Genomic DNA, 262,831 nt, shown 5'->3' on the forward strand with positions numbered 1-262,831 from the left:
ATAACTCTATGCCAATAGCCATGGAAACTAGATGAAATGAACAAATTCCTTGAAAGACATTATGTACTAAAAGTTCATTCGAGAACTGAGAGAACATAAATATCTCTATTAAAGACTTTGAATTTGTTGTTAAAGTCCCTTCTATCAACAAAATTTCATGTCTAAAAGACTTCACTGGGATTGGAAATTCTATTACACATTTGAGAAAGAAAGAATACGAATTCCGGGCCTCCCCGGTGGCACAGCGGTTGAGCGCTGGGTTGCGAAGCTGCCCGCGGCCTCTGCGGCACCGGTTCGATCCCCGGCTGCTCCCCGGCCACCAGAGGAGGGTCCCACATGGCGCACAGACCTCTCCTGTCGCCCGCTGCTCCCCTCAGCAGTGTACTTCGGTCCTTCTGCCTGCTCTGCTCCCCGCTCTGGCTCTGGTGAATTCTCTCACCCTCCCGCGCTTCTGACTGTACCCAATGCATGTATAAACAAACAAACAAATAAATAAATACATAAATAAAAACACATGCCTCTTTAAAAAAAAAAAAGAATACGAATTCCACACAAACTTCTAGAAAACTGAAGAGCAAGAAACATTTCCCAATTCATTCTAAGAGGCCAGCATTTCACAGATACCAAAACTAGGATCCATATTACAAGAATAGAAAAACTATACTCCAATATCACTCATGAACATAGAATCAAAAAATTCTAAAATTTTTGGGAAATTGAATCTTATATAGGACAAATTCTCTTGGTTTCTGGTTATCTGGAAATGTCTTTATTTCACCTTCAGTTGTGAAAGATCATTTTGGTGGATAGCAGATTCTTGATAGATGTTATTTCTTCTTTCAGTGACTTTGCACCCTGGCGTCTTTTGGTTCTGGTAGGTCAGCTGTTAGTTTTACTGACACTTGTTTGTGATGACTCATTTTTTTATCCTGCTGCTTTCAAGAATTTCTCTTTGTCTTTGCCTTTGAACATTTTTTACTGTGTGTCTAGATGTGAATCTGTTCACATTTTTCCTACTGGGAGTCCATTAAATTTCTTCAATGTGTATGTTGTTGTTTTCATCAAATTTGGAGAGTTTTTGGTCATCGGTTCTTTAAATTATTTCCTCCTTTCTTTCCTTTCCTCCCCTTGTAACACATTGCTTTAAGACTCTGTTAATTTTTCTGTATTTTTTTCTCTCTGTGTTCTTCAGATTCCATTGTCTATGAGCCTATCGTCAAGTTTACTGATTCTTTCTGAACTCAGGTAGGTGGGGGAGGGAAGAAACAGGCCATAGCTTGAATGTCACAGACTCTTAATGTTCTGGGATTTTGTTGAATAAATGTTTTTTTGTTTCCTGTATGCCCTTAGGGAAATTTCTAGAGGCTTTAAATAGTTGTTTTTTCAAATGATTTTTACCAATTATTTTTTTCCTCTGGGGAAATGTGTCACAGATTTCCTCACACCACTATGCCAGAGTCTTTTCTGAATATTCCATACACACTCACACTCACACACGAAAGAATAATACATCACAGGACCTCCCTAGTGGTGCAAGGGGTTGAGCACCACACTATGAAGCAATCTGCAGCCTCTGCAGGACGAGTTTGATCCCAGGCCAGGGAGAAAACCACATGGCTCAGCAGACCTCTCCTGTCTGGCCTGCTGCTCCCCTCAGCAGTGTATTTCAGTCAATCTGCCTGTTCTGTTCCCCATTCTGTCTCTGGTAGATCCTCTTAAACTGGCCCCCGCAACTCTGGCCTGTACCCCAGCTCTTGTATGCATAAATAAATCAATCTTTAAAAAAAAAAAAAAGAAGAAAGAATACAAGTGGGATTTCTCTAAGAATGTAAAGTCACTTTAAATTTGGAAAATCAGTGTGAGTCACCATTTTTAAAAAGACTGGAAAATAAAAACTTTAAGATCATCTCAATCAATGCAGGAAAACCACTTGACAAAATCCAACATTCATTCCTGATCAAAATTTTTAACCCAAGAATAGAAGGTTCCTTACCTAGTAAAGGACATCTACCAAAACAATACAACCCTACAGCTACAACTAGTGAAAAAAGACCAGATGCGTTCCCCCATCTGCTCCCACCACTTCTGTTCAGCTTTGTACTGGAGGTTCTAGTCAATATTATCAAGGGAAAAAAATAAATAAAAGGCCCCCCATATTTGAGAGAAAGAGGAAAAGTTGTCTTCATTGGCAAATAACATGTACATCCATGTTGAAAATCTGATGGAATTTACAAAAAGACTATCAGAACTAAAAAGTGAGTGTAATGAAGATGTATGATACAAAAATTAATGGCATTACCAGCAACAATTGTAAATTTAAAAATATTTAAATGCCATTGATAACAGTATATAAATATGAAATATTCAAGGATAAATATAATTGAAAGTGTGAAACATTGTACTGAGCACTGTTTTGAGGACTTGTTTAAATCCAAGAAAGTGGTGGGGTATAACGTGTTCATGGATTGAAAGACTCAATATAGTTGCTGCTCCCTAAATTCAACACGATCCTCATCAAAATCCCAGCAGATTTTTTTCTGTGGAAATTGATAAGCTGATAAGCTGATTCTAAAATTATATGGAATGCAAAGGACTTAGAAATAGTCAAAGCAACTTTAAAAAACAGCAAAGTTGGAGGATTTAAATACTTGACTTCAAGACTTATTATAGAACTACAGCAATTAAGATAGTGTGACATTTGTGTAAAAATAGACAAGTAGTTCAATGGAACAGAACAAAGAGTTCGGAAATATATATATTCTTTGTTCCACTAAGGCACAAAGGTAATTTTGTAGAGAAAAGATAGTATTTTCAAAAAATGATCTTGAGAAAATTGTGGGGGGCTAAATGGTGCCAAAACCCCTGCCCCCCTCCCCCCGCCCAGATATATTCACACTCTTATTCCTGGAACCTGTGAATGTTACCTTATTTGGAAAAATGGTTTTTGCAGATGCAATTAAGTTAAAGATCTTGCACTGAGATGATCAGCCTAGATTAACCGAGTGGGTTCTAAATCCCATAAATTATACAGAAGACACACAAGGAGAAGGTGGGATGAAGACAGAGATGAGAGTTAAGCTCACAAGTCAAGAAATGCTGGGCAGTCACCAGAAGCTGGAAGACTGGCAATACCGAGTATGGGTGAGGATAAGGAAAAACTGACACTCTCATAGAATGTTTTATAACCACTTTGGAAAGGAGTTGCAGTTTTTTTTTAAAGTTTACATGTAGGGCCTCCTTGAGGGTGCAGGTGTTAAAGTCTCAGTACTATCAAGCTATCGCCAGTCACTGTGGCATGAGTTTGATCCCTGGCCAGGGAGCTGACCCACATATGGCACAGACCTCTCCTGTCTCCTGCACTGTTCCCCTCAGCAGTGTATTCAGTAGATCTGCCTTTCTGCTCCCCACTGTCTCTGGTGAATTCTCTCACCTACTCCCGCCCCACCTCTGGCTTATACTGCAATTCTTCTATGCCTAAATAAATACAAAATAAATCTTATTAAAAAAATAAAAGTTCACAGGCACCTATCCTATGACCCAGCAATTCCACTCCTAGCTAAGTCTCCCCAAAAGAAATGAAAATGTATATCCACATAAAAACTTGTGAGATGTAAACATTCATAGTGACTTTATTCTAACAGCCCCAAACTGGAAAGCACCATCCATATCAACAGGTGGATGAATAAACAAGTGGTGGGAGATACAATAACAGGGAATGAAGTGTTGACACACACCACAATACAGATGAAGTGTAATATAAGTAGGTAGAGAAAAAGCAATCAGACCAAAAAGTCTGATCATACCTATAGTACCATCTCAATTGTATAAAATTTTTGGAATTGCATAATAATCTATCATGATAGAAAGCAGATCAGCAGTTGCCTGGGATGGAGAAGGGGTGGAGGAAGGGATCAGGACAAGCGTGAGAAAACTGCATGTGGTGTAGGGAGTGGATAGGTTCATCGTCTTGATTGTGGAGATGATTTCCCAAATGTAGGTAAAGTCAAACCTTATCAAATTGTGCACTCTAAGCGTCAATAGTTTATCATATATCAATTATATCTCATTAAAATCATTTAAATATTGTCTCATGGTATATAAAATAATAAAAAATTTTAAATAGGATGCAATGCTGGGAACTGGGGACTTTCTCAACTCTCTTGAAGGGCAATCAGGAAACAAAGCCATGTTATCTGATCCAGAATCTGTACCCTTAACTCTCCCACCTCCCAATCTGTACCAAAGATGGTCCTTTCTGAGGCATAAATGGAGCTCAGATTCCCCTGGGCACAGCACAGCCCCCAGAGCACGTGAGGTGGTATGAAGCATGTGTGGTGCTTTCTCCTCATCTAACTATTTTGACAATGAACAGGATGTTCTTTCCATGTCCCATGTCCCTCCAAGAGCCAACTCCTTGAGGACAGCTTCTAGATTCCATAATGGTATTTTCGTACCTCAGGGCCTTTGCACTGGAGATTTGCTCACCCAGTGATACTAAGTTCTTTACTGTCAGTTAATTCCCCTCATCCTTCAGCTTTCAGCTTACAAAGGTTTTCTTTGCCCTGCTCCCCCCGCCACCCCAAGTCCTGCCATGTATATTAGGTCCTTGTTATTCTTTTTAATAACCCTATCTCATTTCTTCCCATATTTCCTATCACAAAGTGCTAAGTACAGTGTTCTGACTGTGGGCTTTTCTACAGTCTGTCTTCACGGCTGGTCATGCCCAGTCCTGTGCTGCCAAAATGAACCTGAGCCTAGGCTCAGAGTGGGCGTTGAGCAGACGTGTGTGGGACAAGTGAGGACATTCCCTGTGCAGTGCCTGGTATGCTCGGGCCACAGAGCTGGCATTGAGTCTCCTGGGGATTGAAGTCTGCCACGTTCCACCCAGCAGGGAAAGTTCAGAGCTGACATTAATTCAGACCCCACATACATGATTCTTACTGAGTAAGACATCAAGACAATCTCACCCTTTGTCAGAACTGTGGGAGTCTTACTTGTAGAGAGAAGCCATTCTAAAAATCAGTCGCTTTTTGAAACCATCAGCTCAAGAAATTAGGGAGTCTGTCAGCGTGCTCTGAATTTCTGGGCCCAGCAATTAATTCCTTCTAGATTAAAGGATTGTTGTGTTTCTGATGCATTATTATGCAGAGTGGGCTTGCTGTGAATTTTAAAACCTTAACCAGAATCCTCATTAACTGGGACCTTTTATCTGTGTGCAACTTCTAGAAGAGGCTAATGGCTAGAAAGTAAGCTGATGCATCCAAAAGAAAAACCATTCCAGGGGCGTCCTGATGCACATTCAGCCGGCAGCTGTCCTGCCCCCTAATGGTAACAAGACCATCTACTCATCCCGCGCCAGGCGCAGGCTGGGCATTGTATATCACCCCACCGAGTCCTCATTTGCCCTCTCAGGTAACCAGTTATTCTCATCTCCAGGTTACAGATGAGGAGCCTGAGGCTGGAGAAGAAAGCTGAGGTGTCCTGCTCAGCTCAGTGGCTGACCCAAGTCTATCTGGCTTCTGGGCCCCACGTCTGGGTCTCACCTTCCACTGTACCCCCTTCTCCCTGGACAACGAAGATCCCTGTGCAGAAGGATGATCCCAAAGTCTTTTGCAATCACCATCTACCCAAGAGCCATTCCATCCGGGATCGATGTCCAGGGCCACTCATGAGCGGGGAGTTTGTCCCTGGGAAGCAAGGAGGCCAGAGGAAGGGTAGAACCAGCCACACATGAAGCTGCAGTGACCTTAGGGCTGAGGGCATCATCTTCAGGGAGCTCCCCCAGGGAGGCCAGCACCAGCCTTCATCTTGAGCTGGCTCTGCCCCAACATGCCACCTTTGATCCCCTCCTGCAATGTGTGTGGGACCCCTGGAGTTCTCTCGGGCAGAACACAAGAAAGTAAGTTCTGTTGTTCACATTTTATGGGTGAAAAAACCAAGGCAAGGGAAGTGACTCGAGCTGCCTGAAGTCACCCAGCAAGAAAGTGACAGGCTCGGGATTCCACCCAGGAACTGGACCTCGGGCCTGCCCTCTCTCTCATGGCCCTGGCCACCAAGGGAGTTGCTTTCCTCTCTGACCACTTTCCGCAATACTGCTCAGATTTCCCAACCAGGGGCCAGCAAACAGGATCCAGATGGTGGGTCCCCTGCTGACCGGGATGGGGCTGAACTTGAAATCCCTCTGGGTTTCCATATGCATCCCAGACTTCCATCCTGGAAGTGTCTGGTGCCCTGCTGCTGGGGTGGAGGTGGGGGCAGAGAGGCAGCCAAATCTGGCCACAGGCCTGGCCAGGGACTGTTCAGGGTGGGGGGTTGGCAGCAGCCCCCACCATTGGCAGGACCTGGAATGCCCAATTTCCTTAGGCAGTGAGAATCATCTACACCTACCATACTAGCTTGCTGGGGCTGCAGTAACAAAGTGCTGCCAACTGGACAGCTTCACCACAGGGATGTGTTGTCTCACAGTTTGGGAGGTAAGGAGAGTGACATGCAAGTGTCAGTCAGCTGGTGCCTCCTCAGGTACCCTTGGGACAAGTGGTTCCTTGTCTCTCGCTGAGTTGCTGGTGGCCTGGGGTGCTCCTGGGCTTGAAGAAGCCTGCTCCCTTCGCCTCCACATTGTCATCCCTCTATGCACGTCTGTCTCTGTGTCCACACTCCCTCACTTTAAGGACAGCCATATTGGATTAGAGCCTATCCTAATCATAACTTGATCATACCAAATATAAGGTCATGTCCACAGGTACCAGGGGTTAGGATTTCAGCATCTTTTTTTTTTTTTTGTAAGGGTGGGGTGGGAGGGGACACAATTAAACTCATGGTGTTGTTACTCCTTTGAGCCACCCCATGAGATATCAGTTGGGGATATGTGCGAAGGGTTGGAGATATGTTTGAAGGGTTGGGGATATGTGCGAAGTGAAATGGTGTTTCACATACCCTCTAGGGTTTGATAAATTTAAAGGCTTCATCATCACATGTTGAATGCTTGCTGTGTTCTAGGTTCTAGATATACACTCTCCCCCGAGCCCTAGCTGCAGGGCAGCTGTTGTTGGCCCCATTCTATAGGTGAGTGACACAGCTCTTGGTGTGTCACAATCCCCATTCTATAGGTGAGTGACACAGCTCAGGTCAATCAAGCAGACAGCCGCAGACCTGAGGGAAGCTGGGAACATCTCAACTCCAAGAATGAGTTACTTAGAGGAATAATGTTCTCAAGGCAGGAGAAGAGGTATGAACAGAGAAGCTATTTCTACCTCCATAAAATCTCTAGAACCTTGTCCCTTCTCTCCAGGCCTGTGGTGACTTTCTGTACATGTGTCCTTGGGCTGCTGGAATATAGCACCACAAATCAACCGGGTGTCATCTCACTCTCCTGGAGGCCAGAAGTCTGCGATGAAGATGTCGGCAGGCTGAGGCTCTAGAGGAGGAGGAGTCTGCCTGTTGTATCTTCCGAGACTGAGGGTCTTTCTTGCTTTGTGGCTCATCACTCCAGTATGCTTCTGCCTTCTGGGGGCCTTTTCCTCTTCTGTCTGCCTCTGCTCTGGGTGTCTTTTATAAGGACATTGTCATTGGGTTTACGGCCCACCCAGGTAACCTAGGATGATCTCACTTCAAGAGCCTTAATTGAACATCTTCAAAGACACTTTTTTCCAAATAAGGACATAGAGAGATTCCAGGATATAGTTATATCTTTTGGGGGGCCATTAATTCAACCCACTAATTCTCCCTACCCCAGACATCCCCAACCGAGCTGACTCACCACAACCACTCCCATCTCCTGACCTCTAGCACGTGCAATGAGAGGAAGCTTTCAAAAGCAGAGACCAGACTCATATCCTTCCCTACATAAAGCCTCATTATGGCTCCTGGGACCTCAGAAAACAGCCCAGACTAGGCCCCCAAAGCTCCCACAGCCTGGCCCTGCTACCTCTCATGAGTCAGGGCTCTCTCTCCCCTCCCCCAGGCTATACCCTCCCCACGTCCATCTTGCTCACTGAAGAATGGCCACCCATGTGCCCTGTGACTCCAGGGCACAACCAGAGCCACAATGTGTTTCTGGGGGACATGAGGTCAGACCTTTCCTTCCATCTCCTACCTCTGCCCATCTCCCTTCCTCAGATTCTTAGGAAATATTTTACTCACCTTTAGAATCTCAACTTCTGTTGACTACGTGTGTATTTTACAGATAACAGCTTTATTGGGATGTAATTTACATATGACACAATTCACTCAATTGAAATGTATAATTCGATGTTTTTTGCATGTTCAGAGTTGTGCTATCTCCACTACAATCAACTTTAGAATATGTTCATCAACACAAAAAAGAAACTTCATACATACTAACAGTCACTTCCCAGCTCCTCACCTGCCATTGGCAAACACCAATCTGCTTTCTGTCTCTATAGATCTCCCTATTCTGGACATTTCATATTAGTGGATTCATATGCTATGGGGTCTTTTGTGACTGGTTTCTTTCACTTAGCATGGTGTTTTCAAGGTTCATTCATTCTGTAGCATATCTCAGTATTTTGCTCCTTTTTCTTGCCTGGATAATATTCCACTACATAGCTACAACATGTGCTGCTTAGCATGCATCAGTTGATAGGAATATTTGGGTTGCTTCTAGTTTTTGGCTATTATGAATAATGTTGCCAAGAACATTTGTATGCAAGTTTTTGAGTGTATGTCTTCATGTTTCTTATGTGCATACCTAGGAATGGTGATTCTGCTTTTTAACTTAAAAGGAAATTACATCTTAAATTACAAGCATGATATCTTAGAGATCTTCAGGGCAACAGAAATAGACACACCCAGAATTTCCACAAACTTACATGGAGTATGAATGGGCAGCTGCGTATGTGAAAACTGATAACTCCCAAGCCTTGCAGAAGACAGCCTCTGTGAAGCTCCCTCCAATCTCTCATGTGACTATCAAGAAAGGACCATTCAGCACAGATTAGAAAGGAAACCAGCTTTGACTTCAAAGAACAGACAGTTAAGAGCAAGAGAAAGGAGGATTTTCAGCTGCCTAGGACTGGGGAAAGATTTTCAAGGGATTGGAATTTCTCTTTCTTTGGGGGAGAAAAAGGCACTAAAATGAAAGGAGGCAAAAACCTCAAACAAAAACCTGAATCATTTTATTAATGTGGGTGGAATACAAGTGAATTATTTTCTTTAAACATTTTTTAAATGATATTATATTGTTATTATAATGTTTTGCCACTAAAAAAAAAATTCTAAGAAGACTTTGAGGGATTATTGGTGAAAAATAATGATTTTTTGAAACTCAGCAATTCCTAGGAAGAGTGCAGCCAAAAAGACTTTCTTGCTCCTTTATAGTTTCTTCCAAGACATTGGCTCACTGAGACAGAGGTCAATCAAGCAGACAGCCGCAGACCTGAGGGAAGCTGGGAACATCTCATCTCCAAGAATGAGAGTTACTTATGAGCACATAGGAAAAAACAGGTAAGAAAAGTCATTAAAGGTTTCTGTCTTTAAAATGTGGAAAAAATGGAAATGTTTAACCATTCATGATTCATAAGTAATGCCATATCTACGTGTTTGCTTTCTCAAATACCTTACTGCATACGTATCCACGCCCTAACTGCATATTCTTTATTACAAAAAATAATTCTTATAGCATTCTTTCTTAAACAGTTATTAGTAATTCTGGTACTTATGCTCAAGTGTTTTTTTTTTCTTTTTTATTTCTATATATATTTTTTACATTATTCATTTTTATACAGTTTGCTTTCTCCTCTCAGTTGCAGTCCCCATAAAATTCCCTCCACCAAGTCACCTGTGAACCATCGTCATAGTCTTTTTTTATGCTCAAGTGTTTTAAAAAGATTCTTGCTTATTTCAAGAGGTACCATTAAATAAAAAAACACATTTGTCTACTCAGAAAGAGTCTAGAAGTTGCCAGATGCGTGGCACAGAAGGTACCACTTTCCACTCCTTCACCTAGAGCAGACATTGCTAAATGAGCACAACACTCTTTTCCATCAATCAAAAAGATCTTCTCTTTCCCTGTCTATTTTCCCAAAAGGCAGTTTCTATGATCAGAGGAGGCCATTAAAAAAGATACCATGTCTGGGCCTCCCCTGGTGGCGCAGCGGTTGAGCGCTGGGCTGTGAAGCTGCCCACAACCTCTGTAGTGCCAGTTCGATCCCGGCCCGCAGGCGAGGGTCCCACATGGTGCAGACCTCTCCTGCTGCGCCCGCTGCTCCCCTCAGCAGTGTACTTCATCAGTCTGCCTGTTCTGTTCCCCGCTCTGGCTCTGGTGAATTTTCTCACCCTCCCACACTTCTGACTGTACCCAGTGCTTGTATAAATAAATAAATAAATCTTTAAAAAAAAAAAAATTTCGTGCCTGTGTGGGTTCAACCCAAAACGCCACCTAGTGGCAGGGCTTCCTAATTGCAGGTTGAGTATCTAGAAAGAAGCCAGGTTCTCTGAAGTGACAAAATGACAAATGAATGATGCTGTTTAGTCTCATGTAAACACAATAGAGTTGGAATGTTAACATCTCTTTCCCTTTCTTTAGCCTAAGGTTGTCCAAATGGAGTGTTTCAGGCAACAGTTAGTAAGAAAGAGCCTTCAGGAACCCTAGTTTCTTCCCCAATACTCTCTTGGCTAAAGACAGACCCTTCTGTCCCGCAGGGACTCACATTTCCAGGCTGCCCAGATCTCACTCCACAAATTACATGTAACAAGCTTTGTATCAACAAGGATACTTTTTTCTGAGCAGTATGTGCCAGGTACTGGACAATGAGTTTTTGTTTTTGTTTTGAGATTTATTTATTTATGCACACAAGAGCTCTCGGCTCTGTCTCTGGTGAATTCTCTCACCCTCCCGCGCTTCTGACTGTACCCAGTGCTTGTATAAATAAATAAATAAATCTTTTAAAAAAGAAAAAAAAAGATTTGAAGTTTTGGGGGTTTTTAAATGCTTTAAAAAAATTTAATTTATTTTTTCATAGATAAACTGTAGAGTGTAGGCTAGAGGTGAGGGGCGGGCGGGGTGAGAGGACTCATCAGAAGCAGAACAGGCAGATCAGATCTACTGAAATATACTGCTAAGGGGAGCAGCAGGCGAGACAAGAGAGGTCTGCTGCACCATGTATGGGTTAGCTCCCTGGCCGGGGATTGAACTCAGGCCATAGTGGTGATAGCTCTGGGACTTAACCCCTAGCCCACCAGGGAGGCCTAAGGACTTAAAATTTTTTGATAACATGGGCTGGCAAGGGTGTAGCAATCTATCTAATTGTATAATATTTTCAACACCCTAGAAAGAAAACTGTACCCATCAGTAGTCACTCCCCTTCTTCAGTCACCAGTCCCTGGGAACCACTAATCTACTTTCTGTTTCTTTTTTTTTTTTAAAGATTTAATTTTTATTTATACCATAGCTGGGGTACAGGCCAGAGGCGTGGGAGGGTGAGAGGATTCACCAGAGACAGAGTGGGGAGCAGAACAGGCACAATGACTGAAGTACACTGCTGAGGGGGACAGCGGGGGAGAAAGAAGCAGTCTGCTGTGCCATGTGGGTTGCTCCCTGGCTGGCCAGGAATCGAACCCGGCACTGCAGAGGCTATGGACAGCTTCACAGCACTGTGCTCAACCTGCTGTGCCACCAGGGAGGTCCCAGTCTAATTTCTGTATCTATGGATTAGCTTGTTCTGGACCTGTCACATAAATGCATCATGTGGCCTTTCTTCTGACTTCTTTCACTAAACATAATGTTCTCAGGGTTCACCTACCATAGGATGTATCTTCACTATGTTCTTTTTCATGGCTGACTATTATTCCACTGTATGAGTATACATTTTGTTCATCCCCTCATTCTTTATAATGGCCATCCCATTGGTGGATATACCTTGATTTACCAGTTTCCTACAATGGACATTTAGGTTATTTCCAATATTTTGCTTCTACAAACAGTGCTCCCCCTTGGTAGTGGGTGTGGTGTGGTAACACACATCTAAAGAAATGTGATCTTATACCTCTGCATCATACAGTGTTGTAAATCAATGCTAGTTAAAAATTTTTTTTCTTAAAAAATTTGTTTAATTGCTGTGGTTAATTTCCCTATATGCACAGTAAATGCATGACTCAAGTATTGATGAATGTGTATTTTTTTTAAGATTTATTGATTTATACAAGCATTGGGTATAGTCAGAAGAGTGGGAGGGTGAGAGAATTCACCAGAGCCAGAGCGGGGAGCAGAACAGGCAGACTGACGAAGTACACTGCTGAGGGGAGCAGTGAGCGTGGCAGGAGAGGTGTGCAAGCCATGTGGGATCCTTACCCGCAGCGGGGGATGGAAATGGCGCTGCAGAGGCTGTGGGCAGCTTCACAGGCCAGCGCTCAACCGCTGCGCCACCGGGGAGGCCATGAATGTGTATATCTGATGTCCTTACAAAGGGCAGCATTTTTCTTTAGACAGCATTTTCTATGTATAACTGTACGTACTTGTTTCACTTAATAACTGATCTTGGAAATTGTTCCATAACAAAATACTTAGATAACTTCCTCAGTGCAGAATTGCTAGTCACAGGAATATACACTTTACATTTTATTATATATTATCAACTGCCTTCTAAAGGGGGCATTTGTGAAATGGCATTTCCCCCACACCCTTGCCAACCCATTTTATAAAAAAATGTAAGTCCTTACATTGGTGTTGTAAGATGCTATCTCATTGTGGTTTTCATCGGCATTGCCTTTCATTTGAATGAAATTAAATGCCTTTTATTCTGCATTGTCTGTTCATAACTTTCATCTTTTTCTCTATTGGGTCTTTGATTGATGTAATGATTTGTAAAAGCTCTTTATGTGTGGAGGAAATTAACCATTTGATATGAAATTATCTGATTGACATGATGAAATTTTTCTAGTTTGTCATGTTACTTTTACTCTGCATAGAAAGTTTTGTGTACCCAAATGTATCTTTTATACCTATCCTAAAACTCTTAGAAAAATTACAAAAAGGGTCCAGCATCCATGCCTATTTATGATCCATCGGGGAAACCAGACAAATCAACAGATGGTTCCAGCACAGAATACTGTGAGTGGGGAAGCTGAGTGGACATGTCACTCAGTCTTGGAGATGTGGGACACCTTCCTAGAGTAGGGAGGGGGTGATGTCTGAGCTGAGACTGAAGGGTGGCAGGCATTGGCAGGCAGAGGTAAAAGGATGGGAAAGTCTCAGCCAACTGGAGAGCCCAGCATGGACTAGGGACCTGAGAGGTGTTTGGTGTCCAAGTCTGGGGCAAAAGGAGGTTGAGCAGGCTAGGTCATATTCAGTTCTCAACTTGAGGACAATCGAGAAGCTAAAGATTTTCCTCACAGGGTTATTAGGCTTCATTTGCCTTTGGGAAGATCCTGCAGGATTGGAAGGGTCAGAGAGGAGATGAGAGGCCACCAAAGAGACCAAGGTCATATCTCATGAAAGAATGGAGGCTGGAAGGGATGGAACAGAGGAGTGGGCAGATGGGGAGGATCCAGGCTTAGTCCCACAGAGCAGGATGACAGGGTAGGGCAAGGAAAGCCTGGAGCCAGGTGCTCAGAGTGCACATCCCCCATCAGACTGTCCACCTACTTGACTCCCTGGACCTAGCTCCAAGCTCAGAATCCATTTCTCTTGGACCCACAAGCTCTGTCTGCCTTCTAGGGCTGCCCGTGCATGCCCAAAACAGCTGAGAACCCATTGCCAGGAATAGTGGGAGATGGAGAAAGGACCGACTCCCCACCCTTGGGTGCATGAGGAGCTGAGGGAAGCCGGAGCCTATGGGGTACAGAGGAATGGGTAAAGCTTAGGTGGTGCTGGGCTGGTGCTCTGGTCCTGCCTGGCTTCTATAGGAGCCTAGACCAGCAAACTGGAACCTCTTTCCGAAGTGCCCTCTCGGCCTGTCTATCTCTCTTTCTGAGATTCTCTCTCTTTCCATCTCTCTAGCTCACTTGTCTCCCTCTATCTACGACCTGCTAGCTCTCTTTCTAAGTTTTCTGTTTCTGTTTCTCTCTGCCTCTTATTCTCTCCTCCCACAGAATCGCTTCCTCAAAGGTAAAATCCATTCTTCTGGAGAATGTCAGGTGAGTCAGGCCAACCAGGACTAGCGAGACTAGTGATAACTCCAGGGTCTCTGCTATGAGTAGCTCTCATTGCCTGCCCTTCATGCCTGCCAGATCCATCTAGCTGCAAGGATTTATGGCCACTGCTCCACATGTGTCCAGTTCGGAGTGACATGTCCAGCTGGATAATGGATACCTTCCCAGACAGAAGGTTCTCTCATTTAGCACGCCTTGCTTCTGGACCCATGGTTACTCCACTAGTTTAGGGTTCCACTACTAGTTAGTGGTTTAGGGTTTAAATGAGGAAGAATCCCTGTTAACTGACCCCCAACATTCAATAACATTAACCATATATATATCAGTCATTAACACTCTAGTGTGAACAAACTAACAGCTCATCCCTCTACTTCCAACTGGGGGGAAGCTGCCTAAGGGGATATCATAAGTCCTTTTTAGCAGGAAGGGAGGTATGGAAAGAGAAGCAGAGTAAACTACCTCATAGAAAGTATGTGGGACAGAGGTGGGGGACAGAAAGGAGGGGATTTGGGAGAAGGTACCAGAGGAAGGAAGTTGGGCAAACGTTGTTAAGAAGGCCTCTCAGGGGCCTCCCTGGTGGCGCAGCAGTTGAGCACTGGGTTATGAAGCTGCCCGCAGCCTCTGCAGCGCCGGTTCGATCCCCGGCTGCTCCCCGGTCACCGGAGGAGGGTCCCACATGGCGCGCAGACCTCTCCTGCTGCCCGCTGCTCCCCTCAGCAGTGTACTTCGGTCCTTCTGCCTGCTCTGCTCCCTGCTCTGGCTCGGTGAATTCTCTCACCCTCCCGCGCTTCTGACTGTACCCAGTGCTTGTATAAATAAATAAAATAAATTTAAAAAAAAACTTAAAAAAAAAAAAAAAGAAGGCCTCTCATTTACCCATTCCTTTACAATCAACAAAGCACAGTCAGAAAAAGTCCCCAAGTCTCACATCACCGTCCTTTTCTACATTGGGGCACTGAGACCTGGAGAAAAGGGATTCACTGCAGATCACACAGAACATTCAGGTCCCTAACTCCCAATACAAGACCTGTCCTCCCATGCTCGCTTGTGACAGCCCTGTCACTCTGTCGTCGTCCTCCCGCTCCCTAAGGGACAGACCTCTCACCCTGAGGATTCCTGAGGAGGGTGAGATGGCCTTCTCAGAGCTGTAATTTATAGTTTTCCGACAGCTTCCTTCCTCCCATCTCTCCCTTCAATCTGTCCCAGCTCTGTGAGGAAGGAATGAGCTGGGTAACAAGGGCAGGTCCAGGGAGCATAAATAATTTGGCCAGGCAGCTGCAGGCTCTCTGGATCCCCCCAGTGTCCCTGCCCCTGCCCAGTGGGGTGCTCCAGGCTCTGCAACCAATGGGCAACAGGGCCAGGCCTCCAGATCAAAAGCACAGAGAGGAAGCATTGTTCTCCAACCTGGAAGCTCAGGGAGAAGGCCCAGCCCTCCAGCCCCGCCCTTTGTCTGGGCAGAAGCTGTGAAGGCCACTGATGTTTATATGGCTACTTCCCTTTCATGACATCCACCCGCTGCTGGACCATCAGGCCTGGGCCTCTGGGAACAGCCACCACAGGCTTTGGGCACCCCTTGGTCCCCTCGGGCTGCTTCCTAACCTACAGAATGGGCACAAAACAAGTCCAGATGAGATAGGGTGCTGGGCTCACAGGAGCTGGTGTGCGAATAGGGTGGATCTTATGGGCACCCCCTGAGCCAGAAAAGCTGTCCTGTGGGACACAGGCAGAGGAAAGAGGCCCTTGGCACAGGCCCCAGGGATCTCATAGCAGAGAGGATGCAGCCCAGGTTTGTTTGCTATGAGGAGAACAGCATTTCCTGTTTGGAGTAGGCCAGGGTGGACGTGTCAGTGAATCCACACCAGAAGGGCTATGTTTCCGGGACCCCATGGCCTTTTCTGGAGGGTGTGAGTGAGTGAGTGAGTGTGTGTGTGTGTGTGTGTGTATCTAGTCTGTGTCCCTGTGTGGTCCACATGTGTGTGTCCATGTGTTTTGTCTCATCAGTTCCCAGATGGGAGTTCAAATTTGAGCTGAGTTCTCTCTCTCCCCGCCCCCACAAATGCCCCCTGCAGAGCTCGGCCAGAGGATGGCAGTGTGACCTGGTAGGTAAGGGCACCACTCACCAGTCATGAAGCTCAGGGAAGCCCCACACCTGGCAACCCCTTGGGCATTGGGTGGTGGAGAGGACAGGAGACAACATGAGCAAAATGCTTAGCACAGCTCCTGGCACATGGTCAGCACTCAGGAACATTAGCTGCTGTCGTTACTGGCGGCTGTGGTCTGGCTTGGCAGCTGACAGGACCAGACCCCCAGGGAGGAGGCCCTGCCCACTGGGACAGGCTCCAGCCCTCGAGCCAGGGGGGCCCCTATCCTCCCCATCTCAGCAAACACTGAAACCTCAAGTGACCAAGACCTTGGCCCCCACGGTGTTTTCTGCCCCTTCCTGCTCAGGGAGGAAAGAGCACCAGAAAACAGCCCAACCTCCACCAAGAAAGTACACTTCAAAAGGGGGCTTCAGGCTGTGCCCCAGGACCACTACATGGAGACCCAGAGCTTTCGCACTTCCCCAAAAGCACAGACTTGAGCCAAAAGGACTTTTATTTTTTTATTTTTTAAAAAGCTTTAGTTATTTATACATACAAGAGCTGGGGTACAGGCCAGAGATGCGGGGGGTGAGAGGATTCACCGGAGACAGAGCGGGAAACAGAACAGGCAGACTGACTGAAATACACTGCTGAGGGAGCAGCGGGCGAGCCAGGAGAGGTCTGCTGTGCCATGTGGGTTGCTCCCTGGGGATCGAACTTATGCTGCAGAGGCTGCGGATTTCTTAATAGTGTGGTGTTTAACCCCTTGCGCCACCAGGGAGGCCCCCAGAGGGACCTTTAAAAGATTCCATGACTTTTTCTTTTCAGGCAAGGAAATGAGATTCAGAGAGGGAAAGTGACTTATCTGGTTGTTCCGGAAATAACACCTGGGCTTGAGGTAACCACCAGGCTGACCACAAGGTCTAGGTGTAGCTATAAAAAGTACCCTAGATCAGGGGATCCCCAGCCTCAGCAAGGACAGGACACTCCCAACTGTGAAAATATTGCTAACAGCTTTTACTGAGAAGTCTCTTGCTGGAGAAATTCCTCAGTGGCCTAAGTGCCTGGCAGTTGGGTGGCATTGGTAAAGGAGTGTGTATGCCATCCATCACAGGAGCATCTCAGACAGACTGCAAACAGATCTGTGGTACCAGCAGATTCTGTGGCAACCATTGGGGGTCCTGGACCCCTTCGAGGTCCTCCTAGATCCTCCCCAGGACAGAAGACACTGCCCAACATGTCTCCTTCCTAAACTGCTTCATGCTTTTCAAAGTGTCGTTGTGGCTCTGGGTTTTGACCCCAGCCACTTGACCTGACCACAGATGGGCCCAGGATCCTCTCAGCAGATGGGCCCTTGGGAGGGACAATTCATCCAGGCAATGAATCCACTGATCCAGTTGTGTCAAAAACAAGGGTTAACCAGGAAGGTACAAAATTGCATTTCTTGGAGGGTCAGACAGATGGCACATAGTAGGTACCCCAAAACTGCACAGGAAAGAAGGCAGCTCCCTGAGGGGGCAAAGTTGGTGCTGTGATGTCACTGGAGGAAGAGGGGAGCACTTGGGAGACCACATGAAGCAGGGGGCGGGGTACTACAGTGGTATCTCAACCGCATCCACACACCCATAAGGAACTTGCAAGTTTTGCCCTTACAGAGATAAACTGAGGCTCAGAATGGGGCAGGACTTGTGCAAGCTCACCCAGGCAGAGAAAGTTTAAACAGGATCCCTCTGTATCAGGACACCTTCCTATGACCTGGTACTGCACAGCCCTGGGGAGTCCCGGACAGGCAAACCCCAGGACTCAGAGGTAGGGGCTAGCAGATCCTGCCCACTGGAGCGTTTTCAGTAGTGATCTTGGATCTGGACAAGCCACAGCAGGAACCCACGTAATAGCCCTCCATGCATCGCGGAGTAGGGCAGGGGACCCCCTACTTAGGACTTCATGGTGCATATCAATTTGGGCAGAAGGGAGGGTATTGGAGACTGTCCTGGAGCTGGGGGGGGGGTGTTCTGGGTACCCTCTGAGTTCGGTGACAGGGCAGGGAGAGGGGCAGCCCAGACCCCGCAAACCTGCCTGCTCCAAATAGGTTCTGCCATCCGCCACGTCAACACAAAACATAGGAGACTTTTATGGGAAGGAACTTTAATACAACTAGGAAACAATACAGGAAAGGCAAAGAATCTAGTTTCTAAATCAAGCACCCAAAGTTACCCGACCCCTCATGGGTAAAAGTCCATCCAAATGGGATTGGCCCAGAGCAAGGCCCCAAAGCCTGCCCCACGTCTAAAGCATCTTCCAGTGGGGACCTGCAGAAAAAGATCAGAAACAAACAGACAAGTCTGGAAGGAAAAGAGAAAAATCAAAAGCAAGACAAAAACCACCATTGTCACCTCCCCACGGGTCTCACCCACATCTGTGTCACCCAGTCCACGACCAAAAGACAAGCGCAGTTTCTTCACGTGTCTCTAGGCTCCACGCGCCTCCTCCAGGTCTCCTGGCTCCATCCTGCTTCCTTCCTCAGTCTCCTCTGCAGCTTCTTCTCTCTGCTCAGCTCCACCCTCCTTTTGGGTGGGGCAGGAAACCTGGAACCTCCCCCTTTCCTGGGGACCACCCTGTTACAGTCCCTTTACATAAACACACTCCTAACATAGACACACAAGACATCCCACACCTATCATGCACATCCATCACCTATGACACGTCACACACGCACACTCATCCGTCACACACGTCGTACACCACACTTACCCATCACACACAAACATCTCACAGGCACACACTACCCTTGCACACACCTTTGTGGGTAGCCCTTTCATCCACGTACCCCCCTGAGGAAGAAACTTCCCTCTAAGCTCATCCTTGCCTTGTGACAGATGAGAAAACCCAGCCCAACCCAACCCACACCAGTGCACAGTCTGCACTCTCCTCGCTGTGGCCAAGTGCTGACATTCTGAAGTCAGATCCAGTCCAGCTCCAAATTCTCCCAGCGACAGACAGGATGCCCTAGGCGGCTGAGGTCGCCCCTGCAACTCAGTTTCTCCATCTGTAAAATGGGGGCAAGAGAGAACACTGCCCTTCTGAGGTCAGCGCTGGTTTTCTCCTTCCAGGGTGCCTGGCCTCGGTTTTCTTCTCTGAAAAATGGGTGCACCTGTGCCCACCTCGGGAGAGTGATGGTCTGAGGATTGATCCCAGGCCGGGTGTGAAGAGCGGCGAGGCCTGTGCGCACAGCGGCTGTGGCGCGCCTGGCCCGGGCGTCTTGGCGGCCTGAATGGACGGGCCCCTCCGGCAGGGGCGGGGTAAGGCCCAGGATGGCTCCCCAGCGCCGGGGGTTTGATTCCCGGTCTCGCTGTCCAGTCCGCAGCACGTGGGGGGACATCTCCGAATCCGCACCTCCGCCCCCCAGAAGGGCCCCGCGGCGTGAGTGGGGCTCAGGTGCGGGCACCTGGCTCTTCTCCTGGCGGGGGCGCCCGACCCCCCGGGGCTCCTTCCGGGTTGGCAGCGGCGGCGCAGGGGGCGGGGGGCCGCGCGCGGGGCCGGGCGAGGCCGGATCGCGCCCCCGCCCCGCGCCCGCCTCCCGCCCGCCTCCTGCCGCTGCTCCGGGAGCCGCGAGCCGCGCGTCCGGGGCGACTGGCGGGCGGGCGGGCGGGGACGGCAGGCTGGGGGCGGCGGGCGCCGGGGGCCGCGCGGAGGGCCCCGGGCGCAGCATGGGCGGCCCGCGGGCCTGGGCGCTGCTCTGCCTCGCGCTCCTGCTCCCGGGGGGCGGCGCCGCGTGGGGCGTCGGGGGAGCCCCGTTCTCCGGACGCAGGTAAGGACGGCCCCGCCAGCACCTCTGCGGCCCGCCGCCGGGGCTGGCCCGGCACCGGCTCCAGGTGCCCCCCACACCCGGCTCCAGGTGCCCCCCACACCCGGCTCCAGGTGCCCCCCACACCCGCCCGCCGGGTCTCTGCGCGAGTCCGGGCTGAGGACGGGGACCCTGTCCCCCCCACAGAGCCAGCCCCGCATTGCGCTCCCGGCTGTCCGGCGGAGGCTCCTGGCGAGCAGGGGTCCGCTGCTCCCTGGGTCCAGAGCCAGCAGCCCCCAACGCCCGCGAAACGCCCACCACTTCACCCCTAGAACCCCAGAAAAGGGGGGGAGGGGCAAAACGAAGACGTCTCCCCGAAGCCCAAAAGCGCCCCTCTCTCTGAACATAGAAAAGATCCAGGACACCCCCAGCTGACTCTTGGGGATCCCCCTCCCTTTTCTCTGCTCCTGGCATTTTTTTTTTTTTTTCAGTACCCCAGCTATTTATTTCCCTCAGAGGAGGAAGGCTGGGGTGGGGCTTCGGAGCCGCGGGTCAGTGCTGGCCCCCAGGGACCTGGCATTTTGGACAGAGCCGGGAGGGAGCGCTCTGACTTCCTGCGGCGCGCGGGGGACGCCGGCTGTGCAGGCGCGTGGGGACCGTCTCCCCTGCTCGGGAGGCGGCCCCTTCTGCACTCTGTGGTGGGGAGCACTGCCAGGACCGAGGGGGTGGGGAGCACTGCCCCATTCAGCGGATGAACAAACTGAGGTCTCGGAATTCACGTGCTCAGGGACCGTTAATAGAAGCTTCTAGGCTCAGGCACTATTAATAGAAGAGCTGGGAGTCTGATCTGTCTTTCTGGCCTTGATGACGTGTTTGAACCAGACCCCGCCCCTGGTTGTCCCCTCTGCAGGGCCAGCCCAGTTGTCTGAGGCACACAATGCGGAGTAGCCAGGCCTTTTCATCCCATTCAAAGGCCTGCCTGGCCCCCACCCCCTGCGGCCTCATTTCTTTACTTCTTTTCAGAAATGCCTCTTCCCTCGTGGTCAGGGGCCAGCATGCCTCTGCTAGGCTAGCAAGAGCAGGTGACATAGACAAGGCTGGAGTGAGGGGACGGATGCCAAAAGAGCAGTTGAGACAGGGCTGGAATAGTGGCAGATGTCACAGCCATCACCTGCTGCCTGCTGGCCATAGTTTTCCGGGCTGGGCATTTTACCTGCCTCTGTCACCTCCAGAATCTTCCTGACTGCCAGAGACACATGCGTTTTTGTGGTCTTCGTTTCACAAAGGAGAAAACCGAGGCTCGGTGAGGGAAGATGACCTGCCCAGGATGTTAGCCCCCAGTTCAGATACTAAGTTAGCCCCCAGGATGTTAGCCCCAGATACTAAGATGACCAAGTCTCTGATTGGAATTCCCTGTGTCAGACTCAGGATGGTGGCTGAGAAGACTTAAGACCCGGACTGCCCTCCAGCCAGTCCAGGGCAGGGTCTCCCAGCACATGTTTTTCACCCCCAGGTCTTCCTTATGGGAACAGGACGGTGACTTATGTCCCTGGGGACTGGTACCCCATCTGTTCCTAGAAGGCTCACAGCTCTGAGCCTCACGCATGCCCGTGGACAACACTGTTGTTCCTGGTTTACAAATAAAACAGGCCTAGAGGCAAAGTGGAACCTCAGTCCCGCCAGCTAGTTTCCCATTCCAGTGTCTTTTTTCCAGCATCCCCCCACGCCCCAAGAAGGAGAGGGGTTGTCAGCTTGAGGGACTGGAAAAGGTTTGCAGGGCATGGTTGGAGTTAGGGGCTCTGGCTCCTAACAGGGTTATATTCTTGACTCTGTGGGTCACACTCAGGCAGGTCATGTCACATCCCTGGGTCTGTTTCTTTGCGTTTCCCTCTTTCCTCTCTTTGTGCCCTGCTCACAAGCTTGTTCTGAGGGTGGACAGTCCCCATGGGAAGGCCTGGTGCCTGACTCTCATAGGGTCATTGCTGCTATTGCCAACATTAGGTGGGGAAGGGGACCCCTACTCCAGGAGTCTGTGGTCTTCTGCTGCCAGAACCTCTCCTTGTGGCCCCAGCCCAGCATCGTTGGATACAGCAAGGGGCTGTCATGCTCCATCAGCCTCCTTCCACCTCCAGCCTGGAGCCTCAGGCACCCTTTGGCAGCCAAGGGACAGAGGCAGAAAAGAGGCTTTGTGCCTGGGGAGGGGGAGGCCTGGGAAGGCATCCAAGGAGCTGCCCCCAGCCCCAGGAATGTGGCAAGACTTTGAGACCCCCGGAAACTGGGTGCCCAGGGACTGTGCTGAGCTGCCTTGGCTTGCCACTGCCCCTATCCGCCTCCCAAGTTCCTGCTGGGGCGGCTTTCTGCCCCCCTGAAGTCCCTTCCAGCCTGCATCCTATTTCTTTCAACGACCCCTCTGTGACTCTGGAGTTGAAGCCGTCACCAGCATCCTGGCCCAGATTTCTTCCCCATGGAGTTCTGGCATCCTTGGGACCATTCCTAGCACCAAGGAGAGTGGAGCATTCCTAAATGGATGGCGTCTTCCCCAGCCCTCTGCACAGAGCTCAAGTCCCAGCTCTCTGCCCACATGCGTGAACGGGGCAAGTGACTTACCTTGGCACCTGTTTTGCCCTCTGAATGTCTCATAGTCAAGACCTTGTGTAGAAGGCATTGTGACAATGTTCCCAAGCCCCAGGGCCACAGCGGCCTGGTATGGGGCCAGTGTCACAGTCCAAGAACAAGAACTAGCAGCTGTGTGCTTTGGGAGATTCTGCCCGAGGAGATTCTGCTATCCCCATCTGTAGATGGACAAAGTGAGGCCCGCTGAGCATCAGGGCCTGTGTAAGGTCACTGAGTTAGGGAGCAGGAGAGTCAGGATGGAAACATCACCTCCAGTGTGGGGTTCTGGTTTTAGTCACCCCACCCCCACCCTGTACGCCTCCTGTCTTTCCTCTCCTTTTCAATGCAGCCCTTGGCTCCCCTGGCCTCCTTGGTTGCCTTCTGCAATTAGGCCTTATCACTGTTCCAGATCACATCCCTGGGCCCTGTGGAGACAAAGTCCCCTGGGCCCCTCATGGCAGGAGGTAGAGGGCAGGTGGGGGAGCCCTCGTGGGGGTGACTGATGCCAAGCTAAGCTGGTCTGGCCTGTTTTCTCTCCTCCCTGCAGCCTTTGGGGGCCCAGGAGTTGCTGAGTGGGCAGAGTGGCAGGCTCAGGAGAGAAGTGCTACCCCCTCCCAGCCCCTGCCATGGCCCATGCCACAGGAGGTGGGCCTGGAGCAGCTTGTCACCAATCAGGACACTGGAAAGGAAGTCCCCCAGATGTAGCGGGTTAGAGGCGGGGCTTCCAGGTATTAACACCCACCTCAATAAACTCTAGTACTGCCTCTTTGGCACAGGGCCTCCGTTAGGTCTTGGTCATTCAGTCATTCAGCAGACCTCCCTGAGTGCCTGGGACTGAGCCCTATACTGGTCCCTGCCAATGCCCTCCCCCAGCTTACCTGAGAGGAAACTAGGAGGTACGGCTGTGAGTATGTGAGGGGTCTCCTGGGAGTGCCCTGGCCAGCCTGGGGCCTCAAGACTGAGACCCTAAGAATGAATAGGAGTATTGAGGGTGTGGGGGTGGAGGAGGAGGGCTTTCCATGCAGAGGGAAGATCTTATGCAAAGATCTGGGTTGTGGGAGAATTCAGCACCTGGGAAGAAGGTCAAAGAGAGAAGGCATGAATGTGTGGGAGAGGCAGGCAGCGTGCAGGACAGGGCTTGCAGGCAGTGGCGGCTGTGGTGGGCTGTGCTCTCCAGGCAGGTGGTGGCACCATTCAACCCGTGCTTTAGAGAGAGCTGTCCCGCTGCCCCCGGAAAGTGGACGGAAGGGCAAGGGTGTGGCAGTCAGGCTGGAACCCTGTGGAGGAGCTGGGGCTTATCCTGGAGATAGGAGGGCTGGGGTCTTCAGGGCCAGGGAGGAGTGGTGTGGTTATTGGTGACCTCAGGGAGAGGGAGAGCTGTGCTGACCTTGAACCTGGCCCGAGTGTGTAAAATGTCTGCTCAGTGGGCTGCCAGCTCCATGTCTCCTAAGCAGGAGATTCACGCAAACTGCAGCTTGTGGGAAATGAGCTAGCAACATGGAAAAGATTTAATTAAGGAAGGGGGGAAATTGTCTTCTCTACCTTGCCCCCCGTATAAAGAGGGGGCAGGCAGCTCAGGCAATTGTGAGCGCTCACAGACCCACCTCCCACCGCCTACTCCAGGGGCTCGGGAGGCAAAGTGTGTGCATGGGTGTGTGTGAGGACACAGGGCCCTGCGTCTGCAGGTGTGGGGTGCAGGGAAGACAGTCATTTCTGTCGCTACGTGATCTGCTTGGCTTGCTTGTGTGCTGATGTGGGTGTGTGTATACAGGCACGTGGGCATGCATGTTCAGGAGCTGTGAGCACATGTGTCTATGCGTGTGTGCCTGTGCATCTGCATGTGTGCTCACCATGTGCATAGTGATGTGTGGGCACACATTTGCATGCATGTGCCTGTGTGTGTGTGCATCTGTCCACTGGCATCAAGTCTGAATTCCGGGTCCAGGAACGCCCTCCTTTATCTAGAGATTCTGACTGTCCTTTGCCCAGGCTGCCCCCTTCTCCCTCCCTCCTTCTCCCATTCAGAGTTCCTGGGCCAGCGTGGGGGAAGTCCCTCACGCTTCAGGGAGACTCCTAAATTTATACCCCAAGTTTCATGCCTTTTTCTTGTGAGTATCTGCGACGACATCGGTTTCCCAAAGAGGTTATGTCCTCTCCCTGAAACAAAACCCTGACGGTTTCAAAACTGCAGCACTAGAGGCCCAGAAACTCTAAAGGGTGTGTGTGGGAAGATCTTTTAAAAATGAATCGTTTTAAACTTCCACCAGCTCTTTAGGAGAAACATTTCCGGCCTGAAGTTGAGTGCTAGCTTCGGGTCACCTGGACCTGAGTTCCAGGTATGCTGTGCTGCTCCCATGGGTGCCTAGGGCACATCCTGGAACCCAGAGCCTCAGCCTTCCGTGGGTAAAGCGGAGCTTGTGGCTGGGTGCATGGGAGGCCCTGGGCACAGCTCCTGGCAGCAGGTGTGATGAGCAAGGTGCTGTGAGCACAGGAGCTGGAAGGGAAGGGAATCCCCTCCCCACCCCCCAGAGGTGCCCCTGATGTGAGTGGTGATTTCCCCTAAATCAGGCTCACTCTTGCATGTATGTAGATGTGAATACACACATATAAATAGTCATTTGGTTTTCTCTCCTTTTCTTATTTTAGTAGGAATGCAACTGCTCTCTAGCTTTCAGTTTGCACATGTTTTATTCCCTTAACCAGGCTGGGTGGTCTGCACATCTCCACCTTGGGCTCTGTCACAGCATCTGGTTTTTCAGGTCTTGTGTTGCTGTTTAGCCTACTCCCCATTGTGTGTTATCCCCTGTGCTGCAATAAGCACCTGTCACCTCTGTCCTAGGACACCTGGCCAAGAGCTGTGTTGAGCTCCTGCCGCTTCAATGGGCCGAACAGAAACATCCCTTCTCCCTGCTCCCCCACCTCCGTGCCTTTGGCTAGGCTGTGTCCTCCTGCTTATCAGATTCTTGCACAACACAGAATGCTAGACCTTGGGGTCCCAGAGCAAGCTCATCAACTGGTCCCAGACAAGGACTTTCTCCTTAGGTAGACTGGGGTAGGGGCAGGCAGTAGCCCAGGTGCTGGATTTCACTGATGACAAGCCCCTCTGTGATGGCTGGAACATTCCAGATGCTCAGCGGCCCTCAACTCTGCATGGGGTCATGGACCCTGCATTTTTTGCCAAGCTGGGGGAGGTGCCATTTCAGGTGACCCTTCTTAATCTGAGTCCCCCAACCCACCAGAATTTCCTTTGTGGCCTCTAGCCCAGGGTCCGCAGGCTCCCAGGCTGGCACCTCCACAGAGCCGTAACCCATGGCCCAGGAGATGGGTGCTGAGGTGCTGGGATGGAGTCACTTTCCTGGGTTCAAATCCAACTTTACCATGCGCCAACTCTGTCACCTGAGAAGTTGTTTTTCCTCTCTCTGGGCCTCAGTTTCCTTCCCCATTAAGTGTGTGTGCTTTGGGGGAGGGTGGGTACTACCATGGGAAGATGATATAAATACCTTTAGCAGACAGTAAGTGCTCAATATATGCAGCATAATGTGATTATTAGTTCACATTTGGGCAAGTCAGTCCTCCACGTTTGGAACATCAATTGTGCACCCCGGCTGTCACACAGAACGAACACGAACACAAGATGGGCCTCTCCTCTGGCCTGCCCGGAGAGGGAGGGGCTGACACGTGTCAGCAGCTTAGCTCTGCATGACGGCTGTACAGAGGGCTGCACATCCAGGGTAGGGAACCTTCAGTTCTGCTCTGGTCGGGATGGAGGTGGGACAGGACAAGAGAGAAGTGACCGTGCACTGGGACTTTGAAGGTAGGAGGTGTCCGTTAGGGAGAAGGGGGATGGGTGCTCCAGGCGGGGGCCCAGCATGAGCAAAGTCCTGGAGGTCAGAGATCCATGGCCCGTGTGGCCCTGGAGACCCAGGGGATGGGGCTAGGCAGGGGAGGGCAAGGCTAGGTTTCCACTTGATGACATTCTCTAGGGAGAGCCAGAGGGGAAAGGCGGAGGGGCCATTGCTGTTGTCCAGGCGGGAGGCAGGGGGCAGTAGTGACCTGGATGGTCAGGATGGAGAGAAGAGATGTTGAGGAGAGGGAGCCTCAGGGAGGACACCCTGTTCCCATCTTGCCCCCTGCAACTCATCCTTCAGGAGCCCCCAAGAGCACCCTGCACGGCCATCCCCTCTAGACCAGCACAGGCAGCACCGAGATTCCCATCGGGGCTCTGAGAGCTCTGGAGTCTCTCTGCCAGGAGACTTAGGGGTTCCTGGAGATAACACGGGTCTCTACCTGTGCTCTCAGAGGCCTTGGCAGGGGTTTATGCATGGCCCCTGAGCTCGTTCTCTGTGGATCTATTTCAGAAACTGGTGCTCGTACATAGTGACCCGCACGATCTCATGCCACGTACAGAATGGTACCTACCTTCAGCGAGTGCTGCAGAATTGCCCCTGGCCCATGAGCTGCCCAGGGAACAGGTAAGTGAGCCGGTGGTAGAGAGGGAGCTAATGACATTCCAGGTTGAGACACAGCTTGAGCAAAGGCCTGGGGTGGGACTGCATCAAGAACGCGGGGAAAGGAATGCTGGGACCCCAGGGGTGAGTGAGGCAAAGGGAACCTTACCCTCTGCCCACTCAGCACCTCCCCTTGTGCTCTTGAGCTTCCTGGGGGAGGGAGTCCACCGTCCACCCATGTGCCTTCTCTCAGTGAGTGTTCATTGTTGGGGACAGGCCTTACAGGGCTGTCTTAAGGGGCTACCTGCCCAGATGGTATCCAGATCCCCCCACTGGGAGGCTGGGAGGGAGTGGAAGAGCCGGGTCCTCACATGTAAGAGAGACGCTCCCTGGGGCCCTGGAGGTGGTAGAGGCCCCGGAGACCCTGGGTTTGTTCTCATGGACAGTGGGAGAGGGTGTGGAAGACCCTGTCTGAGCTGGGCCCCCTGGGCACTCTTTCAGCTACAGAACCGTGGTGAGACCCACGTACAAGGTGGTGTACAAGACGGTGACTGCTCGAGAGTGGAGGTGCTGCCCCGGGCACTCGGGGGCGAGCTGCGAGGAAGGTAGGACTGCCAGCTGGCTCCTGGAGGTGCAGGCCAGGTGCAGGCCAGGTGCGTCCCCTGGTGCGTGGGAAGGAGAGGTAAACAGTGGCTGGTCGTAGATGCTGCAGTGCACCATCAAGTGCACCCTGGGGCTTGCTGCATAGAGTTAGTGCCAGCTATGCCCTTGGTGTTGAGCTCCTGCCCCGCGGGGCCCTCAGGGCTCTTGGAGGATCTTCATACACATGGTGTGGCTCTCTCCTTAAGTCATGACATCCCGGCCTTTCCAAACTTGGGGAAAACCCATGCAGACGTTCCCATGGGATGTGGCAACAGATAACGCCTGGAAGCAACGTGCCTCTGGGTGAGTGGAGACTTGTACCCATCCTGCAGGTGGCGAAACCGAGGTCAGTAAGGTGAGGGGCACACAGCTCCCCTGTGACAGTCAGGATTTAGGGAGGGAAGATGTGACCAGGTGCCTGGTGTGGAGTGTGCTCCAGCAGAGGGACCCCTCTCACCTCACCCCCTCTTCTCTGCATGCACCAAGGGTGGCTCAGGGCCAAGCACCCAGCAGGGGAACAGAGGAGGCCTCCAGGAGCCAGCACACTAGACCTGGAGTCTCCTCTCCCCACAGGCACCTGCCTCTTTGAGGGCATCCATCCCCACGACCTGGCTGAACACAGTGAATATAAGTTTGGGGGTACTGGGGGCTGCATTCCCAAGAATGTCCCTAAAGGGGATGGACTGGCATAGAAGCAGCTCCAGACCTAGGCTGTGGACACGTCAGTGGAGATTCTCTCCAGGGTTCTGACCCCAGAGTACCACATTGATGTGAATGCAGATCACAAGACCTCCAGAAACAGAGGTGTGAAGCACGCCTCCCCGTCAGGGGACGCTAACAGAGTCACTGTGTTTGGTGCTTCCCAAGAGACTTACACACTTCACCTCCCGGAGACCTGACCAGCTCCAGTCCACAGTGGGTGTCCGAGGCCTGGAGAGATGGGTCCAGGGCCCAGAGTCACTCCGGGTAGGGCCAGAGCTCACCAGGAAGTGGGCCACAAAGGGAACCTGATGGTTTCAAGTGGGCTGGGAGAATCCTCGACAGAGCTGGGGAAGAAAAGCCGATGGGAGAGGGAGCTGCCCGAGCCACAGCAGGTGTTTTGGGCCCAGAGACAGCTATGAAGGCCAGGATGGGGCTGGGAAGGGAGATGTGAAGGGAGCCGGGAAAGCACCCTCCCCTCCCTGCTGGGGGAAAGCAGGAAAGCAGAAGGGCCCCAGGGACAGAAAGAGAGCCAGGGGGCTGCTGCCGAAGAGGCCACCTGGGCCTAGGAGGGCTGCCCCAGACCAAGGCCACTTTGTCCCTGACTCCCCTCTCAAGGACAGAAAACCCCAGTCCTTGGGACCATCATGGAGCGGGTGAGGACAGGATGGGTGGGGGCAGAACACATGCCCTTGAGTTCAGCAGCTGGAGGCCAGGCTGAGGGCTAGGGGAACTGCTGATGCAAGGCAGGCCAAGTCGCTCCCCACACCTGCCCACTCCCTCTCAGGTCCCAGCTTGGGGAGGGCTGGGAGTAGCCTGGGTTTTGTGGACCAGCTGTGTGGCCTTGGGCCCGGGACTCCCTGTGCATTGTACAAGTCATTGTGCAAGAGCCTGGGGGGGCAGGGGGTGGCGGGCTGGGCTGGAGGGGAGAGCTGGGAGTGGGGAGCTGCAATTCAGGCAGCTCTCATGCCCACTCGGGTAGACACCCCTTCTCTAAGGGGCCTTCTCTAAAGGGCGGTGCACTTGCCGCAGCCTTGGGTAGCCCCCAGCCTCAGTGCCCTCACCTATGAAATGGGCAGGCTAAAAGAGACTACTCCCAGGGATGTCGCCTCAGGGTAGCACGGCAGCCTGTGGTGCCCTGGGATGAGAGTCGCACAGGAAGGCCTCTCCCCATGCCCATAGGATTGGAGTTGAGTAAAGACATGCTTAGGCCTGAATGTTCTGGAAAACTGCTCTGCCGGGACCATGGGCGTGAGGGGCAGGGAAGCATAGGGACATTGCTGACCACCCGGCCCTGCCCTTCCTCTGACAGCTGGCTGCAGCTGGGCCTCTGGCTGTTTTCCCTGCTGGTGACTGCACTCATTGTCTACGGGGTGCTATGACGTGACCCTGGGGCCATAAAGCTGTGACGTGACCCTGGGGCCATACAGCTGTGTCATCAGGAACGACAGGGCCCAGGGCAGCCTGGGTGAGCCAGAGAGGGAAAAGGAATACCTATCATTCCAGAATCCAGCCCTGCATGAGCTACACTTGGTGCGTGAGCTTCACCTCTCTGAAAGTCACCTGGAATTGGGTGACTTTTCCTCCTCTCTAGCCCTGTCTGGGGGGTTCTGTGGTGGCCCTCAGAGACCACCTCTGAGAACCATTTTTCAGCTGCTCAGCAGAAATGTCTTTGGAGTCTGCAGACTTGATGCTCAGAAGGCCAGCAGATTTCACAGCTGAGTGCTGGTTTTCCCCTCTGCAGAATGGGAATGTTCAGTATTGTACTGATGAGTGGGAATGGTCTCTTTGATGTTCTTGAAAACCCTTGAGGAAGAGGCTGAAATGGCTTCATTTTACAGATGGGGAAACTGAGGCCCAGAGAGACAAAGGGGCTGGTCTGAGATCCCTCACAGCTAGGATGGGGACTGGCCTGACCTAGGATCTGTCAGTGCCTGCTCGCCTTGGGAGGTGGGGCTGCATGGCAGGGAGCCCGGCGGAGGCTCTCACTTGCCGCCTACTCCCTGGCTGCCTGCACCCACCAGGAAAAAAAATAGACGAGGAAGGGCCAAGAATGCTCCATGTGACCTTGTCCCACCCCACCCCTCACCCCCACCCAGTGCCCCAAGCTGGTGGGTTTTGCTGTGGCCTCAGGGTCATCCTGCCTCTGGGGACTCCCTGCAGGAACTCCCTGCCTCTGGGGACTCCCTGCAGGCTAATCTCTCACCTCTCAATCTCATTGTCTAGAGTAGGAGAATAAAGCTCAGAGAGGGTGGGGTCTCACCGAAGGTCACCTTGCAAATAAGCGAGGTGGCCAGGACGCTCTCTCTCTCCACTCTCCAGGACTCTGACCTGAAATCTGCACACCATCCCCCTGCCTCAGGGCTTCCGGCACTGGTAATGTGGAGGACCCTTCCCCATCCTCCTCCTGCTGGGCTCCGTGACTAAGCACTCACGGTATGGTGCCATCATGTTGTGTGCAGAAGATCCAGATGTGGAAATCGAGCTTGGGAGAGGGGAATACTTTGCTCCAGGTCACAGTTAATTCAAAGCCTGTCAGTCTGACCCTGGGTTATTCAGTCCAGCCAGCAGCACTGGCTCCCGGCAGAGAGTGTTCAGACCATGGGGATGAAGCTGGCAGATGCCTCTCCCAGATGGAAAGACAGAGGAGTTAGGGGCTCCTTCGGAGTCCTCTCCCCAGGACTCCACCTTCAGACTGGGTGGCCTCTGGTGCTTCCCGCTCACACTCCCCACTGTCCTTGGCACATCTGTCCCACTCCCTCCACGGACCCCCACGACCCTTGTCCTCTGTGACAGGGAACCAGGGAAAGGAAGTTCGCCCAAGATCACACAGCAAAAAAAGCTTAAGACAGACTGGAGGTTCCACCCAGGTCCTTCTGGCACTGACCGCTCTACCATTGAGGGCTGGGTGCTGCTTCCCTCCTTCACTGGGTGCTCTAACGAGGAGCCGAGTATGGTGCCAAGCCTATGCTTGGGATTCAGAGTCCCTCAAGCTAAACTTTGCACAAATCTACCCGTGTCTACCACCCATCTAGTCCCTTTTGCCTGGGAGGCCTGGCGGCCTCTACTTCTCAACTCTGGCCAGTCTGTTTTCTATCCCCAGTCAGGAGCCCAGCCTCTCCACCCTCGTGGCACCCTATTGATGCACCCCAGCATTACCCTGCCTCCATTTTGCCCCGGACTGCACTGGCCTTCTTACTCCATGGCCTTGGCAGTGGCTATCCACTCTGCCTGCCACCTTCTTGGGGCTCCCAACTGGCTACTGTGGCCCCCACCCTGCTGTCATTATGTTATAGGACAGGGAGAAGGGCAGCCCAAACCCCGCAAACCTGCCTATTCTACATGGGTTCTGCCATCCGCCGCATCAACACAAAACATAGGAGACTTTAATGGGAAGGAACTTTAATAAAACTAGGAAACAATACAGGTAAGGCAAAGAGTCTAGTTTCTAGTCTAGTTTCTAAATGAAGCATCCAGAGTTACCCGTCCCCTCATGGGTAAAAGTCCATCCAAATGGGATTGGCCCAGAGCAAGGCCCCAAGGCCTGCCACAAGTCTAAAGCATCTTCCAGTGGGGACCCACAGAAAAGGGTCACAAACAACTGGACAAGCCCGGAAGGAAAAGAGCAAAATCAACATCAAGATAAAAGCTGCCATGGTCACCTCCCCACGGGTCTCACCCACATCTGTGTCACCCCGTCCACGACCAAAAGACAAGCGCAGCTTCTTCACATGTCTCTAGGCTCCATGCGCCTCCTCCAGGTCTCCTGGCTCCATCCTGCTTCTTTCCTCAGTCTCTTCTGCAGCTTCTCCTCTTCCTGCTCAGCTCCACCCTCCCTTGGGAGGGGCAGGGAACCTCCCCCTTTCCTGGGGACCACCCTGTTGCAATCACAATGGTCTCTCCAGTGCCTGGCAGAATCTGGTGTAAAGTGGGTACATGGGAAATGAATGGGAACCTCATTTTACTGGCAGAAGGGGGCCAGGTGGGACTCGGACTGAGACTTCCCAGAGGCCTGCTAAAGGATTCTTGGGAGCTTCCGGCCCCAGCCCTGACCCCAATCCTCAGCTCAGACCAACAGCAACAAATATTTACATTTACAAAAAAATTCCCAAGAGGAGAATGGGTTGGGATGGGGGAGGCAGCACCACTGTGGCTGCGGTCACAGGACCCAGAAGACCTGGGAGTGACTTGTGAATGAGGGAACCCCTTTCTTAGACCCTCTCCTGAGAAAGTCAGAGGTAGAGGCTATGGACCACCCCAACTTCTCACACCCCCATTCAGGGTTGGAATCCAGTTCCTCCGGTCCTGCCATGTGGACAAGTAGCTTCTCCATTCTGGGCCTTAGTGTTCCAAGGAGGACCCAATGGAAAGGGGGCACTGAGGCTTCTCAGGCCTGGCACTGGGCAGAGAGAAGGGCAGCTGCATTTGGGGGCAGCGGGCTAGAAACTGCAGGTGGCACAGACCTTGTGGAGGTCAGGACAAGGAGACATCAGAGCTTCAAGGGGGGCTTTGAGAGTGTCCTGGGGTGATCACTGGTGCCCTGGTCTCTCCTGCGAAGGCTTCCTGGACAAGGTGACATGGGAGCGTCAGCTACAAGAATTGGAGTGGGGGAGCTGTGTGTGTTGGGACCCCTTTAGTGGTGGGAAGTGACCCAAAGTCAGGCTCCCAGAGTGAAGGTGGGGTTTGTGGTGCCCAGACCAACCAGGAACTCCTGAGGGGGTGAAGCTGGGGCTGGGGCTCCCGAGGATGGACCACCCCGCGGGGGCCTGCCCCAGGGGCCGGGCTCAACACCACTCTGTCCTGCAGGAAACCTCCCCCAACCCACGGCTTTTTCCTTAGTGGAATTTTGTGGGGGGAGGGCCATTTGACAACCTGGTTTGTCCTTTAAGTATTTCTTCCATTTGCCAGAATGTGGGGCATATTTTTTGTGAATCCTGAATTCAGAGCCAATATTTTCTGGCCTTTTTGACAGTTTTGTTATTTCTTTAAAACTTTTTTTTTTTTTTTTTAACTCCCATGTAGTTGGAGCCAGTTCTGTCTGCCTTGCTGGTCAGGCCTTGTTTTCGTTTGTGCTTCTGGTCCTCTCTGGCTCCTAGTGAAATATCCAAAAGCAAACTGGCCGTAACAGAATTTCCAACCACAAGTTCACAGATTCTAAGTCGGGGACACCCCGGTGCCACAGTAACAGAACTTTAAACTCACTTTCAAGACCGTTGTGTCTGCCATCCATCTTATTTTGATTTTATTTGCTTGTTTTAAGTTCATTTTCAGACAGTGATTCAGCAACAAATGGTTTATTTGTTGAGGCCCTACTGCGTGCGGGCACTTTTCCAGGTTGGACACAAGACAGATGAAGCCCTGGTGGGGCCTCGTATTCCAGCCCGGGGGCGGACAGTCAGCAGTAGACTGGGGAACTGGCACAGCAGATGCCAATTTAGAGGGTGGAAAGAGCCATGGAAAAAAAGGGAAAACGATAGCAGCGTGGTGGGAAGAGTAGGCAGGGGAGATGCTTTGCCAAAGCTTCATCCCCAAGAAAATTCAAACTTGCACAGGGCTGGAGGGATGGCGGCTTCTTTTGTTCGGCCTCTTAGAAAGCGTCATAAAATGGCACGTTACAGCTTCACCTGGGAGCAAAGAGGATGAGGAGGGCCCGGGGAGGCCATTCTCAGGAGGCAGGGGCCTCTCAGCCTCTGCCCAGTGGGACTCGGGCACTAACATGAGGTACCAGGTGGCCCTGGAGGTAGACTAATCTGGGTTCAAATTCAGGCTTCAACCTTCAGGTGGACTCTTGACCGCTCCGCTTCCTCTGCCCCATTCAGGGCCCCTCCCCGCCCCCCCTCAGCGAGAGAGCTTCATACTCACTCAGCCATTTATCTGAGCATGGGGGGCAGTGCAGAGCTGCTCAGTGCCTCAGTTTCCATGTGTTTAAAGTGGGGGTGATACTAGCATTCATTCCCGGGTTTTGTGAGGATTCTGAATGAACACGGTATATGTGAAGTGCTCAGAATGGGCCAGGCCCAGAGTAAGTGCTAAACAAATGTTAGCTGATGTTGCCTACCGCGTAGGATCCAGCGGGACTGCATAAAGCACTTCACACTGGGCATGGCTTTTGGTGGCATCCTCCCTCCACCCACCCTACCCAGAGAACCACCCCCTCACCCCCCCACACCCCCCACCACTGACTCTGCCCCAGTGGCCTGGGCTGCCAACCCACCTTTCTGTGTCCTGGGTGAGATTTACCCCCTGCACCAGGGCAAGTCACTGGCCCAGGAGGGCATACTGGGGATACACGCCCAGTCTGAGCGAAGGCCCCGTGGTGGGACCCAGAGCAGAGTCTGGCAGTCTCTCTGCTGGGGCCTGGCCAGAGGGACCCGTCTGGTTTGAGTTCCTGGCGCCTCTCACTCCCTGTACCAACCCACAGCCTGGCTTTGAGCTGCCAGGCCTGTGCCTTATTTGGGTCTTGTCTCCCCCCAGACGACACTTCGTGACCTTAAAAGGCAAGCGGGGGGGGGCGGGAAGCAGAGTGGAGCAGTTGCCACTCCTGACTCCAGAGCCCTTCCAGCTGCACCCCCCAATCCTGGCTTAGCCAGAATGTCCCTCCAGCTGTGGAGAAAACCAGGCCCCTTAAGCCACACCAGCCTGAGCAGCCTGTTCCTCGTGGGGGTGGCAGTGGGGGGTGGGTCCCCTTGCCTTCCCAGGCAGCCAGCCTCCCTCTGGTTTTCATTTAAAACCAGGGCTGGATCCACTTCACTGCCCACCAAGGGGGCAGGGCAAGAGCAGACAGTGATATTGCAGCTGTGGCTTACTAAACACCTACTGTGTGCCAGATCCTGTGTGTGCACAGTGGATCTTTTGCACAAGGCCAACCTCAGGTTTCACACCAGCTGAGGAGGTACAGAAGCCTCAAGATCCCATTTAACAGATGGGAAAATAGGTTCAGAGAGGAGAAGTCACACAGGTCAGCAAGTGGAAGGGCTGGGACCCCACCTTGCATGTGGCTCTTCCCGTGCAGCCTGCCCGGATGGCTGCCCCTCTCGCTAGCCCCATCAAGTTGGCAGCCTGTTCTGGCCCATCCGGGTTCATTCTGTGTGACCCAGGTAAACTGCTCCACCTCTCTGGGCCTCTGTCTCAGGTTAAGTTAAGGGGAGCAGGGAACCCTGTTGGGGCTACGATGGAGATGGGAGCATCTGGCAGGATAAGATGGGGGCGAAGCAGCAGGGATCTCACCCCCTGTCCTTCAGTTGCAGGCGCCTCTGGCTTCATCGAGCCAGGGTGGTCAGGCAACACCATGCGGCGGATGGCGCTTCGGCCCACAGCCTTCTCAGGTGGGTCCTGGGGTGACTGCTTGGGGTCCTCCTGGGCTGGAGAGGGGTCTGGAGGGGCAGGGACAATTTAATAACTGTTCTGAAACCCAGCGGGGTCCAGCAGCACAGGGTCAGGGATAACCCCTGCCTTTGCCCACCCTGAGCTGGAAAGAAAACTGGGAGGGGGACAGGAAGGGCCCCAGGGGAACATCTGACCTGGATCTAGGTACCCCAAGACCCGTGACCTCTGAACTCTTGTAGACACACCCACTTTCCCTTTTTTACTTAAATTATCTGAGTGTCTGCGATGTTCGAGGCACCATGCCAGGTGCTTTCCATCATCAACTTGTTTGAACCTCACAGCTGTCCCCCCACCCCAGGAAGGTATCATTGTCCCAATTTTAAAGAGGAGGAAGCTGATGGTCAGAGAGGGGGCATGCCCTGCCCAAGGCCCCCACTGCCAGGAAGGGGCAGCACCGGGACTGGACTCCGGGCTTTGTGCTTGTTAAGCACTCACTCCACCCTTGCTCTGAGCTCGGTGTCCTCTGGTGTGAACCGGGTGACACTGGAACCATAGCACCAGGGGGAGGCCTGGAGACCTGCAAGCAAGTGCTCAGCCAGTGCCCTGCAGCTGAGGAACAAAGCCCTCGCGACAGCCTGGCTTTGTTGAGGAGACAGAGGCGCTGGACAGCGGTTCAGGAGGGGGTGTCAAAGGGTGGTACCTCTGAAGCAGTCTGTCCACACTAGGTTAGTCCCAAAGCCCACAGGCCCAGGCCAGCCCTACTCAGGTGGGAAACAGCTGGATTTCCCACCCTGGCTTCCCGGAAAGGAGTGACTTTGGATGCAGAGGCTGCAGGAGTCTGTCCCCTGGCTCTGCTCTGGGAGAAATGGTCCATTCTGGGGGTGCTGGAGCCAAAGGAGACCTGCAGGGCCTGGTCCCCCCTGGACCCACTGTGACTCAAGTCCCTTCCCTAAGGTGAGCTACCTAGTGGGTTAGGGTCATCAGGCATCTGTCCCTTCCCTCCATCCTGCCTCTGGGGCTAAGGGGCTTCAAGGGGAAACCTGGGACCGCTGACCCCACTCCTCCTCCCCCCTCCCTGCAGGTTGTCTCAACTGCAGCAAAGTTTTGGAGCTGACTGAGCGGCTGAAGGTGCTGGAGGCCAAGGTGAGCAGCTGCCCCCTCCTCCAGCCTCCCCGCCCCCACTCCTGCACCCACCATGCTCAGTGTGCCCACAGTGCAGATCTGAGCAGCTATTCAGCACCCATGCGCAGGAACCACCCATGCCAGGCAGCAACCACCCTCGCATTGCCCACCTAGCCTTTTCGGTCTCCCCTCCAGTGCCCCTCCTCAGGAAACCTGGGCAGACACAGTCAGACAGCCTGGCCTGCTCTTCCTCTAGGAGACCTGAGAAGATTCCCCCATGCACCCTATCCCCACCCACCCCGGACAGATATGCATAGCTACCCCCAGAACTTGGGGATGGATCCCCTCCTAGCCCCTGTCACCTTCATCCTTTGTCCCCTTCCCATAATACTGTCTTGCCAGCTTCAAAAGCAAAATATCTACTGCCCTTCCCAAATTATATGAAGATTAAATGGTTTTAGCAATTGAAAAATAGGTCATTAAAAATTTAAAAACGTGAGAAACCCAGCACAAAGCCATTCAATCATCTTGCCTGTGCCCCTAGAGAGAGCACCTGTCAGCATGTAAGCATCTGTTCTTCCAGATTTTCTAAAAGACACATACACATTCCATCTACCTATCTTCCTACATCATTCCCTCCTCTGGGAAACTGTCTTAAGGAAATAGATGTGGAGGCCTCCCTGGTGGCACAGGGGTTAACGACATAGTGCTATCAATCTAGCTGGCTATCGCTAGCCACTGTAGCACGTGTTCAGTCCCCAGCCAGGGAGCCACCTACATGGCGCAGCAGACCTCTCCTGTCTCGCCCGCTGCTCCCCTCGGCAGTATATTCCAGTCAGTCTGCCTGTTCTGCTCCCCGCTCTGTCTCTGGTGAGTCCTCTCACACACCCCACCCCACACCTTTGGCCTACACCCCAGTTCTTATACACATAAATAAATAAATCTTTTTTTAAAAAAGGGAAATTAGATGTGAAGTTGTTTGTCAAAGTGCTAAATATTAAAAGTGAAATTGGAAAATCAGACAACAGAAGTGGTGGTCGCATAATTGGGGAGCAAGTCTCTGTGGAATACTAGACAGCCATTAACCACGCCTCTATTTTCTAACATGAAAAGATGCCCCAGTGAATCCAGCGGAGAAACCAAACTTTCAGACAATATGTGCTAGAACCCAGTTACAAGGAATGAGAACCCCAGAATCCCACACTCTCCCCCAAGCTCCTACCCAGAAGGAGCCAGCCTGAGGGACAACTCAGTCCCAGATCTGAGTTTCAGCTTTTCTGAGGTCCGCTTATCCCCCACAGCCCAGTCAGGGGGCACTCTGGCCTCTATTTCATCCTCAGTCAGCAGCTGGCTGGGGTGGGGGCTGGGGGGAGGTGGTGACCTTTAGAATCTTCCCCACACTGGGTTCAAAAGTGAATTCTACATACACATGTCAGGGCCTTATGTCAGAGCCTCCCCACTTTCCAAACTTCCCTCCAGATTTCCTGAAAAGTCTTTTGGCCATAACCACCTGGTGCTTTAAAAAACCAAGAGAAATTTCACATCATTTGCACAGGCAAGTGTAAGAAAAAAACTTTGTGACCCAGCAAACAACATCACATTCATGGAACTCAGCCTGGGGGCAGTGATGTTGGGGATCGCCTTCTCTACAGTGAATGTGATGAATTGTGCAGTTTGAAAGCCACTGTCAATCTGATGAAATCCTGGGTCCCTTGGCCAGCCTGTCTCTGCTGAGACCCTGGGAATCTGCCCTCTCCCTATCTGCCTCTTCCTCCACAGGTAGCAGTGCTCACTGTCCCAGAGCAGGCAGTACCCCCAACCCCAGCTGCCCCTGAGGACCCTGCCCCACTCTGGGGCTCCCCAGCCATCCAGGGTAGCCCCAGGGATGGAGGCCTCCAAGGTGAGTGGGTTGGGGGCAGCCTGTGTGGGAATGAATTGGGGGCATGAGAATCCACCCTGCTTTTGACTCCCCACTTGACCCCCTAGTGGGTCCTGATCTTCCCAGCTCTCCAGTGGGCCTGAGGGGGTGGTTTCTAAAAGACCTGAGCACGGAAGTCCTAGGAAGCCCAGCCAATTCTGTCCCTGAGGGAACTGGGGGCAGGGATGCTGGATGACACTGACCTGCCCACCATCCCACTCCAGGACTACCAGGAGCCAGAGAGAACTCCAGGGCCCCACTGCTCCCTCGAGATGGTAGGTGCTGGCCAGGCCCAGGCCCGGGATCTGGCAAAAGCAAGGCTGCGGCTGCCACACTGATGAGTTTTCTCCCCTAGATGGAGTTGGCATCCAGGGGCTTCCTGGGCCCACTGGCCCCAAGGGAGACACTGGCAGTCAGGGCCCCATGGGGATAAGAGGCCCACCAGGTAAGTGCCTACAGTACTGCCCTCCACCCCGCTCCCCAACAAGCATCCCAGATGGACCCAGGTTGGGGGTCTTCCTTCCTTTCCCAGTCCTGATCTAGCGAGAAGTGGCCCAGGTCCCTTCCACCTCATTGTCTTTCAGCTCTACCACCTCTACCACCTGGGTTCCCCAAAACTTTCCTTTGCATTCATTTGGTCCATGCTCCCCAGGAACCTAGTCCCAGCAAGTGCTGAGCTGGGTACTAGGGTGGGGTCAGTCCCTGCCCTCCTGGAGCTCCTGGGGCAGAGAAGGGGGCTAGACATAGGAGGCTGGGCACGTCTAGCCCATGTGACCAGAGTTCTTATTAGGAACACTGCAGGTATGGAGCCCCAAGGAAGGAAGCCCAGACAAAGCCTGGATGGGATGGAGATGGGAAGGGTTTCCCAGCAGGAGTGACATCTTGGGGCTCCATCTTATGAGGACTGAAAATGAGCCAAACTATACCCCAGGCAGAACAAGGTGGGAACTGGTAAGGGGAGCAATTTGAGCCAAGAGCCTGGAAGGGAAAGAAGAGAACATTCTGGAAATCATTGTTTGCTAAGCACCTACTGTATACCAAGTGACCATTGTCCTAAAACCCCTGGGGAGGACCCCTAAAAGATGGTCATGGAGGTCAGGGCCAGGATCTACCCAGGCCTGTGGGTCCAGAACCCACTCCTGTACCTGCTGCCCTCAGAGGTCACCCTGGACCTTCCTGCCCTGTGTACCCATCATCCCCCTGGTTCTGTTGCAGGTCCACAAGGCCCCCCAGGAAGCCCTGGCCAGGCTGGAGCTATGGGCACCCCTGGAGAGAGGGGGCCTCCAGGCCCACCAGGGCCTCCTGGTCCCCCAGGTCCCCCTGCCCCTGTTGGACCACCCCACACCCAGATCGCCCAGCATGGTGAGTTCCTTGGGGTCCCAGCAGATGAATGTGGGAGTGGGATGAGGCTGGCGTAACTATCATGACAATGCCACCACTGTCTATCAGGCCCCTTCTGTGAACCAGACTTGCTACATGCCACCCAACCCTCCAGTGGGCACTGTTCTCTTCCTCTGTTCACAGATGAGGAATACTAAGGGCCAGAGGCTGTGGTGGGATATAAGGGGTCAACTTTTTTTTTTTAAGATTTATTTTATTTTATTTTATTTATTTATTCATATAAGAACTGGGGTGTAAGCCAGAGGTGCGGGGGTGAGGGGGTGAGAGGATTCACCAGAGACAGAGTAGGGAACGGAACAGGCAGATCTACTGAAATACACTGCTGAAGGGAGCAGCGGGCAAGACAGGAGAGGTCTGCCGCACCATGTGGGTAGCTCCCTGGCTGGGGATCAAACTCATGCCTAACCCCTGAACCACCAGGGAGGATAAGGGGCCAACCTCTAACCCAGGTGGCCTCCAGATCCTCTTCTCTGAATCACTGGCATTGGGCCCTCCTGCCAAACCTCGGAGCTGGCCAGGATCCAGCCCCCAGAGTGCCAGGAAGCTCAAGACCTGGCAGCAGGAAACCAGCCCTTAGCTCCCAAGGCCATGACCCCACCCTGGGCTCAAAGAAGCCCCAAGTTCCCCCTGCACAAAGAAGCCCCAAGTTCCCCCCCTAATACCTCCTTCACCTCTACCCAGCCTGACCTATACATGTGAACCAGGGGTCAGAGCTTGGAGTGCCAGGTTCAACCCCACCTGCCTCGGTCTCCTCCTCTGTACAGCAGGGATGGTGACGGCTCCCAGAACTCCATAACACCCACCCATAGAAGCCTGGTACAAAGTAGAGAGTTAATAAAGTAGTAGCTTTCGTTATTATTCCCATTTATTATTCCCTACTGTGACAGTAGGCTCAGCCCGGTGGACAGCCTTGCTGGATGTCACCAGGTAGACTGTTACAGGGTTAGAATCCAGGTCTCCCTGCTTCCTGGTCCTGAGTAGCCAAAACTCTCTCCCCAGCACTCCCCCACAGAGCTGGTGCTTAGTGGCCCCAGCCACAGGACAGTCAGAGCTTTCTTGGCAGAGGCAACAAGTGAAGATTGATCATCCGATGCCACCCAACCCTGTACTCACCATCTTTCCTTTTTTTTTTTTAATTTTTTTTAATAGAGGCATGTTTTATTTATTTGTTTGTTTGTTTGTTTTGTTTATACATGCACTGGGTACAGTCAGAAGCGCGGGAGGGTGAGAGAATTCACCAGAGCCAGAGCGGGGAGCAGAGCAGGCAGAAGGACCGAAGTACACTGCTGAGAGGAGCAGCAGGAGGCAGGAGAGGTCTGCGCGCCATGTGGGACCCTCCTCCAGTGGCCAGGGAGCAGCCGGGGATCGAACCGGCGTCTCAGAGGCTGCGCACAGCTTCGCACCCCAGCGCTCAACCGCTGCGCCAGCCACCAGGGAGGCCCATGTACTCACCATCTTTCTCCCCCTACAGGTGACCCATTGCTGTCTAATACCTTTACTGAGACCAGCAGCCACTGGCCCCAGGGACCTGCTGGGCCCTCAGGCCCCCCAGGGCCCATAGGCAAGTTGAATACAGGTCTGGGGTAAGGGTGGGTTACTAGGACAGTGACTGAAAAGTGCCAAGAGAAGTGTGGATTCTTGCCCTGGGGAGTGATGGTAGGCTTCTTGGTGTTGTATTCTGTTTCAACCCTGAGAACATCCTGTCTTATTTCAGGTCCCCCTGGACCTCCTGGCCCTATGGGCATCCCTGGGAGTCCTGGACTTATTGTGAGTAGTTCTCCAAGTGCTCCCATTCACCTGTCCAATTCCCTCCCCACCTACTATCCTCATCCATCCATCCATCCATCCATCCATCCATCCATCCATCCATCCATTCATCCATCTATCCATCTTTTCATTCATTCACTCAAACATTTATGGAGCATTTAATGTGCAAACTACTTTCCATAAATCTTCTCATTCAGTGCATATAACTAGAAGCAGTATTGTTATCAAGTAAGGGCAAGAAAAGTGGAGATTCTTGCCCTAGGGCTATGGATCACATGTAACAGCTTCCAGATGTGGTGGGACTGACTCCAGGGCCCCGGTTCTGAACACTGAGCTGTATGAGATGACTCCTGTGTGCAGGCATTGGGTGAATGGGAAAGATCCCAAAGGTCCAGGCCAAGCTGCCCCTCCAAGTCCTGCCCACTCTGTCCTACCATAGCAGAAGGCTGAGGCCCTCTCTTGTTGCTTAGGGACCCCCAGGCCCCAGTGGACCCAAAGGAATCTCTGGCCACCCAGGACAGAAGGGTGAGAAAGTGAGTACCAAGGCACCTGCCTCCATGGGGATTCCGGGAAGTCCTAGAAATCCTGGGTCAGAGCCCCTATAGCTGATTCCATTATTTTCCTCCCTCCTCCTCAGGGACTGCATGGGGAACCTGGCCCCCAAGGATCCCCAGGACAGCGGGTGAGTGATGCCACCCACCCTGCAACCCCCCTCCGGGATCCCAGAGGCCCAAACCCCTGCTCTAGCTCCATTTCCCATGTCCAGAGCCCCCACGCCTTGCTCTGGCTCTGTCCCTGTGTCTTTTTTTCACTCTTTCCTTCTGTATCTGTCTCTTTGACTCTGTATTTCTCTTCCACTCTCCCCAACTCTTTAGATTTATCTATTTCTCACTTCAGTTGGACCAATTTTTGCTTCATGTGTTTCAAAACTTTATTATTAGGTACATATACATTCAGGATCTTACTGTCTTCTTGGTCCTTTTATCTTTATAACATAAATATCTTTCTCTTTGGTAATACTCCTTACTTTGACATTAAAATAGCTCCTTTAGCTAATGTTTGCATGATATATCTTTCTAACCCTTGTACTTTCAATTGTGTCTTTTTATTTAAAGTGCATCTTTTTTTTTTTAAAGATTTATTTATTTATTTATTTATTTATTTATTTATTTATTTATTTATTTATACAAGCACTGGGTACAGTCAGAAGGGCAGGAGGGTGAGAGAATCCACCAGAGCCAGAGTGGGGAACAGAACAGGCAGACTGATGAAGTACACTGCTGAGGGGAGCAGCGAGCAGCAGGAGAGGTCTGCGCACCATGTGGGACCCTCCCCTGGCAGCTGGGGATCGAACCAGCGCTGCAGAGGCTGTGGGCAGCTTCACAGCTCAGCGCTCAACCGCTGCGCCACCAGGGGAGGCCCTAAAGTGCATTTTTTGTAGACAACATATACTTGGGTCTTGCTCTTTTTTTTTTTTTTTTGTCAAACAGTCTGACTTGATTTCATTTACATGTAATGATATTGTATTGTATGTAAATGATATGTATAATTATCGACATGGCTCAGTTTACTTCTGAGTCTGCCGTCTTGCTATTGGTGTTCTGTTGGCCTCATCTCTTCTACCCCCCTTCTTCTCCTGCCTTCTTTGGATTGAGTCGTTTACAGTTCCATTTTAAAGATTTATTTAATTTATTTATGCATACAAGATCTGGGGTGTAGGCCAGAGGTGCAGGGAGTGAGAGGATTCACCAGAGACAGAGTGGAGAGAACAGGCAGATCTACTGAAATACACTGCTGTGGGGAGTAATGGGTAAGACAGGAGAGGTCTGCTTTGCCATAAGTGTTAGCTTCCTGCCTGGGCTCGAACTTGTGCAGCAGTGGCTGGTGATAGCTTGTTAGCACTGAAACTTAACCCCTGTGCCACCAAGGAGGCCCCTGCTAATGACTTTTTAGCTATATCTTCTTGTGCTGTATTTTCATGGTTATTTCATGCATAATAATATCTTTGGCTTCTCACAATTTACTTGAATTAATATTATACCACTTCATGTAATAGCAGGACCATTACAAGTGTATAATTCACTTCTTCTGTCCTTGTGCTATTGTCGTCAATGTATTTTACTTCTGTATTTCTTATAATAACTGCATAATACATTATTGTTATTACTGCTTTCGATAGCCAGTTGATGTTTAAAGTTAAGAAAACAGTCTCCCCGGTGGCTCATAGAATTGAGCGCAGTGCTGTGAAGCTGTCCGCAGCCTCTGCAGCGCGGGCTTGATTCCCAGCCAGCCAGGAGACACCCAAATGGTGCGGCAGACCTCTCTGTTCCCCTCAGCAGTGCTTTCGATCAGTCTGCCTGTTCTGCTCCCTGCGCTGTCTCTGGTGAATCCTCTCACCCTCCCGCGCCTCTGGCCTGTACCCCAGGTCTTATATAAATAAATAAATCTTTAAAAAGAAAACAGAAAAAAATAGTCTTTTGTATATATTGAAGTATCTAGCATTTCTAGTACTTGTCAGCCTTCCTGTTGCTCCAGATTCCTATCAGGTATCATTTTCTTTCCACTTAAAGAACATCTCAGCCTTTCTTGTCATGTGAGTCTTTTGGCAACAAATCCTTGCTGCTTTTGTTGATCTGAAACTGTCTTTACTTGACCTTAATTTCTAAAAGATATTTGCACTGGATATACATTAATAGGTTGGCAGTTTTCTCTTCTTCTAGAACTTTAAAGATGTTGTTTTGTGGTCTTCTGGCTTACATTGACAATTAAAATTTCTCATGAGAAAATGACCATCATACATATATCTATGTGTGTATATATGTTTCTTTGGCTCTTAAGACTTTCTTTTTACCTTTGGTTTTCAACAGATGATAATGTGGTAGGATATGATTTTCTTTCTGTTTCTCCTGCTTTCAGTTCGCTGACATTCCTGGATTTATAAGATTGCTGGACTTGTTTTTGTCAATCATTTTGTTTTGTTTAATTAATAAAATTCACTTTTTAAAAGTTTTAGGTTCACAGCAAAATTGAGCAAAAAATACACAGAATTCCCATAGATTCCCTGTCCCCACACATGCACAGCCTCCCCCACTACTGACATCTGTACCACAGCGGCACATTTGGTACAACAAATGGACCCACATTGACATGTCATTATCACCCCAATTCCATAATATATATATAGGGTTCACTTGTGATGTTACACATTCTAGGGCGGTTGACAAATGTGTACACCATTGTAGTATCATACACAATAATTTCACTGCCCTAAAAATCCTCTGTGCACTGCTTGTAGATCCATCCCTCTTCTCTAACTCTTGGCAACCATTAATCTTTTTACTGTCTGTATAATTTTGCCTTTTGCAGAATGTCACATAGTTGGAGCCATATGTTTGCAGCCTTTTCAGATTGGCTTCTTTCACTTAGTAATGTGCATTTACGTTTCCTGCATCTTTTCATGGCTTGACAGCTTATTTCTTTTCGGTGCTGAATAATTTGCCATTGTCTGCATATGCCACAGAATATTTATACACTCACCTACTGAAAAACATCCCAGTTTTGTTTTGTTTTTAAAGATTTTATTTTTATTTATTTTTGCATACATGAACTGGGGTGTAAGCCAGAGGTGCAGGGGGTGAGAGGATTCACCAGAGACAGAGTAGGGAGGAGAACAGGTGGATCTACTGAAACACACTGCTGAGGGGAGCAGCAGGTGAGACAGGAGACTTTTGCTGTGTCATGTGGGTCAGCTCCCTGGCTAGGGGTCAATTCAGGCCACTAGAGTGATAGCACTGAGACTTAACCCCTACTCCACCAGGGAGGCCCACTTCCTAGTTTAGGAGTTATGAATTAAACTTCTGTAAATACCATATTTAGGGGTTTGTATGGCTATTAGCTTTCAGTTAATTTGGTAAGTACCAATGAGTGTGATTGCTGGATCATATGGTAAACCTACGTTTGGTTTTTTAATATGTTAACACACCTTGGTAAAGTGTAAAATGCACGCTCTGTCTCCCATTTGGTGAGCAGTTTCTAAAATCCATGCCCAGTTCTACCTTTCCTGCAGACAGGCAGTTCAAGGAACATCCAAGGATTAGAGGGGAATGTTTGTGCAGGTTTCACTCCCCACTGTGGCTCCTTGCTTTCTACTGTTTTCCCTCAATTTCCTACATGTCAGTCTTAACTCCAACCTCTGACTTCTCAGGAAAATTTGACCAAAGCTTTCTGTGTAAGGTGTTTTCGAGCCTGAGAGGACTGGGGTGTGCTCTCAAAGGAAAATCCGTAAATTTATTATTTTACTCAGTTCATTTCCTGCGTCTGATTGCACTTTATCACGCTCCGTTCCCTCCAGCTTTTGTTTTGTTTTGGTATTCTGTCCAATGTTAGTCCAATGCAAGCTACTTCTTTGTTTCTGCCAGTCTCCCAACCTCTCAATCTCTCTCCCTTCTCTCTCATTCCCTCCATCCCTCCCTTTTTCCCTTCCTCACTGCTTTTACCCCATCTGTCCTTGCAGGGAGAACCTGGTCCCAAAGGAGACCCTGGTGAGAGGGGCCATTGGGTAAGTTACAACCTGCCACTGACCTCCTACTGCCCCCTCCTGCCCTGGGCACTCAAAGATTATTTTCTCACCAATAGGCCCTGGGAGTGGGGACACCCCGTCCAGATCCCCCTTGCAACCTGGTGTCCCCGGGAGGAGCCTTGACAGATCTCAGCCCTGGCCCCATTCCCAGTCCTGTCCTTCCCAACCAGGCAGGGCCAGCCTTATCAGCAGGCCCCAGATGTGCTCTCTCTGTCTTCATCCCTGTCTCAGCCTTTTTCCCTCTGTGCCTTCCTAGGTCAGGGTAACTGCCTGTTCCTCCTGGGCGGTTTGGGCTGCCCTGCATCCATTGCCCCCTCCCAGCAAAGGTTCTGGCTTCTTCTCCCCTATCTAAAGAAGAAAGGGAAGCATGAAAACAATACCCAATGATGTGTGGAGATGTGTCACCTGAGTGGGGCTGGGAAACACATGCTGTGTAGGAAGGGAGGCACAAAGACAGCAAAGTACACAGGAATCCCCTGGTAAAAGTGTCAGGGAAGTAAGACACCACCATCCACAAAGGAAATCCAGGAAGCCTAGAAACTGTTGTTTACATGTTGTACACAGCATGTAAAGGAGGGCAGGGGACCTAGATTCCTTTATACCCAAAAACTTACAATTAGCATGCATTCCTGGACGCCGTCACATACATAGGAGACCCACAAGGAGTAGGAGAAGAGAAACTGTTATGTACATGAGAGAACCATGGAAAATGAGGTAAGGGGATCAAGATACCACTATACACAGAGGGAGCTCCTGAAGAAGGGAAGGGAGGCCTAGAAACTCACATGCACGGGAGACATAGTCAATGGGAAAGGGGACCTCGAAGCCACACAACCCAAAGTCCTATGATTGATGTGGTGTCCCATAAGCCTACACAATCATTAGCGATAGTTACAGTGAATGAATTTTGGGGTCTAGAAATCTGTCCACCCAAGACTCACATGGCTGGAGGACCAAAAGCCTCACAGTGCAGGCAACCGGAAGCCATCGCTGAAATAGGAGACATTTGGAAAATGGACAGGATTGGGGTGGGCGCCCCTACAGGAGAGACACCTGGGAAGGTCTTTTGGAGGCTGGTATCATGTCTCCCTCTCTCTGCCCTGCCCTCCTTCCTGTTGTAGTCTTGCTGGGATGCCCTGCTTCCTGGAAGACACTAGTTAGTGAGGACATGGAAAGCACCCACCATATCCCCTGCCCTTTCTGCTCCTGATTGTGGGGTCAGTGATGGATACAGCCGTGGGAGCCCCCCCACCCTGCATGACTTCTGGGGCCCTGCTACCTCTCCAACAAGCCTCTCCTAGCCCCATGCTGCCACCCACCCCCCTACCAACTCTCCTCCACCTCCCGTGGCTCCAGAGCAAGCATACTGCCAGCTTGGGCATGAAATGGGGGTCCTGTAAACCTGAGGGGGCCCTCTGCCTCCCCTAGTCCCCTTCACTGGCCTCTCCCAGAGATCCTTGTTCTGGGATCACATTTCCACACAGCTCAGGAGAGCTGGGAGAACAAGGTGAAGGCTGGATCAGGCTGAGCAATCCGTCCCTGCTTGGGGATCCTGGCAGGGTAACAGATACCTGAGCTATCCCAGATCAGGTCTCGAACTCAGGACCACCTGTGGAAGGGACCCCCAGGAGGTAGCAGTGCCCCTACCCATCTACTGCCTCCCCCGCACCCACCTGCACTTCTGTCCCTGCTTGCTGCCTGCCTCGGAGGGGGCCCGCTGGGCTGGGAACTGCATGAGACTTTGGGGGCTAAAAGATCAGCTCTGTCACTGGCAGGTAGGTGGGGATGAGATCTGTGTGCGGAAGGGCCCTGAGCATTCCTAATACACACTTCATCAACCAACCTCAACTTCAGTGACTTTCATAGCCAGTGACCCAACTGTGGCTCATCACTGACTCTCAGTGGTTATGGAGGTGCACTGCAGGCACTGCCTGGGAGTGACTGGACTGAGCCAGCCCCTTTCCAACTAGATAGACTGAAGCTCCAACTCTTTATTCAAACAGGAAGAACTAAGACCCAACTCCACAGAGAAAATTGTTGGGAGAGCAGGAACTAAACCTAAGCTTTTTGGGTCTCTGGATCAAAGGGTCCAGCTAACATTTTCCCCAAGTACCTCCTTGGTCCATGCCAGGCTTCAGACTGGGCACTGTGCAGTTAAAACACAGTCTTCTCCCTCAGGGTCATCACTTTGGGGTTGAGGGGAGGGGGTGGGACAGGTAATCAGTAGTGACAGGACAAAGGGAGCTCAGCTATGATGGGGAAGGTTTAGTTTTCTGGAGGAGGAAACCCAGGCTAAGGCCTGAAGGGTGCATGGACCAGGCAAAGGAAATTCAGGCAGAGAGGAACATCACTTACAAAGCTGAGACATGAGTGAGCCTGGAGTGATAGAACTGCAGATATTTCAAGTGGCAGAATGTGACAGGCAAGGGGTAAAGAGGAGGCTTTCAGGACCTTATTAAGGAATTTGAACTTTTTTTTTTTTTAAAGATTTATTTTTTATTTATACAAGAGCTAGGGTACAGGCCAGAGGCGCGGGGGGGTGAGAGGATTCACCAGAGACAGAGCGGGGAACAAACAGGCAGACTGACTGAAATACACTGCTGAGGGGAGCAGCGGGAGTGACAGGAAAGGTCTGCTGTGCCATGTGGAATCTCCCTGGCTGGCTGGGAATCGAACTGGCACTGCAGAGGCTTTGGACAGCTTCACAGCGCGGCGCTCAACCCGCTGCGCCACTGGGGAGGCCCAAGGAATTTGAACTTTATTCTATGGGCAGTGGGGAGTCACTGAAATATTTATAAGTAGGGGAGTGTTCTGGTGAGATTTTTATTTATGAAAGGTTCCTCTGATTGCCCTGTGAAAAAGGAATTTGCAAAGGGGGCAATAAGGATGAAGCAAAAAGACAGAGAGTAGGCAAGAGGCTTGTGGTCTTCCTAGCAAGAGACTGCAAGGGCTGTTACTGAAGAGGGACAGAGAGGACAGACAGAGGTCAGTGCAACTAAGAGACACTCTGGTGCTTGTTTAGCTGCAGGAAGGGGTGAGTATAAGAAATAAACATTTACGGAAGCAAAACTGAGCGGGAGAAGCAAGCAGGCTGAGTTTCTGTGAGTGTTGCCCATGGAATGGGGATATCCAGTAGGCCCTGGACTCTCAGATCTCAGGTGCAGAGTGCATGCCAGGCTGGGGCATCATGGGTGCAAACAGCAGGCCACCCATCTGGGAAGAGGGCCAAATAACAGATTTTTTTTTTTTTGCAGTTTTTCCTCCAAATTTTTATTTTGAAATTTTTCAAATATGCAGAAAAGCTAGTACAATGAGTATCTTCCTACCCTTCCTCTAGATTGACCAGTTCTTAACTGTTTTGTCTCATTTGCTCTTTATCTCTTCATGTATTTACAGCCTTTTTCTTTTCTGTTTAATCAAGGTATTTTTTAATCAAAGAGGAAAATTCTGCTTTATTTAATCTTTACTTTAAAAACAATAATAAATTGCTACCCATTCTGTGAAATCCCAGTAGCAAGGGCTGCGTTATTTAGCTGGCCTGCCAGTGGTTTTTTCCTCATTTCCTATTTTTTAAAGTCCTTTTTTAAATTATTTTTTTAACTAAGGTAACAGTGGTTTACACCACTATTTATAACTGAGAGGTATAGAATCACTCCTTTTCATTATATCAGGGTTTTATTAAGAAAATCATCTCTTTTTTTAAAACTGGCAATTTCTTTCTCAGGCAATTTGTTTTGTTTTGTTTTGTTTTTTTAAAGATTTGTTTATTTATGCACACAAGAGCTGGGGTACAGGTCAAAGGTGTGGGGGGTGAGGGGATTCACCAGAGACAGAGTGGGCAAAAGAACAGGCAGATTGACCAAAGTACACTGCTGAGGGGAGCAGCAGGCGAGTCAGTGGGAGAGGTCTGCTGCACCATGTGGGTTGCTCCCTGGCCGGCCAGGGGATCAAACTCGTGCTGCAGTGGCTCTGGACAGCTTCATAGGTTGTGTCTTAACCCCTTGCGCCACCAGGGAGGCCCCTTTTTCAGAATATTGTACAGTTGTATTTCTCTTTGATCTATAACCATGGCGAGAGACATGTATTTATTTTCATTTACTTCTTTTAAAAGAAGTGTTATGAAGCAACTTTGGCTTAAAACATCATGTAGGTTTCAGGTGTATAGACCTTTTTCTAGTTCATTTGAAAGTAACTTACAAAGCTCATCCAGATCCCCCTTCATACTTCAGTGTGCATCTAGAAAGAAATGGGCATTCTCCCAGGGCCACTATAACAGCATCACACCTAAGAAACTAACAATAATTTACCAGTTGTTCCTAAAATGCCTTTTATAGCTGTTTTTTCAATCCAAGATCTATTCAAGATTTACATGTTGCTTGTCATGTATCTAGCCTCTTTTAATTTAGAACAAGTCTCCTGCCCTTTTCCCTTTTCTCTTGACTGTCTTTTTATAAATGTCCCACCATAAAGATATGTCTGATTGTTTCCTTGTGATGAGATGAGGGGGAATACTCTTGGCCACATGGGTGGGGATGTGGGACCCTCCTCCATCTAATCAGAAGGCTTGTGATATCAGCTAGGCCTGCTGTCCATGCCCAAGGGGCTTAACATCCTTTGTGGAGGCCATCCATTTTTAGATCCCGCTCCTACAATACTTGAAGAAGGATTAATTTGGCTGCAGCCAGAGGTGACTCTGTGGCCCCTAGGCTACAATGGCCAGTTGGTGACATGAGGGTATTTCAGTCCATGAGACGTGGACAGGACAGCTTGGTGATAACACAGTCCCAGCAAGGCCTCACAGGCTCATGTCCAATGGGCATGTTGGGAGACCTCTCGGTTGGTTTACAGATGTTTCTGTGGGAATAACTCGCTACCTTCAAGGGTTGAATTAAAATTGTACCAATAAGCATCATCCCTCCACTTAATCTGCACTAAGGAAAGGGTGCCAAGAGAGACTCTGAGATGTGTCAGGACTGAAATAGTTCTATTTGCCATCCTCGTGCTCTGGTGGAATTAAGATATCTACATTCCAGAAATAACTTTAGTCTGGTCTAGGAAAGAGGAAGGAGCGAGGGAGTGTGGAATTTCGGCAAGACTGTGGAACCTGTGCTGGGGAAGGAAAGGACAGTCAGCGATGGGTGGGCCAGTCCTGGTCTCTGGCCTGAGCCCTGGGCAGCAGCTGGCACCACTTAGGGAGTGAGGAGCCATGGAGCAGGGAGGCCTGGGGGATGGGTTTGCGGGCCCTCTGCCACATCCCTGAGGCTGGGTGCAGCTTAGAAGAGAGGGCGGGGTTCAGGGCCTGGCTTTAGGACATGTAAAATATGGACCTGGAGTAGTCAGAGCTGGGGAGAAATGAGCCAAAAGTGAGAAAGACTGGGGAGGGGGCAACCAGGCCTAAGCCTCAGCTTCCCAGGAGTGATACATTTAAACATTTCCTAATTTTACTTGTATGTTCCTTTTTTTTTTTTTTAATTTATTTGTTTATTTATTTATACAAGCACTGGGTACAGTCAGAAGCGCGGGAGGGTGAGAGAATTCACCAGCGCCAGAGCAGGGAGCAGAGCAGGCAGACTGACAAAATACACTGCTGAGGGGAGCAGCGGGCGGCAGGAGAGGTCTGCGCACCATGTGGGACCCTCCTCTGGTGGCCGGGGAGCAGCCGGGATCGAACCGGCGCTGCAGAGGCTACGGGCAGCTTCGCAACCCAGCGCTCAACCGCTGCGCCACCAGGGAGGCCCACTTGTATGTTCATTTTGATGTGAATGGAAATATCAGAAAGTAGCCTGACCCCACTAATAGAGTTAACTAGGGTGAGACTAATGTAGTATTTAAACAATGTTAAATAAACAAGAGTACAGCTGGTCCAGGGATGTGGCAGGAATCACAAAGGTGGTATATGAGAACAGCTGGTGTCAGGCCACAGGCTCTGTGGCAGGCTCCACAGCAGCACTGCCCCAGTGGGTTGCCATCTTCCCTGCCCGCAGTGCAACAAGAATTGCAGGGATGTGGAGAGAAAGCAGTCAGAGGAATTCAAAGGAACTGGTTGAGGGCTGCTTCCATCTGCCTTGACCCCTCCTGCCCTCTCCTGGTCTTGTCCCGGCTGTCCTTGGGCCCTGGGCTGTGGCAGGTGGTGTGGGGCTGCAGGTGCATGTCTAGGGCGGGGCATGGGCTACCAACAGGCTTTGCAGGGCCCCTCCCCTAGCCCCTTCACGGCTGCATCTGTCTCTTTCCTCCGCAGGGGGAGGGGTTGCACCAACTACGCGAGGCTTTGAAGATTTTAGCTGAGAGGGTTTTAATCTTGGAAACAATGATTGGGCTCTATGGTGAGTAGAGACAGACGGACAGACAGCCCAGTCCCCATCCACCGGCTTTCCCCCGACCCTCTGGGGTGGAGCTGCCTGATTCCAGCCATGAGGTTGGAGAAAGTCCCTGCCCCAAGCAGGTGAGGACCTGAGAAGTCAAGACCTCCCATCCCTCAATGACTGGTCCCTCTACCACAGGTGACGGGGGCCCTAGAAACCGGAACCCCTACTTCTGTGGTCACACCCAGGCCTCCGGGTTTCGTGGGTAATGTGGTTTCCAGGCCTGCTGGGGAATTAGAAGTGACAGATTTCAAGTTTGGAAGAAATTATGGACAATGGTACCAAACTCCAGACCAGCATGGGATTGTGGGTAATGCAGCCAGTGCAGGGGATCATGGGTAAGAAAGTCAGAGCCCATGCCCACAGGAGGATTGTGGGTAATGGATCCAGATCCAGTGAGACTTCAACTCTAGAGAAATCATGAGTAACAGATCTAGTTTTCAGACCCACAAAACATGGAGCTAGACTCCTGAAGTGCAAGGTATTATGGGTGATAGAGCCAGGCTCAGGCCCCAAGGGACTCTGGGTAATATGCCACCCACCAGTTCTGACCTTCCCTGCCCTATGAGCCCCAAGAGGCTCATAGGGCAAGTCCTCCTAGCCCTTGAATGTATCCCTTACAGTTGCAGTTCCCTCTCTGGTCCTCCTAACCTGCCCTGCAAGTCCCTTTAGGGACCTAAGTGAGACCCTCAGCCTAGGCATTTGCTCAGCAATTCTTCACCCATCTGGTCACTGAGGGGCCAAGGAAGCTGTGTCCCCACTTAAGAGTCTGAGGTCTTGATAGAGACTCACTTCCAGGTACCTGCCCTGAAGCTGGCTGGTGCCTGGCCCCTATACCCTACCCTTGGCTCCCCGGCCCAGCCCTTGGAGGCCGGACTCGCACCGTCTGCTCTTCTCAATCTCCCATCAGGCTCCTAGCTTACAGAGCTTTCTGCAGCAGCAGGCTCAGCTGGAGCTCCTGGCCAGACGGGTCACCCTGCTGGAAGCCATCATCTGGCCAGGTAATGGCAGGGTGGGCAGGCAGGGGCAGCCCCTTTCAGAAAGGGCCTGGGAAGGGCCTGGGGATACAGACAGTGCCTCCCAATGCTGGCCCCAGGCCAGGGACTCCTCCTTCTCTGTCTTTCCATTTGCCAGTAGACAGTGCCTGGCACAGAGAAGGCTCTGATAACTAGTTCTTGAATGAATGTGCTCCTTTCCGTGCCAGGCCCCTTGCTGGCTATATAACCTCCAATAGATAAAACAGACATAGTCCTACTCTCATGGAGTTGAGAATATGGGGGTACTAGGGGAACCACTGGCTTTTAAATCCTAGGTGAGATAGGCAACCATGAGAGCATAGAAGTGCACCTGACCCAGGCAGGAAGATGAAGGAGGACGTCTCAGGGAAAGCTTCCTGGAAGTGGTGTTCCCTAAGTAGAGACCTGAAGAGCAAGGACTAGGGGTGAGAGAAGAGGCAGATGAACATCCTGAGCAAAAGCCAAGAGGTCAAAAAGAACCTAAGGGACTGTCTATGAGGTTGCTGTGGAGTAAGATCTAAGACTAGTGGATCTAGGCCCAGTGTGAGAATGTCCTCAAAGGCAGGTTGCGGTGGTTGGGGGCGGGGGGCCTTAGGAAGATTAACACCAAGTGGGAAGTACTGTCTCTGTGCCTGCATCATCATGGTGAGACTAAGGAGGTCTCCCCCCCATTCAACTGGAGCCTGTGACTGGCCCTGGGGAAAGGAAGGGATTGGCTGCCCTTAGGGCTGAGCCCTTTTTCTCACCTACCCAATAAGAGGCTGCAACAGCCACACTTTTCCCACCTACAGCTGCTCCATCCCACAGCCCAGTCCTAGTGCATCAGTATACACAGGCCGTGGACATCATGTCCAACTTCCTGTCTATTTTACATCTGGGGAGACCGAGGCCCCACACTGGAAGGCGGGCCCCGTTGAGAGGCAGGCCTCCTTCATTCAGCAAAGCTGCAATATAGACCGAGTGCCAGGTCTGGGCAGGTACTGGGGCAGATCCCAAGAGAACCTAGTTTGGGGAGCTGCCCGATGAGTGGCATATTCAATACTCATAGAGATGAAGGCCTTGGGGTACAGGAGCACCAAAGAGTGTAGGTGAGGAGCAGTCACTTCTCACTGTGGGGTAAAGAAGACTTCCCAAAAGACGGGACACTGCATGGGTCATGGAAGATACTTGAGTGTGTCAGGAAGGGCGGGTGGGAAGGGCAACCCTGATGAACAGAACTGCAGGGGTAAAGGCCTGGAGGGTGGAAGGCATGTGTGTGGTTCGCTTCCAAAATTCCTCCCACCATGCCACCTGGCTTCTCTAATGTACAGTAACACCAGTGACCATCAACCAGACCACCTCCCCACTCACAAGGGTGGACCACGGACCAAATCCCAGGCTCTCGGCATACCTTTTCAGTCATGCCCCACCTCTCTCAAGAGGATTTGGGCAGAAGCCAGAAGAGACACATGCCTGGCCTTGGATCTCTGCCCCACCAGCTGGCTCTGTCTCTGGCACCCCAAGGAGGAAGAGCCAGTCACCTGGGAAGGCCCCGCAAGCCTGCTGGGATTATGGGTCCTTGGGGGGTAAAGAGGATAGCAAAAAAGGAAATAGAACTTTCTTCACTGGCCCATCATACACAGCAAGTACAAACTAAAGACCCAGCAGGGGCTCATATTTGGTCATAGTCAATAATGATGATAACAGTAACAGCTGCCAAACTGCCACACATCTGGCCCATCTGGGCTGGGGGATTTACATTGATCATCCCCAGTCCTTACAACAAGCTTGCTAGGTGGGCAATACCATGCCCATTTTACTGAGGAAGATAGAGAGGTTCAGAGGGCTCACATGTTTCCCTCAGGGCCAGAGGCATAGTAGCAGTCAGGCCGGGAATCTACCCTAAATTTAGATCTGCCCTCTATAAAGTGATAGTGCTTTTGGCTCCATAAACAAAGGTTCACTGACATACCCACTCAGCCAGGCACTCAGGGTACCCAGAGAAACCCAGGCCCCAAATCTGATCATGTCAGAACAGCACCTCATGACTGACTTATGATGGACAGACCTACAAGCCTGGGTTGAAAGCACACCAATTCAGTGACCGTAATAATCATCTAGTAGTAGTTTCTACGAAAACCACTTTCTACTGCTGGTCATCTTAAAAACTTACTGCAAGTGTGTGACATAGTATTATCTTCATGTTCCAGATGAGGCTCAGAGGTTCTGTGACTTGCCTGAGGCCTTATAACCGGGACATGGTGGGCCCAGCATCTGGCCCTCAGTGATGCTGGAGCTCCTGCTCTATGCCACCCTCCTCTTCCACTCCCCTACTTCCTGATTTAGGGCAAAGAAATATCCCTTGACTGACCACACATGTCTGGGCTGTCCTAGAATCACAGCCCGGAGGTGCCCAGGGGGCTATGGCACACGGGGTCAGGACACTGGACAATTATGAAAATGAAGTATAGCCTATTCCCCTGGCTGTGCCCGCAGGGGAAGATGGCACTTTACTAGAATCTGTGCATCTATCCTGTGAATATGGTTTTGGAGGCTCAGCTAAGATATCCATCCTGTGAAACAACCCATCTTCTTCCTCTAGAAAACAACCCATCCTTCTGACCTGCCTGACCTGCTCATTTTAACTTTGAGAAGGATTGGGGGGATAGTCATAGACAGATTCTTAGAAGTTCTAATTGGGTTTTGAAGGATGCATAGGAGTTTTCCAGATGTAAGAATGCCATTTATTCAGTTTCACCATTGTGGGTCAACTTATTTTCAGGGGCTTATCTCACCACAGCCAAATTGGAACTGACTTCAATAAGTATTGGATTTGGCCAGGACCTTAGAGTGTGTCTAGAACTGTGCCTCTGGTTTTAGAGATGAGACAACTGAGGTCCTCACAGAATGTTAACTTGCCCAAAGCCACACAGGTCAGTGGCAGAGCCAGACTAAACCCTTCCCCACTATATAGATGGCCTAACCCAAGGCAGGAGGAAGAAAAATTCCTCTCTCCCTCATCTTAGTTTTCCTGACTATGAAATGGGAATGGTTCAGGACACACCTCCATCCCAAAATGTGGAAAAGAAAAAAAGAACGGTACTTTTATGGGACATTCACTACATTCTAAGAACTTCAGAAACATGATGGGTTTATTTATCCTCACTTGGCAGAAAATCAAATAGAGGCCCTGAGTACTCTCATTGGGTTGGGGGCTGATAACTTGTGGAGGGGTGCACTAACCAGCTTGCAGACAACCCCCTTCTTTCTCACAGCTCTGCCTTCCGGACTCCAGGGCAGACCCCCACTCCCCAAAGGGCCAACGGGAGGTGGCCACCATACATAGACCTCGCTAACCCAGTTTTCTCTCCTTCCTTCCGGCAGAACCAGAAGGGTCGGGGACAGGCCCTGCCAGCACAGACACCCCCAGCCTCCTGCGGGGCAAGAGGGGAAGACACACAGCCAACTACCGGATTGTGGCCCCCAGGAGCCACCACGAGAGAGGCTGAGGGTGGTGGTGGCCCCTCAGGGTGGGCCAGGCCAAGCTTCCATGCCCAGCCTGAACTTGGCCAGCTGCCTCCCAGGACTGCCCATCCCTATTTATTAATCTCCTCAGGGTCCCTTCTGCCATCTAGGCCTGTGGGGTAAACAGATTGGTTCTGGCATCCTGGACGCATCTGCTCCTGCCTCATATGAGGGAGATCATGGACTGACGCCTGAGAGGGAGGGAGAGGCCTAAGGCCTTGCTTACGGCGCTGGGCCTGTTTCCCTCTGTGAAATGCAGTGAGGCAGGCCTGCAGGGAGGGAGTGCAGGTAGGATCCTGGTCCTCAAAGCAGAGGGATTCTGCTCCACCACTTTCAGCATGTGCAGGGATAATGACCTCCCCTTCTCTTCTCATTTTCTGGTGCTGGGTCCCTGACCCTAAAGTCAAGCTGCCTGATCTGACCTGACCTGCAAAGACTCCTTGCCTCAGTTCTATCCCGAGTCCCTTGCCCCTCCCATGTCCTGAGTGGGAGAGGAGCCACCTGTTCCCACAAAAGTGTGTGACACCAGGAGATAAACATGTACCGGCCAATAAAGGCCCCCAGCCTGGTCTCCGTGTATGCTTAAATGGGGACAGCTGGGCAGGGTTAGGAGCTTTTTCCCTTTTAGTGGCCTTCATTGCCCACCTGCAAAGCTGGGCAATAGGCTGGCCTGCACAGGCTGAGGGCGCCAGGAGTCCCCTGAGCAGCTGGGCCATGGGTGAGAACAGAGACTAGACTCCCCCTTGCCAGGTGTCCACCAATGGCTGCAGCTTGAGTCCCTATCCTCAAATAAAGTCAGCCGGGGAGCAAGGAGCTGCCAGAACTTGGGGCAGCTTCCTTCTCACCTATAAAAGGAAACTGATGGCGTGACTCAGATTTTCTAGTGTGTTTCTGGCCCCCAACCAGTGACAACGTAAGTGGCAAGGTGGCTGGCTGTGGCCCCTCCACTGTGGCCCTGGCTGGGATACAGCCCCCACAGAAGCCCAGAGTGCAGACTGCTCCAGGACATGAGGCTCCCTGCTCCACCCTTCAAAGTCCAGCTTCTTCAACCCCCCACCCCCTCTGCCCTCCTGGCTCCAGTCTACCTCCCCTCCCTGGGCAGGGGGCAAGAACAGAGAGGGGGCCAGGAAGGAGGAGCTGCTGCTTCAAAGCTGAGGAAGCTCCCCCACTGCACTCCCGCCCATTGCTTCCTGCCCAGGGGACCCAGCAGTGCTGGGAAACAGCAACGAAGAAGGAGCCTTGGCAAGAGGGTCCAGCCCAGCAAACACTCCGCGGTGGAGGGCTCAGCTTCTTGTAGGAGGTGTGGGGACAGTGACATCATGTCTCTGGATGTCAGGAAGCTGCTCTCCCGCAGTTGGTGAACTGTTCACTGCTCACTCATCCCTCTGATGCCAACACAGAAGAGTCAGAAACAACTGCTGCCCCAAGGAGGTCCAGGTTGAAAAGTGAATTGTTTTTTATTCTTAATAGTACCAGAGTGGGCTGCTGAAGGGTCCTCTCCTGCTCCTCCAGAGGTCCCCCTGCACCCCAGGGGGTCTCTCAGGAGACAGGGCAGGGGCTTGGCTATACACCTGCAGGTCAGGCCTTTTGTCCCTAAGGATCTGCCAGTGCTAGGGGGGTCCAGGACCCTCGGGATGGGCAGATCCACCCTTCCCTTCAGTCACCAAGGTCTCAGCGCCCACCTGCCCCCCAACCAGCAGTGTCACAGCGCCTTCCACACGACCTGTGGCTGCCAGTGCCACCACTGCCTGCTCTGTGGGGAAGCCCATGCGCTCCAGCTGCTGCAGCCTGTGAGATGAGACAGGGAGGAAGTATGAAGGTCATCTCCAGCCCTCACACCAGGGTACCCCACTCCTGCCCACCCCACCTTACCGCAGAGAGGAAACCGAAGACTTAGGCAGCCATAGTGGGCTTTCCAGTCCCTGCGCAGGCCCCTCAAGGAGTGAGGCTTGGATCCCTTCTTGTAGCATCTGGTCATCCAAGGCTGCCCACAGAGGGGTCCCTGGGGGGAAGCTGGGCCCGGCCCAGGCCAGGCCCAGCTCTGATGAGCCCTCCCAGGTGTGCTGCACAGGTTCCAGACCTGGTGGGTATGGGGCTGAACCTCCTCCTTGGGACCAGAGGCTAGAGGAGGCCATGTTAGGAGGTCCAAGGGTAGGCGGCCTAGAGGGGCAGAAGAAGGCATGACTGCCAGCCACTGCCACAGCTTCCACCACCAGGGCCAGTATGCTTGGCACTGCCCTCACCTCACTGCGGCAGGATGGGTGACAGGCAGCTCAGCCAGGCTTCCTGGGGTGGGAAGGAACCTGAGTGGCCACCATCCGGCCAGGGTCCTGCAGAAGATGCCCTCTTGTAGCACCTGCAGCCGCTGCTCCGAGGGCTCCAGCCACCAGAAGGCCCCAGCTGCATCTGTCTGCCCAGGACAGGGCGGCTGGTCAAGGAAAACCAAAACCAGCCAGGGTTAACTCACACTGTATGGCTGGCCCTTTACCAAGCATGAGATGAGCATTCCCTAATGTCTCCTCGCTAAGGCCCTGCAAGGGATGTGTCATCACCCTAATCTGCAGCAGCAGAGGCTCACAGGAAAAGGGACCTGCCTGAAGCTACTCAGACAGTAAAAGCTGGAACTGGATGTGCCTCACCCCAAAACCTGTCTCATCCTGTTGCCACCCTCTGCCCCACTCCTCCCAGAGCCCTGTGAGCTGCTCAGGTTCTGTGGCTTAGGAACTCCTGACAGGGCCCACTGATACCCCTCTCTAGTGCTCTCAGCCAGGGTGATATGCTACCTGGGCAGCTGTGTCCCCAATCCTATGTAAGTCCAGTGAGTCATCTTGTGCCCACTGTTCTCTCCAACTGCATTATTCTCTTCAACAGACATTAAGCATCTTGGAGCAAGAGCCTATGCTTAATACGCCTGTGCCACCAGCCCCAGGTTACCCCTTTTCAGTGCCCAGAGGACCCCAGGTTCACTCTCACCCCTGGCCTTTGCACTTGGTAACCAGTGTGGCCCATTCACCTTTTTTACTTCTCTTTACCTGAACCCCTCATCCTACACATCTCAGCTCAGACACGACCTCCATTGGAGAGGTCCAGGTTAGGTGCCTCCTTGGGCCACCAACCAGGCCTCCTTTAATTTGTATGTGGCACCTCCATCTGCCGAGTCCCCAGTCTCCAGCCCACAGTCTGGTCAGAGAGGACTCCGCGCTGCTCCTGGAAGGTGAGTACACAGCTTTCCAACATTGTTAGCCTGACCCCTTGGTCCACTTCCTTCCTAGGCACCCTACGACCCAGACATATAACCCATCCACGTGGGCCTTGGGCCCAGGCAAAGGATACAGGCCAAGCCAGAAAGGAGGCCACAGAAGAGCTGCAGGAAGGGTGGCTCAGAGCTGAGCAGCGGTGTCAGGGCGAGCAGCAGCCACGGCAGCAGCCATGGTGGCAGTACCCCATGGGGCTGTCTAGGGCAGTTACTTTGCCCCGCCAACATGGCCAGGTGGACAGGCATGTATCCACAGCCACCAGCTGCGCTGGATGCCCCAAGGCCTGCCAACAGCATAGCCATCAGCCCAGTGGCCAAGGCGAGCAGGGCAGAGGCATGCAGGAACCTCAGCGTGCCCAGGTGACACTCCTGCCGCCAGCCCAGTGTAGGCAGGAGCAGCAGACTCAGGAGTAGGCCTGGTAGGGCCGTGTGACCCAGGGCATGGGTCAGTAGCCGGTGCACTGGGAGAAAGAAGGGGTTTATGTGCCAGGTTAGTGGCCCCAACCCCCAAGGCTGACCTATGTGTGCAAGGCTGGGAGCCCCCCTCTGCCTTGCCCTGCTAAGCCAGCATTCCCTTTCAGAAGCCGGACTCGAACCACTGGCAGCACTAGTGGAGAGGACCCAGAGCTTCCAACCACTGAGACTGCTCTTCTGCTATATGAAACAGAAATAACTGGACCCACCACTCAGTCTTCTCAAGAGTAACCAGCTATTGAGCACCCACTATGTCTTATGAAGGTGCTTTGCATACTCACTGAATCCTGTATGCCCTGTTGAGAATACACGTTCTGATGAGACGGCTTGCTTCAGTTTTAGGGCCACTCAGTTCCCCACCATCTCCACCCAAAAGCTGTGTGACCTTGGATGAGTCACTTAACCTCTCTGAGGTGAGCCTCAAGTGATTCCTCAAATTAAATGAGAGCTGCTGTTATTATTGGAAAATAAGTGCTCAGCCAGGGTCATTTCTCAAACCCATACCTTCTCCCTATTCATGTGCTTAGCTAAAAGCCTATTTCAAGGAAAAGCCATCAGAAAGGGAAGTCATCTGAAAAAAGTCCTACTCACAGACTCCACCTCTCTAGCCCCTCTAGCTGGGTCTGCTGGCCTTCCTTCTTAGCTGTGGATGAGTCAGCCATGCACTTTTTTAAGGCCAACCTTCCCCAGGACACACCGGGCCCTATTCCTTCTTAACTGTTGTACAGTTGCCACTCCTACCAACTGATTTCAGGTGCTACAGCAAGTCTGCTTCTTTCAAGGCCCATGGGCCAACCCTCACCCTGCCAGGGGTCCAGCAGCAGCTCCGGGGCCAGGGCAAGGCTGGGGCCTGCCCCTATCAGCCACAGGCTACTCATCAGCAGCATCAGGACTGAAGAGGCAAAAGGTAGTGCCGGGCACAGTAGGCCAGGGTGGTCTCTGGCATGCATAGCTTGGCTGAAGGTGGTCACGGGTGCTCTTGGGGCTGTGTGCTAGGGGTAAAGGAAAACAGTAACAGTTGTCATTGCTTTTTTTTTTAATCTGACTTCCTTTCAACTACCCTAACAACAGCCCTATTTTATAGAAAGAGAAACTGAGGCTGCAGAGGGAGACCCAGAATCAGATTGCTCAGATCCTAACCATATTCTTAGCCATCCCATCTACTTACATCTGAGGACAAGCAGGTGCCAGGTCAAAAGGGCTGAGTGCTGATAGGTCCTGACTAGGTGCCTGGGCAGGGAGGTATAGGACCGGGAAAGTTGAACTGAGGCCCTGGACTCCCAAAAGACAGGCGTGCAAACCCCCAGGGCAAACTCAGGGCTTTCTTTAGTTTTCCTCAGTCTCCCTCTTTCTTGGGGCTATAGGCTAGCCACCTTCCCCTTTTCTAGATGACCCAGAGGGATGAGGCCAATGTGCAAGCAAATTGGGGAGTGGGAGGAGCAGAAAGGTTAAAGAGCTAAAAGGAGGAGTCCCACACCACGAGCATAGACAAAGTGACAGCCAACTGAGACAACCCGTTCCTCCAGCCCTGACCACAGCATCTCTGGCCCTAGCTCTTTTCACAGGAAGTTTGCAGTACCTACTCCCTGCTGTATATCCCTGGGCAAGTTTCCCAACTTCTGAGTCTCTCCATCATGTGTAAAATGGGGGTTAAAAATATCTCATAGGATGAGAAAAAGGAATGGGTAAAAGCAGGGTCCAGTCCCAAGCTCCTACTCAATAAATTAGCCAGCCTGGCTAATTGTTGGGCCACCAGGTGGCCCAACAAGAGGAGACTTCACGGGGCCTCCCTGGTGGCAAGGGGTTAAGTTTCAGCGCTAACATGCTCTCACCACTGCAGCCTGAGTTCGATCCCCTGCCAGGGAGCTGACCCACATACGGCACAGCAGACCTCTCCTGTCACACCGACTGCTCCCCTTAGCAGTGTATTTCAGCAAATCTGCCTGTTCTGCTCCCCATTATGTCTCTGATGAATTCTCTCACCACCTCCCTACTCCGAACCTCTGACCTACACCCCAGTTCTATGCATAAATAAATCTTTTAAAAAAGAGGAGACTTTAACAGTGGGGGGCAGCTGCTTCAGCCTAGCTATTCCACACTCAAATGTGCTTGTTCCCTTGTCCATAAGACAAAGCTGTCCAGCCTCTCCCCAGCCCTTCTGGAATTCCCTCACCAGTGCAGGCCTGTCTGTTCCAGGACTCCCACTGAGCTGATTTCACAGGGCTGGAAGCAGGGTGCAGAGCGCCATGAAGAATGCCTCATCTGCTCCCTTGTCAAGGTATGAAAACCTATCCTGCAGGATAGGTAGTTTCCTGCAGGAAAAATGATGAAAGCTTCTCTATCTACAACATCCTTCCCTCCAATTCCCCCAACAGGTAAACTCCTACTCACCACTTAAAACCTACTTCAGATGTCCCCTTCCATTTCTCTAGTCCCCCCACATCATGGTTGTTTTCCTATTTTTTTTGAGCATGTGTACTCTTTCTCCTAGGCAAGTGGTCTGAGCTGGGAAAGAGGTCAGGGCACTCTTCACCCTCATTCCCAAGTTCCCCAGGGTGCTGGCAACACATAACTGGTGCTTTAAAAGTGTTCGCTAAAGTACACTACCTTGGCTCCAAGTTCCAATGAGAAAATTGATGTGAGTCTTGCCACTCTTGGGCCTAGGAAACTGCCCAGGGAGACTGGGTTGATTCCAGGAAGGCAGACAGACAGGTACCAGCCTTACCCAGAGTCAAGCCTCCTCCTGCACCCTCCCAACCATTCCTTCCCCTGGGTACCTTAGCAAGGGTGAAGGATTTGCCCATGGCCGGACAGACTGCAACTTGAACCCTCTGGGCCTCAGTCTCGTCATCTATAAAATGGGGTAATGAATCATCACACCCTGCCTACCTTACTAGGAAGCCAGGACAGAAGGGGAAGACTAGGATGGGGAAAGTCTTCCAGGTGGTGGAGAAAGTAGGGGTGTCAGGGTGTGGGTTGGACTCAGCTTAGTGACTTTAGGAAAAGTGTAACAGGGTGGTCCCCAGGAAAGGGGGAGGATCCAGGTTCCCTGCCCCACAAATGGAGGGTGGAGCTGGGCAGGGGGAGAAGAAGCTGCAGAGGTAACAAAAGTACCCCAAATTCTTTGGGCCTCAGTTTCCCCTTCTGTAAAAACAAGGTTATTGGATGAAGAATTATTAAAAGGCCTTCTCCACCCGGACCGTTACTGGGGGAACCTCGGGGCCAGGCGCCGAGTTCGAGGCCTCCGGCCGGCTCGCCCCTCCCCCGCTGGCCCGGGCCGAGCTCCCAGGGTACTCACTGCGGAGCGCGCACCCGCCCCCGGAAGGCCCGGCGGGGGCCCCCGGCTGGAAGTCGGGACTCTAGTTTCCCGCCGAGGTCTGAGCGCCCCGAACTCATTCTGCACGTACTCGGGCGCGTGACTCCGGCTGACCGGCCAGCACGCACCCCTCTTCCCCGCCGGCGGCGGATTAGTCAGCAGTTGTTCTAGGCCCCGATCCCTTCCCCCAGTCCTTTCGCCGGCCTCCGTTTCCCTCCAAGGCAGGCTCTTCAGAGACGGTCCCTGGAGTCGGCGGACGTAACCATTCCTCACTTGGCCTCGTGCGGACGGTCACTCCGGCTTGACACGGACACCCGGTTGCCGGGCGCTCCGGCCTCTTCGGTGCTATTTTGAGCCGCGCGGCACGTCCGAGGCTCTTTAGAGAGAATCAGACAAGTGTTGTGGGCGGAAAAGACGAGAAAGCTGTGGTTCATCCTTCTTGCCCCCCACCCCCGTGGCCTGGGCGGATGGTAGCGCCCGAGGTTGTGGGCTTCGCGCCTGCGCAGTGCGGCGCCTAGAAGGCAAGCGAGAGGGAGACGGACGTTGAGAGAACGAGAAGGAAGGAGAGAAAATGGCGTCCACGGGTGAGTGTGGTGGAACTGCGGTCGCGTCGGCGACGGCCGGGACACCCAAACCGGGGGTCGCTTGTCTCAGGGGGTGGTCGGGGCGACTGAGTGGAGTTGCTGAGAAGGGTGTGAGGTACCCGCTGCGGCCCGACGAGTTCGAGGGCCCGCGTTCCCCTCCCCTCCCCCCACCGGGCAGACCGGTTCTGGAACCTTCCGGCGCGCGGGGGGCTCGCGGCGGCGGGGGCGCGCGGGGCCGGCCGAGTCCTCCATTGTGTGGCGGCCGCCGGGTCCCGCGCTCCGGGCCGCCCGCCACGTGGGCGGGGCGTACGGCCTCCCGGGCCCCGCGTGAAGAGGGGGTTTTGCCAGGTCTCGAGTCCGACACCCAGAAACCGGAGGTGGGGGGGGGGATTAGAGCCGGCAGCGGCTGCTCGAGAGCGGCGGGCCCAGAGCCCCTGTGAATCTCCCCTCCCCCATTTCCAGGGAGGCGGTTCGCCCAAGGCGACGGCCTGACGGAGAATTCCGAGGGGAAAAAAGCAAATAAAAGAGCCAGAGTAGACATCGCAGATTAGCGAGCCGAGGGGCGCCGACCTATGAACGGGAGCCCCGTCATTCTTACGGCCTGTTAGGCCCGGGCGTCCGTGCCTCGGAGCTGCCCCCTCGGCGGGTTCCCGCCCAGAGCCGAACTTCTGCCCGAGTGGGCTTTGGACGGAATGTACGCGTCCCCTTTTGATTCCCAGTCGGCTGCTTCCTCTGGCTCTTTGGTTTTTACTATTATTAACCCCATCTCCATCCCTCCCTAAAAAGCAATTAGGCGGCTTCCCAGGGCCATTTTTTCTTTTTTCAGCAAACGCCGAGGGAAAGCCGTTGTATAATAAGGCCAGCCTGGATCGCGAGGCCAGAAATCCCTACCGGAATAAATTTTCGGCCCCGTTGGCCTAAGAGAAACAAAAGGCCCGGGTGGGCATTTGAATTATATACTTAAGCAATCGTCTCGCACGTTTCTTCTCCCTGGGTTAGGCCCACAGGCTTGTTTATTTCGTGAACTGATAGGAAAAGAAGGCGCGTGGTGGACTTTGAAAGAAAGCCCGCGGTGGGAACTTGAAAGAGATATTTTGGGTAGTCCTGGCTGCGGGTCCTGTGGCCGAGACTTCACCGCTGTGTGCGGCTAGTTCCGGCCCGAACCTGCGGTTATTGGTAGGGTGGGGCATTTTTTGCATTTCGGGGTATTCTTAGGCGGCCTAACTCGAGGCTTTACGAACGGGGAGGCGCGGGTTGGGGGGGGGGACGGGACTCTGGGCCCTTCAGAGTTTTTAACTTGAAAAGGGTCCAGAATCCAGTAATTTAAGGACAGATGAAGAACTCTCCACATCCGTGGTCAGTAACAGGCAGATAAACACTGGCTGTTTCTGATACAGAGTGCTCCTGGAAGAGAGGACTCTGAGCCCAAGATGTATCCTGATGGGAAATGGTTTCCTCAGAGTCCTCTCCACCTTCCTCTACCCTGCAGTGTTTGAATTTTGTAAGAGGGAGTTCTCCCTTCCTGCCTTCCTTGGGGAGTCAAAATGTGTAAGTTGAAAGTTTGGTGTGACTGGACATGCCAGTTTTTCGGTCTATTTTGCTTAAATTGTTTATACTGGTAACCATCGTGTACTGTATTAGAATTACAGTTACAGTTTATGTAGACACACAGAGGCAGACCTGGCTGGGGGACCTTGGGGAAGTCATGTAATTTATCTGGACTTTGGATTCCTTTCTTTCAGGATGAAGAGGTTAGGTTAGATTATTAAGGTTTTTTTTTAAGCCCATAACTTTCGGCCTTACAGCAATGCATTTTGGCTCCCACAAAGTTGCCCCATACCAACTACTTAAGTAGTCTAAAGTTCTAATCTTTTGAGTTTGGCTAGTCACTGTCCTAAAGTTTCTAAAAACCACCATCTTGGGTAATGTTAGCAGGTTTTTCTCATGTGTGTAATATACACGTGTATGTTATACATGTGTGTATCATGTTACGTATATGTCCAGTTTAACGAAGAATTACAGTGCAAATGCTCACAAAACCACCATTCAGCTTAAGAAATAGAACATTGCCAGCACTCTAAGGACTCCCTGGATCATAGTCCCTTCTCTCCTCAACCTGTTTTGTATCCCTAGTGAAGTTGGGTGTGCAATTTAAAAGTAATTGACCAGTGTATAACTAGCATTTTTTGAAGCCATAGAATAGCTTCAAATAATATAAGGTGTGCTATAGAGAGGTGAACATAAATTGTCATGAAGTAAACGACTTTCCTCAACCAAGCCAATGTGGGACTAAATCCTCTGGTTTCTTAGATCAGTGTTCCTTGTTCCATATCTGCTTTGCCAATTTTATGTTTTACATAACTGTTCTTTGTAAAAGTCTTATTGCAAACGCTGAACTTATATTCAGATATGTGGAATCATTTTTCTCACAAAGCCTCAACAAAATGTAGGTTATTTAGTTTCTGATGTCTCATTGATGTGTTTATTTTTTCAATACTACATTGAAGAAGTGATTTGCATGTACTTTTTATTTGCCACATAGATAGCATGATTTGTATTGCTATTGAAAAATCCCTTTAAGGTTTAACCTTAAATGCCGTAAGATTGTCTTGAACAAATCGACTTGCTCATTATACATAACTTTGGGGCGGTTGGTTTGATATTTCGGGCTTCTGAGTTAAAGGAAAGTAGTCAAGTGCAGTGTAGAAAGGTAGATAGATGAGCAACAGTACCAAAATGGATTTAGCAAAATAATCACAAGCCTAACAAATAGTTGTGAGGTGGACTTTGAAGTGGGGGTGGAACCCCTCTGAGAAGAGTTAAGGTGTCAGCCATTGCTTTCAGTGAGGGACTATCTAATTGGAAAAGAAAGGACCCTTTTGTTTGAACCTGTTGGCGGTACTGTCTTATAACAGATTAAGATGTGTTTCTTGTGAGGAACAAAGAATTGGTCACAACTTTTTAAATTAATTTATATATGTTTAATTCAGCAGTGTTGTGAAAACTTCTTAACCTTTTTATTTTCTATTTTCAGTACTTGCAGGCACCTCAGTCGACCAGTTTTTAGTTGTTGCTGGTGCATTTTCAAATGAGAAGGAAAATTATGAATTATGGAACGGTTTATTTAGAAAAGAGAAGAAAAATTGTGGCATCTCTTTTTTAAGTTGAAATCATGTTGAGTTTTAAAAAATAAAACGGTGTTGCCTAAAATCAAATTATTCCCCCAAATATGAAATGCCTCTCTCTGCCAATCAGGATTCTCCCTATGCTGTGCTTCAGTGGGATTTATAACAAAACTAATGTTTGAGTTAATTTACAGTTAGAGCCCTGCTACAGTCAGCGTACCCTTTAAAACACTAGATTGAGATGATGGTCCTCTTATTTTCTGTCATTCCATTTCACAGTCCTGCCAGGGGATTATTGTTAGTCTAACTTGTTAACTTGTGAGGGAGTGATAGAAAAACTAGTTTTTGAGGAGACGAAGATACTTAACAGTCTCATGTTAAACATTGTGATATTGTTGCATGCATTCTCTTTATATGAAGGTAAAATATTTGCTCTTATTCTTAGTTTTATGATGATGATTATGTATTTGAAAGACAGCCTGCTGTTAAGTGGAGTTTGTGGTCATGGGAACATTCAAAATATGCCACATCAACTGATCTTGACCTCATTAGTATATTCATACTTTGAGTTTAAGTGACTGAATTATTTTTTTGTTTGGGTGTTGAGAGGTAAGAGGTACTCATTTGATCCTGTATTGTCCCCTATAGACAGATTAAAAAATTGGTCTTTCTACTGCCTGAACTCCTTTCCCCCTTTTCCTCTGCTGATGTCACACAATTTTCTCTCCTTGTTTCCTCTAGATTATAGTACCTACAGCCAAGCAGCAGCCCAGCAGGGGTAAGTCAGTCTTTGCAACAGAATTTAGTGTGTGAGGGTTTTTTTTGATAGTATGGAGCCCTTCCTATAGTTGTAGAGGATTTAATAATGGGATTTGAATGTTCTGTATTCAATCATTGCATTTAATTTCCTTTACAGCTACAGTGCTTATACCGCCCAGCCCACTCAAGGATATGCACAGACCACCCAGGTAATCTTTAAGATAATTATATAACTGCATCTCCAAGTGAAATATTTCTAGCAGCCATTAAAATAATAGCTACCAGAGATCTGTTTTAAAAAATTAAGGAGAGTGGAAGTGACATGATAAATAAACCATCCCCAAACTGGGAATTGCTAGCTCTTACACCTAACGTGTGAAAAGATATTGGAAAAGTATGGCTAGTTAGCAATTCCTACTATCATTTCCTAGGTTAAGTGCCCTGCTGCATGCTTAGTCTTTGTATTTTATTATGAATGAACTTACTTAACTTAATTACATGAGAGTTGTGCAGAAGGTGTTACAACATTTCACAGAGGAAAAGATTGCAGTTTATAGACAATTTTTTAATTTGCAAGTGGTCACACAGTAAGAGGTGGGGGGAGGTCAGCTCCTTTGGCTTCTTAGCTAAGGAACACCTGAGCTTTTTTTCAGTACATGAGTCTTTAAAAACCTAGACAAACAAATGCTAGTAATTAACCTTCTGGTGTTCTCTTAGGCGTACCTCAAATTTTGAAATGATCCGTGGCATAAAATGGTTGTTGATAACGGCCATGGAGACATTTTAGAAGTACAGTATGGTGTTTGGCACATAACTGGTCAATTAGATGTAGAATATGATCATGCTAATATGGGGGAGGGAATCATTCCTTGCCAGATTTTAAGTATTGCTGTTAACCAAACTCAGGAGCTAGTGCTTTTACATTAACCTTGGGGCGAAATGCAGTGTTCAGGTCATTTTCTTTAAATGGTATTAATGATTCGTAAATCTTTGTGTTCTGTGGATATTTAGTATTCAAAATTATCTGACAGATTTTAGCCCAGTTTTGGTTCTCTTTGTTCAATTTATTTTCCTAACATTTCTTTCAGCTGCTACACTAAGTGCTAGCAATTATATACTTATTCCCTTGAGAGTGTCTTGTTAACCTGTATAGTTTGAGTTGAGATTTTGCCTAATTATTTCAGGAACTTTAAGTTCAGAAAAATATGGGTGGATTAGATAAGGGCAAAAAGCATTCATAATAACTGTGGTAACTTGCTGCTTTTTTTTTTTTAATCTTTTTAACTTTTGTTCTCCATTTTAGAGACTTAGAAGTCAGTCCATTTTATTGCTAAAATGAAAGCTCTCCCATCTATTTTTTTGGAGCAGGCATATGGGCAACAAAGTTACGGAACCTATGGACAGCCCACTGATGTCAGCTATACCCAGGCTCAGACCACTGCAACCTATGGGCAGACCGCCTATGCAACTTCTTACGGACAGCCTCCCACTGGTAAGGCCTGCCTTGGAGAAACTTGGGTCACATCAGGTTTCTTAAGGATGTTTGCTTAAGATCCTTGTTACTTGTGTTGTCAAGTATATATTCTGATCCTTATTTCAGCTTTTGGGGACCTTTTATTAGGAGGCGCTTGCCCTCCTCCCCTGCCCCTTCTCCTTGAGGGATCTCGAATAGGATGTGGGTGGGATAGATTCCGAGGGAGATTTAAAAAAAAATTTCCTCTTAACTATTTTATATAGTATATTGAATTGCCTCACCACAAAATGAAGAATTTATGAAAGGTTGTGCTAATGCTAAGAACTGGGTAAGAATGAGCCTTCTTAAACTGAACTGTTTAGAAATCAAACTGATTTTCACATCTGTTTGCTTCATCTGATAGTGTGCCCTCTACTTTTTGTTTTGTGCTTTCCACAGTAGAAGGGACCAGTACAGGTTTGACTATCCTGCTCACTCTTGCATGGGAAATGCTTTCCATCTTGTCTAACCTTGTAATGTTAACCCTTTAGGTGTTTTCATTTGTTTAACCCTCAAACTTTATAACATCACACAACAATGTGCTAATGGAAAACTGCTTTAGGTGCCATTCACAGATCCATGACCTTTTCTTTATGTGATTTTGGAAAGGTTTTGTTTTGTTTTACATTATTTTGTGTCAAGTCTTAGTAATTGTTCGTCCTCCCAAAGGTACTTCAGATGACTACTACCCAGCTGATTTCCCCCTACTCCCTGAAGGCTAGATTGCATGATTAGATTTATTTAGAGGAGCAGACTGCTACCCTGCATGTATTATGTTTGTCTGTTGGTTGGTTTCCAGTCCAGACACGTTTTATTTTTGTGTCAGTGTTAATGAATTAATTTTAATCTATATTATGCCTTGACTATATGTAACAGCATTCCAGGGAGCTGAAATATAAACTGTTCTAATAATCAGAGTAAATTGTATCCTGATAACTAGAGTTGAAAGTGGAATAAGTGAAAATCTTAAAACTTTTTGCTCACTGCTATTAACTTTTCAGAATCTTTACCACGCCCTATCCATTCATGCCCATTTTTATTATTATAAAGGAATAGTTACTACAAAACCTTTAAAGTTTAATTCTTATCTACAAACTATTTTCATTTTTTCCAAGTTCATATGTAGTCTACCAGCTTTCAGTAGGGGAAAACCCATCTGTAAATTACCATATTGGCTATCCTGGATTTGATGGGAAGTACTTTCTAGTCAATCTAAGTGGTACATATCTTTTTAGGGTGGGAAGTGTTTCAACTTCCTGTTGGTATTAGTTGAAACTATAGGAAAAGTTGAAACGTTTGAATCTATGGTTTGGGTTTTTAGCACAGAATTTTGGAATTGTGAGATAAACTTTATATTCACATTATTTTATTGATTTAAAGAAGTGCATTTGTAATTGACTTAAGTTTCACGTATATAAAATACTAATTCAATGTTTATATATGTTCAAAGTGGTTATAGTAAGTGTGGTTACCATCAGTCACCACATATAATTGTTGTTTTTTTTTCCTGAAGAGAATTTTAAGCTTTCTCATATCAACTTTCAAATTTACACAACACAGTATTATTAACCATAATTATCCTGCTGTGCATTACACCCTCATAACTTATAGCAGGAATTTATATCTTTTAACTACCTAAGCCCATTTTTAAAAATATATATATTTTTTAAAATTTATTTTTTATTTATACAATAGCTGGAGTACAGGCCAGAGGCGCAGGAGGATGAGCGGATTCACCAGAGACAGAGTAGGGAGCAGAACAGGCATATGGGCTGAAAGCACTGCTGAGGGGAGCAGCGAGCGCGACAGGAGAGGTTTACTGTGCCATGTGGAAATGTCCCTGGCTGGCTGGGAATCTAACTGGTGCTGCAGAGGCTGTGGACAGCTTCATGGCGCTGGGCTCAACCCTAATAGGGCTTCGATCTAGCCTTTGGAGTTCCTAGTTTCTGTTACAGGGACTTGTCATTTATGGGGGACGCAGTGGTCTTGCAAGCTTTTGAGAGTCATATATTCACATCGTCAAGATGTGGGCACAAGTGTGGGACATTCTAACACCAAAACCAGTAGCTTTGATGAGCAATAGAGGGCATTTAATAAGAAGGATTGTGTAGACTGTCTTCCTTAATCCTCCCATCAACGTTTGGCATAAAGGAGCCAAAATTAAACTTGATGAGCAAACTGAGGCTGAAACAAAGTGGAGAACCCTAACTGATACTAAGTAGATTTTGCTACTTTTTCATTACCTTATACTCAGAAACGTCATTGGATGATTACTATAAGGAATGTAAAAAAAATAATTTAAACTTCATGAGAAAAGTAGCTATAGAAAGCTCAATTGGAATATAGTTCCTAAATTTAAGCTTTTGCTGTTCAGATTGAGGAAAACTTTGGCTTTCATTTTGTATAAAGCTTCTTACTGCCTTTTTTCTTTCAGGAAAATGGTGTCAGCACCTAGTAGTTGTGTTGTCCTTGCTGTTGGTGTTTTTATTATCATTAAATCATTTTGCTCTTAATTTTTGCACATTTTGCTTCACTGCTTATGGAGATACTACAGATCAATTATAGATGGTCATATGAGGGGGTGTCTGTGTAGGAGTACTAAGGTAGGCGCGGTTAGATTCCAGTCACATTTAAACACTTGAGTGTTTTATATGGTTGACCTTAGGACTCCACAAAAAACTTTCAAATTAAGCAGTTAAGGTGAACAGCATGCCAACTGTAAAAACTTCCATTGCTTGGGGCTCCATGTTTTGTGAAATACGCTTTCGGATACATTTGAACCCCATACATTTGAGAAGGAAATTACTGGTTTTGGGTATAATTATTTTTAGAATTTCCCTGAAGTATTTGGAATGGCCAAAATTTAGGCATTATACTCTGCTATGAAAGGTGACATTTCCAGCTGTACAAAAGGAAGTTGATATTTCTTTTTGACTAATAAGTTGTGTGTAGTGAGGATATGTTAGTCTAATTGAAATTGAAAGCCTCAGTCTTAAATGAGCAATCCTCAAGATTTGTTTTAAATACTGAAACTAAAAATTTTAATTTCAGTGCAGTTAGGATTTTTCTTTCATGGATATAAATGCTGACATTAGCCCCAGTTTTTTTATTATGTATACTCACTGACCATGAGTAGGAAGAAGTAGTGAGCCTATCAGGGGAGTTTATAAAACCTTTTATGGGCAAAGGACTCCAGTTAGGAGCTGCAGATTGGGACGTTTTTGTCATATTCCAAGCCCAAGTTCTGGCAGAACCAGAACTAGGAAGAGAACTTACCTTTCTACACACTTGAGAGTAGGTCTTTGTGACACTTAGTTAGGGAAATAGCAAAGGGACTCTAGGATATACCAGTATTGCTTAGCTACCAAAAAAAAGACCCTTTTGCTTGTGGGGGTAGTTTGATGATCAGCTTAGAATCTGTTTTATTATGTGAAAAACACTTGACTTTTAAAGGTTTTTCTTGGGAACATTAAGTTAACAGTAACTTGCCAAAAAAATTAAATAGGCTAACCTTTATTGGTTATACTTAAAATATAATTTGTAGTATAATGTATATTATTTACATGGCATTTCAAATCTTAGATACTGGTAATAAGCCTTTTTTTCAGTAGTAGTTGCCTTCAACAAAATTAACAGTGCTTAGAGTGCTCAAGGTTTTTTTAAGCTTTTTTTTTTTTTAAGATTTATTTATTTATGCATACTAGAGCTGGGGTACAGGCCAGAAGTGTGGGGGGGGGTGAGAGGATTCACCAGAGGCGGAGTGGGGAACAGAACAGGCAGATTGACCGAAGTATACTGCTGAGGGGAGCAGCAGGAGAGTCAGGAGAGGTCTGCTGTGCCATGTGGGTCACTCCCTGGCTGGCTGGGGAATTGAACTCCTGCTGCAGAGGCTGTGGACAGCTTCATAGGCTGTGTCTTAACCCCTTGTGCCACCAGGGAGGCCCTTCATTCAAGTTTTAACCTCTTCCACCAAAAATTAAATACACATTCTCCAGGAATTCCAATTTCCTTAATTAAGCATGAACTACCCATGGTTTGGTGTTTGGAGCAAAAAACAAACAATTACAAATTACAGATTTCAATGCTAAAACTAATTCCAGGATCATTATTTTGTAGCTGTTCTAGGTACTGTGTCATTTACCATTTACTTCCTTTTTGGGGAAATTATATTCCAGCTTGAGAGGTTTTTGGTGGTTGGTTTTGTTTCTTTGTTTTAGTACTTATGTAAAGAAACTTGCTTAAAAGGCCTGCTAACAAAACTGGCATAGAATTGGCAAAAGCACACTTACCTACTATTAAAGTGGGTAGTAGGAATCCTGTTTTCTGTAGCATCCTTGGTCCCTTGTTTGTGTTTGGTTGTTTTAGATAAAAGAGACAGCGCTTTGCTGAAAACTGATACTTTCAGACAATTTAGGCTTTAAATATTGTTTGTTGCTACTCCTACTGAAGGGGAACTATTAACACTTAAAGGGGTAAAATACTATGGTGGTTAAAAGTAAGTAGTTTACAAATTGTTTTGTTAATGAGTATGTGAATAGGGAAATCTCTGAGGAGCCAGAAATCTGATGTAGCTCTTCCTTGTTCTAGGTTATACTACTCCAACTGCCCCCCAGGCATACAGTCAGCCCGTCCAAGGGTACGGCACTGGTGCTTATGATACCACCACTGCTACGGTCACTACCACCCAGGCCTCCTATGCAGCTCAGTCTGCCTACCAGCCTGCTTACCCAACCTATGGGCAGCAACCAGCAGCCACTGCACCTGCAAGGTAAGGACACATTCATGTACTCTTAACTGGATTGTGCAGCAGGCCTCATACTTGCAGGAAAGAGAAAAGTTTTTCCTATTTAAGAGAATCCTCGACTTAATTCCTTTTTAATGATTACTCCCACATACTTAGTTTCAGGTATTTATTGTTATAGTAATATGCTAGAACATACCACAGGTATTCATCACTCAGAAATGGTACCATCCAGGGGCCACTGATTGTAGGTATAGTTTCAGAAAAGTGGTCTTTTGGGATAGGAAGAGGCTGTTTATTTACTTTGCTACATCCAGAAGAAAATTCAGTGTGTGTGGCTTCCCTCAGAACAGAACAGCTGATAGAATTGTACTTTTGATGCTTTTACCTTTGGTTTTATTGACCCTGTAAATGAGTAACATCTTTCTCTTGGGGAAAAAAAACATGTAGTTCACACCTATAGGTGGGGGGGGGTGTCATTAGCATGATGTGATTTAAAATGGTCATGTGGTCCACTTGTCAGTAAAGTATGTATCCATTTTGTGAAGTTAGACATTGCTATTTAGATTTAAGGAATTAACATGTTTTTTTCTGTGTTACATAGTGGTTTGGTAATGTAAATATCAAAGGCAAGTACATACTCTTAACTGGCTACCCCCACTAAGGGGTGAATATTCTGATAGATGAAGTTCATACTTTATGATTGATCAACTGGTGAATAAAGTATTACTACTTAACAGAAAATTTCAGGCTTTGCTTTAGGCAAATGCACATAAGTGGCTTCTGCATACAGTCTTGAAGGAACTTTGAATTCTGATTTGAAAGAAGACTTTTTAGGGAATAAGCGAAATCAACTTGTAACCTAGAGTTTTTGTCTGCTGTAGAGGTAAGAAATTAGCTCTGGCAAACACTCATGAAATTACTTCTAAAGTGCACAGTGAGTAATCAGAGCTAGTTGGTAGTTTACATCTACTAGACAGCCTATGCAGTATTTAGGTTTAAACTGATTCCTAGTTGGTCTCTTTCCAGTTGTAAGCTTTTCAGAGTTGTTACCAAAGGTTCCACATCCCACTAGAACTTCCATTGCAAAGATATACCCAAGCCATAGCTGGAAAGTTTTATATATTTATTGGTTTCATGAATCCTTTTTTATTTTTCTAATTTTTCCATCCTTGCCACTTGAAAACAGTTGTCAGTGATCAGTAATAGCTGCTCCTTTTCCGCTAAGAGTTACCCATTTGCACTCTTAGAGAAACCAGTACTTCCACATCCATTCTAGTCTGCCTGCCAATTCTTAGGACTTTGCTTAAAATAACACAAGCTCTGCTACAACCCTAGAGCAAAGTATTAGGCTGAGAGGTATTACAAACACCTGTATTTATTCCTTTTGGGCCCAGGAATGATTTTATCACTTAGCAAGAATATATCAGTTCTTCTGAGCATGATAGGAAAGAGTGGATGTGTGTGTATCTCTTCTCTAGTGTGCTGTTCCCATTATAAAGACTTTGAGGCAAGGTATATTAATTTATGGTTGTCCAGGTTAGGAAATGTTCAGGTCTGTTCTTAATAAATGAGAGACATAAATCCACAAATAGTCCAGATTTATAAATGCCAGTTGTGTAAATGTTATCTTAACATAAAACACTATTATTGTTGAAGTTCTTACTTTCTTCAGTAGTCCTCTTTAAGGGGAAAAAAAAGCAATTTCTTCCCTAACAAAGTACCTGCCCTCCCAGATGAGTTAAATTTTGCAACATAAAGCTTGACCACCTCTTAATAGCTGTTACGGAATGAATGGAGCACATTGATGTCTTTCTATAGATATGATTCCCTTTCTTTATAAGAGTGTTTACTTCCAGCAAATACAATTGGGCTAACACTGGGTTTAATGCAGTTTACAATTGTATTTCTTCACAGGCCGGTCCTAAAGTTACATACTGCTCATAGATTGTAGATTATAGTGTTCTTACCCAGGAATTTTCTGATGAGAAACAGAGTCTCACTTTTTCATTTCTCCTTTTAGACCACAAGATGGTAACAAACCTGCTGAGACTAGTCAACCTCAATCTAGCACAGGGGGTTACAACCAGCCCAGCCTAGGATATGGACAGAGTAACTACAGTTATCCCCAGGTACCTGGGAGCTATCCCATGCAGCCAGTCACGGCACCACCTTCTTATCCTCCTACCAGGTGAGTATCTTTGTTCTTGTAGCCAATAGAATAACGGCAGGGTTTTTTTGTTTTTGTTTTTGTTTTTTGCCTGTTTTTTTTTTTTTTTCCCCCAAAACTGTTTACATGCTTGATTAGACTTCCTCACATGAACACTGTTAGATATCCAGTGATTAGCTTGACTATATATATTGTTACATTAAAACCTCAGTCCTGGATTCACCATAGGCAGTACCTGGCAACAAATAATTCTGCAAACAGGAAAAAAAACAACCATGTTGTTTTATATTTAACTTAAAGACCATTCATTCATGTACCAGGCTTTTAGCATTTAGGTCAGGGTCTTTCCTTTTACCTACAGATTTGTTCTGCAACTAGTGTCTAGTTTTGATTTCTTTAAAATAGAGGAAGAACTGAAAATTTTCTCATTTAATTTAAAGCAGATTTTCAAATGAATTGTCTTAGTTTTGCTAGAAATAAAAGTTCCCTCTTTTACACTCATTTCTTATACATTGTACAGTAGATGTGAACAGGTTTAGAAACATACAGCTGACTGGGTAAGTGTTTCCTGTATAGGTTGGAGTAGCAGTGGACAGGCTTATAGTTCTTCCATAGAACCAACCTATAAGACTGAGAACAGTTAATCTGACGGGTTGAATTAGGTGTTAGTGAAGAAAGTGTGTAGAATTCATACAGTTGTGGTAAGAATGTGCTGATGGGGTTAGTTTAATTGCACTTTAAAACTTGTTATTTTTTGTTTCTGTTATTGTAGCTCATTAAGAGTTTAATAAGCAGTTCTTTCATGTTTTATTTCTACATAAGGCTGTATCTGGTTAGTTTTGCTGTTTTGTATTGACATATCAAAAGATGAATATGGATCTGATCTTTCATACAGTGCTTTGAATCTTTGTCTATCTGTAATGCCCAGATTTCATAGACTTCAGGAACATGTGAAAGTTGGAAATGATGTATATATACACACATACATAGCAAAGCAATCTGAAACTGGAGACAAGAAAATTGTTATGTTTGTGTAAACACATACACTAACATTACAGCCTTGTATAGTGTGTCATCACTCAAGGGATTTATTGGAGGCAGTTTTAGAACTGAGCACTGCACTTAACTGCTTCCTTTTCTCAATTCCTTTTTTGCTGAATCAGTTTTCTCCATGTACATGTGTACATAGTTTCCTTCATACAGGAAGTACCTAATCCCCCAAATTTGCCTTGAAATAGTTGAAAATAACTTTTAATTGGGGGTGGGTAATATAAGGGGAGTCTGGGTTGTATGGGTCTGTCATTGTAATACTTACCTCCTTCCTCCCATTTAGAGGTTTATTTGTAGTACAAAAATATTTGCATTTTTTCCAAAGATTTATTTATGCATATAAGAACTGAGGTACAGGCCAGAGGTGCAGGGGGTGAGAGGATTCACCAGAGACAGAGTGGGAAACAGAACAGGCAGATCTGCTGAAACACACTGCTGAGGGGAGCAGTGGGTGAGTCAGGAGAGGTCTGGGCCATGTGGGCCACCTCCCTGGCCAGTGATGGACCAACCGAGTGCTGCAGTGGCTGTGGATTGCTTCATAGTGTTGGGACTTAACCCCTTGTGCCACCAGGGGGTGCACATTTTAAATTCCAATTGTTGATACATAAAAGCCAACTGGTATTAAGCATTTGTTACATGCTGTGAATGTCTAGTAGCAAGCCTCTCCTTCTAAAAAACTGTTTCGTTTTGTTTTTTCTTTCAGCTATTCCTCTTCACAGCCGACTAGTTATGATCAGAGCAGTTACTCTCAGCAGAACACCTATGGGCAGCCGAGCAGCTATGGACAACAGAGTAGCTATGGTCAACAAAGCAGCTATGGGCAGCAGCCGCCCACTAGTTACCCCCCCCAAACTGGATCCTACAGCCAGGCTCCAAGTCAATATAGCCAACAGAGCAGCAGCTACGGGCAGCAGAGTGAGTTACTAAGAGAGAAAACCAATATAAGAATAATTGGAGTTTCTGAACATGGGGAAATGTTTACCAAATGTTGACCTTTATTTACTTTTGGACTCCAGGATGCAGCTTTAGGGTATAACATCCTGGCTAGCAACTTGGATGTCCCAATAAAATGGTGCTTTTTTGCTCACCTTAAGTTTTGTTAGTGCGCCTTGCAGAAAAAGAAATGTAACTCACCAGAAAAAAATGTTTTAGACTGCCAGCCCTGCTCTCTGGGGGAGTTACATACAGCATCGTATATAATGAAGTCAGTATTCCTTATAGCTTACCCACTCTAGCTCATTGAGCATGAGCAAGTAGCTATTGAAGATTACTGCAAATTTATAATAGTTAAATAAATTCTGATTTTGGTTCACATCGTTAGAGTAAAAAAAAAAAAGTTCAGAATACTTAGCTTTATTTGTATGGCGTAATCAAAAACTATCATCACAATTTCTTTTTGGGTTTTCTTTTAATTGACTTTCATCTGTGATTATATAATGAGCAATGCTACTTGGTAGAGCCCAACTCTTAACAATATGCTAAAGCCCTAAAAAAATTCTGATTTATTTCTTGAGTGTAGTTTGATTCAGCAACTTTGGGGGACATCTTAGGTTATAAAAACCCTGCCAGCTGTTAGCCAGGGGGCTTGGTTTTTTTTTGTTTGTTTGTTTGTTTGTTTGTTTGTTTGGGAGTAGCTTGTTCTGGGTTAATGATGTAAGGTTAGTTCAATCTTGATGAATAGAAGTTTTTGTTGAACTTAAAAGAGCCTATTAATTAGGGTACCTTATCAGGTGTAAAGAAGATGGTACCTTGGTTAGTGCCTTGGCAATTGAGAAATATGTTATTCAAGGAGAAAATACTGCAGGCAGTGGTATAAATGCTGGTCCATGGCTTACAAATGTGACTCTTTCCTCAGGTTCATTCCGACAGGACCACCCCAGTAGCATGGGTGTTTATGGGCAGGAGTCTGGAGGATTTTCCGGACCAGGAGAGAACCGGAGCATGAGTGGCCCTGATAACCGGGGCAGGGGAAGAGGGGGATTTGATCGTGGAGGCATGAGCAGAGGTGGGCGGGGAGGAGGACGCGGTGGAATGGGGTAAGAGCAAACCTTTTCTCCTTTTACCTAATTTTGTTTCATCCATAGGATTTTCAATGGAAAGAAGGGACTGAAAGACATTAAGAAATTTATTTCTACATTTCCATGGACAATCTGTTGAGCCCAAGCCATCTTTTAAAACATGGAAATGTCATCTTTGTGGCATATATTAAGTGGCAGTTTGCTTTTTTTCCTGCCAGCCGTCTTGTTGGGTTGGGGAGAACAAAGAATGACTTTGAAACTAGAGCTTTCAGTTCCCTTCATGGTTTCCAGAGGTCAAAGGCCTCTGTGGGTTTTAGTCTTGGGATGGAACACACACAACCCTTCTAACAACCCTTGGTTTTAACTAATTGCTTCTGAATGGTTGTCTTGAAATACCTGGTGTATATACTGAAGAAAATACGACTGTTTTCCACAATGTTTGTCCACAACTTGTGTTTGTTCCAATTTCTTGGAACTGTTGACCGTAATGATGAAGATCTTGGTATTATAACCCTTGAACCTCTGACCTGAGGTGCACCTGCTACACAGAACAATCCAATAGTTTTTGCAGAGTAATATGTATATAATTACAGGATCGCTTCCCCTTGGAGATATTGCGAAGCCTAAATCGGTTTGACCATTTTGGTTGATGGCACAATCTGGTTTAGAAAATTCTGTTGAGATCAATAGCATAACCTCACTACCTGTGCCTGTGCCTGCCCTTTCCCTCCCTTCTCCCACCCCCTTTCCCTTCCTGGTGTTTGTACTTTGACAAAGGTGAGGTATAATGTTGATGGTTAACATAATCCAGAAGGCTTAGTTCTGTGTGTGTTCTGTCCCTATATGAATTAGTAAAAAAGTTATGCAGAATGATACTAAGTATAAATTGGATTTGGTACCACTGTGGGTTCAAGGAAAAATTAAATGGTTTTTTTTTTTTTATGGAAATAGACTTAATTAAACAGATGAAAAGTTTTAACTTTTGTATTAGCATATCCAGTAGCTATTGAAAATACTCTTGCATATTCTGCATAACTTAAAGTCTTCAGTGAAATCTTTATTGGAAGAAAGTCATTGTACAACATGCAAAAATTTATGAATGATTTGGCATAAAGTAAATTCAATCTTATGATTCAGAGAATATCATTCCATTATAAAGGTTTCACTTCTTTATGGGTGTTTTAAAATAGACGTAGACACTTGAAATTACTATCATCACGTCTCCAATCACCTAGAATTTTTAGTATTTTTCATTTGCAAAACCAATTTCAAGTTTAATCGTTTTAATATTTCAGAAGTAATAATTTTACTAATTATGCTAGACTTTGTTAGTAGAGGGGTCCCTTCTTCCTGGATGAGAACTCTCTCCTGGAGCCATAGAAAAAGATCATGGCTTTTTCTCCATAGGATTTTCAGCAGACTGTGCAGCAGTCTGTTGGATCCTTTGGGGGCAGGGCAGGGCATTCTCCCTCCGCTCTTTTTTATTATGGTGTGGTGATGGTTTTCAGTGTCTTCTGCAGGTAAGGCACTCAATGTTGTTAACATGCCCTTTTTCATTGCCTCAGTATTTTGATATTTTCATTGGCTGTTAAACGTGGAAACTTTTTAACATGCTTTGTCGCATTTATATGCTACAGGTTACAAAGTGAGAGCCTTGTATACACTTCAATACTTAAAAAGTACCCGTACTCAGTACTCAGCCGGCAGCATAATGAAAAGTGGGACTAGACACGGTGTCCATATGGAGAGGAAAAATATACATAGAATATTTTTAACAAAATGTTTTCATTGTATAAATGGAATCCTTCTGTAACTTTGGTAACTGCATACTTGTTGTTTGGTAATGAACCAGAGGAGGTATAATAATCTAGAATTGTATAACATTAAAGTGTAAACTTCTGTGTTTAAAGAGAGAGAACATTTTATGGTGTGTACTTTTAAAAAGGAAAAAAGCTGCATGCAACAGCTTGAAATTGTATATTCAGGTATTAAAGGTGCAATACTGGTTAGCAAAAGCTCAGGGCCTCCCACTGAGGAGCTACCTGTACTTAATTTAAAAAAAAAAAATGCCTGATTTATATTCCCTTCCCCTTTAAAATCTGTAAGGCAGTGATACTGTACTGCCGCCGTCATCATTCTCAACCGATATGTCTATAAAGTTGCACCCCCAGTCTGTCGAGCCTTGGTATTTGTTGTAAATTCTCTTTTCACAGCGATTGTTAAATCCACTAGTGCCCTGAAATATGTATGGCTTTATGCTGAAGATTGGCTGGATGCGTCCTCTGATGTGTGTTGTAGGCATTTCATGTGGTTGTCTCCTGCTTTATTATACTGTGACTTGTTAGGAAGCCCAGGTCCTCACTTGGCTCTCCCCTGGGAGAGGTTGAGGGTGCACCTTTATGAACATGGAAAGGTTCATCAGCAGCAATTATCCTGAAACTCCTCTGTACACCAAGGTCTCCCTGTTTTTCCCCTGATGGGGTGGGTGTTTGGGATCTATTATTCCCCCCTCACTTGCCAAGTATTGCACTATTAATACCAGCCCCCGAAATGAAAGAAATCAACCACACTGGTGTGTACAATCAGACAAGCAAGGTTGTATATAAAGGAAATTTGAGCAAGCTGCCCTGAAGAAAGGCATAGTGACAAGATGAGAGAGATGCATTGTTTGGAGATGTGTTTAGCCAGTGCCCTTCTTCCCCACGAGCCCCCCCAAGGCTCAGAGCGGTACTGGCTTTTAAAGGGAAAGGCCTTCATTTCTTCGTTTATCCCCCCAGCAGCGCTGGAGAGCGAGGTGGCTTCAATAAGCCTGGTGGTAAGTTTTTGAGTATTACCATGGATAGTGTTTAAAAAAATACAGTCAGTTTTTAGAAAACTATAATTTTTTAATAGTTTTCATAAATGGTTTAAAAATGATCTATACAAAAGAGACTAATGGGTACTGCCGGCATTGTCTTAGGGGTAATAAGGTTAACCTATGGTTACAAAACAAAGGGTAACTTGAAGTATTGAGCAACTGCTTCTGTAATAATGGGGGAGAATACATTTTTTTAATTTGGTTTATTTGGAGGAAAAATTTTGACTTAAATTAACACTAATTTGGCACATAAGAATTGAGAGTGTATTTGGTTAATGGTTTAAAAGAAAACCAGCAAAGAAAAAGCAAACCCTAGCAAACCTTTCACAAATGTTAAAAGGAGCACTGCTCCATTTTAGCAGTGCGGGTCATTTTGAATTTAATGAAGCCCCATCAAATGGTGGTGTAGTAGATAGCTATGTGTGTTTGTAAGGTTTGCAGCTTGCTAGACGTGCACTAATAATATCTCATATGATCTTTCCTGGTTGGCAGGACCCATGGACGAAGGACCAGATCTTGATCTAGGTAATTCTGAATTACTGAATTTTATGAATTTTACGTTGTGCTTTATATAAACAGTGCAGAAGTGAGTGCATGCCAGAGTTCAGTACCCTAATAAATGAATGCAGTATTTTTATTGTTTAGGACAGTAAAAGTCTGGGGCAGTTTTGGCTTTTTTTTTTTTTTTACCGCACTGTCTACTCATGATAGCCTTTAACAAAAGTAGACCAAAAGTCCCATGATATTCTTGTCAGCATGGTTGGTAGTTCTTGTTTCTTTTGTGATGGGTACCAATGAGCAAGTGACCAGTGGGTTATTATTTTTTAAAGATTTATTTATTTATACATAACAAGAGCTGGGGTACAGGTCATAGTTGCCGGGGGAGGTGTTCAGAGGAGTCACCAGAGACAGAGTGGGGAGCAGAACAGGCAGATCTACTGAAATAAACTGCTGAGGGGAGCAGCGGGCAAGACAGGAGAGGTCTGCTGCACCATGTGGATTACCTCCCTGGCTGAGAATTGAACTCATGCTGCGTCTTAACCCCTTGCACCACCAGGGAGGCCCCCCCAGTGGGTTATTAATCCCTTATAGATACGTGGCAGTAATTCCCTGTCTTATTTTCTCTGGAAGGCCCACCTTTAGATCCAGATGAAGACTCTGACAACAGTGCGATTTATGTGCAAGGATTAAATGACAATGTAACTCTAGATGATCTGGCAGACTTTTTTAAGCAGTGTGGAGTTGTTAAGGTAAGTTAAAGCATAACCATATGATCTAACAGAACTTCTAACCACAGAGCATTATAAAGATTTTGAATTGACGTTCAGAGTTCTGAAAATACCTCTGATTTCTGGACATTTTGTGGTATTAGCACCTTAAAGCGCTTTCTCCTCCATCCTAAACCGCCCCCCCCCCCCCAAGGCTTTACTTTTTTTTTTTTTTAAGACTTTAATTTTATTTATTTATACAAGCACTGGGTACAATCAGAAGCACGGGAGGGTGAGAGAATTCACCAGAGCCAGAGTGGGGAGCAGAGCAGACAGGGGGACCGAAGTACACTGCTGAGGGGAGCAGCGGGCGGCAGGAGAGGTCTGCGCGCCATGTGGGACCCTCCTCCGGTGGCCCGGGAGCAGCTGGGGATCGAACCAGCACTGCAGAAGCTGCGGGCAGCTTCACAACCCAGCGCTCAACCACTGCGCCACCAGGGAGGCCCCCACAAGGCTTTACTTTTTAATGAAATGCTAACTACAGTCTGAACATACGTGATATCAGCCCTTTTTTCATAATTATGCATTAATTGTTAGTTCAGTATTTTCTGTGAAATAGAGTGAGCATTTATATATATATTTATGTCCCACCATAAAAAGTAGAGCTTTATGGATACCTTTGAAGTAAATTTACCTGGCATACTTCTTCCCAGTTTTATTCCTTCTCCCCTCTCCTATACTGAATTTCATCTTTCCCTTTCTTCACTGTGTGGATGTATCCACAAAAATAATACTTTGTTTCATGTAATTTTGAAGAGTGATTATTTTGGCACTATTCCGGGAATAAACCAGGAACAAACAGATAAGAACCTTTAGCGCATATGTAAGTGGGAAACGTAATAAAAATGAATTTGAGGTGCTAAGTCCTCTGGAGGAAAGCAAGAAAGGCAGGAATATCATGAGAAATGGAGGGAGCACAACTGGTATTTTACAATAGCGGAGATAACAGCAAGGCGCAGGGTCCTGGGGTAGGAGCTTGCCTAGCAAGTTCAAGGTAGGTGGTATGACTAGAATGTTTTGTCTAAGCTACTGGAATGGTGGTGGGCCTGTTAATAAGATGGGGAAGACAGACGACAGAGATGGGGGCGGTAAGGAGTTTAGATCAGAAGCTCAAAAGTTTGGGGAGTCCTGAACAGACCATTAAGTTGTTTCTAGGTTATTACTATTTAAGCCATACTGAGTGCATGTTCTTACATTTATCTTTTGGTACATGTTTGCACTAGTTCCTCTAGAATATGTACGGTTGATTTTTGTTATTCACAGTATATGGTTGCTGCAGACACTGAACATTGGACCATTGCTGCCTTACAGATAATAACCTTAAGTTCCAAAAACAACTCACCCTGGTAGATAGTTTTTTTTTTTTTTTTTTTTTTAATTTTACAAGAGAAAAGGAGGTTCAGATCTGTTATGTGATTTGTCTAAGTTGGTAGTCAGCTTGATCAGCTGACCCCAGGGCCATAAGTACTTGCCTTATATTCCTGTTCCCTACAATCTCCATCTTCTAGTCATCTCTGGAGAGGCTTGAACAAAAGGGTCGAGTGTTGTCTTGCTCAGTCTCAGCTGGGAACACATTTATCAGGCAACTTAAAATGTTTACACTCTGCATGTCTGTAAAATAACCACAAAAGTGCCACAAGTGGTTTTGGAGTTACAAAAAAAGTTTAACAAGTAGGAAAATACTGAACTCACGAATGGTGGGGGTTGACTGTATCCTGGAGAATTGCTGGTTCTAGGGTATGTGCATATTTAACTTAACAAGATAATAGTACGACTGGAGCTTAGACTCCAGCCAGCATTCCTGTGATACCACATTCATCACATCCCTACTGCTTCTGAGAATCAACTGACTTTTTAACTTCTGATACCCTGGTGGAAGAAAATGGAAATGGAGTTTTCATTTGCTTGTCTTTGTTAGCAGTGCAGTTTCTGTGAAATCCCTGCCTTGTGTTTTGTGCTCATTTTTCATTGGTTTATCATTTATTGATTTACATGTTGGAACTGTCGTCTCCCACTCTGTGGTTTGCTTTTTTGTTCATTTTGGTACAGACATTCTTAATTTTAGTGTAATTAATCTTTTCTCTCTTTTCCTTGCTGGCATTTGTTGTTGTTTTTTCCTCTTTGCAAGACATTTTGTTCCAGCAACATTTATTGGAAGATCCACCCTTTCACCAATGGTATATAATGTTCGGCACATAAAAAATTTCACCTCTACCTGGAGCTGTTATCTCCACTTATTTAAGACTATATCTCCTTAAAGATCCTACAAATCTTTCCTTTGTGCTTTTTCTCCTATTTGCAAATCTTTTTTTAGTTTAACTTTTTATTCTTAGTTTTTGGTCGCTGTTGTTGTTTGTTTTAAATGACATTTCCTGATTGGTGCAATTACGTAGAGTTGATTTGGGTAGATCTTAAATTATGACATCTTTTTTTACTTGTGATGTATATATGATTTTTTTTTTTTTTAATTTTATTTATACAAGCACTGGGTACAGTCAGAAGCGCGGGAGGGTGAGAGAATCCACCAGAGCCAGAGCGGGGAGCAGAGCAGGCAGAAGGACCGAAGTACACTGCTGAGGGGAGCAGCGGGCGGCAGGAGAGGTCTGCGCGCCATGTGGGACCCTCCTCCGGTGGCCGGGGAGCAGCCGGGGATCGAACCGGCGCTGCAGAGGCTGCAGGCAGCTTCGCAACCCAGCGCTCAACCGCTGCGCCACCGGGGAGGCCCTATATATGATGTTTTAATATTTATTTATTTATGCATACAAGAGCTGGGGTACAGGCAGAGGTGCGGTGTGGGGGGCTGTGTATGAGAGAGGATTCACCAGAGACGGAGTGGGGAACAGAACAGGCAGGCTGACTAAAAATACACTGCTTGAGGGGAGTAGCAGACAAGATGTGGGTTGTTCCCTGGCTGCCAGGGATTGAACTCATACTTCAAAGGCTATAAGTAGCTTCACAATGCTGTGTTTAACCCATTGTGCCACCAGGGAGGCCCTACGTATGTTATCAAAGTTTTTTCCTAGTTTAGTGTTTACCCTCAAATTTTTGTCAAAGGCTATTTTTAAAAATGTGTATCCCATCACTTATACCATTATTTTGCTTATTACTTTTCCATCTTTTTTATATGTCTTTTTTAAAAGCCCTGTTATAAATAGACTGTCACTAATTAGATAAACATATAAACTTGGAACATTTGCACATTTATTACCAAAGAAAACACTTGAGTCTCTGGTGTAGAGGTTAAGTCTTAGCAATATCACCACTGTGGCCTGAGTTCAATTCCCAGGCAGGGAGCTAACCCACAGGGCTCAACAGATGTCACCTGCCTCGACTACTGCTCCCCTCAGCATTATTTTTTTTTTAGATTTTTTTTTTTTTTGTTAATTTATACATGCAAGAACTGGAGTATAGTCTGGAGGTGCGGGGAGTGAGGGGAATGTGAGAGGGTTCACCAGAGACAGAGTTGGGAGCAGAGCAGGCAGAAGTACTGAAATGCACTGCTTAGGGGGCCAGCAGGCGAGACAGGAGATGTCTGCTGCGCCATGTGGGTCACCTCCCTGGCCAGGGATCAAACTCAGCTGCAGTGGCTGCCAATAGCTTTATGGTCCTAAGACTAAAACCCCTGTGTCACCAGGGAGGCCCCTCAGCAATATAGTTCAGTAGATCTGCATGTTCTGCTCCCCACTCTCTCTGGTGAATCTTCTCTCCCCCCGTACCTCTGGACTACACCTCAGTTCCTGTAGGCATAAGTAAATATTTAAAAACAGAAATCACATGATGCTATATTCCAGTGTGCCTTCTCAATCCAAGCTAGCAGCATCTGGTATTCATATGAAAAACTACTGATCTGTTCTAGCTCTGGAGGAGAAACTGCATGTGTTGTACTTAATCAGAAATCCTTTAACACATAAACTCTGTGAGCTGTACTTAATAATTCAAGGGTAATTTTTACTTAAGTCTCACATTACAGCATCAAAGCCTGACTGCCTCCTAAGATGTATGGCTGCTCCCACTGCATACCTATTAATCTTGGCTTTGAAAATATTGGGGCAAGGATACCGGGAGAAGATGGCTAGGGAAGAGGTAGAGCCCATGCTTTTTTATTTTGGATAAAACCTTTTTCCCCTTTATTAAATGGGAAATACAGCAAAGTGTGTTTTTGTTGTAGACATTTAGGAAATAAATCACCCATAATTCCATAACCCAGAGGTGAACTAATACCCTACTGAATGTGTGTGGAAAACTACACTGCTTTCTACAATTTGAGGGACAGCTTTGAATTTCATAGGGGCTTATTTAAAAAAAAACCTCATATGTTTTAGTCGCAGCCTAATTTTACTATCTTGTATCTAGATGAACAAGAGAACCGGACAACCCATGATCCATATCTACCTGGACAAAGAAACAGGAAAACCCAAAGGCGATGCCACAGTGTCCTATGAAGACCCACCAACTGCCAAGGCTGCCGTGGAATGGTTTGATGGTAGGAGTGATAGGCTAATGAGGATGTGCTCGCCACATCACTAATGCTGCTTGTTCTGGGGCACACAAAGGGGCTTGTCACGAGTATTGTATGTGTAAACCGGCAAGTTGATAATTTTTTGACTGTTAAAACATCCCACTCTGAAGTCAGTCTCCAGGGACAAGGCACAGGTGTATTCTACCTGTGTGTGGCTGTTGGACATGGCAGGAAAGAACAACTTGAGAGTCATACAAGTGAGAAGACCATGCGCTGCTAAAGGAGCACTAACTAGGTGGCTGTTGGGAAACCGGTCACTGTCTTCCCTTGGTCATGTGAGGGTCTGGTTGCTCACCCTGTATTAGGGGAGCTCTCTTAGCCATTACTACAAATCTACCGTGCCTAAAGCTGTAGTTATTTCTCTAAGTACAGACATTAGAAGGTGCAGAAAACCTTAGTCAATATACACTTGAGTTTAAATACCCATAAACAACACTGACGTTATGAATTTTGCTTCACAAAAAAAATATCTTGAAAATGAAATGGGGCCTCCCTGGTGGCCTACAGGTTTAGTCTCAGTGCTGCTACCACAGAGGCCCACTGCAATGGCCTGAGTTCTTTACCCAGCCAGGGAGCTAACCCATGTGTCGCAGAAGACCGCTCTTGTCTCTCCCGCTGCTCCCTTTGGCAATGTATTTCAGTAGATCTGCCTGTTCTGCCCCCCATGCTTTAAAAAGAAAGTTAGTTCTGGTTCTGTCTCAAGTCATTGCCTGCTCCTTTTTTTTTTTAAGATTTATTTATTTATTTATTAGTAAAGAACTGGGGTACAGACCAGATGCGTGGGAGGGTGAGAGGATTCGCCAGAGACAGAGAGGGAAACAGGCAGACAGACAAAATACACTGCTGAGGGGAACAGCGGGTGAGACAGGAGAGGTCTACTCGCCATGTGGGACCCTCGCTGGCCGGCCAGGATCAAACCAGCGCTGCAGAGGCTGTGGACAGCTTCACAGAGCAGCGCTCAACCACCTGCGCCATTGGGGAGGCCCTGCCTGTTTTTTTTGTTGTTGTTTTTGTTTTGTTTTTTTAAAAAGTTTTATTTATACAAGTACTGGGTATAGTCAGAAGGGCGGGAGGGTGAGAGAATTCACCAGAGCCAGGAACAGAACAGGCAGACTGACAAAATACACTGCTGAAGGGAGCAGTGAGTGCTGCAGGAGAGGTCTGCGCGCCATCCCTCGCCAGCAGCCAGGGATCCAACAGGCGCTGCAGAGGAAGCTGCCCAGCGCTCAACCCCTGCACCACGGGTGGGGGGGAGGGGGGGCCCTGCCTGCCTGCTCTTCTTATCCCTGCTGTTAACCCTGTGCAGAGTTTACTTTCCTCTTTAGGGTAAAGAGGAAGGTTTTTCAATATCTTGTAGGACATTTTTCTCACCTTGCCAATGAAGATCTTGGAAGATTCTGGGAGGAACACATTTGTTGCTGTGGGGATAATTGAGTTTGATAGCATGGTGGCGTTGGTAATAACGGAGTAGTCTGACCTTGTCTAATCCTTTTGGAGTTGGAGTAATCAATGTTCTGTTAACTTGTTCTAGGGAAAGATTTTCAAGGGAGCAAACTTAAAGTTTCTCTTGCTCGGAAGAAGCCTCCAATGAATAGCATGCGTGGTGGTATGCCACCCCGTGAGGGCAGAGGGATGCCACCGCCTCTCCGTGGAGGTATTTACTGGACACTTTCTCTGAGTTACTTGTTACCTTGAAAGTTGTATTTTTTTTGTTTGTTTGTTTTTTGTTTACACTTACCTTTGAGAAGTTTGATTTCTAGAGTGAAGCAACCCTGTTAAAAATTTCTAAAGGGTATGTAGCATCAGTAGTGCTTACTGAGTGCTAACAATAATTGTGGGAGTAAAAGTGGAGAACGTCATCAGTTTGATTGGTCAGAGACTGGAATCCCCATGAAGCTGCTGTGCCTGGGTTGCCATTTATTCTGCTATGGTCTCTTCACCACCTGCAGTTGTGGAGACTGAGATAAAGTACTTGGAAAGCAGAGCTAGGCCTTTGATTCTTTGGTATCAAGAACCTCTGAGAATGTTGCTGAGAACATCTCTGTGAATGCTGTTAGTGATTTTTTTCCTTATTTCAGGTCCAGGAGGCCCAGGAGGTCCTGGGGGACCCATGGGTCGCATGGGAGGCCGAGGAGGAGACAGAGGAGGCTTCCCCCCGAGAGGGCCCCGGGGTTCGCGAGGGAACCCATCTGGGGGAGGAAATGTACAACACCGAGCTGGAGACTGGCAGTGCCCCAATCCGTATGTACTTCTTGTCAGATTTATACCCTACATCCCACTCTACCCTCTTTCTGGAGAGGGCTGTGATAAAGACTTTCATGGCTCTTTGGTGGGGTGTATGGTCTGGACTTCTGAAGGTTTACAGACACTTTGCCTTATCAAATTCTGGTCCTGCAGATGCATTGCTGCCTGAAGCTGTGGCTTTAAAGCCATTTTCTGTGGACCATACCTTCATTGTATTTTACTGGAACCTAACGTGGTGCTAGAGTATAGCTTAAGTGTCACCTTTTTTGTTTAATTTCTTTCGTTCACTTGGCGGTTTAATTTTATGCAGGGGGTGTGGAAACCAGAACTTTGCGTGGAGAACAGAATGCAACCAGTGTAAGGCCCCAAAGCCTGAAGGCTTTCTCCCACCACCCTTTCCACCCCCAGGTAGGTACAGTTCTTCTGAGGCTCCCTCAGCTTCATGATACTAAGCTGCTTAACTTGGTGGGCTTCGTAAGCTGCAGCGGCTCTCTACTGAGAACCAGATGAGTGGTTTCATTCAGTGCATCCCTGGCACTGGACATTCGTAAGGTTACGATTGTGTCCCCACATGTAAATTATGGCCCATATGTTCGGGTGAAGTAAAGTGTGTGTTTCTACGCTGAGAAAAGCAAGAGATCATTGAGCCTCCTGAACGCCCTTTGAGGCATGTCCACAGAGCCTGTGCATCTGCCCCGTTGTCTTGTCAATCACCTACCTTCTCCTGTCCTGTCCCTTACCTCAGGTGGTGACCGTGGCAGAGGTGGCCCTGGCGGCATGCGAGGAGGAAGAGGTGGCCTCATGGACCGTGGGGGTCCTGGTGGAATGTTCAGAGGTGGTCGTGGGGGAGACAGAGGTGGCTTCCGTGGCGGCCGGGGCATGGACCGAGGTGGCTTTGGTGGAGGAAGACGAGGTGGCCCTGGGGGGCCCCCTGGACCGTTGATGGAACAGATGGGAGGAAGAAGAGGCGGGCGTGGAGGACCTGGAAAAATGGATAAGTATGTGATGGTGAAAAGCAGGATGGGCTACTGTCCAGCTCTTGCTAGGAGAAAGCAGGAAGCTCAGCCCAGGGTTCGGGATTAGTCAGGAAGGGGGTGGGGGGGGGCTCTGTGGAGGGGCTGCCTTTCTCCATTTTAACCCAGTGGCTCCCTTTCTCATTTGCCCTGCAGAGGGGAACACCGTCAGGAGCGCAGAGACCGGCCCTACTAGACGCAGAGCCCCCCGCAGAGCTGCATTGACTACCAGATTTATTTTTTAAACCAGAAAATGTTTTAAATTTATAATTCCATATTTATAATGTTGGCCACAACATTATGATTATTCCTTGTCTGTACTTTAGTATTTTTCACCATTTGTGAAGAAACATTAAAACAAGTTAAAAGGTAGTGTGCCGAGTTCTTTTCTTTCCTTTTAAAGATGGCTGTTTAACTAAGACTAAACAATGGGAACCCCTTGTGAGCATGCTCAGTATCATTGTGGAGAACCAAGAGGGCCTCTAACTGTAACAATGTTCATGGTTGTGATGTTTTTTTTTTTAAATAAAATTCCAAATGTTTATAAACAGTCATCCTTCTCGGCCTCTGTTCCACAGTCACCGCTTGTCTGCTTGGGGTGTGCGTTGACCTGCCCGCCGTGGGTAAAAAAAATTCAAGTATCAAAGTTTGGCTGTGGCATGAAAACAAAGTTGAGACGGCAGTGTGGGTCGTCGCGTTGCCAGCGCGGAAGAGGGGCAGAAAGAGAAGTCTGTCTTAGGTGCAGTTCCGTATTCTGAAATCTGAATCCCTTTAGCCCTAGATGGCAAAGACTTGTCCTTCTCAAAACGTGCCCACCCTGCTTGCTGTGGCCTCAGGCTGCCCTTCCAAGAAGCCAGTCACATCCACCTCACCCCTAACAACCATGGTGCACACCCCCGAGACCTGAAGTTTACCACAACATCGTTCGGCTGCAGGCTAGTCCAGCCAGCACCCAAGCTGCCCAGTACCAGGGCTGTGGCCTGCCGGTGAGAGCTTTGCATGGAGACCCTGGCTGCCCGATCGACAGTTGCAACCAAGGCAAGGCAGGCGGCTACCTAGCACCCAGCAGCAGGCGCAAGAGATCCAGCCATGTAGGCACTGGCCAAGGACTAGGCAGCCTGTGGGAGCTACAACATCGCATTCAGAGGGGATCTCTAGAGTCGGGTGAATCCAGGAACCATAACCCACCCATCCAGTAGTTGCTGCAGGGAACATTAGGGGTCACCACACAACGGAGGGTCAAAGCTAAGGCCGTCCACGACCTGGGCCGGGAGTCTGGCCTCACCAGTGGGCATCACACCTGCCGTGAGTCCTGGATTCAGAACGTTGGTGTCTGGTTTGAAGTGGGCTTCCCGTCACGGGCCACACGGCACTGGAGAGAGGAACGAGGTCCCCATCGTCCCCTCCCCCCATGGTGGTAGAGGACACCTGCCCAGGCCCCCGGACTTCACTGAGCCAATGGCATCCTTCACAGCTGTCATGTCACTACAGTTGGCCCTGAACACACACGCGAACAGTACTCGGCTTTTTACAGGCAGATTCCACATTCACAGACTCAACCAACCAGGGATCAAGGCGGGGGCGGGGGTGGGGGGTGAAGGTGCGGTGCTAAAACCAATCCTCCGAGGATACCAAGGAACACACACTTGCAGAAAGCCGAAAATTTCAAATTTCTCAACTGTAGGGCATCTGGCCCATGGTAGGTCTCCGCAACAAAGATGCCTGACCTTGAGTCAGCGCATTCCCAGAACAGTCCTCCTCGAATCCCAGCTCCGCCACCCACTCACCTGAGGACCCCAGTTTGGCCTTGGTAAGAGGGTGCTCCGAGGTGACTCTCCACTCCCTCAGGTCACACCCCTAGACTGCCTTGTCCAAGGTCCACTGCACTTGTCCCATTTTACAGACGGTGACAGGCTCGAGGCGTTCAACATCTTGCCCAATAACCAACCAACGGCCTGTGCTGAGTCTGACGCCTGCGTTCAGAGCCCTGCAGAGCAACAGCGGATAAAAGCAGGCGTCACGGTCCTGCGCGGTTGCTGAGCGCATACATCACTTACCCTCTCAGCCTTGGGTTCCCCGAATTGTAAAGAACACGCAAAAGCAGCAGACCTCAGGATTATTTTAGGATCAAACCTCTTAGTATCCACACCAGCACTTAAGTGATCCATCCCAAAACCTGTGATCCCCGGCCCACCCGTGCTCCCCTCCCCTGGGGTCAGCAGTTCCGCGCTTGGGAGTCAGTCTCCACTCTGCCCTCACCTTACATTCACACCTGATTGCTCAGAATCCAGGATCCTCACCACCCCCACTGCCACACCAGGCCGCCTCCGTGGCTCAGATTCCTGGCCCGCCCCACCACATCGGCCTCCTAAGTCAGGTCACACCCCTCCTCCGCTCTACATCCTTCCGAGGCCCGGCCTCCCTCCCCCATCTTCCTCCACTCCAACCTCAGGGGTCTCCTCATTCTTTTTATTTTTTTTTAAAGATGTATTCATTTATGCATACAAGAACTGGGGTGTAGGCCAGAGGTGCCAGGGGGTGAGAGGGTCCACCAGAGTGGGGAGCAGAACAGGCAGATTGACCGAAATACACTGCTGAGGGAGCAGCAGGCGAGGCAGGAGCGGTCTGCTGTGCCATGTGGGCAGCTCCCTGGCCGGGGATCGAACTTGTGCTGCAGTGGCTGCGGATAGCTTCATAGGTTGTGTTATAGAGCAGCCCCGATATTAAACGGGTTCCTGGCTGTGGGTCCTCACCCGCGTGCTTTAAAGGGACTTATCAATACTCTACTACAGACACACATAAAAAAGGGTTAATAAAAGGTTTATTTACAAGAGAAAAAGAAATAAGGAAAATGTACAACTCAGGGAGAAAATAGGGAAATAAAGTCTTTAATGCGTCCTACCCGATCTGCCGACCTGGAAACCCAAAGTCACTCTCAGAGCTGGCCAGACGCTGCGAGCTGGCGGAGAGCCAAAATGGGGGATCCCACCAAAGCCCACGTGTCTGCCTTTTATATCCACCTGGCTGCTTAACCCCACCCGCAGGTCCCAGCCACCTTCCCTTTGGTGGTGATGGGATTTGCCTTTCCCAATGTCCTGATGGCTTTGGTCTGGGGTGGGGGTGGAGTCCACAAAGCCTGTATGGAATTAGCTTTAGGACATCCTTTTCCCCCCTAACAATTCCCCCTTTCACTTTTTGCCACCATTTCCATGGTGATGAAGATCGAATATATGGAGGTTGGGATGCAGTCTCAGATGACATTTTGTCAGGTTTAAAAGGGGGGATTGTAACAGGGTGGTCCCAGGAAAGGGGGAGGTTCCCTGCCCCACCCAAGGGAGGGTGGAGCTGAGCAGGAAGAGGAGAAGCTGCAGAAGAGACTGAGGAAGGAAGGAAGCAGGATGGAGCCAGGAGACCTGGAGGAGACGCATGGAGCCTAGAGACACGTGAAGAAACTGCGCTTGTCTTTTGGTCGTGGACTGGGTGACACAGATGTGGGTGAGACCTGTGGGGAGGTGACCATGGCAGCTTCTATCTTGATTTTGATTTTGCTCTTTTCCTTCTGGGCTTGTCCGGTTGTTTGTGACCCTTTTCTGTGGGTCCCCACTGGAAGGTGCTTTAGACTTGTAGCAGGCTTTGGGGCCTTGTTCTGGGCCGATCCCATTTGGATGGAGTTTTACGTCCCACGAGGGGACGGGTAACTTTGGGTGCTTCATTTAGAAACTAGACTCTTTGCCTTTCCTGTGTTGTTTCCTAGTTGTATTAAAGTTCCTTCCCATTAAAAAGTCTCCTGTTTTGTGTTGATGCGGCGGATGGCAGAACCCATGTAGAATAGGCAGGTTTGCGGGGTTTGGGCTGCCCCTCTCCTTGTCCTGTAACAGTTGCATCTTAACCCCTTGCACCACCAGGGAGGCCCTGCTCTTATTCTTGAACACACCAGTTTCGTGCCCACCTCAGGATCTTTACACTAGCTGTTCCCTCTGACGGAAATATTCTTCCACAGAACCACATTACCCTTCCTCACATCCTTTCCTGGTCACTGATTCCAAACTGCAGTCCCATTCCAGACCCTCCTTTACACCCCACTTGTCCCCCTCACCTGATCCCACCCCGCTCTTGTCCCCAGTAATTTTTTCCTGTTTTCAGGCCAGGTGCAGCCTTCCCACCAGACTGAATCCCGAAAGCTGGTTTTGTTTCGCTCCCTGCTTTTTGTTCTTGGTTTCCAGTGCCCAAAAAGACTCAGCGCACAGGTTCCAAAAAGTATATTATTCCGATCACAAATTAGCGGCTTTCCTCACTCTGCAGTGAGGGGAGACGCTGCAGCATGACCTGTATCACCTGGGCACCCCGGGCACTGGGCATCTTTTGAAAGATCGTGAGGAATCTGTGAGATCACACATGTGAGCATCCTGTCACCAGGAGGTCTGGCACACAGTAGGTCTGCTCCACAAAGATCCATGATCCTTGAATCTGAGTATTCCCACAACCATCACTCAAATCCCAGCTGCACCAGCTGCTCTCCTGGCTGGATGCCAGTTTGGGCTTTATAAGAATGTCCCTCATAGAAGTGACTCATCAGTTCCTTCAGATCAAGGTCACAGAGTAAGACCGGCACACAGTAAGAGCTTCATTAAAGCTCTCAGCCCTAGGCTATTGTTTGGCAGTGCCCCTGCACCCCACCCCCAAGGCCCCTCCTGACAAGCAAGGCTGCCACCCAACCAAGCCTGGCTTTCCAGTCCCGCCCAGCCAGCAGCAGCAGGGGGGCAGGATTTCCCTCTCAGCCTGCTCAGCAACCTCCTTTGCAGTTTGAAAACAAAGCGGGTACAGGGTATTAACCCTCCCACTCCGGCCAGGCCTGGCTGCTGCTTATTCTCACCCCCTATTCTGGATCCCACAGGGCACCAGAGTGGGACCACCAGAGTGGTCTCCCGGCCTTGCAGGGCAGAGGCCCAGGTGGCAGGCTAGCGGGCCTTGCCACCTGTCTGTCTACTCCGCTGAGCCTCAGTGTCCTCATCTGAGAAATGGGTTCCCTTAACTTCAGGGTTAAAAATAAACCCTCAGGGGGCCTCCCTGGTGGCTCAAGGGGTTAAGCATCAGCATGACAAAGCTGTCCACAGCCACTGCTGCGCGAGTTCGATCCCTGGCCAGGGAGGTGACCCACCCGCGCAGCAGACCTCTCCTGTCTCTCCCCTCAGCTGTGTATTTCTGCCTGTTCTGCTCCCCACTCTGTCTCTGGTGAATCCTCTCACCCCTGCATCTCTGGCCTGTACCCCAGCTCTTGCACGCATAAATAAACAATCTTTAAAAAAGAATCAAAAATAAATAAACCTTCAGTGAGAGCTGGAGGCTGAGTGGGCATAACAGGGGCCGCCCTCCCCTCGCCCCGAGGCCGCAATACCAGGAGAAAGGTCGCCACCCTCATTTATCTGGCCTAGCAAGGGCCACACCAGCCGGAGGTGACTTGGCAGCCCCTGACCCCTATCGCTTCCTGAGCGCATTTTGGGTACAGGCCATGCGGGCCACCCCCAGCCCCCTCCCACCCCGAGGCCCCTGCTGGGGAAGGGTGTGCAATTAAAAGGGCCCAACACGCCCCTGCCGCCGCCGCCGCCCCGCCCAGCCCAGGAGCCCGGAGGTGGACGGGACCGCGGGGAACAGCCGGGCGGGGAGGGCCGGGCCCGCCCCTGGGTCTGCGGCTCCGGCTCCTCCTCCATCCCCGCCCGGCCGGCCGGCGCGGCGGCCCCTTTAAGAGCCCTTGGCCCCGCCCGTCCCCTCCGGGCCCGGATCCGAATTCCAGGGAGGCGGGGCGGAGACGCGGGCGGGCGCCGGCGGCGGCGGGACCCGGAGCGCCGAGACTCGGGCGGCGCCTCCCGACGGCGGCCCGGCCCGGCTCCGGCCCCCGCCGGGGCGATGCTGCCCGAGGCCGCGGGATGAGCCAGGTGAGCCCGCGACCCCCAGCACCCCCTGCCCGCGCGCGCTGCGGGGGCCCGGGCGGCCGCGCCGGGCTCGGGGCCGGCTGTGTGACCTTGGGCGGCGCGCGCCCTCTCTGGGCCCCGACCCCGCGCCCGGCCCGGGCCGGCGGAGGCCGCGCTGCGCCCGCGCCGCTCCCGCGTCTTCGGCCGGGAGCGCGGCGGAGGCTTCTCGGAGGAGGCGGGGCCTGGCCCCTGCCCGGAATCAGCTGCGTGGCCCGGGGGCCGGACTCTGCCCCGATCGCCCCGCGGGGCCCGGCGAGCTCTGGCCGGGCCGCGCCTCGGTCTCCTCATCTGCGCAATGGCCTCTCACGGCGCCCCCAGCCCCGGCCGCGGCCTGGCCTCACTGTTGTGACACTGTGATCATGACCGTCCTGCGGGGGGGCTCAGGGCGCACCTGGGAACTTGCAGGAGGAGGTGGGAACCGCCCCGGCCCTGCGCAAGGGCGCGCACCCCCCGGGAAGGCGGGACCCCCACTTGCTCTCCAGTCTTCGGGGAGGCGCGGCGCTCTGGGGCTCAGCTCCTCACCGCTCACGTAGGGCAACCAGAATGGGGGCCTCCCTCCTGCAAGTTACCCGGAGTCCCCAGCCCTCAAAAAAGCCAAAGAGCAAACACCTGTGACACTAAGCCGCTGATGACAACTGCTGTGGAGTCCCAGGAGAAAGGTAAACCGTCCCCATGTCACAGACCAGACGGAGCCCTGAGCCACAGGGGCTCTGGCCCGGCGTTTGGCACCAAGTGGCCCGCAGGTGCAGGTGGTCAAGAGCTTAGTGTGATCTGAGCGCTCGCTCCTGTCTCACGGCAACCCTGACCCGTGTCCCTCCCCACAGTGACTCCGCCGGCCTGGGCATGGCGGACCCAGTGGCGGGCATCGCAGGCTCGGCGGCTAAGAGCGTGCGGCCATTCCGTTCAAGCGAGGCCTACGTGGAGGCCATGAAGGAGGACCTGGCCGAGTGGCTCAATGCCTTGTATGGCCTCGGTCTGCCCAGCGGTGGGGATGGCTTCCTGACAGGACTGGCCACGGGCACCACCCTGTGCCAACATGCCAACGCCGTCACGGAGGCTGCCCAAGCTCTGGCTGCTGCCCGCCCGGCCCGAGGGGTGGCCTTCCAGGCACACAGCGTGGCGCCCGGATCCTTCATGGCCCGAGACAACGTGGCCACCTTTATCGGCTGGTGCCGAGCGGAGCTGGGTGTGCCCGAAGTGCTCATGTTCGAGACGGAGGACCTGGTGCTGCGAAAGAACGAGAAGAGCGTGGTGCTGTGCCTGCTGGAGGTGGCGCGGCGCGGGGCCCGCCTGGGCCTGCTTGCTCCCCGACTCGTGCAGTTTGAACAGGAGATTGAACGAGAGCTCCGCGCCGCACCCCCGGCCCCCCAGTCCCCCAGTGCTGGGGAGGACACCGCCGAGACTGCCACTGCACCAGGGGCCCCCGCCCGCGGGCCCCGCATGACACCCAGTGACCTGCGTAACCTCGACGAGCTGGTGAGTCCCCTGCGGTGGCTGCTCTTTCGGGGGCCCCTGCTGCTGTGCACTGGGAACGGGCCAGCGGACCTGGTGCCGAAACTGATTCGTGAACCTCTTAGGGCCTACCCTGGTCTCTGCAGGACAGCCTGCCCCCCGAAAAGGCGCACGACTTGAGCTACAAGGGAATCTCCGGCCCTAAGGACACTTGTAGGCCAGAGAGAGGGAGGTGCTAGGTGAGGCCACACAGCACAACTAGCCTGGGATAGAACCCGGGCTCCACTGCATGATCGCCCCCGCTTTTGTGTGCATAATCCAGATAAACGCCGCGCATTCCTTCGTCCAGGGGGGCACGATTTGAGCCCCTCTTCTATGCCTCCCTGCCAGACAGCTGCCTCCCCATCACGGGGTTCAAGGTTGAGTGGGCACCTATGGTGCTTGGCCCAGGACAAGCTGCCAGGCTCCGAGAATGCCTAGCGAGTCCCGAGTCCCCAGGGCTCTGCACACATCACTTATCTGGGAAGCCAAGCCCAGAGGCGCTGCTGCTGGGAGTGAGAAGCCCGGTGAGGAGCTGAGCTATCAGCTCTCCCCTGAGCAGAGGAGCTGCTGGACCACCTACTCCCCCAGGACCGAGGTGTCCCTGACACCCCCGCAGCCGGGCCAACAGTTTCCTTCTTATCAGGCGATTAGGACTATGATGTGCCTGTCCTGGAGGGGGGTAGCCAGATGCCTGTGGGCAGAGGCTGCCAACCCCCCCCCCCCCCCGGCCGCCCTGGGCCAGGGTCACTTGAGGCTCCACCTGCTCATTTTCTCCGCCTCGGCTGTGGTGAGGAGGTGGGTAGAGCCGCCCACTTTGCCAGCCTGGCAGCTTCCGGCTTGGAGACTATGTTGGCAGATGTGGGCTCTCAGGGCAGGTGGCCTGTGTGTGCATGTTGTGCCCACGTGTCTGTGGCACCCCCGCCTGGATGTAATCCTGCCCTTGGCACTCATGTCCCGTGACGTGACCTGCTTCCTGTGGGTCTCAGCCTCATCCGCGGAGTCGGGGAAGGGGAGTGAGGGCAGCTGCGGGGCTCCTCCCGGCCCACGGGCTGCCGGATGTACCTCATCAGGGGCCCAGACCTTGGCCTGCCTCTGCCTACCTGCCCGCCATTGGTCAGCTCCCTGTCTCCCCACAGCCGAAGGGAAAGGAAAGCTGGTGAAAGGTCGAGTGTGGAGGCCGGACCCAAGTCTGGGGCAACAGTCCATGCCCCTGTTCCCCAGAAGTTACTTCCTCCTGACTCAGAGTTGCTGATATCAGGCCCCAGGCGGAGGGACTTGACCCTGACCTCTGAACTCTCTTCTCTGTTCCCAGGTGAGGGAGATCTTAGGCCACTGCACCTGCCCAGACCAGTTTCCCATGATCAAAGTCTCGGAGGGGAAATACCGCGTGGGAGACTCCAGCCTGCTCATCTTCGTGCGGGTAAGAGCAGGGGCTGCTCCAGCAGGCAGGCGGCAGCCCCGGCAGTGGGGCTGTGCGCCCACAGAACTGGCCGTGACCTGTTCCCGGCGGCTCCCGCAGGTGCTGAGGAGCCACGTGATGGTGCGCGTGGGTGGCGGCTGGGACACCCTGGAGCACTACCTGGACAAGCACGACCCTTGCCGCTGCGCCTCCACAGGTCGGGGCCGGTGGGGTGGGGGCCGGCAGGGGGCGCCCTCTGCGGTTCCCCTCCTCATAGGCCACCTGTCCTCTCCCCACAGCCCACCGCCCTGCCCAGCAGAGGGCCCGCACCTTCTCCCCACAGAGGGTGTCACCCATCCCCAGCCCCCGACCTGGTAGCCCGGTCCCCGGGGGTGAGCGTCGGGGCTCCCGACCGGAGTTGCCACCCGGTAGCTCGCGCGCCTCCAAGGACGGGCCTGACACACCGCTCAGGTGAGAAGCAGGACATGAGGTCCCAAGATGGGGATGGGGGCGTCTGCCCTGGCCCGGATGACAAAGGAGCCTGCGCTCCGGAGTGACTCACACCCTGGGAAAAGTTCCCGTGGGTGGGGGCGGCCTGGCTTCCCATCTCCATGGCAACGCAGCCAAACCAACAACACAGCTCGGGCGGGGCTCAGGGGCTGGGCGACGGCCAGTCCAACCCCGCTTCCTTCTGGCCTGCCCAGGGGAAGCCAGAGGCCTGGCCAGGGGAGCTTAGGGCCTGGGAGGCCCTGCTGCTTCCGCTGCCTTGGCGTGGGGGTGGCCTGGCTGCAGGAAGCTGCTGCGGAATCTCTCACTTCTCCCTGGAAGTCCCCAGGAAGGGCAGAAGCCCATGACGGCCCCCACCAGCCGCCCCCCCCACCACAGGTGTCTCCCCACCCCCGCTAACCACACCACACCCCCGCCTGCTCGCTGTTCTTCTCCCTGCCCCCGCCGCAGGCCCAGGCCCATCCTCTTTCCGTGATTCCCCATCTCTCTCTCTTGTTCCCCTACCCCAGGCCCCGGGACCAGCTGCCCCCTCACCCCCGCTCCCGCCGATACTCCGGGGACAGCGACTCCTCAGCCTCCTCAGCCCAGAGCGGCCCCCTCGGTGCCCGCAGTGATGACCTAGGCACTGCCTCTCAGAGAGAACGGCCCAGCCGGCGGCTGACCACAGGCACCCCGGTCTCCCCGAGAAGGCCCCCAGCCCCACGCAGCCAGTCCCGAGACCGCCTGGATCGGGGGCGGCCCCGTGGGGCCCCAGGAGGCAGGGGAGCCCGGCTCTCAGCCCCCAGCCCTGCCCGGCGTGCCCGCAGCCAGAGCCGCGAGGAGCAGGCTGTGCTGCTGGTTCGAAGAGACCGAGACGGGCAGCACTCGTGGGTAGCACGGGGCGGGCGGGGCTCAGGCAGGAGCAGCCCCCAGACTCCCCGTTCCCACAGTCCCGCAGCCCTCCGGCCTCCCCAGGGCTCCAGCCCCAGTCCAGAGCTGGGCACCACACCGGCCAGCGTCTTCCGCACACCCCTGCAGCTGGACCCGCAGCAGGAGCAGCAGCTGTTCCAGCGCCTGGAAGAGGAGTTTTTGGCCAACGCCCGGGCCCTTGAGGCTGCAGCTGGCAGGACCCCCACTGGGCCGGCCCCTGACCCGGCTCGGGCCCCAGACCCTCCAGCTCCTGACTCGGCCTACTGTTCCTCTAGCTCCTCCTCTTCGTCCCTCAGTGTCCTGGGTGGCAAGTGTGGCCAGCCCGGGGACTCCTGCCGGATGGCCAACGGGCTCCCTGCGCCCCGAGGCCCAGCCCTGTCTAGCTCTTCCGATGAAGGCAGCCCCTGTCCTGGTGCAGGAGGCCCGCCAGACGCACCTGGGAACTTCCTTGCTGGCCTGGAGCCCCCGCGGACCTGGGCACGGGGCCGGATGGACACACAACCAGACCGAAAACCCTCACGCATTCCCACACCTCGGGGCCCCCGACGCCCATCTGGACCCATGGACCCCGGGGCCTGGCATGCCCTGCACTCAGTTACCCCCAGGAGCGAGCCAGACTCCTGGATGTGATGGACCAGTTCAACTGCCCCCCGAGTCCCCCGTTCCTTCTCCTTGTGGCCTTAACCCCTCTGCATCAGGGAACCGCCCCCCCTTCCCTCTTGGGGACCAGACCTCACGGGACTAGAACCCTCGGGACCACGGCACAACGGGACTTCCTCTGTACATTCCGGTTGGGGGATGAGCGTTGCTATTTAATTACTAATATTATTGAATGCCTTAGAGGAGGCGGGGCGCCCGGCGAGGCCCCCGCCTACGGGCCCACGGCCCTGCAGAGCCTGACAGTAAAGTTTTGTTCCAGTCCCTTGTGTCTGCTTCTTGGGGCCATCACACTCTTTGGGGGGCCCTTATTTCACAATGGGTTAACTGCCAGGGGCAACACTGGCAGCTCTCCTCGCGCCCATTCCTGGAAGGCGAGGGACACTTGAACTGTTTCCCCTTTTATTACCTCCTGGGAGGTGCGACTTAAGAGTCTGTGCAGCGAAGCCCCAGGAGCCATCTGGGAACCTCCAGGTTCATTGCCAAGTCCCTTCCGCGCCACGTGTCTTGCCCCAGTGAGGTCCCAGAAAGCTCTGATCTTGTCCAATGGGGCCGAGGGCCTGATGCGGCCCAAAGAGGTTCCAACAAAGGCCCGTAGCCGCGGGCGGGACTTGCTTCAAGCAGGGCGGAGACTCTGCCCCGTCCAATCCGAGAGAAGTTGGGCAACCTTGTCCAATCCGGGGCCCGGGTTATTCAATCAAATGCCCACAAACCTCCCCCCGCCTCGGGCGGCGGCGTCCAATTCGGTCACATGAGGCTGCAGCGCGCCGGGTGCAGAGCCCCCTGCAGGCGCAGGGCCGGGTGTGCGGGGCGCGCGCGCACCAGGGCGCAGCGGAGCAGCTCGCGGAACAGCCGAAGCACGTGCCAATTGTACTTGGCGGAGCACTCGAGGTAGCCGCAGCGCCAGCCCCTGCGCACCAGGGCGGCCAGGGCGCGCCGAGGTCCAAAGCGTAGTCGCTGCCGGTCCCTCTTGTTGCCCACCACGAGGATGGGCGCCTCAGGCGCGCCTGCCGGCCTGGGGGCCAGAGAGGGGCGAGAACAGCTCTGCCGGGGGTCCCGACGCCGGAGAATCCCCCCGGTGGGTCTGTGCGCTCGGGAGCCTCCCCAGCTGTGGCCAGCAAACACCTGAGCCGCGCGGCCCGAGGACCCTACACGGCTGCAGCCTCACCAAGCACAAAGGCCGGACCGGGCAGGCGGAAGCCCACGAAGAAACACCCACCCACGCCCCTCGGGCCAAGGCCGGGCGGCGCGGCCGGGCAGGCGCCCCGCTTCTCCCCACCCCAGGCTGCCCCCTACCTGTTCTCCGCGATGCGCTGCCGCAGCGCCTTCACGTAGTCGAAACTGTCGGGGCTGCAGATGTCGTAGACCAGCACGAAGGCGTCCGTGTCCTGCAGGCTCCAGCCCTTCGGGTCTGTGCACTCCTGGGGGCGGGAAGCCGAGCTTGCTGGAGCCCCCAGCGATGGCGCCGGCACGGTGCGGCGCCCGGACGCTGAGCCCGCACTCCTCGTTGGCCTCGGGCGCGCCCCCCCGACCCCGGTGTGCTCGCTTCCCCGAGCGCTGCCGTCCTCGTGGCCACCAGGGGGGAAATGACCGAGCGGCCTGAAGCCCACAGCCCTCTTGGCGCTGGGTCTCCACGCCGCCCGCCTGCTACCTCCCCCCGCGTGCCCCTCCAGCTTTCCACGGCTCGGCGCCGGCCAGGCCCCGCCCTCCCCGACGCCCGCCGGCGACCACCTGGGAGGCTGGTCGCGGCTCGCGGCGCCCGGACCCTGATGGGCGGCAGCTGTGCTCCCCAGGCGCCCGGGCTCCCGCGCGCGGGCTCTGCACCTGGAACGCGCTCGCCGCTCCTTGAAATTGAAAACCTCATTCATCGCGCCCGGCTCAGGTTAAATGGCAGCCCCTCCAGGAAGCCCTGCTAAATCCTGACTTCTCGGTCTTCGTCTCTCGGGGGGACCCAGTTCCAAGGACTCGAGGTCTATCCTGAACTTCGCAGATTATTAGTAAAGTGGTTTTTTTGCCCCAGGTCATGGGAAGGAGAGAATGGCCTCCCTTGAAAGGATCCCCATGAGTCGGGCCCTAATTTTTGCCCCTCTGCTCAAGGTGTGTCCGAACACACCTCAGGGCGCAGGCAAATATAGAGGCTTCACTGAGAAAAGCCACCTTGCAAAAGCACCCCTCTCGGGCCTGGTCTCGGGCGCCTCCAGGCCGGCAAGAGGGGGTGAAACACACACACACCAGGACACGCATTCACCCTCCAGTCCGAGAGCAGGTGGGCACCTGCGGCCTCTGCGTGGTCACACACGTGTGCGCCGCGTGCACACCTCCCCAACACACACGTTGCCACACGCCCCTGCCCACCCCTAGAGCCGCTGCTACCTCCAGACCCCCGGGGCTGGGACCGGTTCCAGCCCCGTCGCCGTCGCGGATGCTCAGGTCGTACACTGCGCCGTCGAGGAGCACCGCGGGCCGGTAGAGGCGCGGCCCGTCCGTGGGCCGGTGGCGCTCCGGGTAGTCACCGAACAGGAACTGGCGGATGATGGCCGTCTTGCCCACCCCCGGGGCGCCCAGCACGGCCACCCGCAGGCTGCCGCCCATGGCCCGCGCGCCCCGCGTTGGGAAGCCTCATGGGCCGGCGCCGCGCGGAGCGCCCCGCGCTCTGCCCCTTGCGCCCGGGCCTCGCCGCGCCCCCTCCCCCCGCCGCGCTCCGGCGCCCCCGGAGTCCGCAGAGGCCGGGCCCGAGGAGGGGACGGGCGGCCGGAGGGCGGGCGGCCCGCTGAGCGGGCTGGCGGCCGGCGGCGGGCGCGGGAGCTGCTCCGGCGGGAGCCGAGGCTCGGGCGAGAACAGACCCTGCGCGCCCGCGCACGCACCGCCTCCGGCCCGCAGCGCCACTGAGGGCGCCGCCTGCAGCGCCAGCGCCGGGGCGCGACCTCCCAGCCCCGCGGGTCCCGCGGCGGGACGGGGCACCAGGGGCGATGCTGCCTCTCAGCGTCTCGGTCCCTCCGTCCCTCAGGCGCCTGGAGTCGCCGCCCCTGTCGGCGGCGGGAGCGAGCGAGCGAGCGAGCGGAGCCTCCTGGAGGCGGCGATGAGGTAACCGCCCGCCCCTCCCGCCTCCCCGCTACCCGCCGGGACGCCCCTCCCGGGAGGGGTCGTGGGAAGGGAGGGCGGCTGGGGCTCCGGGAGCCGGGGAGGGACCCAGCCCCCTCTGCGAACCGCGCCCCTCTCACCCGCTCCAAAATAGAAGTGCCCGCCGCCCGCGCCGCGCCGCGCCGCGCCCGCGCGCTGCTCCCAGGCCGGCACCAGACAAAGCCCGGCCTGCTGGAGCCGGGCCGCCGGGGTCGCGGGCGCCCCGGCTGTGTGACCTTGGCTGAGTCGCCGCACTGCGCTGGCTCTGCTCCGGCATCCATCGTCCAGCAAAGGCGGACACCGTTTCCTGAAGGCCTACTACGTGCCTGTTCTAAGTTGTGACTTAGTAATGTCTGTAGCATTACGTGATCCTTGAATCTGCAGCCTCAACCTGGTATCTCCTTTTGAGAAGCGAGAAAACCGGCCAGAGGGAACTCTTCAAGATTGGGGGTGGGGCTGTGGCCCCTCACCCCCAAACTTGTGATCCCCAGAGGGGAGACCTATCTTCCTCCTGCCCACAGGGTAAATGGCCATCACTAGTGGGCAAGGAGGGGGCACAGGCCCCAGTTCACACCAGATCACAGCAGCCGGGCTCCAGCTCAGCCCCTCTTCTCTTTCCCAAGAAGACAGAAGATCCAGACATTGGTCAGCACCACCTGCGTCTCTGCTAAGGCCAAGATTTCTGCCTGAGGCTTCACCTGTAGCTTTCCTCAAAGCCATGCTGCCCCCAGATGAGACTCCCCAAACTCAAATCCCCTCTCCTTGGAGCCAGTGAAGTTCTTTCCCTGTCACAGCTTGGGAGTCTGGGTCTGCCCAGTGCCCCCATCCTCTGCCTCTGCTTGCTGTCTCCCCTTTAGCAGAGGCCCCCACATCTCTCACCAAATGCGCAGATGCTGGGTGAAATGCACACGCATCTCTGTTTCTGTGCTGACCAAGTGAGACCAAGAGTCTCACTTATTTCTCTCTTCAACAAATATTCCTAGTGTCACTGCTTGCCAGGATACTAAAATGGATTACTAAACAGTCCTGCCTTAGGAGAGAAGGTTCTAGAACACATGGGATCCAGGAACTATAAGGGCACAGTCCACATGCAGGAAGCAGAGGAAGAGCTGAACCATGAAGTGGGGAGGGGCGCTTTTTCCAGCGAGAGATGGTGGCAACCAGAGCGTGTGTCTCCAGAGTGGCAGGTGTGTTGTCATCCTCCCATGCTGGATCAGGACACTGGTGTTCTCTCTCCTTCTCAGCCACTAGGGAACTCAGAGCCACACCTACGACAGCCTCTGGCAGGCGTTCCAGGTCCCAGTAAGTCAGGACCAACTGGCTTCACCTTCTTTACCTGCTGCGGTTTTTTCCTTCACCTGATTTTCACCCACACTTTTTATCTTCCCAGACTTCTATGTTTTGGAAGCTACCTCAGTTCCTCTGGGGAGCAAGGCAGAGAGTAAACTAAGCCCCCATCCCTTTTGATCCTCAGCAGGCTGTGGGGCTGACATTAAGATGGGGATGGTCTTCCCTTAGGCTCTTGTAGGGCCAGTCCCCTGCCTGGAGCGCCCTCTCTTCTTGCTCCTGACCATTCTCGAGTACCCGTTTCAGGTGCCCTCCCTCTGGAAAGCCTTCCTAGCTTCACTTTCCGACAGAGTGCCCCCTTCTTGGACAACAGGGCTTTGGGAACTGCAGACATGGTGGTGCGTGAGGCATCTCAGGTCCCAGCATGATTTCTCAGTGTGTCGTTCCAGGGTGACAGAGGACACTGTGGACAGGGATTGTCCTACAGCCTCCACAAAGTCCTGCGAACTCCTCAGGTTGGAAAGTCTTGCATTAGCTTCACTAGCATGGGTTCCATTTATGAAGGACCTGTGGTGTGCCAAGTCCTGACCACAGCTGTGTGCTCAGTGAGGCTCAGAGGGATGCAACCCTTTGCCCCAAACTGTCAAGCAGGAGAGAGGCAACACAGGGCCAGAAACTTGGGCCAGCAACCCAAATTCTTGAGGAGCCCAGCTTCATCTGGGCTTCAGGGTGTGGTCAGTGGAGACTGTGGCCCTCTGGGGAGGAAGTCCTTGTCACCATCGCGGGCTGAGCTGAACTGTGACAAGACTAGATAGCGCTCGTGCCAGGCTCCCCGAAGACCAGCAAGCCAGAGAACTTAAGCTGCCTATCTGCCTAGGAGGTAAATTCTGAAGTTTCTCTCATTGGCCCCCTCACTCCATTTGCCAAGGAGAGGCAGCCAGGATGCTCCCATGCCCTTTGCCTGCTCCCCCCCAGTCCTCAGAGAACACCCACCCCACGAGCAGCCAGGCATCTCCTTCAGCACGCAGGGACCGGCTCTGGGTACCCTGCCCGCTCCCCACGGCTTATGAGGGAGACAGATGTGCAGCCAGGCCCAGACAGGTGGAAAGAGCAGCACTGAGCCAGTTCAGACCTGGGGGCTGAGGACACCCAGGGGAGGCACCAGCCTGTCTACAGATGGGCAGTCAGGAAGGGCCTGGTGACACACCTAAGCCGATTCCTGAGGGATTAAGCTGCAGAGGGTGGGTTTGGCAGTGGTTGAGGAATGGGTGGGGCAGGTACCAAGTGGAGGATTGTGCATCCCCCACTTCATTGCCCACGCAGCACCAGCCAGCTGGACATCCCCCACCATCTGACCTTGGCCACGCAGCTTCTTCCCAACTGGCCTGGTGCTACCCCTTCCCTGGGGCTAAGCACCCTGGACTCTCCCAGCTCCCAGGGCACTCACTCTGGACTGAGTCCTGGTGGTCTTTCCCAATTGTTCAAGCTCCTCACCATTGCCCCCGCCCCAGTATCTCCCCTCCCCGAGTCCCGGGTGGGAGGTTTTCCTACCGCTCAGGTGCTTGGCACCTCATGGGTCCATGGTCAGCGTCCTAATGTCACCAGCTGAGTGCAGCTGGTCAGCCTCCCAAAGGCCAGGAGTGTCTTCCTTATAGCCGTCAGTAACGAGAAGGCAGCACAAGGCGGGGCTTCCAGGCCTCTGAAGCAAGATTTCTTGCAGTGAAATCTCTGGGGGAGAGTCATCTGTGCAAGCTAGTTAATCACCTGAAGACTCAGTTTCCTTATTGTAAAGGGGATGACAATGGTCTTGGCTTCATAGAGTTGTGAAATGAAATGAAAAAATAAGACAATTTAGCTGAAAGGTGGACAAAATTTGTACCTATAAAAATTTCATTTTTATATGCAAATAGACCCAAGGTACACAGCCTGAGGGAGGAGCAGGCATGTTTCAGGGTGCAGATGCTGGAACGTGCACATCTCCTAGCTCTGTCCACTGAGAGGGGCCAGAAGTGCCACCCACGAGCGACAAGCACGCCCCATGCCCAGATCTTAGTCACCGAAAAAGGGAACGAGGCTACTTGGAGAAATGGCTGCTGTAGGGCTGGGGCAGGACAAAGCTGACCCGAAGTACCGCATGTGCTGGGAAGTGCACAAAAGAAAGAAGGATGTGGGAATGTCAGAGGGACTCAGCCTCCTGAAAGCGCTCCCGATGGCCAAAGCTGGAACAATTTCAACAAAATAATGTATTTTTGGATTAAACCCAAATTATAAAATAAATATCCATGAGTCCAAATGGATATAAATGACTGAATAAATTAATAAAAGCAAAGCTTCCTTACAGAGTCCCACATAGTTCAGGGAGCTTCTCCTTCCCCCCCCACCCCTGTCTCCTGCGGTGGGAAGAAGCTGCTGACCCACAGCAGCGGGCCAGGCTGCAAGGGGGTGCGAGCTACAGGACAGTGACAAGTCATGCTGCCAGCACGTGCTGGTGGGCAGGGAGCGTGAAAGGGCCCCTCCTCGGTCCTCTTCCCGATCCCGCATAACCCCGGCCTAAGGCCATGAGAAGAGATCAAACAAACCCAAATTGAGAAATGGCCCATTAAGTACTGACTGGCACTCCTAGACATTGTCAAGGTCACGAAAAACAATATCTAAGAAACTGACTCAGACCAGAGGAGACTGAGACAGGATGACAACATGGGACGTGGGATCTGGGAACAGAAGGAGTGAAACAAGTGAAAGCTGAATCAAGTCTAGAGTTTTGTTTCACAATTATACATTATGTAATTTGTTATTTTACAACACAAATATATTTCTCCTTTATTGATATATCATAGAAAGTAATATTGGGGGCCTCCCCCGTGGCACAGCCGTTGAGCACTGGGTTGCGAAGCTGCCCGCGGCCTCTGCGGCGCCGGTTCGATCCCTGGCTGCTCCCCGGCCACCAGAGGAGGGTCCCACATGGTGTGCAGACCTCTCCTGCCGCCCGCTGCTCCCCTCAGCAGTGTACTTCGGTCCTTCTGCCTGCTCTGCTCCCCACTCTGGCTCTGGTGAATTCTCTCACCCTCCCGCGCTTCTGACTGTACCCAGTGCATGTATAAACAAAACAAACAAACAAACAAACAAACAAAGAAATAAATAAAACATGCCTCTATTAAAAAAAAAAAGTTTAAAAAAAAAAAAAAAGAAAGTAATATTGGTATCCTAAATGTATTTTACACATAAATGGAAAAGAGCCCATTTACAATAGGAAGCCAAAAGAGTAAATATTCATGAACATATATAAGAATAGTCATGCAGGAACTTGTACATTAAGAAAACAAAATATTACAAAGACCTAAAAGAAAGCATGAATCATGAATCACTAGAAGATCTATTCCTGTATGGGGATATAAAGATTGATATTATTATTGGCCTCTTTATAAAGATGTCAACTCCCCATCAGTTATTATAAAGTTGATGTGATCCAAATAAAAATAAAACCATCAATTAAAAAGGACAAATTAGTTCTAAAGTTCAAATGGGACAAAGCAGGTGAAGAGAGCATTGGCACTATGAATTATGAAGATTTAAAAGTTCAATATATTTTTTAAAACACGATGTCTAAAGAATAGACAAATTTCCTGTTCAGAACAGAGTGCAGAAAAGCACTCACATAGAAGTGGAAATTTAGTGTGTGATAAAAATGACATTTCAAGTTTGTGGGAAAAGATGAATTATTCAGTAAATGGTGTGGAGACAACTGGGTAACCATCTGGGAAAAAGAGAGTTGGATTCCTATCTCACTCCTAGCATAAAGCCCAGATGGAACAGAACAGAAATGCAAAACTAAGATCACACAAGTATTAGAAAGATTAAAAGAAAACTATATAAAAAATAATTCCAGTATGGAAAAATACAAAGAAATAATAAGACAAGGAGAAAGGATGATAAATCAGTAAGAACCCGGCCTCTCTGGTGGTGCAAGGGGTTGAGACGCAAGCTGTGAAGCTATTACAGCCACTGCAGTACGAGTTCAATCCCCTGGCTGGCCCGGGAGCTACCCCCATGGTGCAGCAGACCTCTCCTGACTCGGCTGCTGCTCCCCTCAGCAGTGTACCTCAGTCAGTCTGCCTGTTCTGTTCCCCACTCTATCTCTGGTGAATCCTCTCACCTCCCCGCACCTCTGGCCTGAACCCCAGTTCTTGTATGCATAAATAAATAAATCTAAAAAAAAAAATCAGTAAGAACCAATAACCATATCCAAAAATGGACAAACTATGTAGACTGATCACAGAAAAGGACACACAAATGGCTCAGAAGCACAGAGGCGTGTTTAAGACACAGATGACGCCAGTTTCCACCGGTCAGTTTGGGGCACATAGATACACGGGGGTGGGGGGCGCGGGGGATCAGGTATCTCATTCCTAGCTGGTGGGAATATAAATTGGAGAATTTTTAGCAACGGTTATCAAAATGCCAGATGCATCTACATTTGATCTAGTGCTTTCCACCTGAGGAGTTTCCATAGGTACACGTCTGCTTTGCAGCGTCACCGAGACAAAGCACGCTGGGCGTTACGGGACACGGTACATGATGGGAGCTGTTTTCCCTGCCTTGGAAAACCACTCAGCTGTAACCAAAATGCACAGGGATGCTCCCTGCAATGGATTGAGAGTGAAAAAAGCTCCAGGATGGTGTATCCCATGTTGCTGTGAAATGGACAAAAAGGATGAAAAGGAAAAAAGCCATAATAGATCTTTGAAAAGTAATGTTGATTCCTTTGGGTAGAGGGATAGAATTTTCACTTTTTTTTTTTTTTTGCCTTTTGGATTTTGAATGCATTACCTTTTCAAAACAAGAACTAACATTTAAAATGTAAGACGGGGTCTCCCTGGTGGCACAAGGGGTTGAGTCGCAGCACTATGAAGCTATTCACAGCCACTGCAGCACAAATTTGATCCCTGACCAGCCAGGGAGCTACCCACATGGCGCAGCAGACCTCTCCTGTCTTGCCCACTGCTCCCCTCAGCAGTGTATTTCAGTCAATCTGCCTGTTCTGCAGCTCACTCTCTCTCTGGTGAACCCTCTCAACCCCTGCACTTCTAGCCTGTACCCCACCTCTTGTGTGCATAAATAAATCCTTAAAAAAAGATAAAATGTAAGATGCTTATGTTTTCTACTCCAGCAACTCTGGGGCTGGATCCTAAGCTACATTTGTGCCCAGGAGCAAGGCCATATGTAGGACTGAGCACCGTTGCTTGCATCCAAAGTGGATGGAAAAGCCTTGTCCATCAGCCGGCACTGGCTAATGGCAGCTCACGTGCACTGGGGGCGTGGGGGGGGCGCTTTTTCTATGAGGGAGCCAAGAAATGAAAATGCTGGCAGCACATCGAGTGGGAGTATGTCCCCACCTGTTTGGTAAATATCTCCATGAATTTGCTTGTATACATGCATGGAATATTACTGAAAATCAAAGTCTAGAAACAAATTCTGCCTCTAGAGAGGAAAACAGAACTTTCTGCGAGAAGGGTGGGTAAACTCTATTCTTGGTATGGCTTCTCTTCTAAATTCTTAAATCACTCTCTCCAACCCCATCCCTCAAACCCAACAAAAACAAAGCCAGCAAACCGTTAGTCAAAGATAAAAGATGTAAAATGCAGTCACACCGCAGAGGCAGTGTCTGGCACAGAGGGAACCAATCAGGTCCCTGGGTATTTGCTGGACCCTCAAGAAATAACTGGTTACTGTTTTGAATTCCAGACTGGGGGCCGGGGTTGATGCTGGTGATTGGTCAAGAGGTGTTAGGCCCAGAGAGCCCTGAGGCCTGAAAACATCAGGACGAGCAGTGCCACACGAGGGGGAGGAGGCACATGATAGGGCCTCTCTGAGGTGAGGTGGGGACAGGGAAGCTGAAGGGCACAGATGGACACCGCCACAACACTTCTGCTGCAGGCCTGGCTCCATTTCCTTGTTTGCCTGACACAGTGATGTGGTAAGACCTGGGTAACTGGGGCGAGGAGGCTCTCTGCCTCAGGTTCTGAGTATACTAACACTTGGCTGGGTTTCCTCACAACTGGTATGTGGAAGGGAGAGGGGCAAAGCTCTGGCAACGCCCCTCCCTCCATCCCGAGGCCAAGCACAGCTCAGAGGGTGAAACTAGACTTCCCATGACCGTCCAAGGTCCCATCTGACCAGCCTTGCTCATCAGCTCTCCTTCTTGAGCCACAGGCTTGCTCTCAGGCCTCAATCTGCCCGCTATCACACCACTGGGGACAGCTATCCTACAATTAAACTGTTCTGCCCTCAGAGGCAGAGTGGTGGGGACAGTGAGTTCCCTGAGGCCCTAGATGGCTGAGTGGGGAGGGGCAGGGGTGGAGGTGATGAGGCAGTGTACTCACTGGGTGTTTGAAGAGGGAGCAAGGCCCCCAGCAGGTCAGGGATGGCAGGCAACACAGCAGGCCAGGGTGAGAGTCTTTCTTTCCAAGTGCTCAAAAGCCTGCTCCTCTAGTTCATAGCGGAGGGGATTCCAGCTGCATCAATACAGGGTCTTCTGAGCCAGGAACTTTCAGAGTGCTGGGAACTGGGGTTGTCCCATCAAGGGCCTTGGTTCATTCTCGACTGGTCCCTAAGACAGCAGGGTCATACCCCAGGGATCACAGGTGGGGCAGTAAAGGATCAGGTACCCCTGCTGGCATCCAGCAGGAGGGTCAGGCCCTTTTCTTTTTATTGCCTGGGCAACTCAGAAGGCAGCAGTGGCGTTGAGCTGGGTGCAGGGAGCAGCTGAGGCTGAAATAGGGTCAGGGCTCCTAGCTGCTTGTCTCTTAGCATAAGGCTGAGAGACACCAGCCAGAGTCCTGAAACACTTAGAACCTGCTGGCAGCTCGGCCAGTGGAGCCCATCCCAGGGTTTGTCTGCCCGCCCTGGGAGCTAGGCTAATGCTGGGATGGGGAATACATGGTTGTCCTCAGTGGAGACTGGGAAGCAGCCAGCTAAGTACCCACACCCAGTCAGCCACAGATGCAGAGTGGGAAAGAGCCTGCTCAGACAGGCCTGCCCACTCCACCTCCCCCACAAGTGCCCCATCACAGCACCTCCCATCGCTCTCAGGAGCCTCCCCAAGAAAGGAGCTGTGGAAAACCCCTCCCGTCCTGGCCAACATCAAAGACTGGGGTGGAATTAGATCAAGGGCAGAAGGCCACTCAGCCTCAGAAGTCAGTTCTCCAGAACAGAAGGGAAGGCTCAGTCCCCAGAGTGCTAGGGAGGTGCCGGGCTCCTGAGCCCTTGACCAGAGGGGACCCAGAAGCACCACCCGGAAGAGCCTCAGGACCTGACACACTGGCTTGGGACACACTTGATGTCATCATTTTTATTCAGTTTCTTTTTTTGAAAATAAGAGTAAACATACAATATATATTCTCTATTTTTATATATTAGATATAGTGACTGCAAGGCTCAGAAAACCACCCTCAACCACTTGGAGGCAGTTTTCAATTCTGACATTTGGTGGTGGGGGGGAAAAAAGTGTCCATGATTGCCAAAAGCAGAATCTTTCTTTATTATTAAACAGCAGTAACAGGAAAACCTAATGCTCTGTCAGACACAACTGAAACTGGGGAGGCCAGGACAAGGGCAGCAGTCACTAAGGAGAAATCCCAAAGAAACCCCAGGCGGGAAGCACCCCGCTTGCCCCGTGCCCATCCCTCAGCCCCATCTCTGCTCCAGAAGCCCAGGGGACACCAGGGAGTACCACAGGCAATGCCAGTCCTCAGGGGCGGGCAGGGCTGTGTGTAACTGTCAGGGGAGGAGCCTGGCAGGGGCTCCGGGAGCTTCGCCTAGTCTCTCTCAGCCCAATCAGCACTTGGGAGGCTGCAGCCCAACTGGAGGGACGGCAGCCTGGTGGATGCAGGGAGGGAGGCTAGGGGTACAGGCCCTGGGCTACCCAGTCCCTGACAAAACAGCTCTCCTAGAACCACACCAGTGGGGCCTGGCACGGATCATGCCACAGGAGCGGGCAGTGAGGAGGGCCCCTGACACCAACCCCAGGGAGTCTGAACAGCAGAGGGGCTTCCCAGATGGGGAGCCCTGGGCTTTCCCCTTCAGCTTCTGCGGCTGTTCTGACTCTGTCTCCTTTGGTTCCAGCCTCACCTGACCCTAAATGTCAGCAGCAATGAAAGAGGGGAGTCTGTGACAGGTACACTGAGATTTCACTCTAGGAAGGGTGCCGCCCAGCCCTGAGGACCCACGTGGGCCCTTTAGTCAGGACCAGGGAGCCCCGGGGTGGCTAGGAGCCTTGCCCGCCCTCCCAGGAGGAGGAGGTGATGCTACCCCACAGGGGCTCCTCGACAGGGCTGGTAGAAGGCTGGGGCAGGTGCTGGGCAGGGGTCTCAGTTCTTGAGGATGGTCTCATAGGCCTGGTACACATGCTGGGACACCTCCGACGCTCGACACTTCAGGGACAGCTGCAGGGGAAGACAGGTGGGGGACAGAATGCTCATTCCCGGGGCTCCTGGATGGGGAAAGTATTTACCGGACCGGGAAGGAACTCAGGGGAGAGATGGGGGAGAAATGGGGGAGCGTGTTGTGCACACGTGGCCTGGCGGCAGCAGCAGCTGTGCCTTCGGCAGGTGTGTGGTGGAGCAGAGGCGGCCGCCACAGCAGCCGGGTGTGAAGCAAATATACTTGCAGCCCACACACCAGCTGTCAGCCTAGCACCCGGCGCTAAGGCAAGCAGCGTGAATCATGAGGGAGGCTGTCAGAGAGAGCCCTGTCCCCCACACTCCCCGGGGTGGGCTGGGGTCCCTGAGAAGGCACAGGGGCTAAGAGGTAGTAGGTCTCTGCTTGGGAGATGCCGGGGTGCTGAGGGTTCGTCCTGGTTTCCTGTACAGGAAGCAGGCATGTCAGAGACTTGGCCTCAGCTCTCACTGCGATGTGAGCCTGGAGAGCACAGGCAGAGAGACAAGGGCCACCACCCTTCTGCCAAGATCACTGCTTCTGGAGGGTGCAACTGGGAAGGGGGAAGGGCAAATGGAGCTCAGGAAGTCAGCAGCGGTGGCCACAGGGGGTCCCTGGTCTCCCTTTAAAGACCTCTGCACTGTGTGTGTGTTGGGAAGTTGGGATTCAGCTCCTCAGTCAGGGCCACCTGGTGAGGGAACACTGGGGTATCAGCAGTTTGCCCTCCTGCGAGCATTTGTGTCTCCCTAGTCTGGGGAGCAGCGGGGAGGAGGTAAGGCCAGAGTGTCAGGGTCCACTGGAGCCAGGCCGGAAGATGGGGTCTCTGAAGTATGGCTGGGTAGGGATGGACGGGAAAGAGGAAGAGAAAAGCAATTGCTAACCTCTAAGTCCTGCACCGCGGGCACCAGCGGGGAAGGTGGGCATGCAGCAACCAAACACAGGGAGACGGAAATTACCACCACCGAAGCCACCGCCACAGCCTCCACCCACTGCAGTGCCAATGCTGCCTGCGGGGCCCAGGGAGCAGCATCTGGAGGGCCATGCCTGCCAGAAACTTGGGTGCAGGGGGGAAAAAGCAAAGCCCGGGGCTCTCCAGGGGGCTGGAACAGTATCACGGCCTCCAGGACAACCATCAGCTGTTGAGGTCATGTCCTGACTGGGGCCTGACTCAAAGGCTCGAAGGATGAGCTGCTCAGGATCCCAGGCGGGGACTGAGTCAGGGGGCAGCAGGAGGAGGGCAGCCTGAGTCCAGCGATGCCACCTCACAGGTCCCAATTTTACAGAATCTTCTAGTCCAACTCACTACCCTGAGATGCCGTTTGGTGTCTTATCTGGGTACCTTGACAGAACCGAGTGGGACTACTTGTAAGGTCCCTTCCAGGGGCAGAATTCTGACACTCATTTGTGCCAAATTTGAAGGGACCCCAGCCTAACTGGGCTGGTGGTGTCCCTCAACTGAGCCTACCCCAGGCCTGGGAGGTGGGGAGCAGGGAAGACTTCCCAGAATAGGAAGCCAGAGGCCCAGGGCTGGCAGGGCAGGAGTGGGGGCCCTCACCGTGAAGCTGGGGTTGCCTGGCTGGATGCGCAACTCTGCCAGCACCCAGATGCCATTGGTCAGCTTCAGGGACTGGTACAGCATGTCCTGGCCCTCCACGTTCCTCTTGGCAACCGTGAAGATGTTGCTGCTCTGCAGTCTGCTGCTCACGGCCTCTGGGGGTCAGACGGCCTCCCCGTCAGTGATGGGGGAGGGTTGGGGGCACAGGCAAGGGGCAGTGTGGCCAGAGGTGGAGTGGGGGATTCTCACCCGCATTGAGAGGGCAGTCTCTGATCTGGAATTGAGCTTCATTTTCATTGGGAATGTCCTTCCACGTGGCCAGGAACATCTGTCGGTCTGGAGGGTGAGTGAGGTGCGGGAGGAGACAGGACCCTGATAAGCCTGTGGCCTCACTTAACAACACTCAGAAAGTAAAGGGTCTGAGGTGGGAGATGGCACCTTCAAGTTGAGGACAGGCATGGGCTCCTCAGTCCCTCCTCAGTTCCCAAAGACCCAGAGCTTCCGGCCTCTGGGCATGAGACTTCACCTCCCCAGCACCCGCAGCTGTCCTCCCGCTCTGTGCTGAGCAGTCTGCCTTACAGGACTTCTGTGGTGACCGAGGGAAGAGGTGACCAAAGTGCTCCATGAAGCACAGGAGTGAGCCGTCCACACTGAGATGGCAGGATCCTCAGGGGTTCCAACCAGGGCACAAGAGATGAATACCAGGCATATGGCATGGCATTGAGGCAGAGAGCCCGTGGGACAACTGTAGAGGCTACAGGCAAGTGAGATGCAGGGCAGGAGAAAACCTAGACAGCCTCTGTGCCAGGCCAGAGCTGGCTAGACAAGGTCCAGGTAAGTTGCCGCTCGCTGCAGGCTCTGCAGAGACTCACAGATCCATAGTGGGGCAAGCCAATCCATGTGTTCCAGGGACCTCAGAGGCACGCATATTACTCACCCATCTTCCCATCTTCCCCAAAGAGGATGTGCAGCGGGTACAAGGTACTGAAGTAGAAGACATCAATGTTGTTCTTCACAGCCACCTAGGAAGAAGGGATTCGAGGTCCCTGGGTCCTCTGAGGTCCTGGGAAGGGCCTGCTCCCTAAATCCCCCACCTCAACAGGTTTCCTCACACTCCCTCCCTAGCAACCACATCCATCATTCCCTCTGACAGGGTCTCTCCTGCCAAGAACAGTCCTCTGATGACACCAGCTGGACCCCAGGCATTTCTACCTGGTCCCTCTCCTGGGTTGACAGGTAAGGACTCGGGTATTGGGCCCTGCCCAGTACACACCTGGAGGTTGTTCAGAGGCTCCATCTTCATGACTGAGCCCACTGTGGTGAGAGGCAAGGAGATCTCCACAGTCTGGTTAGGGCTGAGTGGCGCATGGACCTGGAGGGGGGCGGCGGGAGCCAGGCCAAAGCTGGGGAGAGAGAAGCCCCACAGGGATGGCAGGGAGAGCAAGCGCTGACACAGGATGGCAGGCTCCTCTGGCTTCAGACTGAGGTAATAAACCTCTCCAGCAAATCGGCCTCACCCCAGCCCTGGGCCCATGTCAGAAAGAACTCCTCTCCCAGCCCTCAATAGCCATGTGAACATGAGGAAAGACGGCTGTAGGCCTGAAGCCCATCTCTGCTCTTCTCTCTCCTCTGGGCTAGGTGTTGGGCAGGCCCAGGTGAGCAGTTTTTGTTTTTTTTAAGACTTATTTATTTATGCATATAAGAGCTGGGGTGTAGGCCAGATAGATGGGGGTGGGGAGGGGTGAGAGGATTCACCAGAGACAGAGCTGGGAACAGAATAAGTGGATGTACTGAAATACACTGGTGAGGGGAACAGCGGGTGGGACAAGTCTGCTGAGCCATGTGGGTCTGCACCCTGGCCGGGGATCAAACTCGCTGCAGTGGCTGCGGATAGCTTCATAGTGCTGAGATTTAACTCCTTGAGCCACCAGGGAGGCCCCCCAGGTGACCAGTCTTATTTTGTCCTGCCCCTAAGGGGCTCCATCTAATACCATGGGCCTATAAGGTGCTTCTAAGTCAAGAACTCTGTGACTGCCCAAGTCTCTGTTGCCAGTCCCCTTCTCCTGGGACGGATCCGAACACTCCAAGTGAGAGAGCCACTAGGTTTGACTGTTCAGGCCAGAAATGGAGAGGCCACATGAATGCCAGAGAAAGGTTCAGAAAGTCTTGTTTCTCAGAACACAGTACATGGGCAAGTCAGGAAGGTCCCCATGAGCATGAGAGACACCCAGCCATAGGCTTTAGGAAGATAAGTCACAACAGCATTGACTGGGGCCATGAACTGAAAAATGAATGCTCACTGTACCAAGCTGGGCATTTGATATTATACCAACTCTTATCCTCATAAAAACAGCAACGGGTCTACATTCTCTCATCTTTCAGGAGATGGAGACTCAGGAAGGGGCAGCCCATGCCCAGACCCTATGGGGTGAGTGGCACTGCTGAGATATGAAGCTTAAGTTGCAGACCCAGGGTGTGCTCTGCCCATGATGGCAGCCGGGCCCACCTGCGAGACAACATGGGAGTCAGACCCTTGTGGCCCAGGACTCCAGGTGTTCCTGCAAGCTACATCACAGCCCACAGTGTGACCTGGGGCAAAGCACTTGCCCTCTTTGAGCCCAGGTGTCATTACCCCTGAAAAGGGAATAATGGTATAGACCTCACTGGGTCATCACATGGCTCAAGTGAGGCAACACTTCTAAAGCCCTTGGCACAGGGCCTGCTACCCAGCAAGTTTCCAATACACACTAAGTTTGTTATGAATGATCATGGGTGTCACTCCTTAGAGCCTGGAGTGCTTCTGTGGCCTCTAGGGCCACTTGCAGTAAGTGGCTGCTGCCATCCTCTCTGGTCTGAGGGTTGGGTAGGACCCTCTGGCCCACAGGGTCTCCCTGAGGAAGCAGCCCCTTCAGTCAACTTCTTAGAGGCTAAGTTTGCTCATCACTAGAGCCGCTCAGGAAGAAGAATCATCAGGAGGGGCTGCTTGGGTTCCCCAGAGAGCCCTACCCCAGTTCACCTGGTCCAAGAAGACCATGATGGTGCCAGACAGGAGACCTTCCCCACTGACCCCTGGTGCAGGGGAGCTGGTGAGGTGAGAAGCCAAACCTGCCACCACTCTGAGGCCGTGTGTCATGGTTTACTCTTTGGCCACATGGAGGAAGCCAGCAGGTAGGGCCCTGAGATGAAGAGGAGGATCGGAGCTCCTGTCAATGTGGGGTGCTTGCCAAAGGTGGGTTCCTAGAATGGCGCTGGGATTTTTGTCAGTAAAACACTACTTTGTAGTGGAGGAAGGCAAAATAAGGACAGATGCGCTAGAGGTCGGGGGAGGATGGAAGGAGTGGGTGAGGCAGGGGAATGAGTACTTTAGAGGTCTGGCCTGAGTTGGGGCTGTGAGCAGTACCCATCTTCACCAGAAAAAGAGACACCAGGCTGGCCTGGGGGAGCTCACCTATTGCGATTGAACTGGATGGCAAAGTCAGTCATGACCTGTAGAGCCTTGTTGGTCAGCTGTAGGTCCATGGAGATGGAGCCCACTTGGCGGGTGAAGGTACCCGAGATCTCCAACCCCTTGGCCTTCATGGCCGGGAGCCAGACCTGCAGGGAAGAGAGTGAAGAAGGGGCTGGGATGTGTCTCTTTCTCTCAACTCAGCAGCCTCCTGAGTGTCCTTTACCTCAATCTCTCTCTCCTGAAGGGGACTCCTGGATTTGCTGCACCTGCCTTTTCTCCCAGGGGATGAGGAACAATCCTACATGACCCTCCCAGGGACACTGCCACAGTGTAGCTGTGTATGGTATGTCCAAGGATCGAGCTGAGTCTTTGGAGGTCAAAGAAGGAACTCAGGAAGTAGGACTGAGGAGAGCAGCGAGACAAGTGGCCCTGCCAGCTTTCTGACGACCCAAGGAGAGTTGAGGGCCCAAAGGCATCCTGGGCTTGGGCCAGAGTCTGAAGCCACTCTGGCTGTCACAGTCTGTCCTCTCCCGCAAAAGGCAGAGCTGGCTTGAATTGTACACACTGACCTGACCAAGGATAAGTGCCTAAGAGGACCCCTTGTCTGGCAGGCTCTTAACTGCTTGGTTACCCTTGTGATCTGACTCAGCTCCAGAGCCACGGCCTCCAGGAAGCTTACCTGACTCCCTCCCTATGTTCCTGCCACAATGATGTGACAGCAGATAAATGGCAGCTTGTGTGTCTGTCTCCCCTGTACCCAGTCAGCTCTTTGTGGAAAGGGTTCTATTTTTCTGCCTTTACATCTTTTGACTTGGAATTTGGTAAGGAACCAGTACCAGGTAGTGTTTGCTGAGCAACACCGTAAAAGATTCTTACAGAAGTGGCTCTGTTACCCTGCCTGACTACTAAGGTGGAGACCTTGCCTCTCAGAGAGGGTGGGTGCATAGGGTCCAGTGTAAGTTCTTAGACACAACTAACCCTCAATTCTACTGCAGGAACCAGTGAACTGTCATCATCTACCAGTCCAAACACTCGAGTAACTCCAAGGTCTTGCACAGAGTGCCTCATCCCCCCCAATCAGAAGGGCTGGAGAATGTATTTACCCCACAGGTGAGGTGGGAATGTGTACAATATGAGACTATCAAGAAATGCAGATGATATACCTACACTTCTGAAGGGGGAGTACACTCACGTCCTGGAACCCTCCCGTGACTAAAGCAGTAATCCTGCCAACGCTGCAAATACTCCTCCTCCGGGGCAGCTTGCCCTGATTACTCCTGACCTGGTGATCCCCTCAACTCTCACTTTCAGCTCTCACTGTAGGTACAATCACCTGGCCACCACTAAGACAAAGTAGCAATGATATCTGCTAAGATGAACACACAAGCAGAGGGCCAGCTGATTCTGACAACCTATGACACTAAGGCAGGCACATAGAAAGTTCTCAAACACTTCGTGTCAGAGTCATGCAGGAGTCAGGAGTGGAGGCTTTGGTACAACTGCCCTGCTTTCAGTTCCAGATGCTGTCAGTTAACAACAATGTGACTTTAGGCAAAAGCACTCAGATTTCTCAATTTCAAAACGGAATTAATAGCACCACAGCTGCCAGGAGGGTTTAGTAGGATGGTGGCTGTGCCACACTCATGCAGCCCCTGGCCCAGAAGTGTGCAGCTGCTAGCATCAGGCCCGGGATCTGGCCACCACTGCTGCAGGTGCAGTAGGCATACCCAGCGAGGTCAGGGCAGGGCACTGACTCACAGCTCCCTAGTCGAAATGAGATATCACTGCGTCCCTGAATCACAGCTGCATCCTGCTCTGGGAAGGGGACCTCAGAAGAGAAAGAAGGGCTCTAGCTAGAAACGAAGATCCAGAAGAGACAGATACAGTGTCTGACCTGAGTGCTGTGAGGTGATCTGGCCAGGCCCATCTACTCTGGCAGCTTCCTTATTGCTGAGGGTATGACCCACAACGTGCCCTCCTTATGCCAGGCCTCATGTTCTCACAGCCCAAACTCAGTTCATCTTCCTCTAATCTCAACAAATGGCCCCTCCCTCATTACCACAGCCAGAATCCCCTAAATCATCAACCCCTAAAAGTTGCCATGCCTACCGTCCAACCTCGCCTCCACTTCTACAGGTGTCCTCCCTGTCCAGCACACATCAATTCCTGCCAGTCTCCTCTCCAGGCTCCTTGCTCTACCCTTTCCAGCCTGCCCTCTACATTGTAGTCAGAGTGATCTATCTCAACTGCAAATATGTTTTGTGTCTGCTTAAAACCCAAGGTCTCCGCGGCATCAGGACAGAAAGCAAAACCTCACAGCCTGGTGGTGGTCAACCTCACAGCTGGTCCACCGGCTTCCTTCTCCCTACTCTGCCCAGGAGTCTCAAGAGGTACTGCCCCTAGTAGCACAGGGGGCACTTACAAGGTGGTTATATTGCCCAATGAGGGGAGGCACTATGGTTAGTGGGCTGGGGTCAAGGGTGCTGGATGTACTGCCTTGGGAACAATGGTTCCCATAAGGAGTAAGTGTCCAGCATTCCCTCAAGTATTTTCTGCATGTTTTCAATATGCCCTGAAATTGCCAGGCACCCAACCATGTTGAAAATCAAGGGATGCCTGTTCTTTATTTTGTTCGGAACTTTCCTGAGGGCCAGTCATCAGGAGGTACCACTGGTCACAGCACTCAAGACACACCAGTTACAAACACCATCTGTAGGTGTGGTGTCATGGTGACTCTGCACTGCTGCCCATACCTGACGACCCCATCACATTTCCTGGGGCGGGCATACCAAGCCTTCACCACACTGAAAACACATGACCCAACTTTCTTCCTTTCATGGGTCCTTTATATGCAGCGATAGCATCTTACTGATTGTCTTTAACTTTACATGCACAGGTAGGTTGTGTAGTCCACAAGGTGCATTTAAGGACAGGGAAGGAAGGGGGCAGCATTACCCATTATCAACAGGGGCAGTGTGTTGTTGGCACCGAGAATCACTGTTCTAACTAGACAGGCCTTTTGCCAGCTACCTGGAAGGTGCTGGGGGCTCTTCCTCCCTTATCTCCAGGCCTCTCCATAGGTTGTCATCTCTTCCTCAAGTCCTCTCCTCACTTCTGCCTTGGCTAACTGTGGCTTGATCTGTAGGCCTGTGCTCCAGTGACACCTCCACTCTGGGATGCCTTCCCTAGGCCTCCCAACACCTGATTTAGCATCTCTTCCTCAGTGCTCCTAAAGCCCCCAGTTGCCCTCAGCACCACACTGGCACACTGCTGCTCCTGGAGTTCATCCCTGCTGGCCTGAGCTGACGCCAGGCAACAAGGCACTTAAAGATCCTACATGTCAGTCTCTTAACTTTCTCTGCTTCTGCCACAAGAGAAGGTGCAGTGCTTACTGCTTTAGGGGCCACATATGATCCTGACAAGGTGCCCACGCCGCTGGTCAGGTCAAAGAGGTCACTCAGGCCACTGCCCATCGGTGCTCCTAGGTTGGCTGGTACTGCTGCTGCTGGGGGTGCTGTGAAGTTGGAGCCCCCAATCTGGCAAGAAAGAGAAAGGGGTCAGAGGCAGGCATTAGAAGTTGGGACTTTAGGGGCTCAGGATGAACAGGGCTATCTGGCACTTAAGAAATAAGGGGGGTAGGACAGGATGGGGCACTGCAGAGCTGCCTTTGTATCAACCCTAAGTTGCAGAAACAGGCAGTAAGTTGGGTGAAGAACAGGCCCAGACCTATTGTACCCTGTATGCTTCGAGTCTTACAGGTGACCTCTGGGAAAGGGCTGGAGACACTCACAAACTAAACTCAGCCCACAGATTAAAGGTACACCTGAGGGTCTAGATGGAAGTGCAACCTATAGGATGTCAGAGGGGGGCTGTGGGGACTAAGAGGGTCGGCCACATTGTTAGTGGGTGGTGAGGGCAGTGCAAGGAATTCATGGATGTAGGGCCCAGGGGTAGCTAGATATCAAGTGGTCAAGGCACAGGTTGCCAGGACGTTGGACGGAAGGCCAGGCTCAGCAGGAAGGGACTGCTTTGACATCACCCATCCCTGGGATACTGGGCCAGAGCTCTCAGGAGCACGGATGAAGACTTGATGACACAAGGTTGAACCATACCCCTTCAGGCTCATCCCCCATCTCCAAGCAGAAGCAGGCAGGGTGAAGAGAACAGGCAGCCACATGCAGAGAGAAAAGTCAGGAAAGAAGACAGAGAGAGACAAGAGAAAGGGAGGGAAAGAGGGAGAAGATTAGTCACTGCTGCTCCATCTGAGATGAGTTGGTGTAAGGCAGTGCTGGGCCTAGTAGAAGCCAGACCACAGGCCCTGTGAAAGCACTACTCTGACCTCACAACCTTACCTCCCACACACACCCTTACCCTCCTGCCCTGTGCCACTGCTCAGACCTTCCTGCCCTTTTCCACGCCACACTAACTGCCAGACTTCTAGCCCTGTGTCACATCTTGGGGACTTCAGCCAAGTATGGCCAAGTGACAGCGGCTCTGCTGCCCCCTCCACTGATTAAAGCCCTACCAGCTGACTATAGAAGTTTCAGGGAAATACCTGGCTAGTGTCACCACCCCCTTTCTCAGAGGAGGAGACTGACCCTGACCTCTCTCAGCTAGGTCTGCTGAGCTGCTGTGTCCTGCCTGTGCAGGGTCAGGGTTGCGTGGGCACAGGTTTGGCTCCTTCAAGCCTTACAGGCAAAGGTGACTCAGTGAAAGGAGTTAAGATTACCCTACACTGCCCCAGGCTTCACGGGGCTCAGTGGCCCAGCAAGGGGCCGAGTCCTGCCACACAGCAGCTGTGCATTATTGGAGGTAAGGCAATCTGATGGCTCTAAGCCTGTTTTCTCACCTATACGCAGGAGTTACATGATCACCTTCGCAGGCAGATGTACCTGAGGGTCCTTGGTTGGTGCCTGGCACAGAGAGGGCATTCAATAAGTGCGCCTCTGAAGATGATTGTCAATGTCATCTAGAGTGGGGCCCAGGACATACCAAGCTGTCGAGACCACCGCCAAGTAGGTCCACAGCTCCCATCTGAACTGAGGAGGTGGCCAGGGGAGGGCCGCTAACTGGGGGGCCAAGGTCCAGGTTGAGGAGGTCGCCCAGCAGGTCACCCTGGGTGGGGATGACATCTGGCTGTTCACCGGAGGGTGCTCCAGCAGGGGCCGTCTCGGGGCTCTCTGCACTCTCACTCCTACAGGGATACAGGAGGGAGAGGGTCAGAAGCTGGTTGCAGGGAGATTCAGAGTCCACAGTCTCCAGGACCCTCCCTCAGGACAGGTAATGAGTCTCCTCATAAGTCCCAGATGGAGGTTGTCCATGCACCCCACCCCCTTTCTCCCCACTGCCCTTCCCAACCCTGGTCCATCTTCCCTGCTCTCCAAGAGATCTAGCTTCATGGAGATGAGGGGAGGGAGGAGTTAGCTGTGCTTCCATCACTGAGCCCACTCTAAAGAGAAGACTGGATGCCAGTCCCTGGAGGACTGGACAACCAGGCCAAACTAACCAGTGGCACCAGAGGAAGATGAGAAGAAGGGAGCTCTGGAACCAAACAGAATTAAGTCTGCGTCTAGTTCTGCTGGCTATGGATCCTGCGCAAGGCACTCAAGTCTACTGTCCTTGTTTGTTAAATGGAACATCTCTCGGCTCTGTTGTTAGATCAAATGAGGTCTCTAGTCAACATCCGGTGTGGAGTAAGCATTCAACAAAAGGTCACTAGAGTGTAATTTTTTTCAAGCTTAGGTCCTGTCAGGGATTATCACATCAGGCCTGAGCGCCTATTTTGCTTAACTATGTAACCGGTGAGGAGACAGGCCCACTTCACTCACGAGGCGGTGCGGGGTGGCAAGCTCTTATGTACAACGCCCCGGCCTCCCTCCACAAAGGCGCTGGGCGGCTTGTGGTAGACAGAGGCCAGTGTGCCGATGTAGCAAATGAGCTCGTCCAGCAGTGTGGGCTCAATGAGGTCTGTCTCTTCAGAGATGAGTGGTTTCTCAGCCAACACCACCTCCTTGGCGGCCACAGGGTCCGTGGAGAGCAGGCGCCAGTAGATGTAGCCCCGGTCCCTCAGGTCTGGGTTGTCTGAGTCCTTGGGGATTGATGAAAAGTCCATGAAACTCAGAGCAGAGCAGCTGGGAGAGGGGAAAGGAGGAGCCCTAACCCATAGCCATGTGGTCTGACCTGAACGCCTCCATGAATCTGCCTCTGAACTGCTTAAATGGACAGGATCCAGCACCGTGGCTGTCCACTCTCGCCCGGATTCAGGCAGGCTATAACTGCTCTTGTCTCAATTCCTGCCTCCCCTCCGCAGTCTGCACTCCCTGCCCCCCATACAGACCCTCGGGTCCTCCTGGACTTTCCTCTCCTCTCCCGTTTTCAATCTGTCTCGACTGACCCCACTTCATGATTTAATTGCAACTGAGTTTCCTGAGTAGGGATCCTGGATTACTCTGGAGCCTGTAAACCCCCAATGGTGCCAGTCTTGGGCAAGACAAGCACGTCTGGCTCCTTGGACCAAAGTGCCCCCTGTGGGGGCCTATGCCAGATACAGAGGGGAAGCTGAGGGGCCCACCTGAGTGGCCAAGCTGAGGACCTGCTGCACCAGCTCCTGGGTCTCTGTTGGCTTCTTTAGAAAGAGCTTCACAATAGCTGTCAGCAGCTGCAACTGGACCTACAGGGAAGCAGAGAAGACACAAGGAATAAGTGTGAGCTTCATGAGGGCACAGATAAGGAAACTAAATGAGGGCTTCAGAGAGGGAAAAAAATGTTCAAAGTCCCTGGAAACCAAGGCCAGCTTCCCTGGAATTGGGGTTGGTCGTGGAACTCAGGCTAAGGCCAGCAGGGGGTGTTGTGCTGCCAAGCAGCCCAGACTTCAATATTACCTCTCAAGAAAGGTAATACCATTATACTACTGGCAACCTCAGGCAGGTCAGGGGCAGATGCCCAGTACTAGGGTCCCAGAAACCACAAAGTTCTGGGACCTGCAGTACCTTAAGGAGCTCACAATTTTATTTTATTTATTTTATTTATTTATTTTTTTTTTAAAAAGATTTATTTATTTATTTATTTATTTATTTATTTATTTATTTATTTATACAAGCACTGGGTACAGTCAGAAGTGCGGGAGGGTGAGAGAATTCACCAGAGACAGAGCGGGGAGCAGAGCAGGCAGACAGACGAAGAAATACACTGCTGAGGGGAGCAGTGGGCGGCAGGAGAGGTCTGCGCGCCATGTGGGACCCTCGCCTGGCGGCCGGGGATCGAACCGGCGCTGCAGAGGCTGCAAGCAGCTTCGCAGCCCAGCGCTCAACCGCTGCGCCACCATGGAGGAGCTCACAATTTTAAAAGGCAACATGCATGGCTGGCATGCTTCTTAAAAGGATTTTTTTCAACAAGCTGAGGTGGTACCAGGGAAGGCCCAGGGGAGTGGGCTAACAGGGCTCACAGAACCAGCCCCTGGTCGAGCAGCAGAGCTTCCACCAGAGAGTGGGAACAACTCCTGCCCAGCCTTCCAGCAGCTCCCCCTCTCACCTAGCTGTTGCCTCAGCCTCATCTATACCTCCTCACACCTTGGATCTCTTGCTGACCCCAGCCCATCCCCACCTGGCTTCTACAGCCTTCTGGACCCCATGTTTGGTGCCAGCCCACAGGATTAGAAATGTTTCCTGTTACTGAGCTCTCCTATGGACAGAGCCCTTTAGGACAGGGATGGTATCTGTCACTGTTGTGTCCCTGGTTATTGTTCAATCTAGTGCCTGGAGAATAGCAGGCACTTAAAGAAAATTAGCTAACTTAACCACACCTCTGGACGATCAATTCACTGCACATAGTCCTTCCTCAGTCACATCTCATTTTTATTAGGATCAAGAAGGCAGCCTGAGGCTTCTGAGCCAGGGCTGTGCCAGGACAGGTCTGCGGCAGAAAGGCAGGAGTGGGGCTGGCAGCACCTCCCATGCCTGTCTGACAGGAAGGCACTTACAGAAATGAATAGCTTAATTACCCTTGTGCATAGGCAGGCTGACAGCAGGAGGCAGAACACAGGGGATGAGGTCTGTTTCTGGGATTAAGTGATTCACTGTCCCTGCAACTTGATTACACACTGGCCAGCAGCTGAGCAGCAGTGGGCTAGCTGTTTCCAAGGTAGGAGGCAGCCCGGGGACTGGCTTCCAGACCTGGCTCCAGCCCCTTGATGGGTGGTAGAGAAGACGGCATTTAGCCTCAATCTATGAGGGAAAGGTGTGGCCTCCTTTAGGTAGTTTTTATGGGCTCTGAAAACAGCAATTTTTGGCAGTTTACTTGGAACTAGAGTTAGAATACATCTCATCTAAACTCTTGTTCTATTACTTCCGAGCTAGGGGACCCTGAACAAGTCACCTCATGTCTCTGAGTCTGCTTCCTCATCTATAATATGGCTCTAACACCTCATGGGATAATGAAACAGATGAGAAAACAAATGTCATCATGTCGACATTTATCATTTGTCGTCATCATGACGGCAAAGAGCGGTCATCATCGCCTGTCATGACGATCACGATCACCATGACCACTGCACAGGCACTTTCAACCACTCTCTTCAATCAGGTCAGTTGGCCGCCTGGACTCACTCATCACAGTCAGGTCTGCTTGGTGGCCTAGGAGCTCTGGCTACAAGCCCAGCTTCCCCATCTATCACCCCGCCCCATTGTCCTACATGTTTAGGTGAGCCCTCCTGCAATGCTGCTGTCGCCCTTGCCATCCAATGGGCACCATGCAGCTGGGCAGCTATACTACCCTGGTCAGCTCCCTACCCCTGGCTAGAAAGAGGGGCCAGGTGACTCAAGAGATAATTTAAAATAAACTCCCAAATTGCAAAGTATTAAATATTCTTATTAAAGCTTTGAACTGTGTTGTGCACTCAGGAGACAAAGCGAGCAGGCCATTTAATTACAACATGACCACCCAGTTAGCTTACTGAGCACTGAAGCAGGCAGTTTACACACGTCCTCTATTACGCTTTGGAGGAGCCCTGTGCTAGAGACAAGGAAACAGGGTGGGGAGTTCAGCACGCTTGAAGGCCTACAACGAGAGAAGTCTAGATTGGACTTCACAGTCCTGTTTCATTTCCCCATACCAGACTCCTGCTCCGTTTCTCTTTGTTCAACTTTTTTTTTCCCCAAAGATTTTTATTTATTTATGCATACAAGAACTGGGGTGTAGGCCTGCGGTATGGAGAGGTGAGAGGATTTACCATAGACAGAGTAGGGAGCAGAACAGGCAGATCTACTGAAATACACTGCTGAGGGGAGCAGCAGGCAAGACAGGAGAGGGGCACCTCGCCATATGGGTTAGTTGCCTGGCCGGGGACTGAACTCATGCTGCAGTGGCTGCCAACAGCTTCACAGTGCTGAGACTTAACCCCTTGCGCCACCATGGAGGGCCCTGTTCAACTTCTTTAATGCTGGCTTTGCGGAGGAAGGAGTAGGTGTAAAGATATGCTCTAATATATGAGCAGAATCACCTAGCATAGGACATCCTCTGCAGGAATCCTGCGTGAGACTTGACTGGGACTACAGAAGCCATCCAGGCTATGCTTTACTTCTCACAGACAAGAGAGAAGAGGCTGGTGTGGTGAAGTGAAGGCAACCCTGGAGCTGGCTGGCAGTTGGACCTGGCAGGCAGAAGTTGGGAGTGGGTGTTGGTGGGAAATATTACTATTACTTTGTAATGGACATCTGCTACTTTTGCTTGCCCAGAATCTACTGTCTTGATGCTAACAGAAATCCTGGATTCACCCTTCTCTTCGCCTCCTTCAATCCAGACACCAGAATGGGCATGTGACTGGCCAACTGGAGTTACAGGTTCAGGATAAGGTGAACAGGCCTGGACTGTTGCTGAAACTACTGGGGAGAAAGCAATTTTAGGAGCCACTAAGCTAAGAGGATGTAACCTGAAGTGTTGACCATTTGTGGCTGCCACCTATGGGAGAAGCCACCCCAAGGAGGCAGAGATAGCTCAATATCACTGTCTGAGAACCCTTACCCAGGGTTGCTGGAAAGGAATACAGTCTCTGGACTTGCCCATTACAGGAACCAGCTGGTCTCCTTTTTTGCCTGGATCAGTTTGCGTTTAAACCAATTCTGACAGTCACCAAACTACTATTAGTGATTTCTTAATAGGGCCTTGGCAAGTATTCAGGACATGATACAAAGCATCCCACTTAAGTAACAGGATGAGAGGAAGTCTTATGACTCTCATTTTGTAAAGGCGGAAGCTGAGGTTCAGAGAAGCAGAGGATTTTGTTGTAAAAGTCACCAAGCCAGGAAGGGAAAGAAAAGGGGCTTGGGCTCTGTGGTCTCTGATTCCAATGCCTTGATCTGCCAGGTTGCACTGTCCCAAATAGACAGTTAATATTTCTGTGGCTACAGACATTTTATAAACTCTTGTGTATGAGCAGACAGTTTCCAGTGCACAGAAAAGGGAAAACAAATGAAAAGATACTCAACCCCATTCAGAACAGAAATGCAAACCAAAACTACACTGAGGTATCCCGTGTTACCCATTTGACTGATAAAAATAAAGTTTGCAGTTACACTAGGTTGAAAAGGAATAAAGATTATCCACATCCAAGACAGGTGTGTAAACCTGCAACAATCTCTACACCAAGGGAACTCAGGGAGTGACCCAAGTCTCTAGTGTACAGGCACCCTTATCCAAACATTCTGTGGGTAAGACTTTATTTATTTATTTATTTTTAAAATAATACATTTCTTTTTTTTTTTAAAGATTTATTTTATTTATACAAGAACTGGGGTACAGGCCAGAGGCACAGGATGATGTGAGAGGATTCACCAGAGACAGAGCAGGGAGCAGAACAGGCAGACGACCAAAAACACTGCTGAGGGGAGCAGCGGGCAAGACAGGACAGGTCTGCCATGCCATGTGGGGATCTTCGTGGCCGGCCAGGAATCGAACCCGTGCTGCAGAGGCTGCGGACAGCTTCACAGTGCTGCACTCAACCCACTGTGTCACCGGGGAGGCCCGGGTAAGACTTTATTCTTCAGATATATTTGTGGATGTACTTATAAAGGTATGCATAGCAGTGTTGTTTAAAAGAGCAAAGCATGGGCCTCCCTGGTGACACAAGGGTTAAAGTCTCAGAGCTATCATGCTATTGCCACTGTGGCCTGAGTTCTATCCCCGGCCAGGGAGCTGACCCACATGGCGCAGCAGACCTCTCCTGTCTCGCCCACTGCTCCCCTCAGCAGTGTTTATTTTCAGTCAATTTGCCTGTTCTGTTCCCTACTCTGTCTGTCTCTGGTGAATTCTCTCACTCCGCACACCTCAGGCCTCAGCCCTCTCACCCCATTTCTTGTATGCATAAATGAAAATAAATCTTTAGGAAAAAAAAAAGAGCAAAGCACTGACACCTAAATATCCATCTGGGGGGGTGATTAAATAAAGTATGGTACCTTTACGTGAAGAACTCTTGGGCAACTGTGAAACAGCAAGAAAGGGTGTCATAAATTAATAACGGTGTGATTTTAGATATATTTTTAAAGGAAAAAGACAAGGGGTTGTATAATTTGAATCTGTTGCTACTGATAGTGTTTAAAATAAATAAGATAAAAAATACATAGTCGATCATTATTGTGGGGTCCACATTTGCAAATTTGCCCACTTCCTAAAATTTACTTGTTAACCCATACAGCCTCATGGTTATTTGCAGATTGTGCAGAGCAGTGAAAAATTTGAGTTGCTTGATGTACACATTCCCAGTTAAGGTCAAGCAAAGTGATGCTCTGAGTTTTTCAGCCCTCCCTCTATAACCAAGTGTCCTTTTCACAGTCTTTCTAGTGCCACGTCTTTTTTTCACATGCTGGAGATTTTCTTTCTGATATTTAAAATTGCTTTCAAATATAGTGCTCAAGTGGTGTGTAGTGTTCCTAAGCACAAGAAGTCTGTGATGTATTTATAGAGAAAACACACTTATTGGGAAAGCTTCGTTTAAATGAGTTATAGTGCTACTGGCCTCATTGAGATCAATGGTAATGAACAAATTATATTAAATAAGGTGTCTTTAAGTAGCTGGTATTGACCAGGTGACAAGAATGTTGTGACCAGAGCCTTGTACAAAGCTAATTTTACCTTTCTCCTAAGAACATGGTTCAGTACGTGTTTATTTAGTATTTGTGATGACTTTATAGACCCATGAGTAATGAGAAACACTGTATATGTGTATATATGCGTGCGTGTGTGTGTGTGTGTGTGTGTGTGTATCTGCTGGTGCATTTCTAAACTATCTCTGGATAAGTAAATAAATAATACTTGGAATTACTCCCAAGAAGCCAATAAATAATATTCTGATCTCTGGAAGAAATGGGCAGTGAGGAAAGCAATGGAAAATAGATTTTTCACTATTACTTAAAAATACTTCTGTATTTTTAAAATTTGAACAAGTCAATGTACTGTCTCTCCAGAGATAAATATGAAATTGAAACAAGCCCAGAAACTTTTGCCTGCCTTCAATGCACACCACACATCAGTCCTCACACATCCCCCTTGGGGGATGGGAGGTAAAGAGGCCCTCTCTGTCACCCATATACCACTTCTCAGTCTGTGCACACCATCAATGCAGTTAGGAGGGCAGGGTCCTGAGACATGCTGGCCTAGGGAAAGTCTTCTGTGGAGGATGGATTGCTCTGGTGCCAAGTTGCCAGTCATGAGTTGGCTGCTTGACAACTCACCTGTGTGCTCTCATCATGGAAGCCCTCGAGGAAGCTCTCCAGCAGCTCATCTGCATTGTCAATTCGCTCAGCATACTCGCCCACAATCCAAATCATGGCAGCCCGGGCCTCGGGTTCATCTAGGGAGTCCAGGTTCTCACACAGTGTGGCAATAACACTCTCGTACCTGAAGATCAGGGCACAATTGGCATATGAGCAACTGAAGGAGCCAGGGCAAGCCTAGGGAGGCCCATCAGGGAACAAAAGAGACAGGCCCCTGGCAGGGTCTTGCCCTACAAGACCTTGAAAGGGTGGTAAATAATGGGATTTGAGTTTCATCTGTTACAGTTTTCTTATTTTGGTGTAAGGAGCAGAGGATAGACAGTTCAGGAAAAATAAAACAAGAGATTTCTTTTGAGAAGACTATTTGTGGAAGGAAAATAAGGAAGTGGGGAAAGGTTCCTTCTTGCTTTTCCTTCCCACCATCTCTGGCCCCAACAGAATTACATCACGCTCTCGCTGGAAGAGGCAGGCACGTACTTGTTTGGGTACTTCCGAAAGATGTCCTTGATGACTACGATGGCTTCCTGGACCACGTAGTTGACCTTGGTCTGGATGAGATCCAGCAGTGTGCTCACACAGCGCTCTGCAGATTGCTGTGTGAGGAGAGTGTGGACAAAGCCCTTGTATCCACTGCCAACAGAACCTCTAATGACTATACCTTGGCCAAGAGGTCAGTCATGCCTTGCCCAGAGAACATTATCCCAAACAATGGCGGAAAATAAGTACAAGATGATGGCCCTAGAGTGGCAGGGATACAAGGTGACAGAGTTGGACTGAGAAGGCCAGAGGCAGAACTTCTCATAATGGGGAGTCCTTGGAGTTCCTCTAGGTCATCCCTGAGGAGAGAATGACTATGGTCTAGTCTGACCCTACCATACTTCTACTTGTTTCCCAAAATGGGCCCCTATGACCAAAAACACTTCAAAAGTCTCCAGTTGGACCAGTCCCTATCTCCCAGTCATCTTTATTACAACTTGCTGCATTAATGCTTTTGTGGAAAGATTCTCTGGATGTCATCACAAGTCCCAAGGGAAAACACCTCATGGGTTAGGGTTGGGTTGCCTGACTGTGCCAGGATCCCAGGATCCTCTAGCCCCCAGCAGACACATTTAAGGGCTCCATTTAAGGAGTCAAATTCAGTGAATGGGAGGGAAGGAATGCCAGGACACAGGGGTTTGGATGGCCTGTGGGAACTTGGAGACAAGTAGCACATGTACAGTTGAATCATGAAACTTGCCAAAATGTTAAACAGGCAGAGCCCCTGCCCAGAACTCCACAAAGTTGAAAGTCTACTCTATCCGGGCCACCACCAGTTTGACCCACTGTCTTAGCTAATGCTGCAGGAGAACCCATTATTATGATGGGTGAATTTCATATATGGCAACTCAAAGGTCTAAAGGTTACAGAGTGAGAAGGAACAACCAAATCTGCACATGGGTGCTGTGGGGGCTCCAGTTGGGGCCCTTAGGCCTTTCTGGACTGCCAGCAGCTGGTAGATTCTGCTAGAATCAGACTGGTTTCCTAGTTTCAGCTTCCTTTCCCTCCCTACTCCCCCGTCCAGGACATAGTCCCAGAGCCTCACCTCCACCTTGATGGCGCAGCGGCCGATGGCTCGAACAGCCTTCCGCACAAAGTCCACATCCACTTCTGTTGCATATTCTTTTAGCTCTGCCAACACCTGTGATCCAAACAGAGAAGATGGGGTTTTGAGGAAGACAGATCTTGTTCTTCGGGCCATCCTTTCTTTTCCCAGACCCGAGATCCCAGTGCATTGTGGGCAAGCATAGATACACCCACAGGTGCCTAGAAAAATGAGATTCTCCCTCTTACTCAAAGTGGAAGGCCCAAGGGAGGCAGCGAGATGTCAGGTGACCCAAGAGGAAAGTAGAGAAGGATTAATTGGCAGGGTTGGTCAATCCTTATTTTAGATTGATCTAGCTAATATGGCTACCTAACCACTACTTTTTAACAGGTAGATAATAATAACAGGGAGAACAAATATTTTTAGTAGAAAAACAATAACAGGGAGAGCAAATTTTTTAGTACAAAAATACCAGTTAACATTTGCTGAGTGCTTGCTCACAGAGCCCCATACCCCCAGACCGAAGGAGCTTTGCTGTCCAACACCGAAGCCCATGCACTTGGCCACTGTCTTCTGCTGACCTGGGCAATGTTGGCCTGAGAGGCCAGGCGGATCATGATGTCCAGCTTCTCCAGCTTCACGTAGATGGGGTCATTGTACTTCACAAAGAACACCTTCATCTCGTGCTTCAGGATCTCAGGCCTGGGGGTGAGACAGGAAGGCTCAAAAAGCAGTAAGCCCTGTTAGAAAGCCCCCTCTATCTCTACTGGGACATTTCTGGGGTCTGAAGTAAAGACTGACAGCCAAAAGAGCAACTGCTACCACAGATGCATGCTCCTGTACAGAGGGCCCACTGGCCAGCCAACAGGACCACTCACATTCCAGGAAGGTGAGAAGAAGGATGAGAAAGAGGCAATTCACAGGTGATAGGCCTAGGAACCAGACAGCTCTACTCCCAGAGCTTGTGACCTCAGCCCTGTTTCCTCATCCATGAAATGGGACTAGCATTGTCAGAAAAGAGCTACCATTGGAGTCCAAGTCTCTAGTATTAAAGAGGCCTGGTGTCTGAGCACTCAGTTTTCAGAAGTGGCTACACCATTCCCTAAGTCATAAAGGTGGTTAATTGTGCAGAGACTGTACAAACAGTATGATCTCTGTTTAACACCCACTTCCCTTTGGGGAGGCTAGAATTTTGGTAGGTGCCAAAATTTTACTGATTAGCCCCAGTAAAAACCTAAGTTGCTGAATCTCAAATGGGCTCCCCGGGCAGAAATATCACTTGCTGTTGCATTTTGTTGCCAGAGGAGGAGTGTGCTATGTGACCCCCAATGGAAAGGAGGGAGTATAGGGATCCTGCACATGCATTCCTCCAGACTCTACCGGTGTCTTTCTCCCTATGACCCAGCTGTGTGTCCTTACAACACTGATAACAAATCTTAGCCGTGAGAACTAAATGTTGATTCCTGTGTCTTTCTAGTCAATCACTAAAGGTGAGTCCTTCTAGTCAATCACTGACACCCATGGAAAAGGACTATTCAAGAATTATATAGAAAGCATCTAGTATGATCAATGCCTGCCTCAGAGAAGGTACTCGCCATACAGTTGTCACCAGCCAAGTACTTCCAGCCCTCAACTGGCCCCATATGCCTCATTCTTTTTAGAGGAGGAATCCTGAGAGGTGGAGGGGCTTGCACCAGGGCACATCTAGTGTTAATAAGGCCAGGAGCAAGATCAGTTGCCCCTGACTCCTATTCCTATGTCCTTCCCAGAAGACAAAGGAAGGCAGAAAATAAATAGGGATAGATGGTAAAGGGATAGTGAATGAGGTGGGGTGGTCCCGGCAGAAGAGCTTAAGTTGTGCTCAGTGGAGGAAGGCAGGATTCCAAGCTGGGCACCAGGGAAGCTTGATTTCTACAATCAGAACTTGGCAAAAGCTGCCCATCTATATGTTGGGATTGGGTTAGGTGGGGCCTTGGCAACAGTGTCAAGTTCTTAAGAGATTTGCCATGTTAAAAATAGCACAGGGAACTCTTTGTGCTGATCAGATCTCCAGGTCACTATACCTTACTAAATCTATTATGAATCCCTAAGCTCAGTTCTTTGGTTAGACACTCAAAGCTTTCCTGTATTTACCTCACAAACCTTCACAAAATTCCCAATTCCACTGATATCTATGGGCCTCCAAGAGTGTCCTAGGAATCAGAATGATGCTGTTTTTCAGTTCCAGCCTTCAGATACCAGGTGCTTTCCGCTAGAAGCAGTGTCTTACTTCTGCAGTCATTCCAATGGGGAGGAGGGAAATATGCTGCAGTATTTGGAAAGACTTTGACATACCCTCCCCTGCCCAGGACCAGACACAAAGTTCACGGGGCCTTACCACCTTAGGGTCCTCCAACCTAATGGAATTTTACCAGAGCTATGGACCCTTTCCCCAGAAAAAAATGTGTGCGTGCACACACACATACACAATCTTACACCTTGTTTAGGAGAGCTCTATGGACTGTGCAGCAATTCACTGTTCATGGTTAAGTACCACCATACTAGCTTTTTTGGGGTCTGCTACTGGGTTAAGCTGGTGAACCTTAGCCCTACTGACAATCTGGGCTGGGTAATTCTCTCTGTGTGGGAGGGGCCGGTCTGTGTACTGTAGGATGTTGAACAGCATCCCTGGCCTCTACCCACGATGTCAGCAGCACCTCCTCACTTGTGACAATCAAAATGCCTCCTGAGAGACAAAGTTGGCCCTGGCTAAGAACCCCTGCATTAAACTATTGTTGGAGACTTCCTAGACTGAAATAGGTCAGTTTCCCCTCAGAGTCTCTTCCCAGCAGAAGGTCCCCCAGGAGCACACACTGCACATGTAGTCCCAGCACCTTTTCTGTACGATGAGGTTGATGTTGCGCAGGGCCACATACTGCAACTCAGGTTCGGCTGATAGCAGCGTGACGAGGGGCGGGGCCAGCTTCTTGAGCAGTGTGCCGTAGTAGTCCAAGTCCTTGGACAACATCTCCATGAACTTCATCAGTACCTTCACAGCAGACAGCACCACAGCAGAGTTGGCATGGGAGAGCCTAGGGGTGACTCGCTCACAGATGCTGGGGTTTATTCCAAGGGGGGCAAACAGGAAAGAGAGACAAGGAGAAACATCCTGTCTTTAGTTATCAAGAAAGTATGTCTTTTATAGGAGGAAGATCTGGATCCTGGTTTCTGCTTACTGCTAACTAACACAAGCAGGTTAAAACCACTCTGGGCCTAAGTTTCCTAGAGGTCTGAGGTCCATCTCTTGGTTGGAGCCCCTCAAAGACCAGGTCTGACCTGGCTGGTAAGCAAGGGACAACCTGCTTACCTCTGGGCCTCCCGGTCGTCCTTGGGTGCATAGTTGGCCAGGCAGTCCAGGATAAAGATCTGGCCCCACTCAGTGCACTCATTCAGGGCTGTCAGCAGCTTGTTGATGGACTGTGGGTTCAGGTCGAGCAGGTTGCTGCTGGGATGAGACTCAGCAATCTCCGAGAGGGCAGCCACAGCATTTGCCACTACCTAAAAGGAGGGAAGAAGTAGAGGCTGCGGGTGCCACTCAAAGGCCAGGGGGCAGTGGACTAATGATGCTGGTTCTTTAGAGGCTGAATATCGTGAAAGGAATATTAGACCCAACAGGCAGGATCTGAAGCCTCGAGAACCACTCCAGCATCACCCTACTGACTTCTCTGTAAACTGGAACTAAAACAAATGCACCCACTATTAACAAAAAAGAGGCAAAATAAAAACCAAAAATGATTGAGTCCAAGTGCCTGGCAACAGAAAGCATTTTGAATCACCTAACACATAGCCCCTACCAGCTACAATAGCTCAATTTAAGGGTTGCCAACTGTGCTTCTCAGAACCAGAAGATTCCTGCAGAATCCCTTAAAACTGCCAGGAACAGATGGGGACTGGAGCACACAGGGGCTTGCCAGGTAAAGCTCCATGGGTGATAGCATTTCTGTGGGACAGAGTGGGACAGCTGGGCCAAGGGGTTTGTGCATTTCATTTTAAACAGGCCCTGCTGCCAATTTAGAACAAATTTTAAACAAACTGCTGCCATTGCCACATGAGACAGGAGTTCCTACCCAGCCATGTTCTGGTGCCCTCTTTTCTAGGCTATTCTACTTCAAGGTGACCCTCTATATTCCTGAAAAGATGTGGGGAAAGGTAAAAACATCTCACATTCAGAGCTAACAAGAGTCTGGGTGAAAAGACTGAGAGACAGTGACTAGAATGGGAAGGAGGGGCCTCCCTGGTGGCACAGTGGGTTGAGCGCAGCGCTGTGAAACTGTCTGTAGTTGTTTTCCTGGCCGGCCAGGGAGATTCCCATATGGCGCGGCATACCTCTTCTGTCTTGCCCACTGCTGCCCTCAGCAGTGTGTATCGGTCCTTCTGCCTGTTTTGCTCCCTGCTCTGTCTCTGGTGAATTCTCTCACCCTTTTGAGCCTCTGGCTTGTACCCTGGTGCTTGTATAAATAAATAAATCTTTAAAGAAAAAAAAAAGAAAGGGAAGGAGGGCACTAATCTTGATTACATGCCCACTGCTATACCAGTTCACAGTTTAAGTTTGGCAGAGGGTCAAACCAAGATCTTCCTAAAGCAAGTTGGGAAGAAGTAGAGGTAGCATAGTGGGTACCAGCAGCTTACCATGGGGTTAGAGTCAGAGATGAGGTCTTTAAGGGTGTCAAGAAAGCCCTGATCCTCTACCAGCTGAGCGTTGATGTCATGGAGCTTGGCTACACACACAGCTGCTGTCTTGCGCACATATGGGTCCTCATCCTTTAGGCACTTCCGGAGTGGCTCACACAAGTATTCTGTGATCTTGTCAACTCGGATGCAGCCCATGGTCCGAACAGCCAGGGCTCGGATGAGGGGGTTGGGGTCTTCGCAGTCCTAGAAGAGGAACCAGTCATTGGCTGGGGGCAGGGGTGGGCTGAGCCATCTGCGGCTCCAGACTCCTCCTTGTCCCAGAGTTCTGAGCAACATCTGATAGTTGCTGTGGAATCTCCCATTATCTGCAACCAATAGCACCAAAAGTAAGTGCTACGTACAGGCCTGCAGTACTTGCCAGGAGCCGTGCTAGAGCTCTGCACTGTTGCCTCTGATCCTCACAGTGGACATACTGTATGACCCCATTTTACAGATGAGGGAGCTTAGGCTTTAAGGCAGGTTGGGAGCTCGTCCAGTCAGAGTGGAGTTGTGATTTAACTCATATTGATCCAGTACCACAGACCTCAGTCTTTCCACTGTGTCACAGAAACCCTTATTTGCCCAAATCTGCGCTCTGATGGAGATAGGGGAGCTCAGATTCTAAAGGTGTCCAGAGATTGCAATTGAGTCCCTGCTTGCTTATCAATCTGGAGAACCTAAAATGCAGGAAGGGACAATTTAGAAGGAAAACACAGATGTTCTTGGACACTTGCCAAACCCTATCCTGGCAAAGGATGAGGGCAAAAGCTCACCCCAGGGGCATTCAGGTATCTATTATCAGGTATTTATGAACATAACTTTGGGGTTTTTTTGAGACTGGGAGCCCCCTGCTGAAGGAGGCGGCCCTCAGGCTGGTAGGAGGCCTTGGAAGGGAGCCTGAGTGTTTCTCCCAGGGACACTGTGCCCCAAAGCAAGAGATCGAGGGAAAATGGAGCAATAAGCCCCCATATACCTGCTCCCTCCAAGCTCCCACTCACCTTCACAAAGGTGTTGACGGCCATGATGGCCATATCGGGTTGACTCTTGGCATAGTTCATCAAGTACAGGTACACCAACTTTTTCAGCTCCAGATTGTCTGTCTGCATACAGTTCACCACATCAGGGAAGAGGGCACTAGAAGGTCAAAGAAAGGAAGAGGCACCTAATGGGGGTGGGAAAACAGTAGGTAGGAGGGAAGGAGAAAGGTAATAGAACTTCCTAGTAAAAGGAAGAGCAGAGCTATGCTCTGTAGCTACCAGTAACACCTATTGGTGGAAATGGAATTCCAAAGGATGATTTTTAAAGCAAAAAAAAAGCCCTGTTTTCTTTTCACAGGGTTCAAACCTGAGCTCTGGAGCCCATGAAATATAGCTCAAACCCAGCTTTCCCTCTTCTTAGCTTTATGAAGTTGGGAAAATTTCTTTATCTCTGAGTCTGTTTCCATTTGCAAAAAAGGTACAAATAAAATACCCCACTTCACAGGGCCCTTTTGATAATTAGAGAAACAATACACTTAAAAGTATTTGGTCATTGACATCTGAGAGGTAGTAAATAAATGAAAATGATTGTTTTCCCCTTCCGACTTTAACACGGCCCCTTAAATAGGGCTGCCTGTCCACAGGGTTGTAAGGAAATAGAGACAGGCTGTGCTGAGTTAACAAGGGTCAACTCAGGCACCCACTTGGAATTCGCCCAGCATATATGCAGCATGCACTTACACCAGGCTTGGTGCTGAGGGCTTTACATACTTGATCTCATTTAACATCCCTAAGAAATCAGGGGATTATTCCCATTTTATAGCAGCACCACTAAGGTTCATAAAAGTCAAGTAACCTGCCTGAGGGGCCAGGTCTAACTCCAAAGCTCATACTCAAGACTGCTGTTATACTGGGTGGAATCCCTCCTAACATGGTACTGATAATCTCAGTAGCACAGGTCCCTTGAGATGTAAAATATGGTCAGAGATGAATTTTTTGTCTCTGGAATTCCCCTCTCAGGTCTTGTGATTTTTATGGGCAAGGAAATGGTAACCAGAGACTTGAGAGGTCAAAGTGAACGAATTAAGCCCCACAGGCAGGAGTCCAGTTGGTAATTAAAGTGATGCATCACCCTGGAAGATGACACAGGAAGATGACACAGGAAGAAAGGGGGAGGTGACACCACTGATGAGACTGTTTTTTTGGGTCTGTCACATCAGCTTCTTTGAGACGCTTATTTGAGACGGAACATGCTTATTTGAGACGGAAGAACAAAGATGCTTCCTCTAGGAGAAGGTGACACCATTTTCCAACAGAAGGAGAGCGGTTTTGTCTGGAAGGAGCCTGACTTGAAAGGCGACCCAGCTTTCCAGTAGCTACTGATCCATTTGCCACTCTGTCTTCAGCAGGTCTCTCTGCATAACTGTTCCTCCTGTGGCACTGTTAGGAGGAGCCTTACTAAGGATGGCAATGGGATCGGGCAATGCATGGAAATGTCCGACTAGTGACATCCTGCCATGGGACCTGGATGGGGAGCTGGCTCCACATCAGCAATCAGGCCTACACAGAGTGGGGCTGTGACCATGAGGTCAGCGAGGAGAGTGCACAGGAAAAGCACCCTGTTTTCAGATTCCAGAAGGGCCAGGTGTGAGCCTTAGTTCTGTCATTCATCACATGACCACTGGGAAGACATTTTACTCTTTATCTTGTTGCTGCTAGAACTGCCCAAACATATCTGGAATTGTTCTGCAGACTCTTAAACACTGTACAAGTGCTAAGTTGTAAGACTATCCGTGGGGACTTTACAACACAGTAGGCAGGTCAACACGACTACACATAAAAAGAGGACAGTCTAGAAACAGTGTCAGGTGAAAGGAACACGGAGCAAATGCTGCATGTTCAGGGCAATGGACTGGGGGGATGAAGGAAGGCAACACAGAGACGGTGAGTCAGTTGTAAAAGATGGAAAAATGAGGAATCGAAAAAGAGAAAAACATTCCAGGCAAGGGAAAGGCATGAACAAAGGTATGTCAGTAATTCTACACATGGTCTGCTCTGGCAATCAGATGCAAACCAGAGGTTGCCAACGGGTGACAAATTCAACAAGTCCCATCAGCAAGCAAGTTTTACTCAGCTAGTGTTTACTTGTTTGTTTTATGTCAGCTGTCAACCTGAAACAGGGAGATCTAAAACAAAAATTCCAGAATTCCCATTCTTCCTAAAAACTGAAAGACCTGGACACATGAGGTTCATCTTCCCCAGCTTACAGCAACCATCTGGACATGTCACATCCACTTTATTGCTTGTTGCCTTTTTTAAAATTTATTTTATTTAGTTATTTTATTTAGTTATGAATACAAGAACTGGGGTGTAGGCCAGAGGCGCAGCGGGTGAGAGGATTCCCCAGAGACAGAGTGGACAGATGGATCTACTGAAATACACTGCTGAGGGGAGCAGCAGGCCTGACAGGAGAGGTCTGCTCCATCAGGTGGGTCAGCTCTCTGGCCAGGGATCGAACTCAAGTTGCAGTGGCTGGTGATAGCTTCATAGCGCTGACTTAACCCCTGCACCACCAGGGAAGCCCTGCTTGTTGCCTTTTCAACCTAGTTCACTTTACTCACTCCAGCAAGTGGGTGTGTGACCGCTCTATAAACAAAACCTTTCTGTTTGGAATGGAGGCTTGGGAAGGGAGCTAAACAAGGGGAAACACAGGTCCCTAGAGATACCCTAAAGGAAAGATCTGAGCTAGATCCAAGCTATAAAGCATCCCTCTGGGCCTCCAGTTGTTGTCCAGCCTATTCCTGCACACCTGACATCTTTGCCAACGGTCATTGATGCAATCACTTTCTTCACCGCCTCCTTCTTCTTCTCCTTCTTGTCACTGTTGAGCTCTGCCTTCAGTTCGAAGATCTCGCCTAAAAAAGGAGGCAGGCATGAGCGATCCATCTGCACCCTGCCAGGGGGTGATTCCCAGGCCCCAACTTCCAAAAGAATTGGAAGAGGCAGGTAAGACACGCCATGCTGCCAGCTGAGGGCAGCTTTAGACCTGGCCTCAGGTGGAACAGGCAGCAGAGAGAAATTGACTGTTTGGAGAAGAATTATGAAGATGGAAACTTGCAGGTCACATTGGACTGAGGAGAGAGGAATTGTGGAAGCTACAAAGGTTCTGAGGAAGACAGAAAGTGTGGGGGCAGGTCCTGCTCAGCCAGACAACTGAAAACATACATAGGAAAAAGCAAAGTTCTCTTGACCCAAAGTTCTCAAGGCAGCATGTGATGGAATCTAGGAACTTAGTTTGAAAGGAGAGGGAGGATTTGCTTGCTTCTCACACGTAGGCTCTTCCTGTTTTCCTAGACCTCCAGTAAAAACGGCTCACTCAGGATTTCACTTCCTGAGCTACAAGTGGTTGCTCAACTCTAAAAATGGGAATTCAGCTGCCCTAGAAGAGCTCTAGCAAGTAAACTATTTTATAGATTTGATGATCTGGAAGGAGCAAATGCGGAAACAGGGCTGCTGAAGGCCTTGTCATGGAGAGGAAGCCTCCTAGTAACTTCAATAACAGGTTGAGAGGGCAGACTTTAGAGTCAGGCCTCCAGCCTCAAAACAACCACAGCCAGCATTTCCCAACCCTTCCTGTAAGCCAGGTGCTATACTAATTTCTTCCTTACAACAATGCTGTTTTCCTCCATTTTACAGATGAGCAAATGGAATAAAAGGTTCAGTAACTTGCCTAACTGGTCTACCAGCTCCAAAGCCCATGTTCTAAAATCTGATGCTGAGCCTAACCCAGTTCATCACTGCTTCTTTGAAGCTGTTTCTTTGTATGCTCTACCTTGACCGGCATGCTGAATTCTCTCACTGACCACTCAGGTGCAAGGCTCATCTCAGAGCTTGGCCCTCGGGGTGACCTTTGTCTTAAATATCTCTTTTGTACAATGAGAGTTCCCAGTTCCCTCTTAAGTTACTTGGGGTGGGAGAGAAGCAGACTGGGGTGGTGGGGGGAGGAAAGGGAAGAAGAGTGGGGTGTGCTAAAGATGTTCCAGATGGATTTACAGTGAGAAAAAGAAAACTAGCAGGTTTATATCATGACTGAACACTGTATTCAGCCAAGAACTTGAGATGAAAGACAGCAAATAAGGTTCATTAAGAACAATCATGCAGCATAGCCCAGGGCAAGAGCACGCTGAGGCTACTGCTCAGCAGAGCCAAAGGAATCTGTAGACCTAGCAGTTCAAATTCAAGGGTCTATAGGGTTAAACCCTCCAACAGACTGTGAGGGCTGTTTCCCACTATAGGGTCCAACAGACCTTGATGAGTTTGACTCTGGGACCTGCCATGGGGCTTTCCTGGCTTTGCTCAAAGTCTTAAACTGTTTCAGTGTAACTGGCCATGATGGATTGCTGAGGCCTGAGTCACCCCGGCCCCAAGAAGGCTGGTAGGGTAAACCTGGCCTCCACCTACTTCCAAAGCCTCCTTCCTCTAATGGGCCCCAATCCACTCAGTTACCAAGCCTATACCCTCAATCACATACAAAGCACTAGGTTTCCTCTATACCTAATCCCACCACCCCATGATGACCCTGCTGTTCTCAAGCACCATCATCACTCATTAGAGCTGGTACTGGTCTTCCTGCCTCCCCTCAGTTTCACATCCTTCAAATTTTCATTAGGATCAGTCTCGGACCTTCCCTTGATTAAAACCATCATTAATGCCAGATTTGAATCCTGGTCTACAGACACTGGCCTCAAAAGAATGCCTACCAAATCCCTCATCCCCAAAGAAACCCCAATTTACCCAGCACTAAATCCCCTTCCTCTAGGATCTGCCTTATCAGGCCCTGTACAATTGGTCTCTGTACATCTCTCCAATCTTCCTTCCATCACTCTCTTCAGGGTTTTGTGCTCAAGTGCTTTTCTACCCAAATAAACCAAGAGTAAAGTGCTCGCTGCTCTTTTTTCCCACTCTTATAACCCCTTTTGCCAGATAGTTCCACCTCGGGTCCTCCCACAGTCCCTGCCCTCTGGTATGATTACTACCTAACACAATGGACATTCTCTCTGCTGAACCTCAAGCAAAGCCAGGTCCATGGGTCTGTCTCCTCCACTGCACGTGGAAGGTGCTCCATAAGAACTGGCTGCACTAATAAAATGCTTAGCGAGCAGCAGACTTCAGATCCTGTTAAGCTGACCCAATAACAGAGACTCTTCATCTGCTGAGCAGCCACTGTGTGTGTCAATTTCATGTGGAAGGAAGGAGGTGGAAGGAGGGGGTCTGTCATAAAGATGCTTACAGGGTTAAAGTACATTTGTCAGCCACCACGACAAGCTCCATTTCTAGAAAAGCAGAATAACAATATCCAACAAAAGACAAGCTTAGCACATTTTAGTTCAGCAACTCAACAAATACTGAGTTGTTAAAACTTGGGAAAATGTTCATGATAATATCAGATGAAAAACAGGATATAAACTCTGACTTCAACCACATAAACATAGGCTCATGGATAAGGACCAGACACACAAAGTGCTGTGGGGTTGCTGATAGGATTGTGTGCACTCTTTCCTCCAGGAAAAAAATCATATTTAACATTTTTAAGACATGGAGAACAAAAAAGGGCTTATCTACATTTGTAGTTCTAAAAGAAGTGGTAATTTTGTATATCATCAGAGTTTCATTTTCTGTACCTACAAGGTTAAAGACCCTGGGTAATTCCCACTACTTGCTGCCAGGCCTCAACCCCAACACTACTCCCTACTTCCAAAGGAGTAAGCAGAAAGTTCCAGCAAGGAACAAAGAGGACAAGACCCCATAATGAAATAAACAGTACCTTTTTTGGTCGTGGTGAAATATTTTGAGTCAGTCATTTTGGTCCTTTATCTGTGGCCAGACTCTGTAAGACAGAAGAAAAGGATGACTTTCAGTTGTGTTCCATTCCATTTTCAGTCATGGAGCAAGGAGGAGGAGGAGAGAAGTAGCCAACACACATGTGGTATGCGAAGATAGCTTCTTATCGCTTTACTGGGCAAATGAACTGTTACATAATAGGTGATCAGATTTTGGGGGGAAATTCTAAGGAATCTATCAAAGTTCTGAATATGCAAATCCTCTGACCCAGAAAGTCTACTTCTAGGATCACTCTATCAGAAATATCAAAACAAAGATATAAGGGTTTTACTACGGACCATCCATACAAATGCATCACTGGAAATAACTTAAAATGCCCATCAAAAAGGGAATAGTCAAGGGCCTCTCTGGTGGCACAAGGGGTTAAGTCTCAGTACTATGAAGCTATCCACAGCCACTGGAGCTCCGGCCAGGGAGCTACCCACATGGTGTAGCAGACCTCTCCTGTCTCGCCCGCTGCTCCTTTCAGTCACTCTGCCTGTTATGCTCCCTACTCTGTCTCTGGTGAACGCTTTCACCCCCTACCCCACCTCTGGCCTATACCCCAGCTCCTGTATGTGTAAATAAATCTTTTTTAAAAAGGAGGCGGGGGGGGGGGGACAGTCAAATATTTTGGAAGAGTTCACAAATTAAAAAGCATGTAACTATCATAGTTACAGCTACCCCTTCATGGTGCTCACCATTCCCAGCACTCTTCCAAGTATTTTAGCACAAGTCATTAAAGTCTCACAGAGGTACTATTCATTGACTCATATAGTCAAATGAACTTGGAAAATAACCAGTTAAAAAGGTAGGGAGGTTTCTTCTTTCTCTGAACTTTTCCAAGCTTCTGAAACAGTAATATGCAATGTTCATCCCTAGAGAGGACTAGACTCTATATACTGCAGAACTCCAGAGTATTTCCCAAATCTAACTGACCAGATTGCTTAAAGCATTGCACGACATCTCCCTGTGCAAAACTCATAGTGTAAAGTGCTGTTCTAAGGCAGTAAGATGAAGTACCACAGCCACCTTGTTCATTCAAAAAACATTTACTGAGTGTCTACTATATAACCTCAATACCTCCTCTTGGGCAACAAAGATGAAAGCAGCTACACAGGAGGCAAGTGTCTGTACCCTGGATACACGGCACAGGTTTATGGGATTGTTCTAATATTTAAGGAGCTATCATTATTTACTGAGACTGTATTAAAGTCAGAGGCTTTACACACATGATCTCATTTAAACCTATCAATAAGGCAACCACTTTCAAGCCCATTTTTAGAGATGAGGAAACAGATGCAGTGATGTTACATAACTTGCCCAAGATCATATGGCTTATAAGTGGCTGGGCTGGGAGGCCATCTCAGGTCTACCTGAGCTCGGCACTATGTTCTATTAATGAAGAAATTCTGCTTCCCCTATCTGAGAGAGAGAACAGAGACCCGAGAGTGGCTAAGGACTCAGTCTCAAAAGCCATGAGATCTTCAAAAGCAATCTTCTAGTCCTAGCTATAGTTTCACACGGTACAGAAAGCCACACAACACAGACACGTGAATGGAGAAGACTCAAATATGTAATCCATTCACATCTTTACTTCATTACTGTGTGGGAGCCAGATGAATGATACTGGTGGCAAGGATGTGAGAGGTCAAGGATGATTTCAAAAGTATCTGGAAACGAAGCCAACATAGCTCTCCTCCAGTCCAATTGTTTTTTCTATGCTAGCATAGATTTTGGTTCAGTAATCAATGGGAAACAAGAATGTACCTCTCTTGGGCTGCTTTAACTCCTTTGTGAATCCCATTTGAATAAAGGAATGAACGTCTTGCTCACAAAATGGTCTAAAGACAAAAGACACAATTCTACTTTCCCTCTGCCATGCAAGGCTGAAAAGGGATCATAGCACTTTCCTATGGAAGTTGCAGGAAGGAGGAGAGACTGCTGCATCTGATGATGCCAGTCCCGCAGTGGGGGGGTCTCTACTTGCCAATCCTGGCAGCAGGAGTCAGAGCGGGCTATAGACTGATCCACAAAGGGAAGACCCACGTCCACCTGGTCTGCAGCTCCATTCATGCCCCCTTCTTCATTGGCCCAGGGCTCTGCATGTGGCCAGTGTTCAACTGACAGCTGCTGAAATGAAAAGGGCCACTGAAAATCCCATGCCTGCTTGCTGACAGTCACGTTATGCAACTACATAGCATTTGTTTCCTACAGGAGTTTCCTTACAATAAAAACACATTTTTTTTTGAGTAAACATAAAGCCATTTTCTCAGAGATACCTCACCAACCTAGAGGTTCCTTTTGGTAAATAATGAGCAGGTAAAATAAGATGTGTCCCAGAATAAAGGCCTGCATGGTTTCAGAAGTTAAGATCTTAAGAACATAATTGGCAGAGGTATGCAAAATAGGAGGGTACCCTGCTTCTCAAGGTTGTTTAGTCTAAGAAGAGGGATTAATGGGGCCTCCCTAGTGGTGCAAGGGGTTAAGCACCACACTATGAAGCAAATCTGCAGCCTCTGCAGCAATGAGTACAATCCCCAGCCGGCCAGGGAGCAACCCACATGGCAAAGCAGACCTCTCCTGTCTCGCCCACTGCTCCCCTCAGCAGTGTATTTCAGTCGCTCCTTCTGTTCTGCTCCCCACTCTGGTGAATTCTCTCACCCCCCCCCCCACCTCTGGCCTGTACCCTAGCTGTGGTATGCATAAATAAATAAATCTTAAAAAAAAAAAAAAAAAGAGGGGTTAATGAAGGTCAAAGGGGCTAAAGATCACAGGGAGAAGAATCTCAGAAAGTAATATATAAACCAATGTTAAAACTAAAAGGAAATCAAAGTGAACAAAACAAAAACTACTTTAGGTGTCTAAGTTCAGAGCTGCCCAGGAATTTCTTTTCTCAAATGGTGAAGACGATCAGGGACTTTTCCCTTATCTGCAAGCACAACACAATATCTGGAGACTCTAAATTCCCGGAACCCAACTGGCTGGTAACAGATCTGTGTTGTCTGTAACTGACCAGCTGAGGGAAGAGTGGGAAAGCTTCTTTTTCAGAAGATTAGAAAAGCGCTGGAGCTGCAGGGTCAGCGAGTCAAACCCGAGTGACTGATACCCCTACACTGTGGACACCTTTCCTTTCATAGGTGCTAAGCTTACCTCAAACTACCACCCAGTGCTGATGCTGGCTGCTTTTCTTTTCTTTTTTCCTTTTTCACATATCCCTCTGCAGAGGGCCAATGGGACTGGATGGTGCAGAAACCATATCCCCCTGAAGCTGTTTTGCATACAGGAAATTAAAAGAGGTAGGGAAGATGGCGAGAAGTGGCTTCTGCAAAGCCACTCCAGAGCACAGATTAAAAAAACCTTCCACTGAGAAAAATCACTTGAACCTTGTTAATCCACTCAGGGTGGCTATCTCCTTGTGCTCTTTCTCCACAGTTGCCTCTCAGATGTTAGTGCAAGAGAGGGTTTTCATCCTCTCTACGAGAATGGAAAAATTCCTACATCTCAGTTCTAAAGCAGCTCAGACTTGCAGATGCTTTTCCCAGCATTGCTCAGCAGTTGCCATACATTGCACCCCTACTAATGGAAATCAAGGAGCTAAGACCTCCTTCTTCCCCTTCTAATGGAAGCTAAAGGAGCTAAGACTTCGTTCTTTGATGAATCTGATTGTGTACATGAGCCACATTTGAAAGCAGTCAGTCATTCGGTAAGAAAAAGCTTAGGGGCCTTCCCTGGTGGTGCAGGCGGTTGAGCACAGTACTGTGAAGCTGTCCGCAGCCTCTGCAGCACGGGTTTGATCCCGGCCAGCTGGCGAGATTCCCACATGGTGCGGCAGACCTCTCCTGTCTCACCCGCTGCTCCCCTCAGCAGTGTATTTCAGTCAGTCTGCCTGTTAGGTTCCCCGCTCTGTCTCTGGTGAAGCTTCTCAACCTCCCGCGCATCTGGCCTGTACCCTGGTTCTTGTATGCATGAATAAATAAATCTTAAAAAATAAAAAAAAAAGCCTAGGACTTGGATTCCATCTTTGAATGGTCCAGGGTACATAAAAAAAGCACTTATTAGAGGGAATTTTTGGTTTGAGAACTGCTCTGGCACAGGTGATGAATCACTTTTACTAAGGAGACGGCATTCTAGGCTGGGATACCCCGCAATTTCAGCACTTATAAGATGAAGGAATGACTCAAGGAAATGGTGCAAGTCAGAGGGGCACATCTGGACAGACTGGTTTTGTCATTAGGAGATACTGCTGCTGCCCCAGTCCCAGGTCTTCCCACACCCACACTACTCAGACAATGACTTTGATGCCACAATCCCAGGACTAGTTCGTATAAAGCTTCACCTTTTTAAAGAATCCTGTTGACATGCCTGCTTCCTACTGTGGCCAGGGTTAAAGAAAAGGAATTGTATAAAACACCTGAACTAGAGTAGCTTTCTCTCATGTGTTCTACAATTATTGAGAATCACTGACATTGCCGGGGGCAGAAATGTAATGTAATCTGAGTGGAAAAATGAGATATTAGAAAGGAAGGAAAGGGCAAAACTTTCATAAAAATATTCCCAGCTAAGGACTGAATTTTAGCTACAAGAGTTAGGGATAAGGTTTAAGGAGTTTAAGGGGTGAAAAGTCCAGAGGAAATCAAGCCTTTCTGAGAATGGCACAAAATCATGAAGTCTTAAAAGAGCTATGTACACAACTACATAAAAAATCAAGTTTTTCTGCAGGTCTCCCTGGTGGCATAGGGGTTAAGTCTCAGCGCTAGCAAGCTATCCCTAGCCACTGTGGCCTGGGCTGGGTAGCTGACCCACATGGCACAGCAGACCTCTCTCTCCTGTCTTGCCCACTGCTCCCCTCAGCAGTGTATTTCAGTAGATCCACCTGTTCTGCTCCCCACTCTCTGTCTGGTGAATCCTCTCACCGCCCCCACACCTCTCACCTATACCTCAGTTCTTGTATGCATAAATAAATTAATCTTTAAAAAAAATAAAAAAATGGATGCTTTAAAAAAAATCAAGTTTTTCTGCATGGCCACAAATGTAATTTAAAAGAGAAGGACATAAGATAAACACACACAAATTTTGCATCACATTACAGCCAAAAAGTCTATTTTCCTTAATATATAAAAAGCGACTACAAATAGGAGAATGCAAAGTATGTGGGCCAGCATAAAAAATGCAGTACAGGTGCCTCCCCTGGTGGCACAGCGGTTGAGTGCTGGGTTGCGAAGCTGCCTGCAGCCTCTGCAGTGCCGGTTTGATCCCTGGCTGCCCACGAGGGTCCCACATGGCGCACAGACCTCTCCTGCTGCGCCCACTGCTCCCCTCCGCAGTGTATTTTGTCAAGTCTGCCTGTTCTGTTCCCCACTCTGGCTCTGGTGAATTCTCTCACCCTCCCGCACTTCTGACTGTACCCAGTGCTTGTATAAATAAATAAACAAATCTTTTTTAAAAATGCAGTACAATAGCTTAAGTTTACAAATAATAAGGGAAATGGAAACTGAACCTACAATGAAATACCATCGATCAGTTACTAGACGTAAACACCCAAAAGTCTGATAACACTCTATATTGGTGCTGATGTGAGCTAATGACAGTCTAAATTGCTACGACCACTATAGCAATTTGGCAATAGTTATCAAAATTGCAAATGTACTTACCCTTAACCTAGCAATTTTGCTCCTAGGCATTTATTCTTGTACAAAAACTATGTAAATAGTTACTCATGCAGTATATTTTGTAACAGCAAAATATTGCAAAGACCTTAAATGTCCTTCAATTGACGAATGGTTTAAAAAATTATGGCACACGTGGAAAACTATGCAACCATGAAAAAGGCAGTTCTACATGTGTTATATGGGACACTAAGAGATTAAGTGAGAAAAGATGTAAAAAGTGCATGTAATATACTATCATTTCTGTTTTAAAAAAGGAAATGTGAATAATAATAAAACATAAAAACCCAAGGGTTTACAAATGCATCTACTATCCTTGAAAAGGTAAACAAGAAAAGTTAGCAGTGATTTCCTCCAGAAAGGACATGGACTACCAAGGGATAGAGAGACTGACCTTTCATCATTCACCTTATCTTGAGAATTTTATATCCTGTACATGTATTACCTCTTTAAAATATAATACAGCTTAGAAAATAATGTTGTACCCCAATGGGTTCAAACAGTGCCCATTCTTCAGTCTCAGCTCAAATACCACTGCCCAGAGGAGGATTCTCTGGACCCAGAGAAGCAGAAGCCTACCCAACATTTTTCTCAATCATATCGTAGACTCCTCCACAGCTCTTCTCACAACTCAATTTTGGGATCTAGCTGATTTAATGCTGTCAATCATAATGTGAATGGCATTATGCTTGTAATATTCCAAGATGTGGCATATCCCAGCAAATGTTTGCTGGCAAAACGAATGAAAAGACAGGTTCCCAGAGACACTACAGAACCAAGAGCCCATAACAGATCAAGACAAGTGGATTTCCTAATGAATGCCAGACAGTGATGACTGGGCAGGCCAGAAACAAGGCTTTGCAGTTACTTGCAACAAACATGGCAAGGCTGATCCAATGCTAAGACTGCTGGCAGGAAATCTAGCTTTGCTATCAAAAGCTGTGTCACCTGGGCAAGTTCTTCCTTATCTAGATCTTACTTTCTCCAACTGTCAAACAAAAGAATTCAAAAAGATCAATGGTTTTTAAAGACCCCATGCTTTTTAAACTGTTTAAAAGTGGAAATTCTCTGGTTGAAGTAAGGTTGGGGCACCTAGAACCTGGCTCATTCCACTATGCCCACCTCTCCTCCCTACCAGGAGCCCTTTAGACAACCTGTAGTTTCATTAAATGACAGATTAAGTTCCTCCCACAGCTCATGGTCTATGATTCCCTTGTTAGCTGAGGAACCCATTTCCTCAACAATGAGTGTCCTTCCCAAGTTATTAAAAAAAAAGGATATACAGCAGGATCATTCTCAAAGCATGACAGAAGATGTTTCAGGGGACAAAAGGGAATACAAATTCAGAACGCATCCATGGCCAGTAAACTTTATTAAGTCTTCAGTAGGAGGGAAAACAGTAACAAGCTAAGCAATTCCCCAAATGGCCAGTCAAGGGCCAAGGAAAGGACTTTTCTAGTCCTAGGGCAGTGATTCACCTCAGGGCAGCCTACGCTCTGCAATCAGATGAGAAGCACCAAGGTGGTGGCACTAGCACAGCGCAGTGCACACCATCAGCATTAGTGAAATTAGCCAGGGAGACAACCAGTGTTGTGATATCAGTCAAATACAAGGCTTTAGGAAAGGAAAAAGGGATATCTGACAAGGTCTGAACCATCTCTGAATTCAGGGTTACTCAGACAGGGAGAACTGATCCCTTGAAGTCTGTGTGGCTGGCTTCCAACTTATGTGGCTGAAAGTGTCACTGTTAAACCCCTGCCTGAAGAATAGCTGTTCAGAAACCTGAGCTCCAAGGCATGTTAGTCCCAGGAGAGTCAAGACTAAAGTAGGAAGAGTAGCTAAAAGGGGCTAGGGTGGTGCCACCATTTTTTCTTTACCTGGGACAGAAAAGCCAAACTTACATAATACTATGTGTTTTGTTGTTTCAATTCTGTCTCTAGAGCAGAGGTAGATTCATTTCTCAAATATTCCTCTACCCTATGTCATGCTCTGGATTGTGTCCTTGCCACCATGAAGCTTAGAAGGTAAGAGACACTGATTTTACTCACCACCCAGTAATTCTACTCACTACTCCTCACCTGTCCTCTTAGAGAGGAAAAGGTCCTCACAGGTAATTACCAAAGTTCACTTTAGTGAACAGGATACAGGGAAGCAAGTAAGGCCAACCCAAAGATTAAAAGATGAGCTAGGGCCAGGCCTCCCCAGTGGAGCAGCGGGTTGAGCGCAGGAAGCTGTCGGCAGCCTCTGCTGGGTGGGTTTGATTCCCGGCTGGCCAGGGAGATTCCCACATGGCTCGGCAGGCCTCTCCTGCCGTGCCCACTGCTCCCTTCAGCAGTGCTTTCAGTCCATCTGCCTGTTCTGCTCCTCACTCTGTCTCTGGTGAATCCTCTCACCCTCCTGCGCCTCTGGCCTGTACCCCAGCTATTGTATAAATAAAAAATAAATCTTAAAAAAAAAAAATGAGCTAGGGCCTCCCCAGTGGTGCAGAGGTTAAGTCTCAGTGCTATCACCACTACAGCCCGAGTTCGATCCCCAGCCAGGGAGCTGACCCATATGATGCAGCAGATCTCTCCTGTCTTGCCCACTGCTCCCCTCAGCAGTGTATTTCAGTAGATCTGCCTGTTCCGCTCCCCACTCTGGTGAATCCTCTCACCCCCCCCCCAATCTCTGGCCTATCCCCCAGATCTTGTATGCACAAATAAATAAATCTTTTTTAAAAAAAAAGGTGTCAGCAGTAGAGAAACCAGATTTCAGACTTTCTGAGACAATGTCTCAAAAATGATGTCTCTTGAGACATCAAACTTTGGCTTTTTAAAAGTCAATTCAATAATGATGAGAAAATAAGCAGTGTTCTTTGGGCTTGGCAAACAAAGGTGTCAGGGGCAGAAGTAATGGCAAATGGATGTGAATGGTGGACCATATCTATGTAAAAAGCTTCAGGTTTAATTCTCACAATAATCTGTGAGGAAGGCACTGATCACAAGCTTACAGACAAGGAAACTGTAGCCCAGAGAAGCTAAGGCATTTTTGGCTGGAATCACACAGCCAAAAAATAGTAGCACCAACACTCTACCCTTGCCCCATAACGAGGCTGTACATGCCCTACTCTGCCCAGTGAAGCAACTCTTCCTCTCGGGATGTAGCCCTGGCAGAAACACACATACTCCAAGCTAAAGGGCATGTGAAATATGTTGTCACACATCCCTTCAGAGTCCCTTGAATGTTGAATTACAGGTTAATTTAAGGCCAGCCCATCCAGTTTGGACAAGAATGTCAGGTTTGGTAACCTGCCTAGTGAAAGTCTGTCTGGATGAACTTACTGAGTTACTGGCCTCCTGGGATTTGGATGAAAACTGAAATCCATTAGCAATTAAAGCCTCAAAATGAAAAGGGATTAAAGGTAGGCAAATGCCCGAGTCTCTAGGACCACATGCCAGTTCTCAACACATACACAGAAGTAATGCATGGAAAGGTCTGCTGCCAAGAAAGAGAAAAGCTCTTCTGGACTTAAAGGACCAAAAAACCAAAACCAAAAAAAAAAAAAAAAAAAAACAGGCAACAGGGGCATCTTCTGAACAATACTTAAACTAATGAAGATCAAAAGGAGACCCAAGATTATAGCACAAGGCTCCTTCTGATCTCAGTCTTCCCACCTATATTACCGGACATTTCCCAAAGATCTGTCCAGTTTCACGACATCCATTCAGCATGCGTGATGGCGTGGCGCGCAGCAGCTCTGACACTGGAATGGCACCCCACACAGGAGCAGGCAAAAGGACAGCCTCTTCCTGCTGGGCTTTCAGATTCCGAGGTCCGGTACAGGACTGCAGATGAACAAAACAGTGACCATGTGCTCCAGATCTACTGCCACCAATGCTCAGAGGAAGGTTCTGGAATGGGAGCAGCATCTAGGGAAGCCCTCTTAGATGAAAGATGGGTCAGACTTGGAAAGGGAGGAGTGAAAATGTGGAGAAGACACAAATGCCAATACAACAGGAAAAAACTGAGACTAATCCACCACCAACACAGATTGGGAGAAAGGCTCTGTGCTAAGTTGATTTATAGCCCCTTTAATTCTTTAATTCTCGAGGTAACCCATTTAATTCTCAAGGCAACCTTTAATTTAAAAGTGAGGAGCTGGAGACACTGGAGGGAGGAGTGACTTATCCAAGCAGGTGCGTTCAGGAGTCTGAAACCACTGCCGGGTGAGAAGGCAAGGTCTTGGAAGGGAAAGAGCAGATGAGGTTACACGTGGAAGGGTACGATTCAAAGATGGCCCTGGGTGCCAGAGTGTGTTAGATTTTGCTGGCAATAGATGCGAAGGTCCGGTCAAATGACAAGTCTCACACTGGCAAGCATCTGACACTGCTCAACAGTCCCTCCTTGAAAACACTTTCTTCACTTGGATTCCGCGGTGCTCTCTGATTTCCCTTCTACTCACTGTCCAAAACTTCTCAGCAGCCTTCTCTTCCTCTCCTTCACACTGGAACGCCCCAGGCTCAGGCACCGTACCTCTTCCCTTCTCCATCTCCACTACTTCACTTCTTTAGAGATCTCATTCAGTGTCAAAGCTTTAATAAATATCTTATATGTGCGAACAAATCAAAACTTTACACCCCCCAAGCCCAACTTTTCCCCTGAACTCCCATCTCACATATCAAAACTGCCTAACTGCTAACAAGCAGCTCAAACTCAACATGACAAAAACTGACTTCGGGCTTCCCCACTACCCCAACCAGTTCATCCTGTAGTCTTTATTATCCAGTTACTGCCATCACCATCCTAAACAGGTTCTTAGGCCAAAACCTTCAGTTAACATTGACAATATACTCTCATATCCCACATTGAACTGATCAGCAAATCCTGTTAGGTCTAGTTCAAGTGAATCCAGAATCCATGAAGCAGCTTCTCACCAGCTTCATCACCTCTCATTGAGACTGCTACAAAGCTGCTTCTGTACTGCATCTGACAACCCACCTCAGCAACTGCTAGAATGATCCTATTACAGTTAGATCAGACACTAGCATCCCTCTGCTCAAAATCCTCCAGTGGTTCCCCCTTCAGAGGAAAAGCCAGAGTCCCTACTGTGGCCTCATGGTCTAAAGGCTCTGGATGAGAATCATAGCCCCTCCTATCTCTCCCCCACACACCTGCCCCACCATGACCTTTGAATTCTTCTCTCTGTTTCCCCATCACTCCCTGAGTTCCAGCCACATCAACTGCTTTGCTGATCCTTTAACACAACATGTATGTTTCCACCCCATCTCCTTTGCACATAATATTCACTTTGCCAGGGAGGCTCTATCTCGAGTCATGGCTCAGTCCATCTTAGCTCAAATGTCACCTTTTTTTTTTTTTTTAAAGATTTATTTATTTATTTATACAAGCACTGGGTACAGTCAAAAGCACAGGAGGGTGAGAGAATTCACCAGAGCCACAGCAGGTAGCAGAACAGGCAGACTGACGAAGCACACTGCTGAGGGGAGCAGCGGGAGCGGCAGGAGAGGTCTGTGCGCCATGTGGGATCCTCTCTGGAGACCAGGGATCAAACCGGTTGCTGCAGAGGCTGCGGGCAGCTTCGCAGTCCAGCGCTCAACCGCCTGCACCACTGGGGAGGCCCTCAAATGTCACCTTCTTAATGAGGCCCTTCTCTGATCATTTCATTTAAAATTGTGAACATCCTAGGGCCTCCTTGGTGGCGCACACGGTTGAGCGCCGCACTGTGAAGCTATTCGCAGCCTCTGCAGTGAGGGTTTAATCCCGGCCGGCCAGCGAGAATCCTACATGGCGCAGCAGACCTCACCTGTCTTGCCCGCTGCTCCCCTCAGCAGTATGTTCCGTCAGTCTGCCTGTTCTGTTCCCCGCTCGGGTTTCTGGTGAATTCTCTCACCATCCTGCACATCTGGCCTGTACCCCAGCTCTTATATAAATAAAATAAAATCTTTAAAAAAAAATTGTGAATATCCTCTATCAATCCCCACTATTTCCTATCCCTTTCCTCCCTTTTTTTCCTTCAAAGTTCTTATCACCAACATACTATAAAATATATTAAAAAAAAATAATTTTTAAAAATTGGGGGGGGGCTTCCCTGGTGGAGCAAGGTGTTAAGACGCAACCTATGAAGCTACCCGCAGCCACTGCAGCATGACTTCGATCCCTGGCCAGGGAACTAACCCACATGGCGCAGCAGACCTCTCCTGACTTACCCACTGCTCCTCTTAGCAGTGTATTTCAGTAGATCTGCCTGTTTTGTTCCCCACTCTGTCTCTGGTGAATCCTCTCACACACCCCCACCTCTGGCCTGTACCCCAGTTCCGTATGCATAAATAAATAAATCTTTACAGAAAATTTTTAAAGTATTTTTATTGTTCTGCTTTTTTTCTCTTTCCATAATATAAATTCCCTGAGGATGAGAATTTTATCCATTCTGTTAACCAATGTATTCCTAGCTCCTAGCCTGGTACCTGGCAAATAGATGCTCAAGAAAGAAATGAATGACTAGTGCTCAATTCTCCTCTTGGAGAAATTTCACGTTTTGTAAACCACCCTCAGAGGAGAGCAGCTTCCCAACATTCCAGTCACTGGGTCTGCTGAGATCAGAGATACATCTGCTCTGGCTGTCATTTTGACAAAATAACCAACAGTTATTTTGACAAAACCAAAACCAAAATGCCAGACCCCCTAGCTCATTTCATAGTGAATAAGTGATAATAAAAGGTTGTTAAATAATGTAATTAAAGAACTGATAAGGTAAATAAAAAATGATGAAAAGGAAGAAAGGAGAAAGGGTAGGTCAGGTAGCAACATCTCCATCAGAAAATGAGGCCAGATCACCATGTCCTGCTCCCCCAGGCATCAGCTTAAAGAATGACCTGAACTGTGGGAGGTGGTGTGGTGGGTTGGGGAGGGGGAAATCTGACACAGGCTATGAGGTGAGCACAGTTAGGCCCTTCCCTCTGCCTATCGCCCTAGTCTAGCCCACAGGGCTGCTTCTGTGTTGCTCCATCTACCTGGCTCTTCACTGCCTTTACAATTATGATCTTCTGCAGGGATTAGCCTTTCCAGCTGCAAGCATGGCTGCTCTCCTTTATCCTTCAAATCTCAGCTTAGACAACATCACTTCAAAGATACCTACCCTGCACTCACTACCTTAAGTAGGTTTTTTCTGTTCCCAGCCCCCAGTATTCCTATTCATAAGTCATCTAGCACTTCCCACTGTCAGAAACAGGTATACACAGTGAGGTTTGGCAGTGAATGAAACTGACAAAAATTCTTCCTTTCATGGACTTTATATTCTAATGGGGGACAGGGACCATAAATAAGATTAATAATGAAAATATATAGTATCTTAGATCTACCAATAAATGCTATGTAGTAAAAGAGTAGGAAAGGAGGACAGAGGGTGTGGGGGAGGAAAAGGTTGAAATTTAACCAAGGAGGCCACAGAATACTGCCTTGAGAAAATGACAGGTGGCAATGTCTGAGGAAGTAAGCCTGGCCTCCTTGAGGAACAGCAGGGAGGAGACGTGAGAATAATGAGCAATGGCGGGGTGGGGGAAAGAGAGCCGTGAGGTCAGAGGAGAATGAAGGCAATCTTCCAGGTCAAGGTGAGATCTCTGGTTCTTACTCCGAGTCCGCTAGGAGCAGCTGAAGGCTGTGAGCAGAAGTACTGACACTGCCTAACATTTTAACGGGTCCTGGCCGCTTTGCCCATTTTTCTCATGGCGTATCAATTTTTCTACTAATGGTGTTTTCTATTTCTTCTTTGTCTCTCTTCCCCATTAGAATAGACTGGGCAACCCAAGGGCAGAAATTATGTCTAGCTTGTTTACCTATCACCACACTTGGCCCAGTGACAGTTCCATAACAGGGCTCAATAAATATGGAATGAATGAATGCTGGACTTACGAAGCTTTCGTCCTCGATGTTTCAACACCGAGTCACTCAAGCCTCAGAGATCAGAGAATGAAGGCCACAGAAGTAATTTTTTTTTAAAAGATTTATTTATTTATACAAGAACCAGGGTACAGGCCAGATGTGCAGGAAGGTGAGAGGATTCACCAGAGACAGAGTGGGGAACAGAACAGGCAGACTGACGAATACACTGCTGAAGGGAGCAGCGGGTGAGACAGGAGAGGTCTGCCTCGCCATGTGGACATCTCCACGGCTGGTAGGGATCTAACCGGCACTGCAGAGGCTGCAGACAGCTTAACAGTGTGGCGCTCAACCACCTGCGCCACCAAGGAGGCCCCACAGAAGCAAATTTAACAGCTGACTGCAACGAGTTTTTTGTCATTCCATTCGCATAAAGATTAAGACCCTAAAAGCAATTAGAGTGTGATAAAAAGTATTTGCCATCCTACTCTATTGCTCTACAGAGCTCAGCTGTAAGAAAACTTTTCTGTGCTGAAAACAATACTGAAAGGTTGGTTTTAATGTTTTTTGAGAACTGGGCCTCCCTGGTGACCTAGGGGTTAAGTCTCAGCACTACCACCGCGATGGCCTGAGTTCAATCCAGGCCAAGCAGCTAACCCATGATGCACCACAGACCTCTCCTGTTTCGCCTGCTGAGCTTCTTAGCAGTGTATTTCAGTCGATCTGCCTGTTCTGCTCCCTACCCTGTCTCTGGTGAATCTTCTCACCTCCCCCACCCCCACACTCTGGCCTACATCCCAGTTCTTCTATACAAAAATAAGTATTTTTCTTAAATAGTTTTTTGAGACCTGAGTAGCACAGCAGACCTCTTGTCTCACCTGCTGCTTCATTCAGCAATGTATGTCAATAAATCTCCCTTTTCTGTTCTCCATTCTGTCTCTGGTGAATTCCTTCACCCCCACGCCTCTGGCCTATACCCCGCTTCTTCCCCACAGCATTTGGTGGCCTGTCCAGGGATGAATATGAGGAATAGGGTGTGAGGACCCCTTATTCCTTCTTTTTCTAAAAAAATAAAAATAAAGTTTCTGAGAACTGATTACCAAATCTTAAGCTCTTCAAGCTCAGAGTCCACAGAGGAGACAATAACCTGGGAAATCAGCAGACCAGTGGCTAATGCACCCAGTTGATGAGTCATACTCCTACCTTAACCAAAAGAGTCCTTTCACTTTCAAAGAGACCCTCTTAGTAGAGACCACAGGTCAAACCCAAGGCTAAAGAACCAAAAAGCATGAGTCTTAGGAGCCTAGACCCACAGTCAAACCCCCCTTCAGCTCCATAAAATAACAAGCGACAATCCATGAACAAAGAGTTGGGAAAGAGAAGGTGGCCCCAGCAAGTATGACAAGGGCTCTCCAAGGATCTACACAAATGGAGAATTACAATGTTATACACCTGAGGGATTTGTGAAGCTAAAACAAGTCAAAACATAAAGCTCTCAGCAATGCCAGCCCACCAAGTGCTTCATAAAACAATCAGCCACTATTACTACCACACAAGGAACACAGCTGCTCCCCAACTCCCAGCTCTTTGGAGGTTCTGACACATTCTAGTGGCTGACTGGGTGGTATCAATAGCAGTGTGAGAGATGTTAATCCCACCACTGGTCAGATTTCTCCCAATTCCTCTGGGGTGATAGGAGGATCGATAGATCTAGAAAGTGCTTTGAATTCCTTGGGAGTCGAGGGATACTGGTAATTCAGTGCAATATTAATCAGCCACGAAACATTTATTGAACACCGACTGTGTCAGACATTCCACTAAGTGCTAGTGACATAGTTAAGACAAGTGCTCTCCAAGGGTCAAGAGCTGTTTACTTAGAAGACAGCCAGGTAAACAGACAATGACAACCCACTATGATCAGTGCCACAGGACATCAAGGATGGACATTTAGCTCAGGCCTGCAAAGGTGTGGGGTGATCAGATGGGAAGTATCTCTTAGGGATTCAGCTAAGCAGCTGGGAGGGGGTGTGTGTGTGACAGAAAATGGTGTACTGGTTGTGGTAATAGCACAAAACAAAGACACAGGAATAAAGACTTGGGACTCTGCAGACAAGCAGCTGAATTTGATTGGCACTTGAAAGAAAGTGAAAATGTGAATCAGGAGAGGTGAGGCAGAAGAGTCAAGCTAGGTTCCAAGCCCAAAAGATCCTGAATGCCATGTTAAGGAAAGCAGGCTTTAGCCTGAGGACAATGGGTAACCACTGATGGATATCAAGAAGGACTTTTTTTTTTTAAAGCATCCCCAAGAACTTGCAGAGAGATATTTCCTCTCCGGAGTTATTTCCTCTCTGTGCTAAGAAAAAAAGAACATAAAATTATTTCTGCACTGTGACAATTTATCAATTACCTATCTTAAGCAAAAGACCTGTTCAGAAAAACATATATCTTCAAGAAACAAATGCTCCTCAGCTTTCAAAAATATATCAAAGTATTAAACTCATTACCAAATCATGTTTACTCACTGTCAGGCTTTGGTGCCAAGCATAGATGTCTTCTGGGAAGTCAGTCAAGAGGCAGTCTTGAGCAGTCAAGACAGGCAACAGTTTCAGAGGATGACCAGAAAAAGATGAAAGCTGGACCAATGGACTGAACTTGATTTGAAACACTTTTAGGAAGTGAAACAAGAAGGGTGGGAGTTGTACATAAAAGTCTGTTTGCAGAAGGAAGTAAAAGTAACACCCCACCAGGTTGGCAGCTTTCCTCAGACACAGGCCCCCAGCAGGTCCCAACTGGCCCAGAGTAACAGGCTATGCACACTCCCTCATCTAACCCTCACATGCACCAATATTGGGAGAATGAAGGGGGTGGAAGGCGGTGTTATGATTTTAGGGCTGAGGGAAGGGAGGCCCAGTATAGGTAAATTGTGTAGCTCACACTACCAGGAAGCTGCTGAGCGGGTTTGGAAACCCAGGACTGACAGAGTAAGGGAGTACTTTTTCCATTATATCACTGACTCCTTCAAGTCATTCAGGGTGAAGCCTCTGCTTGACTCACACTTAGCAGAAAATCATCATACAATCCCTAAGGGTCTGGTTCTTTGAGAACTAGTGAAGTTACTCTTCAAAGCAGTTTCTAAAAAGTAGGAGAAGCCTGGTGAGCTCAACTCAGGCCAGGCATGGATGTTCTGAGCTCTGCTCATATTGCTACCATCTGTGACAAGTCGCTTCATCTCAAATCCTCCCTTGGAAGGGTGGGGATAAGGTGACAATATTAAGTTTCTGTGACTGCGAAGGAAGTAGAGCAGATCCTAGCGTTTAAAAATCAGGAAAAGGTATTACAGTAATACTTATATCACTTTCTTCAGAAGCATGTGGAAACCTTCATGAGTTCATTAAGGTTCCTTCCTAACACTCAGGAATGGACAGGAGGATGGCAGGTCTTCCGTGTGCTGCTGGCAGGAAAACTGAGGCTGAATTGGAGCAAGTGAATGAACACAGCTTGTCTCTAAAAGCCTAGTCCTACTACTCTCTGGCCATCAAGCTACCTCACCATCTCCCAGGCATGATGTACTCTCCTCAACCAAGTCGCCATGGTGCTGCACATTTCTCAGAGAGGCACAGACCTTTCTTTCTTCAAGAACTTAGGGCCAACAGATCCTGGGGGGAGAGAGGGGGCTAGGTTCCTCACTTTACTCTAAAAGGAACTATCAAGAGAGGTTCTGGATAGTCTTAAATTGGCGTCATGATCTCTTTCTCAGTTCCCAACAGTCAGAAAAGGCTTCCACTCTTTCCCTGAAAGGTAACTCACTTAACAGCCTGCAGGATTATTTCATCTTAAAGAAAGTGAATCAAACGCCGCTTAAGAAGATTAGAGAAGCAATAAGGTGACATCATCACATAGTATTAAATAGCCTCACACCCTCAGCCTTGCTCCAGCCTCTCATTTGTTTCTCAAGTCCCAGGAAGTCTGCATAGGAACCCTGGCTCTGCCTATGTGTGATTTAACCTCTCTGAGCCTGTATCTTCCTTGATAAAATGGGAATAACCGTAGCGACCTCACAAGGGTTGCTGTGAAGTTTAAATGTGGTATTGTAATTAAAGTGTTTAGCACAGTGCCTGGTACACAGTCGGAACGCAACAAACAACAGTGAGCCTTTTCGGCAGCAGTCAGCATTATTCCAGGTGTCCTTATTCAGTTAACTAGTTCGTGAGGCGCCAACGGACAGGCCAAGCCCCAGCCTACCAGCAGCAGGCGGCGCCGGGCCATTTCTTGAATTTTTTTTCTTTTCGAACCTTGGCAAAGAGATAAGGCCCTGAAGGACGAGGAGGCCTCGTCGGAGTTAGAAACCAGAGGCCGAAGAGGAGTTTCCCCTCCGCCCAGGGGCGGGCTCCTGGGGGCCTAAGTCTAAGATCTCCAGGACGCCGCCCAAGGAGGGCTGCAGAGCTGGGGCGCCTGGGGTGCGAGCCGGCGGCCAAGTGGGCGTGAATGAATGAACCCTCAATGCTGCCGCCTCACTCAGGCCTGGGAAGCCCCTGGCGCCCCTCTAGCGCCCCGTCCTTTCCGTGACCTCTGACCCCTTAACCCCTTCACCTCAGACCCCCGACTCCCTACCCCATTTCTTCTCCTGCCTCTCCGGGCTTCCCGCTTCCTCACCCGCAGGTCGTCTCGGCTCCCGGCGCCACGGCTCGGCTGGGCAGCAAAATGTCCGCGGCCTCCGCCTCCTGCTCTCCGGGCGCGTCCGTGCCGCCGGCCGCTCCGAGCCCCGCGGCTGTCACCTGCCGGGCGGAAGTGAGCGGCCCGCGCCCGGGCACTTCCGGTACACGCACTACCTGGGGGCGGGGTCAAGGGTGAAACCCGGGCGGGGCGGGGGTGGCTGAGAGGCGGGGCTAGGAGGGGGTGGGGCCGACCTGAAATAACCCCGCCCCCGGCCGGCGCTGCGGCGCCGCGGGCTCGCCTGGAGAGCGGGGAACCTCCCCAGGGAGGCGGGGGGGCTGGGGAGGGGACGGGGGGACGGGGGGGGGAGGGAAAAAAAAGAAAAACTACCCAGCTAGTTGCTAATTTAACATGCATGGAGAGGAACCTTGAGGTTCAGCACTTTTTCAGCCTTTGAGAATCCCGCCTTTCAGGCGAAGACATCACGGCCTCCAAAGGAGAATTTCATCATGTCCCATTTCCCCTCTGCTGCGTCGGCCAGCCCACTCCCGGCTCTGGTACTGTTTACTTCCTCCTGTAATTTCTGATCATCCTCTTTAAAATATTGCTTGAAGGCCTGCCTGGTGGCGCAGCGGGTTGAGCGCAGCGCTGTGAAGCTGTCCACAGCCTCTGCTGTGCCGGTTCGAGTCACAGCCAGGGAGCAACCCACATGGCACGGCAGACCTCTCCTGTCTCGCCCGCAGCTCCCCTCAGCAGTGTTTTCGGTCCGTCTGCCTGTTCTGCTCCCCGCTCTGTCTCTGGTGAATCCTCTCACCCTCCTGCACCTCTGGCCTGTACCCCAGTGCTTGTATAAATAAATAAATAAATCTTAATAAATAAATATACAAAAAATTTTAAAAATAAAATAAAATATTGCTTCGGTTTTTTTTAAAGATTTATTTATGCATACAAGAGCTGGGGTACAGTCAGAGATGCAGTGGGCAGGAGGATTCACCAGATACAGAGTGAGGAGCAGAACAGGCAGATTGACTGAAATACACTGCTGAGGGGAGCAACAGGCACAACAGGAGAGGTCCAATGCGCCATAACTGATTTAGCTCCTTGGAGGGGTTCAAACTCAGGCCCTAATGGATAGTGTGATAGTGCTGAGACTTAATGCCTAGATCACCAGGAAAGCCCCATTCAGAATTTTTAACTCACTAAGATATTGGCAAAACTTTCCTAAAATAATGTTATTATGTGGTGCTTTCAAATATCTGCATACCATTGTTATGGATGGTATCACTATTCTCCAAAACAATGCCCTACAAGTATTAGGTTAGCAATCTTTTAGCAATGTAAAGTTTACTAATAAATAAGCTTACAGTCAGTCTGTATATTCCATCTTGAAAGGGAACCGCTACGCAAATAAAATCTTTCCTGTTTCCTGCTAAAAAGTCATAGGCCTGATACAGTAAATAATGCAAAGTAAGTGTAAATAACAAGTTTGCTTCCTTAATAAGCATATCTATTTTTTTTTAAAAGATTCATCCATCTATGCATACAAGGGGCACAGGCCAGAGGCTCGGAGGTGTGTGTGTGTGTGTGTATGTGTGTGTGTGAAAGGATTCACCAGAGACAGAGTGGGGAACAGAAGAGGCAGGCCAACCAAAGTACACTGCTGAGGGGAGCAGCGGGCGAGGCAGGAGAGGTCCGCCACACCATGTGGACAGCCCCCCGGCCGGGGATTGAACCCATGCTGCTGTGGCTGCAGACAGCCTCAAAGGTTGTGTCCCAACCCCTTGTGCCACCAGGGAGGACCTTAATAAGCACATCTAAACAAGGTTACATTTTAACAAGGTAAGACAGCTAGCCAGGCTGATTGATCTCCCAGGCCATCCTCCAATATCTACATCTTTCCCCCATTTGTCAAGAATTTTTATGCTAACTGATCAATGTTATCAGTGTAAGATAGTTATGTATAAAAGAAACCCTTTGTCTCTAGACAGGTGCTCAGACCTTACGGGACTACCCAGGTCTGAGACTTCATGCATGAGTAATAAAGCTTCTCCTTCTCCTGAAGCACCGCTTGTTCTTCCCTTGCCTGGGCAAAAGGCTAAAATTTATTTCTGCAACAATCTTACCTAAATATTAGTATTTTAATATTTAATATAGAGTTTACATTTAATCAGACCCAAATTTTTTTTAACGATTTATTTATTTATTTATACAAGCACTGGGTACAGTCAGAAGCACAGGAGGGTGAAAGAATTCACCAGAGCCAGAGCAGGGAACAGAACAGGCAGAATGATGAAATACACTGCTGAGGGGAGCAGCGGGTGCGGCAGGAGAGGTCTGCACGCCATGTGGGACCCGGTAGCTGGGGATCGAACCGGTGCTGCAGAGGCTGTGGGCAGCTTCGCAGCCCAGTGCTCAACTGCTGTGCCACCAGTGGAGGCCCCCAAATGTTTTTTTTTTTTAAGATTGTATTTATTTATTTTTGCATAGAAGTACTGGAGTGTAAACCAGAAGTACTGGAGTGTAAACCAGAAGTGTGGGGGGTTTGAGACGATTCACCAGAGACAGAGTGGGGAGCAGAACAGGCAGATCTACTGAATACACTGCTAAGGGGAGCAGTAGGCAAGACAGGAGAGGTTTGCCATGCCCTCTGTGTGGGTTAGCCCCCTGGCTGGGACTCAAACTCAGGTGGACATGGTGGGCCTTCATGGTGGTAGCGCTGAGCTTTAACCCCTAGCCCCCAGTGCTTTCAGAGGCCCCAAATGCTTTTGACAAAATGTTTCATTGTGAAATGATGATAGACTTACAGGATATTACAAAGATTGTACATAGAGTTCCATGTACCCTTCACCTGCTTCCCTCAATGGTAAAATCTTATATGTTGTTAGTGTAAAGCCAGGAAATTGGCATTGGCACAATACCATTAACTAACTTTACAGATCTTATCTTGTTTTTAAATTTTTTTCTGTAGTAATCAGGAAACAGATGGAATACTTTTATATCTACATGCCATGGTCCATGTGCAATGCACAGCTTTCTGAAGAAACTACCTTTCCCTGATGATAAATCTTGGCAAATGCCATCATTCCATTGGCAACTTCACTGGAAAATAAACTTTCATTGGGAATGTAACATGGGAAGGAGAAGAATTAGCCAATAAAACAAATCAGCCAAAGGTAGCAAGCTGGAGAGCTTATGAGTCAGTGGCAAGTTAGTGGTACAAGCAGTCAGAATTTTAAAAATTTCCCAGAAGACACGAGTAACAGCATGGGTTTGCTCAGGAAGGACATCCTGGGGAAGGTGGCATTCGTGCTAGGCCTTGTCCAAGGAAAACAGAGTTGCATAGGCTGAAATGGAAAGAAAAGGCAAGCCAGCGACAATAGTGCAGAGGCAAGTAGCCCTCACAGGGCCTCCAGGCAAGGAAGCCAGGCTTCTGTGTCCTGTGGGAGGCATTTCCTTCCCAACCTCTACTCTGAACGTGACCCTGGGTTGGGTACTAGATAGATGGGTGAGGCAAAGGTCCTGCCCTTACTGAACCTATAGTTTGTCTGGAGAGGGTGACCTAACGGCACACACAAATGTGATTGGTGCTATGACAGGAGATGTGTTTGGGGGCAAAGGGAATCCAGAGCAGGAACTGAAGCTCTAGCCCCAGAGGAGGCATTTGAATCTGGAACTGCCAAACAACAAGGAATGTTTATGGAGTGCCTATGTTTATGGCTTGCCAGAGGGCCTCATTTGCACACATCAGCCCCATTTATTGGCTGGAGGTGGGAGAGGAGGGAACTGGAACTCCAAGAGCTAAACCAAATAGTATGTTAGAGGCAGAGCTGGGGAACTGGTCCCAGACCCCCATTACATACACTCATAACTCCCATTCATTTACCTACCATATGGGGTCAATCATATGGGGGAATACAAGAACGAACGAGATGTGGCACAACTTCTCCGTGGGGATACTGTTGAGTATAGCAAAGAGACAAAGGGACAATTATAACAGCCAAGAAGGACCAGGGATGCACAGAAAACTCAAGCACCTAACAGCCTAGAAAAGTCAGGGGAGGCTTCCTGAAGGAGGTGACATCCAGTCTGCACTGTGAAGGATAATATTACACTAACAGTTACCATGAACTGTACTGTGCTAGGCTCTCCCACGTATTAACTCACTAAACTCTCCCAACAAGTCGAGGTTCCCTAACTGTCCCCAAGCAATGATGAGAAAACTTAGGCTAATTGGCAGAGCTGATTTCTCTCCCACCTCCCTGTGGGCTGGGCCTCCTCTCCCACAGCTTGGCTTGGCAGGAGGGCTGAAATATAACACTAGCAAGAGGAGGCACACCATGGCAGAGGCTGAATTATTCACCTTATTAAGGTGGGAAATTAGAGCAGGAAATAGGGGCTTCATAGGTAACTTTCCTAGTCACCACCACCACCAAATCCAGCTGGACACACTGCCTGAGTCACACTCACAAGTCAAACTCTAGCTATTGAGGCTGGAGCAGACACACATGCGCTGTGAGCAGCTTGCCCTGGCCAGCTGACTCACCAGGAAAAGCCCCTGCATGGGAAAGGCAGAGAAGAGTCAAGGGTGGCCAAGGCCCCCTGGAGCGACAGCCAACTTCTCCCCCAAGTACTCTATTACTAACAATAACATCACCTCCTGACAGAGGAGGAAGTTTTTAAACTTTTCTCTGAGCCCTGTTCATTTTCTACCCGGCCCTATCAAGCTGGCTAATGCCGGACAGGCCTGTCCACCTCTTTGGTCCCCAGTTTCTCCTCTGAGAACCGCACATCCATCATGAACCAAACACCATTGTCTGCACTGGTCATTCTTCAGTTCATTTAACCCTTACCATCCTCAAGGAGTGGGTGCTACTTTAAGCCCCACTTTATAGATGAGCATACTGAGGCCCTGAGAAATGGAGGCATGTTTCCAACTTCACAAGGTTAACAATGGGCCTAACTAGGGTCCCGGCCTGGGCTGCTGACTGCAGAATCCACGCTTTCCCCTTCCCCCACCCTTAACTGCTTCATGAAGTCTTATCTAATCGGAGGAAGGTTGGGAGCACTGTGGTGTCCTGAAATGAGCCAGGACCTGCCGCTGATGCTATGTGACCTTCAGGAAGTTCTTTCTTTCTGACACAGAATCTCAGAGAGCAAGTCTTTCCCTCCTTCCACATTGGTGCATTGGTGCAGCATAAACAGATGTTGAACAAATTATGTGTCATTTCTGTCTATGTCCACTAGAGGGCAAACCGGCACCATTATTGCCATGCTGCCCTTCACTGTTACTGTCCTACAGGCAGCCCCACCCCATGCCTTCTCTGTCTCGGCCTCCTTTCTAAATTCTTCCTATGTGATAACTATCCCTGTACTTCAATTTTTATTTTCTTGTTGTTTTTATCCTACAAATTTCTAAAAGTTGCCTCATATCCTTTCTGGAAGGAGGCAGGAGGTCACCTGGTCCATAGCTTCACTAACAATGAACTCTAGTCTCACACCTGCTCAGGGTAGGCAGCTCCATTCATAGGCATCCCCCTGGGCTAGGCTGGCACAGTTCGTGCAAGGCAGTCATCCGGACCTGTAGGTTGGCTCAGTGATGTGGCTCCATCTGTTACACCTTGGGCAGCTGGGGGTTGGGGGGTACAAAGCTGAGTTAGTTGCTGCCTGTGATACTCATGGGGGCTAAATTCTGGGGAGGTCTGAGGCTATCATCATGTGGGTCAGGGAGGCTGGAGGGGGCTGGCGTCAGTCATATGGATTTCTGTTACTCCTCCACTGCTGACCAACTGTGTGATCCACTGACCCCTGATCAGGCCTCTATTTCCCCATCTGTACAAACTGTGTTTGTGTGTTGGGGGAGAGGGGGTAATGCATTGGACAACCAATCAGGTGACCTACAGCTTACCAGTAATAACAGTGATGCTGGTGGTAATGATGATGGAGGTTCCATTTTCCAAGAACCATCTCCCTTAATCTTCATGGTAATGCCACGGGGTGGGCACAGATGTCATCTGCATTTCGATGGTGGACATGGAGATTTATTAAGCTGGAAAGTGCTGAGCTGGGAAGGGGATAATACAACTGGAAATAACCCAGCCGGAATCACATGGCCCTTGGCTTAGATCAAGTTCTGCCATTTCTAGCTATGTGACCCTAAGCAAATTACTTGCCCTCTCTGTGGTTCTATCTCCTCTGGTGACACTTCACAGGGTTGCCATGAGGACTAACAGAGATAATGCCCAACATCTGGTATGAGGGAGCACACCACAGACATCAATCATTGTTCCACACTAAACACATTATCTGTGACCACAGTCCATTTGAACCCATAGCCCCAGCTCTCCACTCTGGTAAATCCCTGCTGAAACAGCAGATGAAAGGCTGACTGAGTTGAGGACTCTCATTTTGTGACAGACTCAACCCACCCCCTGGAGGTGTCAGGTTGCCGCACCACACATCAAGAGCTGCCAGGTGCCCAGGAAACTGCCTCCCAGCTCCAGCAAGCTGGGCTACCCATGGGAGCTTCCTGTTTGCTCCTCACCAAACTCTCTCAGCCCTCTCTGCAAGGCTTTCTGATCCCTCTTCAGGAAAGTTTTGCTGCCCCTCCTCTGTACTCCCCCATCACCCTGAGGGCCTATCCATCTAGCACGGTGCTTCCCATCTCTGTAAAGACTAGATTTAGGGTTCTGAACCACAGTCAACATTTACGGAGACTTTCTATGTGCCAGGCACTGAGCTGTGCTCTTTATAAACCTTATCTCCTTTAATTCCCACAACCCTGCAAAAGAGGTGCCAACACTTTGCCCATCCTACAGAATGGAAATTGAAGGCCAGAACGGGGAGGGGACTCGCCCAAGGTCACAGCAGAACCAGGCTCCCTGTGTTCAAAGCCCACGCCCTTAGCTGCCACAAAGTCTAGCTTCTCTTTGCTCTGGGCTCCTCAGGGACACAGATGACAGACTGCCTGACTGTGGGTGCTACCCCAGGCCTGGTGTGAGAAGTGTGGAATGAACCTACGAATGAGCACCCAGAAGGAGGCAGTCCCCAAACAGGCATGGGCTGGGTTGTTTTATTCCCATGACTGGCCTGTGTCCAGGCCAGGCACAGCAGGTGTCTACTGGTGACATCCAGGGAGATGTGCAGTCTGAAACTGCCCAGGTCCAGGACCAAGGAGAAAAGGGGTGACCTGTGGGTGCAGGAAAGAAGATGAGGTAAATGAGGAAGGGGTGGCAGGGCAGGAGGAGACAGGGGAAGAGGAGTGGGCTGAGCTACTACGCTGGGAGCTGAGTCAGGGGGGAGGTAGGGGAGGCAAGGTCAGAGAGAAAACTCAGGCATGAGGGGTCACTGACACAGAAGTCACCCCTCCCCCAGCTTCAGCCATGGCCCAGCAAGCACCCTGAGGGCTCCTGCCCCAGGGCACAGCCAGTGGACACCCAGCTGTACCAACCCTTCAGAGACTCTTTCCCAGGAAGGGACCTGGACACACCTTGCTGCCTTGGGAGCTGCAGCAGTGAGGCCTGGAGGTGGCACCACAGCACCTGGCTACCATGGGGTGGCGGCATCCTGGGGGGAAATCCAAGCTGCTTGTGATAAGAGAACAAGAAACCCAGCAGGCGCAACAGGCCTTGGGGAGCAAGACTCCTGCTGGCTTGGGTGAGTCAGCTTCCCCCATTCAGGGGGCCCCCCAAAGGCTGGAACTTCTGTTAGATGTGCCCCCAGGTCTGTATCTGATACCTCCAGTTTGTGTGACATCAGCTGTCTCGCCCTCATGTCAAGAACTGAGCGCAGGCCCAGTGTCTGTCCAGTTCTATATCCTATACACCTTGCAGAGGGCCTGAGGGAGGGAATTTGAGAAGGCCTCCTCAGCTTATGGGGACCATTCCTTAAGGGTCTACCCAACGAGGTTCTTGCTGCCCCTGGCTTGGGGGTTGAGGAAAAACCAGGGTCCTCTAGGTCAGCCTGGGCCCAAAGACCACATGGGTGGCATCAGTGGTCCCACAGGCCTAGTCACTATGTGACACTGTGCTGATTAACACAGCCATCAGAACCTCGGTTTCAAATGGGAGGGGTGGGGGCGGGTGTTACACCTGCCTCATGAAGTTACCAGATGAACTAGGTAGTAAAAGTCAAACTACTTGGCTTAGCACATGACACATCGTAAATGCTCAATAAAATTGGCTGAAGCAGACAGTTGAGTCAGAGTTCATCTAGGAAGTTGCTTTAGCCCTGCACTTCACAAATTCATCCACTCCACTTGTGTATATTGAACACTGACTGCTCCGGGTATTATAATTTTACACACACACACACACACACACACCCAGGATTGGGGAACACGATTAAGATCTCCCTTATATACATGAAGAAACTGAAACCAGAGAGACCCACAAACTCTGAGCTCTGTGAAGGCAGAAGGCCTATCTGCCTTCAGAACGGTGCCCAGCAAAGGGCTTGGAATGTAATAGGTGTCCCTAAACATTTTGAGGACAGGGTCTATAAGGGGTGGAGCAGGAAGTCAAACCCTTACCTGAAAGGCTCCTTTTGAAGACTGTCTTTTAGAAGCCATCCTGAGCCCTGTGTCTTTTCCTCCCATGTTACGGCACAATCCTGTCCCAGGGGTTGGAAACTTGGGGTCTGGTGCATACTATGCCACTAAGAACGTGGGTGAAGAAGAAAAGATTCACTGAGCAGAAGTTTAGGGCAGTCAAGTTTTGCTAAAATGGACCCTTGCACAGGCTCTGCCCCCTGGGCCACTTGGCCCTCTGCCCCCGGCTGCTTTGACAAGAGTGAGCAGGTTTCTTCCTCCAATATAAAACATAGTACATTCTGCTCTTGGTAGCGCTCTTGGGCAATCTTCTTACTCCAAGAACAGTCTGCACTCATCCACACTTGTGAGTCTTTGTCTAGGCTATATACTCGAACTAGAAGAACTTCCTGCCTCCCCACACCCCCAAACCTGCCCTCACTAAGCCACAAGTCTCCTCATCCAGAAAGCCTGCCCTGCTTTGAGTTCTAGAATATCCTGGTGGGAGTTTCTCTGTGTCCTAATGCTGGGCATGAGAAGGTGGGGGTAGGGAGGGATCCATGGGCTACAAACCTGCAGCATCCCAGACTCAGTGGGCCTTTATTGGGCTCTATGTTTTAGGGACTAAATTGGGACTATTAATATTTCAGAAACACAGATTTAAAAAAAAAGTTCCCTTAATTACAAAAGTGACATGTGATTAAAACAAAAATCCAAACAGAACAAAAACTCTTCACCCTCACCTGGCAAGCATCATTACTGAGTTGGGGTGCAGGCCTCCCCAAGAGGGCAGAGGAGAGTGGTCCAGTTGAAAATGGGGGCTCAGGAGGTACTGGAGATACCAGGCTCAAATCCACACCATGCCACTGGTGCACTGGCAACCCCCAGGCCTTGGGCAGGTTCCTTGGCCTCACAGAGTCACCATAAAGTGGGAAGAACAGGAAGATGGGTTGTTGGGCAGGCTGAGGGCTGAAGCTTAGGTGCACACAGTGCTTGGCACTGGTCCACAAGGAGACGGGATCAGTGCGTGGTCACTCTCACTATTGGTGTCAGCAGAAACGCCCAGGCAGCTAGAAAGTCCAGAGCAGTACAACTTCCAGAAAGCCTGCTGGCTGCACTGAGAAAACTCAGATCGCGGTGCCAAGAATCTAGCCAGGCTCTGTGCTCAGTGACCTCTCCAGGGATTAAGTCTGTATACTGGCTGTGTACAGGGGCTCCTTATCCCAACAGTCCCCATGCTCTAGGCCTGCCGGGAGTAGGGAGTATTGGAGGGGGATGGGAAGGGGCTTTCCTAGGTCTGGAGGAACCAGGCCCAAGCAGAAGCTGCCCTCCCCTGGTGTTTTTTCTCTGTAACCTGTCCAAGTTGCTGGTGACTGTAAATCTCCCAGCAAGGACTGCGGAGGCTCTGCTGGTAGCTCAGGCAGGGCTGACTCCTTCCTTCCAACTCTGCAGGGTACAGATCCTCTCTGGGCCAGACCACTGCAGCACTGGCATTCTCCTCCTTCAAGGCCATCCCAAGGGGTTGGGTTCCCCACTCACCTGGGCCTACCCTCTCAGCCTCACTTTGTCTCTCTGAAAAACAAAAGACTTGGATCCAAATCTTTTTGCGATTTTGGTGAGAGTCATTATCTATCACTAGAAAATATTCACACAAAATTTGGACAGAACTTTGCCAGCTGTTTGCCCCACCCAATCTGCCACTAATCTTCCTAGCTAGGAAGCTTTGCATTTCAAGAGTTACTGTTACTTGCAAAAAGCAAGTTGCAAAACAGAATAGAACAGTCTTTTAAAAATACAAATGTGGGCCTCCCTGGTAGCACAGCGGGTTGAGCATAGTGCTGTGAAGCTGTCTGCAGCCTCTGCAGTGTGGGTTCAATCCTGGGAGAATTCCACATGGCGCAGCAGACCTCTCCTGTCTCTCCCACTGCTCCCTTCAGCAGTGTATTTCCATCCTTCTGCCTGTTCTGTTCCCCACTCTGTCTCTGGTGAATCCTCTCACCCTCCCATGCCTCTGGCCTGTACCCCAGCTCTTGTATAAAAATAAATAAATCTTTGAAAATAAATAAATAAATAAATTGTGGTGATAGTTACGCAATATAAATAAATAAATAAATAAAATAAAAGTGTTGGGCCTCCTTAGTGGTATAGGTGTTAAAGTCTCAGCGCTATCAAGCTATCGCCAGCCACTGCAGCATGAGTTCGATCCCCAGCCAGGGAGCTACCCACATGGCACAGCAGACCTCTCATGTCTCGCCTGTTGCTCCCCTCAGCAGTGTATTTCAGTAGCTCTGCCTGTTCTGCTCCCTACTCTGTCTCAGGTGAATCCTCTCATCCCCTGCACCTCTGGCCTACACCCCAGTTCTTGTATCCATAAATAAATAAAAATATATCTTAAAAATAAATAAAAAATAAAAATACAAATGTTATTGCTTGTAGATGTGTAGAAAAATCTGGAGGAATATATACAATAAGTGGTACCACAGCTTATTTGTAGGGAGGAGGGTTTCAAGGGCTTTCACTGCATGTCTCAGTCATTTCTGTAACTGAATATTGTTTTAAACAAGTATGCTCCTTTTAGGAATTTTTATCCCCACTTAGAAATATGATCCAAAGAAAATATATATACGATTCCATGATATTATCATCAACCATCTCCAGTTCTTCAGACCACTGATCTTTTTGCTGAGCAAAGGGTAATGAGGACCCGGCTTCTGAAGTCCAACTGACAATGATCAACAGGATTAAGGCCATGACTTGACATTTACTACTGGATTCCTATGGGCAAGGTAACTAATCTATCAAGGCCTTAGTTCAGCCTCCAAAATAGGGTTTGTGGCAACAGCTATACTTTGGTAAGAAGGAAAAACGGTAAGTTTTAAGTATTTGTTCTTTTTTTAAAGACTCACATGCATCAGCTCCTAAGGACCCTGCCCATGCCCCAGTGGAGGTAGTAGGTCTTAGAAGTGCTTTTTCTGGCCCCAGACCACTTCTTCCCAGCTGATGGGTCTCAAGCTGGACCCCTAGGAGGTTCCTTCTGGAGCGGGAGTCCAGAGGACAAACGTGGCTAGTGGAATCTGGCCTGACTGTTGTGTCTGGCACCAGTTCAGTTGTGGGGATATAAAAAACCCAGACATCACCTCATCTCTGTTTCATCAAAAAAGGAGACTTTCTCCCTGCACATCCCTGCAGAGGGCAAATTCCTGCTGGCTGTGTGGCCTGGAGGGAAGTAGGAAGAGCAGAGGAGGAAATCTGGGGCATTTATCCTGCCTTGGGGGTCAGAAGGCAGCCCAGATCGTCAAAGCTGGGGCTCAGGCAGGCCAAGGTTACTGAGTAAGCAAGAGGCTCATGCAGCCCAGTGCCCTGTTTTGTAGCCCCCTTCCTGATAGTTTCCCTCCCCCACTCTCTAAGCCTGCCCCCACTGGGAAAAAACTACTGCCACTGGGCTCCCTCCAAGTGGGTCACCCTGGGGAAAGAGAGGGCCCTTAGGGTCTACATACCCCAGGACACCACAGGACTTGCTGGAAGGAGGTCATCTTGCGGCTGTGACTACTGACTGACCCGAGAGCTGGACCTCAGCAATCAGAGGCTCCTCACCCTAGCCCATCCTTGGAACACATGCTGCCTTGGGTTTAAGGTGTTGTTGAGACCATCTGGGCTGAACAGGTGACTGAACCCCATTAAGGTTTCTATGTAAACATCTACGATTCTCGCATGCAGGTGTGGAGATCTATTCATCTTGTGGCTCCCCACAACTAGCCTTGTAAGTTCTCTTGCTAATTAAACCTGCCACCACCCAATCTGAAGTGGTCTGCCTCTTTCTGGGGTATCTCCCTACCCTCTACGTGCAGAAGCAGGTTTCAAATTTCATCCTTACTTAGAAGCTCCCAAATTTGCAAACCAACAGAACTGGGCACCAAATGAGGGTAATAACAACAAAATATAGTAATTCTGGCTAACACCTACCCACACACAATTCCTTCTACATGTGGGAAGGAAGTAAGAGTTCTCAGGATCTTGTGTTCCTACTTTTAAGGCAGATGAAAGCTTGGAGTGATGGAAAAACTAAGAGCAGAGGCCTCCATAATTAATATCACCCAACTACCACTTACAGAGGGCCACCACCTCCCCAGAACAGTTATGGCTACCTTTTTTTTTTTTTTAACATTTTAAATAGACAAGTTTATTAGGAAAAGGAGAAAGAAAAAGAGAGGTATCTGCATTTTCACAGACGGGCAAGAGAGCTGCTTCTTGCCAGAGCAGAGATTTTCCTGATAGAGTATTCTGGGTACTTTGTCTTTTAATCCTCATGAGCATCCTGAGAAAACAGAGCCTCCTTAGCCAGGCCACTCACCCGATTCCATAGCAGGAAGGGGTGGAGCAGAGACTCGAATCCAAGGTGCTCTCCTTGCATCTACATGCAGCCTGTGCCCTTCTGGTCTCCCTGTCTTTGGACAGGTTATTCCCCCACATTAGGCCTCCTCCATGAGAGATAATAAATTGGGTTTCTGAATGGGTTATCAGGTCTCCACAGCCTGCTGCAGCCCTTCACCATCACTGGGCAGGGTCCTGGACCAGTGCCCAGGCTCTGCTGCAGTCTGTGGAGTAGAGCCAGGCAGGCAACTCAGCTAATTGCCAGGGCGGCTCAGAGGCAAGGGGTGGGGGTGGGGGTGGGCTTAGAAGGTGGGAGAGACAGAGGTCTTAAGGGTTGCCAGGACATGGTGGACACTACCAAGTCCTGAGCCTCCAGAGGTGATAGGGCATCGCACAGGCTTGGATTTAAACCTGGTTTAACACATACCCAGGTTTCTATGAACATACAAACCTGATCTGAAGGACACTTAAGAACACTCTGGCTGCTTCCAGGGGAGGACTTGGGCGGTTGGGGCAGAGGAGGAGAAGGGAGACTTTTTACTCTCTACCCTTTGGGCTTTTGGACTTTTGAACCATTAATTAATAAATAAAAATTTTTAAATCCTGGATTGGTAAATCATTGCTGTATGACCTTGAGCAAGTCACTTAACTTCTCTGAGCCTCTAGTTTTGCAGCTACACTACAGAATTAATCATAGCACTTATTCCATAGGGTAAGAGTAAGGCATAAATGTGATCATGCATGCAAAGCATGATGCTTGACACACAGAGTGTCTAAAATGGGATTGTAATTATTATTATTATTATTATTATTATTATTAGACATTTTCCTAACAGTCCCTACGCAGGGCTATTGCCATAGTCTTCTGTCACCTTCCAGCATCTCACTTTTGAGATGGAAACTATTCTAGCAAGCACCACCTCTGCTATCACTAGTTCAATGGCTTTGGTAGATTATGGCACCTCTCTGTGCCTCAGTTTCTTCCTCTGTGAAACAGAGAGTAGAACTTGCCTACTATTCAAGATTAACATCAAGATTAGTCACTTAACATTTCCATGTGATCTCTGTACCACATATGGTGCCTGGCATGGGGGAGGGATGCCAGGGTGAATGCAAGGGGTTTACAATCTGATAGGCAGACAGGTACATTAACAGATGCTACATTAAGAGAGATAAGTTTGGATAGGACAAACAGAGCTAAGAGAGGTTAGCAGAGGAGCCTCAAGGAAGCCTTCCTGGAGGAGGTGTTGAGACAGCTGAGAATTGAATTGGTCCATCAGAGGAGGAATCAGAAAAGGGAACTGAAGGCAGGGAAAGCAGTTAGAGCAAAGGCTTGATAGTGTAAATCTCAATGAATTTTTCCAGAATAAGCAGGAAGGAGACCTAGTGCTAAGGGCAGTGGGAAGCTAAGGAAAAGCTTTGGCCACTGACCTTAGAAAACTACCTGGTTTTCAGACCCCACACCCTTACCACCACTTACCAGTTGTATGACCTTGGGCAAGTGACTTAACCTCTCTATGCCAAATGAGTCATCAGTGCTGTTGCTGTGAGGATAGAGTGAGCTAATCCATGTAAGGTGCTCAGAACAGAGGCTGGCACACAGCTCTGTTCTCTGTCCTCTGCAGGCCCAGGCACACAACAGCCATCAAGGAGAGGATGCTGACTAAATATTTGCTGAGTGGATGAACAAATGAACAGACAAGCTGTCAAGCTCCTGGACAGTCCTATGCCCCAACTGCTAATCCCCAGCACTGGGACCTATGGCCTACTGACCGCCACCCCTTTCTCTTTACCACCAAGGTGGGATAACATAGATCACCAGGAGGAACAGTGATGTCCCTACAACAGCCACATCTGGAAACTACCTTTCCCACAAAATGCTCACTGGCAGCCCACCTGCCACCTCTGGCACTGTCTACTGGAAGAACCTAGACTGAACATTCCCAGGTTCAGGGGCCTAGGCTGGGCCTTGACTGGGAAGAACCCTTGTTTCTTATCACCTGCTAGTGCCGTGGCTGGCACTATGCCAATTCAGGCTTGCGTCTACTGATTTTAGGGATGAGAGAAATGAGGAGGATGGGGGTAAGGGTATCCTGCCTAAAGCTGTGGGACTCCAAAGATGGGCTTCTCCATCACCCCACCCTGTCCTAGCTCTCTCCGGCTTGCCTGGCCTGATAGCCAAGATCCCTGCTCAGACATACAGGAGACTCAGTTTCAAGCTGAACAACTCAGAGTTGGGGTGGGCAAGGACTGGAGGGAGAGAGGGAAAGGGAATTCAGAGGCACAGATGTCAGTAATGATGCTGTCAAGATCATTCACACCACACAAATGGGGAAACTGAGGCCCAGAGAGATTTCCTAAGCCACTCCAGGTCACTCAGTCCCTCCGTGGCAGAACTGGGACCCTGTCCTTCATTTCAATGCACAACCTGCTCCATTATCCTGGGTGCCCAGGGCGGCCCAGCAGGCTGTGGTCTGAGATAATCCTGCTGTCTGCAAATGGGAACCAGGTAAGAAGAGGCAAAAAGGAGTGGTCTGCCGGCTGTTTTGCTGGAGAGAGTCCAGAAGCTGTAAATCAGGTGCTGCAGCTGCAGTTGGAGCTGGGACTAGCACCCAGCAGGGAAAGACAACCCCATACATGTCCTCTGCCCACCATGGTGACTGGATGCTGCGGAGGCAGCTGGCTGAGTCCCCAGCTGGGCTGCAGCTCTGCAGAGGGAGGAGATGCTGAGTTGGACTCAGCCCATTGCAGGCAAAATGAGAGAAGAATGCTCAGAAAGGCCTGCTGGGGTGGCCTGGTGAACTGGAGTGACCTTACCAGGTCATCAGGCAGAAGGGGGGCTTTAGTTCTCTGCCTGGTCAAGCCTGCAGGCCCAGGGGTCTGGAGAAAGGGGGCAGGAAAGGGACCTGGGGCTGCAGGGAGGAGCTTCTTTAGACCCTAGGGCTGGATCTGAGGAGAGTGGGCTTGGGAGGGGGCTCAGGGAAGTTACCTGCCTTGCTTTGGGCCCCTAACCAGCCAGAAGTGGATCAAGCTTCTTCCCCTCCTCCCAGAGTCTATTGCCTACCCCCTGCCCCCAGGAGGATAAGACTTGCTGCCAGAGATAAATGCTACCAGTGACAGGTAACATTTAGGGAGCACTTATGATGTGCCAGGTAGGGAACACCTCACCACCTCATCCAGCCCTCCCAACATGTAGGTTTATGTACAGCTTACATGTGTACATTGTACATGTGTACATGTGTACATTGCATTTATAATGTATTCCTCCCAACAAACATATTTAGGTAAGTGCTATCATGATCATCCTCATTTTATAGAGTTGGAAATTATGCTACACAAAATTAAAGTAATACATTATCACACATCTTGGTAGGACAAAGGTTAGAACTAGGCAGTATTGGCCAAATGAAAATTACTGCCTCAAGAATCTAGATAGGTCTCCCCCTGACCCCAGCTAAGCAGTGACTTGTGATGTACTTAGAAGTGTGCTGTTACTCAAGATTCTGCCTTCCCGCTCCCTCTCCCGCTCCCCCTCCTTTTATAATAGTTACAGCTTTATTGAGATATTCCTGTACCATACAGTTCTAGCATTAAAAGTATATAATTCACTGGGTTTTTTGGCATATTGTGCAACCATCTGGATATTTCCTATAAATGGAATCATAGAATATCCAACAGTCTTTTGAATAAGGTGTTATTATTGCCCGTATTTCCCAGAGAGAAGTACCTTTCATGGGTGAAAATCTTCCCAATTGCCACCCAGGCCTGCCTGGCCCCAAAGGCCCTGCGCTTCATTAGCCTCACATTGGAGTTTTGGAGCTCACTAAGTACCCCACTCCTCTCCTCCCTTCCCCCTGAATCTAGGCCCCCATCCAGTTCTCCCGTGACCCCTGCTCTTACTCCTTTAGGCCTCAGCTGCATCACCTCCTGTGGGAAGCTCTCCCTGACTGATCTCCCTTTTAGGCACTTCCACTGTCCATGTGCATTTACCCATAGAAGACCAGGCAGCCTGGTTTCTCTGTGTGGATGGGAAACTAAGTCTCCAGGGAGTTGTCTGGGGGTCACCTAGTGAGGCCCGATAGAGTGGGGACGGGGGCCAGATTCCCACTTCCACACCAGCGCTCTTTCTCTGGCCTATTCAGACAGGGAACCCTCCTCTTGTCCACCCTCACCCACTCTGAAAGTAGTGCCATCAGGCCAATGGGAAGGAGGGGGGACTGAGACTCAGTAACCTGCCCAAGGTCACAGGCACTGAGCCAGGATTTTTTAAAAAAGATTTTTATTTATTTTTGCATAGAAGAACTAGGGTGCAGGCCAGAGATGGTGGGGGTAGGGGGCGGGGATGGTGAGAGGATTCACCAGAGGCAGAGTAGGGAGCAGAACAGGCAGATCGACTGAAATACACTGCTGAGGGAGCAGCGGGGAGACAGGAGAGGTCTGCTGCGCCAAGTGTGGATTAGCTCTCTGGCTGGGGATTGAACTCAGGCCATCACTGTGGGCTGTGGTGGTGGTAGCACTGAGACGTAACCCCTGGGCCACCAGGGAGGCCCACTGAGCCAGGATTTATCTACTACTCCCCACTTGTCCCCCACCACACAGTGGTAAAAGGCCCCAATCTATGTGGCTCCCACAACCCCTCTATTAGTCCTTATAAAAATTGTCCCCTTGGCTGGTAGGGGCTAAACCAGAGCATCAGAAGGGCCCCAAGCCCGGATCCCTGGGCAGTATCATCAGGACGTGTACCTGGGCTACTCCACCTACCAGGAAAGCAAGCTCACACTGGCCTTGGGTGTGCCCACGGTGCCCATGCTGAGCACAGAGCACCACTCAGCCAGACGTGGCACCCTGCAGGTCAGGTGTTGCTTCCCCCAGCCCTGAAGATTCAGAACCACGGCCAGGAAACACTCTTCTCAAAAATAGTACTGAACAATCTATTGGTATCTCTCATCACTTAAGGGAACTGACAAAGCAGAAATTGTAGAGTTTTAACTTTTAACATTGTGTTTTATAAATGAAGTTTACATTTAAGCATAAATTTAAACTTATAAACTAACATAAAAAAAACTGGGCCTCCCTGGTGGCGCAAGGGGTTGAGCACCACACTATGAGGCAATCCGCAGCCTCTGCAGCATGAGTTTGATCCCCGGGAAGCCAGGGAGCAACCCATATGGCGAGGCAGACCTCTCCTGTCTCCCCTCTGCTCCCCTCAGCAGTGTACTTCAGTCAGTCTGCCTGTTCTGCTCCCCACTCTATCTCTGGTGAATCCTCTCACCCGCCCCCCACATCTCTGGCCTGTACCCCAGCTCTTGTATGCATAAATAAATAAATCTTTAAAAAAATAAACATAAAAAAACTGAAAAAAAAAAAAAAAAACTGTTCCCTTACTTGTTGGCGATGAGTGAAGCTGGGACCCCACTCTTCTTCATGGCTGTATTCCCACTGCAGGCCTCTCCTGGAATAGGTTTCAGTAAATGTTATTGAATATATGATGAAAGGGAAGGAAGAGGGGGGCATCAGAATCACATGGTCTCATTACTAGCATCACAGGCTCTTCGGCCACTTCTTCTAACTCCTAAATGGAGAACTCTTTTGACATTTTGGGGTCTCATGCTTCTTAAAAAATAATCCACACAGGGCTTCCCCTGGTGGCGCAGGCTGTTGAGTGCAGCGCTGTGAAGCTGTCCACAGCCTCTGTAGCACGGGTTTGATCCTGGCTGGCTGCGGAGACCCCCACATGGCGTGGCAGACCTCTCCTGTCTCGCCTGCTGCTCCCCTCAGCAGTGAATTTCAGTCAATCTACCTGTTCTGTTCCCCGCTCTGTCTCTGGTGAATCCTCTCACCCTCCCGCGCATCTGGCCTGTACCCCAGTTCTTGTATGTATGAATAAAATAAATCTTAAAAAAAAAAAATCCAGGGCCTCCCCGGTGATGCAGTGTTTGAGCTCTGCGCTGCGAAGCTGCCCGCAGCCTCTACAGCGCCGGTTCGATCCCTGGCCACCGACGAGGGCCCCACATGGCACGCAGACCTCTCCTGCCATGCTCGCGGCTCCCCTTAGCAGTGTATTTCGTCCGCCTGCCTGTTCTGCTCCCCGCTCTGGCTCTGGTGGGTTCTCTCATCCTCTAGCGCTTCTGACTGTACCCAGTGCTTATATAAATAAATAAATCTTTAAAAAAAAAATCCACACAATCCTGAAGATAGTTTGAGGGGCTCCTGGCCCCTGAAACTCACTCACAGGCCCCAAAAGTTGCATCACTATCCAGCATATTGAGAACCCCACAACATGCCACACAGGCCTGCCCTTGGGAAACGACAGAAGTGAACACAAAGCATGACACACACTTTAGCAGTCTCATATCCAGCCACGAGGCCACACGGGCACGTGGCATGGCAGTCCTGACTCCATCCCCAGAGGCTGCCAGATGGCAGGGACATGCTGGAATGCCCGTTGATGCTACTTCAGCTGCCACTGGGCTTTAGCACCAGCAGCCTCAGAGGCCTCAGTGACTCAGCAGGGTCCCCCACTTACCCAGCAGGACTCTGTCTCTCCTGCCTCACCCTAACACCATCCTGGTCTCAGGGGGCAGACAGCAGGTAGTGTCTAAGGCTCAGCAATTTTCCCATGCCCAGAACTGTGCTGCAGACATGACTGGGAACAATTGTGCTTACAGAGGGTTTGCTAAACCAGAAATGGTGTTAGGTTTTTTGTTTTTGCATATTTTCTAATCAAACCTCAAGAGAAGTACTATTAGCACCCCATTTTACAGATAGATACAGAAACTGAGGCACAGAAAAAGGTCACTTGCCCAAGGTATCTGCTGGGAAATGGGAATGCTATCATCCATCCTCGGGTTGTTCTGATCTCAGGGCTGGTCTCTCCATAAGTAGGGGAGTGAGCGTCCCCCAGCAATTGCTACTGACTGAAGGTGGCTGTTCCCCTTCACCATACAAAACATCTGTCCTTGGAAACCTTGTACACCTTGTACAGGGACATTCTGAGTCAGGTGGCAGATTCACATTCACTAGAAATTCTCAAGGGACACACAGTTTGCTGACCCTCAGGTTGTCTCTTCATCAGCAGTCATAAAATATTAAAGCAGGAAGGTGCCCTGGCAATTGGATTGTCTAGTCTCCACATCCTGTGAGGGGAACCTAAAGGCCCAGAAATGCAGGGGACTTGGCAAGGTGTGACTAATCAGAGTTAACAAGGAACAGACTCAGGGCTGTCATCCTGGCAATGCTCCCTAAAATCAGAGCCTGTGAGTTCAGAAAACAATGTTCAGGGTCTTCCAACCCAAGCTTCTTGTTTCACAGATAGGAAAACTGAGGCTCAGAAAACTGGGGTCTTCTTAAGAGTGTTCCATCGACGAATCCTTAAATTCCAGTTTTTACGATCATTGTGTTGTGAGACATTAAGTGACCACTCTGAAACTCAACTATGGATTGGAAATAACAAAACCTACAGTATAGGGTCACTGCCAGGCGTATAAATGATGCATGGCATGCCCTTAGGCCAGCACCCAACACATATTGAGCATTCAATTCATGGTATAGATTATTAATGCTGGCAGGCCCTTGTCTTCTTCCCCCTGCCATTCTGCTTTCTAGGTCCAACATTTCTCATAGCATATAGTGTTAAGGCTGTGGACGACTGCTTCAGACAGTTAGCTGGGTGACCTTGAATGGATCATTGCTCTGTGATTCTGAAGCCACAAATGCTTCAGTACCCTGGGGATGGCAAGAACTACCTACCAACCAGATGGAGAGATGGAAATACTACATGTGATGGGCTTCAATGCAAAGCCAGGCATCTAGTAAGTGCTCAATAAAATTGCTTTTGCGTTATAACAAGTACCACCTTGTTACTTCCATGTCATGCCTGTCACCAGGCTGCAGAGTGCCAGGTCTGCTATGCAACGCAAGGAGGCAAGAATACCCCAGAACTCTGCGCATTCGCTGGGGCTCGACTTATCCCGCTCTGAGCTATACAAAAACTCCATTTTTGCAATCAATAGTGTTTCGGAAAACCCCCATTTTAAAGGTACACAAACTGATGTCTGGCGAGGGGGTGGTTGCTGCCCGCCAAGCACACACACAGGCCCAGGGCTGAAGCACAGGCGTCCTCAGGACATCAAGGGAAGATGCCCTTCCCCAGGAGCCCAGCTCCCCCCCACCCGCGGAGAAAGAGCGATGAGCATGCGTCCCCCAGAACCCCGAGAATCTTTGGAGGCCGCTCGAGCGTTTCTGGCGCCGAAGGACGGAGCTGACCTTGGCGCTTGGCGCGTCCCCGCCCATCGCCTGCAGAGGGCGCTGCTCCCGGCGCGGTGCTGTCCAGCCCTCGAACCTCCCGGGCGGCCGAGGACCGGGGCGGATGCGGAGGACAGGGTTCGGCAGCTCCAGAACCTCCCGTTCTCGCGTTGGGAAGGTGATCAATAATACATTTTATGAAGCCCCAGTGGAATTCGGATGTTTTTAAAAGGAACTAGAAAACATTGCTAAAGGAGCAAGTTACTCGCCATAGTTGGCCTGTTAATGGGGATAATTGTGGATATTGAGGATTAAATACATGTGAGGAAAAAACGCAGAGGAAGGGGCTTGGCGTTTTGTCTGTGCCCAGATAATGGCAATGATTATAACGAGCAAAGAGCCCTGCCAAACCGAAAAATAAGGTTCAAGTCTTGGTTCCTGCCCTCAAGGAGCTGCAGCGGAAAACCCAGAAGGGAGATAAAATACAGGGAAAGCAATGGCTGGGACTCGGACCTGGCACTGATCCTGTGAGCCTCAGATTCCTGATCTGTACAACTGATGCCCTCGAAGGCCCTCTAGTCCGACTTTCTTTCACTGTGGTTGTGAAATGCAATCCAGGGTGACTTAAAATTAGAGGGAGTTGAATCTATAGGACTTCACCACGGATTGGCATTTATTCATGCAACAAACTCACTAATACTCTGGTCCCAGGCCTTAGGGATGCCACTTTGAATGAGTTAACATTGCCCCTGAGGAATTCAAAGTTGGGAGACAAATAGCCCTTTAGAATGTATCGTTAGGGCTAGAACAGGGGGAAGCATGGACTGTGGCAACCCAAAGGACGTACCTATCAAAACCTGGGAATTTAGGAAAACTCCCTGAAGGAGGCAATGTGGAGTAGCTGGATAAAGAAGAGTGAAAGTGTAGAATTTCAGACAGGAAGCTCCGGATGTGAGAAGAAGTGGCAGAAGCAAGAATTTCACAGAGGTAGGCCTGGGCAGAGAAGACTTGGACAGAGGGTGCAGCCCTCTTTGTCCAGCCCTGTCTTTTCCTAAGGCATCAGTACACACATCCTGAGCCCCCAGGTGCAAGGGCCACTCCCTGCACCCATGGGCTCATGGTTTAGGAAGAGTCAGAAGGCAGAGGCACCAGGGACGCTGGAAAGTGCCATCACCTTGGTCTCAGGATGCACACTTGGGCAATGAGCAGGGCACAGGTCCCAGGGAGAAGACCTGGAGGTTGGAGGAAGGCTAGAACTGGAGAGAGAAAACAGTAAGACAGTCTTGAACAAAAACAGAGAGGTGGGACAGGATGGCATTCTAAAGCCAGACTCCTGGCTCTAGAATTCAGGATCTGAATCCTGATTCCATGCTTGGCATGTGATTTGACCTCTCTAGGCCTCAACTTGCTCACCAAAGCCTCTTATAGTGGATATTATACCTAAATGAGATAATGTATGTAAAACTTAACAACAGGCATTCAGTCGGTGAACATGGAAGATTGGTAGAAGCCAGATCAAAAAGGCAGTTATGCTGTAGGGACAACATGCACAGCATGCTCAGAATGCACATCTCCAGACACTTCCACTAGAAATTCTGATTGAGTGGATCTGGATGGACCCAGAGATTTGCATTAGTGATATTTGCATTGGAGGCAGAATTAAAAAAAAAATTAATATAAAGCACATTATCTCCACTAATGCCCCCTTAAAGACAGAAAAAAATTTCAAGGTCACCTCTGTCTCCTCCTTCTTCCACCACTAACCTCCCCAGAAGTCAGAAGGCAGTTTAGGCACCAGCAGAGCTTTTTCCAGTGTATGTGACCAAGACAGGGGTCCCAGTTCCTTCTGGGATTCCACAATCTTCCATCCATGAATTCAGAAAATGGTTTCAGAAAATTTCCTGGCATATCCTCTCCCTGCTGTTTGCTGCTTTTGGTGGTGCCAGGCTGCTGCAAGGTCCTAGATGTCCTCACAGCAGCCTGATTACAAATGGACAGGCAAGGATGTAGCTGCCCCTGAGCAAGGTAAGCTTCATGCCCATCAGGCCCTGTGCTGTGTCCACTGGTGGGGGGCCTTGAAAGTCCAGTAAGGCCTCATTTACTTGCCAACACTGACCTTTAGGAATGAAATTTTATCCAACTGATAATTGTCCCCTCAGGCTCCAATGCCCCAGCTTTGGCACAGAATCTTTCTAAAATGTGATATGGACTGCCTTTTCCACAATAAAGAGATGAAGCATCATTGAAACCTTTTTTTCTGAGTGCCAAGGTGGATACTGTGAAGTGCGGGAGGCCTCGGTGTGATCCCTTTACCACCTTGTTTTATGACCTTGGCAAGTCACTATCTTTCTCTGACCCAGATGTCTTATTCCATATTAGAAGATGATCCTGCAGACACAGCAGTTATTGCATATACTGTGTATGTAAGCAGCCTGCATACAGAAGGCAGGTGTTTACCACATGGAGGTTGCCAAAATTGCTTTCTTGATGACTCAAAATTGACACTGTGAACATCAATCATGGTTCCGTGACTGCTTTCTATCAATATTATCTGTCTCCTCAGGCCAAATCATCTAGAAAGCATATTCAGCCCTCATTTCAACTTTCTGACTAGTACCGCCTAGGTAGCCTCCTCCTCTCAACATAACGGCAGTTCTTAAGCCATCCCCTTGCTTCTACCAGGGTGCCAGAAAGAACCCCGAAGCAGAGCCACCAGCCAGCTGTGATGGAAGCAGGGAAGTTGTTCTAAAGTGCTCTAATTCTAAAGCAGTGATGCTGTGGGAAGCCAGTTGGGCCTTTTTGTGAAAATGAGAGCTGGTAGCAGTCGTAGTTGAGTATACCTGCTGTGGAACCCACCTGACCTGGGTTCAAATCCAAATTCCATCACTCACTAGCTGTGTAACCTAGCTCAAGTTATCCAACCTCTCTGAGCCTCCATCTCCCAAAGCATGACATAGAGTAACAGTATTTACTTCACTGGATTACAGGAATGAGGAAAGGCATAAGAGCAGAGACAACTCTTCCCCTCCTTAGATGAGAGCCTTCATTTCCTGTTACTGTTTAGCCTCTTGCTCTAGGTAACCAGAGTATAACAGTCCTAGAGAACACAAAACTCAGCAAGCCTTGCCACACTGCTAGGACTGGTCCCTTAGGAAGGACAAATGAATCACCTCACTCTCATTCTCAGGACCCATAGCCCGAGAATCATTCACCCGTAATTGGCTGCAGAGGGAACTGGAGCAGAGGAGAGGGAGTGGATTTGTGAATCCACCCACGAGTTCCTGACCTTTGCAGCAGAATTCATCCTCCCACCCAGTTCTGTTCCCGGGCGGCAGCCGGGTGGGTGGGCAGGCAGAGCTGCTGAGGCTTTCATCAGCCAAGGGCCGGTCCCTGGTGATTTAGGACTGTGGCTAGACACTAGGGGAGGCTAATGCTAAACCACACATAGTTCAGTTTTTGCTGTTTTCTTCATAAAGGGATAGGGAAAGGAGAGGCTACTTCCCTCTTACCATAAATCAGATTTAAGCCCTGCAGAATTAGGACACCTCTAAGGAGACAGAGGAGGGAGAGGGGAGGAGAGAGGGTTAAGGAGGACAGAGAAATGAGGAGGCGAGGGGAGAAGGAGGAGGAACATGATGGAGGGAGAAAGCAAGGAGAGGAGAAAGGGAAAGAAGGGAACAGGAGGGGGCAAGAGAGGGAGATGCAGAATGGGGCATATGATGACCCTCCAGGGGAAGGGGCAGGTAGGAAGAGAAATATTCCACACTACATAGACACATGAAAAGAAGTGAACTCCAAAAGGAGGACAGTAATACTAGGAATGCGTCTAAAGGCATTGGAGTGGGCAGGGTGTGAGCCCAGGAAAGGCGACCACACAGCTGAGCCTGAGAGCAGGGCCCAAACTTCCAGGTCTACCTCTCCCAGGCCATCCTGCAGGCGGCCTCCCTGCAAGGGCGCAGCGTGCCCGGAGCTGTCCAGATCCGTGGTGCTGAAATGTCAGCCTATCGCGAGCCTCTCAGGCAGGCTGCAGTCAATGGACAGCTAATTTTTAAACACCTACTGTATGTCAGTCATTGCACCAAGTACTGAGGAAATCAGCAATGAATAAAACAGACCAAAATTCATGTATTATGAAGCTTAAATCTTATAGGAGACAAAATAGACTTTTCCACTAGAAAATATCAAGTTCTATCGAATAAAAGAAAACAGGAGAGTTAAGCAAATGTACCCACAAAGAGTGGTCATATACTGTTCCCCAGAGAGGTGACACAGAGCTGCAGAATGCCTGGGCTGCGAAGTGAGCCCCAAATAAAGGTTGTGACGATGCCGGGTCATGAGTCAGGGGGACTCTCAATTGGACGTTTCGGAGGTGAGACTCCAACCCCATTCAGCTGTCTCATTCCTCTAACCTGGGCCTCTACTCTGCCAGATAAATGGGTGTCCACCCTATGTACAAAGCACCAATTTAGGCCTGGGTGATTTGAGACACTGAATTCACTTCTGTCGTGAGGTGAGTGGTCACTGAGTGACAGGTCACTCAGGCAATCTACTGCACTCTGGCCTCAGTATTACCATCTATAAAATAGGAACAATGATCCTTGCCTAGTAAGCCAGGTTTGAGGAGGTACCAAGGAGGAAATGGTAGCTGGGTTCCCTCTGCAGGATACATCAGAGGGGTTCTCCCTCCCTAGGGTCTCATTCTTCAGAGTCCACAAAGTCTCATCCTGTAAGGTGCGGAATGAATAAAGTGAATGACAATAATGCTAAGCCAAAGTTCACAGAGAGCTTTATTGCTTTATCCTTCACATTGCGGCCCCATTTCTGAAGAGCACTAACCTTGGGGCCTCTTCATGGGAGCCCAGATGGCAGTCAAAGGACAGCAGAGGTTGAAGCACAATTCTGAACACGTCCCTCAGTGTAGGCCACTACGAGAGACAGCAGGGGCCAAGAAGTGCCTGTGGTCAAACAAGATTGAGGAACTTGGTACACTCAACTCACCTTTGGAAAGTTCCCAATCTCATCACCAAGCCCAGACCCCAAGAACCCTGCTTAACTCCTTTAGCCACAAAACTCCCTCTTCTCCTGTCCTTTTTTTCAGGAACACCAGTCATCATCCTGAAGGTGCCTTGGGGAATGCTGGGCTGGGAACTGGGAAGGACTTCAGAATTCTGGTCCCAGGGAGACAGTTTTGGAGATGTATAGGCATATGGTGTTTAGTGTGTGTCTATAACATAGCAGGTGTTCAATAAACGCGATGCATGGATGGATGATATATTGTTCTCACTTCCAAAGTAAGAATAGCAGGGAGGAAGCTGACAGAGATTTCAGTCCCAATTTAAGTCCCCTCTACCCCACTAGTGTGACAGGAGAACTGCTGACATGTATTTGCTGATTCACCCAATGACAACGGAGTGGTAAGTAATGTGGTGGGCAGACTGTGGAAGGGATAATGACCTAAAGGTGGGGGTAAAGGAGAGCAGGTAGAATTTCTTGGAGGTGAGCCTGAAGGGCCCTTTGGGGGAGTGACCTCAGAGTTCCCACCCCCATGTCATACTTCCAGGCACAAAACCATACATGGGGTTTCTTGGACTCCACTGGCAGCTTCAATCCCATGATTGTAGCCTCCTGACCTTGACAAATCCCATCTTGGCCCCATCCCCTCTTTTACCCAGTCCCTCCCACCACTCCTGCTGTCAGCTGCTCGTCAGCCCTCCCACACCTAGTGAATGTATCTGCGTTCTGCAGCTGACTGAAAAGACCCAAAGAAATAAGGCTCTAATGGCAAAATTCCAAACAAATAACTAAATGGGGATCCCCATGAGAGCACGGGGGTCCTGCAAATAACCCCCCCACCCCATGCCACTCTCAGAAGCCTCAGTCACTCACCTTCATCCTCCCAGCACATTGCAAACCAGCCCCTCTGCCCCCTACAAACGGGAGCATGACTGGATATTTGAATGGGGAAAAGTGCTTCATCACGTTCTGCTTCTCCATGTGAAACCGGAGACTCCCTCCCCCCCCTCCTCTCCAGGGCACTCTCCTTCCAGTAAAACGTGGTTAAAGGGACAGAGCACCACCGCATCCCCATCTCTGAGGGTCTGCTTACAGCCTGGGGGGAGGTGGAAGGCAAAGAGAGAACAGCCGGCAGAGGTCTTCGCCGGGGGAGTCTATTTGTCTCCATCCTGGGGCCCTCGGAAAGAAAACTAAACTGGGAATGTGGTGGGGGTTGAGATAAGTCAGAGAGGCTCAGGCGTGAGAGAGGAGCTTACACCTAATCCTCAGGGGGTCTCAAGGCTCCCAGAATCCGCTGGGGTTAGTCAGGGGAGTGGGTTAGGCACCCCAGCATTTGTGGGAGAGCGTCCTGAACTCCTACAAGTCAGAAGGCTGGCCAGGTCCCTGGCTGTTGTGTGACACAGTCGGATCCTTCACCCGCTCCCCCCCACTCTCTAGTCAGTACGCACAGGGGTTCAGCAAGGGGGAGATGCTCTCTTCCCTCTCCTCCCAAGGCAAAGGCAGAAGTTAACCCTTTTCTCCCCCAACAAGGAGCAGGTTCTGCCCTGGGTACTGAAGGGGCAGCACAGCCCCCACCCCAAGGCATGTGACATGAGACCAAACCCCAGAAAACACCAAATAACACCAGAAGTTGCAAACTCCAAGTCCCAGGGACCCCTTTTGAACCTTACCCTCCATGAGGGCTTAGCGGGTGAAGGACCTTAGTCTCCACAAGCATCCCACCTCTTCCCTGCGGGAGGAGAAGGAATACCTACAGGCACCCATTTGTTGTAGGGGTGGGGAGGGGCGGGAGAAAAAGACGGACTTCCTAGTGGTGAGAAAGCAGCCGCCACCTCCAGGACAGAACGTGGGATCCCCTCCCCAAAGCAGAAGCTGTCAGGGATGCTGAGGATCTCAGGTGGGAGACCTTCCTCAGGGCAAGGTCACCTCTTTATAAAGACCCCTTTGTACAAGGGTCAAAGGACATAATTTGTTCAAGGTCACTTGGCACGCAAACCGTGGCGCTGACCTCAGTGTGCAGACCCTCGCCTGGGCGGCTACTGCCGCGTCCCTCACCCCGCACGGGCGCCAGCTCTCCAGCATCATCCTCCACTGCACCCTCATTCTGGGTTCTCTGACCCTCCTCCCAACACACACACAGCCCGGTGTCCTCCTGCCTATTTAGGGGACCCTCTACCCTTTTCACTGAGGTTCCCCTTTGCTGGGATCGGCTGCAGTCCCTGCTCCTACCCTGCGGGCTACTCGAGACTTTCCGGAGTCCACTGTGCCCCCCTCCAGGTGTCACTCTCCTCATCCTCTGCAGTGTCCCCCATACCCAGATTCAGGGTACCCTTGGCGCCCCCTCCCCAGCTCCCCCTCCCCCTACTGCAGAGCCGGCAGATTTCTGGAGCCTCTCCCGGCGGCCCCTCTAATTAATGATAAGGGAAAGGTGCACCTCCGTGGCCCCCAGTCCTCTCTCTGCGCCCTCCGCAGCATCCATTATGCCTCCATTTAGGACTACCTCGCTCCCTCCCCAATTCCGTGCTCGGCTGCAGAGACTCTGCACCTCCCAGGCTGAGGTCCTAACCGGAAAATCTGTGCTCCCCTGCCGCGCAGGGCCCCTTCTTCCTGCTGACCGGAGTTTTCCATCGCTCCATCCAAAGGTTCCCCGCCCTGTTCCACCAGGTCTCCCGTCCGCCTCCCGTTTCAAGCCCCTTCTCTTATTCCCGAGCCCAGCGGCAGGAACTTCCAGCGCGCACCCGGGGGTCGCCACGTGCGCTCCGGAGCCCCCTACCCCCCACTCCACCTGGGGGGGCTCCTCTGACGCCGCCAGGTCCTCCTCGCTCCCAGGTCCCCAGCCCCGCCCCTCTCACTGCGGCGGAGCCGGCCGCCCGGGGCCGCGGGGGAGGCGGCGGAGAAGCGGGCCCTCCCCGCGCGCCCCCCCGCCGCCCGCCGAGGGGCTGGGCCGGGCCGGGCGGCTATAAAAGAGCCGGCGTCCCGGGGCTGCCGCAGTGCCGCCCGCGCGCACCGGCCCCGCACCTGCTCCCGCCATGATGAGCTTCAGCGGCGCCGACGCGCTGCTGGGCGCCCCGTTCGCGCCGCTGCTGGGGGGCGGCGGGCTGCACTACGCGCTGTCCCGCAAGGGCGGCGCGCGCTCGGCCGCCGGCTCCTCCAGCGGCTTCCACTCGTGGGCGCGGACGTCCGCGAGCTCCGTGTCGGCCGCGCCCGGCCGATTCCGCGGCGCCGCGGCCGCCTCGAGCACCGACTCGCTGGACACGCTGAGCAACGGGCCGGAGGGCTGCGTGGTGGCGGCCGCCGCGCGCAGCGAGAAGGAGCAGCTGCAGGCGCTGAACGACCGCTTCGCGGGCTACATCGACAAGGTGCGGCAGCTCGAGGCGCACAACCGCAGCCTGGAGGGCGAGGCGGCGGCGCTCCGGCAGCAGCAGGCGGGGCGCGCCGCCATGGGCGAGCTGTACGAGCGCGAGGTGCGCGAGATGCGCGGCGCCGTGCTGCGCCTGGGCGCGGCGCGCGGGCAGCTGCGCCTGGAGCAGGAGCACCTGCTGGAGGACATCGCGCACGTGCGCCAGCGCCTGGACGACGAGGCCCGGCAGCGCGAGGAGGCCGAGGCGGCGGCGCGCGCACTCGCGCGCTTCGCGCAGGAGGCGGACGCCGCGCGCGCGGAGCTGCAGAAGAAGGCGCAAGCCCTGCAGGAGGAGTGCGGCTACCTGCGGCGCCACCACCAGGAGGAGGTGGGAGAGCTGCTCGGCCAGATCCAGGGCTGCGGCGCCGTGCAGGCTCAGGCGCAGGCCGAGGCGCGCGACGCCCTCAAGTGCGATGTGACCTCGGCGCTGCGCGAGATCCGCGCGCAGCTGGAAGGCCACGCGGTGCAGAGCACGCTGCAGTCGGAGGAGTGGTTCCGAGGTGGGCGGGCGCGCGGGCGTGGCGAGGAGGGGGCGCCTCCTGCTGGTCGGGAGGGGTGGGGTGGCACGGGTGGGCTCTGCATGGAGGTGCCTGGGTTGGAGGGTGCTTGGCTCAGTTTCGCCCTGCAGAGTGCATGCCCCCTAGTTAAGTGTCAGTTTCACTCCGCGTCTCTTCTCACTACACACCCCACTCCCCAGACCCCCGCCACGCTGGATTCTCCTTTAGGTGCTCTCCTCCAGTGTCCTTAAGTCTGTCCTTTAACCTTGGGTCTTCTCTCTGCTCCCTGCTCCAAGCTTGGGTTACCCACCCTGAGGCTCCTTTCCACCAGGTTCCCTGCCCTTCAGTGTAACATAACTTCCCTGCCCAAGACTGCATCCCTGCTTCTACACATCACAGGGAACCCTGTTCTCTCCACCCCTATCAGACTGCTCCCCTCTACTTGTGGGGAGGGATAGGAGGCTCACATCCCTTCGCCCAAGAACCAGTCTTACAATCAATTGGTGCCTGAGGCCAAAAGGTGATGGGTGGGCCCTTTAATGACTGTCTTCCCTACACAGAAGCTAGGATTGTGCCCGCACCCCCCACCTCTGCTGCCTGGAGTCAGCTAGATTACAGCTGCAGCAGCTTGAAGCGTTGCCCAACAGATGCAGGGTGACCTTGGCCAATACCCTCTAGTTTTCATTTCATTTGGGGTTGAAAGACAGGGGTGGACCCACTGGGCTTCTTGCTCTGCAGAGCTCCATAATTCTTCCTGACACTGTAAAACTTGTGTGTCTTTGGGAGAGGGTGCAGAAGTTTCTGCATTTTTCTTACAATGGTTAAGAATCCTTAGCCACCAGTATGGTTTCTAAGTGTGACGGCACTGGAAGCACCTGCTTCACTTTTTCTGGTTCCTTTTCCACTCCTCTGCAGTGACAGAACTGTCCCCTCCCCCTTCCCTGCAGCAAGCCTCCTCCAAGAGTGAACCTCTCTGCTCTCTGTGTGAGTCACACAGGCATACCATCCTAAGACTTCTGGGCCACGCTGCTGGCTTTCCAACTCAGGCCCCGGGTGTCACTCTCAAAATGCAGGATGTTCACTTTCAGGAGATGTAGACTAGACTCCTGCCTCCACTGACCTCTGAAGGTCTTCTGGGAGCCAGCAGCTCTTTGCTGGAAGGGGCCTGGGTGGCTACCATTGGCTCAGGGGTTTCTGTGCTAGAGAATATGCTTTTGGGTAGAGGAAGGGACTGAGTAGCTGGCACAAAAGCCCCAGGCTCTTCAGTGACCTTGGAGTGTACACCACAGAAACCTATAAGGAAGGGACTGGCTACAAGGTGATTTCAGCACCCTCATGCCTGCAAAGCTCATAGGATTAACTTGTTCAGCCACAACCTCAGGGTTAAGCCCTGTGGGCCAGGTTTTACATCCAAACCACAAGCACTGTGGACCCTTGCTGGGAGCTGAACCAGGCACTGGAACCAGAAATGGGGCTTCCTCTGTCCTGTAGAGTTTCTGAATCCTGAGTTGGGATCTAGACTCTAGATTTGAATCCTAGCTGTCTCTCGCTAGCTGAGTGGCCTTGGGGAATAGGGATTGTCTTTCATACAGAATACAGGTGAGTTAAGTATCCAAGATGGTGCCCAGGTCATTGTGTCACTTTACAGATTTGGGTACTGGAACCTAAATCGAGATATATTTAACCCTGTGCTTTGTCCTCTTTTCTCCTAGTGAGGTTGGACCGACTGTCAGAGGCAGCCAAGGTGAACACAGATGCCATGCGCTCAGCACAGGAGGAGATAACAGAGTATCGGCGCCAGCTGCAGGCCAGGACCACAGAGTTGGAGGCACTCAGAGGCACCAAGGACTCACTGGAGAGGCAGCGCTCTGAGCTGGAGGACCGTCACCAGGCCGACATTGTATCCTACCAGGTGGGTGGGGCGGGAGTAGGGAAGAGAGCCATGCTGCCTCAGTTGGTTGGGTGACCCTGGGCATGTCACTGCCCCTCTCTAAATAGGTTTCAGTGGCTCAGACCATGGGCCCTGGAGTCAGACATACCAGGGCTACCAGTGTGACTCCTGAGCTGTGTGATCCTGGCAGTTATCTGCCTTGTGGAACCTGAATTCCTTCAGTGCAATGACGTTTGAAGATTGTTATTTATTTATTTATACAAGAACTGGGGTACAGGCCAGAGGTGCAGGGGTCAGGGTGAGAGGATTCACCAAAGATAGAGTGAGGAGCAGAACAGGCAGGTCTACCGAAATACACTGCTGAGGGGAGCAGCGGGTGAGGCAGGAGAGGTCTGCTGCACCATGTGGGTCAGCTCCCTGGCTGGGGATAGAACTCATGCCGCAGTGGCTGGCGATAGCTTGATAACACTGAGACTTTAACCTCTGTGCCACCACGGAGGCCTCTCAATGATTTTTTTTTTTTTTTAAAGAAGAAAGAATGGGGCCTCCCCGGTGGCGCAGTGCTTAAGCCCTGGGTTGCGAAGCTGCCCGCAGCCTCTGCAGCGCCGGTTCGATCCCCAGCTGCTCCCCGGCCACCGGAGGAGGGTCCCGCATGGCGCGCAGACCTCTCCTGCCGCCCGCTGCTCCCCTCAGCAGTGTACTTCGGTCCTTCTGCCTGCTCTGCTCCCAGCTCTGGCTCTGGTGAATTCTCTCACCCTCCCGTGCTTCTGACTGTACCCTGTGCTTGTATAAATAAATAAAATAAATAAATAAATAAAATAAATCTTAAAAAAAAAAAAAAAAAGAATGCCTGCTTTGCAGAACTGTGAAGGTTATAGAGAGATATTTTTTTTTTTTTGTTAGACAATTTTTTAATAAGTGTGAATGTGCTCACATGCAGCATCTGGTAAACAATAACCAGTGTCTCTCCTGTAGGTAGCCTGGAGAAGGCCTTGCAGATTCCACCTATGAAACAACTGACAAAAGGAAAATACTGTTTTCTTAAAAAAAAAAAAAAACACTTTAAAAGAATTTGTTATGCAGTTATAGAAAAAGAGTCAGCTGTAATAGCTTACTTTAAGCCATGGCTACAGTGGGCTTGGAGTTGGAGAGAAACTTCAACTGTTTAACTTGCTTCTCTGTATTATCCTGGTCATCACCAAGAGATGCTTCCTGATCCCTTACTATGTGGCAGGCATTTTGGAGCACTGGGAAAACAATAGGGCACAAAAGCAGACAAGTCCCATTTCCATTGAGCATTTTCTCAGCTTAAGAGATCTTTAAAAACTGGGCCTCCCTGGTGGCGCAAGGGGTTAGGACACAACCTATGAAGCTATCTGCAGCCACTGCAGCGTGAGTTCAAGCCCCAGTCAGGGAGCTACCCACATGGTGCAGCAGACCTCTCCTGACTCACCCCCTGCTCCCCTCAGCAGTGTATTTCAGTCAATCTGCCCTTTCTGTTTCCTACTCTGTCTCTGGTGAATCCTCTCACTGCCCCCACATACCTCTGGCCTGTACCCCAGTGCTTGTATGCATAAATAAATCCTTTTTAAAAGAAAGAGAGCTATAAAAACTTACCACCACCCTGGGACCTCCCTGGTGGTGCAAGAGGTTAAGTCTCAGCACTATGAAGCAGTTGGCAGTCAGGCAGCCACCGCATCATGAGTTCAATCCCTGGCTAGGGAGCTAACCCACATGGCGCAGCAGACCTCTCCTGTCTCACCCACTGCTCCCCTCAGCAGTGTATTTCAGTAGATCCGCCTATTCTGCTCCCCACTCTGTCTCTGGTGAATCCTCTCACCACTCCCCCACCACCTCTGGCCTATGCCCCAGCTCTTGTATGCTTAAATAAATAAATCTTTAAGAAACAAAAAAACTTACCTCCATCCCACTGTCCAGTGATAACCATTGTTGGTGACTGGTGTGTTTCATTCCCTGGCTGAGATTATATACACAACCTAGACTTTTGCTCCAAGCAGTCCATGTCCATGTCCAGCTTTGATAGGTTGGGAGTGGCCCCAGTTTACCTGTCTGGGTGGAACTGCTCTGGGCTCGCACCAATAGTCCCAGCCTCCTAGGCACTGAGGGCCAGTTGCTGGCTGGCATGTGACTTGTGTGACCTTGTCTCTCCAGGAAGCCATCCAGCAGCTGGACACTGAGCTGAGGAATACCAAGTGGGAGATGGCAGCCCAGCTCCGGGAGTACCAGGACCTGCTCAATGTCAAGATGGCTCTGGATATTGAGATTGCTGCTTACAGGTGAGGTGGGCCAGGGGCCTTTGTATTTGCATCAGGAGCTAAGCCTTAGATTTCAAGCCCCAGAGAAGCAGTCTGCCTTTCTTAGAAACAAAAAATGTTTGCTGTTAGGATTTGCTATTAAACTGATTTAAAGTATACAGTCCAGTAGTATTAAGAATATTTACATTGTTGTGCAACCATCAACACCTTCTTTTTTTTTTTTTTTATAGAGGCATGTTTTTATTTATTTGTTTGTTTGTTTGTTTTGTTTATACATGCACTGGGTACAGTCAGAAGCGCGGGAGGGTGAGAGAATTCACCAGAGCCAGAGCGGGGAGCAGAGCAGGCAGAAGGACCGAAGTACACTGCTGAGGGGAGCAGCGGGCGGCAGGAGAGGTCTGCGCACCATGTGGACCCTCCTCAGGTGGCCGGGGAGCAGCCGGGGATTGAACCGGTGCTGCAGAGGCTGCGGGCAGCTTCGCAACCCAGCGCTCAACCGCTGCGCCACCGGGGAAGCCCCATCAACACCTTCTATTGCAAGAACTTTTTTTTTCTTCCCAACTGAACTCTGCTCATTACAGAGTAAGCCCCCACTCCCTTCCCATAGTCCTGGCAGCCATTCTTCTGAGAGACAAAAAAATCTAAAGAGTAGTTTATTTTCATTCTGACAATGACTTAGAGGCTAAAGCTCCTCACCCTCTCCCCAGACTCCCAGCTTTGGAGGGAAATGAGGTACTTGTATGGTCACCGGTCTTTTCAACTCAATCTCTTAGAATTTCTTTTTTGTTGTTGTTTTAAGATTTATTTACTCTTATACAAGAACTGGGGTACAGACTGGAGGTGCGGGAGGGTGAGAGGATTAACCAGAGACAGAGCAGGGAGCAGAACAGGCAGACAGACAGAAGCCACTGCAGAGGGGAGCAGCAGGCGCGACAGGAGAGGGAATCGAAGCTGCGCAGTAGAGGCTGCGGATAGCTTCACAGCACTGTGCTTAACCCGCTGCGCCCCCAGGGAGGCCCTCAGTCTCTTAGAATTTCTTAGCTCTCTGAGCACTTGATTCCTGGGGCACGAAGGCAGGGGTTAATGATAATAGTACCCACTTGTGGGGTTGTTGGGAGGAGGAGCTAATCCTGTTCATGAGCTAATCCAAGAACTGCAGCAGGTACCACTGAGCTCCACCAGAGCAAGCCCTTGGTAAATGATAACCACAAAACCTCCCAGTTTAGCAGTTTCAGACCATGGAGCAGGGCTGACCCCAGGAGCCCTTGTCCCCACTACTGACTGGTAACACTTCGCTTCCCAGTTCTTGGCTCTAGTTTGTGTCTTGCCCTTGAAAATGTCATCAGTAAACCGGAGTAATCAGCATCCGCTGAGGACTTGTTAGAAAGTCAGACTTTCGGGGCCTCTCTGGTGGTGTAGGGGTTAAGTCTCGGCACTGTCACCACTATGCCCTGAGTTCAATCCCAGCCAGGGAGCTAACCCACATATAGCATAGCAGACCTCTCCTGCCTTACCACTGCTCCCCTCAGCAGTGTTTTTCAGTAACTTCTGCCTGTTCTGCTCCCCACTCTCTCTCTGGTCAATCCTCTCACCCCTCTGCACCGCTGGCCTATAGCCCATTTCTTCTACACATAAATAAGTAAAATCTTTAAAGGAAAAAAAGTCAGACTTTCAGGCCTCACACCGAATCTGCACATTAATGGAGATCCCTGGAGGATTCGAGTGCTGTTACATTTGTGAAGGTATATGACAGAAAACCTTTCAAACTCCAGTGGGAATGGCCTAGTACCTCTTAAACTCAGATTCATAAATATGGAATTGTTTGCTCAGGCTCCAAAATTTCTCTTGAATAACAGTTTAGTTGAGGGACAATAGGTGTAACTTTTGTGGGTATATAGGAATTCTCTTTTGGGGGTCATTTTTCAAGGGGAGAAGTTTTTATAAATTATAGCCTTAGCTGCAAAATGTGAGCTGTGCCAGTGGGGTACAGATTCTATGATGATTTACTAAGTGACTTTCCGCTTTCAAAGTAACCATCATTCACATTCCTTCCTCCCTGAAGTCCATACCATTGCATGTTATGGACCTTCAGAGTAATCCAGGAAGACCTCAAACTCACCAGTCTGCTCTGGTTAACAGTAACATGTTACATTATCCATTTGGCAGAAAACTCCTGGAGGGTGAAGAGTGTCGTATTGGCTTTGGTCCTAGTCCTTTCTCCCTTCCAGAAGGACTCCCTAAAATCCCTTCTGCAGCTACTCACATAAAGGTCAAAAGTGAAGAGATGATCAAGATGGTAGAAAAGTCAGAGAAGGAAACCGTGATTGTGGAGGAACAGACAGAGGAGATCCAAGTGACCGAGGAAGTGACTGAAGAAGAGGAGAAAGAGACCAAGGAAGAGGAAGGTGAGGAGGGAGGAGAAGAGGAAGCAGAAGAGGGAGAAGAAGAGGCAAAGTCTCCCCCAGCAGAAGAGGCTGCATTCCCAGAGAAGGAGGCCAAATCTCCAGTGAAGGAAGAGGCCAAGTCACCAGCTGAGGTCAAGTCCCCAGAAAAGGCTAAATCTCCCATGAAAGATGAAGCAAAATTGCCAGCTGGAGCCAAGTCCCCAGAGAAGGAAGACACCAAGTCTCCAGCTGAGGTAAAATCCCCTGAGAAAGCAAAGTCCCCAGTGAAGGAGGAAGTGAAGTTACCAGCTGAGATCAAGTCTCCAGTGAAAGCTAAATCCCCCATGAAAGAAGCAGCAAAATTGCCAGTTGAAGTGAAGTCCCCTGAAAAGGCCAAGTCTCCAGTGGAGGTCAAGTCCCCTGTAAAGGCCAAGTCTCCAGTAGAGGTCAAGTCCCCATTGAAGGAAGGGGCCAAGTCCCCAGTGGAGGTCAAGTCTCCAGTGAAGGACGAGGCCAAGTCCCCAGAGAAGGCCAAGTCCCCAGTTCAGGTCAAGTCTCCAATGGAAGTCAAGTCCCCAGAGAAGACCAAGTCCCCAGTGAAAGAAGAGGCCAAGTCCCCAGAGAAGGCCAAGTCCCCCATGAAGGAAGAGGCCAAGTCCCCAGAGAAGGCCAAGTCCCCCGTGAAAGAAGAGGCCAAGTCCCCAGAGAAGGCCAAGTCCCCCGTAAAAGAAGAGGCCAAGTCCCCCGTGAAAGAAGAGGCCAAGTCCCCAGAGAAGGCCAAGTCCCCCGTGAAAGAAGAGGCCAAGTCCCCAGAGAAGGCCAAGTCCCCCATGAAGGAAGAGGCCAAGTCCCCTGTGAAGGAAGAAGCCAAGTCCCCAGAGAAGGCCAAGTCCCCCGTGAAGGAAGAGGCCAAGTCCCCAGAGAAGGCCAAGACTCTTGATGTGAAGTCCCCAGAAGCCAAGACCCCAGTGAAGGAGGAAGTAAGGTCTCCTGCAGACATCAAATCCCCTGAAAAGGCCAAAAGTCCTGTCAAGGAGGCTGCCAAGTCCCCAGAGAAGGTCAAATCTCCTGTGAAGGAGGCGGCCAAGGCTCCTGAGAAAGAGGCCCCAAAGAGTGAAGAGGCAAAGTCCCCTGTGAAGGAGAAGGAGAAACCTCAGGAGGTCAAAGTCAAAGAGCCCCCAAAGAAGGGAGAGGAAGAGAAAGCTCCAACCACACAAAAAACTGAGGAGAAGGACAGCAAGAAAGATGAGACATCTAAGAAGGAGGCTTCAAAGCCTGAGGTCGAGAAGAAGGAAACTGCTGTGGAAAAGCCCAAAGAATCAAAAGTTGAAGCTAAGAAGGAAGAGACTGAAGATAAGAAAAAAGCAGTGACCCCAGAGAAGGAGGGTCCTACCAAAGTGAAGGAAGAGGTCAAACCCAAGGAGAAGACTGAGGTGGCCAAGAAGGAACCAGATGACAGCAAGGCGAAAGAACCCAGCAAAGCAGCAGAGAAGGAGCCACAAAAGCCAAAGAAGGAAGAGATGACAGCAGCACCTGAGAAAAAAGATGCCAAGGAGGAAAAGGCCACAGAGCCCAAGAAGCCTGAGGAAAAACCCAAAACAGAGGCCCAAGCCAAGGAAGAGCCTGGCAAGGAGGCCCCCATGCCCAGCAAAGCCAAGACAGAAAAGGCAGAGAAATCGTCTAGCACAGACCAGAGAGACAGCAGGCCTCTGGAGAAGGCCACAGAAGAAAAGGCCACTAAGGGGGAGAAGTAAGGCAGGGAGAAAGCAACATCCAGAGTAGCCAAAGAAACTCAGGAGGGTCTGGAGCTCAAGGGTTGGTGTAATGAATTTTCATTTTTTGTCCCTTTATGTATGAAGAAACTGTTAGATGGGGCCCTCCTTCACCAAACGGGAATTCTGTTAGCAATATGTTAGCAAGAGAGGGCACTCCCAACCCCCACCCCCATGCCCTAAACCCTCCCCAGGCGATGGACAATTATGTTATGATAGCTTATGTAGCTGAATGTGATACATGCGGAATGCCACACGTAAACACTTGACTATAAAAATCGGCCCCTCCTTTCCAAATAAGTGCATTTATTTCCTGTATGTGCAATGACAGATGACCGCAATAATGAATGAGCCGTTAGAAACACATTATGCTTGAGATGTCTTAACCTATTCCCAAATGCCTTCTCTTTTCCAAAGGAGTGGCCAAGCCCTTGCCCAGAGCTCTCTATCCTGGAAGAGCTGGAGCAGGTGGGGCTGGGCACTGGCCACTGATTCATGCCAGGGCACACTTTTCCACTGGAGTCCACTTTAAATTGCTTCTGTGCAATAAAACCAAGTGCTTATAAAATGAAGATGCTACTGTTATTTATTTTCTCATGGGCAGGCCAGGGGAGGTCTAGCAACCACAGGCACTGAGTGAGCACCAGAGGTCTCATGTGGGTCTGGGACTAAATGACATCTTGTGCTATTTTCTAGCACAATCCCTGTGCCAGGCAACATACTAGGTGCTTCGTTTTTATGATCTTAGATAGGTGTGGTCTGGTGCATGGCTTCTCAGCATGGTCCATGGATCACCTACACCAGCAGCATCTGGGAGGCTCATAAAATGCAGACTCCTTGATTCTATCCTACATTATTGAAATGAAATATGAGAGGCAGGTCCAGGAAGTGCATGCTTCACCAACTCCCACTTAATTCTAATGCACACTGAAGTCTGGGAAATATGATAAAGTGACTGCCCAAGCATCAAGGGAAGCAGCCTACCCTCACTTGCTCAGGACTTTTCTAGTTTTTAGGACGAAATCTCTGTGTTCTGGGAAACCATCTCAAGCAAATGGCCCAGGTGTGACCCAACACAGCAGTCATTTGATGTCCAAAACTTTAGCCAACTAAAGCAGCTCAGGATTCTGTGGTGTGGTACTCCAGAAAACAGATTCTGGAATTAAGTTCTAAGTTTAAATCCTGACTCTACGACATACTAGCTATGTGACTGAAGCAACTCACCTCACCTGTTTTCTCACCATTGAAATAGGCATCAGAATATCTACCTTGAAAAATTCCCATGTAGATTGGATAGAATTTATATAAAAACATGTTGATAAATGATAGTTATTTTTTAAAGCAATTTGGGAAACTCAGCCAACTATGACTTTTCTCGACAAGACCCATGGGGATTTCCTAGGTCCCAGATCCCAGCTTGATACTCAGGTACTGTAGCTATGTTCTGGAACAGAGATCCTAAGTAGCTTTGGGTTTGCACCCATCCAGGTACAAACCAGGGAGAGAGAGATTTTCTCCCCACCAGTTCAACCAGTCTGAAAACTGAATCTCATTAGTACTGGGGTCATAAGCTCATCCCAAAAGCAATCACTATGGCCAGAGAGGATGGAATACTGATTGGACCTGCTGGGTCACATGCCAAATTCTAGGTCCAGTGGTAGATTTAGCCTACCTGAATCACATAAACATTCAGACCCAACATTCAGAACCCAGGATAGAGGTTTCTAAAAGCTTCCAATGAGTAAAAAAAAGGTGAAGAACTAGCATGGCCTGAATTTTCTGGCATCAATGATAAACTACCTAGATGTTTATACTGATAAATAGGAGGGTAGAAAAAAGGACAACTTATGGCAACTAAAGTCCAAAAAATGACATCCCTAAATCCTTTCTCTGAAAGTCAGTAGAGGACATGGTCTAGCAAAAGAACTGAAAGTTTAAGAAATAGAAAATCCAGGAATATAGAAACAAGAACAACATAAAAGATGAAACTCTCTGGGATAATGACAAAGAGACAACTCTTTTTTTAAAGATTTTATTTTATTTATACAAGAACAGGGGTCTAGGCCAGAGACGTGGGAGGGTGAGAGGATTCACCAGAGACAGAGCGGGGAACAGAACAGGCAGACTGACTGATATACAATGCCGAGGGGAGCAGCGGGCGAGACAGGAGAGGTCTGCTGCGCCACATGGGATTCTCCACGGCCGGCCGGGATCAAACCCACGCTGTAGAGGCTGCAGATAGCTTCACAGCGCTGCGCTCAACCCACTGCGCCACCTGGGAGGCCCAAGAGACAACTCTTTGGACAATAACTTTGCAGTCCCTATCCAGACTCAGTGTGTTTGAGAGGGGACGCTCCAAGAAAAAAATTAAACTTATAAATTATTTGGCAAGATTCACCATGTATAAAATTGAATTTCTTTTTACTGAACTATGGGAGAATGTGAGAAGATGTATTCAATTTCAAAGAAAACAAAAAATTATAAGAGCAAGTGTAATTACATACTAGTTAATTCAGCAAGTAAGAATATTTACCTGCTACAATGAATATGTGTTATACCAAAACGTAAGACAAAAGGAAGAGAGTGGAGAAAGTAGAGTGTATAATTGATCAAAAACATTCCTCTCTCACTTTAGTCTGGAAAAAATGGTTCAAATTGATAAATCAAAGAAAAGATTGAGAAATAGACTTGAGAAGACATGATGTCTCAATGCAATGTGGTGTCCTTGACTAGATCATGAAACAGTGAGTGGAAAAACCAGTGAACTTCAAATAATCTGTAATTCAGTTAATAGTAAGGTACCAACATTAATCTGTTAGATTCGACAAATGCATGAAGATCATGTAAAATAACTATTTGAGAGAGCTGGGTGAAAGAGGAACCTTTTTATACTAACTTCGTAACCTTTCAGTAAATTAAAAATTATTTCAAAATAAAAGACTTTTGAAAATTGATATATCAAGAGGTTGTATATAAATGAAAACATGTCTCTGGTGAGTCCTCTCACCCCCTGCACCTCTGGCCTATACCCCAGTTCTTGTATGCACAAATAAAAATAAATCTTTAAAAAAATAAAAGACCTCAAAGGTGAGAAGAGGTGGTCCCTGGGTCAAAATTTGGGCCTGTATGACCACAGAGCACAAGCGCTTCCTTACTCTGCCATCCTGTCCAGTCTTTTCCAAGGACACGGAACACGGCCACCCAAACCAGATATATAAGGTATTTGGTTTTTTTTTTTTAAGATTTATTTATTTATTTATACAAGCACTGGGTACAGTCAGAAGCGCAGGAGGGTGAGAGAATTCACCAGAGCCAGAGCGGGGAGCAGAGCAGGTAGACTGACGAAGTACACTGCTGAGGGGAACAGTGGGCGGCTCGCCGTTGACTGGGGATCGAACCAGTGCTGCAGAGCTGTGGGCAGCTTCGCAACCCAGTGCTCAACCGCTGCGCCACCAGGGAGGCCCTACTTAAGGTATTTGTATGGCAAAAGCTCCAGCCCTCTTTGATAGTATTCTCAAGTCCCTAAGAGCACAGGCAGGGCCCAGCTGCCGTTCCTCTTTTCCCTCATGTAGGCATGATTAGCTGGCCAGATACCAAGCAGAACTGATCTGAACCATCTGCTAAACAAAATCATCCTCCCGCTGGGAGGGTAACAAACCTTAGAAAAACCAGTAGAGCCAAATTACTAAGGAATTGCTTGTCAGATATCAGAGGCCCGGGGGACACAGATGACATGTGGAAAGGAACTGACCTCTTTAAGATGCATCATTCTTGCTGGCTAGCTGTTGGCTCATCTGATACCACTGGGTTGATGAAAGCATCCTTCATTTTTTTTCCCCAGGGGGATTATTTCAGAAAGAATGGGTTAGGTTATGTCTGCAATGATAAAAAACTAAAATCTCAGTGGCTTAACCCAAAGAAAGCATCTTTCTCACTTACACTACAATCTAGTGTGGGTTGGTTTAGTGTGGGTAGGGGCCCATTGAGGTTCAGACTTCCAAAATTCACTGAGGCTGGGGCCACCGTGGTCACACAAGGGGTTAAGTCTCAGCACTATGAAGTTATTCACAGTTACTGCAGCACCAGTTCAATCCCCGGCCAGGGAGGTGACCCACATGGCACACCAGACTTGTCTCACCGCTGCTCCCCTCAGCAGTGTATTTCAGTCAGTCTGCCTGTTCTGCTCCTCATTCTGGTGAATTGTCAGCCCCCTGCACCTCTGGCTTACACCCCAGTTCTTGTATGCATAAATAAATCTTCAAAAAAATTTTTTCACTGGGAAAGCAATGTACACAGTTACATCTAACATCACAGACGATGTTCTACCAAGTGCCAAGAGGGAGGAGAGTAGAGGCTCTTAGTGGCACTAATAACTCCACAGCAGTAATGTTCCAGAGAATACTAACCCAGCAGCTCCTGAGGGGATGCTTTGAAAATTTCCACACTCATCAACATTGTTGTGCTGCATGTGGTCAAAACAGAATCAAACTAGTTTAAACAAAACACTATGGCTACTGATAATAATAAATATATTAGCTTACATAACCAAGGAATTAAGGAAGGTTGACGTGCTTTGGATATAGCTAGATCCAGGGGGATTTTTAAAGTTTCTTCTCCAAGATGCTATTACTTGTTTCACCTTTTTCCAGCTATTTTCTTTTGTGTAAGCTTCATTCTCAGGCAGGACCTTTCTGTGTGGCCTCCAGTTGCTTTAGATTTTACCTCCCACCAGTTTAGCGAACTTAAGGGGAAAAAAAGAACTCTGGTCCCAAATTCTGCAAAAAGTCCAGGGTTAGTTCTCATCTCAGAGCCCAGCTTAGCACCTGACTGAGCTGTTGGCAAGGAAGGATGAGTCCAGACAGAGCTGGGCTCCCAGAGCCTGGGACACAAAATGCGGAATGGGAGGCATCAGGCAGGAAGGGCCTTCCTGACTCAAGAGGTCTTTTCTCCACACTGAAACCTGAAGGGCAGGGACAAGACCCTGTCCTCTGCTGAGCAGTGATAGGTATCTTCCATGGTGCTGAGAGTTGCCCCCAAAACTATCACTCTGTGAGGTTCTATTATCACCCCCAGTTGTAGATGGGGACCCCTGAGGCTTAGAGTGAGTCAAGTGAACTGACCAGGGTCATGCAGCTGCTCAGGAGTGCAGCAAAGACCCACATGGGTCAGTTTGACTCTAACTTGGACTCTTGCTGAAGTGACTAAATGGTGCAAGGAGTGTTGTCTGCATTGACCTGAAACCTCACTGGACTCGCACCCTGAGCAGGCAGCTCAAGACATATAGGCGCACGGACATTCATTTAAGCCTCACTTTCCTCATCTGTAAAAATGAAGGGAATGCATACATTTTTGTGGCCTCCTGTAATTAATTGGGGCAGTGAATGTAAAAGCGTGATTAGCACAGGACCTGACCCAAAATAGATGCTTAACACCTGTTCTCATCAGGACACCATGGAACTGGAGGACTTACAGTTTACACGGCAGGTAGAACATTCCTCTGGCAGCCTGGCAGCGCTGCTCCTTTAAATGATAGGGCTTTTAGTTTTTTTTTCCTAATGACCAATAGGAACGTCCTTAAAATAAAAAGGGTCTTTTGGATTTATTTGTAGGAAAAATAGTTAAGAAACAGTAAGCTGGGGAGAAAAGAGAGAATAGAAGAAACCAAGAATATGGTTGGTAAGAACTTAGACTGACTCCTACATGTGGGAGGATGACAGAGGGGCTGCAGTCTGGAATGTGCCCCAAGAAAGGTCAAGGTCAATTCTCACCATGGAGGAAACAAGCCAGGCTCCTTTCCCTTAACCTGCCTACCTGAGGCACAAAAGGCTCAGTTGGTAGCTCAAAAGGGCTGGATTGTCCTGGGCTTCTTGATTCTTTTAAAACCCTTCTTAAGACCAAAGGATTCTTCTGTTCAGACTGTTCCTTTGAAGAGGATAAATCTCTTTGGGAGGGAGACAGGTTCTTATATCTCCTGCCTAGGAAGCAGCTTCCTCTCAGCTCTTACAAGCTGTCTTTGCAACCGTGTCCTGGCTTCTGGAGATGAGCCGGAGTCAGAGATGCTGAGTCAGTCTGGCTGCCTCCCAGCTAAGAACGTGGAGGCTGCAATGCAGGGCCATTAAAGAAACTATTTTTAGGTCCCATTTCAATCTTATTCAGCACAGGTGGTGAGACAAAAGTCCTGAAGGTGGCCAGACCAAGGGGATGCCAGCAGGGACAGAGCAGGTAGGTCAGGGAAGAGGCAAGTAGATCTCACCACATGGAGAGAAAAAAGTGCCCAGAGGTTCGTGTTGTCCAAGGTACAAAAGATAGGAGAGGGGAAGCTGCACAGAGAAAGGACCTACCTGTATTATTTGAGGAGTCACCAAGAAAAATGAAGGAAGGGAAGAATGTACAGTAACTTCTAAAAAGAGACTAGGGCAATCTGTACCTGGGGAACTTGTAAAAATAGACTTTCTCAGCCCATCTCAGGTCAACTGAGTCGAGTATTAGTGGGGATTGGGAATCTGTTTCTAATAGTTCCCTAGAGGGATCACACTCACGTATTGAAGTTTGAGGACTGCTGAGATGCAGAATATCTGCCTCTAGAATTCAAAGGAGTGATGGAGGCTGAAGGGAAGGCAGAGGCACGCTTATCTAACAGTCACTTGAGGTGTCTTTCTTTCCTCACTGGGCTGTGTCCACCTGTAAAATGATGAGCCCTGGCAGGGCTGGCGTCTCCTAGTTCTTCCTCAAAAGTTGTCACTCAGATGCTCACTGATCAGCTGAGAGGACAGGAGGATACAGCTTTTATTTCAGAGACACAAGGAGAATCAGCAAAAGTCCACTTAAGATTTGTCCCTTACAATGGGGACCAAACTTCAAAGATATTGCGGGGGAGGCCTCCCTGGTGGTGCAAGGGTTAAAGATACAGTGCTATCAAGCTGTCACCAGCCACTGAAGCAAGAGTACAATCCCAGCCTGATCCCCAGCTGGCCAGGGAACTGACCCATATGGCACAGCAGACCTCTCCTGTCTCGCCCTCAGCAGTGCACTTCATAGATCTGCCTGTTTTGCTCCCCACTCTGTCTCTGATGAATCTTTTCACCATCCCCGCCCCCCGCACTCCCCCGCACTTCTGGTCTATACCCCAGTTCTTGTATGCATAAATAAATAAATCTTTAAAAAAAGTTGCTGAGATTAAAGTTGTTTAAGAAATCTTAAAAGTTTTCAACACATATTTACAAAAGGTAACCATGTGAAGTGGAAGATTTATTAATTAACCTCATTGCAGGGCCTCCCCGATGCCCGAGGGGTTAAGTCTCAGCACTTTCATCAGTATGGCCCAAGTTTAATCCCAAGCCAGGGAGCTAACCCACATATGACACAGCAGACCTGCTCCCCTTAGCAGTGTATTTCAGTAAATCTCCTGTTCTGCTCCCCACTCTGTCTCTGGTGAATCCTCTCACATTTTCCATACCACTGGCCTACACCCCAGTTCTTCTATGCAAAAATTAAATAAATAAATAACTTTAAAAATTAACCTATTGTGGCTGTACAGGTCAATATATATCTGAATATATAGACTATATACAGTATATCACTATATATAGTATATCACATGTACAGTATATATACTATTACATAGCACATACACATATATAGTAAGCCACGTTGTGGAGCTTAAATGTACACAATGTTATATGTCAATTATATCTCCATAAATCTAGAGAAATTAATTTCCTTTTGTAGGTAGCAAACATTAAATTACACTTGTGATGTAATAATTCTTAAATATTTTTACATCTTTACATTTCATTTCTTAAAATGTATAAAAAATTGAGTACTGAACTTTTGGGGGCAACAGAGCATAACTTCCCTGACACATGGTCTAAGAACTCTTTATGCCATCCTTCACTTAGTTCGACTTTTGCAGAACTACAAAGGTCATTTTGCAAACATTTTAAAGGGTGTTACCTATTTCACCAGGACTCCTTTTAATCCTTAGAGTTAAACCATGATTTCCTGAGGCACTGATCATGGCATCGCCATGGAGATTTTCCTTAGTTGTCACCTGGTCTTGCTCTGCCAGACCATCAGCTCTGCATGTGACGCTCAGTATCACTCTTACCGACTTGGTGGAATCCTGAAACATTGATAATTACTCTTTGTGAAGTGCTTGTCTCTAACTGTGTTGCTGTTAGACATCTGTAACTTCCAAGGATCAAAGAAAATCTGGTCATGAGAGACAATGACAGGACTCGTGGAGTAAGGGGAGGGAAGAGAAGCGCTTTTGCTTCCTCTGGTATGCTGACCTTGCCTTCCCCTATCATCTCCAAACAGCAGGGACTTGGGATAATAAATACCCAAATGAGGGCCTCCCTGGTGGCGCAGCAGTTGAGCACTGGGTTGCGAAACTGCCTGCAGCCTCTGCAGAGCCGGTTCAATCCCCGGCCACCAGGTGAGGGTCCCACATGGCGCGCAGACCTCTCCTGCCCGCGCCCGCTGCTCCCCTCAGCAGTGTACTTCGTGAGTCTGCCTGCTCTGCTCTCTGCTCTGACTCTGGTGAACTCTCTCACCCTCCCGAGCTTCTGACTGTACCCAGTGCTTGTATAAATAAATAAATCTTTAAAAAACAAAATAAAATAAAATAAATAAATAAATACCAAAATGAGGACCTTCCAGAGCAGAAATAAGGTGAGTATGGACAAGTGGGCAGCATTTCTCTGCAGTCAGAATCTTTTGCACTGTGCTTTTCACGACCACCTACAGAAAGCCTCCCCACAAGCACTCCTTCACACTATGCCATGGCGCCCACCTGCGATTCCAAACTGCAAAGTCTTGCTGTTCCCCCTCTGTCCCCAAGGAACTACAAAACAAAGGCCACTTCTTCAGGTGACATTTTAATAGGCTAGACATAAACAGAAAACGAAACAAAACCTGTCTTTGGAGACTATCAAGAGCCACATGTGGGCCACAGTAGAAAGCAGTGGTACAGCACTTAGGAGCCTTGAGGGGAAACAGTGGGCCGAGTGGGAGGTCAGCGGTGGCTGAAGAATCCTTGAGGATGGTTATATTTAAAAGGCTTCATCCTGCTGGGACCCCTAGAGATACGGGAGAACAGAGAGGAGTTAATACTATGGTCTCTGAGCTGATAAAATAAATTATGGTTCATCCACACAAAGGAATACTAGTGTACTGGGGGGGAGGAGAAACTTTGTGAGAAAAGCATACTGCAGAACAGTGTGTAAGACATGGTGCCATTTTTGTAAAAATGTCTTTATATGCTTGCACATGTATAAACACAAATCTGGAAGGGTCCTCATGACAGTGGACACTGCTGGGGGCAGTGTTTGGGCACTCTCACTTTTTGCATTGCTCATTGTTGCCTATATTATTAAAAACAAACACATTTTATTTCTGTAATAAAAAAAATAATTTAAAATTCTGTGCAGAGATTCCCATGCAGGCAGGAATCTGGGCATAAAAAGAATTTGCACAAAATACCTGTAAAGAGCAGTGTACTTTACACTTACTACTTCTTAGAAGCTATTTTTATCACTCTGTAGATTTACAGATGAAGTAACAGGCCCAGAGAGATAAACCATTCAATGCTCAGCAAACAGCAAACACAAAATTCAATGCCAAAAATCTGATGCCAAAACCTGCTGGCCACAGGCAGGCAGACAGTAACAGCTAAAGCTGTGTCCCCATAAAGCTTAGTGTTTCAGGTTTAACCCTGGGCACCTGAGCAAAAGTTCATAGGGGGTCCTTTTCCACATGACTCCATGCTGAATTACTTGCAGCTAAAGAGCCCCATTCACCTTTCATTCACCAGCCTATGGCTGACATTCACTGGTAGCCAGGTGACACCCTGGATCCCGGTCTGAAGAAAGAATGTGTGATGTGAGTATGAGAGAAAAAGGAGAAAAGAAGTGAAGGAAGGACAGTAAGAGCCAGAGAGAGAGGGGAGAGGGGAGATGTAGTGATGAGAGAAGAAAGGATTTTATTCCAACACCAGTGTAACCCCTTACTAAAGTGAGAGCTTCTCTGCCTGCACTGTGCTTGGCACGTTCCAGGCTCCATCTCATTTAACCTCACCCTCCCAACAGCACCTGAGGTAGGTGTTATTTTACTGATGAGGAATCGGAAGGGGCAAGTAAAGACCCTAATCACAGAGCAGGAGCTGCAATGTGAACCTTGATCTTTCTGGCCCCAAAGCATTTGTTCACAGCCATGAACACCAGGAGGGAGAAAGGTCAGCAAGGCCACTCTCATATGTAGTTTATGGAAGGTACCCAGGAAGGGGGAGAGTCAGACCTCTGGTCTCCTGATACCTAAGTCAGAGGAATACCAGACCAAGAACCTCAATCCTCCTGTTTCACCAGCCATGGAGTTAATTGGCTCTGAGTCGCCAAAGGAGCACCTCCCCGGAATGCCCTGACAAAGGAGCGCAGCACTTCAGGAAAGGGGGCCTTTGGGAACCATTACATAGCAGGGAATAACACTGGCCATGTGAAAGTTCCCACCCTGGAAATGTGTTACAGGGGGCTGGGAGGGTGAAAAAGCTAAGGTTTCACACAGACCCACCAGGGAGAGCAAGTCCTAGAAGGTGCCAACATTTAGCCAATGGCTGTGCTTTTCAGCAGCCACACAGGGGCTGGAGCTGGTTATTAGCAGAAAACACAAAGAACCAGGCCAGGTAGAAGTGCCAGAGGAGGGAGGATGCTGGGAAAGCTTCCAGGAGCTGGGATTGGCTGTCAGCAAACAAGATAAGGGGCAGGTAAGGCATCTTTTAGACTGACAGGGAACAGGGGGATGTTCCAATTGGAAACAGATTATGGCCCTTCTTCCTCCCCTGACTTACTGTGGATGGGAGTAACCCACCCAACCTCACACCCCAAAGGGAAGAGAAACCCAAAGCAGTGGACCCTACAGTTTTGAAACTGACTCTTTAAAAACAAGAACATAAGTGAAAGGATAAAAGGCAAGACCTACTGCCTGAGAGAAAGGAAAAGATTCTAGAAGTGCCATGAACCCAGACACTTTATAGAGCAGTCAGGACCTGCTGTCATTTTCTGAGCCTGTTTTGTACCAGGAACCATTCTGGATGCTTTACATGAATTATGTCTAATGCATCATGAGTTAGAAGGAAATACTTCCACTTCAGTCTTTCGAAAACAGGCTCAGAGCTGAGCTGAAGTGTTCTTCCAAGGTGACAAAGGTGATGGGCAACAAAGTCTGACTTCAGAGCTGGCTCATTCTGTAATGTCTGACTGCCTAAAGGCGAGATTTTCAGAGAAGTGTTTCCTGGGAAGTTTATAGCAGACTCTGGAAACTGATGGGGATGCATATAGTTGAAAAGCTAATTTGGACAGTAAAAAGCAAACCCTATTTCCCACAGAAGAGTAGAATGCACAGTTCAGTCAAAACCTCTTGGTTCATAGTCCAGTGCTGCTTACTCAGTGGGTGGCCCTTCAGAGCATCTTCAGGGGTGTTAACGAAAAACACATGGGCCACATGGTAAGGAAGAAGGCTGTAGGGTAAGTTTCAGGAAGGTGAGAACAAGCTCTCCCCAGGAAATTTGGCTTTAGGATTTTAATTTCCACTGTGAATAAGCCAAGTGCACCTTGGAATGCATGTGTCCTCCCTGCTGGGCTCTGATCTCTGCCCCTGTTCCCTTGGGAGAGACTGTCAAAGCCCTAGCATTTCTGCCTCCCCACTCACCTGAAAAGTCGCAGACACATCTTCTCCTGGGGAAACTCCTTAGGTCCCTCCACACTGTCGTCATGACTCTCAGTCTCCAGGTAGACATCTAGCAGCACGCACAGCCGCTGCAGCTGGTTAGTCAAGAGCTGATGGCTGGGTCGGGGGCCACACAGCTCCTTGTAGCGCACGTTGACCTCACTCTCCATAGCCTGTGGGGTGCGAAGGCCAGAAACTCAGCATTTCCTTCAGACCGGTTGGCCTCACGGTGCCACATGAGCTGCAGCTGGTCTACTGCAGGAGCTGGGTCATGCCAGATCACGCTGAAGTGGCTCATCTTAAGGCTCTCTCTCCTCAAGACAACAGGTCTTCTGAATTCTGACCCTACCTTTCCCTGCCTCATAAGCCCAAAAGAAGTCGGAGATGTGGAGAGAAGGAATCTCAAGACAAGGCCAAACTTAGCAGCTGTTAGGGTTAAAAATGTGCTCTTTTATAAATAAAAATATACCTTAAAAAAAAAAAAAGGGGGGGCTCTAGTCATAAGCTGCTGGGCAATCAAATAAATCAACAGGATTACTATTAGCTGCAATGATCTCACATATCACTGTTGCTTGTGAGTTTATTCACATTTTCACAAAAGCCTGACAACAACTTTTTAAGGTGGATATTCATAGTATCTCTGTTCTATAAATGGGGGAATCTGTGGATCCCAAGAAAGGTAAGTTGAAATGGTTCTAGGCTCTTTCCTCTACTATGCCAAGTAGGTAGGCTCCAGCAAATTCTACAAATCCTGGCAGGTCCCCCTGTTCTGGGAATCATGTCTGTGCCCAAGCATCAGCTATAGCAGGTCTAATTTTGGGTATTAACCCAAAATTTTGGGTCTTTACCTGAAAAAATATAGAACTACTGGTTTGAAGAAGTATATGCTACCCCATGTTTATTGCAGCATTATTTACAATAGCCAAGATCTGGAAACAAGTGAAGTGCCCATGGACAAATGATTGAGTAAAGAAGATATTGGCTAGATAGATAGACAGCCATTCCCCACCTCCCCAGGGAGCTCTCTCTGCTCCTTCCATCACCCACAGCCAGGCCTTACCCGAATATTGTCATCATTGCTATTGGTTTTCTCCCCTTTCCAGTTCAGACACAACTGGAAAATGGGTGGGATAGAGGAGTAACCTGGGTTCAGAACCACAGCGGCCTGGAGTTTGGCTGAGAAGAGACAAGAGGAGGCAAAATCAGTTCTGAAACCAAGTTTGGCAGTCACCCTCTCTACTGGACTCCTGAGGTTGGCTCAGATGTCTCATAATAGTCCCACTGATACTGGTACTGACTATACATTTGTCCTGAAATCTCTTAAGTGAAACTGCCAGGTTTAGAATGTGGTCAAGTCCTGTAACTCTGGTTCCTCCAAGGACACAGAAATACGGGGACTCCCAGATTCTGTTCCATACTGGGTTTGTCCAAAAAATTCTTCATTTACCAGCAAGTTGGGAATTTTTCCACATGAAGACTTACAATTTGTTCTTTTATTTCAATAATATTGTGTGTTAGCTGTTGTATCAAATATATTTTCTTTATTCTGTTATTCATAGGTTTTGTTAAAAAAATAATGTGGTTTAGGGCCTCCCTGGTGGCGCAGCGATTGAGCGCTGGGTTGCGAAGCTGCCCGCGGCCTCTGCAGCGCTGGTTCAATCCCCGGCTGCTCCCCGGCCACCAGAGGAGGGTCCCACATGGCGCGCAGACCTCTCCTGCCGCCCGCTGCTCCCCTCAGCAGTGTACTTAGGTCCTTCTGCCTGCTCTGCTCCCCACTCTGGCTCTGGTGAATTCTCTCACCCTCCCGCGCTTCTGACTGTACCCAGTGCATGTATAAACAAAACAAACAAACAAACAAATAAATAAATAAAAACATGCCTCTATTAAAAAAAAAAAATTAAAAAAAAAAATAATGTGGTTTATAACATTTTATAGGTTTCAGATGTAAATCAATTGCTGTGTCAACATGTATATACAATATTCTGTTCCTTTTTTAAAAAATTTAGTTTGTGAAAACTTTTCTTAAAATAACCAACATTTATAGAGTAGTTAACTTACTCTAAACAGTATTTACTGTATTTTTACTGTGTGCTAAGCCCTTCATGCATGTTTTATTTCATCTTAACCATGATTCTGTAAGATGCGTAGCACAATTATCAGCCCTATTTTACATATAAGGAAATTGAGGCTCCGAGCAATGCTGAGTTTGCCAGAATTGCTGGAGGTCAAAGCTGTGCTCATTATCACTGAGTGAAATATTTGTAGTTTTGAACTTACTCATGTTTTCTCTGGTGATAATAACAGGATGACATATATCCTCTCTACCGGTGGGCTACAAATACTATTCCTTATTTGCTGTTCATGGGGGTGGAAAAGATGTTTCAACCCATCATTAATTCAAATAACAGGGTAAGAGAGCTGGTGAATCTTCTCACTCCCCGCATCTCTGGCTTACATGCCAGTTCTTATATGCATAAATAAATAAGACAAATCTTTTAAAAAATATATTTTTAAAAACAGGAGAGGGGCCTCCCTGATGGCACAAGGGGTTAAGCACAGCACTGTGAAGCTATCTGCAGCCTCTGCAGCACGAATTCAATCCCTAGCCGGCCAGGGAGCTACCTGCATGGCACAGCAGACCTCTCCTGTCTCCATGAAGACAGGGAGGAACAGGTATCTGATTCTAGAAAGTGGTAAAGCAAAGGGACTAAGAGCTCAGGCTCAGATTGTGTTCGTGATGAAGCTCAATTTCCTTACCTATAACATGGGATTATAACCACCCCCAGGACTGTCGTTGGGACCAAATAAGCTAAAGCACCTATGTGACTATGCTGTAGAACAAGTCCTTGCTGAATGGTGGCTCTCACCATCACTACCATTTGCTAAGTTCCCATGGCAGGATTCTAGGATCTTCTGCTTCCTTTGTGTAAACCCAAGAACTTTTTTTTTTAGTGACTCCTCTTATCTAGAACCACAGTGATGAGCAGACCATTACCTGTGCCCCTTTCCACGAGTGCCATGTAGTAGAGATTGGTATCCCCAGCCAGCCCTGCCTCCACAATGTCTTTGGTGAAATGCAGCTCCTAGAAGTCACCACAGACAAGAAATGAACTGCCAGCTCCTCTAGTCAAATCACCCGCCCTTTAGGTGGAGAGCCAAGAGCTGAAAGGTGATGTGGACCTGCAATCCCAAAGGGTGACTGGTCACTCCTCTACCTACCATGTAATCCTCAGGGGCAATAGTCACCCACTTCACCAGGCGAGAGACAACCTTTGCAGGGAAGAGGTACTGGCAATCGCTAGTAACTGGCACAATGCCATGTTCTAAAAGAGAGCAAGACAGGTGGTGTCACAGATGAAAATCAGGTGCCATAGCTGAGTAACTAGTATCCTCTGGAGCACTCAAATAGCACCGACAGCTGTCCAGGTAAACCCTGTACTCAGTAGGTGCCCAGGTCAATATGTGTCAGGACTGGAGGCACCCAACCTGCCCTTCACCCAATGCTGTGCTTGTGGCTGTATCCAGCACCAGGGTTCACGTAACCTTAACCTCAATGCAAATGATAGCCAGAAAAACAAAACCCCTGCAGCCAGAACCAGCGACAGCACTTCCACAGCGCTGACTATTAATTAGATCAAACAGCCGAAAGGGCTGTTTTCATAGCTGACCTTGATGAAGAAAAGGACTGAAGCGTTCTGTGTCAGTTCCTCTAAGGGAAAAGAGCTGGAGAACTGCTCCAGGGTAAATTCCTGCTGGCGTTTCAATAAGCAAATATGCCAGCACAGTAAATGCTGTGGAGGATGACAATCAACCAATCCCGGGACAAAACAAACTCAGCAATGCTGATGGGGAGCAAGCAACGCTGCCCTTGAAAGATCAAGAACTGCCTGGAGGAGTGGGGTGTCCAGATGGGTCCTCGTAACCCAATGTCTTTCCTGACAATGATTCTTTTATATCAGGAAAATCTTAACCCCTCCCTCCATAACTTGCAACACCTGCACACGGTAAGCCCTTCACAAGAATTTAATCAACAAATAAACAACAACAAAAAGCCCCGATATGGCCGCCATGTGAGTCAGTGGTTCATTAGAATTACCTGGGAATTTATGGAAAAGACATGGGCTCAGCCTCACTCTGGAAAGTATCAGTTCAGTAGGTCTTGAGTGAGAGCTGAGGGGGTGGATCTCTGGACAGTATTCAAATAAGTTGAATACAAGATCCATGCAGGTAGAGCTGCCTCTACTGTGTTCACATTTTTCCAATGCTATGCTTATTTCCTGGCATGAATCAGGATCCTATAATTATCTGTCAAATGCACATCAAAATTGGATATGCATAACCTAAGACAGGCTCCTCTTTGCCAATCTGCTAACTTGTGTTAGCAAGTGCCTAGAAGTCCCACCAGCAACTCTGTTCAGCACGGGCTAGGAATAGAGTCTTCTCTGACTGTCATCAGGATTTAAGAAAAAGTGAGTGAAGGGCTAAGTAACTGTTGTCCCAGTGTTCTGGGTGGCTTTCAAGTCATCGTCCTAACGCACCAGCTTACCCAGGGATGCAAACTGTTTGTGGAGGGCCAGTCGGGACTGCACTCTGGTCTTCAGCAGTTTCATAGTGGTTTCCATATGGCTGGCACTCAGTGAGTGGTCAGCGATCACTGTGTGCTGTGGATGACAGTGAGCAGCGCATATTCAGTGCTCCATATCTTTTCCCCCAGGCACCACCTCTTTCCTAGGACCTGCCTGCCACCCAAGTCCAGAGCTGGACACTTTCCATGAGCAACAGTTTACCTGCTGTCACAGGACAGACACCAAGTCCCAGACACTGATGCAGCTGCTGGGTTCTCGAGAGCTCCTGAGAAAAGGCACCTTTTTCTAAGGTGCCAAATGCCCTGGGGTTCTGAATACATCTCACTATTGGTGTCTTTGGACACATGACCAAGAAGCAGCAGGGCCATGCTATACCCAGAGCAAGGACCCAATGTGCTTTGGCTCAGGAAGAAGACAAAAGGCACCTAGACACTTAAGGGCCTCAGACATTTTAGGGTCCTGAGTGGAGGGAGGACAGGTGATAGCCCCAAGAGAAAGCATTCCACTAGTCCCAAGTTCCAAGGCTATGAAAAGTCCTTCCAGAGTTGACAGAAGAAATAGAGCTCCTCAGGCATGGAGACTGGCCCAGTATACACACCTGGGGCTGCTCTTTGGGGAAGTGGAGGCCACCCAGTTTCTGTACCCACAAATAAGGATGACCAAGATCAAGTACGTAGTCTCTCAAAGTCAGGATGCTACAGAAAATAACATAGGATAAAATTATTTCTTAAGTCATTGATTTCTGCAATGCTCCCAGGATATGACCCTGTTCCTGTTCTCTCATCCCACCCAAAAAGGCCAGTCCTGCAGGCTCAGCCAGGCTGTCAGCAGTCTCTTAATTTCATCTATTCCTTACTGTGAGTTTCATCTCTCCCATATTCATTTTTTCTCTTTTCCCCCAGCAGTCTTCAACTCACAAGTAAATCTCAGTAAAACATCAGTGAACTTGATCTCTTCATTGGCATGTTGATTTATAAAATATTTAAAAATTTTTATTTCTCAGAGAATTAAAATGTTAAACATTTTCATTGTGTCATGTTCTCCAAGTTTTGGTCCTTCTACCATTTCCTACCCTTCCATGACCTTCCTCGGTCTCATAAGCAGGCTAGGGCATGCGTTTTCTTCTTGACACAGCAGTTCCTCCCACCCTATTTTCCTTTCTGCCCCCTGGGAGGCCTCTGGCCCCAACAACTCTCCAGGGTTGGATATGAGTCACAGAGAATCTCAGAAGCAGAGAGGCCGCTGACTCACCCAACTTTATCAAACTGATACTGGTTGGCTGGATTGGGAGTTTTCTTTCCATGATCCCCAGGATACAAACAACTCAGGATTGAATCTGGAGACAGTAAGTCACTGAAAGGGAAAAGACTGTAGTGAGATGCCAGCCAACACCTTACCTCGAGACAGACTTGGGCATTTGTCCCTTTGCCCTGATGATCAATGCCACATTTAGTGAATGCTTTCTATGAGGTGAGAGTAATACCAGTTCCATTTTTAAAAAATTTTGTCATATTGATTAATCACCTGTTTACAAATCTAGTTACTTGAGGGGTACAGGTTCACACCTTGAGGTATGTACATGCTTTACTCATCCTCCACTAGAGTTTCAGGGTCATTCCCATTTTATAAAAGAGAAACTCTGGCACTGAAGGATATGGCTTGTCCAAGGTCACATAGCTAGTAAGTGCTGAAGTCAGGATATGCATCATCTAATCAAAGATAGCATTCTTAACCTCCAATTTAAAAAAAAAAAACCTATCCCTTCAAGAGTTAAATGTGACAAGGGCCTTACCTCAGGGGAGCAAAGCACTGTGACACCAGAAATAGAAGTAGTTACAGTCTTCACAGGAGTATAACAGATCCCTCTCTGTCCCAGAGAGAACAAGTGTACAGCTTTGCTGCTGTATCTTGCTTTGATCAAATTTCATGCTAACCACATAAAAAGCTCCCTTTTATATTGTCAGAAAAGATATTATTGCATTCACTAGAGACAAGGTGACCCAGTACTATAAGCAGAGAGTGACAGCGACACTACCGCCACCCACCTGAAATGGTTAGGGCACAGCCTGTAATTAATCATGACAAGCAGAGAAGAAATGGTATGGGGCTGGGGCTGGGTGGGAGATAATGGAGCAATCTGATCAAAGGACAAGAAGACCTACTCTTTCCCTCAACCAACTGGGGGTGGGGAGGGCTCCTCCATCTTTCCAGGGATAGTATCAACAGTAACTCAGGAGGACAGGCTGTCCCTGCTGCTCTCAGTTCCTGCATGTGGTCTTTGGAACTTAACACAGGAGCAATGGCAGCTTCAGACTCTTTCCTCTTTTGTCTTGCTCAGAGACTTCCTACCCACATGCATTTCAGACCCCTTTGTTGCCTCACATGAAAATTGGCTAGAAAACAAATAAAAATGTTCAGTCTTTTTGCCAATGCTTAGCAATCATTACTAATAGCTTAAAGCAATCAAAGCAGAACAGGTAAAACTAAAAATGCTGTTCATAACAAAGGTTTTTAACTGACAAAATCTAATGGAAGAATTAACTCTCTTTGATAAAAGTTACAGTTCAAATGTGGCTCAGAACAACTGAATTTGGTAAAAATAATGGATATAAAAGGGAATGTTATCTATAGTTATAAAACTTCTAAACAAAAAAATGATTTAATTATCCAAACACTTGCTATAAAAAATTTCAATATAGAAAAAAATAATGGAAAATAAGGGATTGAAGAAACCTTGTGAAATAAAAATGAAAAAGATTAAAAACAGATTAATGAAAAATTGATCAATGAATTAAAATGGTCTAATAAAGATCATTCCAGAAAATAATCTCTTGAGAAAATTCAACCCATTGCTATAATTCTGATTAAAATGTTTGTATTAAAAACATTAATTTCCAGGCCTCCCCAGTGGCACAGAGGGTTGAGCACTGCACTGTGGAGTGTCCACAGCCTGTGCAGCATGGGTTCTATTCCTGGCCGGCTAGGGAGAATACCCACATGGCTCAGCAGATTTCTCCTGTCTGGCCTGCTGCTCCCCTCAGCAGTGTTTTCAGTCCATCTGCCTATTCTGCTCCCCACTCTGTCTCTGGTGAATTCTCTCACCCTCCTGTGCTCTGGCCTGTACCCCAGTTCTTGTATAAATAAAATAAATCTTAAAAAAATAATGAAAAAGATTTAAAAACAAACAAAAAAACCCCATTAATTCCCTAATGAATCAGTAGATCTTTTCAACAGTCATCAATGCTTACATAACAAAAATAGAGTCTGTGCCTCCTGAGAGAAACACCCAACAATATCTATGACACCATCCTTCCCAGAAACTCCCAAAATTCTAAATGGAATCCAATCAAGCCTCTAACTCTAGAAATTTATAGGACATCCAGGGGGAAGAAATAACAAGCTAAACTGTAATTCAGGGAATCAAATGCAGACTAGGGGAAACCTACAGAGCAAACCACCTACTTCCCTTAATAAAATAAAAAGATGGTAGGAACACTGAGACGAAAAGATACTTGAGACACCTTACCCAACTACAACATATGGACCTTACAAATATCCAGATTTAAAGCCAAACTATAAAAATAAAATAAAACCCAAACTGTTAAAACTAGAGCTAATAAAAAAACCTTTTGAGAAAATCAGGGAAATTTGAACTCTGACTACTAATGACACTAAGGAATTACTGTGATACAAGATCATATTAAAAGAAAAAAGTATTCCCATGTTTTAGTACATAAGTAAAACCATATATACCAGGATGGTGTCTTCAGAAGCCAATGCAGTATGTACATGGGCTAAGGACTCTGGGCTGGGAGTTTGAAGCCCTAGGCCCAGGGTTGCAATAACTGGTCATATAGCCCTTAGACTCCAGTTTCTCCATCTGTGAAATAGAAGGATGAGCTAGAAAACAACTGAAGGCCCTTGAAGACCTAATCCTGGTTCAGGGTATTTCCTTTCGTGTCTCCTCCCTCTTTGGGGGCTAGGGCCCACCTGGTAATGACAGTAGTACAGTACACTGGTACACTGGCCTGGCCAACTTCAAATCAACACTCTCTACTCACTGCCTGTGATCTTGATGCAGTCCCTCAATTCTCCAGAGCCTCAGTTTCCTCTCCTGGTAGAGCCACTGTGAGAGTTAAATGAGTTGAGGATGATAAACACAGCTGTCATTTTCTAAATGACAGTGTGTCCACCTATACTAAGCACTTGACCTGCCTCTTCACAAGCACCTGGGAGGGGATATTACCGTTAGCAAATACAAAATTAGCAAACAGACTCAGAGGCCAGGAAACTTGGCTAAAGGTACACATACAGCTCTAAGTGGCAGGCCTGGTACTTGCTAGAACTCTGCTCCAAGCTCATAATCAGTCTGCATCACTGCCCCAGTCATTGTACATGGAAAGGTTTGAAAGGAGCTGGAGTTAAGCGTGCACTGAAGCCAGCCTGAAGCCGTTATTAGCAGAGAAAAGCAGGCAGAACACTCATGACAGAAGCCCCACCAAGGACAGGGCTCTCAAGCTGCTCACTGGACCAAGAGCCTAGGATGAGTGGAGTAACCAGGTACTCTGAAGCAACAAGCCATGGCTCCCTCTAATGGGGGGCAGGGGCAGTCACTTTTATACAGAATGCCCCTGGGTCATCCAACAACACTCTCAAGCCCAGGGTCCAATGCTACTGTCTATAAGTGCAGGGTCTAAAACCCAGGGACTTGCCATCATGAGGCAGTTGCAGAAAGAGCCCCACCCTCCAGGCACTGACCTGTGCCTCCCTTCTTTCTACAGTCAGTGAAAGTAAAAATGGCAGGGCCAGGAGTGACGGCCAAGGGCAGTGCTCTTTCATGTGAGGCTAGTTCACACCCCCAGCCCCAGCCCTCCGCCTTTCTTCCCACTCCTGACTGTGGAACAAGACTGCTGTGGTCATGGTCTTCTAGGGATGATATGTGACCTGAGATTGTCAATACTATGCCTCTGCTCATTTGCCCTCTTCAAAACCTAAACAGAGACCCACCACTGTGAAGAAAAGATACAAGCTGAGACGTAATTGGAACAGAATGAGAAAAGGAAGAGAGAGGCCTAAATTTGTCAACCTGAAAGCATCGGGTCAATCTCATTTTTATATTCACACTCTCTCCACTTGTTATAAAAAGCTGGTGTTCAGCCCCACCTACTGCAGTCATTTTTATCATCTGCTTTGTAGTTAAGAAAACTTCACAAATTAAAGTCAGTGAGTGTTATAAATACTAGTGATGTGCCAGAACTTCTGGTTGCCTGGACAAGACAACACAAACCAACGTAAGCGTAAACTTCCTCAGTCTGACAATGGAGGAACTGAGACAGCCCAGCACTGAGGCTCTCATCACACCCCCCTCCCATAGCACCCGTCTAGTACCCTGCACTGATGGGGGTGATCAGTTCCATGGCAGTTGTCACTTTGGCTTTTACAGTCATGATGTTGAGGTTCATGAGGTAGTAGAAAGTCAGGTGAAGCACGCTGTCATCTGGAGGAGGAAGAGAAATAGAAGAGATCATTTATAAGTCAACTATTATAGCACAGTCAACAGCACTGGAGAAAGGAAAGGCAGCTTTGGAGAAAGGAATTATATACCAAACACTCAACGGCAATATAATGCTGAGCAAAAGAGGCAGAAGATCTACAAATTCTTGGCTGCTACTCCTCCTCCAAGAGGTGGAACTTCATTTTCCTCCCCCTGAATGTGAGTGGGAATGAGAGACTACTTTTAACAAATACAATATGGAAACAGAGTGCTCAAGACTAACATCACCAGTAATAAGACAGTATTACCATGTACCATGGCGTGACATGATCATAAACAACACACCTATGGTATTCCGCCCCAAAATTAATTTTAGTCTTACCTGGAAAAAACACCAGGTAAGCCCAACTGAGAGTCTTTCTACATAATATATAAGCTTTGTCTTCAAGGCATCAAGGTCTTGAAAGACAAGCAAAGACTGGGGAACTACTGCCTGGAGGAGACTAAGGATATGACAACTAAAAGTAATGTGAGATCATGGATTAGATCCTGCAACATAAAAAGGAAAAACCAGAAAAAATGTGAACAAATTTTGTAGTTAATAATATTGTACCAATGAAATTAACCCTGGTTTTAATAACTGTGTTGTGATTGAGGCTGACATTGGGGGAAGCTAGGTGAAGACTATATAAGAACTGTGAGTCTACTTCATTGAAACTCTCCTGTGAGTATAAAATCATCTCAAAAAGTTAAAAAAAAAAAAAAGATAAGAAAGTACAGTGGTTCCATTTGTGTAAAAAACTAAAGGTGGAGGGGATGACCGTACACGTGTATAAAAGCTTCTAAATGCATAGGATAGTTCTAGAAAATACATAAGAAGCTGAAACACTGGTTGTCCTTAGATGTAAGACCAAGAAAAAGTTCTGGGAGTATGGGGTGAGAAAAAACAACTTCTGATAGAGCTTTATCATGTGCTCCTTAATCCTTTCAAAACTAGATTCAAAACAGTCTTACAGGAACACAAAGTTCTACTTGTATTTATAAAATTAAGCATGTTGGACATATTATTCAAAACCTGCATACTTTTCCAACTTTTTCTGGATAGATGATTATTCAAATTCAGAAAGATATATCAATCAATAGTTTTATAAAACACCCCATATGTATCTAGAATTTTGTTGCTATGGCTATGACTTGGGGAAAAGAAAATCAAATTCCATACAGAACAATGAGGAAAAAGAAACCAAAATCTTTTCCTGGGTAGAGGCCCTGACTGACTAGATCCTATGCAAATTGCAAATCTCTGAATTCTTAGGTGCTACAGGATCCCCTAAAATAAGGGGAGCCAGACCTTTACACTTCAGGTCGAGCATGACAGAGAGTGGGTGCCTCTTCAGCATCTCCTTGCGTTTATCATCCAACTGAACTCCCAGTGTGGGTCGTCGGCGTTTCTGGACAAAGACAAAGAGCCAAGCTGATGAGCACTCACAGTACGACTCTTCCCCTCCCCTCTCCCTGCCTGCCAGGGCCTCAGCACTCTTCCTGGACCCTGCTGCTTCACAGGTACCCCGCTGCCAGGTTCCCAGAGGCCCTTCTTTCAAACCTCTTTCTGCTTCTAGGGAGGATGGCACCTGCCAACTAGCAGGCCCCAGTGTAGCTTCTTGGCACCCCCTCGAGAGGAAATGGCTCTCACCGTGGTCTGCTCCTCTTCAGCATCTGAGTCGCTCTCATCGTCTGTAGCCAGAGAGAAGGCAGCTAGAGGTGAGGGGGCTTGCAAAGTTCTTTAAAGAGCCCCAACCCATGGGATACAGAGACCCATACTCTCTGTCTTTTGTAAATGGTTTCTTGAGAATAAATAATTTGCAGCTGCTTATTCAATATAGAAAACACAAGGCAAAAATAAAAATTACCTATAATCCTACCACCCAAGGTTTTTAAAGTGCTTTTAATGTCATTCTATGAACCAAAAGACCCTCTATTGGTGATGGTGGTAATATAGTACTATTAGTAACAGTAAGCAGTAATAGTTACAAATCTACCATCATAGCAGCAGCAGACATCATTTGGGGAGTTGCAATGTGCAGGGGATGCTAAGGGCTTTCCAAGCATGACCTAATCATTTAGTCCACATAATATTTTACAAAAGGTATTACTATATTCTTGACAGCTGCGTAAATTGCTCAGAACTGTTAAAGAGCTTCTCTTGGGTCAGTGAGTGGCAGGACTGAAGTCCAAAGCGCCAGTGACTCTGGGAACTGAGCTCTTCCCCAATGACCCCTGAGCATTAAGACAAGCAAAGCTCCCAGCTACACAGAATCAGTACAGCTTATTTCCAAAGGACAAGCACTGCCCTTGGATGGTATCCCTGTAACTGCTACAGAAGACTTGGGAGGAGGCACCCAATTACCACATTACCTTGGGAGTCTTCAGGAGGCTTGAACAGAGCCTTGGCTTCATCCACACTGCCTTCGATCGCCACAGACAATGTCTTATCTGGGAGCAAAAAGGAGCTTCATGTGAAAGCCGCCAAGGGAAGGAGCTAAGCTACACAAGCAGCCAGCTCTGGGACTGTACCTCTTCTGCTTTAGTCACAGCTCCTTACTGACTGGGGCTAGAAGGGCAAAGGCCCCTTCTCTAGATGAAGAGGGACAAGATAGGAAATTTGTCTTTTTCCCTATGACTTACTGAGAACAAAGTGCAGATTCCCGGACAAGCCATCACCTGAGACCAGGGTGAATGCCTTTTCTCCAGGTTTGCACCAAGGTACAGAAATCCAAACCTTGGGCCTAAAGCCATATGATACACTTCTGCCAACTGTCTTACGTTCTCATCTGGAAGCCCATAACTGTCCACATCTCATAAACAGTATCCTTCATTTCAGTGCTTATTTTCTACTCTGCACTACACCACACACCTGGCTGGCACTGTTCTATTTAACTGGGAAGTACTCAAACAGTGGGTAGAAACTTGGATCCTCTAGTTCAGTCCCGGGCCTGAGTCTCCGCCCCACCAATACCCAAACACTTAATGGAGCAAGTTATGTCACTGCTTTGACCCTCAGTTTCTACATCTATGGAATGGGTATTTGAGAAATAGCTGCCCAGCTGCTGGGTGGCAAGGACTGAATGGGCTGTTGCATATATTTTAAATTATAACATTATTTTTAAAAATTAATTTTTAATTTGCACAACAATCCTATAATCACTGTAGTGACCACAATCATTTACAGATGCAAAAGTTAAGGCTTAGAAAAGTCAGATACAACAGCTAGGAAATAGATCAGCTATGATTCAAGATCAGGTCTACACAACTTGAACTTAATATCAAGCATGAAGCTAAGCAGCCTGTTCCATGCACTAGGCCTGACCCCTCAATAAGCGATGCCTTAGGCTGCCTTTGTGTAACTCCATTTGTGTAACTCCTTGGGTCTAATTCTTGGAAGTCACACAGAGTACCTCCACTCCTCCATTCAAAAGGGTATGCAGATAATCATAGAGCTTGAAAGGGTGTGTGCAAATGCACTAACGAGGAATGAAAAATTCCCCCAAATGCCAGGTCATTGAGATACTATTCCCAGAGGCCATAAACGACTATGACAATCCTACAAGAACCTCACCCTAAAAGAGTTGTCCCCATTAACTGCCTGCAAAGGCCAGATGTTCTTTTGAGTAGTTAAATCCTAGAATTCTACAGTAAAACAGGAATGGAAACAGGCTAGACTATAAACACAAAAGAAAAGAAAATTACTCACCCTGTCTAGGGGGCTGGGAGGATTTCATATGAGCTGATGATGGAAACAGGTGTGAGAAGGAAAGGGAGAGAGAAAACCAGAAGGACCAGGAAGACACAAGAAGAAAGACAGTCATGTGTCAATGCCCATGGCTGGGTGAAGAGGCATGCATGGTGCATTATACATCTGTCTGATGTGGGGGTGAGAAGGGGGCAGGAAAGGAAAGTCTAGGTTATTAGGTGAAAGCTGCAGTAGGGCAAGAGGTAGATCTCCAAAAACAAAGCAAAATCCTAGTGGAGTCACAAGTTGCCTTTAAGCATCAGGAGGATGCTTCTCACTTGCTGATACTTGGTAACAAACAACATGCAGCCAGTTTCAAGGCAGGTGAAAGCCTGGGAGAGCTAGCTGGGACCCAAGTTCACCAAGCCATCTCTCTGATGCAGCGCAAGAAATGCAATTCACCTGCCAAGCGCGCCTGGTTGGGGAGAGCATGTGTGAGCCCCACAGGCTGCCTGGGCACTGCACCCAACAGCTGACCAGACAAGCTCATCAAGATTCCAAGCCATCCATACTGAAATGCCCATCAGGTTAGTTCAGCCTCAGGCCAGCTGGCCAAAGCTGCCATGCTGGGTGGTGCAAAGGGGAGGCAGCGGCTGTCACCTGAGGGCTTCTGAGGATGGCCAGGGGCTGTTCCTCAACAGGAAGTGCTTCCAAATGACTCAATCAGCCACAGCTGCTGCTCCCACAAGTTCCTCCTCTCACCCAGCCCCTATACTCACCACAGGCCTGCCCATATGCAGTGGCCTGAACAAAGAGGACATAGAGAGGAGGTGGCAGGTGTCTGGCCGTCTCATACTGCTTGTGAGCCTGGTCAAATGGCATGAAGAGGTACTCTTGCACGGGGAGGGAAGCCTGAATACAATAAGGAGAAATTTTGATTTTCCTTTTCAGGCAGTCTACATAGCTGCTTAGTTACCATTTATAGTTTTTTAGTTATGAAAGTGGTACATGATAAACTAAAAGATATTATAGGTGGCTAAAAGATCAATAAAAAAGTTTTACTTCTTTATACCAGCGACAAACAATAAGAAAATGAACTCAAAAAAATTTTCAACAGCATCAAGAAAACATCAAATATCTAAGAATAAAAGCATGTATGCCGCTACTCAAATAGCTAAGAAAACAAAGATCTAAATGAATGGAGATATATGCCACGCTAATGGCCTGGATGACTTGCTATTGCCAGATGTCAATTCTTCCCAAAGTGATCTATAGATTTCAAGACAACCCCAGTCTAAATTCCACATTATTACAACCGGAGAGTATTTTTGTTAACAATTCTCATTCTATGCCTACAGTTGAAGAGAGGAAATACAGACCTAGCCAAATCCCACTAGAGTGAATTTATTTACGAATTTTTGAACGAGTTTATGTTCTCTGGGATGTTTTTACAAAGTTCATCCAGACTAGCCATTCACACTGCTTCATAAAGCTATAAGGATTTAGGCCAAATCTGGCTTCACAAAGTAAACAAAAATCAAGTTACTTATCCAGAGAAAGACATTAGATTTTACAGGTAAAATGAGAACTTTTCTACTTAAGGTCAAATATGAGTAAAGGTCTTTTTAGAAGACTTTCAGAGACGTCTTCCCCTGAGATGCAATCAAAGGGATCTCATGTCCATGGAAGCATGCTTAGATGCTGGAAATGTTGGGACTGGTAGGAACGATGTAGGAAGTAAACAGAACAGAGTCTGTGAAAAAGTGTTTTACATGGCAGAGATTCTGGGTGAAAAAGATAACACTCAAGTAAATGTGTGGATATGTTCCTGAAATCAGCTGGCCAGCAATTTCTTTCACCTAGGATACAACCTTATCACACCAGCTGGGTATGACTGCAGACAGGACCATTCTTGCACTGTGCCCTAATAGATCTAGCAAAACCTAAGGGAAATGTGACCACTGGTGGCACTCAGCAAAGACTCACTAGGTGGGAAGGCAAAGCAAGAGACTTGGGGTAGGGGGAGGAGGCCTTCACCTGCATGATGCTGTTGAGGCGAGGCTGGAGGCTGCTCAGGTACTCCTTCTTCACCTCAATCTCTTTGAGGATCTTCTCCTTGTTGGACAGAGACTCTCGGTACTTCTCTGCCAGCCTGTTCGGGGAGGACAGAACACTGTCACCAGATGCTCCCTAGGGATACTCTGACATGCCTGTCACTGTCAGACTCCTCCTGATAGCAGTTGCAATTAACTGTTAAAGTTTACCTAGCACTTACTACATGTCAAGCACCTTGGGGAATTCTTTACAAGCACTGTCACATTTAATCCTTATGAAAACCCTGAAAAATAGTGCCTCTTGTTATCCTTAAAGGAGGAAATGAAGGCTGAAGGAGGTAGGTAAATTGCCCAAGGTAATCCAGCTGACTATAAGCACACAGCTGGGTTTTGAATCCATACCTCTGACTCCAGAAGCTCTGCCATGACCACTACGCGTTATCAATACTATAGTCTCATGTCATTGTATGCTTCATTTCTTGACTCAGAGGCTAGACCCAAACCTTTCACAAAAATGTGAACCTAGCAGCTACAGGATCCAAATAAGGTTCACAGATCAGCCTCAGTAGAGCATAGTAGGGATGGATTCCAGACTAGTGCCACAGGAACGTAACACTCATGGTTTACCTATGCCAAGGCCAGAGTATATAGCACACAGAGGAACAAGGGGCCAGCCCCACCTGCTAAAAGCTGACACCAATTCTCTAGGAACCAACTGAATACTTAGCACATGTATCAGGTGGACCAAAGTTACCAAATAGACTGTGCAATAGAAAATGGCAAAAATAAAAACAGCTACTTCTCCAAAGGAAAAAGAGCAGATATGTCAACCAAAAGCCCTAAAATTCTCATACAAATATGAAAGGGATTCAACTGTGGAAAGTTCGGTATGAAAAAACAGGATACACTATATCTAGAAAGATATAGCTTAAACTACTTAGTACAGGGGCCTCCCCGGTGGCGCAGTGGTTGCGCGCTGGCTTGCGAAGCTGCCCGCAGCCTCTGCAGTGCTGGTTCAATCCCCGGCTGCTCCCAGGCCACCGGAGGAGGGTCCCACATGGAGCGCAGACCTCTCCTGCCGCCGGCTGCTCCCCTCAGCAGTGTACTTCGGTCCTTCTGCCTGCTCTGCTCCCTGCTCTGGCTCTGGTGAATTCTCTTATCCTCCCACACTTCTGACTGTACCCAGTGCTTGCATAAATAAATAAATAAATAAATAATAAATAATAAATCTTTAAAAAAAAAAAGTTAAACTACTTAGTACAGACACTCCATTGCACTTGGTTAATAAAAGTTCTTTATTATAGAAAAGTCCTATATATAAAAATTGAGCCTAGAGTCATCACTTGTGATAGCTTAAAATGAAAGCAATTTAAAAGATCAATCCAATAAGGGAATGATTATGTGAATTATATCAATAATTTCTCTATATACAAGAATGTACAAATTTCTAAAACAATGTTTGTAAAGTTTTATGAAACTATAGGGAAAAAGGCAAAAATAATTGATTTATGGTACAAAAGGCATTTAGGTCCAGTTATTAAAACTTTAAAGGGAATTACTCTAACTTTCTGTTAACAGTGTCAAGCAATTCCAAACCCACCCATGATGTGGTTGGTGAAGTTTGAACTACCAGGTGTGAATCAATCATAAAATGGGACTTGGTCTTAGAGACTATTTGCTGTCTATTCATGGGGTCATGACAAATCACTGTGTCCTGTCTAAAGGTCCATGTTTGCACAGGTTAACAAGATAAAAGGGGAAACTACCTTTTCCGCTGCTCTAGCTCCCAGTCCAGACGTGCAAGGGTTTGCTGGTGAGGGTCTCCCATGGTGACTTCAGCCTTGCTGATATCTGGAGGGGCTTCTTTATAAAACTCCTCTAAACTGACCAGATCAATTTCTTCATGCTTTGACCTGAAGACAAAAACTAGGTGTCAAGTTGCCATTCTCAGGAACACAAATTGTCGCTTAAACACCCCCACAGTTACCCCATATATGCTTACTAAGCCCTGGTCATACTTATGCTTACTAAGTTCCTGGTCCAGGAACCTGGAATCCATTATCAGTAAATGCTCATTAGATGTTTCAGTGTGAAGAGAAGTAGTTGGTGATATGCCACAGGATCCTTATCCATGCTAATATTTTGTATCCAGGAATTAACTAAAGGAAGGGATGCTGATCAAATTTACAAATGTCCCCAAGCTGAGCAAGGAAGCTGAGACAGAAGAGTCAAACAAAACACCACAATATAAGTCTAGACTGCCAGGCTGAAACCAAGAAATGTCATTCAACAGGAATAAACATAAATTCAAAACACTAACTGAATTTAAGTCCAACATGGCAGGATTAGATAGGAAAAAGATTGAGAGGCTTTGACTGATGCATTTATAGTGACATGCATGTGTATAGACAGAAAGAAGTCCCATACTCTGCTGCATTAACACAGTAGTCAGCTGTGGACAGATGATGGTGATAATAGCGGCTACCATGTCAAAAGCTCCACTATACCCCATCCTCACTTCACTTAATTCTCATAATAACTATGAGGTGGGGATTTTACCTTCATTTTTCAAATGACATAGAAACTTCCACAGATAACCAACTAGCCCCATGTCACACAGTTAGTGAGTGGCAGAGGAGGGAATGGAACCCAAACTGTCTCATTTCAGGACCCAAGTTCCTCCCATGTGGTCACCTGCTCCGCACAGGCCTAAGGTCCACTGTACTGTCACCTTTCATTTATTTTCAAATAGTTTGACTCTTAAGAAGTTTCAAATGTAGTACTGAGAGCTTCTCCCACGTACACTTCCCCTGTGTTCTCCCAATGACAATACCTTATCTAGGCATAACATAAAATCAGGAACCAGACAATGGTACAATACTATTGACACAGGTACAGAACCTATACAGCTTTCACCTCTATTAGTATTTAGTATTATTATGTGATAAATTGATGATGTAGAAAAAGATGGCTCTCAAAAAATCAGATCATTACCATTATTAAAAATTCATTGGACCCAGTGTCCAACGTGTCTACCTCATTCTAAGTTTATTACAAATAAAATCTGCCTTTGTTTGCACAAACAGGTCTGACTATGCCAGAACATTTTCCTCTTCTTCCCCAGTCTACACTACTTCTCAGCTCTCACCTCGGTTTTTTCAAGACACATTATATTTTAAGAATACACTAAGAAACTATAGTTTGTTCACCTCAAGACAGCTAAGCTGCAAGAAGTTCAGGTTCCAAAGACCAAAATCCATTTGCAAAAACGAACACCTAGAACTTCAAAAAGGAAAACGAGACCAAAAGGTAAAAAGGATGTTACTGGAAGTGCTCTAGGAATTGAACTGGTGTAATAATAGGAACTGAAGATGGACCAAAGGTCTCTGCTGGGGAGGGACAACTACCTTTACCAGGTGCAGAGCTCAAAACTCAAAAGGGTCAGACAGGTTTCTGAGATTCTTTGTGCAGCCGGAAGCAACTACTTCCAATTCTCCCACTGACAGTGAACGAGTCACCCTTCTCCCAGATCCTGCAGTCTCCGGCTCATTGATTTCTTTTGAAACAAACTGCTAACAGAGCTACAAGGAAAAGGCAGTTGCCCACAAATCATTTTTCCAAAGCCCTGTTCTCCAACTCACTTAAATTCCAGACATTTGGTGATCTCCTTCTGCAGGTGCATCACCTCATACAACAGGTTCTGGAGCTGCAGGTGATAGGCGTCTACTTTCTGCTTGGCCTGATAGGAGGACAAAGTGAGAGGTAAGTGGGGCCAGTCAGGAGGCACAGAGCAGAGAAGCAGCAAATGCAGCGCTGGGGAAGAGGAAGGAGGAGGGTTAAGCCTCTCAACTCCTACCTCATGGGTCTGATCTCTTCCTTTCTTCAACCTGATGTGGGCTAATCGGTTAAGTTTCTTTAGAGTCATGAAATGCACACAGCTCTGGATCCTTCGATCTTCAATCTCAACTGCCTGTGGGCAAAGAAAACCGGTAAAGACCTCAAATAAGCTTCCTTCAGCCCCTCACTGCTGACCCATCCTCACCCAAGGTGAAAAATAGACACTAGAGGGAGCTCAGAACCCTGAGCTACATCAAAGGGACATGAGTAACTGTGTAAAGGAAATGCTTAAGGTCCCCAGGTAAAAAATCAATTTCTGCTGGGACTGTAGTAACAGGAACTGAAGGTGGAGCAAGTACACCCAATACAAACATTTGTTCCTACATATGGTACACAGATATCCTAATAATTACAACACTGTGCCATACAATTTGACCTCTTAAATAACATTACTGAATAATTCAAATGAAAGCTGAAGAAGTAAACCTGTAAAGCTTAGCTATAGTAAAACAGATAAAACGTAATAAGTGCAAATAAATGAGAGTCCAAGAAAAATATGGGTCATTTTGTTTTGAATATATCTCATCCAGCTTTTAGTTACATTGTTTACTTTCTCTGTCCTGAAGTCTGGTTTACTCAGTTAATATTAATGGTAATTTCATTTTAGTTTCTGATTTACTTGTACATATCCATCCTTGTAATAGTAAGGGAATTCATATGTACTATCCTTTTTCAACACCCAGCCAAATGCCTAGCACTTATTAAGTAGTAATTGGATGAAATATCATATTACAGGTATGGAAAAAATGAATTATCCTGTACTTTCATTACTGTAATTGGTGATTGTAGGGTAAGTAATGCTCAAGGTTTTTACACCGCTGGCCTCTGTAGCTATTGCCTGTGGCCTTGAGTGCAGAAGGCACTTCAGAGCATGGGTTCGGGGGGCAGGCATGTCTGACTGTGGACACCTGAAGTATGGTGTGGGCATGCATAAGTGGGCACACCTGAGCCTGGAGGCTGAGGCTAAGAGGGCAGCATCTCACAGAGGACAGCTATGGTGGTGGGGAATGGCTACAAGAGGACAAGTGACTACCAAGAGACAGAACCATGAGACAAGACAACCATGAGAAGGCCCAGAGAGTAAAGATTTGCTGGGAGCCAAGAGGCCCACCAGCCTCCCAGTCCCCCAGCCCATGGGCCTGCCGCCTTGTGCCTGGTTGCCACACTACCATGACTGAATGGTAATGAAACATTTCAAAAAATTAGCAGGCAGGTCTCTGAAGCCCCCAAGATCCAAATACCTGAATCATGACTAGGACAGTAGATGAGGATCAGGAAACTCGTCCTGGTCCCAGGACACACCCATCAGGTTCATATCTGCCTGGGTCCACTACTTACCGCATCTTTGCCTCCCCTGCTCTTCAAGTCCTGGATCTCAGCCATGAGCCTCTGTAGCTCCTGGCACGTGTACTTGTATAGCTCGTAGTCTCTGCCAGGGTCCCGCAGGTCTACTTCAGCCTCCTCACTGTAGTATTTACCTTCCTGTTGAGACAAGTATAGTGGCCTTGGTTGGGTGTATGGGTTAAGTCTCCCCGGCAGGGTCAGGGACCCTTAACTGACGTAGGTAACAATGAAGCCTTGAGTAAGATCTCTAAAGGACTGGGTCCTCAAATGTTTTTCTTTTTTCCATAATGAAAAAGAATCCCTCTTTTTCTCTTCCTGATTATTATTAAGTAATTCATGCATGGTAGCACAGATTCAGAACACAGTAGGGAATATGAAAAAGAAAATGAAAAATTGCCTATAACCTTACATTCCAGCTTGAAATAATGCCACTGTTAATAATGTAGACAAAAATAATAAAGATGAAACAAGGAAACAACAACAAAAGTAATGTGGACAAATACAAATTTTATTTTTAAATAAAACGGGATCATGCTATTTAATGCAATTTCCCATTGCAATAAATACAGATCTCCATCAAAATGTTATGATGGTTCACACTACAAATGAACAAGAATTCACTTTAACAAATCTTTATCCAATGGGTGTTAACATAGTCAAATCAAGCTTCAGCAGAAAACGAAACATCATAATTGGCCCCCATTCTCTGTAAATAAAATATATCCTTTTAATAGACAGCCAGAATCAATGCCCCAAAAGCATAAAACTCTTCACTAATCTTGATTTCCTAAATCTGAGAAAAGCCTCATTTTTTTTTTTTTTAAGATTTATTTATTTATTAATGCAAGCACTGGGTACAATCAGAACGGCGGGAGGGTGAGAGAATTCACCAGAGCCTGAGCGGGGAGCAGAACAGGCAGAAGGACCGAAGTACACTGCTGAGGGGAGCAGCGGGCGGCAGGAGAGGTCTGCGCGCCATGTGGGACCCTTGTCAGGTGGCCGGGGATTGAACTGGCGCTGCAGAGGCTGCGGGCAGCTTTATAACCCAGCACTCAACCGCTGTGCCACGGGGGAGGGCCATGGAAAGCTTCATTTTTAATTTCATTTAAATTTAATTTAAGATGGTATGTTTCTCTATTCTAATTTAAAAAGCAAAACTAACCAATCAAAGAGTTGTCATAAATTAACGTTACAGATTCAAGGACAGAGAAATAGCAAAAGGAGGAAAACCTGATAACCACATGAGCTCTCAGACCACAGAAGTTCTGGAAACACATGGTCCTAGGACTGTTTAGTACTCTCTCCAGCAGAGAACAAGGATGCACATCTCTAAAGATCCAGCAGCATGCTGCAGATGAACTTGCTTCTTCTGACCATGAGGACAATTAGAGACCCACACTATACTAGACTACATTCTCTTCTTAAGCACTAATGAGTCTAATATAGGCTTGTTGTTCTTGGGATACTACCGCTAAAACCTAATATGGATACTTAAGATTTGTAGAGCCAAGTGAGAATTCCAGACACCCAGTCAAGAGGAGGACGTCTGGGAGGTTGTCCCTGGAATCCTCAGCTGCCAGAAGCTTTGTCACAAGCTGCAATATCTCAGCAGCACAGCCAGTCCTGGCTGATCTCACCTGCTCAGTGTCAGATCGATTACGCTTTCCTTCAGTTGGGGTTCCATCACTTCGGATGACTTTGGGCTTTCGTTTTTTGCTTGATTCTGATGACATAGTTGTTTGGTGAGGTCAGGAGCAAACAGCAGAGACCTGTTAAGAGAGGAAAGCTTTGAGATTTTCCAGAGTTGGAATTGAAGATTTTCTAACAAGCAATTCTGGCCACTTACAACTTTGGTAACTCAAGAAAAGTCACTGAATCTCCAAAGTCTCAGTTTCATCCTCTGTGCAAAGGAAAACAAATCATCCTTCAGCCTGTTCAAAATGAACTCAACTTCTCCACCACCACCCCAATGACGAAACTTCTCAGCCTGTCATATAAATCCATTCCCAATACTACTGATTGATCGCAGTGAGCTGGGCCTTGACTATACCCATACCCTTTATGGGTATAGTCTCATTTGATCCTTATTATAAAACATCATCCGGTGATGCTACCAACTCCCTAAAATTTAAAAAAACAAAATCTACATTTCATGGGGCTCTAGGATCACAAAACATGTTTCCTCAGCTAACTTTCTACTTGTCACTGCAGCCCCCTGTGGGCACCACTGCTCCCTTAACCATTAATTTATTACTAACACTTACAATGAGGCCAGAGAAGCCCTGCAGTGGAGTATCCACTCTACTGTAATTTTATGTCATGTCACTTTCTTCAGAGTCTGTTTCCTCACAGACCAAACAACAGTAACAGGTCCTCCCTCAGGGATTGTTGTGTACATAAAACAGGAGGCAATCCACTGGAAAAAGTGATGTAGATAATCTGGGACTGGGGCTTTAGAAGGTGCATGGGTGATCTGAAATAATGTTAAAACACCTAAGGAGAGAGTTCAAGTCTTGAACTCTTTAGAAACCTCTGATTGCTTCAAGGAGAAACTCATTTCTCATTGTCTTTAACAACTCTGAATGCCAACATTCCTTTGATAACCAAGAACTGTCTCAGAGCTCTCAGTAATGAATCTAACCAGAATTATTAACAATTATCTGTTTTCATCATGTTAAATATATTTTTATCATTACTTGAAGCATATGAAAAGAGTAGTTTTCCATTTATGACATAGTTTTAAAGTAAATTTAATAGTGACTCGATTAAAAATCTTGAGTAAACAGTCATAGAAATGGTAAATTAATCTGGCAAAACCTATATAAATGGAGCCCTAAAGGCGTAAGTGTAAAAAGTCGTGCCTCTGAAAACAGTCAAAAGAGCCTGGCACACATAAACGCATAATATATGTGAGCTGTTACCAGCACCTTAAACTAAATCTAAACCACCATTGTCGTCGCCGTCACATTCAGAGGCTACAGCGTGGGACCAGACAATGCTGCAGGCAACATCTTCCAGACGAAACCGCGCGCAGCGCCGAACGCCTAGGAACCCCGGGAGTGAGGGGAGAATCCGGATGGGACCCCAGCCTGGACACTCCTGCCGGGAGCCGCGGACCTCACCCCAGAAGCGCCGCGCTGCGCCCAGTTCTCCGCTCCGCTGTCCCGGTTCCCACCTCACCACACGGTTACCCAAACCTGTCCCGGCGAGGAAGTCACTTCCGGCAGCAAAGGGACAGCAGCCCGCGCACCATAGAGAAACGGAAGAAAGGAGAGACCTGCCGGAAGTGAGGCGCGGAGGCCGGAAGCGAGGCGGGAAGGGCCTCTCTGGCCGCTGGCTCGCCTTGCTGGCGGCGACTGGGCCGTGTGGAGGCGAGGTCATGGACTCCTGTGCTGTCGACAGGTCCCAGCCGGCCAACACCCTCTAAAAACAGGAAATTGAGATTGCAAAGGCAAAATAGCGTTTATGCCTCGTTCACTTTCCCCAGAAACTAGTGGGCGTTGTGCCATGTGTTTGTCGTATGCCCTTTGGAGCGAGGAAGTGCCAAGATCTAGACCCCTGTGGATTTGCCTCTATAACCTGGATTCTTAACTGTTATACAACATGTACCCAAACACCTCACACTAGTGAAGGGAGCAAGTCGAGAAGGTTTTAACCCCATTTTACACTTGTTTTTTTCCTCCACGTGTGCATCAATAGTTCCCCCATCATAGACTGGATTTGCCCAACTCTAATGCAGCATTTGACAGCTTCACGTGTTTTTAACTCTTGATGTGTATTGTACAAATAGTGCTCAGGGCTTTTGGTGTAAGTCCTATTTAATCCATAACTAGAAACACCGATGTCCTGAACCCCTGGTTTCATAAGGAATTATGTCACTGGGGTAGGAACACCATACCCTCCAAGGGGGCATTGTGGAGGGTATTAATCAGGTGGAAGCTGGCCAGCTCTGCTCTGCTCTACCCAGGGCACCTGCCAAAGTACCTTGCAGAAGAAGAAAAGACACTGTGTTTTATAGTAAATATTTAATTGGTTCCACCAGCAACTTCAGTACAAGTTTTCTTAAAGGGGAGGCAGAATCAAGCTACCCCGGGATTCATGAGGTGGGGGTGTCACTGAGCAGGCCCCTATAACCACTGACCCCATTTCACATACAGAGGCCCAGAAGAATGAGGGTTGGGCTGACAGAATATAATGATGGAGAAAAAGAATGCAAGTGAGGGGAAATACGGGCCCTAGCCTGGCCTTTTGCTTTTAGGAGAGAGGAAAGGACAGGAGAGAGGAAGGGAGGGCAGGAGATACTGGCGCAGAAGGGACGAACTTCACATTCAAGTTCTCACCTCATCGTAAGGACAAACAAATGAACCTCTCTCCATCTGTTTTGTATTAGAAACCCCTCCCCAAGTGGTCTTTTGTCAATTCTGTATTCCAAATTCTGCAATTCAAACCCAAGTTCTGAATTCTAAGTTCTATACTCTAGGTTCCCATTCCATTTTGTTTCCTGTCCCCAAATCCTTCCAGCTCCCAGCCCTTTTTGGTGGAGTAGGAGGGCCTCCTACAGACTGCTAACTTGTGACTTTTGCCCATCAGGAGGGACTTGGCTCAGGCAGTTCAGCAAGTGGGTAGCCCAGTGGAGACCAGGGAATTCCTGAGCGCTTGGTCTCACCGGCTCCCTTCCTACCATATCTGAAGCCACTGGAAACACTATCTTTTGTGCACTTGAAGCTAAACAGAGGACTGCCGTGATAGTTAGGGTCTGGTGGCCTTGAGGTGAGGGATCTTAGGGAAATGTGAGAAGACATCAAAGGTTGTTGTTCTTCATTTAGAGAAATTAAAAACTGCTTTTAGCACAGGGAGAAGGGGTTGGGAAGATGGGAAGGGTCTGGTTAGAGCTACAAGTGCTCAGAACCCTGTTATCCTTCAACTCCCCCTGTCTGAGCTGAGCACTAACCCCCAGAGTCCTCCCAGATCTGAGAGAAACCAGGACAGCAGGAGCTTCTCTGTTGGTGTCTGCCCTGAGGGTGAGGGGAAGGAGGTGGAGGCAGAGGCAACATCACTGGAGAGGCGAGATCTTCAAAGGAATCATGATTCGAGACTCCATGTGTCGCACGAGGGGGACTGCAGGGAGAGAGAGAGGCAGAGATCAGAGGGAGCTGAGGGGTGATTCCTGAAATTAGCCTTTGAAGGGGGAGGAGGCCTGGGATACCAAGACAGGAAAAACCTTGCTGCCTTCTTGGAAGGGCCTATGGAGAAAATCAGGTCCTCCAAATATGGGATAAGTAGGAGACTTAGGTGGTGATGAGAATTTTAAAAAAGTTTTCATAGTTACATATTTATTTTCCTGTGTAGGTGAAAAAAATAGCAAGCATAGTAAAAAGTGAATCCATAGATGATATTTAGGACAAAGCTAAGGACAAAGTTTGGGAGTTTAAAGAAAACTATCAAGGAGATAATCGTAGCAGTGGTAAACTGGTAGGGCAAAAGCTGTGAGGCTGGCCTCAAGTGGCCAACGTTTAAAAAACACTTGTTTTTTGTTCAGCTGTCTCATGTTTTAGATGAGGAAACTGCAGCCCAGGGAGGGTAGGAGTCTCTGGCACACAGTGAGGGTCAGTCAATGCTCACTGACCCTCGGTGTTTACTGGGGGTTGGAGCAAGGTGGCAAACATGGTGAACAAGAAACTTGCTCAAAAAAATCTGTTGCATGCATCCTCTGGGCGAGAATCTGGGCAAAGCACTTTTCACTGTTAGCTCCTGGAATCCTCGCTCCAGTCCTCTGAGGGAGGCACTGGCACCACCATCTTCCAGATGAGGAAACACACGGTGAAGTGAGAACCATGCCTGAGGTCACAGGGCTCAGTACCTCTCTTACGCAGGTGCAGCCTGGCTGCAGTACCTGCTGCGGCACTCACTGTGGAAAGTGCCGCCGGGCTAGAGACCCACTAGCTGCCTGTCTGAAAATCGAGCCCCCATCACTGGAGGCGAATCTTGTGCAGGGGTGTGCCTCCTTAGGGCTCCTGGTAGATGACCTCTATGAACCTGGCTGATGCCCCAGATAAGGTTCTCACCTGTGTAGTAGACATTTTCATCCCAGCCCCTCTTCCTCCAGGCAGCGTTTCGAGTCTCCTCCCGAGACTGTAGGTCTTTATAGGCTGTGGGGAAGACACAGAGTCATTCCATAAGCACAAAGGATGTGATCCTGTATCCTGTTCCCAGCATGGGGCCCTCCTCCTACTGTTCCAAAGCCTGCCCTGCTGTCTCTTCCCCTGCCCCCAAACCCCCATGCCTGGGACTGTTAAACACTGCTTTGACAATCTCATCCAATCAGTATATTTGCTGACAATTCCCAAATGTCTAGCTCCAGTCCAGAACTCTCTTGGCGCCAAACTAGTGTATCCAGGGTTCACTTGATGTATCTAGTTAGAAAAGTCAACATCAAATGTAACACAGCCTAAGATCTTATGTCTGAACCTCATGATAACCACAAAGCAAAACCTTGAGGAAACACTCAATGGGAACACTTCCCAGGACCCAAATTACACTCCTGATCTCTCCAACCTGCTCCTGCTAAGGTCCCAGGAAGTGACACACAGCTGCTCGGGCAGGCGCCTGGGCATCTAGAGTGCTCTTCTCCTCTCTCGCCCCACACAGACAATTCACCCAAGTCCCATCGGTTCTTCCTCCAGACTAGTGAAGCTGTGGACTTCTCAGCATCCTCTCCCAGATCACTTGACACCAGGCCACCGCCCTCTCCCAGCTGAGCTAGTATAACCTCCTCCTGGTGCCCCACGTCCTTCCTCTCTGGCTCCCCTGCAAAGTGCTCTAGCAAAGCCCATGGAGCCAGAGGAATCATACTAGAATACAAAGCAGGTCATGTCCTGCTGCTTCAGGGGCTGCAGCAGCCTCTGGAGCCTCCCAGCTCATGCCCGTGGCCTTCAAGGCCCAGCCTGACCTGACCTGTCTCCCTCGCCTATCCCATCTCCTCACACTCTACCCACTCCCTCCACACCAAACTCCTTTCCGTTCCTCAAAACCCCAAAGGCTTTTCCCCACCACAGGACTTTTGCACACATTGTTCCCTCTACTTGAAATAACCTTCTCCAGCAATGCATGGCCTGTTCCTCCTCATCCTTTTGCTGAGCTGACATTTAACCTCCTCAGAGAGACCTTCTTTGTCTATTCAAGCCAGTGTAGGTTCCCGTGTTTTTCTTCATCATTTCTCCCTGTCTATTATCTGTAATAATTTGAAATTATCTTGTTTGTTAGTTTATGTTTGAGGTGGAATCTCCCTCTGCTAGAACACAAGCTCCTCACAGGTACCAATGTATCCTCATTTTATATGTGGAGTGACAGTAGAGGAAGGGGGCTACAGAGGGTTCCCAGAGGGTCCCCAGCCTACCCCAGAGATGGTGCACCACGTAGAGCTCGCCTATCTGCGAGAAGAAGCCGCCTACTGCCTCCTGGTTCTCCTGCCGATACTTGATGGCCCGAGCCCTGGGGGTGGCAGAAGAGTGTGGGGCAGAGGCCAAGGCTAATGCGAAGGTCCCCTGTGGTATCCTCAAGCTGATTACTCAGCCATACATTGAGGGAGGGACAAGAGGCAGAGCCCCCAGCTCTCAGAAATGAACAGGGTACAACCGCAGGCTGAGTTTTCTACCAGGGGAGCCTCACAATCCTCCAGGAGATCCTCTCCTTCTGGTTGGATCCTTCCCTTGGATCCATAAGGATGCGGAGTTCCCTGTAATATGACCCTAAGAAAGGTGGCCCACCAAGGGCCTTGGTGGGGCAGGTGCTCGGGGTACCCCCCTCACCCCCTTGGCACTGTGACTCACCAGTTGTTCCCCCACTCAATCATGGTTCCTGGCTGAAAGAGAACCAGAGGAGCAGGTGGGAATGAGCCCCCATCCAGGCTTCCCAGCATCACAGCTGGGTACAGATGGGTAACTGTCTTATCTGCCCAGTTTCAGGGGCTGCTTGACCTCATTCAGGGACTCTGATTGGTACCCTGGGGTGTGCATGTGTGCACATGTGCATACACATCTCTCTTTTTTGCCCAGAGGGAGGGGGAAGCCAGAAGCCCCAGATTAGGCGCTCTGGCACAGAGCCTGCCCACCTTGGGGTACCTGCAAGCAGCGCTACAGGAGGAAAGATGGGAGGCACATGGGGATCTGTTGGGAGGGAGGCACCTTGAGCTTGTATGTCCTCAGCTCATAGATGTTGGGGCCTGTTCTAGGCTGTGGCTCATTCCAGAAGCTGAACTCAAGGAGCATCTGGTTTCTCCTGGACAGCAGCATCTGGCTCCGCTCCTTCCGGAATTCCAGGTACTCCTGAAGGCATGGTGATCTGGGCATGATAGCCTAGAAGCGACCCCCATCCCACCCTGGCAGTGTACCCCATAGGGTAGCAGAGGCAGCCACCAGCACAGGGCTCTGGACCAATCTCCAAAGAGGTTTGTTGAGTGGACAGTGACTTACCTTGTTGTTTTTGAGCTTGTTCATGCACTCCATGAGGGCTGGGTAGCCGCCTGAGAATCGCCACAGGTGCACTATTGGGGGGTAGAGGAAGTGGGAGGTACAATCAGGGGACTCTGCTCTGCTTACCCCAAGGCTGGTTAAGTGTGTGTGTTAAGGGGTGGTCTCCAGCCTACCTCCCAGCAGCACGAAGTCTGAGTTCCCCTTGCGTTAGTGGGGGGCAGTGCTGGGCAGCAAAAGCCTTGACAAAAGCCAAGGAGACCTCAGTTTGAGCTCCAGCCCTGCCAGATTGTCTTTGACCCCCTCTAGACCTCAATATCCTCACCTTGAAAATGGGAATAATGGCTTAAAGGCCTTTTCCCCCCAAGAAAAACAGCAAAAGTACCATATGGAGGGAAGTTTACCAAGTCCAGGAAGCTGACCCGTAGGAGCAGGATTAACTTGATACTAAGGGACGGACAGGGAGAACTTAGAGACCAAGAGGGCTCTGCCTAGCAATTGTCTAATAATTGCAGTGGTCCCTTTAGAAGATGGTCAGTGGTTCTTTCAAATGCACTGGAATGTAGCTTCCTGAGTGCTACTCCTCGGAGAGGGCTGAGGGGGTCTGCTCCCTATCTTGTCCTACACAGTGGACAAGACCTCATAAATTGCAGGACATGCTTGAAAATCCAGTCCTCACAGTGCATTTCTCCACTAGTAAACACTTAAGAGAATCCAAGAAGTACTGCTGGTGCTGATCAAATTGTATTTAAATGGGGAAACAACAGGGGATAGGAAGACACTTAGTTTTTCTCTTACCCATCTATCATGTCAATTTGTTAGTGAAATAAATGATTAAGGGAGTCTTACCTACCTGCGTATTTTTTTAAAAAGATATACAATTATCAGGGCTAGTGAGGGCTTAAGTTGGCCAGGAAGCAGCATGTATCCCAGTTCTGAGAGTGCTCAAGAGGATGCTGTCCAGACTGCTCCAAAGGACCTCTCGGTGCCATGCACAGGCTGAACGGGCACTGTCCCAAAGGACTTTCTACTGTGATTGAGACATTCCACAGCCACTGTCCACGGCAGTAGCCACAAGACAACGTGTCTCTCAGTGGGCATTGAAATGTGGCAAGTGTGACTGAGGAGCTGAATTTCTAAACCTAAATAACTAAATGTGGCTAGTGGCTACCATCCTTGCACAGCACTGGCCTAACTGCCCAGGCCCTTTTGGGTGGCTGAGATGCTGAGTCAACCACATTCTTTTGTTCAACCACATTCTTGTGTTTGGGCATCCATCTGGTGCCCACTGAGATGGGTATGTTGGGGGAAGGTGGGACAGCATCCTGGGTAGTGGAAGGGAACACCTCAGACAAGAACCCCCATTTATCCCAGTGTTACATACTGGGAATTCCAAGGTGAAGGACAGGCAGGGGTACCACCTACATGGATTACAGACATGGACACTACAGAGCCAAGGGAGGTGCCTGGCCCAGCGTGCATGGAGGGGATCAGGGAAGGCCTCCAGGAGGTGAGGTCTATGCCAAAACAAAAGAGGGAATAGAAGAATGAGCAAGTAAAGCAGGCAAGGGGAGAATGAATGAATGAATGAATAAATGAATGGATGGTGAGGAAACAGCATGAACAAAAGGCCCACAGATTGCAAGTGAATGTGTGGATGTGAAGAATGTCCTGGGAAGGAAAGCATAGTGAGTAGGGAGGCCAGGCTGGGCAGCATTCAGAGCCTTGTGGGGTACCCAGGGGCAGAGGGGAGCCACCGCAGGTGTTTGTATAAGGGAGCTGGGATGAGGATCGAATTTACAATGACCTTCTGGAGCTTCTGTGGAGAGGAAGTGGAGGGCAGTCAGCTGAGAGAGGTGCTGAGGCCTGGGCTGGGCCAAGCAGTAACACCAGGGAGGTAGGTACCTCACCTGCCTGGTCCTGCTCCCCGTACCACGTGTTCCAGTTGCCCACCAGCGAACAGGGGTAGTCCTCATCCAGGTGCAGCTTGGGCAGCACAGCCTCCCTACGGGAGGGGCACAGAGAAAGGGGAGGACTCACACCAGCCCCCAGGGCACCTGAAATAAGGATTCCAACACAGACCCAGGGGGCTGAGCCTTAGTCTCCCCATTTCTAAGATGCAGAGGCTGGACAAGGTATCCTTAGGACTTAAGACCCTGAAATCTACATGCCCTAAGTTTCTGCATGGAGAACTGGGCTGGGATGGAGTCCCCCACCCAAGCAGGGGCCGAGAAGGGTGGCTGGAGGAGCATTCTCACGTCAGGCTGTTGTAGGCATCCAGACACTCGGGTTTCACATTGTGAACTGCAACAGAGCACAGAGAGTGGGAGATGAAGCAGGGTTCATGAGTGTCCATGGGGAGCTGGGATGAGAGGAACAATGCAACCAGGGCTCCCAGGACAGCCCGTGATGTCCCTGACCCTCACATCTCCCGCCTGGAGTCTCAGAGAACTCCAGAGTCCCCAGGAGGGCAGGCTTGGCCGGCCCAGCAGCCACTCACACTGGATCTTGTAGAGGTTGCTGGTTTCCTTCTTGGACAGCAGGGTGGAGTGGGCATCCTTCCGGGGATCCACCTTGTGGACAAACAGGGAGCGGAACCAGCTGCCTTCATTGTCCTTGGAATAGAAGCTGTAGGACAGAGGCATTTAGAGGGACATGCAGGGATGCAGGGAGCCTCGGTTCTCCCATCAGTTCAGAAGCCCTGCTCCCTCAGATTGGTGACCCATATTTCTGGGAATGGGGCCATGGAATCCCATGGTAGTTCCAGAATATGAAATACACTGGACCTGAGCAGACCTGATCCCTCTTACAGAGATTCTGGCTGCCTCATTTGTTTCTTGAAGTTCTGCAGGAGGCTCAGGAGGACAGAAGAGGCAGACCTATGTCCCAGCTCTTTCCAGTCTCTCTGTCCTCACTTCACTCCCTTCAAGGGCTCCTCTACTTGGCCCATACAATGGCAGCCCCTTGCCAACAGGTTCAACTCCAAACCTACTTTGGCTTGATGCCTCCTCTCCTGCACCCTCTACCTATGAACCCCACTCCCCTTGAACACACCAGGCTTTTCCACTGTGCTTTCTTTGCAATTTCTGTTCCCCCTGATGAGAAGGCTGCACTCACTGTCCTCTCCAGTGCCCACACTACACTTAGCCTGTGCCCCTTTCCACTCCCCGCAAATGAAGAGACAAAGACAAAAAAGTTTTGTCCCTAAGGAGGTCACAGTCCACTGGAAGAAACAGGCCTCAGAACATAAGTGGGATATCTCTGGGAAAGCCCAGGTAAACAAGCCTGAACTCAATCCCTGGCAGTCTGGGCAGGCTCTCCAGAGAAGATGAACTGATCAGTTTCCAAATCTCCAGGGCTGATTTGGCAAACAAAGGCAGATAAAAGGGGGTAAAAGGGAATGCAAAGCAAGATTCATGCATTCATCCAGCCAACACTGAATTGACGAGTATCTGGCCTGCACACCTCCCTAAGATGCAGTGAGAATGAAGAAACGGTGATCATGTACTTTGTTCAGACAAAGTACCTGCCACTGGGCCCTGCCAGACCATAACTGACTCCCTACACAAGGTCCCAGCAGGGGAAGGGCTTGTTTTTAAGCTGCCTGAGGCAGCAAATCCTCTTGCTTAACAGCCTCAGTGCAACATGAACCCAGGTCTGAATAGCAAGCCTTCTACTGGCTGCTTCCTGGGCAGAAGGAATCACCCCCAGTCCTGAACCCCATCAGTGGGGACCCTAGGTGTTGGTCCTTTCCTTTTTTGAGACTTTTCTGTGGCTAGAATAAATGCGCTGCAAATTGAAGTATTACTTTTTCCAAAATAGGAGCAGTGACTGGGACTGAGGAAATAAATACATTTAAAGTGGTGATCGGGAGGCCACCTTGGTGGCGCAAGGGGTTGGGCTTCAGCACTATGAAGCTATTGGCAGCCACTGCAGCACAAGATTGATCCCCAACCAGAGAGCTAACCCACAAGGTGCAGCAGACCTCTCCTATCTTGCCCGCTGCTCCCCTCAGCAGTGTATTTCAGTAGATCCACCGGTTCTGCTCCCAACTCTGTCTCTGGTGAATCCTCTGACAGCCGCTCCCCCTGCACCGCCCCCACCTCTGGCCTACACTCCAGTTCTTGCATGCATAAATAAAAAAATCTTAAAAAAAAAAAATGAAGTTGGTGGGCCTCCCTGGTGGTGCAGCGGTTGAGCGCTGGGTTGCAAAACTGCCCGCAGCCTCTGCAGTGCCGGTTAGATCCCTGGCTGCTCCCCGGCCACTGGAGGAGGGTCCCACATGGCACGCAGACCTCTCCTGCCACCTGCTGCTCCCCTCAGCAGTGTACTTCGGTCCTTCTGCCTGCTCTGCTCCGTGCTCTGGCTCTGCTGAATTCTCTCACCCTCCCGCGCTTCTGACTGTACCCACTACTTGTATAAATAAATAAATAAATAAATAAATCTTTTTAAAAAAGAGTTAAATAAATAAATATAATTTTTAAAAATAAATAAATAAATAAATAAATAAAAATAAAGTTGGGCCTCCCCAGTGGCTCAGTGGTTGAGTGCTGGGTTGCAAAGCTGCCCACAGCCTCTGCAGCGCCAGTTCGATTCCCGGCCACCAGGTGAGGGTCCCACATGGTGCGCAGACTTCTCCTGCAGTGCCTGCTGCTCCCCTCAGGAGTGTACTTCATCACTCTGCCTGTTCTGCTCCCCTCTCTGGCTCTGGTGAATTCTCTCATCCTCCCGTGCCTCTGACTGTACCCAGTGCTTGTATAAATAAATAAATAAATCTTTAAATTAAAGTGGTGATCACAGAGAAAGATGATGAGTAAGGATTTATCCCAACAGTTAACATTGCTTACCTGGAAGAGAGGAAGATGGTGAATTTTTTCTTTATTTATTAAAATATTTTTGTAAACTGAGAAAATTTTTTTTACATATTTCTGAATTCACAGGCTTTCTGTCACTGTGCATGTTATTTGTTTCCTTAACAAAGACCAAAAAAAAAACAAAAACTCAAATATCATCAGATGGGCAGTGTGGTCTGTGAAATCTGTGGACCAACATTAGGGAATCTTGCTGCAGATACCATTTGCCAAGGACATCCTCTGTGCCAGGGATCTGTGACCAAATTTTTCAACGGCATGATCCTATTGAATCTATGCCATGATGTTAGAATATTGATAGCATGTGTCCCCATTTTCAAGACAAGAAAATAAAAAGTTATGGAATGGAAGGAACTTGCCTAACATCACAAAGTAAATCAAGGGCAGATCTAAGGCAAGCACCAATCCAGAGCTCTTTCTTCCAAAGCCAGAGCTGGGCACTGACCTGGAGAGATTCAGGCAGATACCATGAAAAATCAGGTGCTTCCAACAAGCCACTGGCAGAGGGGCCTGACCTTTGGCTTGAATGTAGAGGGGATGCTTCCCCTGGGAGAGGTGGTGGCAGGGGGCAGAGTGGCTCCTGTCATTTGTCAACCAAGACCTTTGCTCCAGCACTGGGCTTCAAGTAATTTATTAACGCTGGTACTGACCAAGATAAACAGCCAAGCAGCTAGCCCTGATGAGAGTCTGGGGGCTGAAGTGCTGGGGAGAGATTGGGAGGGGAGGGGCCCAGGAACTTTCATAGGCTCTCATGTCTGCCCCACCCCCAGTCTTTCCTGCCTGTGGGCCTCAGTTTCCCCATGTACCAACTGAGCAGGGAGGAACAGCCTTCTTCTAAAGCTCTCTTCTGTAGCTACACTTTGAAAAAAGACCTGTCCAAGGTCTCAGAGCAGGGTCTGAACTCAAACCTGGCATCCATAGGCTCACATTTTCAGGAGGTCAAGTTTCACTTTCTCAGTGAAATCACAATGTTCTCCTGCCCTGTACTTCCAATCACTCTCACTCTGCTCTCCATTTTTTTTATTAAAGATTTATTTATTTATGCATACAAGAGCTGGGGTACAGGCCAGAGGTGTGGGGGGTGAGAGGATTCACCAGAGACAGAATGGGGAGCAGAACAGCCAGATGTACTGAAATACACTGCTGAGGGGAGCAGTGGGTGAGCAAGCAGAGGTCTGCTGCACCATGTGGGTAGCTCCCTGACCAGGGATTGAACTCAGGCTTCAGTGGCTGTGGACAGCTTCATAGATTGCATCTTAATCCCTTGCGCCACCAGGGAGGCCCTGCTCTCCATTTTTTCCCTAGCGCCTTCTAACATACTGTATCAATTTTCCTGCTTGTTCTGTGCCTTTTTATTGTCTCCCCATTAGAGGCAGCTCCACAAGGACAGAGCCTTGTCTATTCTGTGTACCCTGTTGTACCCCCAGGGCCTGAACAGTGCTGGGATCATGTCATGTGAATGAAGGATGGTGGGGTGCATGAAGATACCAAAAATTGGGAGGTAAGAAAGGAACCCAAGCGTGGGCCTTTAGCTCAGAGTGTGGACTTGGGATCCAGCCCCACCACCAGCAGCAGAGGACTGATTCTAGACAAACCTGGGTTTGAATCTCAGCTCACTTTCATTTTTCTGAGCATCATTTTCCTCATCCATACAAGAGGGGCAAAGGATGGGCCTCTTAGAGAAAGGGCCTGATGTGGCAGGGCTGCTAATACACCGTTCTCACCCACCCTGGAACTGACATCCTGGCTTCTACTCTTCCCCCTTTTCCTAGTCTGTCCCTAATCTTTATAAATCACCATTGTTGTGATGCTATTCCTCTTCTCAAGAAAGTCTTCTCTGGCTCCTCATTGCCTACAAAACAAAAGCTGAATGTTTCCACTTGGAATTCTAGTTCTCATCTACTTTGATAAGCTTTCAGAGTCAATTCCCTTTTAAATCTGGTAACTACAGTGCCAGGATTCCCTATTCAATGGTTCTCAAACACATGGTATTAGCATCATCTAGAACTTGTTAGACGTACTCAGGCCCGGGGCCTCCCTTGTGGCACAGGGGCTAAAGTCTCAGCACTATCAAGCTATCACCAACCACTGCAGCATGAGTCCAGGGAGCAACCCACATGGCGCAGCAGATCTCTCTGTCTTGCCTGCTGCTCCCCTCAGCAGTGTATTTCACTAGATCCATCTGTTCTGCTCCCCACTGTCTGGTGAATCCTCTCACCCCCATACCTCTGGCCTGCACCCCAGTTCTTGGATGCATAAATCAATAAAAATAAATCTTAAAAAAATATATTAAAAAAAGAGAAATACTCAGGACCCATCCCAGAACTACTGCAACAGAAACTCTGAGGTGGGCCTCCCAATCTGAGTTTTAACAAGCTCACCAGGAATTTCTGCTGCATGTTCAAATTTGAAAGTCATTGTTCTAGATCAGTTCCAATTTCTTGTTTTTTTAATTTTCCTTCATGTAATCTCAGTAAATCAACACAGAAATGTAAAAGATTCTGGTATCTAGGGCCACCCCTGGTGGCACAGCGGTTGAACATTGGGCTGCGAAGCTGCCTGCTGTCTCTGCAGCGCCAGTTCGATCCCCGGCTGCCGGCAAGGGTCCCACATGGCACGCAGACCTATCCTGCCGCCCGCTGCTCCCCTCAGCAGTGTACTTCGGTCCTTCTGCCTGCTCTGCTCCCTGCTCTGGCTCTGGTGGATTCTCTCACCCTCCCACACTTCTGACTGTACCCCAGTGCTTGTATAAATAAATAAATAAAATCTTTTAAAAAAAAAATTAAAAACAAAAAAGATTCTGGTATCTATCTATCTACATATTATATTAAGAATGCTTCTAAGGGGGCCTCCCTGGTGGCTTAGGGGTTAAATCAGTGCTACCATCGCCAACGGCCCACCACGAAGGCCTGAGTTCGATACCCAGCCAGGGAGCTGACCCACATGGCACAGCAGACCTCTCCTGTCTCGTCCGCTGCTCCCCTCAGCAGTGTATTTCAGTAGATCTGCCTGTTCTGCTCCCCACTCTGTCTCTGGTGAATCCTCTCACACCCCCTCTGCCCCCACCTCTGGCCTACTTCCCAGTTCTTCTATGCAAAAATAAATAAAATCTTAAAAAAAAAAAAAAAAGAATGCCTCTTAGGCCTAGACAAACACCACACAGTTTTGTCCAATCTCTGGGAAGGGCCTACTCCAACTGGACTAGTCCAGTCCCTTGTATAAAAACACTTGTCATGTTTCCCCTCAGCCTTTTCATTTTCATATGATTGTCTTCTCTCCCCAGACACTCCAGATGCCACTAGATAATGTCCTTCCATCCCCCGAGGAGCTAGTACAGGGCTTTGGCATGAAAATTGCTTAATAAGGGCCTCCCCAGTGGCGCAGTGGTTGAGTGGTGGGTTGCGAAGCTGCCCGCAGCCTCTGCAGAGCTGGTTCGATCCCCGGCCGCTGGCGAGGGTCCCACATGGCGCGAAGACCTCTCCTGCTGCCCGCTGCTCCCCTCAGCAGGGTACTTCATCAGTCTGCCTGTTCTGTACCCCGCTCTGGCTCTGGTGAATTCTCTCACCCTCCCGCACTTCTGACTGTACCCAGTGCTTGTATAAATAAATAGATCTTTTAAAAAAAAAAAAAGTTGCTCAATAAATGTTGGTCCAGTTAAGAAATTTTCAGTAGATGACACATTTACATTCTCGATATGGATCAACAATCTGATGCCTTCCCCATGAAACTATTCCAGAATGTTCTACATTTATAAGCTAGGAAGCTCAGCATTATATGCCAGGATGCTGGGCTCTCTGCACTTTCCAGAATACTACTCTGTTGAGTCGACTGCTGTTAGAAAGGTGACACCCATGTTTCTGTTTATTGTTCCAGAAGTGTGTCTTCAGAAGAACTAGAACTGAATTTCCGTTAACAACAGAATTACTGGTATTACATTAACACTAACAACTGTTTATTGAGCACTTACTATGTCCTAAGAACTATCCTCACAACATATTTTTGGGAAAAAAGAGGCTCAGAGATATCCCATGCCTTATTCAAAGGTGGTTAATCAGTGGCCAAGAGAATTCCTCTCCATGTCCGTCTGATTTCAAAGCCCACATTCTGTACCCACCCAAACCTCAGAGGCCAGAAGGGCTGTGGCTGGTGACTCCAGAGAGATATGGGACAGATTAAGAGTCAGCAAGATGGGATGTTCCTAGGTATCCAAGGTGGGACCAGGATGTAAGTAACTTTAAAACTGTCCTTAAGGGACTTGATAATTATTGATCTAAGAGCCTTTACAGCAACCCTGCAAAAAAACACCCAACAGGGATCACAATCCCCTTTACAAAGAAGAAAAGCAACGATCACAGAGGTTTAATGCCTCTTCCAAGGTCACTAATTGAGTAAATAAGGAGCAGCAGGCTGCCTTCAAGTCCCGTGCTCCTTCTGTGGTTTCAGGATATTTACCACACAAATAGTTTTATCACCAGCTGACTCTGCCACCCTGGAGAAAGAGGTTTTGTCCCTAGCCTTGATTTCCCCATCTGGAAAGCAAGGAGCTATAGAAGATGATCTCCCAAAGGCATTTTCAGTCCTGATATTTAAGGAGGTCACACAGAAATTGCTTCAGACATAGGCTTGAATAAGGGGCAACATCTGCGGCATGTTCACAGGAGCCAGATTCCTCACACACAGGCTCAACCACTCTATGAGATACATCTTATTTTATCACCCCCATTTTACAGATGAAGAATCTGAGGCTTCAAGAAGCCAAATGACTCATGCAAGTTCACCACACTAAGATTGAGCAAGATTTGCTGTTGGAAGGCAAACTCCAGGTTCTTCCCATGATAGCATGTTCTTCCCAAGTAACAGGCAGTAGGGGTAGAGGTACAACCGTGGCTGCTTCTTTCCAGCTGCCCAGCTCCCTAATATCTGGTGAGGCAAGGTCTAATACAACTCCACAGCTTCACGCCTGAGTTGCTGGGCAGGAGGAAGTTGCTGCTTCCTTTCCACAGATGTGGGGACAGGTGTCCTCACTTCTTTGACAAATAATCCTGAGCATACACAGTCCCTAGCCCCACGCCAGGGGCTGAGGTAACAGATAATCGAAGTGATGGTCTTGTGGGGAAGTGAGCAAGCACCAAGTAGTAAGTGCAGAGATGGGGCAAGCACAAGACCTGGAGAGATGAGGGTGGGACCCCCTGGTTTGCAGGGAGGCCGGCATCAACCTCAGCCCAGCCCACGGGCCCAAACAGAAGCCCAAATGAACACATGGCTGGGTCAGCAGCCTCCGCTGCCCAGGAGGCCAGCGGTTGTGGTGCAAAGAGCACGAGGTGTGGGGAGACCTGTCCAGACCCAATGCTGCCATGGGACAGCAGGGAGAGTGACCTTGGGCTACTCCCATCCCCTTTCCAGCCTCCTGCGTCCCAGCTGAACTATTCAGGGCTGGGAAGCAAAGGGCCTGGGCAACCATGGTCCTTGGGATCCCCCATCGCTCCCCTACCCATGTCTCTTCCCCCCCCAGAATTTCCCGAGGGAGCAGAAGCCTCTCCTAGAAGCCTCTAGTAGGTGTTTCAAAGGACTGGGGAAGGGGCCACTCCTGCCCCGTCTGCTCCCACTCTCCAGGGCCCACCAAGTGCCCCTCCCACTCACCCCATCTTTCGATCCCTGCCCGGGTCCAGGTACCTCCTAGGACAGACCCTGCGCGTGCCTTTCCGATGATTGGGATTCTTGCCCAGACCTCTTCCCCAGGCCTAGATCTTGCTCCCGCCTCTAACCCCAGGATTCCAAGCCAGAGCCTCTACCCAGCCCCCAGGCCCAAACCCAGGCCACCGCGCAAGCAACCCCCGCGCGCGCCGCCCGCGCCCGGCCCGGCTCTCACCGCGCGGACGCAGCAGCCACAAAATCCCCAGCGCGGAGCCCCGGGCCCCCCAGCAGCCGCCGCGCCGACGCAGAGATGCTGCACAGCCGCGGAGCCATGTTGGAGCGGCGCAGGTTGGAGGGGAGCCCCGCCCCCGAACCCGGCGGCAGAGGCGGGGCGAGACCAAGCCCCACCCCGGGCGGCCGGACGCCCCGCTCCGCTCGCACCCCGGCCCGCCGCGCTGCCGGGCGCATCTCCCCAGCTCCGCCGCGCTGAGCCGAGCGGGGCCTTTTGTCCTCTAAGCCTTGCAGCCCCTGCGGCTCTAGTACTGACTAGTTCTGTGACAGCGAGCAGGCCCCGTGCCCACTCTGGGCCTCAGTATCCACCTTGGTAAAATGGGCTCGCTGACAGCAAAATTACTTGGCTGGGCTCGCCACGATGAGCGGCAGGTGTCAGTGAGCCGGTGCTTTCAGGGGCGGGGAGGGGGCTGCAGAGACCGCGTCTAGTTATCAGAGAACCGGGAACCTAAGACAGGTGCACGAGGCTGGGCCCCTGGGACGCATTCTCGCCATTGTGTCCTTTTTCCTTTTCATCCTTCCTCGCCATCTCTGCCCGGCCCTTCTGGACCCAGCCCTTCTCCCCCACTTCCAGAATAATCCCATCACACCCCACAATCTCCCCACTCCTTCACAAACCACAGCAGAAGCATAAAGCTTGCAGACCCCACTGGAGGGCCCAGGGGCCTAATCACTTCTAAGGGACAAAACATATGCATACCCCACCCTCCCGCCCCCGCCAATAATGTCTACCTGCTGAAGGCTGAACCTTTATTTCCTCCTCTCTGCTTGGGGTGGAGGAGTGGAATGCAGGCTTTTTTTTTTTTTTAAAGATTTATTTTTATTTATTCATTTATATTTTATTTATACAAGCACTGGGTACAGTCAGAGCGTGGGAGGGTGAGAGAATTCACCAGAGCCAGAGTGGGGAGCAGAACAGGCAGAAGGACCGAGGTACACTGCTGAGGGGAGCAGCGGGCGGCAGGAGAGGTCTATGAACCATGTGGGACCCTCCTGGGAGCAGCCGGGGATCGAACCAGCGCTGTAGGGGCTGCGGGCAGCTTCGCAACCCAGCGCTCAACCGCTGCGCCACCAGGGAGGCCCTGGAATGCAGGCTTTAAGTCTGTGATTCCTTCAGCAAATGTTGAGTCTGCCTGGCCAGGTCCTGTGCTAAGTGCTGAGACACCAGAGGTGGTCGAAACAACCTGCCCCTTCTCCCCCTCAATTGCAGTAGACGCTCTGAAGACCTGTGCGGAGATATAGGAGCTGTAATGGGAAGGAAGAGAAAAAAAAAGGTGGTCCTCTATCAACTTTGAGTGTCAATGATGAGTTCTATAAGGAGGTAGAGGTTGAAATATTTTTTTCCTTGTGTTTTCTAAAGGTGCTATAATGAACATGTTTATTTGTATGACTTATTTCCAAAGGAAACTATCAACGTGATAAATGGCTAAGTGAAATCAACCATTGTAGACAGGCAGAATCATCAAAATAAATGCAATGACTACAGCCTGGGTGGCAGCTGCCTTGGAGCTAAGGCAGAAGATGGTGAGCCTCAGGCCCACTGTCTATCTCTGCAAGGATGTGCCCAGCATGGAGAGGGGCTAAAGACACAGCTGGGCACAGTATGTCCTTATGATGGGACTGGTCACAGTCACTCAGGAAAAGCCCACAGGGGCAGATGAAGGTACAGCTTTAACATGTCACTGGTACTGTGCATTGGAGCTGCCTTCCCTTAAAAAGTAACCACTCTCATCCGGCCTCCCAGGAGGTCTGACTTGGTATCTGTAGGGTAAATGGAAATTATCAGATTTTTCCCGTCCTCCCATATTAGCATCAAACTGGGTGGCTCCAGGAGCGTGATTCCACCATTGACCAGGAAAGATAGGACATGGATCTCTTTCCCCATTTCACCAAAGGTGCAGGTTTGAGACCCTATCCCCTCACCACTGCTGGTGAAGCCAATTTATTTCAATTTGCCCCAGACTTTCTCCGTTTTAGTACTGAAAGTCCCCCACCCTGGGAAACCCTCTGTCCTGGGGAAAGCAGGAGGTTTAGTCATTCTAATTGTGGCTCCATCCCTCAGTGACATGCTATGCTGGATAAATGGGCACCTGGTATGAATGGGTCCCTGCCCCATGCACTGTGCATTCTGGGCAGCAAACCAGATAGATGTTGGACAACAAATCCACAAAGGAGGAATTAGACCATTTCTAATTGCTGTGGAATAAATTACTCCAAAATTCAGCAGCTTGAAACAACAATAAACATTATCTCACACTGTTCCAAATGTGTCAGAACTCAGGAAGGGTTATCTGGGCTGGTTCTGGCCCAAGTTCTTCCATGACATTGCAGTCAAGATGGCAGCTTCAATGGTAGTCATCCAAAGACTTGGCTGGGGAGGCGGGATCTGTTTCCAAGGTGGGTTGCTTGCACACTTGGCAAGTTAGTACTGGCTACTGGCTGGGGGCCTCAGTTCCTTGCCACATAGGTTTCTCCAGGTGTTGCTTGAGTGTCTTCACTGCACTGGCAGCTGGCTTCCCTCCAATCATATGATAGAATAGAAAGAAAGGGAGAACTTTCCAGAACTTTTATAGCCTGACCTAGGAAGTCATACTGTCATCTCTTCATATCCCTTTGATTGCACATGTCAGCTCTGCTATGTGAGGGAAGGATGTGGAGGGTAAGTGAATTGGTCAGGCTTTTATGCCATTGGCCTCCGTGGCTATTACCTGTGGCCTTGAATGCAGAAGGCACTTGGGAGTGTGGGTGTGGGGCACCATGCCTGATTGTGGACACCTGGGGCATGGCGTGGACATGTGTAAATGAGCACATCTGAGCCTGGAGGCTGAAGGCTATAAGGGCGGCATCACCCAGAGGCAGAAGATGGCTACATTAGAGTACCTACAAGAGCACAAGTGATGGCTACGAAAGGAAGAGACCATGAGGGAATGCCAGAGAGAGCCCACAGAGAAAGAGTAAAGATTCGCCAGCTCCCAGCCCCCCAGCCTCCCTGCCTTGCCGGCCTATGGTCTTGCCCCACAACAGTTGGCATAGAAAGAGCATTAAAGCCTGAAAAAGCCACATTATCTCACACTATAAGACTGTCCTTTATCCATCTGCCCAAATTGATAGAGAACCTGCCTTGTGCTTGCTGGCACTGCAGATATAAAAACCAACACATGAGAGTCATGGGGGCCCTCTTGGAGGCTGGCTATCACAATTAGGTTTCGCCCTAGGCCCAATTTTATTATTGGGATTGAGCTCAGTTCTATCACTCTGTCTTCTGTGAGCATCATCATCTTCTGTCCTCGCATCACTCCCTCTGCTTCCCTCTGAGGCCCCTTCCTGCCTATCACTGAGTTGTGACATCTCTTTCGTTTGAATCTGTCCATCCTCTCTTCTGCTGGAGCCGGCCCTCCCTACCCCTCCCTTCTTCCCTTCCCAAAGCTACCCCCATGGAATCCACTTTCATAACTCTTTGCCAAGACCTTCTGCCCAAGCTGCGAAATGAAATGAGAGGAATCAGGGACAAAGACAGATGGGCAGAGCTGGGCGGAGTGGAGCAGGCAGGTTCATAAGTGTAAAATATGGACAAACCTGCCATCATCTATTCCCTGGGACAAATAGATCATCACCAAATGAGCTGCTGAAGAGCAAAGAGACAAATTACCCAGCTGTGTCAGTGTCACCTGCTCCTTATTGATGGGTTTTTAGGCTCAGGCGCAACTGCTCTCTAAGAATTGCAGCCCCCAGGTCCTAGGAGACCCCACACAGGAGTGACATGAACAAAAAAGCTTTTCTATCTCAGCTAGAGCATGAGCTACACTGCCAGACTGGCTTTCTATAATACGCATCATATGCAGATTTGAGTGATGGGACTTTGACCCACTGCTACATAAAAACATTAACAAGTTGGGCCTCCCCTGGTGGCGCAGTGGTTGAGCACTGGGCTGCGAAGCTGCCTGCAGCCTCGCAGCACCAGTTTGATCCACGGCCACCGGGCGAGGGTCCCACATGGTGCGCAGACCTCTCCTGCTGCGCCCACTGCTCCCCTCAGCAGTGTATTTCCTCAAGTCTGCCTGTTCTGTTCCCCACTCTGGCTCTGGTGAATTCGCTCACGCTCCCGTGCTTCTGACTATACCCAGTGCTTGTATAAATAAATAAATAATCTTTTTAAAAAAACATTAACAAGTTGCCACTGCATGTATAGACTGAAACTCTTACAAATGCTAGAAAAAGAACCTGTTTCAGTATTGAACAATTTCAAGCCCAGCATGTGCAGCTATGTTTATACTACTGCCACAAGGTGGTGCCACTGTACCTGGCAAACAAATGACCATAGCTGCATCATTATGGAACAAATCACTGTTGTTAGCGCGTTTTGGACTTTCGTAACTGCTTTTTGTGGCTATTGAGCTGTTAGTTTCCCATCCACCGTCATTATAAACCACTTTCAAAAGCTATAACAACATCATTCAAGAATTCATGTAGTAGAGATAGTCTACTTCTGTTAGTGCTGAAAAAGACACCCCCCCAAGCAATACATTTGGGGTGGATATTGGAATGTGATAAAACACCACTAAGGCTTAACTAGCTCCATGACAGGTAGTGTTGTTAAATTAGGAAAGTGCCTGCAGGTAGAGATAAGCTGCCAGGATACAAAGGAGCATCAAAGGCAAATATTTGGCAAGGTGGTTGTAGATTTATGAGCTGTACCCATGCATTTCATTGCCTACATTCATTCCCATGGAGGGGAAAGCGCCTTGGAACACCAAGTTTGGAATTGTGTGACGTTAACAGAAGGTATTCTTCTCTGGACCTCCCCAGATATCCCGCCATAGATGCAGCTCCTGGAACCCAGACCTGGAAGGGGAAGAATGTTGGTTGAGTTGTGTCCTGTGAAATAATAGACAATAGATTTTAGTCTCTGCTCAGTTCCTGACACAGAGCTCCTAAAACCCTTGTAATCTCCTAAGTGATAAGAGCAGCAGAAGCTCTTTATTTCTTCTTCAAATATTTGGTCTTTGACCCTGGTTCCTGACATAAAACTTTTAAATTCCTTGGAATTTTCTGGGTGACTGGAATATCTTTTGTTCTGACAGGTGAGGCTTGGTTAGCTCCTGAATGGGGGCTGTTCACCAGAAAGACCAAGCCATTATTAGAAGCCTGAAACTCTTAGCCCATCCTCCTGGAAGAGAAGGGAAGGGACTGGAGATAGAGTTAATGATTTTAATCATAACTTTGTGATGAAATCTCCATTAAAAAAAATCCCCCAAAAAGGGCTTCTTGGTGGCGCAGGCAGTTGAGCTCAGCGCTGTGAAGCTGTCTGAAGCCTCTGCAGTGCCAGTTCAATCCCCGCCAGCTGCAGAGCAACCCACATGGCAGGACAGACCTCTCTTGTCTCGCCTGCCGCTCCCCTCAGCAGTGTATTTCAGTCGTTCTGCCTGTTCTGTTCCGCTCTCTGTCCTTGGCGAGTCCTCTCACCCTCCCGCTCATCTGGCCTGTACCCCGGTTCTTGTATAAGTAAAATAAATCTTTTTAAAAATCCCCCAAAATAAAGGTTTTGGAGAGCTACCAATTTGGTGAACATATTTCATGCTTGGAAAGTAGTGCATCCCAATTTTGGAGACAGAAACTGCTCCCTGGACCCTTTCAGACCTTGTCCTATGCATCTCTTCATCTGTTCATGAAGAGCATATATAATTCTATATCCTTTATTATGTCATAAACTAGTAAACCTAAGTGTCTGAGTTCTCTGAGCCATTCTAGCAAATTATCAAACCCAAGGAGGGGAGGCATAGGAATACTGATTTGTAGCTGGTCAGTCAGACATACAGGTAATAACATGTGATTGGAGTCTGCAGACGGGAGGTGTCACTGTCACATGGGACTGCCTTTACCTATGGGGTCTGCAATAACTGCAGTTAGTGTCAGAGTTGAAATGAGTTATAGAGCACCCAGGGGGTGTTGCAGAGAACTTCTTGGCATGGAAAATCCATACATTGGGTGTCAGAAGTATTATGAGTATGAGAGTAAAGGATAAATACAGGCATGTTTTTCCTACCTGTGTTGCCTAAAAAAGAGATATTAAAACTCTAACCCTAGTACCTCAGAAAGTGACCTATTTTGAAAAGGCTATTTACAGAGGTAATCTTTAGTGTGATCCCCTCATCCAACATGACTGCTGCCCTTATAAAAAAGGAAATGTGGACACAAGGACACGTACAGCAGAGGGAAGACAATGTGAAGAGACATAGGAAGACACTATGCGTAGGTTGAAATGTGCAGCCAACAAATGTCTGGGGATCCCAGAAGCTGGAAGAGGCCTAGGGGGGTCCTTCCCTGCAGGTTCAGAGGCAGAATGGCCCTGGAGACACTTTGATATCAGATTTCTAATCTTCAGTCTGTGAGACAATAGATTTGTATTTTTCTAACTTACCCAGTTTGTGCTACTTTGCTATGGCAGCCCGAGCTGCCATTAATACAATGTCAGCTTAAGATCCAAAATTGTCGGGCCTCCCTGGTGGCACAAGGGGTTAAGCACAGCACTGTGAAGCTCTTCTCAGCCTCTGCAGCATGAGTTCCATCCCTGGTCAGCTAGGAAGCTACCCACATGGTGCAGCAGAGCTCTCCTGACTCGCCTGCTCCTCCCCTCAGCAGTGTATTTTAGTCAATCTGCCTGTTCTGTTCCCCACTCTGTCTCTGGTGATTCCTCTCACTGGCTCCCTGCCCCTGCACCTCTGGCCTGTACCCCAGTTCTGATATGCATAAATACATAAATCTTTAAAAAAAAGACTATAAGCAAAGGATACATACTATGTAAAAAGATATACAGGTAGTAGAGCCAATAAACAGTAAGCGAGTGGTAGAAAAGTTATTGCAAAGTAGAGAATAAAGGCAGGAAACATGAAATGAAGCCAAAGATAAGGCAAGGCCAAGTATAATTGCCAGAGGCTGACTTCAAGTTTGGCTCTGAGTTTCCTTACATCAAACTCCAAAAAGAAAACAAGATTGGGTACATGAATCACAATGTGTGTAAAAAGAGAAAAAAATTACATCCATACAGGCAGCCCCTAGGAAAATCACACTATAGACTGTTTAGTGATATGGGAAAATATTCACAACATATTAAAAAATGAAAAATTAAACAATGAAACAATATGTAATATATATATATTTTTTAGATTTATTTATTTATGCATATAAGAGCTGGGGTACAGGCCAGAG

The 262,831-nt window shown here is 49.1% G+C and overlaps 9 protein-coding genes, 1 long non-coding RNA gene and 1 other non-coding gene across 46 annotated transcripts; 5 read left to right on the plus strand and 6 right to left on the minus strand.

Annotated features, from left to right (window-relative positions):
• The first annotated feature begins 7,119 nt into the window (after positions 1-7,119).
• Positions 7,120-19,420, plus strand: LOC129145837 (uncharacterized). The gene is made up of 3 exons (XR_008551935.1): positions 7,120-7,225; positions 9,337-9,462; positions 19,298-19,420. It is a non-coding gene; the product is annotated as an uncharacterized LOC129145837 (long non-coding RNA).
• Positions 19,421-19,894: 474 nt separating this feature from the next.
• EMID1 (EMI domain containing 1) lies at positions 19,895-60,795 on the plus strand. 9 transcript variants are annotated; one of them, XM_037510819.2, is made up of 17 exons: positions 19,895-19,995; positions 26,943-27,056; positions 27,534-27,637; positions 35,615-35,698; positions 36,781-36,842; positions 38,601-38,721; positions 38,964-39,014; positions 39,095-39,184; positions 39,955-40,101; positions 41,612-41,701; positions 41,855-41,907; positions 42,378-42,440; positions 42,545-42,589; positions 46,421-46,465; positions 52,725-52,809; positions 53,786-53,849; positions 57,228-57,490. In XM_037510819.2, the coding sequence occupies exons 1-17, from the start codon at positions 19,895-19,897 to the stop codon at positions 57,448-57,450; spliced, it is 1,542 nt and encodes a 513-aa protein (XP_037366716.1). In that variant the 3' UTR covers positions 57,451-57,490. The 9 variants fall into 9 exon arrangements, with proteins under 9 accessions (XP_037366716.1, XP_037366717.1, XP_037366718.1 ...); XM_037510820.2 differs by having other exon boundaries at positions 53,789-53,849; XM_037510821.2 differs by lacking the exon at positions 38,964-39,014.
• RHBDD3 (rhomboid domain containing 3) lies at positions 53,794-65,113 on the minus strand. 12 transcript variants are annotated; one of them, XM_054695229.1, is made up of 8 exons: positions 64,506-65,113; positions 63,876-63,949; positions 63,706-63,766; positions 61,901-62,090; positions 60,702-61,085; positions 59,612-59,774; positions 59,241-59,528; positions 53,794-59,156 (listed from the first exon to the last, which is right to left on the minus strand). In XM_054695229.1, exons 2-8 carry the CDS (start codon positions 63,947-63,949, stop codon positions 58,979-58,981), a joined length of 1,338 nt encoding a protein of 445 aa, XP_054551204.1. In that variant the 5' UTR covers positions 64,506-65,113; the 3' UTR covers positions 53,794-58,978. The 12 variants fall into 12 exon arrangements, with proteins under 12 accessions (XP_054551204.1, XP_054551202.1, XP_054551203.1 ...); XM_054695227.1 differs by having other exon boundaries at positions 64,397-65,113; XM_054695228.1 differs by lacking the exon at positions 64,506-65,113 and adding an exon at positions 64,213-64,370.
• On the plus strand, positions 64,899-92,647 carry EWSR1 (EWS RNA binding protein 1). Of its 6 annotated transcripts, XM_037510816.2 has the most exons (18): positions 64,899-64,998; positions 66,396-66,546; positions 68,865-68,901; positions 69,040-69,091; positions 70,248-70,374; positions 74,983-75,163; positions 77,160-77,327; positions 79,060-79,271; positions 80,212-80,392; positions 83,152-83,189; positions 83,724-83,756; positions 84,363-84,481; positions 88,853-88,982; positions 90,550-90,672; positions 91,097-91,259; positions 91,573-91,670; positions 92,008-92,260; positions 92,432-92,647. In XM_037510816.2, exons 2-18 carry the CDS (start codon positions 66,543-66,545, stop codon positions 92,469-92,471), a joined length of 1,959 nt encoding a protein of 652 aa, XP_037366713.1. In that variant the 5' UTR covers positions 64,899-64,998; positions 66,396-66,542; the 3' UTR covers positions 92,472-92,647. The 6 variants fall into 6 exon arrangements, with proteins under 6 accessions (XP_037366713.1, XP_037366709.1, XP_037366711.1 ...); XM_037510812.2 differs by lacking the exon at positions 66,396-66,546; XM_037510814.2 differs by lacking the exon at positions 66,396-66,546 and having other exon boundaries at positions 83,155-83,189.
• A 5,324-nt stretch (positions 92,648-97,971) lies between these two features.
• On the plus strand, positions 97,972-103,471 carry GAS2L1 (growth arrest specific 2 like 1). 2 transcript variants are annotated; one of them, XM_037510835.2, is made up of 6 exons: positions 97,972-98,208; positions 99,069-99,720; positions 101,051-101,158; positions 101,258-101,354; positions 101,437-101,608; positions 102,154-103,471. In XM_037510835.2, the coding sequence occupies exons 2-6, from the start codon at positions 99,088-99,090 to the stop codon at positions 103,181-103,183; spliced, it is 2,040 nt and encodes a 679-aa protein (XP_037366732.1). In that variant the 5' UTR covers positions 97,972-98,208; positions 99,069-99,087; the 3' UTR covers positions 103,184-103,471. The 2 variants fall into 2 exon arrangements, with proteins under 2 accessions (XP_037366732.1, XP_037366733.1); XM_037510836.2 differs by lacking the exon at positions 97,972-98,208 and adding an exon at positions 98,606-98,903.
• On the minus strand, positions 103,271-105,802 carry RASL10A (RAS like family 10 member A). The gene is made up of 3 exons (XM_037510837.1): positions 105,584-105,802; positions 104,507-104,631; positions 103,271-104,225 (listed from the first exon to the last, which is right to left on the minus strand). The coding sequence occupies exons 1-3, from the start codon at positions 105,800-105,802 to the stop codon at positions 103,958-103,960; spliced, it is 612 nt and encodes a 203-aa protein (XP_037366734.1). The 3' UTR covers positions 103,271-103,957.
• Positions 105,803-114,924: 9,122 nt separating this feature from the next.
• On the minus strand, positions 114,925-165,279 carry AP1B1 (adaptor related protein complex 1 subunit beta 1). Of its 4 annotated transcripts, XM_054695236.1 has the most exons (23): positions 165,164-165,279; positions 163,033-163,175; positions 146,911-146,973; positions 143,896-144,001; positions 141,108-141,243; positions 140,068-140,313; positions 138,746-138,936; positions 138,273-138,494; positions 135,981-136,101; positions 135,400-135,495; positions 134,295-134,410; positions 133,776-133,941; positions 127,625-127,723; positions 126,882-127,141; positions 126,046-126,247; positions 125,166-125,186; positions 124,446-124,589; positions 121,054-121,199; positions 118,879-119,008; positions 118,543-118,627; positions 117,855-117,941; positions 117,606-117,760; positions 114,925-116,058 (listed from the first exon to the last, which is right to left on the minus strand). In XM_054695236.1, the coding sequence occupies exons 3-23, from the start codon at positions 146,945-146,947 to the stop codon at positions 115,984-115,986; spliced, it is 2,841 nt and encodes a 946-aa protein (XP_054551211.1). In that variant the 5' UTR covers positions 146,948-146,973; positions 163,033-163,175; positions 165,164-165,279; the 3' UTR covers positions 114,925-115,983. The 4 variants fall into 4 exon arrangements, with proteins under 4 accessions (XP_054551211.1, XP_037366737.1, XP_054551212.1 ...); XM_037510840.2 differs by lacking the exon at positions 163,033-163,175; XM_054695237.1 differs by lacking the exons at positions 163,033-163,175; positions 165,164-165,279 and adding an exon at positions 165,122-165,140.
• LOC119245424 (small nucleolar RNA SNORD125) lies at positions 120,499-120,595 on the minus strand. The gene has a single exon (XR_005125352.1). It is a non-coding gene; the product is annotated as a small nucleolar RNA SNORD125 (small nucleolar RNA).
• Positions 165,280-194,344: 29,065 nt separating the features above from the next.
• On the plus strand, positions 194,345-203,576 carry NEFH (neurofilament heavy chain). 2 transcript variants are annotated; one of them, XM_037511514.1, is made up of 6 exons: positions 194,345-195,215; positions 196,925-197,124; positions 199,276-199,400; positions 201,546-201,933; positions 201,994-202,617; positions 202,666-203,576. In XM_037511514.1, the coding sequence occupies exons 1-6, from the start codon at positions 194,345-194,347 to the stop codon at positions 203,515-203,517; spliced, it is 3,060 nt and encodes a 1,019-aa protein (XP_037367411.1). In that variant the 3' UTR covers positions 203,518-203,576. The 2 variants fall into 2 exon arrangements, with proteins under 2 accessions (XP_037367411.1, XP_054551451.1); XM_054695476.1 differs by having other exon boundaries at positions 201,546-203,576.
• Positions 203,577-212,399: 8,823 nt separating this feature from the next.
• THOC5 (THO complex subunit 5) lies at positions 212,400-240,736 on the minus strand. 7 transcript variants are annotated; one of them, XM_037510845.1, is made up of 20 exons: positions 240,702-240,736; positions 237,999-238,130; positions 236,356-236,499; positions 234,977-235,090; positions 234,762-234,859; positions 232,887-233,033; positions 231,104-231,218; positions 229,846-229,978; positions 227,752-227,829; positions 227,030-227,070; positions 226,688-226,787; positions 225,231-225,339; positions 221,094-221,195; positions 220,441-220,537; positions 219,803-219,917; positions 218,476-218,579; positions 218,252-218,339; positions 216,317-216,432; positions 215,239-215,429; positions 212,400-212,615 (listed from the first exon to the last, which is right to left on the minus strand). In XM_037510845.1, the coding sequence occupies exons 2-20, from the start codon at positions 238,092-238,094 to the stop codon at positions 212,552-212,554; spliced, it is 2,052 nt and encodes a 683-aa protein (XP_037366742.1). In that variant the 5' UTR covers positions 238,095-238,130; positions 240,702-240,736; the 3' UTR covers positions 212,400-212,551. The 7 variants fall into 7 exon arrangements, with proteins under 7 accessions (XP_037366742.1, XP_037366745.1, XP_037366743.1 ...); XM_037510848.2 differs by lacking the exon at positions 240,702-240,736 and adding an exon at positions 239,639-239,691; XM_037510846.1 differs by lacking the exon at positions 240,702-240,736 and adding an exon at positions 239,559-239,626.
• A 669-nt stretch (positions 240,737-241,405) lies between these two features.
• Positions 241,406-255,698, minus strand: NIPSNAP1 (nipsnap homolog 1). The gene is made up of 10 exons (XM_037510850.2): positions 255,570-255,698; positions 247,330-247,457; positions 247,088-247,133; positions 246,740-246,834; positions 244,833-244,903; positions 244,545-244,685; positions 244,191-244,222; positions 243,758-243,852; positions 242,427-242,510; positions 241,406-241,479 (listed from the first exon to the last, which is right to left on the minus strand). The coding sequence occupies exons 1-10, from the start codon at positions 255,665-255,667 to the stop codon at positions 241,415-241,417; spliced, it is 855 nt and encodes a 284-aa protein (XP_037366747.1). The 5' UTR covers positions 255,668-255,698; the 3' UTR covers positions 241,406-241,414.
• Positions 255,699-262,831: the final 7,133 nt, after the last annotated feature.

This window comes from Talpa occidentalis, unplaced genomic scaffold (genome assembly GCF_014898055.3).
Source record: "Talpa occidentalis isolate TD23 unplaced genomic scaffold, MPIMG_talOcc4v2.1 talOcc4.14, whole genome shotgun sequence".
NCBI lineage: Eukaryota > Metazoa > Chordata > Mammalia > Eulipotyphla > Talpidae > Talpa > Talpa occidentalis.

Excerpts from the sequence above, each read along its gene's own strand:
- EMID1 (XM_037510819.2), top strand. The coding sequence starts at position 19,895 with ATGGGCGGCCCGCGGGCCTGGGCGCTGCTCTGCCTCGCGCTCCTGCTC. Across the intron at positions 27,057-27,533 it reads ATGAGCTGCCCAGGGAACAG|CTACAGAACCGTGGTGAGAC; the intron begins GTAAGTGAGCCG and ends GCACTCTTTCAG. Across the intron at positions 42,441-42,544 it reads CAGGACAGAAGGGTGAGAAA|GGACTGCATGGGGAACCTGG; the intron begins GTGAGTACCAAG and ends CCTCCTCCTCAG.
- RHBDD3 (XM_054695229.1), bottom strand. The coding sequence starts at position 63,949 with ATGACGAGACTGAGGCCCAGAGGGTTCAAGTTGCAGTCTGTCCGGCCA. Across the intron at positions 63,767-63,875 it reads AATCCTTCACCCTTGCTAAG|TTTCCTAGGCCCAAGAGTGG; the intron begins GTACCCAGGGGA and ends CTCCCTGGGCAG. Across the intron at positions 59,775-60,701 it reads CCTCCTTTCTGGCTTGGCCT|ATGCAGCTGGGGCCTTCTGG; the intron begins GTATCCTTTGCC and ends CTGGGCAGACAG.
- EWSR1 (XM_037510812.2), top strand. Across the intron at positions 79,272-80,211 it reads CAGCAGCTACGGGCAGCAGA|GTTCATTCCGACAGGACCAC; the intron begins GTGAGTTACTAA and ends CTCTTTCCTCAG. Across the intron at positions 83,190-83,723 it reads TGGCTTCAATAAGCCTGGTG|GACCCATGGACGAAGGACCA; the intron begins GTAAGTTTTTGA and ends CCTGGTTGGCAG.
- GAS2L1 (XM_037510835.2), top strand. The coding sequence starts at position 99,088 with ATGGCGGACCCAGTGGCGGGCATCGCAGGCTCGGCGGCTAAGAGCGTG. Across the intron at positions 101,159-101,257 it reads GCCTGCTCATCTTCGTGCGG|GTGCTGAGGAGCCACGTGAT; the intron begins GTAAGAGCAGGG and ends CGGCTCCCGCAG. Across the intron at positions 101,609-102,153 it reads GGGCCTGACACACCGCTCAG|GCCCCGGGACCAGCTGCCCC; the intron begins GTGAGAAGCAGG and ends CCCCTACCCCAG.
- RASL10A (XM_037510837.1), bottom strand. The coding sequence starts at position 105,802 with ATGGGCGGCAGCCTGCGGGTGGCCGTGCTGGGCGCCCCGGGGGTGGGC. Across the intron at positions 104,632-105,583 it reads CCAGCCCCGGGGGTCTGGAG|GAGTGCACAGACCCGAAGGG; the intron begins GTAGCAGCGGCT and ends TCCCGCCCCCAG. Across the intron at positions 104,226-104,506 it reads CAGCGCATCGCGGAGAACAG|GCCGGCAGGCGCGCCTGAGG; the intron begins GTAGGGGGCAGC and ends TCTGGCCCCCAG.
- AP1B1 (XM_037510840.2), bottom strand. The coding sequence starts at position 146,947 with ATGACTGACTCAAAATATTTCACCACGACCAAAAAAG. Across the intron at positions 140,314-141,107 it reads CCGTCAACACCTTTGTGAAG|GACTGCGAAGACCCCAACCC; the intron begins GTGAGTGGGAGC and ends TTCCTCTTCTAG. Across the intron at positions 121,200-124,445 it reads CATATGTGGCCCCTAAAGCA|GTCTGGCTCCCGGCCATGAA; the intron begins GTAAGCACTGCA and ends TCTTCCCTGCAG.
- NEFH (XM_054695476.1), top strand. The coding sequence starts at position 194,345 with ATGATGAGCTTCAGCGGCGCCGACGCGCTGCTGGGCGCCCCGTTCGCG. Across the intron at positions 195,216-196,924 it reads GTCGGAGGAGTGGTTCCGAG|TGAGGTTGGACCGACTGTCA; the intron begins GTGGGCGGGCGC and ends CTTTTCTCCTAG. Across the intron at positions 197,125-199,275 it reads CCGACATTGTATCCTACCAG|GAAGCCATCCAGCAGCTGGA; the intron begins GTGGGTGGGGCG and ends TTGTCTCTCCAG.
- THOC5 (XM_037510845.1), bottom strand. The coding sequence starts at position 238,094 with ATGTCATCAGAATCAAGCAAAAAACGAAAGCCCAAAGTCATCCGAAGT. Across the intron at positions 227,071-227,751 it reads GCCTCCTGAAGACTCCCAAG|ACGATGAGAGCGACTCAGAT; the intron begins GTAATGTGGTAA and ends CTCTGGCTACAG. Across the intron at positions 226,788-227,029 it reads CTGAAGAGGAGCAGACCACG|AAACGCCGACGACCCACACT; the intron begins GTGAGAGCCATT and ends GTCTTTGTCCAG.
- NIPSNAP1 (XM_037510850.2), bottom strand. The coding sequence starts at position 255,667 with ATGGCTCCGCGGCTGTGCAGCATCTCTGCGTCGGCGCGGCGGCTGCTG. Across the intron at positions 247,458-255,569 it reads GTGGCTGCTGCGTCCGCGCG|CTTCTATTCCAAGGACAATG; the intron begins GTGAGAGCCGGG and ends TCTGTCCTACAG. Across the intron at positions 244,904-246,739 it reads CGGGGAGCAGGACCAGGCAG|TGCACCTGTGGCGATTCTCA; the intron begins GTGAGGTACCTA and ends ACCCCCCAATAG.